Consider the following 270,625-nt stretch of genomic DNA (forward strand, 5'->3'; position numbering starts at 1 on the left):
ATGAACTGCTGTGTGTTCTATGATACTAATAATGCACTGTATCAACTCATTGAAATTGAATGACTCCAGGATGGGCAGAGTTCTGACCCTTTTACCTTAAGATTGGCCTCTTGGAATATTGCTGGCTGGGAAAGCACAGTTGCCAATATAGATTTTAGAAATTTTTAAAAGGATTTTCACATTGTTTTACTGCAAGAGACGTGGTCTATAATGCCCATTAATATGCCAGGTTTTATTTCCTCTTGCTTACCTGCTTTTAGGATAAGCTCCAAGGGAAGATGTCAAGCAGGGTTCACTATCATGATTGACGTTGGGCTAAAGGCTACCCTAATAGAGTTGCCTGCCTGCTACAACTTGGCCCAAGTCTTACTATTTAAAGTGAGCCAGTATAGCCTAATGTTAGTCAACACATACCTCCCTCCCTGTTCAGATAGTGCTAGGTTACAGTCCCAGTGGACCCTACTATCCAACTGTATTGGAAGACTAAAATCGCAATTCCCAGGAATAGACATAATCCTTGCTGGAGATTTTAATACTAGGGTGGGGAGTGATGAACAGGTGATACTGGAGGCTGCAGGCTTAGAGCTCGATTCTCTACCCTGGTATTTCTCTGCAGCTAGATGCTCCAAGGATAGGTTGATCAATCAGGTCAGCCTCAAATTAATTAATTTTTGCATTTGCTTTAATTGATTCCACTTAATGGTCTACATACATTTAATTACTCCGGTGAGTATACATTTGCTTCCCGGAGAGGCAGCAGTGTTTTGGACTATATTTTAGTGTCCCCTGGGTGTTTAGGATGTGTGAAAGATTTTCAAATTGAACACCATACTCTTAGTGATCATTTTCCATGATCTGTTATGGTCACTCCTGGTACTGATTGCTCATTAACTCCTTTGAGCAGCAGTGATCCCTCTCTCTTCCTACCAAAAATGATCTGGACAAACATCGTTGCCATGCAAGTCCACCACCTGTTATACTCTGAAGACATTCTTGATTTGAGATCTAAGGTCCTCCAAGCTAACAATCCAGATGAAACCTTTAAAGCATTTGAGGGCATCTCGCTAAGGATTAGGGAAGAAACTACTACCGGTATGTGTGCAGGAACTCTCCTAAAGAAAAGCAGGAATTACCCAGGCACTGAATACTATGGTGAATGGAGTTTATTAAAATGCTTACTACGTGGATTAATTTCCAAATATAGGGAATCCAATCAAGCTACTTTACCACAAGTATATTTCATTATACAAGAGCAGTTGCACCTCTTGATGAGAGATGATAGGATGAAAACCATTAACCTACACTCTTATCCAAGTAATTGCCCAAAATGATTCTAGGAAGTTTTGGATGATAATTTCCGGTGATTTTCATCCATCAAGTGATCATATAGCTTGTATCCCAAGTTGCAGTTGGCACCGATATTTCTCTGAGCTGTTTAATAATGATCTGGCAGGTGCAATGCCTCATGAGCATGTACATTTAGGAAATGATATAGAATGGTCACCAGTACTTGAGGTTTGGAAGCTTATTGACCAAAGTGGCATAAGTCACCTGGCCCAGATTCCCTTCCCCCTGAACTATTTAAAGTACTGTCTGATATCCAGTGGATGCAAGATAGTGAAATGAATTGCCCTGGATTAATTATGGATCAGAGTTGGAGGATTCTGCTCATTACTTTTTTGAACAGTACCGTATGGTCCCATTGTACAACTAGGGGTCCAGAAATATGATATATTGCAGATGTTGAGAGAAATTAGTTGACATAGGATTAGTTGTCATCGGATTAGTTGACATAGGATCAGCCTGTGACAGCAACCCCTCCCCCAAAAACAAGGTGGGAGGCAACCTCCCTAAAGGGAAGTTGCATGGAAACAAGGAAGTCACTGGTGGGCAAAATGGCGAATCAGCTTGACTAGGGACACTTTGCAGGAGGAGAACCCCTGTGCAAACCAAAAACTGCAGGAAAACCTGTGAAGCAAACAGCCACGAAGTAAATAGTGCATGCATAAAAGGTCACTAACTGAGCAATTGACAAGGACTAAGTGAAGATTCACCCATCAAAGAAGGGTGATTATTTTAGGGCTTTACAAATCTAGGAATAACTATTCAGGGATCTTTCATGTGCTGTAGCAATTGGACAAAACAAAACTAACAATAGCTGTCTTAAGAATCTTACAGCTTCATATATTTGCACTGCCCTTTTAGTGCGCCTGGTCAATGAGAGAGGGGGGTAAATCTTCATTGTACCATTTAATGGTTTTCTCCCATCTGTTGAGTGATGCTTCAATCACAGTGTTATTTATTGCTCACAATAAACAACCTTGTTGACTAGCAGCCCAGACAGAAGTGTGCACATCTCTGTTTAATATATTATGTTACCGTAGTTCTGGGTTTCTAGTTCTACGTTTTTAGAACCTATTGTTTTGCTTTAGAAAAACATCTATTACAAAATATATCTTTATTATTTCTGTGGCTATCTCACTTGCCATTCAAATCCTAAAAATGACTTTTCAATGCTTGGTTACTACTTAGTGCACTCAACCTTTTGGCTGTGACTTTATCACTATAAAATGTTTTTGTAATTTCCCGCTGCCTTCACCATTGATTTTTATCAAGTTGTACCTGTATTTTTCAGGACAGACTCTGAGACTTGGTACATTTGTTTTTCTCTGTATGCCACACAGTTTAAACATCAGGTTTTGACTAGATCAGGGATTTCTGTCTCTGGTCCTATCATAAGATTATAATCTTTTATCAGTGCTGGTAACACTTCCTGTGGTGTTCATGAGAAAACCAACTAAAAGTGAGTATAGTCAATAGGAAATTAAACTGAGGACTAGATTCAAATTTTTACATAGGCATTAAAGCACACCAGGTGACCTTGGGTGAGCCACAGCTTTTCAGTCTAACCTACCTTGCAGGTTTGTTAAGAAGTAAAATAGACATGCTATAACACTGAGCCCCTTGGAGAGAATCCTCACCAGGAATGGCTGGGAAGGTTCAGAAAGCTGCACATTCCTATCCATATGTGGGCAAACCTACTTCAATTCTTAAGTATCCATAAAATTAGGAGTAAAGCAGGCTCTGGAAACACTGGAGCAAACCATGACTAAACATGAAAGGCAGTGGAAGAAAGATGGGTGAAAGATGATAGTAGCTGGATGTGCCATCTTGAGAAGTGAGACAGAGCAAATAATCCATAAACAGCCTTAGTTTCATTTCTATTGCTGCTTGGAATGAGACAGATAGTTTCATGGACTGATGGATGCAAGCCTAAAATTAAGATGCCTTAGAAATTATATAACCATTTAAGTTGCCAACCTGAAATACAGGAGATTTGTCACTACCACCATGTATGTTTTTACTGCCATACATTCTGCCCATAAAAGTATATGTTGTGGTATTCTATGCACCCCACTCCACCCCAGCATTCTTTTTTCTTTTGTGCCTTCTGTTCAGCAAAATATCAGAATGCAGAGCACTGTACAAACATAAAGGTCGTGAGGTTGGGTCACTTCAGAATACATTACTTAATTCAATCATGTTCTCCATTTTAACAGAAAACAATTTTTAAAAAGTTTTTTTAATGTATTGGTCCAGTCTAATGCATTGATTTGCCCCAAGGAGAACTAGACAGAGAGTACAGAGAACCTTCCAGGCAACCCACAACAGCTGAGCCTGCTGCAAATTTCCCAACTCTAACCAATGACAGCTGACAATTGCATATCAAACCAAAGTATCCTCACTGATTGGGTATAGCCTCCCTGCCAGTCTGATGGCTTTTATCTCTGAATGAAAGAATGTGGGTGGTAGGCAGATACTGGGGATGGCAGGCACAACTGCCCATGGACTTTTAGAGAGCAAGCATGGTGTTGTGATTAAGGTGGAGTCTAATCTGAAGAACTGGGTTTGATTCCCTGTTCCTCTACATGAACAGCAAACTCTTATCTAGCGAACTGGATTTCTTTTCCCGTTTCTATGCATGAACCCTGCTGGGTGACCTTAGGCTAGTCAAAGTTCTATCCAAACCCACATACCTCACAAGGTGCCTCTTGGGGGAGAAAAAGGGTAAAGAGTTTGTAAGCCCCTTTGTAAGCCCCTCTCCCTACAGGAGAGAAAGGATTTGTAAATCCAAAGTCCTCTTCTCCTCCTTCTTTAAGACTGGACCAAGGAGTGAGAGACCTCAGAGAGCTGGGAGAAAGAGGGCTTCACAACTAGGCTAGGGGAGAGTAGAAAGGATGCTGAGCCAGCAGCCAAGGTGAGCATTCCTGCAAGAAAAGAAACAGATGGAACTGAGTTTTGTAACACTTGTCCTTTCACCCCTATTCTAAGACCTGGGGAGACCCAAAATGATAAGACATGACAGCATAAGGATGGAACCCACAGAAGAGCGGTCCCACATTGCCCTTGTCCAGCCAAAATGTGAGAGAAAGTAATGGAGGGAGATAAAGATAAGTTGAAGAGTTGGTTTTTTACTCCACTTTTATCTATCTTTAAGGAGACTCAAAGCAACTTACAATCATTTTCTCTTCCCCTCCTCACAACAGATATCTTGTGAGGTATGTGGGGCTGAGAGAGTTTTGAGAGAACTGTGATTGGCCCAAGTCGCACAGCAAGTTTCACGTGGGGAAACAAACCTGGTTCACTGGATTAGGGCTGAGGCATATTCTGATTATCTTGGACCAGTCAGTCTGCCTCCGCTGACTTCTTAGGGTTGTTGTAAGGATAAAATAGAGGCATAGCAGCATAATGCTCATGGAAATAAATATTGCATTTGCTGAGGATTTATACATGTTAGCTATGATCCAAATGGACTATGGAACTATATAAGTCTTCATTTTCCTTTCTCAGAAAAAACCAACATTTGTTCTATTGTATATCTTAACATTTTCCTTCTTGTAGAAAAGACAGTGAGAATATTGATCCATGGCTCTGTATTGCAATAAAAAAAATGCTGCTTGGTTGCAGAGCAAATTCTGCCCTGTACCACTTTTACAATACCAAAAGTATGCAAGCTGGCGACTGCCTCTAAAACAGCCTGCCCATGAACCAAATTTTTCAGTTAAGTACACAGATTCCTCTTGATCCTCTGCCACATCTTTTGTGAGGGTGTAGAAACCTCCTCAAAGTTTATGACACAAGTCACATACAATTCATGCTTACTGCTGACATTCTAATGGAAGGCAAAAAAAAAATTGTTTGAAGATCAGCTAGGCTTCTGATCCACGGCATCCTAGAAACTGTCAGTGCCTGATTTACAGCCTCCTATTTTGAACAGCAATGTTTCTTCCCTACCAGGAGCTCTCTCAAGGTCTGTCATTGTTTATGGTTCTTATTTAACATAGTTGAGGATTGAGCTACAGCCACCTCTAGGCAAGAGCTGCACTGAGCAGATAGCATAACACTGAGGTTGAACTTATCTGAAATAAAAATAAATCATCACAATTAGAGGAAAATGCACTGTGCCGGAATATCATACAATTCAATACTGGGGCTCCGTTAGGTATTGTAGATGGTTTGGACTGCGGAATGCTTAATTAGCTTGTTTTCTCTTCAAGCCAAGTTGTTTGGGGTTATATCCATCCTGACCAGAATGCAAAGATTTCCCTTTCATCCTTACCTCTACAGAGAATTCTTAGGCTTTCTAATTATATATATTGAATTGTTTCCCCTCATCTCTTTCTTCCTTTCAGAATACCTTGGTGAGATGTGAGTAACCACCTGGCTTGACAGAAAATTGTGTAAATCTCCGTTACAAGCCCATCTGGAGAATCTAAAGATATGCTAATTCCAGGTCCCTGACTCTGCTGGTTTGACAAGCAAGGCCATAAAATTCAGCACCATGTTCAAACTGCAAATATTTATGCCAGATATTTCAGTTACACAAACCATTTCCACATGCTGCTTTGAATTTGAAAACAAGTTTCTCTGAGTAGTACAGCAAACATGTTAGGTGGGAATAACTTGTTAGAGATTTTGGAGCTTAAAACAAAACTCATTCCATTTATTTTGAGTTGTGGGTTGTGTTGTGACCACCATCTGCAACTTTGACTTTCACCGCTCTATTTAGTAGTACATAAGTACTCAGAAATGGCATGGTTGTCATGCCCCCAGAGAAGCTCTTACTATTTTCTTTAAGCATCAGTTGTCCCTACAATTAGTATGGGTTTAGTTCCTCTTGTATAGTGTTCTAAGGAAGGGAACTTTATTTAAACCCAGTCCCTTTAAGAAGCCCCCTAGAGACAACAGCCTTGCAGTCTTCCTTTCATTACCCAGTAGTGCTCCTGTTCAGTTTAGTTTAGTCTAAGGTGCCAGTGGAGTTGAAAGGCTGCAATATCTCTTATGTCTAAGTTGTATAAGAAGTATAAAAGTCTAATGTGTATAAAGTATAGAGCATTAAGTTAAGGTGTTACAGAAAGTAGAGTCCATATAGAGGACACTGAAGAAACCAAGAGAAAGGACAGACAAAATGGACTTTCTTGGAAGAAATCAAGAAAGAATCAAAGTCTCAAACTTCAAATTGTTCCAGTCAAGCAAGTTCTTTATTTTAGTCAGACCCTGGGAGGTGTTAGGGTCTTAATTCTTCTGTGCAATAAAACCTCTCTTTTTTAAACTGTTATACCTTGCTTGTGAGTCTCCCACTCTTTTCTGGCTGAGTACAGGGCACCTATTTATTTATTTATTTATTTATTTATTTATTTATTTATTTATTTATTTATTTATAATTGGTTTTATATACCGCCCCTCCCCCAAAGGGCTCTGGGCGGTGAACAACACAATAAAACAATAGTTACAATAAAACCCCCATTAAAACAACAATCAATAATATTATATTGGCATCCAATCATAAAAACAGAACTTCATAGATCCACCCTGGAAAATAAAACAGAGAAGCGGAGAACCCAGAATGTAAAGAAAAGGAGGGGGAAAGGGGAGGGGGCATCAGCGGCCGGCCCCTCCAAACGCCCGGTGGAACAATTCAGTCTTACAGTCTTCACCTAATTCAGTCTTCACCTAAGATATTTTACTGGGGGAACAGAACAATGGTGTAGTGGTTAAGAGCAGAGAACATTAATTTGGAGAACTGGGCTCAATTCCCCACTCCCACATGAAGCCTCCTGGGTGACCTTGGGCCAGTCACAGTTCTCGGACCTCTTTCAGCCCAAGCAGAAGTAGGCAATGGCAAACCACTTCTGGATGTCTCTTGCCTTGAAAACCCTATGGAGCCACCATATTTTAACTGTGACTTGATAGCATGCGTACACACACACACACACACACAAACACACACACACACAAACACAAGTATACTATAGAACTTAATGTTATAAGATGACTTGAATGTCTACCCAGAATAGAATGGTTTGCTTCCTGAACAAGGAAATCCATTGGGACATGTTACACAAATTTCTCTACAATTGACTCCCTGGCCAGTGGTTCTCAGTCTTTCACATCTTATATCCCAATAGTCATTTTATTGAAGAACCTGTGTCCCACCATGATAGAAACCTGTGTCCCACCTTTCCTTCAGAACACTGATATTTATAGGCATTCTGTTATTGTATTTATCATTTATTGTAAATTTTAAGAACATTAAAAAATTGCAGTAGGAGTAAATTTTTATTGCTATGGCTCTAATGAATAATCCTTGAGGTACTGTGTTTCCCCGAAAATAAGACAGTGTCTTGTATTAGTTTTTGCTCCCAAAGATGCACTATGTCTTATTTTCAGGGGATGTCTTATTTTTCTGTGTTCTGTTCGTCGGGCATGCTTCCAAACAAAAACTTTACTACGTCTTATTTTTGGGGAATGCCTTATTTTTCGTGCTTCAACAAAACCTCTACTACGTCTTATTTTCAGGGGATGTCTTATATTTGGGGAAACAGGGTAGGAAGCGGAATATCAGTATACTTGGTGGGAAGGGGGAACAAGGGATTTAGGGAGAAACGTAAGTGTCCAGAGTTACAACTAGCAGCCCAAAAGTCATAGATGGATAATCTATGACAGGTAGGCTCATCAGGAAACAGAACATCTCACTTACGTGGGACTGAGGGAGAGGAAATCCACTGTATGAAAACCCTGCATCCCATCTAAACTACTTCTGTGTCCCAATGGTAATACATATACCTCTATGTGAGAACCACTGTTCTAGGCATAACTCATAATGCTGCCTTTGACTAATAAAAGCCTGGAAATGTTAGTGGTGTCTTCAGTAAATCAAATCCCCGATGTTCTGTTGTCACTGACAGCAGTTTCTACCCTCAGTCTATGCATGCTACGTTCATCATCAGTGGAGACCATATCTGTGGACTACATGCAGATGGAAACCTTGCAAAAACTCAGTCCTGATAAAGCAACACATATCCACTGGTTTCTACTTTGATTTTGGAAACCCACTGATTTCTGTGTTGTTTGCCTTGCTAGGCCAGGCTGGCCCTACTTCTGACATCAGTATAAAAATGGCACAATATGATAGGTAGGGTGGAACTCAACTGCCTTACTCAAAATGGCTTGTTTTATTCTGGATCATTCATCCATTGTTTATTGTACTGCTTTCATTATGTGAGCTGCCTTGAGCAGTCTTTAGAGAGGCAGCATCTAAATTCTTGAAATGAATAAATTGGTCATGCATGTCAAAAACTTGATAGTGCTATGCATGATTGACATTATGTCTATGAATATTCCTCTCTTACTTTCTCTACCATCCCTTTCTCTATCTCCTGTGTGCTGGAGGCCTTTTTTATTACTTTATTTTTGCTACAGGCAAAGGATAGAGAATCTCCTTCCATGAGTATGCAAAGAAGGTTTGAGTAGCAAAGTCATTCCCCTGATAGAGCTGTGGACAGAACAAACATTCTATAAGTACACACTTTGTATCACTGGGGCACCAAGTTGAAAGATGAGCTGCTGCTGAATATGTTTTTGGTTGAATAAATGATATTTAATGAAAATCCAAGAGAATATTCAGCGCTTCAGTGCAAGTGTAAATAAGAGTCGAGTACAATGTTGTCACACTCATGAGACTATTCTTCTGTCCATAAACATTCAATGTTTATGACAACAAATTCCTCCAGGACTGTCCTGTTTGGAATACAAGTCAACTTCATGGCAGCTGCAGCCATTTTTGTAGTCAGTCCTTTCATAGATTTTCATGGATATTAATGGTGTGATTAGAAGGCTGCTCACACAGCATTGGATAAAGGAAGAAGCATTTAGTACGGATCAAAAATACTTACCACCCCACTAAAGGATTAGAATTCAGGATCTATTTCCTAAGATGTCTTCATCAGTCTTGTTTTGTAATTTGATCCATGTTAAAATGTGTCTGCTTTTACTGGCAATTTAGTACTTATATTTCTTTGTATTCTGAAAAGTGGCTGTGAGAATCATCTCTTAGAGCAGATGGTGAGCGTCCAAGAATTCCACACTGCTGGGATTTCCTCCAGAAAGTTAGTACAATGTTTTTACTTGGCAAAATTATAGATTGGTGGCAAAGGACATGAAGATCCAGGCTGAATCCCAATCTCTCCTGTTAAGTAGCAGTGTTGAATAACATCCCCTGCCCCTGCCCCCAGTCTCCTTGTTTGAAAACATGAAGTGCCATTTATAGCCAGACTAAATACTGGTCTCGATGGACCAGTGATCTGCATCTTGTGAGGCAACTTCATATGCTTATAAACATATTTGAAGTATATGTTTAATGATAAAGTTGCAAAATCCTGCTATACAAAATCCAGCACCAGGAATATAAAGCATAACATTTCTAATTTTTCATGCATTTCTAATTTTTTTTAAAAAAAAAACAGGTTTGCCTACAAATACAATTATTTGGGGCTGTACAAAGGTTTTGTTTGGTTCCCTTCTTTATCTTTGGAGAGAAATACATGTGATGGGTCATGAAAACAATACAAAGAAAACAGAAGCAAATGCTGTCGGTAGTTAGTTATGCCATTCTTTATGTTTGTCTGGGTTGTCATGGAGTACAGTTGTTAAACTAATACATTTTTGGGTTGGTTTGTCTGTGACCCAATGAACTGACCAAAGTCCACTAGCCATTGTTACATGATTCCCGCCCCCGCCCCCACCCCACCTCAGAGATCCATGAGCTTCTTTAGCCTAGAAAGTCAGAGGAACACATAAAATCCATCAAGTTTCATATTAAGTCGGGATCACTTGATTAAAGCAGAAATTCGCCAGGCACCAAGCTGGGTGACAGCAGGGCTCCTGCAGTGGTTCTCAGATAAATCTAGATGCATATTTTTGTAGTTGTTTTCCTTCTAGAATCCTCTTCTAACACCAGAAGCATGAAATCCGTGGATCCCTACTCTTCAAGACAGTCAGAGTACGTTTTCTTTTACCAACTTGCCTCCCTTCATAATTTAACCATCTACATCCTCCTACCCTCTCCTGTTTGTTAGCTCTTCCATCTCCTCTTCTTGGCCAGGCTGCCCCAATGCCAGCTGGTGCTGTCCCCATTACATCTGCCACATGGTCAGAAATTTCTTCCTTCCGACCCATAATTCCTTCCCTATTTATCCCTTGGTACCTTCCGGTCCCTTTGGGGCAACCACTTACCTGTTGGAATAACTTAGTATCAGGCATTTGGACAGAAGTAATGCAACTATATTCTTTACTATGCAAACATGCATCGTTTTTTTAATTGATTATCATATGTAAATTGCTATGGTACTGTTGCACTGGAACAGTTTCGCACTTTTGTCTTGAGTCACCTATTTCTACTGTGTATCTTAGATAAGACAAGGAAGCATCTTCCTGGTTAGATACCTGTCTCCTCTCCATCTTTCCCTCATCAAAGGTTTATTGAGTCACACTGGGACTCATGTATATGACAGACTTTGTGACTGGAATGCATGCTCTAGTTCTTCATGTGTGCATGGCACTCTTCACATAGCAGGCCTGACATGGGGACAGATATGGGTAATACCAAGCATGGACACCTACCACAAACTTGGTAAACCTCCGATTTTAATTGTCTGTCTTGTAAAGCATCTTGCAGACTGGAGGGCTGCTTTCATCTTGGTATGTCAGGCAGCTTGGTATCGTGGCTAGACTGTCAGAACTCAGGTTCAAATCCCAACTTTGCTGTATAAGCTTACTGGATGACCTTGGGCTGGTCACTATCTCTCAACCAAGTCTTTCCTCACAAAATAGTGAGGACAAAATGGAGGGGATAGTGATGCTATAAACTACTTTCCATCCTCACTGGGAGATTGGACAGAGTGAGTTCCACAGGTCTGGTTTCATACATTCCAACTTCAATGGCACAAAATTTGCTGCGGCAAATTAGACAGGTGAAGGTACCACATTTGTTGGCTGTGAAATGTGACAAGTCAATCCCCAGATATGCTCAATTGCTCAGCAAACATCTCTACCTACCTACAAGACAATTTACAGATATGCAGTAGCTGTGTTGTTTGCTAGAAGTTTTGGCATGCCCTGTTGCCTCATTTGTGCATGCTCAGTACAATACTATTACATTACCTACACTCATTGATCTTTTGTCTGATTTTATGCTTGCATAATTATATTCTTGCATAATAAGCTTGCATAATTATATCAATTATATTCTTGCATTTAACAAACCAGAACAATAGGTCAGGTATCTTTAAACAATGGCCAGGGAGATGAGTCAAAATCCAAACAATACCATATCGTGAAACTACCACTCCCATGGTCCTTTGCAAACCCATGCACAAATGAAACCTCTGCCAAATCATTCATATTGGTGGTCATAAGCAAATAAAAATTGTTAACTGGGTACAGCAAATGGTATAGGGCAACATCACCAGGCTGTAAGAGACAACATGAGTGCATGGAAGTCCATTGAGCTTCTAGGTGTGCATGCTGTGTTTGGTAAGAAGCTACTCAGTGAACTCCACTCAGCTATTCAGTAAAAATTCAATATGATTACTGATTAAATCAATGGCAAACTGTAAATGGCAATCAGAATGTAAACTAGAGTATTCACAGCAGAACTGATCAAGTACAGAGTTCTTTATCTAAATGCACTTTTGCAATATTTGTGTTCCATAATAAATGAACATTTATTCAGAGTTCCAAATGACTGCATCATTAAAGCAAAAACTGAGTGTAGTATCTACAGGGGAAAGCATCATAATAGGCAGTTGGACGGGGTGAGACAGGGTGCGAAGAGATATAAAGTCACAGCATAGAAAACATGAATATATAAGCAAGCACTGGGACATTGCTGACCCATGGGGTGATGTCACATATTGACGTTTACTAGGCAGACTATATTTATGGGGTCATTTGCCATTGCCTTTCTCAGTTGTCTATACTTTACCCCCAGCAAGCTGTGTACTATTTTTACCGACCTCAGAGGGATGGAAGGCTGAGTCAACCTTGAGCCGGTTACCTGAAACCGACTTCTGTCAGGATCAAACTCAGGTCGCAAGCAGAGATTGGACTGCAGTGCTGCATCTTACCACTCTGTGCCAAACATGGATATAAAAGAATAATGAAAGAGCTTGGAAGACAAAAGAGACCAAAAAGCAAGAAACGCATGAGGAGATCTCTGAGTCATAAGAGACAAGATGCAGCAATGGATGCAGGAACAGCAGTGATTCATAGGCCATTACCAGGCCTGATTTAGGTATCTATTAAAGTAATTTAAAAGGGATTTTGTATGCATACTATTTATAATAGTGTCAGTTCCAGCATAATTCTTCCTCTGTTAATAAAATGTTACAGGAGATGAAATGCTTCTTAAAGGAAGTAGCTGCAAAGGAGGGAGGGGCTGGAAGGAAGTAGTGGGAAAACCACCACCTTTCAATGGTCCCTCTGTCATCTCTGGAGAAAAGCTTGCCAAAAACTTAATTGGATAGCACAGAAATGGGTTCACCATTGTCATCAGAGCAGTAGTAGCAGACTACAGAACACAGATGCTCAGCTTTCTTCAAATATATCAATTTGATCAAAGCAGTATGAATAAACAAAGAAAGAAAATACTATTATTGTGGACAATTGGGCAATGTTTTGGGAGAGAGTGGGAAAGTTGTGCTTAAGGCTGTCAGGGTTCTGGGATTTTTTGAGAGGGAAGAGTGGTTGAAAGGAATGCCCAGACGAATAAGTACTACAGCAGATTATTTGTTTTATTACTGTGGCATAGAAGGCATTTTTAGAAAGCAGAAAATTTGTACAAGTAATATCCCCAAAGTTTTTTCACCTTCTTATTAGTACCAACACTCACATTTCAAAGGTATAAGTCAGTGGTGGCGAATCTATGGCATGGGTGCCAGTGGTGGCACTCAGAGCCCTCCCTGTGGGCACGTGCAAACAGAGTCCCCCCCCCCCCGCACACACATCTAGGCTAGCCTGGGCCACTGGGCTCGATTATTAGCATTAAACCTAAGACCTAGTTTTGGGGAGGTGACCCTGATAAGCACTGGTTTTCATGCGAAGAACTAAAGTGCAATCCTTTACCTGGGAGTAAGCTCGGTTGCTGGCAATGGGGCTTGCTTCTGAGTAAACCCTCCTAGGGTCGTGATTCACCTGTTGGAAGAGTTGCATGGTTGCTTCAAAGCAGAGCCACCGACTACCACCGTGGTGGCGAACCTTTGGCACTCCAGATGTTATGGACTACAATTCCCATCAGCCCCTGACAGCATGGTCAATTGGCATGCTGGCAGGGGCTGATGGGAATTGTAGTCCATAACATCTGGAGTGCCAAAGGTTCACCACCACTGGACTACCATGAAGCTTACTTCTGAGTAACACATGCCTCAGAGCCAACCTTTTTTTTTCTAAACAAAAACCTTAGTATTCAGGTTAAATTGCTGTGTCAACACTTTGTGATAAACAAGTAGGTTTTGGGTGGCAATTTGGGCACTCAGTCTCGAAAAGGTTCGCCATCACTGGTATAAGTAAATATCTCCTTATTTGACCCATATCAAGCTTGGTATGGCTTCCTTCCTTCCTTCCTTCCTTCCTTCCTTCCTTCCTTCCTTCCTTCCTTCCTTCCTTCCTTCCTTCCTTCCTTCCTTCTTGAGGATCCTCTGAATCTAAGTCTAAATTACTATAGAAACAGAGCAATGCCACATTCCTATTCTATTCCTGTATCTAAATCACTCTTAACTGCACAAGCAGAAGTCTGCTCTTAAACAGTAGACATTCCTATTTCATCATGTCACAAGAGCCCCCTCTTTAGGATTTGGATTTTTAATTTGTATATTGCCCTCCCCCAAAGGGCTCAGAGTGGTGAACAACATCATAACATAGAACAATAAGAACAGGAACAATAAGTAACAATAAGAATAATACAGTAGAGCTAATCACAGAGTATAGCTAAATAACAAGAAGCATGCATGCATGTGTTTAATTATTGCATGACACAAAATCAGATCAGAAGCAATGAGCCTGCAGTGTTACTCACTGCTATCCATATGATCGATTGCATAGATTATTCAAGATCCCTCAAAAGTAGTTTAAATATAAGCTCTCTGTCTCTTAATATGGAAGATTTAGCACTGACCAGATGTTGATAATCCATCAGGTAAAAATGGTCATATATCCTCAGCTGTAAGGAATAAAATTAATATTTAGATTCTGACAGCCATAATTTTTGAATTACGCATTCATTGCCTGATGAAGAAGATTACACTGAACTAACTTTTCTGCATTTTTGGATTATTCAAAGAGATATGGACAAAGAGTTAAATTGACATGATGCTACTTCCTCTCAGAACAAAAATTATTAGGATTGATGAAGAGACTGAATGGGTTTTGGTCCTAGAATATTAGAGTTTTGGTCCTAGAATATTAGAGTTCAAACAAATAAATAGTTATAAACTTGCTGGCCAGAATTCTGGGTTGGTTCCAGCACCACATTCCCATAGGAACAATGTTTCCAGAAGTGTATCATGACTTAAATATTATCCCCCAAACTCCTTTCCCTTTCTCCCTTTCCCTTTCTCCTTTCCCTATTGGTTACCTTTCACTGAGAAGTAGGATTTCTGGAGCTATTTTGAGTACATGTAAGGCGTTCCACCTTCTCTTGCAGCTGAGACCACTCAGAAAGAAGCCGACCCCCTTTTTTATTTTGGACTTTGTTGTTTTAATAGGTACCCCCTTTTAGAGCCTAAGTGCTAGGGGATCTAAAACTTGGGGAATCTCAGAAAGGCATCTGGTTTCAGCCATGACATTAGAGAGTTCCAGGGATGAGACATGAGAGAGTTCCAGGGATGCTGGAATCAAAGGGGATTATGGGCAATCTCCCCCAGCTCCACGGCATATATTTTGCTAGAACAAAAGACTTTTCAATGATGAGGACATAACCCAATGTCCTTGCACACCCAACGGAGTCTGTCCAGACTGAGCTTGTTGACACAATCAAGAAATATCCTTTAATCATTAAGTTGCCCTCAAGAGTCATTGTTGCCTCTTGCAGATCTTGCCCATGTAGATCTTGCCCATGCCTCATCAAAACAATTTTTCTAATTCAACGGACAACTTTAAACCTGCTCATAAGATTCAAACTTCTTATCTTGACCCAATCCAAAATCAGGATGGTCAAACTGCCACAGGCACCCAGGACTTTCTGTCCATAAAAGAAATATCCTGAGCTCCAGAAAACTGTTCCTCAGATCTCTATCAGTCAGAACTTTGATTTCTTTCCCAGAACTCCTGCTTCATTCCACAGACTTTTTCTCCCTGCTTTGCACCCTCTTGCAACTGTGTACATGAGTGAGTACTTAGGAATGTGTGAGTGAGTACTTAGGAAATCAGTTCTCAGCTACTTAATGTAGCTGCTTTGTATTTTAATTTTATATGCAATAAAATGGGGATTGTAACCCTGGCCTTCATCCCCTGCCTTATAAAATATTGAAGTTCATATTATTTCTCATACATGTGTGCTGCAAAATGCCAGTTTCCATGTTTGTATGGGTGGATAGCAGAGTGTCCCAGCCAAGAGCAAGCCTAAGGCAAAACAGCCTGTTTGCAGAAATTTAATCTATGAGTTACTCCAGGCAATCTGGACATCTCATAACAAGGACATACATCTTTGATTATCTTACCCTACCAGAGTACTTCCATTTGGACATACAATGGAATCCGCAGACATCTCCTGGAACACCAAGCATCTCCGCCAAGCTGTTTGAAACTTCCTCCTTGATACATTGTGCTTTCTTGAAGTAGAAAACCTTTCTCCTCAAACAATTGCTTCCTGCATTTCAAACTTCTAGACATGATCGCCCTAACAACAAAACCCTTCCCTAAATGGTCCTAATCAGTCTTCTAGCTAAATTTTAATTTATCAAGGCTGAGACTTTAGGCCATCTCTGCATAAACTATTCATAACACTGATATAATTCAGGACTCAATTGGGTCCCATTGGTCCCGGGGATTTGTAGTTCATTAGAGGAGTTTTCATAGCTCAGCTCAAGCCCCTGCAAGTCCAGTATATATATACATGGGAAAACCTAGCAGTCAAATGAAACTCCATTTCAGTTCCCACCCAAAACCAATAGTTATCTCACCCCTTAAGGGTAAAAATACTGCTCACCAGAGCCTCAGTGCTCCATTACTAGCTTCTGAACTCCTCTTCTTTGGTCAAGTGTTGGTGCAAGCAGCGACACGATATCATCCTTTGCATTGGGTCTCTATGCTGGCATAGAAATCCTTGCCTTCTTCTAGATCCTCATCAGCTGATTTAGGTAACGTATAAGTCCCCTGCTTCCCCCAAAACTCCCATTTTATCATCCCACCTATCTTTTCCTCCCTATCTACAAACTTAAGAACTGTGTGTATGTGCCTTGACGTCTTACTGTGTGATTGCTTGCAACAAAATTTATATAAAAATATTTAAACTGCAATTTGGACTTTTGTGAATTCTCTGCAGATACGTTTCAAGCTGTTTCTGGTATACATGGTCTAAAAAGATCCCCTCCCAGCCTGCCTCTCACATTGCCAAGCAGAGTTATTTTCCCCATTGCCACTTTAAAGATATTCGTGAGCTGTTACACTCTTAGCAGCTGGTGGAGTTTCCCTAAAAATACGTTCACAACCTGTTAAAGCTGGGTAACAGGGTATATGTTAAAACCACTTTCTCTCTTTCCTCGTAATTTTATTTCGGAATATCATTACTGAAAGCTACCATAGTATACACAGGTTATAAGATTTTTCATTACCTCTTTCTGGAACCTCTTCTATTGCCCATTCCTCTCTTCAAAGTCCAGTTCAGGTAACATACAGTTGTGCTTTGCAGGCAGAGGTTCTTCCTGTTGCAGAAATGTCTCACGGGAGCCAAGCCATTATTTTTCACCCTCTATTCACAATATGTAGAACTGGAATATTATTTCCCAATAGACTAATAATTAAATTTATAAAGTATTTGCACAGTCAACATCCTAGGTCAGTGGCTGCTAGAGTAAAAGTCATTTCAATAACTGAGAATTTAATATTCCAAGAAGCCAAGAAGGGAGTTCTAGAGGAACAGAATTCCCGGGGCCTCATCTTTCTGGCTGACGGTAGAGTGGTAGAGTTAGAGAAGTTGTTGGAAACCGCCCTGAGCCTTTGGGGAGGGCGGTATACAAATGCAATAAATAAATAAATAAATAAATAAATAAATAAATAAATAAATAAATAAATAAATAAATAAATAAATAAATAAATAAATAAATAAAGTCATGTGGTAATATCTGGGTTGATGTGAGAGGAGTCCAGAGTACTAATTTCTTGGCATGAAATATCTTAGTTGGAATTTGCCTTAAGTCTTCTCGAGAATGTCAGGCATTGCTGTAAAATCAGTAATATAAATGCACTGTAGTGACCTGAAGTGGCTCTTGTCAGTCCTGTTAATAATTTATCTCCACACTTTGTCTTTTGCACATGCATGTAAGTTTCTTTTCCAAATCAGCAATTTTTCAGTAGTATTTTTCAGTAGTATTTTTTAACTTTTCTCCAAACACTAACCAGAAAAACACCCAAATGTTAATTTAATCTTAAACCTCTAGTCCAACTATTAGAGAACCATCAACCTTCTAGAGTTCTATTTTAACATTCCAAGTTCAGCAGACTTGGAATGACCCTAGTCTCATTCTTCAGCACAGCCCAAAACCAAACTGGGCACTCCCAGGTCTTAATCCAACAAGCCTTTTCCATAGCATTGCTCCTGCATGAGAACAGAACTCTGCTTTGTTTTAGGAAAATTGACTCTCCTATAGCCAAAGGACCAATTTTTCTTATTAGTAGAACCCCAAGTTCAATGACAAATCACACTTGGAAGGTCTCCTTGCACCTGTGACCATTGCTGGCCACTACTTCTTGTGGACATTTTCACTTCTGGAATCGTAATATCACCCTTCCCACAATGCCCTCTTCTATTCCCCCTGTTGATCACCTCTGTTACATTCAAGGCTCCTGGAAACTTTGTGTCTATATGCTTGCAGCTTGTGTGTGTATTTTATTTTTAATCCTTAATAAACTTGCAAACCTCCTTAATTCTGGTTCTGGTGGGTTTTCCGGGCTGTGTGGCCGTGGTCTAGTGGATTTTTTTCCCTAATGTTTTGCTTGCATCTGTGGCTGGCATCTTCAGAGGTGTATCATGGAGAAAAGTCTGTTTCTCCTTAATTCTGATTTTTGTGCAGATTTCTAAGACGATCTGAATTCTATAAACTGTGTACACCCCACTCAGCCTCTCGCATTGCACTGTTTCCTACTAATTTCCCAAACTAAAGAAGAATAGTTTCACCCTTCTCACCGATTCAGTTGCATCTAGTACTTTTAATATCTAATGTTTCTGAGCTTTCAACAACTGAATTATTTTGAGAAGTTCAGCCTCTTTACTTGGGTGTAGAAAAGTTTCAGAGGAATTTATTGTTCCACATTAAAGGCATGGATCTCTGCTTGAGCCAGAAGTTGGTACCTATCCACTTGAAATATTGGACTGGGACATCAAAGTCTGTTCAGAGAAAATAAAGAGCTATAATTTCCTTCAAAAATGCAGAACATGGAATTTGCCTCAGTTGCCGTTGTACATTATATAGTAGTCAGGGACAATATAGCACATATTTGTACAAATGCGGACCTCTCTGTCACATAATATGCTGTAAGTTCCTTGAACCAAGCTCCAGGGTTGTTGTTTTTTCTCTAAAGGCCTGGGTGACTGACTCAGATAAGGATTGTGGTAGAAAAGGAGAAGGCTTGTTTTCCCCCTCCATCCCATGCTATTTGCATGACCTGAAATGATAACAAGCGACTATTTGCTTTGTTGAGGAAAACATGTAGGCACCTGTATCTATCAAAACATTGGTGAGCGGCTGTCAGTGATTGGCTCCAGCTAGCTTTCTCATTCACTCTCAGCTTGCTTGTTTATTTATTTAAAACATTTTTATTCTGCCTTTCTGCCCAATTACAACCTTCAAGGCTTTTTTTTATCCAATTAATCTAATCCCCCTATATACTACAGCCCCTATCCTATATAGCTTTTCCCCACGTCCATCCCTTGGTCCCCAGCATAGCTTTCTATTCACCAGCAGAAAAGCTGGCTGAATAAAACTCACTGTGAATATTTTCTTTCCCAGCCTCACTGTCTGACACCTTTTTAACAGGTAATGCAAAATACTGAATTTGAAACCCTCTGCATGCCAGATATGAGTCCTATCACAAGGTCCCCCCTCCTCAGTTATAGTCCAGGGTGCTTAACTTCACTATACCACTTAAGGTAGAAATTGTCTTTGTCCTTGAATTAAATTTACATGCAAAAGTGAAATGATAATTTATTGAAGAGCCTAATGCAATTTTTGCAAAAGACCATTAATAAGAATATTTAAGAGCTTTGTCTATCTGGTTATTAACAATGCGGCATTTGTTTTCCATATGATTTGTTTTGTTTCCCATTATCTCTCCTGTGTTTCTTTCTGAACCTATATATCTTGATTGCAGCTTGGGTGACAAAGCCAATATTCTCTAGCTGTAAAAAAAATGGACAGGTTTGTAAAAGATCAGAACTCCTGTAGTTTTGAAAATTGAAGAGAGAGAAAAATCGGTGTGCACTGCCCTCTGCTGATTGTTTGAGTTAACATATTTTTTCTCCAGAAAATTATGTGGGGGAAAAATAACCTTAACCATCTACAGAAACAAGATTATGGTGTCAATGTTGAGAAATTGAGTTATGTGATACAGGAGGCTGAAAAAAGATGAAATTTTTCTCATTACTTGTAGTGTGTTCACACCTACACTTTCTAAGGTAGCAAAAGTAAGTATTTCACTGTTGTTTGAGCACTGTAGTTTCAATGTGGATTAAACTATTAAAGTTTGACTGGCTGGGAAGAAAACAATTGCTATTCTATATTTCCTATCTATCCATCAATCAGATTTTTATCCACCCTTTTCTCCATACAACTCATAAGCAGGTCCTTAGTGCTAGTTAGTTTATGCTGCTTATATAATAACATGGTTATCTTGTCATGAAAGGTATCTTCTTTCAGACTTTTTAAGAAATCAGGATCAGCCCAGAGGACCTCATGAACCCTGCCACCTTTTGGGGCCTTTTTCTTTACAGAAAGCAAAACTATTTATTTAACGTTTGAATTTTCTGGGTCAATTTATACCAGTTTAAGGCTGCCAAGGCCATTTTAAGAGAGAGAGAGAGAGAGAGAGAGAGAGAGAGAGAGAGAGAGAGAGAGAGAGAGAGAGAGAGAGAGAGAGAGAGAGAGTAATATGGCTGTCAAACCCTTTTGTTTATTACTGAAAACAACATAATGTGACTTTAAATGTGAGTGAAAATGACACTCAGGAGATGCTGAGACACTACTGTACTGATACTATGGTACGCATGGAAATTTGAAAGTCTAATTGTAATTGGTCTAGGTTCATTTGGCATACTTAATTTGCTACTCTGAAGCATCTGACAAGTGACCATCCAAAGGGGAGGTGAATCACCACTTGGATGCAGTGTTTCCTTGTATCTTTTACCCCTCCATTGCATAAGGGGCACCCCTGCTGGCAGACAGGACAAGGATCCCAGAGTCCAGCCACCCCTTACCCTGTGATGGTGAAATGATCACTGCTGTGGAGCTACGCTGGCATCAGATCAGATGCCAGTGCAGTGGGGGCAGGCTAGGGCATTCCCAGGGCTTTTGCACTGTGGGTGCCATGGCCGGAGCCCTTGACTTGCACTACCCAAAAGTATGGCATAAGTCCATTTAGCCCCGTAGAAGACTTTCAGGTGGCCAGGGAGATTTTTCTGTTTTGTTTTCTTCCTCCCCGTGTCACCTGAAAGCCCTCTGGAGGAGACGGGACAGCACAAGGGATGGAGCCATCCCTGGCCACATCAGGCTTTGGAAGGGGCTGCTGGCCACATCCGAATAATTTCTGAAGCATTTTCTTTCTCTCTTTTTTTTGTACTCAGAATAGCTATTCAAAATCATCACTGCCCTGCTCTCAAATGACACTGGAATGATCTGAGCTTGTTGAATCTCATTGTTCAGAGACTAGAATGTCATCAGGTTCACATGCATTTATTTTTAAATCTAACATCTTTATATCCAAAACTCCAAGTCTGACAGACTTGATCTACCTGTTTTCTTTTGTCCTTCTGGTATGCCACGTGACAGATGAAAGTAGGAGCATTTCTATCCATATCAAAATTCAAGGGTCGATTGTTTCCAAGAGTTTAGAGCAGGCAGAGCATATTCACTCCTAAGAGTTTTCCTGGAGATAACACATTCTGAGGCTTAAAAGAAGCTTGTGATGTCTGGCCATGGAAATCAGGCACACTGAGTAAGGCCAGAATGTTGATTTGGGCAATTCTGTTCCCTGTGCTGATGACCGTGTGAAGTCAATCTGCATGAATGAATGTGACTCTGACTGCTTGTGAGTTTAAACACGGGCCGTTTCCGCACGGGCAGAAAATGACGGCCTGGAGACGGTAAAAATGCCATCTCCAGGCCGCCATTCGCACGGGGGGCGCAGCTGCAGCGCAGCCGCGCCTCCCTCGTGCCGCCCAGCTGGCCCGCAGCCGGCGTATTCCCAGAATGCTGGGAAGCGTTCTTTTTGGGAATACGCCGCTGTGAAGCCGCTACCGAGCGAACGGCAGCGGCTTCACGCCACCTCCCGCACCCGGCACTTACCTTGTCCCTGGGCCTCCGGCGCGGTCAGCCCGAGGCCTGAGGATTACTCTGCCCCATGGCCTGTGCAGCTTTCGAGCAGGCGCTGCAGGGCCAGGGGGGAGTGTCCCCAAGCCACCGGCTGACGTGCCGGAAAACTCATATATAGGATTATCGCCAGTTTGTAATCAGCCGAGCGGCCGGCGCTCCGTGGCGCCGGCGTCCCGCCTCTTCCAGGGACCGTCCATGCGGACGGTCCCAGCGTCTTTGGGTCGGCGCGACCGTGTGGACGGTCCCAGCGTCTTTGGGTCCACCGTGCGGAAACGGCCACGATCAAGATGAATCTGCCTCAACATTTTGCACTGACAATTACCGCAGCAACACCAAGAAATATTTAATTGACTGATTGATTTGTAATATTTGTCAAAACTTATGGTGCAGGTTCCTCTAAACAATAAAACTAAGGAAAACCCTACAAGATAAGTAAATGCCTCTAACTGATTACAACTGAAGAGCTTCTCTATTTCTTTTCCGGCAGTTATCTTGAAAGTTTGCTACAGGCCAGCAAGTGATTCTACAAGGGATATTCTGAATGCTTCCAATCTCAGATGAGGTTAAGTACTGGAATATCACATGGTCAAGTTATGTTTACATGGCAGTTGTTCAGAAAGTTCTGAAATGTTACTGTAGTGCCATTACTTGTTTCCATATAGTCTCTGATGTTATCAACTTGTCCATGAATTGTTCTTCAGAGAAAATTCAAGGTCATACAAGTAGGTCTCAAAAATTACAACAATCTCATTAGTATTCCATTTGACATTTGAGATGTACCATTGTAGATGTTGTTTCAACAGCCATTCTTCCATATAGCAAGGCTGGAAACATCACTTTGCCAGTTGAATGAACTCCGGACTGAACAGATATATAGCCTGAGTATGATCAGGTTGCAAATATGTAGCCTGGAACTGATAAGAGGTACATGACTCTTGGCTCATGATCCTTAGTCATGGCTTGCAGCCTGTGGCCCTGAATGAGCAAGGTCAGTGGATATAGCTTAGGAGCTGGACTTGTTGAACTGTACATTTATTTTCCATGTTTGCCTAAATTATATTGTGTTTCTTTATAATCTTACCTGAGTCCTCAGTGGAAACAAAAATAGAATGGGGCGGTGGGGAGATAGGTAATTCTTAGATAGGTGTTAAAGGGATCCTGGTATACATTGGTGAATAATCCCGCTGTTGCCTGTCTTACTCTAAGCCACCTTCTATCCTTTAATTTCCCCTAAATTATAAGAAGGCAGACAGCTATTCAGGTAACATAGGTGGTAATTTGGTGGCATTAGAGAACTTGCTGAGATACTTACTCAAATTCCCCTTTGTTCATAGATTGTACAAGTTGCTGTCTGTTATTGTCAAAGATAGTGAGTACATCATAAAGCAGTGTATGAATGTATCTCTTTGTTTGGTCATTTTGCAACCTAGAAGCCAGGGGTTTCTCAATATTCTTTTAGGATCAACAGTTGAGTGTCATCGTTGCTTTCTGTACCCATGTTCTCATAAATTTCCTCAATAGTGGATCATAGACGTTACATTAAAGTTTAGCAGATAATCGGAACAAAACAGTGACTGCATTGGTTGCCCTACTACTTATTAGTTCCTTTAGTATTTGTCCTGGCAACTCCGTATCCATGAGAAAGGTACCAGTAATCATAAAAAGGACCCTTTCAAAAGTTTTTCCTTTCTTTTTTTTTTAACATATCAGTTACTTCATTTTAGGTGCTTTGTGTAGTTATTTTAAACCTTTCTTTGGTTTACTGCAGTAATTTTATAACTTGTATACATTTGTGTGGATATAATCTGTGGCTTTTTGGATGAGATCTCCTTTAACCTCACTTTCATCTCCAGGGCAAATATAAGTGAGTAATTCTATATCAGGGGTAGGGAACCTTTAACACTCAAAGAGCCATTTGGACCCATTTTCCACGGGAAAAGAAAACACTTGGAGCCGCAAATAATTTTTGACATTTAAAATAAAGATAACACTGTATATTTTGAGTTTCTTTTACCTTTTACTCCAATCGGTTCCGAGAAGCGCATGGATGCTACCGCTTCAGTTGTTGCAGCAGGGCGGGCAAGGATGGAGCCAGCGGCTTGGCCTTGCTGGCTGCTGGGAAAACGCCCGCCCCGCTCAAACAGGGTGGGCAAGAGGGGAAGCCCGCAGCGCAGCGCGGCCGTCCGTGGGCAATTGGTGTGCCCGCCCTGCTGCCTGCAGGGCAGGCAAGGATGAAGCCGGCAGCTTGGCTCGTGGAGCCGCAGTGCAAGGGCAGAAGAGCCGCATGCGGCTCTCGAGCCGCAGGTTCCCTACCCCTGTTCTATATATATGTAGATGGGGAATGAATTCCCTTTAGTTAAATGGAACTTACTTCCTTGTGTGTGTGTGTGTGTGTGTGTGTGTGCGTGCGTGCGTGCGTGCGTGCACGTGTGTGTGCGTGTGTGTGCGCGCGCGCACGCGCTGAAAGTCACCAAGAATGCTTGAGACTGATACCAGGGAAGGCAGCATGGTATAGCCTGATCTCATCAGTTCTCAGAAGCTGACCAGGGTTGGTGGAAGGAAGATTCTGCATGGGAAGACAAGGGCAAACCACCTCTTAAAATCCCTTGTTGGGTTTGCCGTAAGTCAACTGTGACTTGATAGCATTTTATACACTCATACCATTGACACCAGCACAATGCATGTCAAGACTGTTATACGCATCTGAGCCATCACTTTTATATTGATAAGATGAACAAAGCCCTTTATCAGACAGCAAGAATAGTCGAGGTGATTGAAGAAAATAAAATAGACTTCAGCTCCTGCAGAGGCTGCAAAATATCAGCTAATAATTTAACAAAGGTCTGTCATGGTGAAGTGATAAACCACCAGTATATCCTTTTTCTCTACCACTCTTGGCCCAGAGAAATTCGTTTATGCGAATTAATAAGAGAATGATTTAGAGCTCACATTCAGGATTATTTACATGTTGCTTTTAAACCATCAGTAAAAGGGTGGCTTCCCTCACATTTTATAGAATGTATAAGGTTAATTCATGTATAGTAGTCCTTTTGAGAAGGTTATCCAAAATTGCTTCCATCGGGAGATGCTCTGTGGAGCAGATGAAACATTATATAGTCGGACTTAACTGCACTGGGGCCATTTGCACAAATACAGTTTACCACCGATTTTCCCAGTGGTCAAATAATGTGACTAGAAACACTTTGTATGAAATCAATCTGCAATCCTCCTTCCTCTCCCCCATAGTTTTGGCATTTTTCCCCTTATCATTTCAGTTGTATTTGTTCTGCAAAAAAATAGTATTCTGCATGGGGGTTGGATATCACCAGTGAGGTGACAGGTGACAGCATAAGATAATCCCACCTTTTTTTCTTTTTGCACAGGTACTCTTGTACTACTGCACAGTTGTGTTAAACCTGCAACTCAAAATGTATGCCCACAACCAGAGCACCAGCTGCCAACATGTCTTCAATAACACCCCAAGCACTAAGGTCTTGATTCACATTGTTATTCCAAGTCTGCTTTACTTTGTGCTAACACATCAAAAGTGGGTAGTGCATGCTGATAACATTAGCAAACTGTTGCACTTTTAATAACACAATTTTCTACTTTTTCCCAAGTAATTTTTTTTTTGGGGGGGGGGGGGACCAGGAATCCAAGGTGGACTGCACACTGGGCAAAAATAACAGGCGTAGGGCACAGCACAAACTGGTTTTGGGGGGGGGACCACTCAGGTCACATCCCACAAATGAGTTTGCCCCCTTTTATTTCCCTCAATTTGGGATTCTCAAAAATTGCTAAACCAGTGATTCTTTATCCCAACCCCCCCCCCTCCCCCAAAGACTAAAATAGTAGCCTTTTCAGTTACATGGTCCTGGTTCATATGGAGTATGTTCGTAAGGACTGTCATGACGCAAAGGGACACAGCTGCAACAGCCTCTACTGGCAAGGAGGGGGGCCATGAACAGTACTGAGTTTAGTCAGCTTCCAAAGGACTTTGAGCTCAGGAACACCCCATGTTGTCAGGCAACATATGCCTGAGGTGATGTAAAGGGTGATGTAAGTTGGTGTTTCCTATAAGATTTTTCAGGTGGCTGGGGTTTTATCTCCCCCCCCCCCACCTTCCATTTGCCACCTGAAACCCCATTGGAGGTGATGTGGATGTACTGCTGCAGTGCCGTCCCTGGCTGACACTTCCCCACCCCCTTTGTATTAGGCTGTAAACTGACTGCTGGAGTAGGGAACTTTGGGAACCCAGGAACAATCCAGAATGCCCCTGGAATACTGGCACAGCCTCCTGTGATGCAGGAACAGCAGCATTTATGAACAATTCCTGATCCTTGCGCAGCAGCACTCCACCACCAGGGTAAGTCTCTCAGCACCAGCATTCATGCCACTTTGCACTGTGTGGTGACGGGCACCGGCACAACCTTTCTGCCACTTGCGATGCAGCTTTGCTCCTACCCCCCTTTGGACTGCACAGTGAATGAGAACACCACATCAGATAAATTCTAGAACTACATGTAGTCTCTCTTTTGGGGTGGCTTCTGTCAATTAATCTAAAGAAACATCCCTGCCTCTTCATTTCAGACAGATGTCGCATCGATGCATCTGGGCACAATAAAGAACACTATTTTTATTCTGACAGATTTCCACAGCCTCTTTTTATTTATTATAGACATTTAGGTCTGAAACTAATCTAACTTATGGCAGATGAAGCTCTTTCAATGCTGGATGCTTTGAGAGCAACTGTGCTTCTCATTTTGCCTTCAATTGGGAGCTGCCACTTTCATGTGGGAATTTATGTAGACTATGGTGTTATTAGTTGTTGCCTCGAAGCAAAGCTCAGTGAAGCACACTGGAAGATAAACCACATGGTTCATTAAGTGATGCTTTATTACTCAAAAGAGTTGTTAAAGCCTTTGTCTTTCCTTTCTGTTTCTTGTTTTATCCTAAACCAATTAAGTTTGCTGAAGAGTTCAAAGGTGTGATGAGCCAAGATATACAGAGATCTCTTGTACGTTTAGGACGTTTACAGCGCAATCCAGAAGGGAGGGCAGAACCCCCCTCGGTGTGTGGCACAGGCTTCCACCAGCCTAAATGCCCTCTCCACAACACTTATCCCACCTGCCACTGCGGAACCCCACAATGCCCAGCTGCAATGCCTGGCCTCGAGCTGGGACTATGCTGGCATTCCGGGGTCATTCCAAGTATGTTCTGGGGGGGGGGGGGCTGCTTAGTCAGCCTCCAGACCCCTCTACCAGCAGAGATGCGTCACAATTGTCACAGCATATCTCTATTCTCCCCTATAAGAGAATGTATTTGTGGGGAGTCTCCCTTCAGTGATTCATCTGCAGTGAAACCTTGAGCAGCATTTGACTTAGAAGGATGTACGTCTCCTAAGGATGTCCCCACTCAGTGTTTAGAATGTACCAGCTATTACTGTGATGTCTGTACTGATGCAACTTGTCATGATATATGACTTCAGCTAAAAAAATCCAAGCCTTGGCACAAGGGAACTTCTCCAAGAAAACCAAATGCCAAATTGTGGGGATATCATTTACCAGCATAACTTAGTTCAATACTACCCAGAAGGAAGCCTATGTTCAATGGGACTTATTTTGGATTACTTGGGATTACGTTATGCTTAACAGCAGCAAAATGTTCGCCAGCAAAATGCTCTCCTGCTGATTATTTTGACATGCTTCAGTCAACATTCTGAACACTTTCTATGCACCAGAGTGTTGTTGTCATTAATATTTTGAAGACTCTTCTCTAAAGCTATTATGTTTAAGTGCTATCTTCTTGTCTGTCTCAGACTCTTTAGTGTTGTGTTTGTGTGTGAGAGAGAGGGACTTATCCTGTTACTTTCTCCTGCTTGCTGAAAAAGTATTCTATGTAAAATGCAGATTACACAAGCCTACAGGAGCAAATACTAGCTTTGTCTACCACCACTTTGGTAAAGGAAAAAATACAAGCAAATGCAAAACCTTTAGATTTGGTCATTGTGACTTCAGGAAACTCTAAAATCCTGAAAGGACATCTAAATAGTGCTCAGTACAGTCCTCTCAGAATTGGTAGTGTAAGGGGTGGTGAAAATGTTGAGCATGACAAGGTATGAAACAGATAATTTCCTGTTTCATTAGAACAGGGTTCTTCAAACTATGGCCCTCCAGATGTTCATGGACTACAATTCCCATGAGCCCTACCACTTGGCCATGCTGGCAGGGGCTGATGGGAATTGTAGTCCATGAACATCTGGAGGGCTGTAGTTTGAAGACCCCTGCATTAGAAGAAAAACAGTCGTTTGGATTTATACCCTGCCTTTCTCTCCTTACAGTTCAAGGTGGCTTACAAACGGAGATCTTAAGTCTGTCTTTACACAGTGCAATCTTGCAAGTGATGTTTTTGGACAAACTATGTCGATTTTCCACTGTAAATTAGATGTAGATTAATGCAAGTTTGAAAAGTAACCAGATCGTTTCGTCGCTGTTTCTTCGACCTCACTTGAGCCACTTTCAATTGAAGGCATCTGGTCCTGTCTCTGATTCCAGAAAACAGACATTCCCCACTACCGCAGGATCGGATTGCCAGGGCTGTCCTGATTGGCTGTCGTGCTTTGTCAGGGCAGATACAAGACAACGAGAAAACGACACTCCTGGCTTCTGATTGGCTACCGTTTTCTCGTGTTCTCACTGGAAGGATTGTCACAGGGCTAGCTGGAAGGTTCGCCCCATCCATTACTGCAGAAATTTGCACCCACGGCTATCCAAGAAGCCCCCATTCTATCAAGTTAACGTTAGTAAAAAAGAGCAGGGGAATCCGAGTGTTCCCATTCTCTTGAGTTCTCGAGTTCTTGTTTTATCATTAGACCAGTAAATGTATGACTGAATCAGAGGAACAGGAGGAGCTGAGTGAGACAAAATCGAAACTTAAAGAAAAATCTGCGCGCACAAGATTGTACAGACATTGCCTGGCGCTGCTGCCGCTCCAATTGGCTGGGAGCAATTAAGGCCACTCAAGCTAAGGCGCGCTGGAATCTTTGAAAATGAACTCCAAGTTGGGCTCCGAAATTCCCCACCAATCCAGAATGTAAATGTGTCTTGGCAAAAAGTTGCACAAGCAACCAAGTATGGGAGGAATGTGGGGTAAGGGGTGGCAAGTAAGGGGTGGCGGGGGTCAGAAGCACCTGCCTGAGCTGCCTGCTACAGCACCCCACCCTCCCATCAGGCTGGCTTCTGCCCTCCCCAGGCCATGGGGAGGGCAGAAGCCAGTCTGCAAGGAGGCGGGGCAGAGCTCAGCAGTGCCCACCTGAGCAACCTGCCACAGTGCCTCGCCCTCCCTGCAGGCCAGCTTCTGCATTCCCCAGGGCAGAAGCCAGCCTGCAGGAAGGGTGGGTGGGATGCCATGGCACAGGCTGGCACAGGAGACCAGGAGCCAGCCTGCCACCATGGTGCCTGTCCTAGTCACCCCCCGAGCCCCAACATCTCCCAACCTCCCTGCTGGCTCCCGTAAGTGGGGCGTGGGGGAGCGTGGGGATGCGTTCATCCCCCTGGGGGCAATTTAGGCCCAGTACACCACTTGCAATTCTTCATAACATTGCTGATTCGTTGATACCAAAAATGGGAGGGAGAAACTCCAGAAATGATAATTTTTAAAAGGAGAGGGGCAAAGCTATGAGGTGAGGGGCCAAAAACATGGCAGAGCACACATCATAATTGAGGTTTAGCAACTGCACAGGGAGTGTGGAAAACAAAGCCAATGGGTTTGGTGGTAAAAATAAAATGGTTCAGTGTGATCACACTGTGAGGGAAGCTGGCTCAGAAATGTTGCAGTGAAAATAAGTGCTGTACAGTAAATGTCTTTTCAGACTAATGGAGAAATGTTTCCAAAACCAAAGGTGGGGATGGGGGAAACCATGCAGAACTCCATGGAAGAAACATCTTGTTTCCAGCCTGAAAATATCATAAATGGCATATGCAGAAAAGGCCACAGATAAACAAGAAAAGCAAGCAAGAAAGGCAGATTAAAGTATAATGAGATCACATAAGAATCAGGGAACGTAATGAAAAAAGCAATCTAACACACAAAACTGATATTAGAGGGCACTTGTACAATACTTGGTGGATGCAGTTATTTTCAAACTAGATTTTCTCACCCACAGCTAATCAAAGGAGAGCCCTCGGTGGTTTTATTGGTGCTAGCTCCAAGAGGGATGATGAAGAAGAAATGGGGTGTTGTGAGCTCATGGGTGGGGAGAGCCTTCGGATTTAGAAGAATGCAAGCAGGAGAGTAATAAAAATCAGATAATGGGTTTTTGAATGACTGCTGAATGACTCTTGGAAGGCACTTACCCCAATCAGTCCCTGTGTCAGTCCTAACTAATGACAGCGTTCGCTCCATATTTTTTAAAAACCCAAAATATGAGCCCTGGGTTAGGAAGGGGCCTTTTAGGCTGCTGTTTACGCAATTTCCAGCTTGACACAATGAATTTAAAATAAAGAAAAGATGTGAGAGAGAAAAGCACTTAGCCAGCAAGTAACTTTATTACTTTAACCAAGATGCAGACTAGAAAATTAGGAGTTCATATGAAAGAGGAAGATAGAAATCAATAAAATCTATTCACTTTGCACAATAGTAATGTGTGGCTTTATTACTTTATGCTAGATATCCAATCAAAGTTATTTTTAATCCCAACTGTGTTTCTCTCATCTGGCTCAACTAAAGCAAATGCAGTCAGAGAGCAAAGATATGTAAGGCGTTGCCTGCAATGGGACCTGAAGGTGCAGAGGGACAGATGGGAAGAGAACTTAGAGTAGGAGTGCCTAACCAGGGTGCATGGGGGAATGGCTGGAAGGCTAAATCAAGCCAGTTCTGAACTGCGAATGGAAAAAAACTAAGAGAAGATATGTAAAAACATGACTGCACACTGGATGACTGTTGGTTATGCTCTGATTAGTGCCTTTTTTAGGTTCCAGGTCCTCATTAGCACATGTTGGATTCCACACAGGCAGGGGCAGCGGTGGAACCCAGGGGCCATTTGCACGCTGAGGTGCAAGCAGCCCCAGAGTGGCCACTGCCCAGGGATGTGCCTCCATTTCCTTTCCCCACATTCACCTTCTCTCCTTGCTGAGCTTCCAACTGTCCATGCTGCCTTCCAACTCCCAGGGGTTGAAGGGCAGTGTGAACGTGTGCCTCCCCATGCTGCAGAGCTCAGCAAGGTAAATGTGGGAGAAAATGGAGGCGCCGAAAAGTGGTGCCTCCAAGCCAGTGCCTTTTGCACAGCGCTGGCAGGGGAACACTGTTTCCCAAATGCCTTGCTCATCAAGCAAAAGAGGGAAACAGCGTTTCTCCAGGGAAAGCACGGCACTGCCTCAATTCAGAGGCAGCAGCCATGTAAACAGCACCCCTGGAACAGTGTTTTTATCGTTCCAGGGGTGCTGTTTTTCGCCCATGCGGAATCCGCCTAGGATCACCAAGTAGCATGTTTAGGGAAATCAAGTCCATCAGGTTCTGACCAGTTGAATCCAGCCATGAAAGCCTTCAACAATACAGCTGACCAGTTTATTTTTCCTCTCTTTTTATATTATTATCCTTATATTCTTTTTCTGTGTCTTTTGTCTAAGTTTAATGAAATGGTTCAGAAATTCTGACAATCTCTTAATTATATTATCTTGTTCACACCCAGGAAGTTTCCCAAATGAATTTAGCAAACTTTCTCCCACTGAGTCAGATCCAGTTTTCCTCGCCCCCCCCCCCCATTAAGGGTTCCCCCTCTAAAGTAATCTCTTCCCCTTTCTGTGTGTTCTTTAATACTTGGGGGTGGTCACCATTTACCCTACTTGCTTTTGAATTCTGTTCCATAGATCCAAATTGGCTGCTCTGTGTTTCACCTTGTTCAAAAGAGGAGTGAAACAATACATCATCTTTTGATTTTCCACAAGTTTTGTATAGCCAACAGTTTCCTATATTTAGTCTTCATTGCATAATTAAGATAAACATTAAAGTGGTGAAAATAGCATTTCTGTGCTGTAATTTATGAAGGCAATTTAGGGGAGAAGAATGTAAGCACCCAGCTCTGTCCGTTAATTGGTTCATATATCCTTTCAGTATAATGCAGGTCAATATTTGGTAAGCAAATTTAATATATATGCCAAATGTGTCTTCACCTGCCATTTTCTACTCCAATTTATTAATCATCCTTGATATGAATGGACTGTAACTACAATTTTTAAAGAGCCTTTTAACACACAGTTAGTGTTACACAAAACCTCTGCATACATTAAGTCATTCTGTATTGAAACATTATATTTTCTTGGGCCATTCTGTGATGAAACATTTTCTTTTTACATTATACCTCTCTTATTGACTTTATATTCTATCATCTCTATCTAGAGAATTAGGAATATTCCCTGATATTTCTCCTTTATTTGAGCATAAAAAGAATTCCATGAGAAATTCTAAGGTATCCTGTATTTTCAAAAGAAAAGTGGCCATAACTGTCACCTATGGAACAGTGGACTTAAGGGCTTCCTGATTTGATTGTAATGTATTGTCCTGCAAGCACTAGTCATTCATTGTGGCATGAATTCAGAGATGAGATTTTTCAATTAAGGCATGTGACCATTATATACAGAGGTTGAGCTGCCCCATCATGCAATTACATTTTATTGCATTTATAATTCTGCAGTTTCATTCAAGAGGGAGTCTGCCTGTATTTTCACCTGCATGGGTTCTAACTTTTAGGGGACTTGGGGGACTGACACTTCTGAGGGAAGAGATTATGGGGAGGTAATAACCCTAAAGACTGCTTCAATTCTTCTGGTGCTGAGAACAGTATAGCAGCACTACATTGAGGGTCCACCAATTGTGGTGCAAGTTGATAGCTAAAATGTATTTTATTTATTTATTTATTTATTTATTTATTTATTTATTTATTTATTCAATTTATATACCGCCCGATCCCCGGGGGTATATAAAATGGGAGTGAACAAAGAAGCAACTTTTACTGTTGACATGCTTGTGCAGGATCTTCTTGTTAAATAATTGGCTGCCAACTAAGGAAGGAATGTACATGTACTAAGGGCAGATAAAAGTTTAGCTGCTCTGCCCCACTTAAGAGTTCAGTGTATAACAAGACAACCCTCATCTCCTCAGAGAGAGAGGGGGAGGTGCCTCTCACACACACAAGCACTGACCAATTGCATGTATTCTGAGGGACATTTTTCCCTCCAAAATCTCTAACTGACAGAACAGCTCTGACTGAGCAACTTATTGTCAGAACAAAATAATAATAATGTGGAGGGGATGTTTAAGTGTTCATATTCTCTTTCAGTTTTCCTACATATATTTTTCCTAAGAATTTTTCCTAATAAGAAACTGCTATTTCTCTTGTCTGTTAGGCATGGAAGTATCTCTGAAAGAAAACTAAAATAGCCTGTTGCCTTTCTGTCACAAATGAATGGAAAAAAATGGCACAAGAGGTTTGTAAAGTTAAAACCAGAAATTGGAAGATTTTATTCACAGGAACAAGTTTAAAAGAGATAAACTACACACACACACACACACACACAAAGAAATCTAGTTTTAGAGAGGCCAAGATTTTGTTTTGTAACTTTTTCAGTTGATACAAATTACATACAGGACACAATCTTTCTGTCTTCCTGATTCTATCACTTTGACACAAGACAAAATAAATCTGTTACCTCAATATAGTTGTTTGGCTATCTAGTTCTTTTTCTAACAAAAATTACTTTTTACCCTCACATAAGTACTACGCACACAGTTTTTTGGACACTAACACTAAGACAAACTGTCCCTTAGAACGTCTCTCTCACATGGTGCTTATCATAGAAGAATAGCCCCTGTTCTTGAGGAAGCTCTAATTCTCTCTATATAACTCTTTTCTCTCAGAAGCTTCACTGCTTCATATCTGAGTGGGATTCTCCTAAGAGAAAAACAAAATAATAATGTGTGATTAATCAATGCTACTGTGTTGTGCAACTCCAGGAAGTATGGTACAGATTCCTTTACTGAACTCTGCCCTTCCTGGCACTTAATTCAGAGAAGCACAGCCCACTCTGAACTAACCCTCTGGTTCCAGAGAACAGAGCTACCTCAAAGCTACTGTTCACTCTGGCTCTTATAATAAAACTCTTCCTTTTTTTCTTTCAGAACTCCCTGTCCTCAAGCTTCATAATGCTGTGCAGCTCTCACAGCCACTCCTGTGGAGTTCTAAATTAACCCATTGGGCTCTGAATATTCCATTGATTGTATAAGCCTAGGTGCTTGTATATGTTACACAGTGCATAATCTAAGTGTATATCAACCTTATCACGCATAGATATGTGCTACTTTCTAATTGGGCTCAAATCCAGACTAAAATTATTAAATCCAGAGAATAAACTCCTCATTAAAGTTCAGTGGCCTGAGAACAGGACCAGATGAGAAAATTCTATATGTCCTATATTAAAATGAAATGAGAAAATTCTACATGCCCTGTAGTAGACAATGGTGAATGGAGCCCATTTCACCAGATATTTATTTATGGCACCACACAGATACATGTTTATTTTTCATGGTTGTGTGTATAGTAAGCAAGGAGACAGAGCCCATGGTTTTGCTCCATGCTACTCACCAAAACTGCATACAAACCATATTTTATACTTGAATTCGGAAAGTGGAGGAAAGTGAGATATGTCATTACTAAGGGCTTGTTTTTTGTCTCTCTGTCATCTCTCTCTTTCCTAAATCTGAAGCCACTCAAAATGGGTATATGATATCTGTTCCATGTAGCAATATGAGGAACAAGCCAGTTAAAAGTCTATGTTGCTCCAGTGGAATGCCTTATTGGTTTGCCCTGCAGTTAAACTTCTATAACAAACATAATAGCCTGTTGAAATCCATTATAAAAAAACCCCATTGTCTACCATTTTATTGACTGACTGAAAACAATTCTCATTTTGTGAAACAGTAAAAATCAAATTTAGGACAAACTTTCCCAAGGTTAAAGTCTGTAACCTTGTAACACCTGCAATAAGAGCAGTAAAACATTCCTTTTTTCCCCCTCTCATATACCAAGATCCAAAAGAAATCAGAAAATTATATTCTAGAGTGTTCTGAGACATACTGACATACAGTCATGTAGTGACACAGCCATAGATTCAGAAAATGTTTCCAATTTGCTAGTTTTCCATGTGTGACACATCTCAGCCCACCAGGGAAAACGGCGTGCTTCTTTCATACCAGTAAACCGGCAAAGTCTTTGTGGTGGGAGAACTGACTGAGCCACAGTGAGGGAGGGCTGTTTTCATAAAAGCTTTAGAGAGCTATGAAAAGCACTCTTTCTTTTGTCCATTGGGGGTATGAAAGTATCAGTTATTTATTTGGGGACAAAGCATGTATGGCTACTAAATAATTAAAATAGTTTAGGGATGGTGATGCATTGTTGAATGATATACAGGGAACACATGAGTTTTTCTCACTGACTGTAATAGTGTGGCCCTGCAGAGGAGTATAACACCAAGACTCATGATGCTCCTGGTTAGACCTTTGGTCTTGCAACAGGCTAATGAATCAATCTGGCTGACTGATGCAAGTAGCTGATAATTCAAGAGCAGCCTCTTACTTTAAATGCCATCAGAGCTTGTCATGTTGAGGGACTGAGTTCAGGAAGGGGTGTAATTTGATCAGGTCAGGAAAGAAAGTTAATTGTAAGAAGTCTACCTGGGAAACCCAAGAGCAATGCCCCTCCAAAATCCTTTCAGGTCAGGCTGCAGGTAAGAGGAGAAAAGGAGGGGTTGAATCCACCCTGTCCCTTCCCCAGACTCCCTATCCTCCTCTAGTGCTGAAGGGCAGGTTGGACTATTTCTCCCTAGCTGCCTGACCTTTTAAAGGATTTCTTGTGGGTGAGGCAGCCCTAGGATACTTAAAAGTCCCATGAAAGGGAAATGTAGTCCTGTGAGTGGTTTTTTTAAAATTTACTTTCAAAAAGAATAGGGGAAAAAAACCAAGGGGGCACTTAAAACCCAGCAATTAAATAAATACAAATAAAAGAAAAAAGATATGCATGAAGTAGAGATAAAAATGTAACAACTGTAGTAGCATGTCTACACATAAGTTTCTGTAACACAAGTCTTTTCACCACAGTGAAGGCACAAAGGCTCAATTTTCATTGGTTAGCCTCCAGCAGATGGATGAATAGTTTAAAAGTACATAAGCATTCTCAAAAATCAATGAACATTCTAATACAAAATTGTTATGAGTAATAACTTCTTCCCAGAAAAAAAAACAAATGAATGGACATGTCTAAAACATATGTTTAAAGGATCCATCTGTGAGTTACAACACCAACAATTAGACACTTTACTCAGTTCTTTGCTTAAAAAAAAAGTGGTGTCCAATATATCCTAAGCATATTTTTTGCTGAGTAAGTTGCAACTTAAATTCTATGAAGAGAACAGTTATAAGGCATCAAATGCTTATAGTATACCGTGTTTCCCTGAAAATAAGACCTACCCTGAAAATAAGCCCTATCATGATTTTTCAGGATTTTTGGAGGAGGCTTAAAATATAAGCCCTACTCCAAAAATAAGCCCTACCTGTAATTACAGACAGGATGGTGTGATCCAGCAGGGTGCTCCCTGCCAATGATGATGCAGCTTGCATTACACATGACGGGGAAGCAATGGGGCTGCCAAGAGCCCGCCTTAATGAATTGTGAAGGTACCATATTTCCCCTAAAATAAGCCCTACCCCGAAAATAAGCCCTAATGCATATTTTGATGCAAAAATTAATATAACATGGTAGACAAATATTGTAAGGGGGTTTTTTTTGGTATCAATTAAGTTTTCAGGAGCAAAGGGGATTGTAACATTTTGTGCTGCAGGGCAATGTTTATATATCAACAGATGTTGCAATTGTAAATATTGCCATTCAACTGAAGTTGACAAGTCATATCTGGACCTCAGCTGAAAAAATGAAAAAAACACACACATCAGTTAGTCTATCAGCTAGTCCAGGGGTAGGGAACCTGCGGCTCTCCAGATGTTCAGGAACTACAATTCCCATCAGCCTCTGTCAGCATGGCCAATTGGCCATGCTGGTAGGGGTTGATGGGAATTGTAGTTCCTGAACATCTGGAGAGCCGCAGGTTCCCTACCCCTGAGCTAGTCCAATGTAAAATGCCCCTATTGACTGAAGCATTCCATAAAGATTTCTTCCCAGTTTTAAGATCTGGATTGTTCCATGATGTTAATTTTGCAAGTGATAATGGATCAGATTGATATGGTCATAAAATTATGCACCATTGCTTTCTAGCTGCAGAAATGCAGGAGGAATGAAATCTACTCTAGCATAAGTAGACCATAATCCGTTCCATTTAGACAGGAGTACCAGACATCTCCACAGGAGCCGAAGATGGATAGTCCAACTGCAAGGAGCGGTTCCCAATAACTAGTACAAGCTAAGTAGTGTACTGATGATATGAATTAAGATCAGGGAAACCAAATCCTCCTCCATTTAATGGAAGATGCATCATCTTTAAAGGAATTCAAGGTAGTAAAGAACTCCTGCCGCCCTTCTGAATCCCCCCCCCCCCCAAGCCACAGCAAAGCATGGCCGGGCCCGCTAGTAAATAATAAAAGATCATCTGCACAAAGAATAATTTCAAATTCTGAGGAGCTGTGCACAAAGCCATGAATATTACTATTTTGTCTAAAGGCACAAGTCAGAGTTTCCAGACATACTGGTAGATCAAAATTAAGCAGAGAAAGAGGGCAAGCCCCATCTGGTACCTCTCTCAAGAGGGAATGAGGAAAATATGCCACTTGTTAGGATTATGGATGAATAAAGAATTCTAATCCAAAATTCTCAGGTTTTGCAAGGATTTGGGGCTTTATCTCATTAGTCCATCTTCATAACTCATCTGCCCCAACACTTGTATTGACAGGTTGCTGCCATATATTCAGCTGACCCAGGAGTGTCATCAACTGACGGCTCTGTGATTGGTGTTAATATTTTGCAGTGTTGCTACGGATACCACAGTTGTTGCTATGCTCTTAGCTCCTTGAAGTTGGGTCTTTTTCAATACAATCCTCAGAACATTTTCCTGGAAGCAAGTTCCACTGAATAGACTTGAGCAGGATTCTGAGGAGACCTGGTTAGGATTGCTCTCTCTTGCCTTTCTTTTCTCTGCTGAGAGAGCATAGAACTAGCTATATCAGCACTACACTGGTGCTGATTATACAGAAGCATCTGAGGTTTAGGAAGGAACTGCTCATATGCCTTAGCAACTCTAACCTCAAAAGCGGGGCAAAGCACAATGGTGACACTGACTCAATTAATGCTACAGAATAAAAAAATTTAAACCGAAAAATAGGTTTAAATGACAGATGAGGTATTTTCCCTTCATTTTTCTTCCTTCTGCTTTGTATGAGCTTTTTTTCAAGTCTTAAGTAAGACACTGCCACCTAGAAAAGCCACATATTCTAGAAGTATCCTTATTAAAACTTTGCTACAAAAAAACTTTTCTGGTGCTTCAGCAAAAAGAAAAGACTAGTTGAGTGCAGGACAGTGAATGGCTCTAAAAATGAGTACTTTAATTAGGCAATGAGAATACCCCCTCCCTGCATTTTAACGATGAAAACTGGATTCAAGTTGATATTCGCTTCTCTTGAATCAGGTGGGTTTTCCCCCTTCCTTACTTTACCAGCATATACCTCCACCAATTACTGGCACCTTAGAAAGCTGGATTTTTTTTTCTGATTTGCTAGAGATACTAACTCACAAAAAATGCTCCATAGTACACCAGTACAGTTCCTTTTCTGCATCACTAATAATGTAGAAATCACCCAAATGAGTCCAAAGAACGGTGATAATATGATTGCATCTAGATAAATCTATGAATTCTGATTTAAGGAGCAACTAGCGATCACTTTTGTATGAAAAAGATACCAATAAAGGAGAGCATGATGGAAGAGCAGAAAGATGTTTGTCAAGTGTATTCTGTGAAGATTCATCGATCTTTTTCTCTTGTCATTAAAATAAAGTTTCCCTCCTGGCTGTGAACTGAGACTTCCTGATATATTAAAATGAGTTCACAAGAACAGTGGCATGGAAACAGCCAAATTTATTTAAATACCATTCCAAAGCCTACATGCAGTGGTACTCCACTTCATTAAAAAGGAATAATACAAAGTCATGCTGTTACAATATCCCAGTTCACTGTGTTTAAAATAGAGACCTTAAAGCTCTAGCACTGCCCACTAATGAGAATAGAAAGCAGAGAACTGTTGACATTTAGATCTCTACACAGATGAATAACAGGATGATTTGTAAAGGATTCTGCCTGGTTTCCAGTGACATGTGCTTCTTTCTTAGCACTTATGTGCCACTGTGTGTTTTTCATGGAAAGTGAACATTACTCCAACATTCAATGAATTCTCTGTTCAATTCAACATTATTTTAAAACACGCATGTAATTAGGAAAGAAAAAAATGAGAATGCAGACAGACACTCTAAAGCAGGGGTCTTCAAACTATGGCCCTCCAGATGTTCATAGACTACAATTCCCATGAGCCCTACCATTTGGCCATGCTGGTGTAACCCCCATGCCCAGAATGGGTTGGCCCAGAATGGGTTGGCCCAGAATGGGTTGACCCAGTAAGGGGTGGAGACTCGGAGCAGCAGAGAGGCTGAAAGAGCTCTTTTGCAGAAGAACAAGGCTACCAGACTCGGACCTTGATTTCTATAAGCCCTTAACACCTTGTTAAGGGTTTTCTTGTGTGGTTGTAATGGGTGAGAGTTCTCCTGGAAACCTTCATCATGTTGCAACCTGTTCATCAAGCCCTTGGAGTCTTCAGGAGCCAGCCAACTTGCAAAGAAGATTTGGACTTGGCAATATCAGTAGACTGTAAATAGAAGGACTTGAAATGCAACCTGAACAGGACCTTGAATTGTAACGTTAAATGTTGATGTTTTAAAAGTGTAAATTGTAAAGAAAAGTAAACCATTTTGTTTGTTTAAAGATGGTTGTTGCAACTCATTCCAAGTACTGCCCCACAGAACCCACACAAGCTGAGGTTACACTGGCAGAGGCTGATGGGAATTGTAGTCCATGAACATCTGGAGGGCCATAGTTTGAAGACCCCCTGCTCTAAAGGAAGTGCCAATGGTCTGAAAAGACATCCTCTGCCCTGGAAGTAAATGTATTTGACTGCATAGTCTGCCTGCTCAGCTCACTTCCACTGCTCAGCTCACTTCCACCTGTTCACAAATGTCCCGGCTTGAGCTGCCAGGCAGAGATTTCAGATTACAGCAGGGAGCTGAGTCCAGTCTGAGAGTCAGGTTTCAGCATCAGAAGTCTGGTCCAAGGGTCAGAACACACAGAATCCACAAATCAGAGGAAGCAGTCACAAGCTTTGTTGTGTCCAGGCTGGGATATTCCGTGAACCTACCTGGTATAGGCATTTCCAGATTAGGCTTCATCCTGTGAAGACTCTGCTTCCCCCTGCTGCAGAAAGTGCCTTCTCTGAGTTAGCAGGAGTGTGCTTCTTCATTTAACATTCAACAGCTCTCCCTGTCTCTGCCTTCCTGCCGACATTATATTTATTTTATTTTATTTATCTTATTATTTGACTTATATCCTGCCTACCCCCATAGGGCTCAGGGTGGCGGACAACATTGATATAAACAACCGGCATCAATAGTCATCATCAGGTCAATGAGCAACAATAATATAGCACTACAGAATAGCAAAAACTTCAATATTATCAGTATTATATAACTTAACTGCATAGAATAACAATATAAAATCAATAGATGAACATTACATATAAAAGAAAATCAGTAAACATAACGTAATAACATAGCATCATTAACAACATCATGAAACATAATTAATAAAACATCAAACCTCACCATAAAAATAACTTGAATACACAACATGGCGGCTTCCAGTATATTCCAACACTCAAACTACAGAACATAATGACCCAAGGCTAACCAACCAAGCAGTTCATAATAGTGTCAATACATTAACTAAGCCTAGTAACTAACCTACATAAGAAACAATCATATTACTAAGCCTAGTACTTAAGCTCCCCATTCCTAATATCTACCACTAACGCTATTAACTGCAAGCATTTAACCAATTCACTACCTAAGATATAACACCTAAACTGACTAGAACAATCAATATAAATAACACAGTATAAGATCACTAAACAGCTGTAAAAACCCTGTTAATCTTAGTGCCAGACCAGGACTGCTTCAAATGCCCACTCACCTACAAAGCTCACTGTGATCTTAGGGGCCCACTTTGCCTATCTCACAGGGTTGTTGTGATTATAAAGTGGAAGGACTGAGAACCATTTGTGCTTGGAGAAATGATGAGCATAAAAAAGGATATAAAATAGATGCAAGGATTATGGATTCTCAGAAAGTCACAGCATCAGGAAAAGCATGCCTCCCAACTTTTATTGAAAGGCGGGGCACTGATTTTCTGTTTGTATGTTGGAGAATAGTTTTTCCAATAGTTTTTCCCTATGGAAGTCAATTTAAAAACAAAACAAAAATAACCTTTTGAAAGTAAATCAGCAGAAAAGGTTCCTAATGCATTCTGTTGCCTTTCTCCGTTTACCACCCGTCATTTGTCAGTTTTATTGCAAGCTCTCCAGGCCTTAAATGAGATGTATTGAACCTAACAGCTGGAGTCAGGAAACATATGAAAACTGAGTGAGTCCTTCACTTTTAATAATAAATGCAGTGCCTTTTGCTAAGAATTAGAAGTGTTTGCTCAAAATAGAAATTGCTTCAAGTTTTAAATAGCCAACCAACAGAAGATAGTTCTATTGTCTGTGGATTCATACGGAACATGACTGAAGAGCTTCCTGCTCTTCCCAGACTGCTCTCTAATATCATAGTGTACCAGCTTAGGAGAAGATCAGAAATGAAGTAACTGAAACCAGGATCTAGAAATGTATTCATCCTATCCACTGTGGGGGTCTTTTTATTTTAAAAAAAATATGATGAGTATTGTCTTATGCATAAAAATTGTCCAAAATGGAGAACAAAGGTACAAATTACCTGGCAGTTTTGGGTGCAAACAATTACTAAACCAGTGCAATAGAAGATGGGTGATGTGATCTGGAGCCTCAGTTCCCACCCCAGATTATCTTCAGATAACCGGCTGTATTTCCTATCAACCTCCAGACTTATACGGGTGCAGTGCTGGCCCCTTTGCTCCTGACTTTAGAATCGCAAACCACCCTCTTGGCACTGTTTGTGTCACATGAAACTCCTGTCCTGGGAAAAGGTTCTTCTAAGGGTGCAGGGCCTCAGTACCAAAGAAGAAATACAGGAGAAGCATTGCACTTCATCTCAGCAACTTTTTGTTGTTGTTATTGTTGTTGTTGTTTTGACCTCAAATTCAGATGCTTGTAGCAACTACATACTTTCCCTTGCAGAAGTTTCTTGAAGAAGTATTTGGATTTACATCCCACTGTTCCGACAACAGCTTTTAAACTCTTTTCCTTCCTCTCCCCACAATAGACACCTTGTGAGGTTGGTGAGGTTGGGAGAGTTTGGAGACAATTGACTAGCCCAGGGGTAGGGAACCTGCGGCTCTCCAGATGTTCAGGAACTACAATTCCCATCAGCCCCTACCAGCATGGCCAATTGGCCATGCTGACAGAGGCTGATGGGAATTGTAGTTTCTGAACATCTGGAGAGCCGCAGGTTCCCTACCCCTGGACTAGCCTAAGATTCACCCAGTAGGGGGAATCAAACCTGGTTCTCCAGATTAGAGTCCATTACTCCTAACCACTATACCACACTGACCGGTAATAAAAGGAAGGGGAATTGCACCTGGGGCATGAACTGCGCATGCATGCCCTCCCCACCTCTGACACGCACCACCGAAACCCCCCTGACACACCCCCAGTCCCGTCTCAGCTCGTGATTGCAATGGCGGCTCCCGGGGCAAGCTGCCCTGGATGTCCCCATTGCAGCTACTCGCCTGATGCTGACTGTCTTCTTGCCTCGTGCTGTAGTCAAATTACATATACAGATGCCATATATGCAATCAAGCATTTGATTGCATATGAATAAAGCATTTGTTTTTGCTGTTCATCCCAGATGGAATGAAACGGTTCCTAATACTTGGTATTAATGAAGACATTAATTGTAGCACTGTTCACAAATCACAGAACACATGTATGATATTACACTTGACTTTTCATTATATGTGCACTGAATAATTATCGTGTTATATTCAGTACACATACAGCTGAACATGTGATTGAAACTATGCATTTATCCCAGTACTACCCTACAGTTTCATTTGTAAAATGAATACATGCGAGCTCTTTTTTGCAAGTAGATGTACATGCATTCACTGTAATGTGTGACTAGGGATTATATTACATAGATATTGGAAAGTTTCAACAGTGCATGTTCTAGGTTTGGATTCATGTGATATTTTAATTTCATATAAATCCTTTAATATAGAAATATCATGTTTTTAGATGAATCAAGTTAATTGTTCCTATTGGTTTACTGGAGAATGCATTTCCAACTGTGACAAACATGCACAACTGGGCTGGAATTCTCTCTCCCTCCCCCTCACATGCCACCCACTCCCTCCCCTCCTTCTCCTTCTTCTAGGGTGGGTGGGCCATGTCCAGATGCCAGGCCCCTTTGCATGCCACCCCTCTTTCCCTCCCCTCCCTCACACCCCTTTCCTTGCATGCCACCCCTCCCCCTCTCTTCTCTGTCCATCCTGCCTCCTGAAGAAAAGGTTCTTTCCTGAATAAGAGGTTTCCTGAATTATTTATCACTGGAAAATGTTCTTGCAGGACAAAGTGTTTAGATTCATTAGGAGAAAAACAGGAGCATACTGTGTTTGCAAGGCTTGATATTAATTGTACCATTGCCATAATTTCCATCTTTTGCCCTAAAACATCCTAAGACATGAGGCTCCTAAAGCAAGAGAAATGATTTGGAGGCCTGTACAGACAAATCAAACTCCCCAATCTCCAAAGAACAGAAGCAATCAGACTCTCCCCAGGTACTTGTCTGACCTGAACTGACTTTAGACACTTTTAGAGAGCTGGTGAAAAATCTGATCACTCATAAGGTAAATGGGTAGAAATGGACCATTAACAACAAGACCACTGAATCACCTTACGTAGGTTAAGGCACTTTTCACATAATATGTTAAATTTCAGAGATCCTATTTCTGAAAATGGTACAACTTTTTTATCTGAGTTATAATTCAAATAGACTCACAGGGAGAGATGAATTTGACAAGGGAGCTGTGCTGGTCTATTGCAGTGAAAAGAACAAATTAAGGTGGCACTTATATATTATATTTAGTTTAATCACTGTGTTAAAAGATTTTCCCGTTTCAAATGTTGTTTCTATGGCTTCTTTTTCAAGGGGGAGAACAACATGTGGGAAAAAGAGTCCTTCAAATCTTTATTCCTCTACTGCTGAATTTAGTATCTAATGCTAAGTCCACAATAAATTCATTGCTTTATATATTTTAATGAAGCTAAGATAGCATAAAGTATTAAAATTAACTGCTGTATAACAACGATGTTTGTATAACAAAACTTTGTATAACAAAACTTTTAAAAAATTATCAGTCAATAGATTTAATTATAGATCAAATTTTTATCAGAAACATTCTTTTAAAATAGAGCATTAATAGGTTCCTAATGCTTTTTACAAAATAGAAAAAAGTTGTAAACAACTGTATTGGCCCACACAAAATCTAAAACAAGAAACAATGTCTATGACATATCTTTTCTTAGCGTCGACCAAAGTGATACAAAATACTGTGCAAACTTCTGTGCTCATTTGAACTCTTCATTAGTCTAGATCAGTGGTGGCGAACCTATGGCACGGGTGCCAGAGGTGGCACTCAAAGCCCTCTCTGTGGGCACGCGTGCACAGAGTTCGTCATGTGGGGGGGAAATTGCCCCCCACACACACATCTAGGCTGGCCTGGGCCACTGGACTTGATGTGCGTGCGCCTCAGCAAGCAGGGAGGACTCGGCTGGCAGGCCTGGTGCCTGTGCTCCAGGTAGCTGCTGCCCGGGGGGGGGGGTGGGCAGAGGTGGCAGAGATGCTAGAGAGGCGCATGCAGGACTTGCTGGAGGCTATAGCAGGCTGGCCCCTGCTTGTGGGGGTTATTCAGGTTAAACTGCTGCGTTTGCACTTTGTGATAAATAAGTGGGTTTTCGGTTGCAATTTAGGCACTCAGTCTTGAAAAGGTTTGCCATCACTGACCTAGATGTTACAAAAACTGAAAAAGGAGCGAAAAAGCAAAATTTTCAGTTTAAGGTCTCAAGATTCTGTTTTGTCACCCCTTGATGTTAGATGCTGACAGGGTTACAGTTTAATTGGTGTAGGCAATTAGATTACATCACATGCATTCTGGGAAAAGGAAGCAAATATTAAAGCCCAAAAGTCTCCCATGCAAAAAATACAGTCCTCTTTGCTAGCTTAGAGCAGAGATTCTACTTGCTTTAAAAATTAATCCTTTTTCAAAGCAAGAGACAAAAGACACAATTCGCCACTAGAGGGTAGTGTTAGTAAACCAATAGACATCCAAACATGCTTCTGAACCTGAGCATTTTAGAACACGGAAACAAAGGAGTGGTTGCATATACAAAAATCAACACTGAAAACTTTGCACATTACTTTTCAGATATTCATACCAGGATCTTCCTTTCCAGTGAGGTGGGGGAGATCTTGTAAAAATAAGTCAATAATAGCTTCTCTTACGCTATGGGAAGTATTAAAAGCATTCATCACTGACTGTTTATCATCTGCCCACAATTCTATTTCCAAAGCAGTTGACTTGAAAACATCTAGCATTAGCGCTAAGAACTTCAGGAAAATAGAGGGAAGTGCTTGAAATGCAGACTAAGGCATGATACATGATAAATGACTTTAGTTCTCAGAGAACATTTCTTCCTAATTTGAGTTTCAGGAAACAGATCGGCACTAAAGGGAGGTCAATAAATAAGTAATCAGTGTAACTGAAGGGCACACACTTAATGGAGGTTTTATCATTCGGAATCAGCAGCCATTTTTAGGAGAGCAAACATATAAAAATTGGTGGCCGTGGTATAGCTGCAACAGGACATATCTCTTAAGAGCTGCCAATTATTTTCAACTTCCTATAAGCAAATTCTATGGTTCCGAAACTGTAAGGGCCCATTCACATCACCACACAAAACCAGATGTCATCTGCTGTTGGCCCACTTCCAAGTAAAGTGATATAGAGACAGGGGTTTCATACAGCTCATTTCCATCTGTCTATCAGCTCTCTAAAGCACTTTGAAACACTCTGATCATTTCAAACAGTGTCACTATGTTTCCCACCATTTTGCACAGCGTACCCTTTTTCACCCTTTTAAAAAACATTCTAAGATTTGCACTATAGCATGATAGCAACCCAATACACCCGAAAACTAGTGATATAGCACTGAATTGCTAAATCACCAGCACCGGGATGCATTGAACTGATGTGCCACCATAGTGTTACAGTGCAAATCTCAGAACATTAAAAAAGGGAGGTGCAAAAAGGAGCATGCTATAGAAAGTGGGGGGGGGGGAGGTCCTTTCAAAAGCACTCCAGACATTTTAAACAGTGACTCTAAAGAAATGGTAGGCTGGTGTGGGTGGAATCCTGTGTGTGAGAGAGGATCCAACCTAGAGGCTAGTCAATAAAAGTCTGTTTGGGCTTGCAAACATCGTAGAAAAGTCTAACTATGCTCTGAAGTCATAACCAGTTTAACTTTATTTGTCTCAGCCAGAGGTGCATCGGGGGAAATGGCGACCGGAGACAAATTGTCTCTAGGAGCCCCCCCTGCACCTGGGGATGGGATGGGGCCCTGCCCCTGCTCCCAGCTGCTGCTCCCCTCTCGGCTTCCAGCCGGCAGCCCCCCAACTGGCTGCTGGCAGTCAAGCCCACCCATGTCATGGGCAGGGTTGAAGGCGCCTGGCTGTCACCACCCCCGGCCCCTCTTGCTCCTGGCTCCCAGCTGGCAGTCCCTTCTGCCCTCCCTTTCATGGCCATGCCCCCAAGCCCCACCCCCCAGCCTCAGTACTTATAAAAGCAGCTGTTGGAGGCAGTTCCTTCTGCCTTCCCTGGAGTAAGGCCCCTTCGAGGACATGGGTGGGGTTGAGGGCACTTGAAGACAATGAGGCAACAGGATTTCCTGCTGCCTTGCAGTCTTCTTGGACACATGGGAGCCCGATTTTGTGCCCCTCACATGACCAGATTAGTGGCGCCTGGGTCACTGGCCTCAGCCAGGTTGTCTGGCTGGAGACCTATGCTGCTGGTTTGTTCCTTTAAAACCAACCTGTAAATAAATACATCTTGTTAGTTGTTTATCTATTAATCCAGCCTTAATGATCTCAATAATCCCCTTGTGTACCTCAAAATTTACCTCTCAGCAGCAAACCCAAAGTTTATACTGGGGACAGTTTATATCAGGGGTCTTCAAACTATGGCCCTCCAGGGGTTCATGGACTACAATTCCCATGAGCCTCTGCCAGCATGGCCAAGTGGCAGGGCTGATGGGAATTGTAGTTCATGAACATCTGGAGGGCCATAGTTTGAAGATCCCTGGTTTTTTATATATATATATATATATATATATATATATATATATATATATATATATATATATATATATATATATATATATATATATATATATATATATATATATATATATATATATATATATATATATATATTCACAGTTTGTTTTATATTCACAGTTTGCTTATATATATAAAGCAAACTGTGAATTTGTTCACAATGATCTAGCACAGGAACTGCTGGACCAACTCCTCTGAAAATTCCCAGCCACTGTAGTCAGCCAGGTGAGAGTGTTTTTAGATGTTCACATACCTGAACTTTCTCACCTGGCCCAAGTAAAACATCTTTTTCCTGGCTGTGAAGCTGGTTGTGTTTAACTGTCACCCTTAGAATGTTCGTGCAGCATGTCTGTGGACTGAAGGGTTGCTATGCCCTTAGGATGTTCGTGCAGGTGGCCAGATATGAGCAGTGAAAACAGTAAGTAGGTAATAACTCGAGTGGAAGTGAAACGCATACCTCATCCACTACTAACACACAACACACATACTCTCATACACATCCAGCTCATCCTCACACTCCTCACTCTGCCCTCCCTCACATCCAACCACCACTTGACTACTTCCTCACCCATATTCTACACCCATGTTGAACAAGATTGAGTGTAAAAGATAGCTGAAGGGAGGGAGAGGAAAGGGATGGAGGGGAAGGCATGCAAGGGAAGAGATGTGAGGGAGGTGAGAGAGTGAGGGGTGGCATGCAACAGAGGGGAGGGAGGGGGCCTGGCATCTGAATATGACCCACCCACCTTAGTAGAGGGAGAGGGAAGGGAGGGAGGGGTGGCATGCAAGGGAAGTGAAGTGAGGGAGAGGAGACAGTGAGGGGTGGCATGCAAGGGAGGGCCCAGCCAGCCTAGAATCCCTGAATACTGAGGTTACAGTTCAGAAAACCAGGTTGCCTCCGAGGCATTCGTTACTCAAGAGTAAGCTCGGTAAAGCAACCGTGACATACTTTATTTATTTATTTATTTATTTATTTATTTATTTATTTATTTATTTATTTATTGTTTACATTTTTATACCGCCCCATCCCCTAGGGGCTCTGGGCGGTGTACAACAACTTAAAACACAATAAATAAGTTATTAAAATCTTTAAAACAGCGGTAACATTATACTGATAATAATAATAATAGGAATAATAGGAATAATAGGAGGCGTCCGACCAACCCCATTTTTCATTAAATTTTCCCAGGGAAAAATTGGGGAGGAGGGAGGGTGGCGAGCCACAGTAGATGGTAGCCTAGATGGCGAACTGGCTGGGGCACCATTTCAGCGGCTGGTCCCTCCGAAGGCCCAGTGAACAACTCCGTTTACAGGCCCTCGCGGAACTCACTGATGTCCCGCGAGGCCCTAACCGCCGGAGGGAGGGTGTTCCACCAGGCCGGGCCAGGGCTGTAAAGCCCTGGCCCTGGCTGCGTGGAGGCCAGCCCGCATCATTGAGGGCCAGGGACCACTAACAGATTTGCCTCCGTTGAGCGAAGGGGTCGGGTGCAGGGACATCTGGGTGATGCGGTTCTGGCGAAGATACGAGGGGCCCCAGGCCGCGTAAGGCCTTAAAGGTCGAGTACCAGCACCTTTGAAAATGATCCGGAACTCCACGGGAGCCAGTGCAGCTGGCGTAATACAGGTTGAATATGATCATAGGTGGAACTGCCTGTAAGCAACCGCCAGCCAAGGTGGACCAGCTTCAGTCTCCGAGGATCAGGCGCAAAGGAAGACCCGCCAGAGAGCGAAGTTACAATAGTCTAATCTGGAGGTGACCGTTGCATGGATCACAGTGGCCAGGTCCGCTTGGGAGAGGAAGGGAGCCAGCCTCGGGCCTGGCAAAGATGGAAAAAAAGGCAGCCGGGTTGCATGGGCCACCTGGTCTCCATTGAGAGAGACAAATCCAGGTGGGACCCCAGGCTGCGCGACGGAGGGGTCGGCGCCAATGTGACCCTCCCCACACCGGGTGGCTGGAAAATCCGTCCTCCCCGCGGCCAAGCCAGAGGATCTCCGTCTTCGATGTATTCAGTTTTAACCTGCTCTGCCGCGAACCAACCAGCAACCGCCTCCAAACAGTGCTGGAGAGCGCTAGGGCGGTGGCTGCTCCCCTCCATCAACAGAATGAGCTGCGTGTCATCCAGCATACTGGTGACAAGTCAGCCAAAACTCCGTTACCAGTCGAGCAAGGGTGGCATATAGATATTAAATAGCGGGGATAATAAAGCCCCTGGGGTACACCGCCAGTCAAGCGGGCACTTCCGGGAGGCCTGATCTCGCACCTCACTTGCTGACTTCGACCCTCGAGAAACGAGGCAATCCATTGAAGGACAGTGCCTGCGCACCGGAGGCGCTGACCAGGCAGTGGGTCAAAAGTCATGTAGTGCGACCACATCTAAACGGCTGCGGTAAGATCTAGCAATACCAGCAGCGCCGATCCGCCGGTCGAGCTGAATCATCGGAGCATATCTGTGGCGGCGGCGAGAACAGTCTCCGTCCCATGCCCAGCACGGAAGCGGACTGGAAGGGAGTCGAAGGCGATGTGTCATCCAGGAAACCTTGAAGCTGCTTAACACCACTCTCTCAATTACCTTCCCAGGAGCGAAAAGATTCAAACGGGCGGTAATTGGCCAGATCCCTTGGATCTAACGGTGGTCTTTTAAGAGTGGGCGGACCACTGCCTTCAACCCATCCGGGAAGACTCCTTGCTCGAGGGAGCAATTGATGATACTCAACAGATGGCGTCGTAGCTCCACCCTGCAGGTTTTACAAGCCAGGATGGGCACGGATCCAGAGGACAGGTAGTAGGTCTAACAGCAGCTAAGGTCCTGTCGACAGCGGCTTCAGAGGAGCAAAGGAAAACTGGGCCAAGCAAGGGCCAAGACGGCAAGGGAGTCTCCAGTTCACTAATTGTATCCAACGTGGGGAAAGGTCCTGGCGGAGGCGACACGACCTTATCCGGCGAAAAAAGCTCATAAAAGCCTCACAGCTAATACTCAATTTGTGGATTTGAGGACCTCTCCGATAGGGAGGTCAGAGACCTAATTATACCTAAAATAATTGTGCCGGCGAGAGCTAGCGGATCACCGAGGAAGGAGAAGGCTCTCTTAGCCTCTTTACGTCGCCACCTCATAGGCTTTCATAAGCGCCCTATAAGATGTTAGCGTGACCTCGCCACGAGATTTCCTCCACACCGCTCCTAGACGCCTAAGCACCTGTTTCATATGGCGCAACTCCTCAGTATACCAGGGAGCGCCGAGAACAGCCGCAGAGGCGAGTGCCGGGGAGCAACAACATCGATGGCATCGGAGAGCCGGAGTTCCAGTCCTCCACCTGCTCATCGAAAGTGTGCCGGCGGGTTCAGGGTCCCGCCAGAGCATTCAGGAAACCAAGTGGGATCCATGAGTCTCCGCTGGCGGCATAAATCGCCCGTCGCCTAGACAGGGTGTTGCGGCAAGTCCACCCGGACTTTCAGGGCATAATGGTCGGACCATGGCACCCTGCTAACAGAGGATAATGCACTCAAATTTACCCTCGACCGAAGACCAAGTCCAGCGTATGCCTCGCCTCATGAGTGGGGCCAGAATTTATCAAGGAGAGGCCTAAGCGCCGCCATGGATGAAACTACAGTTCGCCGCCACTGTACATGGCGGTGTCGACATCAGGACGTTGAAGTCCCCAAGACAACAAGCCTGGGGAACCGCGTTTCCAGTCTGACACCACCTCCAGCAGCCGCGGCAGGCGTCCCCGTGCGCTTAGGGCGAATCGGGTACACCAGAAGAACGGCCAGCCTCTCACGTTAACCACTTTCGACCGGCGCATTCCATGCCGGGCGATCTCGGACGGGACTGCCCTAAAAGGATAGATTCACGGGCGAACAGAGCCACCCCACCCCCCCCCGCCCCGTGTTCGCGATTGATGGAGACATGCTTAAACCTGGTGGCTGACCGACCTGCGCTTTCACGGTCTCACCTTCAAGCACTCCAGGTTTCTGGTGACACACACCAGGTCCACCTGTTGGGCCCCAAGAAAATCCTGGAGCACCTTGGTCTTGTTGTTAATGGACCTGGCGTTGATCAACATCAAAGAGCGACTAAGCAGAGTATCCCTGATCCCAGCCACCTTCGTGCCGAGATAGGTCAGGAGGTCCGGTGAACGAGCATAACCATATCTCGTGCGTATCATATATCATATGGCCACCGCCTACCGCAATACCTTCCCCGTCCCATCAGCACTGGGATCCCTAGCCCCAAAGTTGGTGCCCCCATGACTCTGCCAACCACCTCTCACCTCAAGCCTGACTAAAATAAGCCCGATAGGTAGGAGGAGCCTAAACTAAACCTAGACACCAGTGGAGCTGGTGACTATCTATGACCCACCCACTAACACATACTAATACAGTTCAATACAATCTATAACAAATCAAAATACTACCCTACTACCAACTAATATTCATAGTACTCATCTAGATTGTAGACAGCAATTCACCACAGTCAGGGAGTTTGGGAGGAGCTAAAGAGTTAAAATCAGAGGCCAAAAGGAGGGCATAAGATGGCAAAAGGAGTTGCTGCCACCAATCTCCATGCCCTTTTCAAATAAGCAATAAGATTATATGGTCTGCTGTCGAGTGATGGTATAGTTCTTACTGCACAGATCGTAGGTATGGGGCTCACACCACCCAGGCCATTCGGTTATGTGCAGAGTGTCCAGGTTGGGGGGACAGCGGCACGGAGGGACAACTCGGGTAACAGCCAGGGGGCCGCTGCCACCAGACACCCTAGATGGCTCCCGAGTGGAAAGCTCCGTGGCCAAAGATTGTCTATCGTGATGTAATTCAATCAGCCCTCTCACGACTGATATGTCCTGCGTAGAACCGGCAACGATGTTGCTGGTCACCTGTTCCAGTTCTCCCGCAGCTCCCCGCCACTCAGCTGGCTTCTTAAGCCGATCTCGCTGGCTATAGCGTTGTGGGCATTTAACCTCCCAATTCACCTCCAAAGTTCTCTTCCGTTGCCTACAGGTGTACTTTGAATGGCTGAGTCGCGCCCCTCAGAGGCTTTAATCAGAAGCAACACCCATTGCTACCAACCAAACTTACTCCCAGGTAAAGGATTGTGACCAGTCAGCCTAGATGTGTGGGAGGGGTGCCTTTCCATTCCCCCCAAGGAATGCGGTCGCACACATCAATGACATCACACAGTAACAGGCTGCACGTTTCCATGAGCATGTACTGCTGGCCTCTGCAATTGATTTGCTGCTACTGTTCCTTTCCCATTTCACCACAATAACCCACAGCAACGCATGGCCGGGTACCGCTAGTTTTGTATATTATTTCATAACCTTCTGAAGTCTGTACTCTCTTTTCTTGAGAGCATTCCTTATGAATGCAATAAAAAGTGACTTTTACTCCTTAGGATGGCATGATGTAAACATATAAACAAATAAATAATAAAATAAATAACACTAGGCTCCTGAGATGGATTCCATTTCTTGCTACAGATGGAGCATACTTGGAATATTTCCTCATATAAATATTTGCTGCAAATAATGGAGTAGTACAGCACTTGGAAGAAAAGTTTCCAGTGCAGCCCACTCACTGCCGTACGCATTTTGTGCTTGTTCAAAATAAACCTAGATCCCAAAAATCTAAGGAGGCTGTGTGTGTCCCCTCAGGAAAAAAAAGACTTGTCACAACTGTCAAGATACAATTGTCAAGGAAGTCCAGATTTTTTCTACTGCACAGAAGTACAGAACAATTAAATTAAAATTTCATTTATCAATGCAGTAGCTCTTTGTGTACTCAAGGCATGCAATTTTCTGAACCACCATTCAGGAAATTTCCCAAGCCTTTCCATGAGAAATTAGTTAAATTGAATTATTGTAACCTTTGTGTAGTTTGCATAATATAAGGAAGCAGTGTACACCCATGACCTAATACAAGTGTGGAGGGATTCTGTTTCCAGTGCTTGAGATCTGTCTGCTCCTTTCATGGCTACGTGGACAGTTTTAGGAAGAGGGGAATAAGAAAACACCTGTTGTAGATGATGTAGCCTTTTACTATATTTGCTGATTATAATTAACCTGGGATCATAAGACAACTTATAAAACATCTCTGCCCAGTGGGTGCTAAGGGATTAAAATGTGGTATGCAGTGTATGCCTGAATGGCTCATCTGCAGAGCTGATGCTTCACTCAGGCCCCTTCCACACATGCAGAATAATGCACTTTCACAATTGTTTGCAATTGGATTTTGCTATTTTGCACAGTAAAATCCAGCTGCAAAGTACATTGAAGGTAGATTGAAAGTGCATTAAGGAGCAGCAGTGGCGTAGGAGGTTAAGAGCAGGTCCTAATCTGGAGGAACCGTGTTTGATTCCCTACTGTGCCGCCTGAGCTGTGGAGGCTTATCTGGGGAATTCAGATTAACCTGTACACTCCCACACACGCCAGCTGGGTGACCTTGGGCTAGTCACAGTTCTTCTGAGCTCTTTCAGCCCCACCTACCTCACAGGGTGTTTGTTGTGAGAAGGGAAGGGCAAGGAGATTGTAAGCCCCTTTGAGTCTCCTACAGGAGAGAAAGGGGGGATATAAATCCAAACTCTTCTTCTTTATTCTGCTTGTGTGGAAGGGGCCTTACTCTTATCCTAGGCCCGTAGTGGCGAACCTTTGGCACTCCAGATGTTATGAACTACAATTCCCATCAGCCCCTGCCAGAACTGCCAATTGGCCATGCTGGCAGGGGCTGATGGGCATTGTAGTCCATGACATCTGGAGTGCCAAAGGTTCGCCACCACTGTCCTAGGCCATCACTGACTGCCCCAACTAATGATAAGATGCTGGGGTGCATGAACTCCTAGTATTCTAGCAGTGCCATCTTAAGCAGTTACACCCCTCTAAGTTCATTGATGTCAATTGGTTTGGAAGGGTGCAACTCTGCTTAGGAGTGCAGTGTAAAATGTCTATGGGGAAGAAATAGCACTCTGCTCACTATGGCCATTTCCTCAAAAGATAAAACATTTTGAGGCAGAAAATAAAATGTTTCCTCCAAGGAGTTCTGCAATGTTTTTAGTCCAAATTTTTTATTTCCAATCTGAAAAAGTTTTGAATGCATCCTTGATTTTAGTTATTCTTTTGTTGAAACGTTTTCAAAACATTTTGGCTTGCTGTGTGTATTTCATTAAAACATTTCCCATGCCTCTCTGCAGTCCTCGGACTTCCTCGGCATCATTTTCTGACTTCACTTCATTGTCTCACCTGTTTATTTTTGTCAGATTTTTAAAATTTTTGGGTAGTGATATCTTCAAAGCTTCAAGTGCACTACCTATGAAGCGGCAAAGCACAAGGTTTTGAAGCATCAGATTGGTGGCGAAGGAAAAAAAAACCAGCAGAACAAGAACAAAGTAGTTGCCAGGAATCATTTTGAGGTGGTTAGTGCGAACAAATGGGAGGGTTTGAAAACATTTTGCAAACATTTTCATTGACTTGTGCAGGTAAAGTCACTATGTTTTTGTTGGGGGAGTAATTTTTCCTAGCAGGTGGCTGTTCACATGAGCTGTTGGGATTGAGTGATTTTTTCTATAGATACCTTTTTTTAAAAAAAACAACACGTTGAATTTTAGTGAATATCCTGTTTTTAGAAAAGCAAATGTAAAACATATAAACATCATACATTAGGTAGTATGGAAAGCCATCATAAAAGGAAAGGCCGTTTCCGCGACGTTAGATACCTTCCTCATCACGCCAAGAGTTCTGGCGGCGCAAGGAAGCTTTCCGCTCGCGATGCAAGCATGCTGACGCTGCTGGAGGCCGGCAGAGCGGCTCAAGACGGAGTCGCTTCTTCTCCCTTCACTCATCGGTGTCCTTGTCATTGCTCTGCTATGCCGAGCCCGCTTCACACTGCCCTCAGACCCCTGGAGGTCGGAGGACAGTGTGTATGGGCCGCGATGCCCAGCAGGCTTAATTTTACCGTGGCGCAGAAGGGAGGCAGCGTCTTCCGGGCGGCGCGGTTCGCGACCAAGACCGCCGGAAGGCAGCTTCCCCAACAACAACCCTTTAAAGGGTTGTTGTTTAGGGCGGCCTGAGGCCGCCCTGGGGGGAGGGAAGCGGAGTCAGGTCGCCGCTGCTGCATTGCAGCAGCGGCGCCTGTGCAAACGGCGGCTTGGGGGCGGCGTTTTTAGCGCCCCCAGGCCGTCGTTAATGGGCCGTGCGGAAACGGCCAAAGTGATTGTGGTGGGTTTTCTGGGCTGTGTGGCCTTGGTCTGGTAGATCTTGTTCCTAACGTTTCGCCTGCATCTGTGGCTGGCATCTTCAGAGATGTATCACAGAGAAAAGTCTGTTTCACACTGTGTCTATATTCTATATAGTTGAAGGATACATTATACAGCATTCTTGCTGAAGGTGAACATGTTTGATATAGATCTGATCAGTACTTGGATTGGACATATTCTGAGAATCATTTGTGTTTCTTGATGAAAGAAAAGCTATAACAATAATTTTTAAAAGTGAAACTCATTTGTGCACTTCCATACAATTCTTTTTGGGAAACTGCCTGTTGATATGTATACAGCTAACCAGCTTTGGAAAAGGAAATGTATTTTCCAGCATTCTGTGCCAACAAGCTTTCTACACTCCCTCCATTGATAAATACTCTGGAGAATTAATAATTTGTTACAGATAATGGTGTCCAAACTTGAGACCTTAAATTAGCTGTTGAAAAGAAGGTAGGGCTGAGAATGGAAACTTCAGTGACCTTTTGCCCAAAAATAATTGAATGAATCATAAGGCTTAAAGGCTCTGCCTTATCTTTGTTATTCCTTGAGTTACAGGCAACTGAAGTAGCTAAAAATTTGCTAGGTCCTCAAAAGGTGTCATCCACCAAAATGCTGTTCTTGCAAATTGCAATTTATTGCCAAGAGTATGTACCATATGTTCCCTTTAGTAACCAAAATAAAATGAAATACACTGTCAAAATGCCAGATCTACACAAGCAAGCATAAAGCTGCCGTATACCAATCCCCTTCAGGTATATTCATATTGGCAGCTTGGCAACCATGAAGAGATCCTCCTCATATGTTCAGTTGCCACGCCATGAATGGGAGACACTTGTAGTTTTAACAAGCATATTATCGAGGTCTGGCTGCTGACTGAGCAGGAGAGGCACAAGGCCTCCCCGTGACTTGTTTTTTATCTTTCAACATTTCCTTCTGCATCTTGAGTTGCTTTAAACACCCTTGTACATCCAACTGCTTACTTGTTGGGTGTTAGTTTTGCTACGTAAGCTAATCGTGGTGCTGTGATTCCTTTATTAATTCATGATCAGTGTCTGGGTTGGTCAGGAATTTGGTTTGTTCTCTGTACCTCTTTTGCTTCATCATCTATCGTATCTTCATCTAGATTCCCTACTTTTGCTGTACTTCTTCCACATTCTGTGGTATCTTCTTTTTTAAAAATCAGGATCACTGTTCATAACTCTTGGTATTAGCAGTCTTCTCTCTGGTTCTGTTATTAGTTCTTGTGTTTAATCAGGTTGCTTTGTTTCATCAAAACAGACCACATGTCTAACTGTGACTTGCTGTGTTTTGGTGTTCAGCACTCTGTATCCTTTGCATCCTGGTGCATGTCCAACAAAGATGGATGCTTCTATTCTGGGATATAGTTTTTATCTTCTTTCTTTTGGTATATAGGAGTATGCACTGCAGCCAAATACTCTGATGTGTTTCATATCTGGAACTCTGCCATGCCATGCCATGCCAGATATGGTGTATTGGTGCTGCCTTTCGCTGGCAATCAATTCTGAATATATGTTGCTATGACCATGACTTCTGCCCACAATCTGTTCAATAATTTCGCATCAGCTAACATACAATTGGCCATCTCTAGGAGATATCTTAGTTTTCTTTCTGCGATCCCATTCTGTTCTGGTGTGTGAGCAACACTCCTTCTGTGTAGAATTCCTTTGCTTTCAAGATATCCTTGTGCATTTTGTGAGATGTACTCACCGCCAATGTTGCTCTAGAAAGCTTTTGGTTTTTGTTGAAATGTATTAATTACCATAGCAACATATTTCTTCAGCATCTCTTTTCTTTCAGTTTGCACATCACACAGTACCTCGAAAAAGCATCAACAAATATTAAGGCTTATCTGTCGGCAGACGTAATTTAATGCAATGGTAGAACTCGTGGCAAGGAGAGAGTGGTGTAGTCTTCTTGCACACAACAGGAACCTTCTTCACTCATGGAAATAAACACTCTTCAAACATGTTCTTCTTTCCATAGGAGGGCCTTTACTTAATAAGTTGCAAGAATGTACAAGACTACCACTATAAACTAATCTAATTATACAGAACACTTCAAATCTATATACAGCACACAGCTTTCTAAGCACACAGCTTATTACAGAAGAACAATATACAGAATAGGAGGTTACATATAAAGGAGGTTCCCAACTCCAGCTTAGGCTCAGTCTCATACATTTGATACATTATCCTGCCTTAGCAACAAGCCCCCGATTGGTCCATAACTTTCCACCAATCCCTTCAAAGATCTACGCTTGTTACTTTTTACTGAAGCCTAACTGTCACTTGAACTTTACATAACCTTTAACTTTATGATGCTTCCTGCTGGACTGAAAAGCTGAACATATATTCATCCATTTTGTTTGTGTCATCTATTTTACTAATCCTGACATTATCTGTTTCCTCCCAACAATGGCACATTAAAAGGTCCACAAATATCACTATGTACAATGTCCAACACTCTAGTGTTCCTCTTTTCTGTTTAAAAAAAGGTTGAACACCTTTAATTGTAATACAGTCTGTGCATTTTGTTGTTTTATCCTGGTCACGTGGATTTATTTCAGTTCCTGTAGCTAGGTTCTTACTTGTAGTTCACATATTGCTCTTGTATCCCTATGACCATTATCCCTGGCTGGTCATTATCAACATTAAGAAAGATGCACCTAAGAACATGGAAAATTACATTTTACTTGTTTGTTTGTTTGGATTTCTATCCTGCCATACCCTGGTGAACTAACATAATGGTATAATGGTAAAATTCCAATCTAATAATTAACCATAAAACAGTTAAAACATTAATAAAACTCTAATGTGAATAGTAACAGGCTTTTGCATTCTGTTTACTGAAACAAGTATACAAGTATGTGTGTACTTTTATGCATATTTTATATATATATGTATATTTATGATAACAAATGTGTTGTTTCTCAAGGCACGTGCATCATCAATATTATTTTAGGGCTCTTAGATATTATAGAATAATAAATTAGAGATTAAATTACAGCACAGAATATATAGGCAAGGCACAGTAATTTTGCAGGTTTGCACAATTTTAAAATAAACAAATTAGATCAATGCAGGCTGCAATTTTTCTGACCTTGCTATTCACTGGCCCAAATGCAAAAATGCTGCATAATGCCATGGAAACAACAGAGGGTGTCCAATTGTCAGTAAAACAGGTCAAAGATCAGAAAAATCTTTGAGCTCTTAATGCTAGTTCATTACATCTCTAGCCTCTTTCTCTGACTTCTATAATAATGGTAATCAAATGTGTGGGAAGCTAAGTGTGCAAACTGGTGTACATGCATAAAAATGGAAATATTCAAGTGTGAGAGAGTAGAGTGTGTGTTTCAGTGGGTAATCCCCTTGGGGATGGGGCGGTATATAAGCTTAAAAAATAAATAAATAAATAAATAAATAAAAATAATCAGTACAGACAAGGCATTTCAAACTAAAATACAGATTTCCATTTATCCCCCTTACAGTATAAATCTAATCAAAATTATAGGCTTCTAGGCCATTGACCTTCTGATTTAGCTAGCCCCAGATCTCAGAAGCTAAGCAGGTCAGCCCTGGTTAGTATTTGGATGGAAGACCTCCAAGGCACACCAGAAGCATGATGCAGAGGCAGGCAATGGCAAACCACCTCTGAGTGTCTCATGTCTTGGAAGCCCTATAGAGTGGCAATAAGTCAGCTGTGACTTAACAGCTAAAAGAAAAGTCCATCAGTGAGCTTAGATGTTACCCAGGTTTATCTGATTCTTTTAATAGTTGGGGGGTAGAGCTGGAAACAGACCTGCAATGTTAGGTTACAGATCTGTTTCCAGTGAATTCATCTAACTAGGGGAATCGCTGCCTGTTTATACAGAGGTCCATTCACTAAGAAATCTACTCAGAACCAGGATTGAAAGAAAAAGGATTACAAAGATAATAAAAATTCCAGTACCCAGAATTTAAGAGCCTAGGAAACACAGAGACAAGAGATAATAGGAATAAAACGGGGAGTCGAGAAGGGCAATATTTACCATATCAGAAGTGGATAGGTTCATGGGAAGCATGAGAAATTGCCAGGGCTTCTCGCAGGAAGGAAATCCAAGTGCAATTTGCCATAGATTTGGGGGGTCTAGATATAGGGAAAATCAATCTTCTGGCAATGATAAGAGGGGCAGCCTTCCTGAAACAAAGGAAAATTCCATTCAGAGGTAAGAGCAATACTGTGGAAAGTTATTTTATAGGATTAAGATCTGGAAGTGTTCAAGACTCGATGAGTTTTGGACAGTGCTGATGAAACGGGCATTCCAAGTCTTGATGAGCTTGGACCATTAAACAAAGAAACTTTGGAAGGTTGATGAACTTCAATAGTTGTACAGGAGGTTTAAGATTAAAGTAACATTTGGGGAAAAGGGTGCAGGGCAGTTTAGCAAGTTCGTGGATAACATTGGAGTGTGGATATTTGCACATTTTTTGTGAAGTCAGAACCAAGTGCACGGTGTCAAGACTGGGCTGTTATGAACCAGATTTGAATGGCTGTGCCATCAGTAAGGGCATTGTCTGAAGCTAGGTATTCTTAATATGGGAGGGGAAAGATATTTTTTCCTGGGTCAGGGAAATTCTCTTGATATCAAAGCCCTTGAATTAAGATCAGCAGCTATCTTACCCTTGCTGTGCTCCATGAGTCTGGGCTGTGTATCATATCAAGATTATAACTGGTAGGGCAGCTGGTCCCAGCAGAAATGCCCCCAACTCCATCTGATTATGGCTTGTCTGGGTATCATAGAAACTCTGCTTAGATTGGTAGTGTAAATCTCTTCCTAAACAGTTCTCTCCTTTCTAGTCTCTTATTGGCTATGATTTCAAATTCTACTATATTCTTGTGCTCAAAATGCTCAATACAGTGGTGACTGCATAAGAAGGCATTGTGATAAACAATGGGTTGCATCCCAGCAGCTTTCCCTTGTGAAAGAAGGGAGGGATGTCCCTATTGGTCCCTGAAATGGCGATAGTGGGAATTATGGCTTTGCTATGAGAAGGAAATTCAAACAAAACTCCCCCTCTTCTCTCTCATACCAGTGAAAAAGTAAGACTCAAATCATTGGAGATTTTTAGAAAACGAATACATAAGAGCGAAGCCTGTGTTTTTATATCATCAGTGCATTGCACTGGCATTTTCGTACAGATATCATTATTCCAAGATCACCTTCTTCAATGACAGTAACTAATTCATAGCCCAACAGGGTGCAAGTTAAGTTGAAGTTATTTTTCCAATGTGCATTATTTTGCACTTAACATTACATTTCATTGGCTATTACACTGCTTGTTTTTTTTTAACTGCCCTCCTGAGGTCTCACTGCACTGGCAGCTTCACTATACAAAATGTCTATTCGACACTTTTCTTTTCCAACTGTGTATCATTAAGATGCCACAAGTGAGATGACTGAGGCCATAACAATTATGTTAAAGAACACACCAGAATAAAGAAGGATTGAACTGTATACCCTTGTTTTCAGCTCAGCAAAAAATGTACATAGAGATATTTTACAATTGTTTCAAAGCTGATGTATACCTGTGGTTCAAAAAAAAAAGGTGATATATACCCGTGGATCTACTGATGTCACTGCAATTCTTTAAACCTCCTTCATTTTCCTCTGGCCCAGTCAATCACCCTCCCACTCCCCAGATTCCAAATGTAGCAGATACATCAAAACAAACATACTTTCCACCTTCCATACATTAAACAGCTACACATCCTATACAGATTTTTATATGAGTCACTGTGATGGCTGGTTTGAAACTCTTGTGCTGATTCTATTTTGATATCACACAACTGAACAACTCCTATCATGCTACAGGAAAAAACGAGGTCCTTTGAGGCATTTCATTGTTATTCTCTCCCTGCTATGCAAACTAACTATTCATTCCTGTCCCTATTTCTTATCTTTCAGCTGGTACATAAACAATTAAAGGAATTGTGTTCACACCTTGAATTCAAATAACCCCAAGCTGGAAACTCATCCCAATGGCTTGATAGATATTTAGACACAGAGCAGACCATACTAAATATAGTATTCTTTTTTAAAAAAGAACCCATCAAGCCTAAGGCACTGTATGAGCCATAGTTAAGGACAAATGGTTGCCAGTTTGCTCTTACAGTTCAACCAGTCATTTAAATGAGCAGCAGGAAATGGTCTACATATGCCTCAGACTGGATTTAATGCAACCCTGCCTTTTACCTTTTCACTTCAGGTGGTTAAAAGGTTTCTTGGGAAGAGATTGTGACTCTTAGTAGCAAATCAGCAATAGGGAGTCAGCTTCAGAAGGAGGTGGGGTGAGTGCATGCACATCAGTGCCAGCAGAGCGAAGCCAACATGTTTCTTTTAGCAGCAAGGATAACAATGCAAAATAGCTAGTTGTTTGAGTTCTGCTTTAGTAATCAGCAAACTGAGGTCTGGATGCAAAGCCGCTGAACTCCCGATTCGTGTACATGGTATATGAAATACTTAAAATGAATGCTTTCACTGTCAGCATCAACCTGACAATAGGAAAAAAAACTGCTTTCTGTTGATAATACCTTCCACTTCAAGCTTCCAACGAAGATTTCATTCTCTTCCGTTTTCCTCTTCATATGCTGTTCCCTTTGCAAGACATCAGCTCTACAATTAAAAGGCTTTTAAAAGTTTCACTTGGGCTACAATTTTGCATTGTTGCACACTTTTAATTGCTAATGAAGTCAACAGAACAAGTACTTATAATTGGATGCAGTATTGCAGCCCAGGCTGGTTCTCTTCTATTATACTGATACTAATTAGAAGTACTTCAGCAACTCAGCCAGCATAAATAATATTAAGGTCACACTTGAGAGTCTATAGACCAACAATCTCTATTTTCGTTATATGATACTAGACTGAGAAATGCAAGTCACTGATTTTAAAAGTCTGTGGGTGATTTTAAGAATCTTGAATATAATTATGCTTCTCAACTTCCTTTTGCCTTTTCAAAAGAGACATAGTTGAGAATCAGACTAGATAGGATACTCTACCATGTGTATCTTTCCCTCAGTTACTTATTCTAAATTAAACATAACTGCTTGATGGCTGGAAAACTGAGTGGAAGTACTAGGAAGGTTCTTTTAACTCTCTTCTGCCAAAACCCTTTTTGCTCAAAATCTTCCCATTTCCCCCTCCTGTAGGAGAAAAAAAAATCAAGAAAGGAAACAGTTAACAGCTTACCTCCTCCTGCACATGTAGTTGCAGGTCAATGACGTTCCTTTTATTTCCATTTTGCAGGGTGGGAGGAGAGAATTCAAAATACACATTTTGTTGAACTATGGTTGATAATGTGGAGTTAATGGTTTAATCAGATTAATGGGATGCTACCTCCATGCAATGAAAAATAGGGGTAGGCAAAAAAAAATAGTATTTTCCAGGTTCAGGTTTATTCTACTTGGAATGTCGACACAACATACTGGATTTTTTGGGGGGTGGGGTAGGGGGTTAAACCTGAACCTGAAAATATGCCTGCATCCAGACTCCACATGGGTCTAGAGGCGGCTGGTGACATGGAGCTGAACCCAAGCCACCTGCTGCTTCCATAACCCACATAACTGCATTCAATTCATTTGTGGGCTCAATCTGCCTGGGTCCAGTTTTAAATTGCAGGCTTTGGAGGCAGAGAATTCAACTGTGAACTCTGACTCCAAAGTCCTCATGGACTTCAGAGGCAGTGCGTGCCAGTCAACACTGGATCCATCCAGGCTGCAGGTAATTGCCGGGGGGGGGGGGGGTAAAGAGAGAGAGGGAAGGTGGGGCTTTTTTTAAAAAAAAGACAGCAGGCTGAAAAATGTCAAAGAATGCATTTTTTTCCAGGATCCAATTTTTTAGCACCCTTCTATTGCCATTTTTTTTTCAGATGAACCCCTCCCCCTTAAAAAAACTTGGGTATTTTTCGGGGGGTTTCTCTGGTTTGGGTTTACTGAATGCCCACCCCTAATTAAAAGCTTCACATGCCTATTTCCATTTTTAAAGTGACAGGACATTTTTTTCTCCAGCTGTTGTCAACCATCTATGCACCCACATCCCCAACCTTCTGTCCCCAAATATATCATGCAACTTAGTATATGTACATTTGTTACCTTTACATCAACACATATTTCTCTGGGTTCCCAGTCTTTTGTTTTAAAAAAATTGTGGTACAATTAAACATTACTACTTTACAAGTTTGTCACATGTTTGTTGAAACAGAAAGAATATATGACCTTTTTTTGACAAAAATCTTCTGTCAGGTTTTTGTTATGTTGTAATATATTTACTACCATTTATACTCCACCTCTCTTCCCAGTGGGGACCCAAAGCTGCTTATATTGTTTGCTGAGTATCAGCAGTTGGTGGCAGGAATGACTGGGAGATTACTTACCATTAGCCAGCACTGGGCCAGAGTCCCTTGGCTCATATTTGTGGCTACACCTAGGCCTTGTAAATCTGTGTGCAGAGAGCAAACCAACCTCAGTGAGATGTTATTCAACTGTGGCTGCCTAGAAGAACCTCACCCTTTTCCTCCCTTGCCGTAAACGCTCTTGGCCAAGCCCAGGCCTTATAACTTTCATCATCCTTTTACTTTCTTCAATTTTTTAGATCTAGGAAAAAGGACAAAGGACATCTACCACCACTCCACACACAGAAATTAAAGTTTCTTTCTGGTACTGATGCCGCAAGATTCCTTGTGAGACACATACAAGCTGATCTTTATTCATCATGACATTTTCAATCCATTTTGTTAATCCATATTGGCTCAGGGATTTTTTCCACCTACGTTGTGCTTAATGTTAGGGAGGTAAATATGCACAGATTTATAGGCCAGGCCATTGAACAGCCATTTGTACTGAAATCACATCTCATCCCAGAGCTGCAGAGATTAGTTAATAATCAAATCCACAAGAGGACTACTGTGACAGAGTGAGTCCAAATGTCAGAGTGAGTCCAAATGTATACAATTACATCGATTGGTGTCTGTCTTCTGAGATGAGACTTCTTAATATCTAGTTTTGTTGGTGTACTAATAGTTTGGCATCTGTCGAATATAATTATGGCCAAAGGAAAGGGAAGCGTTAAGTACAAATGGTGCACCAGACCCAACAAATCCTATTAGGTGACCTTTCTTTGACCTCCATGAAACAAATTAAGATCTGCAAGATCATTGTTTTCATAGGCAACTTGGTACGATACAGCCAGTTGTACCTAATTGTACTGAAGCAGCCCTATTCCAAAAGGATTTCAAAATGAGCCTAAGGAGTCTCTTCATTATAGTGAAGTCTAAGCTCTGGCCTTCAATGTGCCAAATCTTTCAAAATTCAGGAAACAAAGGGGAAAAAAACCCAGCTGCTGTTTCCCAGTACAGCAACTGAACTCAGAGATCATAACAGCACAATATGGAAGTTCGACTAAGAAAATCTGGCATCAGAAAACTGACCCAGAGCCTGCGGCTTAGTAACAAGAAAGCCGGAAATATCATGCACAATGGGAGACTGCACAAGCAATTGGATACTTTGAGTAGTCCAGCACCAGAAGGTGTAATAGCAGAGAGATGAATAAACCATAAGTAGAATTCTGTTGCTGAAGAAAAACAAGGACAACACCACATTTGGGGAAAACACTTCCGTATATCTTTGCTGTGTGCATGGTAGAGCGGGAGACTGATTATTCCAACCGCCCCAGCGCTCCGAAGTGCCCACAATCCCCATTGAGGCTAATGTAAGAGCCAATGGGTCAATCAGTCAAACTATGCCAAAAAAAATTGCATAAAAGGAAGAAGAAGGTAAATCTTATTTGTTGGGAAATCCATTTTTGTTGGGAAATCCATGAATTCAGGATGACTGGGTTTTAGTACATATTTTCTTATCCAGCTGAGTGATTAGGCTATCAACTATCAAAACATGTTTTCTTCATTTTCTAATATGTATACAAAGGCACAGGATAAGGTATCAAAGAAGCCTAAAGCTTTATATTTTAATATTTTTCACCACGGAAACACATCTGACCGTGACATGTGTCTGAAGATGCCAGCCATAGATGAGGGCAAAACATTTGGAGCAAAACCACAGCCACACAGTCCGGAAAACCCGCAACAGCTAGTTGATTCCTGTCATAAAAACCTTTGATGATGCATTTTTCTCATTCATTTTTTCCCCAAATAACAGGTAGCTGAGTATGAGTACATCTGATATATCAGTAAATTGTTCAAGTGTTATGATCTTCAGCAATAAATGTACCAAAAGAAACAGTTATATCTTAACTGTTTAAAATACCAGGCATCAAAACCCAATATTCTCCATTATTACGGTACTTCTCATATTGGGGCAATCACACTGACATCTGCATTGGGTGAAAAGATGAATGGTGGCTTATTCCTTTGTTAACAAGCCAGTATTATAAACTACAGTTCAATCATAGGTTAGAATCCTGATTTGCTGACAAGAAAACAATCTACACTCAACTGGTTCACTTGATTTGGACAAAATAAAAGAACTGGATCTGAATCAAGAAGTCTTCTCATTTACAGCACAAAAGGAAAGGCAGTAGTCACAAACCAAGATTTGTCCAAAACATTTGAATAAAGCTAATCCTATAAACTTTGGAAAGCAATTAATAACTTTCAAATCAGATTCTTGGGTTGGTCAAATACAATTTGCTTAGCCTTTAGCCTCAAGTAAGGTTTGCTTTAAAACAATCATAGGGTGGGTAAGTTGCAGCTTGTTTGAATCCCGGAAGCTTATGGGCTGAATTTTGCATTTTATTTTTATATTTCTAGATCTATTGATTTGAAGAAAAACTGTGGAAATTGCAATTTACGGAGTGGAGGGAAGAAACCCTCTGCCAACACACAGGGTTAAAAGGCATTGCTTGCCCAACACCTCTTCATAACTTTTAAGATTTGAAGGAATGTGGTATGAATATGATCACACACAACACAATCAAACAGAATTGCATTGCATACTTCAGTGCTCGCTGCAACATTGCATTTGCCATCCAGCCAATTAACATTACAACCAAGGGGTTCTTCTGGTGTATGTGTGGGCACCTCAGATTAGCTTAAAACTGTTCAAGAGAAACCCACCAAACTGTACATTTGGTTTTAGCTTACTACTGCCAGATGTTCAGACATTCCTGCAACAGTTGCTTAGCTCTAGTGTTTTGTACTAGTTCTTGCCCATACCCATTCCTGCCTAAGCTAAATATGGATATGTGTAAAGTTCTAAATCCACTGAATGAGATATTTTTCCATTTACAAGAAATGCAGAAAAAATGCCCTGAACAAAGAAAATACAGAAATGACCAATGATATTTTTAAAATACTTTTTGGAGAATACAAATACCAACCTGTCCCTTGAATCTTATTGGATAGTTACCAATGTTTCTCAAAAATTCATACCACATATCCTTTTGTGAATGAAATTTTTATTTACATACTGTATCTAGAAGAAGATACATAAATCCTTATACAATTTTTTTTCAAAAAATGTGCAAGAAATTACCATAATCTTTTTTTAACAAACCAAAACACATTTAAAATCAATGGACTTTGGATAATTCATTTTGTTGTGTGCTTAGTACAAATAGCGCACACTCAGTTGGAAACATACAGAAAAGTGTAAACTACAGCAATCTGGATTTTAAGTATTAATTTCATGGCACTCCATCACCACTATAAAAATTCTTTAACCCAATATGTAACAATAGAAAATTCTATAAGAATCCCCCGCCCCCAAGTATTGGCATAGAGAGTTTGAACCATTTTCCAAATACAGCAAACTCTACAGTATTTTGTCATTTTAAGAATTATCCCACTTTAGTTAAACAATGTGTTTGTATTTTTTTAAGTATTTAAAAGACATAATAGTAGCAATTGCTGATGTAACCATATTTTAGCTTAGAATTTCAGTTATGTATCTGAAGACCCTTCCTTGCTGGAAATTCACAGTCAATATATTGCTGGTATTTTGGTTTCATTTATAGTTCCAGTATTTACACATTAAGAAATGCATTTATAAGAAAATCTGCATGTTTTGCGAAGTTCAGCAGTAAGAGTTCAAATGGTGAAAAGCACCTTGACATGAATACTAAAGATACCTGGGGCGGCTTTAAAAAAAAAAAAAAGAAACAAAACAACGACTGTGGGTTTGCTAGACTTGTTTTTTTGTGACAAGCAAATGCCAACAAGAAATAAGCAAGAATATTAGGCTCCTTCCACAAACGCAAAATAATGCAACTATTTGCAAGTGGATTTTGCTATTCCGCACAGCTTCAAAGAGCACTGAAAGCAGTTTAAAAGTGCATTATTCTGCATGTGCGGAATGAGCCTTAGAGATATTCTCGTTTCAGCACCTTTCCATGTTTTAGCAAATCTGGACAAGCTTACCCCATATCTAGTTTGGGGAGATGCTTCAAACTCCCTATGAATTGCCACATTTGCCAAAACTTTGTTTTCCATTTAACTATTGAAGGCCAGAAGCTGTGACTGGCAATTTAATCCTTGTCTTTCCTTCCTTCTCACCAACTGACAGTCACAATTCTGGCCGTTTCCGCACGGCCCTTTAATGGCGCCCTGGGGACGGGATAAACGCCATCCCCAGGGAGCCATTCGCACAGGTGGTGCTGCTGGCGTCGCTCCCCCTCCCTGACGCCGCCCTGAAAAACAACCCTTTAAAGGTTGTTTTTCCCCCGACAGCGTGTTCCCGGCGGCGCGGTGTGAACAGCACCGCCGGGAACACGCTGTTTCCCTTCCCCGTCCCACTCACCTTGTCCCCGTCGTCGGCCTGCTGGCCGTCGAAGCCCCGCCCACGCTGTCCTCCGACCCCCTCTCCGGAGGCCGCCCGCATGCTTGCATGCGAACGGCCTCCGCCTCCACGCTGGCAGAATTCTTGCCGGCGTGGAGGCGCCTTGACGGCCGTGCGGAAACAGCCTCTGTGAAAGACAGCCCTTATCTTGGTGCCCAGTGATGGAGCTACAGATGATGCCTCGTGGCTGCCACTTTTTACTTCCCAGTTCTAAGAGGTGTAAGTAGGATTTCCACACAGGAAAATTTTGTTTTTACACATCAAAAATTGGACTGAAAGCCTAGTTTATTTCTCAGAGATAGGGAATGGCATCAACAACTCATTTCAAGCTGCCAAACTATGATCCTTGGAAATGCAACAACCATTACGCTGCACCTTATATGACATTTTGTCCACAGTCTATAATTGTGAGAAAAATTTCTTGGATTCTCAAGTGGCTTTAGCAAACTTTGTATAAATATGGGACCTGGATGGACATTTATTCAATAAGTATGTCTGTATGTTTCTGTATATTTGCTGGAATAAAGTGCAGAAATGAAAAGAATGCATAGAAATGAAGCCGGGGTGAGGGGAGACTTGAAAAATAAGGAACAAGAAAAATAAGAAAGACTTGATGCTAAGGTTATACAAGAGATTTAAAGCCAGTGGTGGCAAATAAAGATGTTATCCACACCTTCAGACATTTGCCAGCATTGGTTTTCTGCAGGTGGAGGATGGAAAATGGAAAGTTGCTGGTTGCCAATACACTGTATATATCAGAATTGGTACTAGAATATATTGATAATACAGTAACTGTTAGGTCTAATTAAAAAGCAAATAATTTCTATTTCAGTGATCCAATTTGAAAATGTCTGGTTCACATACTAGTTTTCATATCCTGTTAAAAGTAGAAGAAAAAGCTCTGTAATAGTTATGAAAATTCTTTTGCCATAAAGGCGATAAGAAATCTCATTTTTATTATTAAGGTGAAATAGAAAATATTTAGATTATGGGTCAACCTATCCACTTAAAAGAAGGAGCAATATAGCAATACACGGTGAGCAGTAGCTCCTGCACAGCTGTAGTCTAATGTAAATATCCTAAGATAGGGGAAAGGAGACAATTCTTCTAGAAATTTAACCAAAACTTATCTTGGTAACTAGAAAGCTCAGCTACCACTGGCTTGGATTGTACAGTGAACACATAGTATGCAGATGTATCAATCCCCTGTTCCTACCTGCTGATGTCTATTTTCACACACTTTTTAAAAAATGGACACCCTCAAGTATAATGTTTACAGGCTTACTATTATTTGTTTGCTGAATATAACTCAAAGGCCTTAAAACAACCACCTTTTTTGTTCTGTTTTACTGTTCATTTTGTAAAAGGCTAATTTCATACCACTGTATTTCAATGAGATGTTCTACAGTAGCATTTCCTGTGATTTCGTTTACTGAATTTATTTGAAATATTTATATCCCACATTTCTCCAAAAACCAAATTTAAATGTTGTACAAAGTAATGTTGTACAAATGTGTTTATTAAATAAATTATGCTAGCACAGACATGGCAGTTAATTTGATAAAATTATAAGTATTTAACTAATCTTAAGGTTCTTTAAATTGTGCTCCTTCTGCTTGCTAAAAGTCTGTTCTGCTAGCACAAAACCTGAACATGTAATCAATGGGATTTGTTCACAGAGTGATAATACAACTTAAGTAAACCACCTCCATAAAGTTACAGGACATACTCTTCAGCTGAACTGATTAAGTTTATTCTTAATTTGATGAGGGTGTCTCTTTTTTTATACTGTTTTCTTGTAGTTAAGGGTGAATCTATGTTAAATGTTATTACAGTATGACTCCATTAACAGCTTATATAAAGAGGTCTTCTGGCAACAAGCAATTCAGGGAAGGAAATCCACTTTCCAGCACTTCACAATACTGCAGTATTGCCTGATTTCTTTTCTGTCTGCATTGCCATCACATATTCAGAAACTGTGATTGAGTATAATAGATATCAGTATGGCAACAAACTGAACAAAAGTATGGCAACAAAATGAACTTTTCACAACATTCAAGCAACAGAGTCAGGAAGGACTCTGTACAGTGTCCACTTGCTTTTTTAAAAAGTGATTAATTCTCATGTTACATGCAATGCATGTATAGTTGAACACACATTTATCCAGATACAAATCTGGTTTCAGCTGCATTGAGCATGTATTGGCTCTTTCTTACCAACAGATGTATGCATTTACATGCAGGATATACATGAGTTCACTGTAACATGTGAATTGGGCTAAGGTTTGCCAAAGGTTTAAAATCAGATGACTAAGCAAACTGGGCTGGGCTACATTTCCTTGGTTTTCCTGTCTCCTTTTAAACTAGCCACTTCTCTCAAGGATGTTCAGAGCAAATGCAACAGGAAGCATTTCTGCAGCATAGCTGCAATCATCTACCAACTGAGCAATGCTAGAAAGTTACCACCAGCAAAGGAGAAAACATCTGCTCTGGGTAGAGTTGGAGCATTTATACCCAAAGTGTTTTGTCAGCTCCAACGTAGGCAGCAGTAGCATGCTGCTACTTTCATTTGCCACTGTTGGTTTGTGGGGTAGTTAAGGGTGAATGCTTGGCACTGGCTGTTACAGCACTGGCTGAGACAAGGAGGCACTGGCTGTAAGGAAGTTACTCAGGAAACAAAAGAAAAATTTCTTGCTTTCCTGGGGCACATGACATGGTCACATGTTGGTCTCATCAGGCATATTTCTTCTGTCAAGTTGTGCAGTAGGAAGAGCAGATGTTCCTGCAGCATTTTGCTATCACTGAAAGGGAGGAAGGAAAATGTTGGGCTGAATAGTGCAAGGACTGGACAACCATTCCAAGAAAACTTATATTCAGCTGGTGTACTGGTATCTACTGGTGTTACTGATGTTAACAATTGCTCATAAGAGACAAGCAGAAATGCAGAATGCCAACCCATTGTCAACTATCTCAGCACACCGATACGACAGGAATACTGGATATCTATTTTTTTAACTTATGGAAAAAATGTAATATACAAGGAACCCCTAATCATTATTTAGAATTACTGAACACTGGAATAATTTTGACTTTATATCTTTGCCATAATACATGTTACTTCTATAAGGTTTTTCTCCCCAACCACACTGCCCTTTTCTGTTCTTGGGGGGAGAATTTTTTCAAGAAAATTACAGTACAAGGGTTTTATTCCAAAGTATGTCTCCTATTGTATAAAAATGATTTTCTTTTTCCTCTCAGACAGACTTAAAACACTGTACCATAGTATATATTATTGTGCCTTTTATGTATAAAATCTGTAGTCTTACTTTGGGAGGAGGGAAATCAAAAAGTAAATAGTTTGCATAAATATCAGAATAGCAGAGTCAACAAATGATGCACACATACACTTATATATCTTGCTCAGAAATTTAAGAATACATCTCCATCTTTTTTGTTTCAAAATTAATTTTAACTGGGTGAGACACTTCCGCCTGCATCTCCTGCAGCAACAGACATGCTCTGCCTCCAATATTCTTTTTAAACACTATGATCTAAAAATAATTTTTTTAAAAATAGAAGTTTAGCATATTGATTCAGGCAACCCAGGATGTAGTGCCATTGCAGCACTTTGCAGCAACACTGGACTTAATATTACAAACTCATTCAGAGACAAAAAGGCTAGGTAGAACAAGAAAGATAAAATTATCCAGACATGAAGACTTTTTTCAAATTTCATCAACCTTGAATGAACTGAATTTAAAGGAACAAAAAAAAACAACCCCATCCAAATGGGTTAGTTGGGGAAATGAAAAATATGGCAAATATTTACCATATATTTTAAACAGCAAAAATAAGGTAAGAAAGATGAAAATGGCACAACGTAAATTTTGGAACCTAAAAAATCAAACCCCCAACTTGAACAATTCCTTCAGAATGTTCAGAGTTCATCTTCCTTTTCAGAATATTTTGAATCACAAGAGCAATCCTGAAGTAGTTCACCCCCAATACAACTTTTAGCATGGAAACAACTCCCAAAAAACACAAATCATAATGGCCTCAATCTAGAAAAACTGTTGCACTCTAGTCCCATTGTAATAAATGGTGCTTAAATTAGTCATCACTAACTTAGTAATCACTAATGTCCTGTTAATTTCAAGGGACTTAAGCACAACTAACATACAATTAGGGCCAGTGTATGAAATGGCCCTTACAATAGCCCTTCTGATTTCTAATGGGAAAAATCAATTTGAAACATTTCCAGTATAAACCTCACTGAAATAAAAGATACACAATCACCCCTGTCTGTGGAAAGCCTAATGGTTCATACTGGAGAAGCTTCTAATGGATTTTCGTGTGCCAGGTATACATATACTTCAAATGGAACTAAATTTCCTTTTTTTTTCAAATGTGAGTAATATAGGAATGAAAATTGGTAACACGAGAAAACATTTCCTATGGTGATTTTGCTACAATGCAATCAACCCATCCCTAATTTTAAAGCATACAAAGTTTTTTAAAAGCATCATTAGGGATAATTCTTTGCAGCTCCATATATTAAAATGATTACTAAAAGATGCAAAGAAAAATATTTAAAAATGTAAAGTGAAGAATTTCTAAGTTCCACTGAGTTTAATGGGAGAAGCACTCCCAATTATATCAATTGAACATGAATGCTTACCTTGGCTAGATCATATGAAAATTCCGTAGTACTACACAGTAAAGGGCATAAGTTCCCATTGTTGAAAGTTGAAAAGCTTTCATTTTGTTTTCTGTGTTACCAAGCTTAATCCAAATTATAGTCTCTATAAGAAATCATTTTTACCAATTGTCTTAATTTACATTTAGCCTTTGTCTAGCATGCAAAATACTAACATGAAAATGTCAATTCTCTATTTTTCCAACACTGTTTTAAAAGGCCATTTTTAAAACTAGGAAAAAATAAAATAGTTAAAAATGAACAGAAAGCAAAATAATATCTACAGTCTTTGAAACTGTTTAGTAGAAAGGAGGCTTTAGAAAGATTACGTTGCATAACTGTCTTGTATCTCACATTTCCTTCAGCCCACAGTTAAATTCATGGGTTTTGATTAGGATACTGGGAAACCATTTTTAGCATTCATCTAAATTCCTAATACCAGCATGTTTTATCCACACACTTTTAATTTAAAAAAAAACAGGCCATTTGAAGTTGACAAAATATATTTCATCAAGTTTCAACTTTAACTTATGGTTGAAAACACATGAAATGTGCTTTGAATTCATAAAAATCACAGTGGATTAGCAGCAAAGGAGATGGGGAATTTAAGAAACTTTTTATAATTCACATTGTGATTATTTTGCAAACTGAGTGAAAATTATTTAACTCTTTAAAAAAAATCTTGAGATCGTCTTTTAAAAAACCCAGATCACCCATTTAAACAAATAAAAATGGATTACCCTTCTTTATGCGCAAAAAATGAAATTATGGCAGCAAATGATAGCAATTAAAGTTTGTAAACGATTTTTCAGTATCTCTCCTTTAATATTTTGTTCCCAAAGTGCAAGATGCAAGGTTCCCATAGCCTTCAGTAGTGCTTCTCTTGTAAATAATCCTTCATTTTGTTTGGCAACGGCAGTTTTTGAATCAGATCTATTCTGGTATACTGACGTATAACAAAGCGGCACAGATACTGGAGAGAGCGCACCTGCATAAACCGAGACACTGGATTGGTCAGTCTGACTGGGTATGTTGTAGATCCAGGCAATCGAGACCTTGAGTAGCAAAACGCTCCATTTTCAGAGTCCCTGATTGAATGTTCAATTAGATCAACTATAGAAGTATGTCCCTCCACATCCGGTTGTTCATAAAAGCTAAATCTACCATTTGAATGTTCAATTCTAGTATGAAGAGTTTTACCATGGGACCGAAAGCTCAGACTTAAAAGATAGCGATCATCAGAGCTGTCTCGTACAAGAAATGAACCATCGGGTACATTGGCCAGCTTGCCTTCTGCTTCCCATCGTGTAATAGGGCCCCAGTACCATCCTTGTTTTGCAAGTTTTTTCAGTTCTTCTGTGAGGCTAGTTACAACCATAGGGCCACTGTTTTGTACAGAATCATAAACTCTTGCAACTCCAGGTGCGGTGTTAGGGTCAAAATTCAAATGACAGCGCATACTTTCAGCCACATGGACATCTGTGCCACTTAGGCCATTATAGTTCCTTTGGATTTGAGTATTCTGTATTGGAGGTAGCAATGGAGAGAGTGGAGGAACATCACTGTGATTAGCTCTTGGACTTTGCAACACGACTCCTGTGGTACCAATCAACAAGCCACTCACTGCCTGGTCCACAAAGATATCTGGAGCAACTACTACATCTTGACCCACTGTCCCCTCTTCTTCATGAAATGCACTCCCACCCATTTGAGAGGAGACTGTTGAAACCTCCATGGGTGAAGAACTATCCAAACAGTAACTTCGTGATCCTTCCAAAGGATACATTCCCTCATCTAAAGGCACAGTATACTGAATGTAGTCCTGAGGCATAAGTCCAATAACTACAGGCACATGTTCATCAATATGAAGATGCAAGTCTCCATTCTGAGATTCTGTACTTTTTAATGCATTGTTTTGTTCCTGGAACACACTTTCTGACTGCAAGTCATGGAAATCTTTGCGAACACCATTCAGTGCAGGGCTTGGATTTGAGGAGTGAACCAAGGCCTTTACTTTCACCTCCATTTTTATGCACGTCTCTTCTGAATTTGTTGGACGGAGGGGCCATGGAGTTGGACTATAATGGTGATTACGGAGGGATGTGGATCGAAGAGGTCTTTGAGCCCTCACATCTTTGAAGTTTATTGGAGCAGATGAGGAAGAAAATGTGTCGTCATCAGCAGAGCTAACAGAAGGTGTGCTGCCTTTGCCCTTCTGTTTCTGTTTTGCCGAAAGTCTTCGTTTTAAAGTACCCATTAAACTTTCGCTCTTTGAGCGGTTTTTGCCACCTTTTTCATCTTCGCTGTTGATGTCACAGCTAGCCAAATCTTTACCATAGCAGCTACCAAACAAGGAGTCATCTTTTCCAAAATCACTTAGTGATGGCTGCGTAACCACAACGAAGTCACTATCATCCTTGCTTTTATTTAAATTAAAAGACTTACGAATGGTCTTCAGACTAATTTTCTTCATCATGAAGCAGAACAAGTCTAGCTGCTTGACACTTTTGGAGTTCTGTCCCTAAAACATATAGTACAGAAACTGCTTCATTGATGTGCCATGTCCAATCTCACTTTACTTCAAGACCCATCTCCTGTAAAAGAAAAAATAAATAACATATAAGGCATGTTCTATGAAAAGGAAGATACTTAAGAGATGTATAACTAACTGTCCCATCCAAAGGGTGGGGAATTAACCTGCACAGTTGCTGTGGCCCTCCCTGGTAGTGGAATCAGGTTCTGAACAATGAACACCCCATAGCTGGGGTGGCCCGGGAGCATAGAAGGAGGAGGTGGCTACACTAAAAGGCTTCCTCCTGGCCATTGCCCACATTGCCAGGGCTTCGGACTTAAGCCCCAGGGGAGACTTTCCAGCAGAATGGAGGCTTGTTTGTGTTTTTAGCCTCCCCACACCACTCAAAAGCCCCCTTGGAAGTGGCAGGCAGGTGCAGCCTTGGCACTGCATCCGGGCAACCCACTATTTGGATCAAGAACGAACTATAGTTCTCTTATTCATATGATATAGCAAATTATAGTTAGTCCTGAACAGGAAATAGAAGGCAAACTGGTCAAATGTAGGGAGACAGGAAAGAAACTGAAGTTGCAGCTCATTTTTTTACACTTGTGACCCTCATTAATTTGGACACACAAGTTAATAAAAACCCATTGTGTTCAGGAAAGAAAAAAAATGAGCTCATCATACTGACAAGCATTTAGTTGGTATATGGTGAAGGATTAACACTGTAAAAAGCAACCAACTACATACACTATCATACTATTATCAGTGTACTCTGGATTTCCAACAAGCAATAGTGCCTGTACCACAAATGTTAACAAAGTAAGTGAACTACACACAGCTAGCAGCAACACCTATGTAAGTTAGGAATATTTACAAGGTGAAATTTTTTTAAAAAAGTATTGAGAGCAAGATACAGAAATTCTTAGGTGTCAATTAATCTATTTACAAATATATGTACAAAAGCTCAAGCACACTTTGTTTTCATTTATGCTGCACTAACTCTGACTTGCTTATGTACCACTAATGTTGGCAGTTCATTAAGTAGTGGTATGAATATTCAACATATCTTTACCCAGCTCTTAGTATCTAGAGAAATCTCAAAATGAAACCTGTAAATGCAACAATTTTCATTTTTCTTAGCAAGGCCACCTATGTGACTACTGTATTACAAGTATATATTCCAACAATGCTGCAGTTCTAAAGTGTATAGCAACTGGAGAAGAATGTAAGCAAAACAAACAACCATTACATATGCTGTACTTCTCTCTATATGTAGATATCAGAGCTTGACAAATCCTAAACATTTCTAGTAAGTTTCCAGAAGTAACTGTGTTTAGAAACTTCTGGATGCCCATATTTTCATCAGTGATTTTATTGTCACATCTCTCAGCAATTTGCAATGGAAGCACAAAGGGTTGGTTCTAGCCAGCCCCTACTAAAACTGCACTCCTGAATGTAGAGAGTTGTCTTCTATGGAACGTTTTAGTTGAACTGAAACAACTGCATATTCACTTTCCCTGGGTCTGTAGTGGTGAACCTATGGCACTCCAGATGCTCATGGACTACAATTCCCATCAGTCCCTGCCAGTCCATGAACATCTGGTGTGCCATAGGTTCGCCACCACTGCCCTAGGTGAACTGATCTCAGCACAGCAGTCAGGGAAATGAAGTGCAATTCCAGGAGATCTCTTTGCCCCACCAGGAGGATGGCAACCCTACTTAAGTCATAATTTCAAACAGTTAACATTTTTGTCCCATCACTATAAAATGTAGACAACACTCTGGTAAATTTACCCTTCTGTAACGGCAGTCTTACCGGCCCCCGGGGGGGGGGGGGGATTTGTTTAAAAGTTGTTATACAGCGTAGTTATTTTAATTCCACTGCTATACAGCGTAAGGTATTTTAATTCAATAGTCGAAGCATTACAAGTAAAATGACTGCTATTATACGGTTGGTAAAGACTAGGAAAGCAGAAGCTATGATCAAACAGAATCTTTGACTGAGGACTAAAGTGGTAACTGTATTTTTGCCTCTCCCCAAACAATCATGCAGACTGTGGTCAGTTTATTTTTTTTATCAAGGTTTAAAAAAAAACTTTTTTAATCAAGGAAAGACTTATCTGCAATACAGTGGGACACACTCAGCAGGATTTAATATATGCAAATAGTGATTGAATAAGATGTCCCAAAATTTCTACTACTTGCACTGAATTTCTGAGATTTAAGATGTAGCCTTAAAACCTACTGCTGAATCCTGTGCCCAAATCCTCTCTGAGGAAAACCTAAACAGAGTTAAAAGGGTATATGTCCATTAAGGTCAATGGCTTAGAAGGCTGTAAGTCTGTTTAGGATTGGCTTCCAAAAGATTGCAGTGCAATTTATTTTGCAGAAAAAAACAATTTTTAAAAGTTACTACTAAACTGATTTCAAAACTCTTGACAGTGAAATTCTCAAACAACCTAATATGAAATATCTGAACACAGTTCACATTACTGCTCCAAATTTTCTCTCAGAACCTTACTGTTAGTATGGAACTACCTGCACAGCAACCCTGTATATTCTTCAGAGTTCCAGACTGTTTATTTGAACAGACAATATCATTAATTTAATCAATTAGAGCTCTGATTCAAAGCCACTGATTTCAATTAGAAGACTCTCACTTATTTTAATTGGCTTTGACTTTGGCTTTGCAACAGTCTGCTGCTGATTTAGTATTTAAGCTTGACAATTTAATGTGAAGGTCCTAATTACACCCTTTCTATCAGTGAACCAATAAAAATATGCCCAGAAAATAACTATGATTGTTCTGCTATTGGATTGACAAAGGTACAGGTAAAGCAATCCCAAACTGGTCAACTAGAGAAAGGGTTGATATGCATTTATTTATTTAAGCATTATTACTATTAATGTAGCCCTATCTAGGTATAATTCACTTTGCAAAGTGCAAGAACACTAGCTGCAATAAGGAGGATACAATATACTTTGTAACATAAAGGAAAGCAACAAAGAGGGTGGAATGAGCAGGAGTGTATGCATTAACGTATGCAAGCTGAACGTGCTTGGTAGACATATGTTAAATATGCTTGGTAAGAATAAAAGTTCTGAGTACTTCTCATTCATCTTTTCAAGCATTCAAGCAACTGACAGACATCACACACAATCAAAACTTCTGAAGCATTCAACTCCACTCACAGCACTCAGGATATATGTATATATTGAAATGGAAAATCTGCAGTACTCTGTCAGCACAAACAGTAACCATGAACCCTTTTTATAAAGCAAGAGTCATTTTGCAACCAGGCATAAAACTGACAGGATTTTTTAAAAAAGTCTTTCATGTATGAAATGTATGAAACATTTCTGAATTGTTAAATACTAGAACTTGTACACCAAATCCCTACTGAATATGAAACAATTTATTCCTATGCTGGAATGAAAGCTGCAGTTCCTAAGCATACAGACAATGTTATAACAACTTGAGTCAACAAATTACAAGCTAAAAAGCTGGTCAACTAAGAATCAGATGAAAATGTACTCAGTGGGATTTGCATGCAGAAAACTGTTAACGAAGTTACACTCTTCTAAGTCTGCTGAAGTCTGTTTTGGATTTCTCTTCTTTTGCCTTCACTTAATACAATTTATTTCTCTTGGATATTTTTCTTAATCTCTTCTCCCACATGCTGGACACCAAGAATGCTACCAGGTTGGATATAAGTTATTTTGTTACTGCTCTAGTACTGCGCTGGAAGATTACCTTCTCAGTGGGTCAGTCGAGAGGTTCTCAGGAGGCCCTGAGTGGTGGCAGCAGGTCACCAAGTACTTTCCAGATAATCCTTGGTCTAAGGGAGTTTCCCAGCAAGGAAAGACATTTTCCCCCTTCTTATCGTAACACACCCCAGGAGGGTGCCGATCTGCTTAAAATGGCACTGTGAATTCATTACTCTGGGATAAACAGCTGCACTAAATTGTAACTGTCATTCATCGAGTGTCTTCTGCTGAAGATTCTTGAACCCTGGTAAATGAGCCTTGACTTGAACTGGAGAATCCACTTCAGCTTTACTATATGCTAATCTAATGACAGAAACTAGAAATGGTTTGAGAAGAAACAGTGTTGCCCTTCTTAGGACCCTTAATGCAAACAAATAAATTAACATCTGGTTGAAATGAATTTGTACAACTTCAATAGCAAAGGCGTGCCCTTCGGACATGAAGTGTATGGAGTGATTGTTCACCTTGGGTCTGGGGATTCAGTAAAAAATACAGGAAGTGTAATGTCGGACATATGGAATTGGGACAGCACCTTAGGTCTAAATTCTAAACTAGGGCATAGGAATACTTTATCAAAATGGAACTTGGCAAATGGAGAGTCAATCCATAGAGCTGATAACTCTCCTAACCGTAGTGACCAGAAAGGAAACCTTATAAGAAAAATAGGGAAATCTGATCTGCATCTTTAAAGGTGGATCTCTTCCCCCATTATATTTAAGCAGAATATGAGAGCTAAATTAACAATCAGCTCTTCACAAAAATAGCAATAAGGAAAACATATATTAGAAGCTATGTTACCTGTTTGCCTAGCTTAAAATGAGGTTCTCTACAGCATGATACAAGTTATATAATCCAAATTACACATTAAAAATCAGGAAAATTATGGCTTATTTGTGTAAGGTAAAGCACACATAAAGATTACTGTGAAACGCTCTCACAATAATGAAACTTTCAGATATGTCCAAATCAACAGACTCTTTTTTTTATATCATGTAACAGGTAGCATGAACATGTGTATTCAATAACAATCCATCTTTCATTCTTGAAAACTTGATTAACAAAAAAAAATGTGATGTTCTATGGCATTTTCTGTGAATGAAGGCAGCATGACATAATCAGATCATCTGATCTTGGAAGTTAGGCAAGATTGGTACTTAAAAGGGAGAGTCCCAAATGAAGATTTCACAGAGGAAGGCAATGGCAAACCACCTCTGCTTCTTGAAAGCCTCTTGCTGGCATCCATTAAAGTCAGCTGCGACATGATGAAAATCACATAAACATGGCATTTTCTCTTTCTTTCTCTTACACAAACTTTACCACACATACACACTCGCACACAAACACACTGATGCTTTTTCACACAAAAAAGCAGCTTCAGAAGAAGACCATGTGAACTGCAAAAGCAACTGAGAGAGAAGGATTTTCTTCATACTTCCATCTCCCATAGATCAATATTACCTCTAGCCATATCTTGTCCAGCACTCAGCTCCCAAAGAATGTTTTTCTTCTTGGCCAGCAGCTTAAATCAGTCATTAATCAAGAAACTTATGTAAGCAGTGAAAGTAAAGTTGATTATGACAGTAAAGAAACGTGTTTTAGAATAGTCCCATCATCTTTTAAACTAAATGACCTTTGGCACACAGGCAAGCTTTAAGGAGCAAAAGTTGAACAGAGCAAATCCTAACAAATAGTGGCAAGTCAGGTTTTACCAGCTTTATAAAATAGAGAGTTGCTTACATGTGTAGAATGGTTCTAAAAAAGGGCATAGCTTTGTTTCAAAGACTATTCTTATAACATATAGTTAGCACCCCTTGGGATGAATAAGTATGATGAAAAGCAAATTTGTCCTAATGTACATTTAACTTGGTATTTTGAGAATACCTGAAAAAATTACAAGCTGTTTTCATTTTTTAAATTCTATTTTCAAACCTGTTTTTAAAAGCTTGAAAATGAAACTGCTCAGTATTCTGTAGAATGACAAACATGAAACAAATACATTTACAGCCCAATCCAAACCATGGAGGGCTTTCAAAAGGCATGGGGACGGGGAAAACAGCATAAACCCTCTCGGCCTCTGGAAACCCCTCCATTGAGGCCAATAGACTTATGCCATAGAGGTGCCAATTTGACCAGTAGCCAGGCTCCACCCCTGGGAGCACCCCAGCCCACCCACCCCCCAGCCTGCATCCCTTTCAGATGCCAGCGCAACTCCACCTCAGGTGGGACCTCCGGCTTCTGCAGCAACAGGACTGAGGGGTAACCAGCTCCACAGGTAGGTTCAGCCCTCCCTCTGGATTGGGCTGTAAATCTGGGTTTTTTTTTAAAAAAAATTATACACCACTTTTCTTTCCAACAGAAACCCAAAGTAGTTTAATGGTTGCGGATCAGGTTTTTTAAAGGCTGCCATGCATCAGAAAGAAAATTACAAGTTTCTTAAAGGATGTGAGGATGGCAATCATATATCAGAATGAAAGTAGGCGTGAGTGGGTACAACTGCATTTGACACTTAGTGACAAGGCTTGTTATTTGTGTTTTTAATTACACATTCCACACGGTGTTCTAAAAGCCAGTTTCAAATTACTACTGAGCCATTATCAGATTAGATTTCAGAATACTGGGTATCATGATTGTTTGCTAATTTTCAATGTATTAGTTGAAAAACTATTTTTAATTAAATTTTCTTAATTTGTAAGCATGCACTTCAAACTTTCATAAAAATGTACACATTTTTGCTTTTCCACTGCTTTATAAAAATATCACCAGATATTCATAAAAATTTACAAAATTTTGCTTTTTCATTACTTTATACAGATATTACCAGACATATGAATGACATGAACTTTTTTTCTAAAATGAATAATATTCTGGTGCCTAATCTTTCCATGGAAAAAATTTCATAGTTCTTAAAATGAAAAACAATAAATGGATGCAGCCATTGTCAATACAATATTTAGCAACTCTGGGAGTTTCAGAGTTGTCATTAATGTTCCTCAGTTTATAATCCTTAAGAATTATGTTAGAAAATACATTTGCTTGAAAGACTGCATAGATGTTTAATTAATCTGTACATGAAGGAAAGGAAGGATAAAACAACAAATTAAATGAAATTAAATAAAAATGGAGTTATGAATTCACCTGAATGATGACTACCATATCTGTTCCACTAAGAGAATGCCTACAAATAAGGATTTTAGCTTTGGTTTTGATTTAACCCACACAGTCAATCTAATATGGAACTTTGAAAAGTGATGCCATAGAAAGTAACAGTAAAACTGAGGTGTCCCAGTGACCTCTGTGGAAGAATTAAAATTCATCTGTAATGGGTAAGTCAACATATCAGGCAGGCACAGTTGTTTGGGCATACAAAATTACTGTGTCAGTAGTTCTTGATGTATTCCCTCCCCCCTAAATTTGAACAATGTAAGGTATGTACATGAAAATAATGTCTTAGATTTTTTACAAGTACTTTTTCAATAAGAAAAATTTCTACACAAAGCTTTGATTTTTGAAGGTATTTCAACTGCACTTGATTTATTTTTTCCTAATCAAATATTTCAGTTCAAATATTTGCTGGTATTGAGACTTAAAATTAACATGATGCCTTCCAAAATTCTTACTAAATATAAAAACAGACATGCTAAATCAATGATAGAGAACTGACATTTTCCCCCAATTCAGTTTCTTCCAGAAAATCTGCATCATTGAATGTTGCCTTTATTTGAAAGAAGGAATATTTTCAATATTATCTCATAAAATATACAAATAATGAGTATCTAGAACAGCATCTTTTTATTTTTGCAACTATGCCAACAAGCCATCTAAACAGGAAGTAGTCATATTAATACTATCCAGTTAAATTCTTGTGATATTCTTAACACATTTACAATCCATAATCTAGAAGCTACTTCTGAGTTGAACGGCAGGCTAGAGCACTTAGTCCATAGGTAGAACTGCCACAATCTGACACAGAAGGACCACTACTCCCTAAACTACAGGAACTGTTTTTGTTCCCTATCAGCAGAATGTACTAGATCACCTCTTTTCAGTTTCTGTACACCCCAAATCAGCAAGAATCACACTTGCTCACATCCCCTTGTGATATCTAGCCAGACATCATTAGAACATTATGGAGAAAGACAGCTTCTGCATAATGAGGTGCTCTCGTTTCTGAGAAAAGATAGTAAAGTGGAATCTTGGTAAAATGGCAGATTAAGCCAGCTCTGCCAAGGAAAGGCAATTGGCATGGGTACCCGCAAACAGCCTCCCAAACTGTGCTCCAGATTGTCTCAGATAAAGCATATCCAATAATCCTCAATTATTAATCATTTTTACTTTGTTAGGTTTTGAAATAGTAACAATGTATAACTTATTATGGAAAATACAGTGATTACAGAAATCTCTATCACATCCCATACTAAAAAAGCAACAACAGGGCAAAACACGGATACTTAGAACGCAGTTCTTGATCACAATTACTTGACCAATTCAGAAAATGAAACCAACTGCATAAAATACTGAAAACCTTTTATTTATGTCCTTTACCATTGAATAAATGTTTAGAAGCACATTTTCTAATCTATCTCACCTCACCTTTTGAGAGTACCAGAAAAATTCCAACCCAATGTTTCTCAGATACATAGTATCCGCAGATAATTGAACTGTTAGACTTCTATGTAGCCTTAGCCCTGCTGGATCTGGGCAGTGGTCTATAGTCCAGAATTCTATTTCACATAGGGACCAACCAGTCACTCCAGAAGGCCAACAACAGACCATAGAGATTGAGGTCTTCTCCACATGATGCCTCCTAGCACTGGCATTCAGAACTTTACTACCTCTGTACATGGAATTTACCATGGCTAGTGGCCTCTGATAGATCTATCCTCCATGAATCTAACCCCGTTTTTTAAAGACACCTATGCCTGTGGCAATCACTAAGTACACTGGCTACAAACTCCACATTTCAAGAAGTACTTTCTTTTATCCATCCTGAATCTACTGCCCATCAACTTCATTAGGTATCCTCCAGGAACTGAGAGCGGGAGGAAAAGTTCTCTCTGACAAAAGCAGCTCTGACACTTGAAAGATCATACCATGAAAATCTTGTTGGTCTCTAAGGTGCTTCTGAACTCAAATCTAGTTGTGATATTAAAGCCAACATAGCTACCGTATTTGTTCACTCTACCCCATACATACTTTTATAAACCTCTATGATATACCCCCTAGTTTGGTACCCCTCTGAATCATTTTAGTTGGCTTCTTCTGTACTTTTTCCAGTTCTGCAATGCACTTTTTTGGGGGAGGGGGGTACACTGACCAGAACTGTGAATAGTATTCTAAATGAAGCTGTACCACAGATCTATATAGAGGCATTATAATATTGGCTGTTTTATTTTTAGTCCCCTTCCTAAAAATCCCAAGCATAGTGTTTTCCTTTTTCACTGCTGCAGCACACTGGGTTGACATTTTCATTGATTGGGTATCCATTACCCAAGGTCACTTTCCCTCTCAGTATTAGCAAGTTTAGACCTCATTAACTATTAAATTCCCCAGTACACCTAGAACCACATCTTGTTACCTCAGTTTGACTTAGTTTTCCAGATTCTGGTCCTGAAAATGCATCTAAGCTAGATCCAATCAGAGTATGTACCACAGATCTTTTCTACCTACAAAAGGCTATAGTTTACTAACCAGTCAAAGCTGGTAAAAGGCACTCCTGGCCTCAGTTGTCTGTTGCTTATCCAAGAGCAGGTCTGGGTCCAAAAGAACAGCCAAATTACAGACCAGTTCTATTAGAAGTCGGAGCCCTCTTCCCATCAGGAGTATCACGAAGGCACATGAGTCAAAGATGGCATCAGGCAAGACACTGCTCCCCACAAAATGGATGCCTCTGTATCATTTAAACCATAATATGGAAGTTACTCTGATTTAATTAACACTGTCTAAAGAAGTGACACTGTGCATGTGGTGATGTATCACAGCTGTAGATTTCATTTCACTCTACAACCGTAGGCATCACGCATCTGATAGACTCGCTATAAAAAATTATTACTAGTCCATTAATACTTTCACAAATAGTGAAAAGCAACCTTGAACGCACACTACAGCTGTTTGTTCACTAAGGGGAGATTATTCCTGGGGAGGTTTTCCCTATAAAGTGAAATTCCAATAGAAATACATATGCAGCTATAAATATATGATCAATGCATCCTATTAAAGTAATACTTCGACCACTATTAAGCACTGCTTTTAAGAACAAAGAAGTAGTTCTGATTCACACTGTCAGTGATAAACTATAAAATAATCAAATGACAAATTAAGATTCAGATAGACATAAATTAAACTGCTTGCTATCAATGTATTTGTTAGCCTTCCTTTTCTCCTCCAGGATGGACAGCAATTATTTCTCCTCAGCGACTTGTTCAACAATAAGAGACGTCAAGAGAAGAGATGGCAATTGGAAGTTCAATTGTTGTACACCTGAGAAAGGGACTAGAGTTTTTGTTCATACAGGAGCAAGTCAATGTTGGAGCTAATGTTGCTGGCACTCTCACACTGGCTTAACTGAAAATTACAGCCATTGTTAAGCAACTGCTGACCAGATCCACTACTACTTTTAAAAGACCCACACCTGTCATCAGCCAATGTTCTTAACCATAAAGTACTTTAATTTGCATCTTTCTCCCAATGCTTGAAAGAAACAAGACATGAATAACATCATGGTCTTAACTGCTACAAGATCACAGGCATATACTTGGTGAATGACATATCAGCTGTACTTAAACATGGTTAATGAATATTCCATTTTAAAATCTAGACCAGACTTGATTCCATACTTCTGTTAGAAAAGAAGCACAAGTAAATTGTCACCTAAAGTCACTAACATGACATCAACTGTGTTTCCTGTTAAGGTGTCTTTACTGCTTGATGTTACCATAAATGTAATATATTACATACTTCAATTGAACTGCTTAGTGAACAACAAACAAAATATGCCTTATGTTTCCTCTATTTCCTGAAGTGACATGAGAAGCCATACAATTATGGTTAATCAGATATAGTTTCTGCAATCAAAAATAATGTCTTCCTTATAGACTGTATGTACGTGTATTATATACTCTAAAAAACGTGAAGAAGTTTTATATCCCACTTTGCTCTACAGTAGGGAGGCTCAAAGCAGCTTATACATGCTTTTCCCATTCCCCTACAACAGTGATGGCGAACCTATGGCACAGGTGCCAGAGGTGGCACTCAGAACCCTCTCTGTGGGCATGCACAAACAGAGTTCATCATGTGGGGGGGGGAAATCCCCCACACACACACACACACATCTAGGCTGGCCTGGGCCGCTGGGCTCGATTACTAGCATTAAACCTAAGACCTAGTTTTGGGGAAGCAGTATAGGTAACCCTGTTAAGCGCTGTTAAATCCCACTGATTTTCATTCAAAGAACTAAAGCGCGATCCTTTACCTGGGAGTAAGCTCAGTTGCTGGCAATGTGACTTGCTTATGAGTAAACTCTCCTAGGGTCGTGATTCACCTGTTCGAAGACTTGCATGGTTGCTTCAAAGCAAAGCCAACAACTACCACCAAGCTTACTCCCGAGTAACGCATGCCTCAGCACCAACCATTTTTTCTAACTAAAACCTCAGTATTCAGGTTAAATTCCCGCGTTGGCACTTTGTGATAAATAAGTGGGTTTTGGGTTGCAGTTTGGGCACTCGGTCTCAAAAAGGTTTGCCATCACTGCCCTATAACATGCACTTTGATAGGACCATGGAGCTGACAGAATTCTAAGAGAACTGTGACTGGCTGAAGGTCACCCAGCAGGCTTCATGTGTATGAAACAAACCCAGTTATCCAGATTAGAGTCTGCCGCTCATGCAGAAGAGAAGGGAATCAAACCTGGTTCTATAGATTAGATTATGGAATCAAACCTGGTTCTTCATTTTTAACGTCTACATCATGCTTTAGCCACAGTATACTAGACAGTGGATATAGCTAGGAATAACCCCCACTGAGCTCAGTATATAGTGCTTCAAGTGCAAATTTTAAATACTACAAGCTGAATTTTACAATCAATACTATTGAGGGTCACCATCAGGATAAATTACTGCAACTTGCTGTACGCAGGCCTACCTTTTAGAATCACCTGGAAATTAAGGTTGGTTCAGAATGCAGTGGCAAGGCTCCTCACTAGGACACCAGTGAGGGGAACAAATAGCACCAGTATTACACCAGCTGCACTGGTTATCAGTTGAGTTCTGGATCATGTTCAAAAGATATGGGGGGGGACGACAATTTGATTATGCTCTTTCTCCCACCCCACCCTGGGAGCCAGCTCTCACCTCCCCATTCTAAATCCTTTCGTATCTGGTATAAACAACACTGATGAGCTGAAAGATTCCCCCCTGCCCATCATCTTAAGAAGTCTGAGAGATTTGTTTACTTCATTCATAATCTTTTTCTCACAGACTTAAAAGCAGATGACAAATATTAAACCAAGAATTCAATAAAAACCATAAACAATAAAAAGCAGAAAATGTTAACAAGCATTACAATGAATAAAAACTTGTAAAAAATTTTTTTAATAAAAATACCCTTCTAAATAGTTCCAATTTGCACATTTTGAAAAAGGATTGTAGTGTGGAAGCCTTCTTGGCCTCTTCAGGAGGATGCCATGTACCAGTGGTGGCGAATCTATGGCACGGGTGCCAGAAGTGACACTCAGGTGTCCTCTCTGTGGGCACGCGCAAACAGAGTCGTCCCCACCCCCCCCACACACATCTAGGCTGGCCTGGGCCACTGAGCTCGATTATTAGCATTAAACGTAAGACCTAGTTTTGGGGAAGCAGTGTAGGTAACCCTGTTAAGCGCTGCTGATTTTCAGGCGAAGAACTAAAGTGCGATCCTTTACCTGGGAGTAAGCTCGGTTGCTGGCAATGGGGCTGGCTTCTGAGTAAAGCCTCCTAGTCATGATTCACCGGTTGGAAGAGTTGCACAGTTGCTTCAAAGCAAAGCCACCAACTACCACCAAGTTTACTCCCAAGTAACGCACGCCTCTGAGCCAACCATTTTTTCTAAACTAAAACCTCAGTATTCAGGTTAAATTGCCGTGTTGGCACTTTGCAATAAATAAGTGGGTCTTGGATTGCCATTTGGGCACTCGGTCTCGAAAAGGTTTGCCATCATTGCCATATACAGTCAGGGTTACAGTCTGGAAAGTTTGCATACAGGTAAGTGTGGGTGTGACCAATTTGCAGGATGGCACCTTCAAAAGGGCTCAGGTGCTTATTTTGTAAAGGAAATTGAGCAGAAGCACTGCATACACACTTTTAATGTGTTGAGATGGGAATCCTGTTAAACAGTTGACTATTCTATCTCTTCCTTTGCATCAGCATCATTAACATCTTAGGAAGGATGCTTAACATTCAGTTTCAGCTATGCTCTCCTCCTCTTATGTGCTGGAAGACATACCTTTCTTCTTAAGTTTAAAACAAATGAAAAAAGGCAAACAGGTAACAAATCTACAAGTGTATCTTCCTAAATCTCTGTTCCTATATACTTTACAGCTAGTACTGGGTCTGGGCTAATGCTGTTATAGATCTATGAATAAATATGATTTTCTAATATAAAACTCGAAATGACCTTAAGAGTGGTATATATGGGTATATATGGCTTCTCTGCTGAGGTGATAAAAATTCAGTATAAGCTGTGTTTTGTCAGGAGTTCAGCACCCAAACAATTACTGGTTAATCATATTCCCATCTAAATCTCCTTTGAAGGTTATAGTAATGCTGAACTTTAAACAAATGTCTCTACTGATAATTTCTGTCATAACACTGAAGAATGTGAGGTGGGATATGAATAAACTTATCCAGGATATCTGTTTAAATTGTCAAGCAATTATTGATTACTTATTTATTAATAGCTGATGTGTTGAAGGTTAAGAATATTATAGATCTTAAAAACTATAATGATTTTCTTTAAAATTTTTATCACAAAAGAAAAAATTTCCCCCTCAAGCCATGCTAATTTTGAAATGTTGTGTTAAATTAATTCAAATTCAGATGTTACACTCTGTATGAACAATTTTGCAGCTGTAATCCCCCAGTAGAACTGAGTATATAAAGTACTTATTCAAGTTTACTTTTACCTAGAATCAGCAACTAAATACTTCACTGGAAAGTATGTATCACTGATTCAGCTGAAGTTAGTTACAGACTCAGTTCAGACACTGTGCAAAACTGTGTGTTAATTAAACTAACTATACTTCACAAGATCAAATAAACATGGCTCCTTCCACTAGCTACAGTTAGGCTATGTCAAACCAAGATGTAAAATTTTAGTTTGGTTTATCAGCCGCAGTTAGTCTTAACCATGGTTTGACCAGAGAATGAACGGGAGCATCTGGCTTGTTCCCTCATTCTTCAAGTTGGGATGCAAACAGGATCTTTGTGGAAGAAGCAGAGACAAGAGTGATGGTGGTGCAACCAACATTTGTCAAGGTAAACTGTATCTGAATGATCACTGTGAGCCAAATTTTAGTTAACAAAGTAACAGTGGTCATAATAAACCACAATTTTGTGTTAAAGTGTGAACTGAGTCAATAACTGTGTTCATTCATCATGGAAAACTGTGGTTTACAAGTCAACTTCACATCCTGAGTTCAGATCCTGCTTTGACGGATCACAACTAACCATACTTAGTGAAGTGGCTGCATCCAGACAATTACACTAACCACAGTTTGTTTAATTAAATTATGGGTTTATAGGACGCCTGAACTGCGGGCTTTAGGGTCTCAATCTGAAGGAACCACAAAACTTGTTTGGGATACTGATTAACGATTTTGTAAAAAATAAAAGATACAAGAAACAATTTACAAAGTATATCACATTTTTAGATCATATTATACCATCTGGCTTGCCCACTTAAATCAGTGGCCTGTTCACAGCTTTGACATCCCCTCATTCTTTTCATGAGTGATGCATCATTGATGAAAATTAGATAGTATGAAAAAATTAGTTTAGCTAGGCTGGCAATGTGATGCTGCACACTGTATCTTCCACTGGTCTGACCACTGCTCAGGAAGTTTCATAAAACTCGAAAGTCTACATACTCCTACACAAGCTGAAGTCTGTTTAGTAAGGAAGATGTATCTGTTTTGCATTTCCTGCACTTTGGAACCAAGAGGACAACCACTGTCTAGTCAGCTAGTAAAAGTGAAGGATACTTTTCAAGATGAGAAAATGATATGCCTATGCTGCATTAATGTGCGCTACATGAGGCATTTAGTTGTGAAATAGAGGCCAGCCTCTAGACCAAAGCAATTGTCTTACTTTATTGTTTCTTACATGGTTAGGAAGAAAAGGGATCAGAATAGGGTGATAACTTATATACGCCAGAGTAATTCAGAGCCTATGTTCCTCATTTTCCCCCCTCCTCCTAGTATGTATACTCTTCCTCTTGCTGAAAAGAGTCTAAAAAAAACTATACAGAGAATTTGGAACTATAAATTCGATATTTAAACACACACACACACACAACTATAAAGAAACAACCAAAACAACAGCTTGGGTTCGATTATATGAAATAAGATGAGGGGGGTGAGGAAGAATCTGAAAGGGGGGGGGGGTGTTAGAAGGAAGGCGTAACCCTATTGCGAAGTTAATAACCCAGACACTTTCAGATGCCCTTAAACTGCAAAGAGAACCCAATCCACCTACAGTCGCTAGGGGTGACTGCACTCCCCACGACCCTGGAGCACACACTCTGCCCCCTTCCATTATGGCCCCAGGCTTAGGGTTGTGAAGCTGGGAGGGAGGGATGCGACCTCACTCTCTTCTTGGGGGCTTTAAAAGTGGGGAGACGAACCCCCTCTGGGCTATCTTTCCCCCCTCCTCTATTATAGCAGGCCGCACTCCCGTCTCTCGCTCTCCACAGGCCCCGGCCGGGAATGCAAGCAGCAGAGAGGAACAAAAGGCAGGAGAGTGCGGCTGAGCGGCGGCGGCGGACCCGGGGCCGCGGCAGGCCGAGCGGAAGACTTGCCCACTGGAGGCCGCCGCTGCCTCCCTCGCTCCAGGCCCGGCTGGCTCCCTACTCTCGACCAGAGCTTGGATTCCTCCACCGCCCACCGCCAGGGCTTTAAGACCGGTCCAATATCGGCCTAAAGTCGGACTTACCGCGCGCTGCTCCTACTGATGGCGGTGGCAGCAGTGGCCGTGCTGTGTGAGGACCAGGCCGGCCGGGCTCGAGCGCCGGCTCCGCCTCTGCCGGGCTGCCTTCTGGTCGGTCGTTCTCTGCCGCCGCCGCTTCCTCCTCCTCCTCCTCCTCCCTGCTCTTGGCGTTGCAGTTTCGCCCGCCTCCTCCTTCTTCTTCACCCCCCGCCCCGTCTTCGCAGGGGCGTGAGGGGGGAAGCGAGGCCGCTCCCGCCGGCCGCAGCCCACAGCCACAAGCGCCTGCAGCCCGGCTGAGAGTGCGGAGCCTCACGCGGCGCTTCCCCCTTGGGGCTCCTCGGCTTATTCACGTTCACTCACTGGCCTCCCGTCCTCACGCACCAGGAACACCCACCCCCACCCCCACCCCCCTTCACACACAAACACACACGCTGGCCCTCCGCAATTTCGGCCCCTCTTGATATTTGGTAAATAAATATTGTGCGCCACACTTGGCCTCCTTTTGTGCCTCTCCGGCCTTGTCCCTTGGGGGCTGTTACCAGCGTCACTTTCTGCAGCACATTTGAAGAGGAGTTTCACTTCCCCCTTTTTCTCACAGTTTGTACGTGTTGTTCTTCTCGCTGCCCAGCGCTGAAGTGGAGACACGCACAGAATGCCTTTCCCACGTGCGCGCACGGTGAATAGGCGTAGGGTGAACTGTGTGTGTTTGGGGGTGGCGAGGAGAGAGATGTTCTTCCCCAATTGAAAACCTGGAACTTTGCTCCAACCTGGGTGTGTGTGTGTGTGTATACACACACATACATACACACACATATATATTCAGAAAATCCCGACAATCCCATGTGTTTCAATGGCACCTTCTCACAGGTCCTTACTACAGTTTTAGTTGCATTGTTTCTTAACAAATGTGCCTAGGGTTGTGCTGTCAGTCAGGGATGTCAGAAAAGGATCTGGTGGGGAAAAGGGCAGGGAAGAAATGAGATCAGTGGAAAGGATCACAGAAAATCAGAGAGCAATGAAACTGTGCAAGCAACTTTGGAGGCTTCTAGCGGGGAAGATGGAAGAGGACAGTGTAAGTTGTAAGGAGCTCTGAGACATGTGGAGTTGGGATGCCTGAAGGGGATAATGGAAAGTGGCCAGTGGTGACATGGGAAAAGGGCCCCAGAATAGCATGGTTTGGAAGCAGGTAAAAGAAATTAGATGTGAAATTGGAGGAGCAGGAATAGAAATCTTGGGATAAAAAAACTGCCACGTTAGCACAGGTTGAAGTGTCTTTTGGAGTGTGTGATGATGAGTTAGAACTTTTAAATGGATGGGAAAAAGCACAATAGAGATATCTCTGTAATTATCAAGATACACTTGAGCAGTCACCGCAGAGGAGGAAATTCATGCTCGCCTACCAAAATATCACTTTTTTCTGAAAAGATTTCAGTATTCAAAAAGTAATGTGGACCTGAGAATTTTGGACGCTGGTATAGTCTCCACACAGCTAGAAACCAGGGCTTTCCCATAATTGTTAAGGTCCCAGGTGTTGAGGTGTGCAATGTTTGTTCCTTCAGCAGTGACGTCTGAGTCATTAGCTGAGGGCAGGGCAGATTCTTTCCTCCCAAGTTATCACGTCATTCATTTTTCTTCAGTTGCCACTAGGTGGTAATTATCAACCAAAACAGAGAGGCTGAGCACAATATTGGCAGGAGCAGTGACTAAAGTAAGCTGTGCTGAGGGACAAGAGCTGTGTTCATTTTGTTTTCAACATCACCTCCTCTTACCTAATGAAACACATGCAGCACAACATTGCTTTACGCTTCTGAGTTGTGACGCAATTACATGGTTCCTGACGAGCATGATAAATACTGGCCAAATCTCCCATGGAGGCACAGACCCTAAATTCTGACACAGTAGGTATCAAGGGCACTATTGCAAAAAGAGCATAAATGGGATTTAAATTGAAAGGGGATATTACCACAGAAGGCAATATTAGGGAAGCTGATCTAATAACTGCCAGACTTCATAAAAAAAGTTTAAGTAATAAAGAGCTTTGGATGTAGTGCTCTGTGATAAGCAATCCTTTCTGACATTACTACTTTTGTCATTATTAAGATTAATAGAATAGGATATATGGTGGTAATGTTGCTTTTCTTGATATTGCTTTTGTTTATTTGTTGGGGCTTGGCCATCTATGTGAGCCCCTTCTTCTACATGGGTTCACAGCTAGCTTCCTACCCTGACCTGCATAACCCCAGATTGATCTGATCTGATCAGATCTCAGAAGTGAAGCAAAGTCCGCCTTGGTTAGAATTTGGATGGATGACCTCCAACAACTACCAGGGTCATGATGCAGGCAATGGCGAGCCACCTCCAAATATTCTTGCCTTGAAAACCTTATGGGGTCCCCATAAGTCAGCTATGACTTGACTGCACATTCACACAAAGCTAGTTTTCTACTGGGAAAGGAGAATATTTGCAATTTCTGACCTTCTGACACTGTGACTGTTGATTGTTGTGTGTATGTCATATGAGGTTTCATTGCTACATAAGGAATAGCAGTCAGATGCAACACCCACCCCTGACCCAAACAAAAATGCTGTCAAAGACATGCATGACAAGATCAGGAAACAACAGGGGACTCTAGCAGTAAATTCTCCTCTGAATAAAAAATGGCTACATTCAGCTGTATGAATAGCACTCTATCTGTTGACTGGCATTTGAAGGAGAAGATGTGTTCCTGTACTTCCAAGGTATCCTTTCACTTTCTGTCAATGTTGCAGGGGTGTGGGGAAGGTTGCTGTGTGTACATCCAAGTGCCTGGTTCTTGTTTTGATGTCAGTGGCCATGACTCAGTGGTGAGTATTGATTTGGAAGCTACAGCCAGATGACAGAGATGCTAGTAGACCCATGGTCTCACTCCTATAAGAGCAAACACGTGAGTGGATTTGAAATGGTTGCTGTGAGAGTGGACAGATTATTGAGAGTTGTGTAAATGGTTCTTCCTTGTGGATGTTGGCTGACATTTCAATGTTAGCAGAAGGAAAATATATATACTGGTACTGCATACTTTTGTGGTGCTACTTGCTCTTAGTGACAATCACTGCCCAAAAGATCTCAGTGACTGCTTGGGGTATCACTATGAGAAGAGTGTGGTGCTGGTCTTGTTGCCTGTCTGGGGCCATGTGGGAGAAGGATAATTGCGAAAGGTTTGGAACACGACAGTGGGCACAGCCTATGCCCATGCGTAGCCTTTGTGGTTTTCAAGAACTTTGCTGCAGGTCCCCAAGTCCAAGGCTAGCTCCGAAGCACTGGTAGTGTGCTGCCTGGGTTCCCTGCCAGCAGCAGAGTGGGAAAAGGCAAAAGGTATGGATGGATTATGCTTTGGATGGCCTCTTGAATCCATGCTGTCACCTACTGGGTCCAGGCCAGCCTCTGCAGTACTGCTAGCGTTGTTAGAACTTGGCTTTCTCCTGTGGTACCTGTTGGGATGGAGAAGATTCGTGAGTCTGACCTGCTCTGGCATGAACTATGCTTTCAAGCAGTATTTATGGAGAATGTTAATATACATCTTTTGAAGTGATCAGCTTTGGGACACTGCTTGCTTCTCATGGGAACAATTCACAATCCAGCCAACATGGTCATGGTGCCATCAAATTCCCTTTGTTGCTATAGCCTTCATCCCACAAGACTTTTTATCATGCACATCCCATGATCTGTATCCAAGCCTTTTTGGGGACTCTTCCTCTCTTTTTCACCAGTTTAAAAGCTACATGGATTCACATCATAGTTTCAGCTGTTCGGAATCGTTGCCACACACTTCGCTGTCTCACCATCAGTGGTCATCAACCTTTATCTGTCTTGAAACAAAGAAATCTTTATCTTGTACTGTGTATCTTCTCAATTACCATGTGCATTAAGTATGTTTTAAAATGGCTGCTTCAAATTAGTAAAATATTGAAAGTCGGATTATTTAAGCTGCTTGCTTACCACATTCTGTAAACATTAACTGTGCAAAGTGATCTCTAGTCCACAAAAACTTATGCAAGAAAACAAAGGCTTGTTTGTGTTTGAAGTGCCACAAAATTGCCCTCCCATTATTTCAGTGAAAAAAACACTGTTTTGGGAAACAACACTGGTTTGAGTCACATGGGGAATGGGGAAACCCCAATCTCATCTTTTGGCAAGTAACAGATCACACCACCAGCAAAAAAGTAGTAGGAGGAAGAATGACTAGAATCCACATGTTGCACACTCACTACAGGACCATGCTTGTAACCTAACAGTCAGCAGAGCACAGAGAAAGACACATCTTGATTTGAGAGCTAGTATGTAGTGGTTAAGAGCAAGTGGACTCTGATACTCTTGTCTGGTGAACTGGATTTGTTTCCCTGCTCCTACACTTGAAGCATGATGTGTGGCCTTGGGTTTGTCACAATTCTTCAGAACTCTCTCAGCCCCACCTACTTCACAAAGTGCCTATTGTGGGGAGAGGAAGGGAAAAGGTATTTGTGGGCTGCCTTGAGACTCCTTGCAGGACAGAAAGGCGGGGGTATAAATCCATACTCCTCTTCTTCATCATCATCTTTTCCACAAGCCAATTTATTGTGATTATTTTGTTGAAAATAGGGGTAGTGGTAAAATTCTGCATATGGCTGAATATAGGAAAGGAATGACTAAGCAGGACAAATAGCTTCTAATACAGAACCATTTGATTGTTGAGTTGTTTACTTCAAGTCCTCTTCTGTTACAGACACTTGAACCAAAGTACTCCTTTGTCACTCCTTGAAACTCAGATCCCATAACCTTACAACTCAGATCCCATAACCTTAACACTCAGATCCCATAATCTTACAAGACCCATTGCTATATTAAAATAATACAAGACAAAGTCAAAGAAGTGTATGAATATGGAATGTGTACACATACTGTGATGAAAACACCAAGATTAGTGAATGTTTTGATGTCTTCTTCAACAAATACATTCCCTTTCATTTGGTGAGCTACAGGTTAACTTACTTCTTTGTACACATTTCACAATAACAAACTGTTATTGTTTACTATTCACACTTTTTTTCCTGCCATCAGCTGACTTCTGGCAACTCTGTAGGGTTTTCAAGGCAAGAGATGTGGTTTGCCATTGCCTGCCTCTGCACAACTGTGATATTCCTTGGTGCTCTCCCAACTTTATACTGACCAGGGCTGATTGTGTTAGCTTCTGTTATCCTTCAGACTAGCTCACGTGGGTCCACTGAGATTAATAGTGCTAAACCACTCCAAGTTTACTCCTTGACATATATGTAACAATAAGAGATGTTGGACTGTGTCTAATCAGGCAGTATGAACGATCCCTCGGAAACACTATGGTGGGGGTCTGCCAAAAGAAGGTAAAATCAACAGAAATTACTGCTCCCCTCTTAAGAATACTTAAGTGCCTATACGTCATAAGGTCCTATCCTGGATAGCCTAGGCTAGCCTGATCTTGTCAGATCTCAGAAGCTAAAGTAAGGAGAACCAACCCAATCAAGTATTTGGATGGGAGGCTTACAAGGAATACCAGTTTGTGATGCAGAGGCATGCAATGACAAACCACTTCCAAATATCCCTTGCCTTGAAAACCCCACCATAAGTCAGATGTGACTTGATGGTCAAAATGCTTTATAACCTACTTCCTTTATTAACCATATCTGCTGCAAAAGCATTGCATTTGGATGATAAATCCTAAAAGGTCTCACTGCTCTAGTTTTACACAATTGATTGGAGGAGTGGAGAGAAAATTACAACAGCTCATTAGTATGTGTCATTGCTTTCTCTCCCTCGATCCCTGCATTGCCGTTTCGAAAATACGTACAGAGAGATGTAATTCATTGCTGTTTTGCTCCTTCCCCTGCACTTCCCCTGCACTCAATAAGGATGATAGAGCAGATATGATAGAGCAGTGTAGTACTGTGGTTTAAGAGTGGTTTATTCTAATCTAGAAAAGCAGCTTTGATTTCCCACTCTTCAACATGAGTGCCAGACTCTAATCTGGAGGACCAGATTAGTTTCCCCACTCCTCCACATGAAGCCTGCTGCATGACTTTGGGTTAGTCACAGTTCTGTCAGACTTCTCTCAGCCTCATCTACCTCACAAGGTACCTGTTGTGGGTGGGGGGTGGGAAGGTGAATGTAAGTCACTGAGACTCCTTTCAGTAGAGAAAAGCAGGGTATAAAAACCAGCTGTTCTTCTTCTAAGATTATTGTGGTCCCCCACATATTTTATGTGTGGATATTGTCAGGGTAGCAGGACAGGATACTGTCTGCCTGTAGCCTGAATTCCAACTGAAGTTACTGAAAAGTGTGAATCCTACAAACTTTAATGAAAAGGCTTTAACACAGTGCTAGGTGAGTTACTGCACATCACGTGGAAATTTTCAGTGAGTGTAAGAATTTAACTATATCTTACATGTAACAGACCCAGATTAAACACAGCCTATATTTTTTCAGTCTACACCCACTCCTTCACAGGCACCTTCAGTTTTGAATAATTAATCCAAGAGTTGATGATGGTATTAACTTATATTTATTTTCTCTCCTTCCCCTCTTTCTCTTCCCTTTCTTCTTCCTTTTCTTTAATTCATTTCCCTCAGTTAAATGAGAGATTAATTTTATGATACCATTGTAATATATGCTTGCTAATTTTAATCTAGAATTTTTATTGTTGTAAGCTGCCCTGAGCCCATTAAGGGGAAGAGCAGCCTAGAAATCAAATTATAAATAAATAAAGTATTAACTTAAACGTAGGAAAACGGTCTCATAAAGAAGTATAAATCCACAAACAATTATTTGTGAATCTGCATTTATAGTATCTACATTTTTGTTCAGTAAACCCATTTCTCCTCTATGCAGATTCACAAATAATTGTTTGCTGATTTACACTGTCACAGAAATATATGCTATTGTCATTGTCAAAATCAGAAATGGAAAACTGCGGGGCTTCTCTTATCTGCAGTGTGGTGAGTTCAGGGGGGGGCGGGGATGTGTGTACCCAGAATCTGACCAAAAGTAATGTACACTCACTGTGGGGCAGATCACAAGTGCATAAATGGCCAATATGTCATTTAAACAAACAATACAGCATTGAAAATACTGCCAACACTAGTTTCTTTTAACAGAGTCATTCTGAAAGATCAATGGCTTTCAGTTGAGATCTCATGGTCTTCAGATAACTGAAGATTCTCATAGAATGAAATAATCTACTTTATCTTTTCATGTATTTTCCCGTTCTTGATTTGGTGCATATTTCAAATTGTAGACCTGTTTCTCATACATGTTGCAGAAGAAAAAGCAGGATTGAGACCCTGAGAATCATGTGTGACTAGAGATAACAGGAATAAGGTAATACATAGTAGTGCAAACAGTCTTATTCGGTTGTTAGAAAGTATTTTAAAGGTTTAAAGGGAAGTGGTAACTATTTCCTCAGAAGTCATATGATTAAATCAGTCTTTAATCTCTGCTTTTCAATATGGTTTGGTAGGGGCAAAGCAACCAGAGTGCAAAATTCATTCTCAATTATGCCATATGCCATTCCTTGCTTCCTGCCTGTGTATCCAGATGCTGTTTTTCCTGCAATATCTAGATTAGTGGCTTGCTGAGTTGCAGAGACATCAGTATGTAACTATGTATTGAGTTATTCTGAAAAAATATAAGAAGCAGGCTGCATACAATGTATAAATTGCAAAATGAAATTAATTCATTCATTGGAATGTTTACTCTTTACATGCAAGTGATTCTTACAGGCTGTCCAAAGATCTTTTTGTCATAACCTCATTCACAGTAGAACATTTACTGTTTTATTTCTTGCATGTGTATCTGTGAACTGATAGGCAAAATATTAGGAATTACTGCTTTATGAATTACCTTTAGTTTGCTTGTCTTTAGTTTGCTTGAATTTAGTTTGCTTGGGCAAAACCCAATATCATGTATTCATAATTTATGTTTGAGGAGCTTTCAATAATTGTTTCTTGATTTAAGGAGATTTACTAAATTGTGAGGATAATTTTTGCTTGTCCCTTGTGACTATATGATTAGGTCTAGTTCACACATGAGTCTTATATTTAAGATTTGTCATCCATGTTTATTCCACCCCAAAAAATCTTGTAAGCTTATTGTACTATACCCAATATGTTTATTTAATGAAAACATTATTGTATTTCATAAAGAACCTAGCTGTCGAAGCATTGCACTAAAATTTGATTTAAAAAATCTAGTGAGTCTGAAATTTATGAAGAACAGTCATTCCATAGTTTGTTTTACATAGTTCCATTGGAAATGTGAAATTACTTTTGAGGGGAAGCCATACAGGTTACATCTAAGTGAGCATCAATTTGCCAACTTCTGTCTAGTAGTATGAAAATTATTAGACAACCTCAGTTTGACATTACAATATTCTGGTGTTAAAGATAAACAGCATTGCACCTATAAAGACTGGTGTTGAAAAGAACCATATGCTTCTGATGGGATTTGTTTATGTTCAAGTCAGCACACAAAAATGATTTTCAAAGCTGAAAGGCATCTCTGGAAAACATTACATTAGATTGACGAGAGAAACAATGAGGAAGGCTATTGAAAGTAGTCCATAAAGGTGCAATGGGTAATAAATATGTCTGGAGGTTTTAGTTTATCTACAGTATCAGAAAAGTGGTGTACCACTACTTTCAGAAATTATCGTTGCTGTTTTCTGCATACAATTTGTATAATACGGTGGGCCACATTATGCATGAAATAAATTCAGAGCAAGACATTACAACTAAAGCCCTGTGCTCCTGCTTTTGGTGCATGCAGAAGGGCTTGGATTAATTTTTCAGAGCCCTTCTAAGCAGGGTTTTGCATTTTAGTCACATGTTTCAAGGTCAGGGAAAAATCAAATGCATATCAAATGCATAACATACCAGGCTTGGACTGGAGTAGTGATTTTCTGATTACTAATCTATTTGTCACTTTTCATATGCAAATAGGTAAATTTACCAACAATGAAAATGAAGCGACAAATATCACACATGTAGTAATAGGGTAGGAAATTTTAAATTGCAGTGTCAAATATGCAGTCCCGGGGGGGTTGAGGAGAGCTGAGGTGGTTTATTAGGCCCACGGGCCAGCTGAGGTGACCACCCTCTAGCTCCCAATCTGGCCTGGTGAGCTAGGCCAGTTCAGGAGCAAGAGGGGGGTTGCCTCAGCTGGCTCATGGGCCTGATAAGTCCTCTCAAGGCAACCACCCTACCCTGCTGCAGGTTCACCAGGTCAGGCGCCCTCCCTTAGTACCATTCTGGTGCCAGCTGAGGCAGCCACCATTCCACCCAAGACCCAGTCTGACCAAATCACATTTATGCCATATTGGCTTTCGTAACAAAACCCGGAACCAGACTACTTGTGGGAGCACCTTCTGCCATGTAGACTGGCCTGAGTGCTGATGTCATGGGGGAAGGGGTGGCTGGCTGTCTCTTCCCCTTCTGAAGTAAGGCAGGTGGGTGACTGGGAGTTGCATGGAGGGCTTTCTCTGCAATAGCCACCACTTTATGGAATGCCCTCCCACTAGAGGTTCAACAGGTGTGGACACTATACACTTTTCAGCGCCTGGCTAAGACTGTCTCTTTTGCCCAGAATCTGACTGATAAGTGTCACCTACCTCCAGACCACTGGGCTTTTTCAAAACTTTCCCTCCACCTGCCCCTGGGGGAGGGGTAGGTTTTGTTTTCGTTTGAGTATTGGTTAATTGTTTTTATTGGTTAATTGTTTTTAGGTATGTTTTAAGGATTTTTTAAAATCTGAATTCTAGGAATTTTTATTTGAGTATGATGCTGTTTTTATTGTACTGCAGGAAGCATTTATAGATTGTTATAACCTGCCCTGGAATATATTTGAAGGGTGAAATAGAAATCAACTGAGCCCTGCCCCCTTTATTATTTGCTGTTTCAAAGAACAGTCTTTGAAAAGACAAAATAAACAAAGTAAAACTGGGGAGTTGAGTTTAGGTACAAATGACCAGACAAACATTGATCTATCACTACAGTTTTAAGCAGACATAAACCCTTCTAAATTCATTGAAGTCAATATAAGTCTTCATGTGAAACAGGCAGCAAAACAGAATTCTTCTCTTTGCATGGAGGACAGTGGTGGAATAAAGCTGAAGAGGTGAACATATCATTGGGATCTATCAACTTGGGACACAGACCAATTGAATAACTTCTAAATTTCCCATGAGGTGTCTGCAGAGCCCATTTTACCAGAAGTTTATGCTCTAACAACATTTTGCTTGATTTTAAAGTGTTACAGGACTCAAGTATTTTTGTTGAAACAGAAAGGTATGCTCAAAGGGGATGAGTGGTGATGGACAGACTTCTTTCCCAGCAATAAATATATGTTTATTGTGATACTGTGAGATTGGTATTCCACCAACACACTGTCCTCGATTTGGCCTAAGCAAACTAAGGCCAAGGTCTAAGACCAACAAACAAAAGTTCCTTAACTGGGTATCTCGTATGGGTACCTTAGTGTCCTCCACCTGTGCTCTAGTTGTGCATTAGTAAATAAAGCCAGTCTTACAGACAGTGTCTGAAGTGAACTCCTCTCCAAAGGGAACCAGCACCTTGATCCAGTGTTCATCGTGGATCTTCTCCCCAGCAAATGTTAGATGATCAACAAGAAGCCCCTTTATCTCAACTATTTAGGTAGAAACTCCAGAAGTTCAGCAAGTAACAAGAAGCTTATGATGATCACCAAAAAAAAAAAGGATCTCTCAATTGGACATCTCCAAACTGTGTTGCTAGATGGAGATAATTTTATGCTGTCACCACAGTGTTCTCTTTCTTTGTACAATGAAGCTAGCCATTCAAAGCCTGTTTCCCATGTAGATGACCCATTGCCAGAGGCATTTAAACTACTACTGCTTGTATTTATCACAGTAGGCATCACAAAAATAATAGATTTTGGTTTTCTGATAAGATGCAAGTTAATCTATTTAGTTCTACCATCAAACTAATAACCTTTAAAATATTCGTTATGAGATGTACAAGTTTGTCTTCTATGACTAGAATGTGTTGTGTCACATGGCTATTTTTTTCTTCATTTCAGCCTCAAGGGCTGTAGAGAACTGGATATTTTGCTGTGCTACTGATAATTTGTTGCCTTAATGTAATTGAGTTTTGGGAAAAAATATTTCTCAAATAAACAAAGAAATAAAGTACCAAGTGTTCTTGTTGCCAGCAACATTTAACAGTAGTCTCAGTTTATGACTAGATCTTTTGTTTTTGATTCTGGGAATGGCATATGGGCAATTCCTTTTTCCCTTAGAGGTCAGATTTCATTATATGCGACTGCCACATTACAAATTAACAAACAATGCCACTTGTGAGCATTCACTACTCTTCATTGTTAGTCATGGAAAAGATCTGCAATGATGCTATTTCAGCTCGCTGGAATGATTGTTGTTTTAGAACGAATAATGCCATGAGAGTGCAAAGAATCACAGATATGTAGCATATGCAACATAAGATCCCATCATACATCAAAAGTGTATATAGAGTACCATAAGTGTTCTCTGTGTGTGTCACATTATTCACATTCTGAAGAATTCGTTCTTGTATTACTTGAAAGCTCAAAGTTCAGAGATGTGCATAAAATTACATGCAAGTTTTTTCTGCAACAGAAAATCCCTTGCAATATCTCCCAATATAGTCAATAAGAGTATGGCTCTGGTGGTGTAGTCACAAGAGGGGAAACTGTGTCAGTGATTTGGGCGGATCTATGTGTAGCACCTACTTTGTCTATTCCAAAGAAGAAGTTTTGAATTTATAAGTGCTATGCACTTCAATACCATTTGTACTTTAAATATTTATTATTAAGATTAATACAATTATGCCCTTTGGGCCCTACTTAGCTTAAACACATTTTAAGGGTTTTATTTAATACAAATCAAGCAACCCTTGTGAATGATATAGAATTTTATTGCCAAGCCCCTAGACCCTTGTGCCGCTCGTACCATCCCTCCCGATGTCTGAGGAACCCTTCCTCTAAGCTTCCAAGGCACCAATTCCCACGGCTAACAGGTGCTATGTTGGGCCTTAGCTGTGTGGGTGCAACCTCCCTGGCCAAGCAGGCCCTCACCCTCTTTATACCCTCCACCAATTTGGGCTCTGCCTTCAGGACTCTCCTCTGGCTCTTCCTGCAGAGCCTTTAAGAGCCTCCATTCTGACCCTTCCCCTCGCTTCCTGTCTCCACCTGCCTGTCGGGGCCTGCACAGTGTATCTGATCGTGTACCGGGCCTGCTCTCACTGGGCTGGGGCAGTGGGGGGTGAGCCATGCTGGATCTAGTCTTCCTTCCAAGGTTGTCCTGGATCTTTTTTTTCTGGGCCACCTCAAGCCACTGCCATTGGCTACTGCTGGTGCCTTCCAGCTGCAGTGATTCACTAGGACAGGTAAGGCTACTTCTCAGGTCCTCTCCCAGGCAGGGTAGGCTGAGTCCCAACCCAGGCAGGAGTCCAGAGGCATGGTCCCCAGAGACATTTTTTAAAATGACATGATACAGAGAGAAAGGGAAGGGAGTTAAGCTTATGTTAGCAATGTGCTAGAACATACACTGCTGACCACAAATGGTTAAAGCAGCAGACACTATCCTATTATCATCAGAAACTTTTTCTGTCTCCTAGTTGACATTATCTTTTATAGCAGGGCTTAGTTAATTCAGTGAGCAAGTATAACCTAAGGTTATAAAAGAACAATAAAAACTTGCACTTCTATAATTATTGGGGCTAGTTCTATGGTCCCATAGCTCGAGCATTTTCTTTTGAAATTGGCTTCGTATGTCATGGGTCTGGCTGAATCATTATCTGACTGGTTGCTGAAAAATGCAGCATTACTTTAAGGCCACAGGACAGTCAACACTACAAGATTGTAATGCTCTTAATAAAACAGCTATTCACATTATTGACAAATATCTACAAAAGTACCTTTCAGAAAGAGTGCTCCAGTTTCAGATGAACTTTTGTTGAAAAATGTTCTTTCACAGCTTAGTTCAGATATTTTGATATGTTTTATACACCAGGCAATAACTTTGAAATTAACAAATATTTAGCCCCTACTAACTATAAGCCATGCTAAGTGAAGGTGTCACAGGATTGCTCAGTGGCCGCAGAACTCAAATGAGGGTTTTTGAAAAGGTGACGTGTACTCCACCAGTATTCAACTATTGTACTAGTTTGCAAAGTGTATTCAATTTGCCCTTGTAGAGAAATGCCTTCAGTTTTGGGGCTATAAAATCCCTACCTTCATTTTTAAAGGTTTCTCTGTTGACACGGGGACACTAAAAATGACAGAAATTAATTGCTCTCAAGCATCCTTATCACACTGATGGGTCCTCCAAGCACCCAGTACATAGTTAAGTCTTCTGGATAACAGAGAGCAATAAAATGACCATCTCACACTCTGGCAGGAATGTGACAACTTGGAGAGGACAGAGAATTGGTATTGCCAAGAATACTATGCCTTCTTGGAAGGGATAGGGAATGAAGAAATGATCCAATAGGAGGAAGATAGAGAAGGGTAACCAATTCCCTGGAACAAGGGAAATGCTGTCCATTTGGTATGGATAACTATTCTACAGTGGCCATTTTGGCTATTGACATCTGGATGGCTGTCATTACCACATAGTGCTAACAAAGGGCTATCAGACTAGACAGCAACTTCAAAATAAGGGGAAGCTTTTAGAACCCTGTAAATTCTGGGATTAAAGAAATTGCCTTAGCATAATATCAAGGCATGTACAGACAGAACAAAGGACTGCATGTTTGCACTATTTCTTTGTATTCTTTGCTTCATCCATTGTTGCACAGAGTATGTGTGTGGACTTTTCTTTTTCAATAAGCTCTTTTCTATTTTAAATGCTGGTAGTTGTTCCCCGTACTATGGACTGTTTGAGCACTAAGATAGGTGCCAAGGGAAGGTTGATTGCTATATGGCTATCTCCCCAGGATTGCACAACTGTCCCTGTGGTAACCAGTAGTTGAGTAGCAGGTGATACAAGCACCAGTGGAGTTTTTGAACACCATTGCAGATTTCAGTGCCAGGAATGCTCACCCTTTTATCAGATAGTACTCAAATTGACCAGCTGATGGCAACAGAAATATTAAAAAGAAAGTGGAAATCCCACTGAGAATGGTTAAGTCATGTTGCCTTTGTTTTGCCAGGTGGAAATGCAATTGTGTTGCCAGGTGGAGATGCAAGATGACTGTTGATCACCTTGATCCTTTGAAGAGTCAAAATGAAATGAATCTTGGGCCATTAAATGGCAGACCTTTATAGTGAGTTGTTATGGCCCCAATTACCCCCATATTATTATTGCCATATTTTCTTCAAAAATCATATTGGCAGAAGCCAGTTGGCATACATTTCTCTGTGTAGGTAGCAGCATGTCCAAAGGTCACAGGTCTGCTTTGCAAAATCTAATCAAGAGGATGAGTTACTCCTGCATAACCTGGAGGTCTCATTTTGTTGGAGGGCATGCTTGATTACCACACCTTACTAAAATGCTGTAAGACAAAAGAATATGGAAAGCCACCTTAGTATCAGATACTGCATTACCCTATCTCTTCTGGAAACCAGGTCAACAACAGCATTTCCTCTACCCATTGTTATGACTTTCCTAAACCACTCACCTTATCCCGGTCAAATGTCTCAGCTAAATCTGAATAACCTGGGCAGTGTCTCTACAGAGTTACTCTGCAGAAAGCCATTCTGTGCTTCCTGATTTAATCTAAGAGCAATTGACCCCCATTGTCCCGGGTACTTAGAACAATAGAAGAGCTGCTAATTAGCTCAGCCCAGCAAGCCCAGCATGGGAAATTCCAGAGAATTTGGGAAAATGAAAACTTATACTTACTTGTTCCCACCCTACCTGGGCAAAAGGGTATAAAAGTACTGAGCACCACAACTCCAGTGCTCATTGCTAACTTGAACCTCCCTTGGTCTTGTTGGTGTGAGACACGAATTTGTCCTTCGCCTGGATTCAGATGCTGGTCATTTGAATTCTTGCCTTCTACAAGATCTTCTTCAGCTGAATTTAGATAACGTATAGTCCCTGCTTTCCCAACTCCCTGCGCTATCCTCCCACCTATCTTCTCCTCCCTGTTTATATCCTAGGAACTGTGTGTATGTGCCTTGACTGACTTCTTACTGTGTGATTGTTTGCAACCAAAATTTATATAAAACTATTTAAACTGCAATTTGGTCTTTTGTGAATTCTCTGCAGATACGTTTCAAGCCATTTCTGGTGTACATAGTCTTTAAAAGATCCCTACCCAGCCTGTCTCTCGCGTTGCTAAGCCAAGTTATTTTCCCCATTGCTACTTAAATAGTTGTGTGCTGTTACACTCTTAGCAGCTGGTGGAGATTCCTTAAAAATAAGTTCACAACCTGTGAAAGCTGGGTAACAGAGTGTTTTATACTCCATTCTTTCAGAACAGGCAGGGCAACACTATCTTTTGTGGCACATCTGCAGGCTCCCCTTTCTCACATGGCACATGGGCACTCTTCACCAACACTGCCACATGTGCGAGAAGACTATGGTTTACCCTATCTACTGCACCAATGAGCAGGAAACCAGCATAGGACAAAATATTATCAGCACATGATTTACTTTGTGTCCCAGTTCAGTGATTCTGCATTCCAATGACTTAAGACACTATGTTGGCTATAGAAATTCCTTTGAGATACTGAACTCATTAAATCGCAATGCTGGAACTTTTTAAATTGCAATTTTGACACTTTTTCTTTGTGCAACTATTTTTATTTCTTTCTACAAGTATTTTTGTTTTATTGTAATTAAAACAAAACAAAACTATTCTATATTATCCATGGCCCATTTAGTGTGCTATAAGTTTGCACTGTCAGAGTTGTGATTGTTTTTCCTGTTTTCTACACATTTTAACTCTTTTTAATTGTTTTAATAATGTGGGTGGGTGTGATTATAATGGTTTTAAATGGGATGTTTGTCATGTATGTTTTAAATTGTTAGCTTCCTTGGTGACCCTTGTGAAGGCAGAAAGGCTGGCTAAAATGTTGTAAATAAAATACCTTCTTTCCACCTGAATTGCAAACTGCTTTTGAAATTTCACTCAGTTTTTGCTACATCATTGGGGGCGGGGGGGGGGGGGCGGGGGCTGCTGTTCAGCCAGCACATGTACAGTCCCCTTCCATATGTGGTATGTTGGTTTAAAGTGCGATCACTTTGCAGCCAACTTATGACAATCCTAGTGAAGGGCTTTCAATGCAAGTGAGAAACAGAGTTGGTGTACCATTGCATCTCTCTGCATAGTCTTTCTTGGGGGTCTTTGTTGTCTAGAAAGGGCCAGACTTCCATACAATTCCAGGGTCCTTTCTTTGGGCTGGGTTGAGCCAGGACAGGGTGGTGAAAAGGAATGTGGGTTCTTTGGTTGAGTGTCCTGAAGCAAGAAGGGTGCATGCTCTGTGTGCTTTTTGGGAGATCCATCAAAGCTTGCTTCCTGGTGTGCATTCACATTACTTCACCCATGTCACGGGAGAAAAAAAGCATGATTCACTTCTCCTGAATTTGTTGAGCTTCCAGAGCTAAAGGAAATGGTCATGTATAAACCAGCCCTGTGAGAGTAAACCTGACACTGGGGAATAGGCTTCTGCCCAAGCTCTGACCAACATAGTTTGTGACCATGAAATCGCTGCTTTCTCCTTGCTTCTCTCTGACATATTTGGGAAATGATGATGCGCATGTATAAGGATGCTATGGCAGCACTTCTTCCTGGTTTATGGAAGACACTGGATGGCTACATCTTCCTGAAAGGTCATTTCTGGATTGCACCAATCTAGAATTGTATGATTATTGTACTGTGCTTTAATGTTATAATGATTTTAAATTGAATGCTTAATTTGTATTGTACTTTTAAACATTGTAAGCCATCCTAACTCTGACTTTGGTGGGAAGGAAAGAGTATAATCATTATCATTGACACTGCTTTGCTTCTGAGATCAAGCTATACATTGCTAGGGAACTTGGCTGCTATTTTTAGAAAGGCACATAGGACAGGGTATGTTCAAACAAGCATTGCACATATCTAATTAATCTAATTGAAGTAAATATGAAAAAAATGTGGTGGAGAAAAATATACCGGGGGAAAACCCATGAGGAAAGCTAGGAACAATGAACTATTTTACTAAGTTGCAATGTCTGTAGGTAAATGTATACCTAGCACAACGGGCAGTCCAATTTTTTTGGAGGGGGGGAACCTCCTTCGGGAGCTAGCACACCCCTGCCTGACCCAGAAGCTGCTGCTTGTCCCCAGGCCCACTGGTGCAAAAAACTTTGCCAGTCAGGGGCATTCCAGGGACAGGACAGGGGGCAGAGCCAACCTTAGTTGGCTTCCTCCCAGCCTTTGCTTGGCACTATGCTGATAGTGGGGGGTTGGGCTTATGCCACCCTTCTGAGTGATGTAAGCCTACAGAGCCCAATAGAGGGCTCTTTGGAAGCAGGGAGTCTTTTTTGTTTTCTGCCTCCCTGCACTATTGGAAAGTCCTCCTGGACATGGCAGGGCAGTGCCGTAGCAGTGCTGGATCTAGGATGGGGCTGTCAGGGGTTATTTCTGCTTTTACTGTGTCAGTGTTCATTCCTGATGATCTCAACAACGTTCTTAAACAGCAAAAGCTTAATTTTCATGTGAAATGACTTGTTTCAATTAGAATTATAATCTATATATATATATAAAGCAAACCATGAGTTTGTTCCTGATGGTCTAGCACAGGAACTGAATAGAATAGAATAGAATCTTTATTGGCCAAGTGTGATTGGACACACAAGGAATTTGTCTCCGGTGCATATGCTCTCAGTGTACATAAAAGAAAAATACATTTGTCAAGAATCATAAGGTACAGCACTTAATCATAAGGTACAGCACTTAATGATTGTCATATAGGTCTAGTAAGCAATCAGGAAACAATCAGTAGTAATGAAAACATAAAATGTAAAATCATAAAATAAAATAAAATAAAATGTCAGCACAGGCTATAGTCATACAGTCATAAGTGGGAGGAGATGGGTAATAGGAATGATGAAAAAAGTAGTGCAGTAATTATATAATAAGTATATAATAAATAGTTTAACATTATTATCCCGGGGAATTATTTGTTTAACAGAGTGATGGCATTAGAGGGGAAAAAACTGTTCTTATGTCTAGTTGTTCTTGGTGTGCAGTGCTGCTCTGTAGCTGACGTTTAGAGGGTAAGAGTTGAAAACAGTTTATGTCCAGGATCACGAGGGTCAGTAAAATATTTTCCACAGCCCTTTTTTTGACCGATTGCAGTATACAGGTCCCTCAATGGAGAGAGGCAGGTTAGCAGCAATTGTTTTTTCTGCAGTTCTGATTATTCTCTGAAGAGTCTGTTATTCGATCTTGTTGGGTTGCAGAACCAAACCACACAGTTATAGAGGTGCAGATGACTTAGAGCTCAATGATTCCTCTGTAGAACTGTATCCAACAGCAGCTCCACTTGGGCAGGTTTGAGAACTTCCTGAGGTTAGGCATGAAAAGAACGATTCTGTTGTTGTGCTTTTGATGACATTTTTTTGATATTGGGTGACCATTTTAGGTCATGAAGATATGATGGAGGCTAGAAATTCAAACGTCTCCACTGTTGATACTGTGGGGTCTAGTATCGTGAGAGGAGGGAGGATGGGAGGGTTTCTCCTGACAATCTACCACCATTTCTACGGTTTTAAGATGTGTTCAGTTCCGTTAGATTGTTCCAGTGGCACCACAGAGGCTAGTTGTTCAACCTCCCACGTCTGTTATCGCCCGGTTTTCATGCAGTTATGCTCTCGAATGGGAGACCATAATCACTGTTGTATCATCTGCAAAATTTCAATTATTTTAACAGATGGATGCGATTTGAGATGCAGTCCCATTGAGTCATACAGAGAGAAGAGAAGTGGTGAAAGTACACAGCCTTGGGGGGCCCTGATAGCTCATTTTACAGGTGTCTGATGTAATTTTTCCCACAAGAAAACTTCACCTGCTGTTTCCTATCTGTTAGGAAGCTTGTGATCCACTTACAAATATGCTCAGGTACTGCTAGCTGATTTAGTTTGCTTAGAAGAATGTCAGGGATCTGATAGTATTGAATGCTGAACTAAAGTCAACAAAGAGAGGACCCTTGCATAGGTCTTTGGCGATTCAAAGATATGCTGTAGGATATAGTGCAAAGCCATATTAACAGCATGCGTCTACAGTCGATCTGTTTGCTACGGTATGCAAATTGCAAGGGGTCCAACAGTGATGAATCATTTGATGGTTTTCAAATGGTACATCACTAGCCTTTCAAAAGTTTTTCCATAACTACAGATGTTAGAGCAACTGGTCTGTAGTCGATTTCAGTTCCTACATGATGGAAGGCTTCTTCGGCACTGGGACGATAGTGGAGTGTTTGAAGCAGGAAGGAACATAGCACATCTCTAGTTGATTTGTTGAAGATTTGGGTGTGAAAATGGGGGCCAATAGTGGACAGCACAGACTTTTAAGCAAAGAAGGTGTTATATCTTGTCTAAAGGGCCTGGTTGCTTTTCCAGGCTTCTGTCTGTGAAATAGATCTTTGCACTTTCCTTTTCTGAGATCCTGCCAGGGAGTTTGTAAACCCAATGATAATGGAAGGTTCAGTTGTAGGAAGTTTACGGCTATTGTTGGTGTGTCTGAGATAGAGGTTGTGGAGAAAGGTGACTGTAGATTGTTTCAAACCTACAGTTGCAGAACACATTCAGGTGGTCTGCCAATTGCTGATTTCCTTCAGCTTGGGAAGGTGGTTTGCTGTAACGGTGATATTTTTGAGAGTTTTCCACATGTTTTGCTGTTTTCATTTGGTGAAAAGCCTGATTTTTTTAGCTTTCAGAGTAGTTTTGCTTTTTTGCTGCTCTGATCTCCTTTCCTGTTAATATACATTTCTGGCCTGATTATACAAGCATTCTATTATCACCCTTTTCTGTGGAGGCCTCTTCTTTGGAGCGGCAGTAACTTTACTTAAGTTTAGCTGTATGAACCAAAGGTTTGTTGTTACTATATATACGCAAGTTCCTGGTTGGTATACAAAGATCTTCACAGAAGCTGACATATGATGTTACAGTATCTGTGAGTTCATCCAAATCTGCAGAGGTGTCTTTAAAAATATTCCAGTCTGTACAGTCAAGGCAAGCCTGCAGCTTTAACTTTGCCTCTTCAGTCCAAGTTCTCACTGATTTAGTTATTGGTTTTGTGGCTTTAAATCTTTGTTTGTAAGCAGGTACAAGGTGAATCATGCAATGATCAGAATTCCTCTGGGCCAATTCCTCTGAAAATTCCCAGCCACTGTTGTCAGCCAGATGAGAGTGATTTTAGATGTTCACATACCTGAAATTTCATACCTGGCCCAGGTAAAACACCTTTTCCTGGAGCTCCATGGTGAAGGACATGAAGCTGGCTATGTGTAACTGCCACCCTTAGAATGTTCGTGCCCTTAGAATGTTTGCTCAGATGGCCAGATATGAGCAGCGAAAACAGTACATAGGTAATAACTCGAGTGGAAGTGAAACACATACACACGTTGCCATATGAGATGTCAGGTGGGGTCCCCCTCCCGCACACGCAGGTACCTTTCACTCTCTGTCCCTCACTCACTACTACCACACAACACACATAACTCTCATACACATTCAGCTCATCCTCACACTCCTCACTCTGCCCTCCCTCACATCCAACCACCACTTAACTACTTCCTCACCCATATTTGACACCCATATTGAACATCCTTGAATGTAAAAGACAGCTGGAGGGAGGGAGAGGGGGGACAGAGGGGGAGGCATGCAAGGGAATAGAAGTGAGGGAGGGGAGAGAGTGAGGAGTGGCATGCAAGGGAGGGGAGTGAGGGTCCCCACATCTGGATATGACCCACCCACCCTAGCGGAGGGAGAGGGAAGGGAGGGAGGGAGGGGGGAGGGGTGGCATGCAAGGAAACAGAGGGAGGGAGAGGGAAGGGATGGAGAGGGAGGCATGCAAGGGAGGGGAGGGTGGGGCCCAAGAATCTGGATATGACCCACCCACCCTAGTGGAGAGAGAGGGGGGAGGGGTGGCATGCAAGGGAAGAGAAGTGAGGGAGCAGAGAGAGTGAGGGGTGGCATGCAAGGGACAGGAGGGAGGGGCCAGCCACCCCAGATTCCCTGAATACTGCGGTTACAGTTCAGAAAACCAGGCACGCATTACTCAGGAATAAGCTCAGTAAAGCAACCGTGACATACTTTGAATGGCTGCGTCGCGCCCCTCAGAGGGTTTACTCAGAAGCGACACCCATTGCCACCAAACAAATTTACTCCCCGGTAAAGGATCATGCACAGCCAGCCTAGATGTGTGGGAGGGGTGCCTTTCCATTCCCCCCCCCCCCAGGAATGCTGTCACACACATCAATGACATCGCACAGTATCAGGCTGCGCGTTTCCATGAGCACGTACTGCTGGCCTCTGCAATTGATTTGCTGCTACTGTTCCTTTCCCATTTCACCACAATAACCCACAGCAACTCATGGCTGGGTACCGCTAGTGCTGATATAAAAATCTACATTGTCAGAATGCTTATTCACATTACAAATGCCCTTCTGCTATTTCTCCCACATAAACAATGTGAGACTCATTGCTGAAAGATATGAATGGCAATGCGTGTGCAACTTCTTTCATAGTTTTCAGTAGTAAAGCTGTTGTTGCATGAGTCATCTTTATCCTCCCTTGTATTTGAAGTCTGAAGCTGAATGTAGTTGGCTTGGGGAAATGTGTTTCTGTCAAATGCAGCTAACAGAGTGCCTGAAATTTGTCATGCAGTTCTACCCATTCATCACTGTCTCTGCTAGAAGTTCCACATTCGAACTTCCAGAGATTAATATTTCAAAAAAGAGAATAATTATGTACTAATTCTCTCCATTTTCCACAATCAAAACAAAGACTGTTACTATTTAAGTCTCATGTGGGAAAATACTCTTGGTATATTTAACAGAATGCTGCAGTGCCTAGATCTTTTTCATGGTACAGACAGTGCCAAATTAAAAACAAGAGTAACAGCAACTGATTTTTAGAAGCTTGTTTATTGCTACAGCATATGGTGAAATCTGCAGAGAATATATTCACATTTGAAAAGAACAAGAATAAAGAATCTTTCAAATGCTCTAGCATTTTTTCAGAAGTCTGGTCATGTGACATACCAAACCAGAGTGTTCGTTCACATCTGCAATTCACTTCCAGTGGATCAGCAGCAGCTGCCTCTAGCTAGAGCCAGATGCTTCAATCTGCCATGTCCAGTAACATGAACCTCTGAGACCTAACTGAGCAACTTACCTGGGCAATTGTATAACTTTTTCTATCTTCTCCTGCAATTAGAGGATGACATAACAAGCAGATACCGACAAAAACTGAAATTCCGTTTAGCAATACAATGTAGACAGCCACCAAACTCTGGGACTATGTCTTTTAGGTTCAGAGGGGAGGGAAAACCAGTCATTTTTTCTCTGCCAACATTACTGTGCTGATTTATATAATCTATGGAAAGCTTTTTAAAATGCAGTAATCAGCAAATAAAAAACCCTCTTCTGTAAACCCAAGATTTTTAAAAAAAAATACAGAAATATAACCACCATCTCACCAGAATTCAGTGGAAAAGGCACAACCATTTATGAAATGGGTTAAATTCAGGTTCTCTAAAAACTGGGTTAAATTCAGGTTCTGTAAAAACTGTAGTTTTGCCATCCGTTATCTGACTGTTGTCATACAGCTGCTTTAGCCTTGTACTGCTGAGTACCAACTAAGCTGTTCAGTTCTTCATGTGATGAGATTCTCAGTGGGCAGAATTGTTCCTTAATCTACTGACATAATCCTTAAATTCTTGTCATTTGCTGCAAAGACGTCCACTCAGGTTTTGTAGTAACTGGTTTTCAAGGACAATGGAGGTACAATATTAATGGTACTTTATATATAGCATGACCCAATTCAGAGAGCAACACTGCTTGATCAGACATGCCATTGATCAATAATGATATGATCTTTCCTACTACATGCCCGCTAAGAGAAGCAGCGGCTAGTATTTAATAAAGGGCAGGTTTTAAGAATCTGAAGAAGTTCATTAGAGAAATAAGTTTAACTAAAACATCTTACATCATTGAAACAGAGGACAGCATACTTTTGTGACTACACAAATGTAGTTTGCTTACAAATGTGAATCAGCTTGCAGATATGGAAGTTCCAAACAGAACGGAATAACTGAATAACAGTTGTCTATGCATGGCAATCCTATGCATGTTTCCTCAGGAAATTTACACTACACTTTGTGATTAGGAATGCAACTTTAGATAAGAAATTAAGAACACTTATAAAGAATGGAAACAAGACTTTATTACTAAGGAAACCAACACAAAGCAGAGGAGAAAATTATGACATACAAAGAGGCAGGTATATTGCAGTTTTATAAAGACCCTAAAATAAAATATCAAGAGATTACTTAATTATACAAATAGAGGGTAAAGCTACTAGTATCAATTAATGCCACTATATGTAATGGATAAGATTTTTTTTAAAAAACCAATGGGCAAGATCCAGCCAAAGTTTATCTTAAATATTGTGAAACTCTCTTTCTGAAATTATTAAATACTAGCAGGAAGCCCATTGTGGGGGAGATGCAGTGGGCCTTAGCAAAGGTTGGGGGAGGAAGCATCTTCCCCCGCAGTGGGCTTTGCTGGGACAAAATCGGCCCACGCCCACTCCTGGTTAATTATGGTTAAACAAAGAATGAGAAACGATACAAAGCTTTTACCCACTGAGGCACTTTCCCCCCTTGAATGTTATTGACACCCTGGCAACTGCATGAAATTTTATCTACTACACTTAAGGATGCTGTTAGTTCAGAGACAGAGTAGGAAGAAGATAGAGAGTTTGGAAGAAATTATGTCTGATGAGAGACTATTCCAAATGGAAGCACATAAAGAAGATTGGCAAAAAAATGGAACAGTGTAGACAAAAATATTTTTCACAGAGAAAAAGCAAGATTTATGAAACAGAAAAATCTTCAATAATATCATTTTATGTGTGTTTCTCATTCTGTAGCGATACACATTTGTATGAATAATCAGGTCAGTTCTGACTTTTTAAAGTTTTAACAGGTAAAACCTATTTTTAATCAGTGTGACTATCATAAAAATCAGATATGAGTAATAAAAGATAACACTACAACACATAACAAACTACCAATACAACATCCATGCATTTTCTTTACCCACAGAGCATTTCCTCAGAAAAATAATTCTTAATGCCCCTGGAATCACATTACAAAAAACCTCCAGTCTACCAGGAATTATTTTTCTAGGGGTTCAAAATTGATTTTTTTGGAAAGGGAAACATAGTGGAAATTTGCCTAAATAATGTTGGAAATTTCAGGTAAGAATGATCAGTAATACATAATGTCCCAAACTGTTCTAAACAAGGTGATTTGTAGGGCAGTGCACAGAAATATTGTTTCATTAAATCTTTGCTTGGATTATTTAATACTATGGGCTGTATCCAATGACTCTACATTGCTGAATGGCACTTTTCACAAATATAACTTTGTGCTGGTGTAAGGAGTTCATTCTGGCAGCAAACATCTCCTTCCACCACAGAAAAGCTTGCCTCAGCAGAACAGAGTCACTGGATACAATCTACAATATCCGGTGTTCTGGGTTGCTATTTTCTTTGTATGACATTCCAATGGAAAGCATATTACTACAGCAATATGGGAATAAACTTATCACAGATCACAACCCTGACCCATTTGATTTGGATACATGAAAGATCTCGGTTTTGCAAGCCATTCTGTTTTAGAATCAACAGAGTTGGAAGGGGGCATCCAGTTTAACCCCCGGCTCAATGCAGGATAGCCTAAAGCATCCCTGACGGTGTTTGTCCAGCCACTGTTTGAGTCCTTGTACAGTAGACATTTGGAGGTCTTCCATCCTTCCCCCCTTTCCCACCACTTAGATCCTGAATCAGCTAGAAGAGAGCTCCTATTTTAAACAGAAACAGCAAATGCAATGAAACCTACATATGCACATATCTTTTTCTAGAAGTAATTTCAGTAATTTTCTAGGAGTAATTTCTACCTCCATTTCACAACTTCCTGGGGAGGCAGTAGCCTCGCTTAGAGAAAATTAAAATGTCCCACATTACAAAAAACAAACAAAACCAGTACATGACAGAGTACATGAGGGAGTGGACATTACTTCTCACCTTTTTTTCCACATGTGGGTATAATGGTTTGTGAATAATCACCCCCCCCCCCCAACTGCTTGTGGACTAGAACAGAGATTTGCTCTTCTCTCATCTTGATATTCGCATGTGTAATTCAGAGGAAGGAAGGGGAAGCTTAAAAGCTTCTTTTGTGCACAGTAAACAAACCACCTGTCCAAGGACAGGATGTACGATAATGGAATACAGCAAGACTGGCCTCTGGCTTTCTGCCTGTTTTGAGTGGGATGGCTGCCCTTAGTGCTTATGGACAATGCAGACAAAACCTTTCCCAGGCAGATGGCAACCTTATATGACAGATTTGAATCCAAGTTTCCAAATCACAATCCAACACTTTAACCACGACACTAAACTAGGGTTTTTTTTGCAGGGGTGTGTGTGTGTTCAATCTGGAGGGGAGGAGAGCACGAAAGATTCAGGATGTGGCGTCTGTGCTGGCATAGATGCCATTTCATGTGGTGGACATTGTATTCACACTGGTGCAGTGACACTTATGCTGGTAATGCGGAGCTACGCAGCCATGCAATGCCAAGGTGCCAACATTGCTGCTGCGATGGCACTTCTCTGGCATAGTAGCCCACACTGGTACCAATGGAACACTGCTGACTTTAGTTGGCTTCCTGAGGCCATTCAGACCATTGCTGGCATGAACTCACGTCTACAAAAAGTGTGGTGCGCCCCATTGGGCTGCAGTGGGGTCTTGCAGTGCAGTTAGCAGAACTTAGCTTTTTTTCTTGCTCCGGGTGTCTCCACAACCCTCCTTGGAGGCAGCAGGGCTGTGCTGTGACTGGCTGCTGCCCATCTATCCCTCTCTTCAGGGATGGACTGAAAGTTTCCTAAAGCCGAAGTGTCAAGTCTGAACATGGAAATGAATTGTCCTGCAGCTGCACCCACTTTTGCCTTTCCCCACTGTGCGCATCTTCCTACACTGCATCCCCACAGTTCTTTCTTGTCTGCATCTCCCCTTGGTGATACCACCATCTGCTATCCCTCTTTTCTCCATCACTTCAAAAATCACTGTACACAGCCTTCACTTCCAGTTGTTTTCTTTCAATAAACAAACACACAGAAATGCAAAACACACAGAACTTCCACTTTGGCAGAAATCTGCAAGGGTCCAGTGAAAATGGTCAGCATGGCTTTAACAAGTCCAGAAAAAAGGTGATGCCAGCTACAACTTGTTCCCCCGAATATAGCCAGAGCAGCAACAATGCAAGTGATGTGTATCTCATTTGAAAGAAGAGTCACTAGCAAGGCACTAAGGAAACCTACTCAGAAGTAAGTCCCATTTTATCCAATGGAGATAAAAGGGAATTACTCCTAGGAAAGAGATCTTAAGACTGGGACCAAAATAGTCATTGACTTTGGGAGACTTTATGTCACCAGCATTATGCAGCCGCAACATGTTTACATTCATTCCGTCTGAACACATCCAGCCCCCAAATCTGCGGGCTCAAACTGTCCTCAAATCCAACGCTGCCTTCTTATCGGAAGAGCCCGCACCAAGCGAGCCAGCCCGAAAGGAAACAAGTTTGGCTCGTTTCCCAAACTACAGAAACCCACCCCAGGTTCCACCCCAGATGTCGCGAGACTCCAGGCAAAAACGTTTCATTTCCGCTGCCCAGGATACCATGCGAGTGACTTAGAAAGGAGTTGAGAAAGAACTACAGTTCCCAGCGGCCTTGCGGGGTTGGCTCTCGCGGTATTTTCTCCCGCTCTACCATAGCGGGCTTGCAGCCCCGTAACGGCGCGTCCGTTGAACTGGGTTGAGATGCGCGGCGATGGCGAGCTCTGCAGAAGTGCGGACGTCTTTGTCGCCGCTGATCCGCAAACTGCGTAAGTGTCTGCTTCGCCGTCCGTCTCCTTCTTGAGTTGCGGAGTCCCTGGCAGGGTGGCTGTCGTCTAGGTTGGGTCAGACTCATCAGTGCCCTGGGACAAAAGCCGAGCATCTCCCGTTTCAAGTGTAGACGGGCTGCTGCGTGTAACTTTCAAAAATAAGTTTTTTCCGGAGCCGAGATGTTTTCTTTTACCTTTCTGCTCAGCTCCTTGAAGCACTAATTAAAGTGTCACCCGCTTAAGCAATTGTCTGATAATAAAATAACTTTTGGGTTTTAGTTTTAGGGTATTTCCCAAATCACTTCTTTAGATCCCATATTATTTCTGGCAAGTGTTTGGTGAGCTTGGCTCACTTTTTCTTAGTCTCAGTAAATTATGTTTACTGAGTAAACTGTGTTTACTTAGTCTCAGTAAATTGTGTCTAAAGCTGTTCCTGAATGAATGAGATTAATGTTCTTTCCCTCGAAGTGAATGTATGCTACTTTGGCAATGAATTGGTAAGCGCTGTGATCCTAGGCATGTTGACTTAGAACTCCAATTTAGTTAAATGGGGCTTGCTCCCTAGCAAGCGCAGTTAGGATTGTTTGATGTGCCTGTTGTTCCCAAACGATGAAAAGTCCAAAGATAGTGCTGCTCAGGGTTGGTTTGCAGAGCCCTGGAGGTTTTAATCTTAAAATAAAAATCCTCACCCTATTTGCAAATATTGAGGAACAGCATAAGTACTGCAAGGCAGTAGATTCATCACCCACATCAGATTCTCGAAGAAACTGAATCCTTTAAATGTAGTACATCTTTACCGACTTCTTTTTCTGTTCCAGAAGGCCAAACTGTGGTTTCTTTTCTCACTCTTGGGCTTTCCTCCTCCTTCAGGTCTGTTCACTCGGGTGGGTAAAACATACAAAGGAAAGAATCTCCTACTTTTTCTGATTGATCAGCCTGCAGATATGACAAGATGATGTATCAACAAATGTAATCAGAGCTTACAAACATCAAATCTTCCTAAAGTTATGAAAACATGTTCTTCCATGGGTTCACTATGTTTCTTGTTACTGCAGAATAAATTGAGTCTTGTGCGTTTCTATTGTGTCTGGGGAAAGAACTGGATGGCAGGAGCAACCCTGAGCACCCCTGACTACTCCAAGGCAGGATTTCTCTTTGCTGTCACACTAAAGCGATAATGCTTGAATATATTTGCCCTTGTGTTTGTAAATTTTCTTAGATGTTTGTTGATCTTCTTGAATGACTGAAAGATGGAAAGACAGAGTATCAGAGTATAACTTTTGAACACAAGATTCCATTCAGCTTCTTTATCATTTGATTAGGTTAGAACTAAGATACATGAAATATCTCCCTTTGCAGTCTAGTAGGGGAAAAAATCCTTGGTGCACATTGACTGGTTTCAGATCTCTGTTTTGTCACCATGTTCCTCCCTTTTTAGGTTAGACTCCCTTAAGTGGCCGCATTTCAGAACAATATAAGTTAATGCTTATTGATTAAAAAATAGAAGATTGGATGTGCGGAGAAGTGTGAAAACAGTACCCTTGTGATCAGACAGGTGGCATGTCTTACTGCAGTCCTGCCGAGGAAGTCACCGTAAATGGTCAATTTGGTCACTGAACCAAATAGTATTACTACCCCACATTTACACTTAAAAACATGGTAGATTAATTCTGTATGTCTCCAAGAATTTTCTTTCAGTGCTGAACTTCCTGCATGTATTAAGTTTTAGGGATCTGAGAGCCATCGCAGTGTAGTGGTTAGGGTGTTGGACTCAGACCTGGGAAACCCAGGTTCAAATCCCCACTTATCCCATGGAAGTTTGTTGACTAACATTGGACTGACTAACCACACACTCTCAACCCTAGCCTGGCTAGTATTTGGATGGGAGACCTCCAAAGAACACTAGACCTATGACACAGAGGCAGGTAATGGTAAGCCTCTTCCAAACATCCCTTGCCTTGAAAGCCTTACAGGGACACCATGAATCAGCTGTGACTTGATGGGGGGGGGGGGAGTTACTTCAAAGTGTCTTCCATTTTTATTTTGCTTCTTGAACAGGACATCAGCTGGCTGAGATTCGGGAACGAGCTTTGAAGAATATTTTATGTAAATTAGATCATAACTTGATTACATATGCTGACTTGGTTCAAGAAAAGCTGCTATTTCTGAGTCTTTTGGAATGGTTCAACTTTCCTGTAGTACCAATGAAGGAAGAAGTACTTAATTTAGTGAGCCTCTTAGTAAAGGTATGGATTTCTGTGGTGGTATTTGTTTTTGAGAGGTATTTATTATGTATAAAGATAGCAAACATTTTAACATCCCAGCCTACCTTAAAATTCAGTAAATGTAATTTGCAGCATGTCCCCATCAGCAGTTACTTAAATGTATAGTTTAGTGCAGTGTACAGAGAAGGTCAATATACTTTGGAACCCAGACAGTGAAATAATTGGAAGGTTATACTGGCTTCATCTGGGGGATGTGTCCCTGTGCATTTGCAAGATATTTAGTCTTCAATTATGTCAAGATCACTCCAACTTGGAATCTTTTGGTAGCAGACCACATTATTCCTAAGTATGAAAGCATAGAAGCTTGAACATTTGCTTTCCTTGTTCTAAAAGCTTCGATTTTTAATCTGTGCAGATCAACACTAATTTTAAGTCTATTTTGTTTTTGCAATTTAGCACTCATCTGCTGTGCAGCAGTTGGTTGGGATTGGGGCGGTGGAGTTCTTTTCCCAGCTTCGTCAAAATGTGGACCCAGAGCTGCAGGTTGTGGTTGATGGGATTCTGGATGGACTTTTTCAACTGACTTGTGATTACCAAGCATTGCCAGATCAAGATCACCCTTTGGTGTGCGTGACTACTCCTGGTAAGTTGTGCTTGTCTATATATAAGAGTATTGGTGGCACAGGCATTTCTTGGGAAACTGTCCAGTTTATTCAAGCCAGATATTGTACTTTTGTAAATTGTATGTTCATGTATGAGCATGTTCATGTAAAAAAATTATTTGCACCACACGTTAAATAGAAATTTTTGTGGCAAGACCCAGGTTTCCTTACACTGTACATTGTTTTATTCCTCTCAGTCTCTCAAAATATTGTTGATGTTGTTTAGACAATATACAGGTTAAAACAATATACAAAAAACAAACAACTCCTCTCCCTGCAAAAAACAACCAGCATTAATATATTAACTTCTCAATGTAAACACATGTATGAATCCTCAGATCCAGAACATGGAACCTGGAACAAACAAGACAAATATTTCGAGAAATCTGAAAAGTCCCTAATTTGCAGAAAAATCTGAAACCTTTAAAAAAACAAACAAACATGAGGCGGATTAACTCCTCCAAATGATAGAAGTACTGAAGCTTTAAGAAACAATATCCTCAGTGGTTGTTCCTAGGCAAGCAGCCATTAAGTGTTGGTTTCTATCAATGAAAGCCAGGGGTAGGGGGCAGAACTCTTTCCAGGGTTGTTTTGGGTTTTGAGGAAGGGTTCTTTTGGGTCAGGCCAACCTGCAAACACTAGGCAACTTTTTAGCTTCTAAGTTGCATGGCTTATCCAGGCCTGGCTGCTTTCTCCTTCAACAGCAACCACACCATGGAAGCTAGCATAATGCAATGGTTAGAGTTTCAGACTAAGATCTGGGAGACCCTGATTTGCCCCACCACTCTGCGGTGGAAGTGTACTTTGTAATGTTGGGCCGGATACACTTTCTCAGCCTACCCTTACTTTAGAGGGTTATTGTGAGAATGTAATGGAGGAAGAGAGAATGATGTAATCTGCTTTTGGTCTTTATTGTGGACAAAAACCAGGTGTAAATGAAGCAAATAACAATTACAGCTAAAGATGGCTGACCCAGGTACTCAGTGCTGCATGCCTGGGTTATTGTTTTCCTGGGTAGAGGCTACCAGGGGACAGCTAGAGACAGGGAAGCCAATAAATATGGTTGGCTGGTGGATGGGTAGGACAGAAGGAAGCAGTAAAAGGGGGTTCTACAGAAAGTATAAAGAACATAGTGGACAAGGGGGAAATGAGATACTCCATGCAAATTCTTGCAGTCCTCCCATTTGTATAATATATTTGAGAAAAAAAAATAAAAAAGAATACTCAAAAGCAGCTAACTGATTGTGTGGGTATAAATTAAAGCCTAAATGTGGCAGTGGAGGGAGAATGGAACTCACACATCTGAGGGTCCTCTATACTTACTAGTATAGCAGGAATCTCTCTGCTGATCATGTCGAAGCCAGCCACTTTGTACCAAAATGTGCTTACTTTGTCTTCCTTTTTCAAAAATTTAAGTGTTTTCCCAAGACTCTCAAGCCGGGTATTTTCCCAAAGGAATCAGTGATTTACAAGAAACACCACCAAAACAGTTTTCAGGTAGGTTATAGTAATAGCACTTCTGTAAGGATATGATTAACAGAATTTTTGTTGATATATTCAAATTACTGAGCAAGATTGAAAAGTGACACATTCATTACTGCTTGAAAAATCTGCCTAGAATAAAATGCAGATTTTCTGGCAATAATGAATTGAAATAATACATCTTTGGTGCTCTAGGTAGTAAGATACATCTCTTTGTATTGCAGTGAAATCTTTGATGTTTGTTGGCTGAGCTGGTTGGATGAGATGGATTGTTTATTAACATTTAAGATCAGAGGGATTGCTTAGGTGATGAAAAGGAAAGTTGTTGGTTGTAGGTTGTGGTTCAGATATACAAGATGCTTTGAAATGCATTGAGGCGTTTCTGACCGCCATTTATTTTCTTAGGGAAGAAAGCAGTAAAATGCAACAAGAGGTCAGGGAGAGCAGGAGACTGGTTTTCACAGGAAGATGGCAATTTGCTCATCTGCCAGAGAGGCAGGATGGATAGCTGTTATAAAACATGATGTGTGATACATGAACTCCAGAATGATTGGAGGGAGTGTGCGAAGTATATTGTCATATGAGACAAGTTCTTTTAAATCCAGATTGGGAGAGATTCCTGCCAATTAAGGCAGGGAGGTTTAAGTTCTTTGTTCAAATGGTTTGCTCAAATGTTGTGGCTAAACAGCTGGAGCTAGATTCCTCTGCAGAAAATAGTAGTGGGCCTGGGGTGCATTTGTTCTAAGACAGCAAGGCAAGGTTGTCAGATGTAACTGTTCTGCATTGTAACTTATCTTAGATTTATATTCTTTTCCTTAGATCTGTAAACTCCAAGCTTGATATTTATTTTTCATGTACTGTAGCTTAATCTGTAGTAATAAAGTCTTTTCCAGTTTAAGCAATCGGAGTTTTCAACTTCTGCCCAGGATGCCTTAGTTCATTTGCTCCTGCTCCTGCACATGCATCAAGATGGACTGAAGTAACTGCACAGCTCTCCTCTTTGTGTTTGCTCAGAGGCAGCCATGGTTCCCCAAGTCCCTGGCAATGCGAGAGGCTGAATTTTAACTTGGGGTGGTCACAGAACAGAGAAGAAACACGTTTTATAAGCATGTAGATTCAGGGTGGGTTTGTAACAGCCTGAGTAGAGGGTAGAGGGTCACAGGTGTAGGGGATAAGTACCGGTAACTCATAAAGTTAGCTGTTGGCTCAAAAAGACAGTGGGAGGAGATGAAGCAAAAGTAAGAGCAAGAGGCTTAGGGCTGAAGTGGCTGAGAGATGTGTGAACAGCAGACAACTGAGAAGGAATAACAGAAGGAAGGGTAGATGTTGGGAAGGAGCAAAGGGAATTGAGGTCAAAAGGCACTGGTAGGAAAAGGAAAAAACTGAACATTAAATAGATATAAGTTAACCTCCTTTTTCTTTGGCAGTGGACTTCCAGCACCAAGGACTTCTTTGAGTTTTAGGTTGGCAGTTTCACCTTTCAACACTGTCAGAACCCTTACCAGTCCAAGAAAACTCTTTATTTAGTCTTTGTCAGATTATCCCAGGGAAGCACTAGCTGTGAAAAGTTAAAAACAAACTTTATTTTGAAACTATTTACAGTAACATTTCTGATGCTGCTCACTTGATGTCTTAGGCTATCTACTTAAACATTACACTTCCAGCATCTTTGTTTTTCCCTGCTCAGAAAAACAAATTAATACGTAAGCCTACTTGGAAGTCAAGTGTTGTCATTATTAGGAATTTAAGAATGTTAACTAGTGAAAAAGTTCATTGTAGATTGAAATCTGATTACCCTCGCATCTGTTTGTTGCAGAAATTACATTTGTCAGAATCAGTGTAAATGTTTGTTTTCTCTGTTGTATGTATTAATGCACGTCAAAAATGTTTTTGTCTCTTTCTGCAGTGAAACATGGAGTGAAGTGTTTGAAATATTCTATGTTTCCTTGGATACTACTGACAACAACAGATAGGCATGTCCTGTCATCAAATGAAAGGTACACACAACACACTGTTTAGTCTTTCCTGAAATAGCTGATCTAAATTAGTTGTACACACTAAACCTTTATAAGTATTTAAAGTAGATTGCAACAATATTGACCATTGGCTTTTTGCTGTAGCATGAGCAGTTGCTGAATGAGCATCTCCTTTAAAATGTAAAGGTAGTCCCCTGTGCTGACCCACTGGGTGATGTCAGGTCACCGTGTTTACTAGGTAGGTTATGTTTGCCATATTCCCTTTAGGAGGCTTCATTTTGTTGGGGGACTTCCTAAAAGATTCACGCACTTTTCTATGCTACTTAAGAGATTCTCCAGCATCTAGGGATTTTTCCAGTTGAAGCCAGGCTTCCTGAGGTGTTCCAGTGGCAAAATTGAAAATATGAAATGTTTCCTTTCTCAACTGACAATAAGGCTGCTATATTGACATGACCATAGGGCTGCATACATTACTCCTTATATATGCAGCTGACCCACCTGCAATAGCTTCTGCTGTTTCCCATTTCCAGGTCACAGGTTCTCAGAACTCAGGTAGCTAATATCGGGGGAGGGGGATTCCTTTTGCTAACTAGCCCATGCTTCAGAATGTGTATCTATGTGCATAACTGATCCAGAGTCATTTATTTGTGAAAGTGTTCTGTTGAAATAAATGGAGACTGTGTTTAAGAAAACTTGTTTAAGACTAGGGTGTAAGGTAGGAGTAAGCTTATTGGGAAAATGCCATTGCTGATGTAAAACCACCCTAGGATTGAAGAATAAACATTTGAGTGGTTGTGTATATGATGGTGGTTAACTATAAATTAGAATAAGGTAGGTTTCAGGCAAGCAATATTTTCAAAGAATATGCTTCGGGTTTTTTAAAAATAGATTTATAGATTTTCATCCTCCAGCAGTAGCTGGTTGTTCCTGCCTAATTATTTCATAACTTCAAACTCCTTGTTGATAACCTCAATTTCAATACAACCTTTTTTTAGCCTGCTGAGATTTTCAACTTTGCTGGTTTTGTGGCATCCTAGAAAAAAATAAGGCCCGTTCCGCACACGCAAAATAATGTGTTTTCAAACCACTTTCACAACTGTTTGCAAGTGGATTTTGCTATTCCCCACATCTTCAAAGAGCACTGAAAGCAGTTTGAAAGTGCATTATTCTGCATGTGTGGAATGAGCCAATGTTTCATTTTTAAGTTGGCAGAAATGTGAGGTAGAAAATTTTCTAATAGTTCATTTCTCCATGGACATTTCCTTTTCAAAAGATTTATTGTTTGATAAATTAATAACACTAAAGGATTCTATTTCAAATACAATATTAGGAGAACATGGCAGGAATTGTAAGTCTAGATATTTTTGTTTCATAAAGTGTGTGTGTGGGGGGGGGGAGGGAAACGATTGTGTGGCTACAGTCTGTTGTCCCGTGATTGCAGGAGGAGCTAGGTACAAGATATCCTGTTATCATTCATTGTCTTGACTGGTGGTCTAGTAGCTGCTGGGAGCCAGCCCTTTACTAGAAAAATTCATTAGGTGTAGGAGGAGAAAGTATCATGCTAGAGACTGACAGTTGGTAGGAGCTCACATCCTCTTCATTCATGCACCATCAGACCTAGGTTTGCTATCCATTGATCCACTGTAAAATGTTCTGCCAATTTTGGCAGTATTTCTGATCTGTTTGGGCACTTTCGCATGTGCAGTATAATGCACTTTCAATCCACTTTCAGTGTACTTCGCAGCTGGATTTTACTGTGCGAAACGGCAAAATCCACTTGCAAACAATTGTGAAAGTGGATTGAAAGTTCATTGTTCTGCATGTGCGAATGTGCCCTTTGTCTCTTCCCCTCCACATTGAGTTAAGTCTGAACACTGCATATAAGTAAAACTAAAAGCTATGCCACTGATGAAAATGTGTGTTTTTAGTTCACTGAGAAGCAATAACCCCAGATTAATATGGAACACCTGTGAGCTTCTGCAAGATGTTATAATGCAAGACTTTCCTGCAGAGATCTTCCTTCAGCGTCCAAAGATTGTTCAGGTTAGAAATGCTTTCAGCTAAAATCTTTCACTACGTGATGCATTTAGATGGATTTCTTGTTAATGTTTTTGGTTTTGTCAATTTTACCCTGAGGAAATGTTTTTCTCTACTTAATATGATCTGAAAAAATGTTAGTGAAACAAAAGTCTTTGCCTGGGTCTTTACCTACAACTCAACAAAAGTCTTTGCCTACAACTCAACTGAAAATAATTATCCTGATTAACTAAGTGGATATATTCAATCTATTTGATCTTTTTTTTTAAAAAAAAACTCCTATGATTTTCTGATTACATTAGTAGGATACTAATACATCCTACTAAGGGGTTATATGCTGTCCTAAGAACTTCTTGTGAGGTAGGTTAGGATGAGTGACCTACAGCCCAATCAAGGAGATGCGGTGACATAACTCTGCTTCTGGCATGTGGGACGTTCCTGGACTGAAAGCCCTTTGGAAGTCACAATTACACTTGACTCCACCTCTGGAAATGCTGCTGGGCTGACCCTCCCCATGGGATCCTGGGCCACTGCAACCTGGACTTCTAAGTTTGGGCACTTGTGTGTACCAACGTCAGTGCAACTGTGTGCCAGTTCCACAATAGATTCATGGGTCCACCTGATTGGGCTGCCAGTGTGTCAAAGTAAGCTTTGATAGAATAACCATTTCATTCACATTGTGTGTTTAGGTGTCTTATGAAGAATAATGTTCTATAGTTTTGAAGGCTAAAAGAAGACTGTTCAGGAAACCTATGCAATTACAGTGGCATTCCTACATGCAGCATGGCAAAACTAGCAGGCATTTTGGAATAGTATCAGCTTCCTAGTTTTCTGTCATGAACATTCTTGTTTTCAGGGTAATTAATAAAGTCATGTGTTGTGAGAGATATGTTTGTGCATATATGGTTTAGCACCATGCAGCTTTTGAGTATCAGTTCAACTTCTTTCTGGGAAGCCATAGCCTTGGATGTGCCAGAGAGACAACAGGATGGCTGAATTAATATAACTTGCTGGAAAAGCAAGTTAATGCAATTGCAAAAATCTTCCAATTCAGCCTGGATTGAAAAATGGTTCAATGCGTGGGGGAAGCCAATTGGGGAGTAGGGAATTAGGGTTGTTAAGAGCGTAGATGGCATCATCTGTGCCCTTACTCACCTCTGTTTTTAACTGCATAACGGAGCCCTTCGGGGATCGGGCGGTATATAAATTTAAGAAATAAAAATTATAGCAATCTTCCATTGTTCTGTTTAGTTTAGTTTGTAGGATGGCCTAATTAAGGTAACATATACAGTAAATGATAACTCTGTTGAAACTATCAGAAATTGTGGTTTTGTATTATGACATAGACAACCATTTTGTTAAAGATGGATGAATTGCTTCTAAATATCATTTAATGTAGTTATTTTACTCATTGTATTAAAAACTTCAATAAATACAGTTTTTTTTTAAAAAAAGAAAGAAAAGAAAAATGGCTCCTTGCCTGGAGAAGGCTGATCTGGCCTCCTGGATACATGTAACAGTGATATTGAGACTAGATTACTGTAATGCACTTTACATTGATCTCCCATCAAAATCAGTTTGGAAACTTCAGTTGGTGCAAAATTCTGCAACTTGGCTGTTATCAAGAGCCAGATGGAGCATGCATATTACTCCCATTCTGCAGTTACTCAACTGGCTGCCCATTGGTTATTGAGCTTAAATTTATGTATTGACTGAACCCTTCATGTCCTTTCACCGTCATATCTGCAAGACTATCTCTTCCCTTATGCTCTGGTATGGCAGCCTTGCACATCTGAGCAGGGCCTTCTGTAGGTGCCAACTTGAAAATGGGTGAAATCAACAATGGCTGTACACATGCCTTCTCTGTTGTAGCTCCCATTTTGTGGAATGAGCTTCCAGAGGAGGTCAGGAAGGCTCCTACTTTCCTGGGTTTCCACAAACCATGCAAAATTGAATTATTCAGGAGAACTTTTATATGCAAACAATAAGTATCACAAAGTTATTTGAATAAATTATTTGGGACTATGGTCTGTACTACTGTGTATAATTTGCTATGGGTTGGATCCTGTTGTGTAATTTTGCATTATTTAATGTGTTATGTTAACAATTATACTTTGTTCTAATTTTAGACTTCTGGCTGGTTCTGCAACCCAAATCCTATTGCATTGTTTTATTGAGCATCCCATCCTGTTGATTGTACTGACTGACACTGTAATCTAGACAGACTATAAATAATGCAAATAAATAAAATAACTATTCAAATGAACATGCATGATAGTTATTCACTCGCATATCTCTCTAATTTAATATATCCTCCATGCATGATTTTATCAAGGTAGCATTTTGGCTACTTAGCATAATTAGGCATTTTTTATTTCCTTCAGAATCTTCTCTCTCTACTAACACTGGGTTTTGGAAGAGATGAACAGTATCGTTTGGCCTTACAGGCTGTCTCATGTCTACAGCAGTTGTGTGTCTTCTTAAGGAACAGACTTAACTTCCACAGAGATCCAGGTTTTGTCTCAAGTGAAACTGGTTTGTATAACTGTTAAAATCAAGATAACCTGACTCTTCCTTAGTAATCAACCTATTGTTTGTTTTTCCTTAATGAAGGAGCAGGTGTAGGCTCAAGACAAATGAGACGTGGGAAACCTTTAAGTTGACTTACATCTGCATGGGACCCTGATTTGGATAGGGGCTACATAGAGGTGGGAGTGGGGATTAACTATTTCAGTCCCACTGAACTTTGCAAGTCGGAACCCAACTAAAAGAATAAACAAACGGATGAGCTAAATATCTCATGTTCTGTCTTCTTTTTTTAAAAGACTAAAAACAGCACAGGGGGCTTGACTTCCTCTGGTGCAACCAAATGGGGATGGATGGGTTTGATTTTCAATAGAGTTTTGCCTGCGGGACCTTTCCTATTTGGAGGGAATGTAAAGGGAGAAACTGGAAGTGCTCAAGATTTTGCCACTGCATGCCTTTTGTACTACCATGATAGCACAGTGTCAGGGTACAATCATGATATTTTAAGTAGAGGGCGGTCATGGGGTTTATATTCAACTGGGCTGGCCAACCTTCATCCTCCCTCCCCTTTCTTTTCCTCCCTTTTCTGTTTAGTGTGTTTGGGGTTGTATGTTGTTATAGGGTTGTGGGGAGTGTGGTCTTGCTCCATTCTGAGTTGTTAAGCTCCTTAATTTTGTATAGTTTTATATTTATTGCATATATTGATGGATCATGTATGTGCAAATGTTATTGTATTGATAATGCTTTATAAACTGCTCTGAGCCCACCATGGCAGGGAAGAGTGAGATACTAAGTTGAATGTAAAGTAAAAGTAATTAAAGTTAAATGGTGGTGTTGGCTAGTCTGCTTTATATCACAGGCCAAAGTAGCCTAAGGTGTGTGCATATAGTATAACATCTCAAGGGCCAAAAGAGAAGGCCTGTCCATCTTGTGCTAGCAGGCAGTTGCATTGGTCATCATGGGATAATGTACATGGTGGTGGGGATGGGGGGAATAGAGCAGGGGCAATCCGTCCTGTTCACTTACAAAGTTATTCACACACATCACCTCCTACCCTGTCCTTTTAACTGGAGTTACCGGGGATTGAACCGGGGACTTTCTGCATTCCAAGCAAAGGCTTTACCACTGAGCCGCAGCCCTTGCCCAACTTATGAAGTTATTATACTATTGTACTGTGGGTGCTATTTTCCACCTGATTTTTAGATTCGGTCATACTTTCCAAATGATCACTCATCCTGACTATATAAGAAACTGACTGAAATAGGGATGAGCACAACATCTGGTGTTCAGTAAATTTCAGGTTTAGGTTTTCTTAACCTGGAAATTTTCAGTAAAGCCGAATAAAGCTGATACTCATCATCTTTATTTGGCTGATACTGAACATTTTTTGGGGGTTAAATCAAACCCTAAATTTTTCAGTTCTTCCCTTGCTGGCATTAGGGCTTGGAAACATCAGCTGGGGAGAGAACTCCATGTTGTGCTGAGCCTGCCCACCACAGCATGGGGTTCTCTCTCTCCCTCCCCCTCTGCTAGTTGTCTGCTTTTAAAATGGAGAAGAGAATGACATAAGCTGCTTTGGGTTCCCACTGGGTGGACCGGTGGGATGAATGATAAATATCTTTCTGGTGCGGTTTTATCTTTGATTTTATTGATGAGTAATGTCCTATGTAACAGGCATCTTTTTGCTAATGTAGCTGTTTAGGGGGTATTTTTTTACAGAAAAGAAGCAAAAAATAATTAAAATTAATGAAATACTAGTAGTTATTTGTATGTGACAGAAGTTTGATTGATAATATGTTGGTTATGCAAGGTACAGTTTCCCAGAATTCTTCGGTGTCATTCTCTCAAGGAGCCAAACAGTTCCCTCAATCTCAAAATCCATCTCCTGGAAGTAGCAGTCCTCGACCATCAGTGATAGGGCGTACAGGTCAGCGCCCCAGAGGTGATGGTCAAGACTGGGATGCAGTATCATCCAGGTGAGGCAACTGTTATTCAGTATTTCTCGTAGAGTGTGCAAGTTAATTTGATTTTGATAATCTTGTCAAAGGGGGGTATCTGTAAGCAGGGCAGAGACTGCATGCATCATGAGGCCACACTGTTCATTCTATGTATAGATTATGCTAATATACTAATTTTATAGCAAAAATGCTAACATCTTTGAAAATATCTTTGAAAAATCTTTGAAGATTTTTAAATCTTTTCAGTTAGTCTCTGGAACCAGCAGAGAAGAGGAGCAGTGGAGAACAGCAGTGAGCCAGAAAGGGCTGAGGAGCTCTGATTTTTCTTTACAGAGGGCTTTTCTTAAAGCCACATCTTTTAAACAGTGTATTTTAAACAGGGGGTTTCTCTTTTTTTCTCCTTGTGCTAGGGCTGCTGATTGGTGGAAGCTGCTGAAAGGGTGGGGCTTCTCACATTTGTAAATCTTTTCAGTTAGTGCTGAAGTCTCTGGAACCAGCGGCGCGCGCCTAACAGCGCGCGCAGGTGTTTTACTAAATAAGAACATATTTTAAGGGATAGTACAAGGTATAGAAACCTTAAGAGGGAGGCACTAATTAAAATCAGTATTTGATTATCTAAACAAAATTAGATATGAAGGCAGGAAGCCAGCAGGGGGAGGGGGCTTTCCAGTGTTTTGCACTGAGTGTCGCATGTATGACTATCTGCCACTAGGGCAGAAGTCATGGGTGTGCCCTCGCTGCAATGAGCTCCTGGCACTCAAGGAACGTGTGCGTTCTCTTGAAGCCAAGGTGGCAGACCTGGCGAAGCTGAGAGAGGCAGAGAGGGTGACAGACGAGGCTTTCAGGGACCTAGCAGCCGGGTCCCACTCCCAAGGTGACATCTCTTCAGATGTCATGGAGAATGAGAGTCTGGGTGACGGAGGGTGCCAGTCTGAGGTGGGGGAAGATGCTCCCTTAGATGGGACCCCTTCCTTAGCTGGTGGTCAGATATCCTCCACTGAGGGGGAGGTGGGGGGCTCCTTGTAGTGGGTGATTCGATCATTAGGAATATAGAGAGTTGGGTTTGTGACAGGCATGATGACCGCATGGTGACTTGCCTGCCTGGTGCGAAGGTTGCGGATGTCACGCTTCGTCTAGATAGGGTGTTAGACAGTGCTGGGGTGGAGTCAGCAGTTGTGGTCCACATTGGTACCAATGACATTGGGAAATGTAGCCGGGAGGTTCTGGAAGCTAAATTTAGGCTGCTAGGAAAAAGGTTAAAATCCAGGACCCCAGAGGTGGCATTCTCCGAAATGCTACCTGTTCCACGCGCAGGGCGAGCTAGGCAAGCGGAGATACAGGGTCTCAATGCGTGGATGAGAAGGTGGTGTAAGGCAGAGGGTTTCAGCTTTGTCAGGAACTGGGGAACCTTTTGGGATAAGGCAGGCCTGTACAAAAGGGACGGGCTTCATCTTAACCAAAGAGGAACCAGGCTGCTGGCGCTCAACATTAAAAAGGTGGCAGAACAGCTTTTAAACTGATCCGTGGGGGAAAGCCGACAGGAGCTGAGGTGACTTCGGTTCGGAATACAGAGTCCATGGGGATGCAGACAGAGAGGGAGGTTTTTCTAAATCAACCACATACAAGTGTGGAGCATAGCAAGATGATAAGTGATAGTGTCTACAAAAGGCTAGAGGGCAAAACACATAAATCCCAGGTTAGGGACAGAGTATACAAGTGTCTCTATGCTAATAGTAGAAGCATTCGACCTAAAATGGGGGAGCTGGAGTACAGAGTTTTGAAGGAGGACATTGATATAGTGGGCATCACAGAGACATGGTGGAATGAGGAGAACCAGTGGGATGCTGTTATCCCAGGTTACAGGCTCTACAGGAAGGATAGGACAGGGCGTATTGGGGGTGGGGTGGCCCTCTACATCAAAGAGAGCATAGTGTCACATAAAATAGACAATGCAGGGGGAGCTGATTCCTCTACAGAAGCACTGTGGATATCAATACCAGGGGTGAAGCATAGTTTAACATTAGGAATATATTATCGTCCCCCTGACCAAAGTGCACAAGAGGATTCTGAGATGGAAAAAGAAATTAGAGAGGCCAACAAAAGCAAAAAATGTCGTGGTAATGGGCGATTTTAACTATCCCCACATAAACTGGAAAAAATGCATGTTCAGGTCATAGTAAGGAGAGAACATTCCTGGATATGCTATATGACTGTGGCTTAGAGCAGATGGTTGTAGAACCAACCAGGGGAGATGTGATCCTAGATCTAATTCTATGTGGGACCCAGGACCTGGTGCGGGAAGTCAGTGTTGTTGAGCCGATAGGGAACAGCGACCAATGCTGTCAGATTCAGTATCTCTGCATGCGAACAAGTGACAACTACTAATGTAGTTACATTTGCCTTCAGAAAGGGAAATTTCTCAAAGATGAGGGGGATAGTGCGCTGGAAGCTGAAAGGGAAAATTAAGAGAGTCAAAAATGTCCACGGTGCTTGGAGGTTATTTAAAAACACAGTCTTAAAAGCTCAGCTGGAATGTGTTCACGCGAGAGGTTAGGAAAGAGCAGCGCCCAGTCCAAAAGAAAGCCACCATGGTTGCTAACAAGGGAGGTTGAGGAAATTATTAAGGAAAAAAAAAGATGTCTTTTAGAAAATGGAAGTCCGACTTAACTGGATGAAAGAATACTAGAGAGAACATAAAATGAGTGGCAAAAAGAGAAGCAAGTTAGCTGTAAAGGGGAGGCCAAAAAAAAAAGGGATTATGAGGAACGGCATATGGTTCGCGCAACATCAAGCCTAGCAACAAACGAGGTTCTTCTTCAAGTACATCAAAAGCAGCTAGAAGCCAGCTAGGGAAGCAGTAGGCCAGTTAGGATGATGAAGGAACAAAAGGTTGTGCTAAAAGATGACAGGGAGATTGCAGAGCTGAATGAATTCTTTGCATCTGTCTTCACCCAAGAGGAGGTGAGGAAAATTCACTGCACCTGAACCAAGCTAGTAGGAGGTGAATCCGAGGAACTAAGCGAAGATAGTGTGGTAGACAAGGAAGAAGTTCTGGCAGCCATTGATAAACTAAATGCTACCAAATCCCCTGGCCCAGATGGCATTCATCCAAGAGTTCTTAAAGAGCTCAAGCATGAAATTGCTGATGTTCTCACATTAATATGCAACTTATCCCTGACATCGAGGCTCTCCATCCCTGAAGACTGGAAGATGGCCAATGTCACACCAATCTTTAAGAAAGGGTCTGGGGGGGACCCAGGAAATTCACAAGGCCAGTCAGTTTGACATCTGTTCCTGGTAAATTAGTAGAATCTATCATTAAAGATAAAATTATTAAACAAGTAGAGAAAGCAAGACCTGCTGAGGAAGAGTCAGCTATGGCTTTTGTGCAGAGGCAAGTCCTGTCTTACAAACTTACACTAGAGAGTTCTTTGAGGGGTGTAAACAGGCATGGGGATAAGGGGGAGCCAGTGGACACTGTCTACTTGGATTTCCAAAAGGCTTTTGACAAAGGGGTCCTCGGCATCAGAGAGCTGCTGAGAAGACTTCAACAATGAAGGAATAAGAGGGGAAGTCCTCCTATGGATTAACAACTGGTTGAGGAACAGGAAACAAAGGGTGGGTATAAATGGGAAGTTCTCACAATGGAGAGATGTAGGGAGTGGTGTCCCCCAAGGATCCGTATTGGGAGCAGTGCTCTTTAACTTATTCATAAATGACCTGGAAGTAGGGGTGGGTAGTGTGGTTGCCAAGTTTGCAGATGATACCAAATTATGTAGGGTGGTGAGAACCACAAAGGATTGCGAAGAGCTCCAAGCGGACCTTGATAAATTAGGTGAGTGGGCTAAGAAATGGCAAATGCAGTTCAATGTAGCAAAATGTAAAGTGATTCCTCTACAGAAGCACTGTGGATATCAATACCAGGGGTGAAGCATAGTTTAACATTAGGAATATATTATCGTCCCCCTGACCAAAGTGCACAAGAGGATTCTGAGATGGAAAAAGAAATTAGAGAGGCCAACAAAAGCGGACCTGAATGAGCACAGGCAGCAAGAAGCTTCCAAGGTTACACAGAATTCTTCATTTGAACCTAACTTACATTTGAACTATGTAACTAACTCAGTTTTCTCGGCGATACGGCTGGCCTCCACATGGGCCAGAGCCTTTACAGCTCTGGCCCCGGCTACAGGTGGGCAGCTCTCCCCTCAGCTGTCCAGGCCCTGCGGGACCTCGGTGAGTTCACTTGGGGCCTGTAAGACGGAGCTGTTCAGACTGGGAGGAACCAGCCGTTGATGAATTTGCTGGCTCTGATGCAGGGGTCGGCTGTCATCTCCAGACTTCGCCCTCTCCTCCCCGCTTTTGGAAGGGGGAGGGAACTTTTAGGTCAGAACGTGGGATGCTGTTTCCCCCCCCCCCCTTTTTAGGGGAAAGGACGGAACTACAATAGCAGATCACTGAACGCCATCTATTTTATTGTAACTTATATTATTAGTAATATTTTTATGCTTTTCGCTGCTTTTAAATGTTTTAATTGCTTATATTGTTTCCTGTTATGTTGTACACCGCCCAGAGCCCCTTGGGATGGGGCGGTATATAAGCTCAATAAATAAATAAATAAATAAATAAATAAATAGGGGCAAAAAATTTAAACTTCACATACACACTACAGGGGTCAGCGCTATCAATCACAGACCAGGAAAGGGATTTGGGCATCTTAGTTGATAGTTCCATGGGAATGTCAACTCAATGCATGGCAGCTGTGAAAAAGGCAAACTCTATGCTGGGGATAATTAGGAAAGGAGTTGATAATAAAACTGCAAGGATTGTCATGCCCTTATATAAAGCAGTGGTGCGACCGCACTTGGAGTACTGTGTTCAGTTCTGGTCGCCACATCTCAAAAAGGATATCGAAGAGATAGAAAAAGTGCAGAGAAGGGCAACGGGGATGATTGAAGGATTGGAGCACCTTCCTTATGAGGAGAGGCTGCAGCGTTTGGGACTCTTTAGTTTGGAGAGGAGACGTCTGAGGGGGGATATGATTGAAGTCTATAAAATTATGCATGGGAGGTAGAAAATGTTGACAGAGAGAAATTTTTCTCTCTTTCTCCACAATACTAGAACCAGGGGAGGCATTCATTGAAAATGCTGGGGGGGGAAAAGAATTAGGACTAATAAAAGGAAACACTTTCTTCACGCATAGCGTGTTGATTGGTTGTTTGGAATATGTATATGCTGCCACAGGAGGTGGTGATGGCCACTAACCTGGATAGCTTTAAAAAGGGCTTGGACAGATTTATGGAGGAGAAGTCAATCTATGGCTACCAATCTTGATCCTCCTTGATCTCAGATTGCAAATGCCTTAGCAGACCAGGTGCTCAGGAGCAGCAGCAGCAGCAGAAGGCCATTGCTTTCACATCCTGCATGTGAGCTCCCAAAGGCACCTGGTGGGCCACTGCGAGTAGCAGAATGCTGGACTAGATGGACTCTGGTCTGATCCAGCCGGCTAATTCTTATGTTCTTAATATGCTTGAACCCTTATCCCATTCCATCAGTTCTTTGCAGGCATCAGGCTTATTCTGCTGCACAGATCTTTACATGCAAACAGAAGTGTGACAGTGTATTGTCGAAGGCTTTCACAGCCGGATTCAACTGGTTCTGGTGGGTTTTCTGGGCTGTGTGGCCACAGACCACAGCCACACAGCCCGGAAAACCCACCAGAACCAGAAGTGTGACACTTCTTTTTCCATGAGTTACAAGCAGAGAAATCTCATACTTATAATTTGCTCATACAGTGCCCTGTGTTCGGGTGCATAAATCTCTTGAGTTGTTGTTCCCCTCTGCTGTCTCAAGAAAAATCCACGTGTTGCTGAAAGGGAAATGTGAGTGGAATGGCCGTGTGGTCTGCAGTGTTGAGAGGGGGCTAGCAGAGGCTTTGCATAGGTGGCTGAAACAACAGATAACTGCACACTGCACACACTGTGTACATTAGATCTTGGTCAATGTCTAAAAAGTTAGTAAGCAGATGGAAGCACATTTTTCTGGTGCCTTCTGATCCCTTTTGCCCATGAGATGAAGCAGTACTGAATGTTATTGAATCAGGCTTGGCATAGTGTTCATCCTCCCATCTCCAGATCTTGGCAGCATTCTCTTTAGCTGAAGGCTATGTCATTGTTGCTATGCCTTTGCTTTATTTCCTCATGCTCATCAATGATGTTCCATATGGTCAGGAGTTTTTGGGACTAGGCTTTTTGTGCAGAAAGCCTTCATTGTATTGTGAGAAGATTATACTGTGGACCATTATCAGGGAAGGGGATTAAGGAAAGGGTACTATGATGGGCATCTGATGCCCATCCTGCTATCCCTTTTCCCAAGAATTTGTCAAGCCATTTTTTTCAAGCAACTGGGTCACTTCTGTCTGTAAGTTGGATGCATTTTGTATACTAATGCTGCTGTTATTTCCTTTTTGTAGTGGAAGCAGTGCTCGTGCAAATGCCAACTCTAGAGTGTATTCACCTTTAGATATGGGCTATATGGATCTGCCAGAACTGGGAAATGAAAACTCTTTGGAATTACAATTCCAGCAGCTTAGCCTTCCTCAGTTCTGTGTGGCTATTTTGGAATATGCTGTACCTCTTCTAAGAACAGGTAACTAATAGAGCAGAAGCATTTTTCTTGCTTATGGTAGTCTGGGGGTTCTGCATCATTAGAAGCATTTTTGTAATGAAACTGTTAGAATGCTTTGCAGAGATGTATGAAGCAGGGATAGGCAGTATGTGGCTACAGTGAATGTTAGGAAGCCAAGCGTTTTAGTCTTAGAAAAGCAAATGCAACTTATTGGTCTCATGGAAAAGACGGTCTGAAAACCCATTAACAAAAATCCTGAAGGATGGGCAATGAAGAACCAAGGAGAAAATGCCAGAATTTTATGCTATCTGGCTGTAACACCTGTACATGGTATTTTGGAAATAAGACGTTCAACTGACATCCATTTGTTTTATAGCTCCTAAGGGATTTAAATGCCTTTTTTTCATTTAGCTGTCAGGGCTAGTAAAAGATTTCCATTGGCAAGCCAGAATGGAGCAGGTAAGAGGTTTTCGGTGAGTGGAGCCGAAGAAGGATGTTTCTTAGAAATATCGAGTGATTTGTTGGCTGCAATATAGCGATATTAAATAGCTGCTCTGTTGCCAGGAATACAGTTGTCCCTTCCACATCACTGGGGTTAGGGATGCGGCACCCCTCACCCCGCAATCTAGAAACCTGCATAGAATTTTGTAGCCCTCCCTTCATGCAAGGGAAAAAGTCTGATTTTTTTTTCTTTTCTTTTAACTGGTAAAGAGAAATTGTGTGTACATTTATGGTATTAAAAGTTAAAATATGTTGATATTATACAATACTATACATATATTTTATGCATTTCTGAGTTTCTAAACCTTTTTGTGTTGTCTGCTGGCCTTTGCAAACCATCTGCGGCTTCCACAAAACTCCCCCCAAATTCCTATTTAATTTCTTATGCCGAACCATGATAAATCAGAATAGCGATAGTGAAATTTGTGATGTGGAAGGGATAATGATGCGACTGGCCTCCACTCGGGCCAGGACCTTTACAGCTCTGGCCCCTGCCTGGTGGAACACTCTACCACCAGCTGTCTGGGCCCTGCGGGACCTTGGAGAGTTCCGTAGGGCCTGCAAGACCGAATTGTTCCACAGGGCCTTCAGAGAGACCAGCCGCTGAGGGTGCCCTGCTTTTATCCTCCCCCCTGCTGTATAGGGTCCCTAACATCATCGGGACCCATCATTCTTCTTGGGAGGGTTGCATATGGGTTTGTGGGATACTGTTTTAGATTGTCGATTTTAAGCTTTTATATGTTTATGTTTATATATGCTTTTATATTGTTCACCGCCCTGAGCCCTTTGGGGATAGGGCGGTATATTAAATCAAATAATAAATAAATAAATAAATAAATAACTGTACTGTCAAAAGGAGTGGAGAGTTGAACTGGAGGAATCCTCTTGATACTTTATGTTGCTCTGATCTGTCGATTCTTGAGTTATCAAAGTATTCCCTTTGGCAAGAAAAATAATAGTTCCAAGTTTTTCTAGAGTAAGTGAGATTAGAAGCTGAGCAGTTAGCATAGAACTCAAGAAAAGGATTTCAGCATTCCAGTCATTCTCGTTTAACTCCTATCTTTTGAGCACTTAATAGTTTGGAAATTAACTTCACACGTGGATTTTTAGGTAGCAAGAAAATGATCATGCAAGTTCTTGAGTTGCTTGCTGAAGATCTGCTGCTTATTGTGGATGCCGTCTCAGAAGATGTTTGGGAAGAAAACAGTCTCTTTGGGCTGGAACTTGTGAGTGTTCTCAGTTAAAGATGTTTAAAAATCTGTTTTTGTAAAAAAAAATCTAGGTCATCTCTTGTGAAGACTTTGGAATGGGAAATCTTGTTAAAATGCATAAAATATTTGATTATTGGAACAGTAGTCCCAAGGACTGAAGTGGTACCATCTTGAACTTCCATCAAGGCGGTAGAAGCCCTGCTGATACTCTTCACAGAATTGATGGAACCTTTCCTCCAGGGAATGTGGGAGGGGAAGCCTCTATTATCATGTGCATAGTGCTGCTTGGGAGAGCAGCATTGGCGTAGTGGCTAAGAGCAGGTGCACTCTATTCTAGAGAACTGGGTTTCATTCCCCATTCCTACTTGAGCTGTGGAGGCTTATCTGGGGATCTAGATTAGCCTGTGCACTCCAACACACGCCAACAGGGTGACCTTCGGCGAGTCACAGCTCTTTGGAGCTCTCTTGAGCCCCACCCACCTCACAGGGTGTTTGTTTTGGGTGGGTGGGGGGGGGAAGGGAAAGGAGATTGTAAGCCCCTTTGAGTCTCCTTATAGGAGAGAAAGGGGGGGTATAAATCCAAACTCCTCCTCCTCGTCATCTATATGTTTCGTAAGAGTGGCTGGAGGCAGAGCCTTTGGTGCACATCATAGATGGATGCTAAGAAGCCATTCCTGGATCAAAGCATTTGTTTTCCTTTGTTGTATGTTCTTGTTATTTCAGAAGATTTGCAGTGTTTAAGACCATTAGCATTTATTTTTTAAAATTTCAAGATCTTGTGAAGAGGCAAAAATATTGTAGTACCAAAACGGGGCAAGATTTTGAAGTACTTGGATTGTACTGTTTGATTGAATAACACTCTCTGAGTTATATTGACCAAGATAAAATTGAGTTTCTTATGTACAGGAAAATGTCAACTAATGTTAAAAGACTTCTAATGTTAAAAGACTTCATTAGAGCAAACAACTTGAACTTTAGTTTTCCTGGTTTCTGTGAAAGCCTTCAATCATGTTGAATGGCACATGTTTCTTATGTTTTAAATGTTTTGAGCTGGGAGGAAAACTGAATTACATCACTTTATTGTTTTCATGTTGTCATCTACTTGGATTTTGATTGAACGGTTTCAATTCAGAAAGTTTTAAAATTAGATGAGATACAAAATAGAGGTATTGATTCTGTGTTCTGTTTGCTCTCTTTATTGAATCTCTTACAATAGCACTTCAGCAAACACAAGAAATAAATATGTAAGAAATAAATATCAGTTTAACCAGTCTTAATTAATGTACATGTAGACGATGTTCTAATCATATCATTAGAACTTCTTTGTGGTTGCTGCTCACCTTCCTCTGTTGACTTTGATCTGTCTTTGTGAGCTAGTAAAAACTAGCACCTGCAAGTACTGCCCTCTTGACCTGGCCTTCTTCAGTTAACCTTTTGAGCCTTTTCTTCAAATGGCTATGACAGAAACCCACAGACTAGGCTGTTCACGCTCTGTTTTACTAGAGGTTGTGTTAGTATTTTCAAGGATATGTCCGTTTTTTCAATTGATTTTGGCTGCAGTCGAAATGCTACAATGTGTGATGATAATATATTATTGAATGGTTAGGTAGTCCCCACAATCTCCTGGAATCCTCCTTTTGTGCCCCCCAGGGTGAGTGGCTCTGGGTCTTGGTTCACTTGGTTGGCCTCAGAAGTGAGAGAGGAAGACTCATGTGCTGCCTTTCCCTCCCAGCATGACTGATCCCCCAGCTCTGCAGAAAATGCCAGGCAAAGCCTCCTCATTGGCCTGCCTTTTAACCCCTCCATGCCATTTCTGGTTCTCCCATTCACCAATCAGAGCCTGCCCTTCTGTGGCTCTAGGGACTACCTGGACTATCTGTCTAACCAGTGCCATGCCTCCCTCAAGAGACTCCCAAGTTCCTGTCCCATTCTCTCCACCTGATGTCGAGGTCTGCAGTGGCCTCCAACCGTGTTTCCCCCAGTGAGTGTGCTGGCACATGTTCCCGAGGAAGGAATGTGGCTTTGAACCTTTGGGGAGGGGGTGCTGGGGAGCCCCAGGCCTATGCTAGGGTTTTACCCATGTTTAGGGGTTTGGGGATGCTGTGGAGTGGCCTTGGGCAGCTTGGGGCTTTCTCAGCCATCTCAAAGGCCACATGAGGGCAGCTGAGGGGTTCTGGGGATGTCCCAGATGGTGGGGGATCTGAACCATTAATAACCATTAATGGTCAACTGGGTTATATAGGGAGAGACAGTCCTTCAGATATCTGGGTCCTAGGCTATGAAAGGCTTTAAAGACGATAATTAGCACCTTCAGTGGAACTTGGAAACAAACTGGCAGTCAGTTCAGTTGAAAATATGCAAGATGTATTTCCATGTGATAGCACTTGAAAATAATCAGGCTAATATCTGAACCAGTGTACTTTTCAAGTTGTCAGCCCCATATAGTACATTATAGTTGTCCAACTGTTAGGCTATAATAGTGTTGCCTAATTAACAGTCTAAGAAATAACCTGCTAAAAAGTCTTTATAAAATTATATTTGAAGAGCAGGTAACCTGAAGGTTTGCTATATCTTTCTTGGAAAGAGTTTTCTTTTTAAATCTCAATCTTGTATAGTCAGATTTTTTTTCCATATAAATGTCAGACATTGAAGCTAAAATAGCTTTATTTTGGAATTTCTTGTGAATCTGTAGGAAATAACCTGGCTTAGGTATGTTTATTTTCTGTGGCAGTACTATAACTGGATGTGTTCTTAGCTTTCTTGTATTTTGCTAAAAAACACTAATTGTCAATTCCTTTCTATTGGCAGAAAGAAAAGCTGCTTAGAGTCCTAGATTCATTGGGTGAAACCATTTCTTACCACCAAAGTAATGTGGGCTCAGGGGCAGCAGATTCTCTTATATTACACCACAGAATGGTGTTCATTAGTGTTTCACTTTTCACAGTTCGACTGCTGCAAACTCTTCTCCCTGTAGAAAAGGTAAGAAGGGGCCATTTTTCCTGTGTTCAAGTCTACTGTGAAAACCAATAACAATAACAATAACAAGTGCACATTTAAGGTATGTGTAAGCAGGAATGAATTTGAATCTACCAAATAGGGATGCAGCCTTATAGATCTTTTGAATATGCAATATTAATTCTCAATATGTTTATATTTTTAATGGAGAAACCTATCATTTCTGTTTTGTCCCTTTTAACAACTTTGGACTAATGAGTGTGTGCAGTTTTGAGGACCGTGTGTGTATTTTGAACTATTGGAAAACTTCTGTAATGAGAAGTTCTTTTGTAGATACAGTTCACTACAATTAAAGAGTACTTTGAGTTCAAAAACATCTCAGGGGCAGAAGAAAGGATAATAAGGTGGGTGTCAGTTGCCCCTCTCATGTGCATTTAAAAAAAAAGTTCATGGAAAACATTTAGATCTATAGTTTTATTTATTTGCTCGTTTCATATTTCAGTGAATGGTTTGATTTATAGCATGAATATATATGGTTAGAAGTGTTCCCGCTTATTTGACTGATTGTCTGATAGTCCAGTTATGACTATCTAAAGAAATCTGTCATATTTTATTCTTTGAGTAGATTATGCATGATATTGGTGCAATTTTTGTAAACTAGACTAAATTGAGTAACATTACTGCAATTTTATAAAGGACCAATGAATGTAGGTTTGATAGGCTGCCATCTGGTGGTTAAAGAAAATAGTAATGTTACAGTTTGATTTATTCTTCAGGTACTCTAGTTCAGATTTAGAGTTGTTTCACAGTGTTTCCTCTGTGCTGAAATAAAGGGAATACATTATGTGAAAAAGGCTTTACTTCCAATACAAATGAAATACAAATACAATTCACTCCCTGCTGCACACAAAAAGACAACCAATAAATATTTATGAAATTTATAATAAAGTGTCACAGTACAATTAAACAACAATCACCTAGTGTATAAAGCATTCCAATTACAATAGAACTCAGAACACAGGAAGAAAAGCACATCTCAATTCAAGACAACTTCTCTTAATGTTCTTATCTCATTCTGAACAAGATGCTGAGAAACAAGTATAATTAGTCCAATAGTAAACAAGACTCTGGAAGCCAAGCAGAAGCACCTTTCACAATAAAAAGTCTGCTTTCAAGAATTTTTCTTCAAGGCACAAAGCCACCTTATCAACATAGCTTGAGTTGAATCACATTCCTATGCCTTCTTGAGTTTGAAGCTTGTGGCATTGCTGCTAGAAATATATAGGAATGTGACAAGTCACTTTGGTTATCATGATGGTTTACACTTACAGCTTCAAACTCAAGAAAGCATAGGAATGTGATTCAGCTCAAGCAACGTTGATAAGGAGACTGCGTCTTGAAGAAAAATCCTTGAAAGCAGACTTTTTATTGCGAAAACTGCTTGTACTTGGCTTTCAGAGTCTTGTTTACTATTGGACTAATAATACTTGACTCTCAGCGTCTTGTTCAGAATGAGATTAGAATATTACGAGTTCTCTTGAATTGAGATGTGCTTTTCTTCCTGTGTTCTGAGTTCTATTGTAATTGGAATGCTTTGTAACTAGGTGATTATTGTTTTTAATTGCGCTGTGACACTTTATTGTAAATTTCATAAATATTTATTGGCTGTCTTTTTGTGTGCAGCAGGGAGTGAATTGCATTTGTATTTCATTTGTACTTGCCACTCCCAGGTTTGGTGTTTTCTTTACTTCCTGTACAGCCATGCTGTTATCTGTACAAATAAAGCTTTTGATATAGTTTTATAATTAGTTAAACAATTATTGTCCTTTACCAATGTGGTTGGATGCTGTTTTCAGAGTAGCTGCATGAGCGCTTCGTTGTATTGATACATCTCATCCTTGCTAAACCAAAGTCTTGAGCAGTCACCGTGGTTAAATTAGCAGGCAGACACTTTAAGCCACTCCTGGATGAAAAATGATTTATATAGATCAAGTTCAGTTTGGACTTGGTCTGGTTTTGGGACTGAAACTGTTATGGCCAGCCTGATTTGGAAATCTTTCACTGGGAGATAGGGAGATTCTCCTCAACATATCACAAACTTTCAGTATGGTCATCTGGAAAGGCTATCATGATGAAAATGGAACCCACTGTACTCCAGTGGTTTCTGCCCTGCTGCTTGTAGATGCGATACTAGCATCTGCAGCTCCAAAGGTACTAGTACTTTCCAGCTTTGCCTTCCATGAGGATTCCTTTCAGTAAAGTAAGGATTTTGGCATGGTTATCTGTAGTAATAACAAAGTTCAATTAGTGTAATAAAGAGGGGGGTTAAGGTCTTAGATAATTTGGAACTAAGGTATCTTCATACTGCTTTGTCCTTTATGAATTATACCAAAGTTGAGTGCTTTTACCTTCAGGGCTAGAAAGAAGTTCACTGGAGGTGATTGTACTCTACCAGTGGAATTGTCTCCTCAGGCAGATTTGTCTGGTGCCATCTTTGTTTTATGTGCTGTGTGAAATCTGGTGGTTAATATTTGGTTTTGAGTAGTGATGGATTCTTGTTGCTGTGTTTACTAAATTCTCAAGGCTGCATGTTCTAATTTTATTGCTGTCAATTTATTTTGGTTGCTCTGAACTATTTTATCAGAAATAGAAGCTTATTTTATCATGTTGTATTACAAACAATCTCATGCTGTTGGATCATTTATTTCTTTTTAATGTTATACACATGTCTATCAGATCTGCAAATCAATGTTCATAGGGTTTGTTCTTTGAGGGAACTGTGTATGGATTAAATGGCAGGCGAATTATCAAAAGTTAAAAATCAACAGCTAGTATTTATATTGTGTTTTCATACCTTTCCCCCATTGTTTTCTATTTTTTTCCTTTAGGCTAACATTGTTTTACCAGAAAGTTTACTGGCTGCTTTATTTGTACTTTCTGTGGACATGCCTTTCTCTCTCGAATATCCAAGTATTCATGATTCAGTCACAGCCTATTTGGAGCAAATAAATTCGGAGAACTACAGTATTTATAAGCAAGCTTCAGAACTTGCCTATTCAATTGAATGCACCTGTAACTTTATGCTGGATGTTGACAAAGAGGTAGGAAACTTCTTCTAAGTCTGGTAACTCTGAAATGATTCAGCCCTGAATATTTGTAAGCATAATCTTCATGGTATTGCATACAGTTAGGGAAAAGGGGATCCTTAGGGTTATGCAGAGTGATCCTTAATCTCTCAGGACAAAGAAAAGTCCTGTCTTTCCAGGGAAAGACTAGAAACAGACAGCAACCTTAATGGTTGAGTCGTTGATCTAAAGGGTTGAGGCATCAGCTTAATGTTCCAAGTTCGGGAGTGCCTTCAAGGGGGAAGTTAGCTGATGAAATTACAGCTATAGAACAATAATGCAAATGAGGTGGTTGTTAAAAGTATTAGTCAGAGGAAGAAGCATTGAGCTAGGATAACACTGGTCAGGTTAGTACATTAGTACATCCATTGTCTCCACAGGGATGTATGGTCCAGGGCTGGAAATGGGAACGTTTTCCAGGGCAAGGCCATTGTGTTCACTTACTTGTGTAAAGAAGAGTGTGTGAGAGAGGCATTATGCAAAACTGATTTAGAGGGGGACAAGTTCAGACATAGTTCTAATTTCTTGTGGCTACACTGTTTTGGCACTGCATTGCTGGGCAAATTACTTCAGGGTTGGAGACTCCGGACAGTCCAAATCACTCAATTTTTACACACGAATCTGCACGCGGATTCGGACGGACATTCGGACGAAAGCAGAAATAATCTGAGCTGTCCTGGTTCCTAACAGATCCTAATCCATGGGATTCGGATTACCAGTCAATTCCGAATGGCGTTTTATTTTTGGTGTTTTTCACATTTCCGGCCTGCAGGGGAGACATTTTAAAACATATCAGCACTACTCTTTCCAGGGTATATCATCAGGAGACTGTCCTGGATGATAGCCCTCCAAGTTTGGTGCATTTTGTTTAGGGGGCCAAGGGGCCAAAGTTATGGACCCCCCAAAAGTGGGTGTCCCTATCCCCCATTCTTTCCAATCGGGAACTAAGGAGATGAGGGCTACCCTTTTGAGGTGGGTCTTCCATAATCTTTGGCCCCTGAACCGGGGAACTGCACCAGTCCAGAGGGTATCATCAGGACAGGTCTCCTTGATGATACACTGAAATATTATATTACCATTACATCTACAAATGCACTTACTCAGGCAGTTGAAATTTGCAGAATTTAATAGTTGTTCTGCAGTGACTTAGCTGCAATTGCTGTCAATAGGGAATCTTTAGGTGGGGGGCTGTGGAGTGCACATTTTTTCATGGTAAACTCCATTAAAATTTTCAGGGGTATCTTCAGGAGAGTCTCCTGGATGACAATCTCATCCAGGTTTGGGGAACTTCACTTCAGGGGAAGTGGGAGATGGGCCCTACCCCTTTGGGTCCCCATAGAATTAAAACGCCCTGAAGCAAAATTCCCTAAACCTGGATGGTGTCATCCAGAGACTCTCCTGAAGATAAATTCTGAAAGTTTTGTGACCATACCTTCAGAAATGTGCACCCTCACAGCCCCTCTACCAGAAATTCCCATTGACAGCAATACAGCTAAGTCACTGCAGAACAAAGAATCTTAGGCAAATTTCTGTTTTGCAGGACGATTTTGAGATGTATTAACTAAATTATGGGTATCATCAGGTGACTGTCCTGATGTTGCCCACCAAGTTTGGTGCAGTTTGGTTCAGGTATGGACCCCTCGTGGGTGCAACTATCCCCATTGTTTCCAATGGGGAGCTGATAGGGATGGGGCTACACCTTGAGAGTCCATAACTTTGGCTCCCTGAATTGAAACTGCACTAACTTTGGGGTATCATCAGGACAGTCTCCTGATGTTACCCTGAAAGTTTGGTGTCACTAGCTTTAAAATGCTGGTTTCGTGTGAAACAATCACCACTCACTCCAGCAGGCTTCATGTGCAGGAGCAGTGAAACATGAAAACCGGAATTTTTAAAGCTAGGGTGGCACTGTTCTCAGGGTGGCCGAGACTGTCCTGATGACACCCCTTGTGCTTGGTGTGTTTAATTAGGGGGCCAAAGTTATGGACCCTCAAAGGGGCCCTCTATCCCATTGTTCTCCAATGACAGCTAAGGAGAAGGTGGCTACCATTTTGAGGGTCCATAACTTTGGCCCCCCCCTAAACCAAACTGCAACTAAGCGTGGGGTGTCATCCAGGACAGGTCTCCTGATGATACCTCTCTGATATTTCTAGGAACTGCTGATATGTTCTAAAAATGTGCTCCCCTGTAGGTAACCCCCCCCAAAAATTTTGCCCAAAGGTTCCTTTTTCTGCTAGTGACTTCTGCATTTGCTGTCAATCAATGGAATTTCTGGTGGAGGGAGCTGGGTGCACATTTATCATGGTACATGTCATAATCAAAATGTTCAGGGTATCTTCTCAGGAGAGTCTTTGGATGACACCATCCAGGCTTGAGGAACTTTTAACTTATGTGGGGGGGCAGTGGGGAGATGGACCCTACCCATAAACATTGAACCCCTTTGAAGCTAACCTTGGTCACCAAACCCACGGATGGTGTCAAGAAGAGAGACTCTCCTGAAGACACCCTGAAAAGTTTTCAGTAGGGTTTGGCCCATGAGAAATGTGCACTCCATAGCCCCTCCCACAGAATTCTTCCTATTGGCTGCAATGTGGAGCCAAAATAGCCACTACAGAGCATAGAATCTGGGGAAATTTCTTTGGGTGACTGTGAGGGGTGCAGTTTTAGAGCTACTGTCACCAAAATTTTGGGGTATCATAATAAAGAGTATGCTGTCCCTATGATAGCTCCCCAAGTTTCTCAGTGAAGTTTGTCTAGGGGTCCAACGTTATGGACTCCTTCAAAAAAGTGTAGCCCCCCCATCTCCTGTTAGCTCTCATTGGAAACAATGGGGGATGGGGGGGGCACCCCTTTGAGGGTTGGACAATAACTTTGGTTCCCCTAGAACCAAACTGCACTAAACTTGGGGAGAGAATCATCAGGACAGTCTCCAGAAAGATATCCCTTGAGAAATTTTGGTGCCGCTTATCGCTTTAAAATTAAGGCCCCTGCGGAGGCCAAAAACGTGTAAAAAACACCCAAAATCTCAAAAGTAATAAATAATAAACGGGATTCAATTTTTTCGATTTACCCAAATTTTCGGGTATATCCGAATTGGCTATTTTTCGGATTCGGGCATACAAATAATTTTATGCCCCAAAATACCCAAATCCGAATTTTACCGAATTTTTTTAGTATTGACCAACCCTACCAAGTACCCCAAGGTTTGACTGAGATGAGTAGAGACACCATTGTCCTCCAAAAACAGTTCCCTTAGGCCACAGTAGGTCAGCCTGGCAACACTTCCACCTTGTCTGAAAGACAGAAGTTGTAATTCAACATGGTAAAAGGAAGAAAACTTTTGTGGGACAGTAATGTACATTAAACACCTGAGTACATTTTTGTCAAGTGGTTTTAAGGTGACAACTTGTCAAGAAAGAAGCCATCTTAGAGGAGAATTCCAGTAAACTTTCATCTTATTGCATTCTGACTGCTCCATAGGTAATAGTCAACCTCTCCTCAGTCAAACAGGTACTTATCAAGACCTGTTAATTAACTCACACAGTTCAGCTGTGAATCTGGTATGAGAGGGGGTGCTTGCTTCTGTCCAGAAAGTTCTGGGGTGATTGGTTGAGGAAGGTCAGGAGGTTATGGCCGACAATTTCTATATAGTTTAGCCTATGATGAAGAGGACCTTACCTGGATAACCTCACTTGATCTCATCAGGCTTCATTTTGTGTGAATTACTGGGAAATGACTTGAACCAACCCATGCTAAAGTTGGTTATGTTATCACTCCAAGGCTGGGTCAGCCTTGACACACCTATGTTTTATTACACATATTCTGTAAATGTATTTTTACAAAATGTATGCAGAGGAAACAAATACTATCAGCAGCATTAGTCACTGAAAATTCTTCAGTCATAGTTGCTATTTGTGTTTGAGGAGGTGAAAGACTTCTGACCATTCTGAATCTTTTCTATTTCATAGAATGTATGTATTTTGGAGTAGAAGGAAGAGTTATGAATAGTTTTTTGAGGGGAAATATTTTGACTCAGTGAATATGTGGGTTTTGCCAGCTGTAATTAAAAGCATCTTGAGGTCCTTTACATTTCAAACATGGTCACTGGTAGAAAAATTATTAGTGTTACTAGTTACTGTAGTGACTCATTGCAAAGTAGTGCTGACATACATATGGCCTGCCTACTGTTGTATGGCATCAGCCAGTTTGACTGGAGGGATAGGGAGGACTTGATCAAGGTATTTGGGAGAGCTATTCATTACTCCACAATACTGCATCAATAGACCCAGGGTTATTGGTCTCCAGATGAACCTAGAGTTCTTCTGGAATAACATATTCTCTCCAGACTATAGAGATCAGTTCCCCTGGAAAAATGGCAGCTTTGGATGGACACTATCGCATCACATCATTGTTGACCTCACTCCATTCTCTAAATCCTACCCTCCCTAGACTCAAATGTCTCAAATTTTCCAGTCAGGAGTTTGCAACGGTTCTCTTATTTGACCTCTCCTTCCCCATTCCCACCCTCCCTTTCCCCCACTTCCCCTTCCCTTCCAACCCTTCAGCCTTCCTTTTTCCTTTCCATGCCTGTTTTCCCCCTAAACTTATGGCCATCCATCAACAGCTTGCGACTCTGCATGCTGGGCATGCATGGCTTCTCTGATACTGGAAACAATAGCATCATCTGAGAACCATGATGGGAGGAAAGACTCACAGTTTATTTCACCCAGAATGTAATTCTAGGGCAAGAAAACAACTCTGTGGATAAATCAGGACTTTCAGAAGGGCGTCTCACCTCAGAAGGGTGGGTCAGGGAGTGAGAAGGAACTCCATTTATTCCAGTGACCACAACCTCTCCTCCTATTAAGGCACACTGAATTACATCAACCTCGGCTGTGAGAAAGAAAACATTGGCAGTAGTATAACTGTCGAAGTCATGAAGATGGCTAATTTCCAGTGAGTATCAACAAGATGAACACGATAAGAAGGACATCTTGTTAACACTCTGTGTTCTAGCCAGCAAAAAATTTAAATTCTGCTAAAAGATAAGTGCAATTTTCTCTTTGTTCCTGTTATGGAAGTACAGGATTTAAACGGGATCACCATTTTGGAATCACTAAAATTTTGAAATAGAGATTTTTTTTGACAAACAAAAAAGCTGCTTTAAAGTGTGGAAGGAGAAAGTCTAAAAGCGAGCAATCTATAAAGCCACTGAAGAAATAAAATTTAACCTATGAACGAAGTTTAAAGTGGTAATTTGCAATGGTGTAATCTTTGGAGGAAGGAAGAGAGAACTTTTGTTGAGAGACAGATGGAGATACAAAGGACATGGAGGAATCTAGTGGTAAAACTGCATTATGGCCCAAAAGAGTCGGAGCTATGTCAAAGTCAAAAGTCCAGATTCATTGGAGAAAACTGAATTAATGTTAATATCCATACAGAAAAAAGTAATGGTTATGAAACAGAAGATCAAGCACATTGATGGAGTTATGGCAGATATTAAAAAATTAAGAAATGGAATTAAAGGGCTTAATGTAAACTTTGAAAGGTGTCAGAGAACTCAAGAAAATCTCTTGAGGTTAAAATTGAGTTCACCAGAAGGAGATATATTACCAAGCAGACAGAATACTTTGGTTGGAGATGAAACAGAGAGAATGTGCATTGTGGATCCGTGCTGTGCTGGAGAGAGATGAGAAAAATCTCAAAAAGGATTTTATTTCAGAGCTGGCGAAATTAATGTCTATATCTTATTGGAGAAACTGAGGCTATGGTGGAGAAAATCTATTGCATAAAGTATGTAGCAGCTAAAAACAAGAAGCTATCCAAGACTGTGTGTTCTACATGACACAGAGATCTTTCAAAGAGGAGGTTCTTGGCAATCATTACAAGAAAAAGATGCAATTTTTGGGTTAAGAACTAATAAAGGAAGTCTAAAAGGAAATTTTTACTGAATCAAAAGGACTATGAGTTCGTTACAGATGCTCTGAAGAAGAATGTATCCTTCCGTTGGTTCCCAATAGAAGAACTTAGTTTTACCTTCAATGGAACTTATCAGAAGATCACTGATGTCCAGGACGAAAGGAAGTTCTTCAGTAAGAACAAAAAAGATCTCTGGAGAACTTAAAAACCTTTCCTATTTTCTTTTTCTCACTAGCCTTCTTTCTGATTAGAGGGTATTAATTACCAAAAGTTTAATTCAAGGAAAGTTAGATAAATATGATAAGCTAAGTGAAGGGACCTATAATAATTATGAATATTTGAACAATGTGAAAATGGTTTGATATATTATAAAGGCACATAACTGTTAGAGGGAAATAAAATATATGTATAAATGGTTAAAATATAATTAAATAAGAAAAACTGATATAAAAGTAAGAGGCTTGTTTTACATTAGAATGAAATATTCAAGGTGAAGACAAGATGGGGGCTTGAGTAGATTTTATGTTTATATAGCGTTTTTCTATGGTTTCTTTTATCTTTTTTTACTTTCTTTTTTATGTTCTTAGATGGATTATTAACTGTGTTTCGGGGATGAAGGGTGGCACTGTGTATTTTTCTTATTTTTTTCCCTTTGTTTTCTTCAATATGTAGGGTGGCAGGTCCACCATCTTTGTAGTAAGGTAGATTAAAAAATGATTCATAAAAGAAGCGAGCTATGATCAGGGTACCATTATTTTTGTTACTATTTAAGGGTTTATTTATTAATGGGCTATTTATGATTTTCATTGTAATCTTGATGTTAGCTACCCTCAGCCTGACTTTAGTCAAGAGGGGCCGAGTAGAAATATAGTAATAAAAACTAAAACTCTACCCATCCCATACTGTACAGCCTAGTAAAATTACTTTGTTGTGTGAGTAGGATTGTGTGTGTGCTGATCAGTTCTTGTACTTTTTGATACGATGACCCACAAGTCCAAATTTACTCAGTATAGTGACCCACTTAAAGTAAAATTAAAGTAAAAGTCATTTACAAATTAATTAAAGCTGCAGAAGCTTTTGATTCAGATTTGCAGCCTGTGCCACCAGCAGCAGTGGCGTAGGAGGTTAAGAGCTTGTGTATCTAATCTGGAGGAACCGGGTTTGATTCCCAGCTCTGCCGCCTAAGCTGTGGAGGCTTATCTGGGGAATTCAGATTAGCCTGTGCACTCCCACACACACCAGCTGGGTGATCTTGGGCTAGTCACAGCTTCTCGGAGCTCTCTCAGCCCCACCTACCTCACAGGGTGTTTGTTGTGAGGGGGGAAGGGCAAGGAGATTGTAAGCCCCTTTGAGTCTCCTGCAGGAGAGAAAGGGGGGATATAAATCCAAACTCTTCTTCTTCTTCTTCTTCTTTTTGGATCAGCACCCATATATTGGGAAACAGTGATCTGGGGCAAGTTCAGTGGGACTTTTGGCAAGGCTGGTGGATGTGTGAGGGTAATATTCCTTATAACAGAAGATGTTTTGTGTTGAACATTTGTGTGGCTGTGACAGTATTCTTGGATTATGATAGGTTGCCTGCATCACATTGGTCTGGTCTGATGGTGTTTCTCTGTATTGGCTGTTTTAGGGAGAAATGAATGTTTTTGATTTACTGGAGCTGGCAGAACAAGCCCTTAAAAGTCTCCCTTATCACCAGTACTTTCCCCTACTCCAAAAATTTATCAAAATTTGCTCCAACCTGTAAGTATGATACTCTTCCTAACGTGAGAAAATATTTTCTTTAGGTGAGAACCTCATGTCAGATGGAAAATGGGAGTCCAGTTGGTGCTTGTAGTCAGACGTATAAAATTTGTACACATGTACAAATGCTTCATTAGGAACAAACAATTCTGATTGTTTTGTGTAGCACCATCTGTTGAACATGGTTTTACATAGTTGCATAAAGAAAATTCAGGCCCCTGCCTCTAGGAACTGGAAAACTAGAACTGGACTGAAGAGGAGACAACAGATTGAAGAATAGCCATAGTGGCCAGAATACTTCAGTCCAATCCTAACTGTTTGTAAGAAACAGGTGTCATAGATCCCAATGGTTCATACTACTTGGTAAGTGGACTTGGAACTGAAGTCATAAATAGCAATACAAGTTACGACTAATAAAACAAAAGAGCAGATAACTAAATAAATTATGAAAGCGCTTGCACCCCCAGTGAAATCTGTGTTTAAAGTATTGTATTATTTCTGGTTGCAGATGGAAGTCCACTCAAGCTAGCCAATTCCTACATTCCGAGAGCCGGAAGTTGCTCCTCCATCTGTTGTGCCATCCACTGCTGAATATAAGAAGCCAAGCCTATAGCTGCTGTCTCAAGCTGGTTAAGGTTAATATTTAAAGAGGCTTGTTCAGAATCAGTATTCCTCATTAACTGTGCATTCATTTGCTTTTGCATTTAATATTGTTACAAGAGAACAATCTTTGAGAAAAGCTGCCTCAGTAACATTGGGCTACTGGGACATTCCAGGATTTGCTACTTAAAATTGAGCTTGTTCAGTTGTAAATTTTTGTCCCTTGATTTGTAACTGCCAGTCAAAAGAGGGTGTGTTTAATGGACTGCATTCTTTCTTGTGTTGTTCAGCTTGATTTGCAGTTCGCTCTCAGTCAATATAAAGGGTTTTTCACTTGGGGTAGAAAAATAGGTCTGGCATAGAGAGACAGTGTGATGGAGTTTTTGATTGGGATTAGGATTTGCATTCTTGATTGGGTGTCGGAACTTACTTGATGATCTTGGGCCTGTCTACTTTTTTTCATCCTTGCATAGCTTGTTTAGTGGAAGACCCTTTCCACCCCATGAGCTTCTTGAAAGAAATTGTAAGATGTTCATAAAGTGTCATAGCAGGTACACTCAATCCATGGATCATTAAGGCAGTACTAGTTACAAAATTGACTTGATAGCATGAATATCTTTTCCCCCTCAGGACTGCTTAGGCATTCATAATATTGCTAAGCCTCCATCGTCAGTCTGCCATGCAATACATTTCTTGCTTCATCCTAGAGTTCTGTATGAAATCTGTAGTTTTGGCCTCCAAGACTCCCAGCATGAGGTATGTTTTTTTGTTCATTACAACTGAGTTGACCTGTATGTTAAAAGGAATTATTTTCTTTAAAGGAAAAATTGTTACAGGCAGTATAGGGAGAAGGCTATTAAGAAAGAGCTGGAATAACATTCTGATGGAACTACTGTTTCACCACAGGAGAGCTGTGACACTCTTCTGCCCCCAGTACCATTCAGGAGACTAAGGCCCTTTCAAACTGCTCTTATAGTGCATCTGAATGGTCAGTTGCTAACAGATGTCCTTTCAGATACACCTGTTTTGGCTTTTTTTTTTAACCTTTTCAGACAAAGCTGTTTGTGTCCCATTTGCATCCCGGGGCTAAGTTGTTTTTATACTGAAAACTGCTTTCTCCCATGTTCAGTTTTTTCCTTACGCTTCTGAATCATGGCAGTGTGCTTTTTTAAATGTCAGGAGTGTTTCCAAAGGGCTGCTTTCTCCCCTGCTTTTTTTGTGGCATGTTCTTCTTCAGATTTTTTTTTAATGTTCTAAGCTTAACGCTATGGCACTATATGCATTCGAATGGTGGTGATATAGCAATTTAGTGCACTTGGATGCATTGCTATGGTGCTATAATGCTAACATTCAAAAAAGCTGGAAACAATGTTTTGTGAAAAAAGGAAGGGGGGAAAGTTCGGCTTTGTTTGAAATGGCTGGAGTGCTTCAGAGCACTTTAGAGACAGCTCATTAATGGATTGAAAAGAGATTTATGAAATGCATGTCTGTGTATCAATTTATTCGGGATGAGACCAACACGGATTAGAAAGGTAATCTGAAAGAGACCTAAGATGGAGGAAGGGGCCTGACAATTCCACCCTTTGCTTTTCTTTAGCAGTGCAGCAGCAGTGGTGTAGTGATTAAGAGCAGGTGTACTCTAATCTGGAGGAGCCAGGTTTGATTCCCCGCTCTGCTGGCTGAGCTGTGGAGGCTTATCTGGGGAATTCATAACGCATAACAGCTGAGTGACCTTGGGGTAGTCACAGTTCTTCCGAGCTCTCTCAGCTCCACCTACCTCACAGGTGCTTGTTGTGAGGGGGGAACAAAAGGAGTTTGAGTCTCCTATAGGAGAGAAAGGGGAGATATAAATCCAACTCTTCTTCTTTACTCCCAGCAGTTGAGGGGTTTCAGGGAGAGCAGTAAAGACAAAAAGAATCCATGAAACACTAATTCAGGCCAATATATGTGTGCCTTTTACTCTGTTAGAGACTGAAAGCAGTTTGTCTTTAAACATTGTTGCTTGTTGTTTGTGACAAGCAAAAAAGCCAGGTTAATTCATCTAGAGACTTGTGCAGTACTAGAGGTGGTATAGGGACAAGGGCAAATTGGGGGTAATGATGGAAAGAAACTAGAAACTTTCTGTTTACCACTGAACTGCTTTCCCTGAAACGTCTGCTAGCCTCAAACTTTCTGTCTAAACTGTAGTTTAGGAAAGAGTTGCTGACTGCCATTTAAGTACTCTTTGTTCCTTGGCCTTCAGCAGAAGTTTCTAAAACCTTTTGAAACTTATTTTCAGTCTCAAAGCTGAGATTTCTTATGGGGAGCAACTCTGTTCTCAGCAAGAAGCTTGGAACATGAAAACACAGAAGTATTGCAGCTCGGCTGAAATATATTCCTATAATGCTCCTATTGCTCTGTGGGGAACAAGCAAAGACAGCCTTCTACCTCTGCTGTTTTTCCCTCACCTTGCTTGCTGTGAATGTATTATCTGAAGCTTTTTAGTCGGGGTGCAGGGTGGCTATTTAACTCACTTGCATTTTATTCCTAGAAACACTAGCAGAAATTACTCATAAACTCGTTTCAGAGAACTAGACTAGTTCCGCTGAAATGGTCCCTCTTTAATTGATGCCTGGAGACGAAAAATGATTTGGAAACGTTTGAAAACCTCATTCTCCATCTAAATATAAAATAGAGTTCCTAAAGCTGTTCAGTGGGGGTGAGGGGAGGCTATGTTTGTCCGTCCTTGTCACTCATGTACCATATGCAATGCTTATATTCTTGTTGAAGATTATTTGTTGCAAACAGGCAGGAGGCTCATTAAAATATTTCGCCACAGCCATTGTTTTCTTTCAAACTACAAGAACAATTGTGTGTGCAGTCCTGAGGCACAGCCCAATTTCTGTTTCTGACATCAACAAATTGGTTGGGCTGCTCTTTATTGCTCTCTCTTAACTCCTCTCGTTAAAGCAGGTATCCTCGGCTGCCACGTTGATGCTGATGTATCTTCTTCAGGGCCGATTGATGATGGCACCAATGACCTGGAACAAGTTTATTGAGGCCCTCTATCCTGTTGTTCCAATTCTTCAGGTAATCTCAGGTTTTTGAAGCACAGTTTATCTTGAAATACGCTTAATTGCTTTGCCAAGAGGAACAGCCCTGCCATCCCACAATGGGAGGAAATATATGGTTATGGTAACCAAGCAAATAAGGGGGAGAAGAGTAATCAGTGTAATTTGCAGGTGTTATGGGGGAACACTGGAGAGCTACATAGCATTCGGTTTCTTAGACTGGGACATGCCACAGGTGAATTTTTTTCTAAACTATTTGTTCTTCCTAATTATTCTTAATTCTTGCTGATGACATCTGATGTGAGGAGTCATGATTTTCTTGTTTTTCTTGAAGTTTTGTGAGTCATTACTTGAACTTATTGCTTAAATATTATCCACATAAGTTTCCTTACTACTTTACAGCTATGATAATGTTAGAGAGAGTTTATAATAGTTCTAAACCAAAACAAGTTTTGCAGTATTCTGTCAGTCTGTGATGTAGATCCTTCCCCACTTATGGATGGGTTTTGCATTCTCTTGCTGACATGTAAAAATGCAAGTGGATAAGTTATGGTCGGGTTGGGAATGTGTTCCCGTTTAGAGTTGCTCACTTTACTTGATGCAGTCAGCTTAGCTGGGTCAGAAAGTTGGTAAGGCTGTGTATTCCAGATATACATCTCATTGGAACTAAAGCTGTGCAGATTTATAACAACCACATCCAAATATGGATGTTTTCTTGTTGTATCATGTTGTCTTAAATGGGCTATATCTCCCAATTCTTCCCCAGTGTGTCTTGCACAAGTAGAATTTTGTTGGTGCAAAGCTTTTGATTCATTTTCACTGACAGTCCATGAAGTGTTAGCTCAGTCTGATCAATCAGGAAATGTTAGATCAAACATTGAATAGGCAGGAAAGCAGTTATTTTAAAGGATTAAATGGTCATGTGTATTTGGAATGACTATCTGTAGTGAAAAAAGATCACCACAAAAATTCAATGTGGCACTAGTTCCGTGGTGGCGAACCTTTGGCACTCCAATTGGCCATGCTGGCAGGGGCTGATGGGAATTGTAGTCCATAACATCTGGAGTGCCAAAGGCTCGCCACCACTGCAGTAGTTGATAGTGGTGCCAGTGTATATGTTTCGGCAGACCATAGATTAGATTTGGCCTGTGATTTTTCCAGTTGATAATTACTGTGATAGAATTTGATTTGTTCAGGAAATATTAACACATAGCATGCAACTCCATGAAGTAATTTTTTGTACATTTATTAGGGGTATGCAGACACAGAAGAACCTCTGGGTAATTGCATCCTTGCATTGAGTGAAACAAATGATGAAAATGAAGGGATTCTCCCAAGAACTACTCGGCTTAGGGCTTCCCTGCGTCTTCTGTTCTCAAAAAAACCACTGTGAGTAAACATGAGAACTCACTGTAAAGGATAGGTTGGTAACTTAGAAATGTCTTGGCCAGTATTTTGAAGAGAGTTCTAAATGCAAAGTATTTTTTCTTCTCATAAAGGTGCTAACATTTACAAAATCAAATAGTGCTGCTAAGATGCTGAACATATGAAATTGGATACAGGTAGCTACAGCTGACATACCTGTGACTTGAGAATTGGTTTTCAAACTTTTGGGGTGGGACTCAGAATTGGACTTTGGCAGTCTCCCAGGTGGGTTGCAAGGCCATTAAAAATGGAAATAAACAGGGTGGAGGAAATAAACAGAGTGGAAACAAAATTTCTGGAAAATGTGGCCTCAAATTTGGGGTTATTTCTGCATAAATTTTGAAATAGTCTATTTCTTAGACTGAAAGGGGCAAAGTAGTGTGAAGCTAGATTGCAGGTGGATCCTAAAAGGTGCAGTAAGCTTACAAATGGTTCCCATTTCAATGAGTCTGTAGTTGATGAAGTCCTGATTGATAGAGTAACAAGGATTGACATCTGGGAAACAGGAATAAGAGAGCAGTGAAAGAGGTTAACTGCACACAAGAGACTGAAGATACAAATAAGGAACTTAAGTGATGCAGTTGGAGCAATTAGAACAACTTATGCTGCATCAGCAATCAAACTACTTGGTGTAATTTATTGACATTCTGTGGTATCTGTAAGTATGAACTAAGTGATTTTTCAGAATAGATGAAATTTCTTCAAAGAATTGTACTTTAGATAGCTATTGTATGACACTGATGGTGGGTACTTTTGGACAAGTCATCTTCCTTTTGACCCAGATGTCAATCCTTCATCAGGAAGGATTTATCATAGTCTTGCGTAAGATGCTAGAAGATAAAGCAGACATGGTTTTTGAAGCAGACAGAATGCTAAAACAATTTATTTTATGCAGAAGAGGTAGGTTATGTAAAGGGCATTCTGTTTTGTGTGTGTGAAAACTTCATTAAAGTACAGTCACTGTTTCTATGGTAAAGCTGACACCTTGCTTTCTCAGGGTTCGTTCCATGGCACTAAAACACCTCATGTTCCATCTTACTGTTGAAGAAGGTGCTAACCAGAAGCGCCCATTGTTGAATGGTGGTGTCCTCTCCAGTGTTCCTAATCTCTTTATTGTTGAAAAACCTATTCAGCTGAAGTTGGATGAAGCTAAAGAGTCAGTGTTCAAGGTAAACAAAAGCAATTGTATCATGTAAATAGGAATAGAATTCATGGTTCTACTCCAGCTTTAACTAAACATAACAATTGAAAATGTTATGCACACATTTTCAGTTGGAACACGTTAAGAATTTTTAAAGAATAAATTTCCCAGTGTATGTTGACTAATTAAATATACTTAAAATATACTCTGATATGATCCTGTAGAAAGACCACAGGTTTTGTTTCAGATACTGTATTTAAGTTAGTTATGGGTTTCCATAGATAGCCTTGGCAAAGTTGATTTTTAATGCTGAATGACTGAATCTAGCTGAATAGGAAACTAATTATGACAGATTTCCTTTTGTTTTATTTATTTTTTCCCAAACCAACCATCATTATCACCCCTGAGGCTTTTGAGTCGCTTGTTTTTTCTGCTCTACACTTAAGATTGTTGGGGGATCCCCCCCAAACCCGCTCTTTTTTAATCTAAGTTAGAATATGGCTCAATAGAGGCTTAATGAAATGAAAACTCTAAACTGACTGTTGTGTGCATGGTCTGTTTTAGCGCCTAATACCCTGTTTCCCTGAAAATAAGACATCCCCTGAAAATAAGACGTAGTAGAGGTTTTGCTGAAGTGCTAAATATAAAGCATCCCCCGAAAGTAAGACGTAGCAAAGTTTTTGTTTGGAAGCATGCCTGTCGACCAGAGCAGGCAGCTGTGGAGCAGAAAAATAAGACATCCCCTGAAAATAAGACATAGCGCATCTTTGGGAGCAAAAATTAATATAAGACACTGTCTTATTTTCAGGAAAATAGGGTATTTCGCCCTCGTCTGTGGCTGCCGTCTTCAGAGGCATGTCACGATAAGATGTGTTTCTTTTCCTGACTCAATGTGGAGTGATTCATGTGGCGGCTATCTGGTTTGTCCTCCTCTCAGATGGGAGGGAATGTGGTGCATTTGCAACTGTCCAGGTGGAGTTCATTTGCAGTTGCATTTGTATGTGTTCTGGTGCGTGAGGCATATTTGCAAGTGTCCCAAGTGGAGTTCATTTGCAGTTGCATTCATATTCATCCTGGTGGTTTGAATGTGTATGATTCATCTCAGAAACTAAAGTGAGGTGAGATGGTAGTGGGCAGAAGAGGAGTTTAGAGTATATAATGAATTGTTCAGTGGTGTTTAAAAAGTCCTGGTTTTTAGTATTAGTTTTGGAGTTTTTCAGTACCAGTAGCCAGATATTGTTGATTTTCAAACTGTTCCTTTTTATTGAAACTGTCTCTTTAAAAGTCAGTTTTCTAGCAGACTCTCTCAACTGCCTACTCTAGAATTAGGGTTTTTTTTTTAAATCTTTCCAAAGCTCCTGTCATTCAGAGTTCCATGACTGGGATAACTCATCATTATGTAGCTCTCTATCACACCAGTGAACCAGTTTTAGAAGAACTCAACAGTACTAAAGCTTAGGAAGACTATTGTAGATAAAATATGAATAGATCTTTAACAATAGTGATGGTTCCTGTAACATAGCGGCATCTACTATGTAGATCGGGAAATACTGGATGGACTTTCCATATTTATTTTCCTCAGATTTCTTTTATAAAAGTAATTGATCTTTCCTCATGTGATATTTACATTAACCTGTTTAGCTTATTGAATCTTTCCATATTTTTTTTCCTCAGATTTCTTTTATAAAATTAATTGATCTTTCCTCATGTGATATTTACATTAACCTGTTTAGCATATTAAATCTGTTTGTATATTTACGTAGTGCTATAGGGTTGTTTTACTCTTACATTACTAGATCTACATACGTAGAAAGTTTTTATTCCTTTATTTCACCTTGGCATTATACGGTGCTTTTTAACTATGAAAGAACTTCAGAAGCAGTTTGCACATTACTGGTGTTAAGGAGAGAAGGGAAGTTTGCTTTAAGAGCTCCGTGAAGACATCAGTCTCTTTATCATTCTTCAACATGCCTAATCAGCTTTATTTTATATACTAAAAACAAGACATGTTTTATGTTGATTATTTTTGGCAGGTTAGAGTAGATGGCTAATTTTAAATAAAAAGTCATTTTTTCCTATTTGATAAATAATGGTGTTTTATTTTTAGGCTGAGACTGTTGAAAAACTGTATGATATCTTTATCTCGGGTACTATTGATCTAGCTTTGCGGAAATCTGCTGCTGAACAGTTAGCTGTAATTATGCAAGGTAAGGTAATTTGAACATAGCAATAGGTCAGTGAAATGGTTGCTATTCAGTAATACTCTCAGAAATAATGTCCAATTAAAGTGGTGGTCTGTGTTGCATATTTGGAAATGATCTGAAGCATTTTCAAATTTTTCCATGGACGACACACTTAGATGAAGTTTTCATGGGTGTTTAACAAACTGTTTCAATGATACAGAGAGTACACTGCAGATAGATCCTGTGCATATTTTCTCAGAAGTAAGTCCCACTGAGGTCTGTTCGACTTACTCCAATTAGAATTGCACCGGATTTCAACTTCATTAATTGAATCATCTAGTCTTTATGTTTGTCTGACATGACGTACCCTGCAGTAGGAATGTAACATGCTTCTACCTCTACCTATTCTATTTTTCTGCTACTTGTTACTTTGGAAATAATCATTGTTTCGATTCCATTTTACACAGCATAAGTATAGGCCACCAGCAGTGTAACAAATTTAAACATGTGAGCATGCTTGCCTTTCATTGATAAGAAGATTAAATACAAAAAGCTTTACAATTAGATTATAGTTTTGCAGAGATATAAGTTACAACTCAAAAATTTTGTAGACCATTTGTAGCTTTTGAAATTTGATTGGCATATTTCTACATATTCCTTGTTTTGGGCTGTTAATTAGTAACAAAGTGGTAAAATTTAGTAAAAAATTATCATACTATATATTTTTATTCTCTCTTTTCTCCAGATAACTTTTAAGGTGTTATGCATCATTTCCCTCATCCACTCTATTCTTATAGGAGCCCTGTGAGTCAGATAAGGCAGAGGAAGTGTGATTGGCCCTAGGTCATGACAGACATTGGTTTCCTGGGTGTTAATCACCACCAACTACTACATGACACTGACTCCTGACTAGTATTATTGGAACAATATGGGATGATTGGCGGAGGTACTTCCCCAAGTTTTGGTATCCTCAACCTCTCGTGAGGTGGGAGATGGTCTAATAACATCTGGGAAATCTCCTGCCTCAATATATAGCAATGAAGTGAGCTGAATATGATGATAACATATGCTTTTAATTCCTGGAAGGAGAATATGTAATTTTCACAAAATCTAGCTTCTATCTAATTTGGCTACAGGGAGAAAACTGCCAGAGCGTTTACTGACCTTCATACTTTGTTGTACATGAGATTTGAGAGTGTTATGTAAGTTGGCTTGTCAGCATGAATATACATGATGAATTTCTGATTTTTGCTGATTTATCTTCTTTTTCAGATTCTAAAATGCATGAGATCATTAAAAAGATGGGTGTGATAGACAAAATACTTGCTTATTGTACTGAATGCATTCACCGTGACGGCCAGGTAAGGAAGATGATTTTTTTGCAGTACAATAAAATCATGATGAAACTAATTAAATTTTAAATGATGAATAGTGTAGCTATCAGCTTGGCGGACACTGAGCTTTTCTAAGCCGTTCATGATTTTGGTGTGTGTATAATTTTTTATTAACCCTGACTTTTGGGTTGCTTCTGGCATTATTAGATAGGATACTTCTATTCGGGGGAGGGGAGGGAAATTTAAAAACAGACTGTTGAACGCCATTTATTTTATTGAGATTTATTATATATTTGTTAGAAATAGTTTTTATGGTTATCGCTGCTTTAAATGTTTTATTTTACATTGTTCCCTTTATGTTGTACACCACCCAGAGCCCTTCGGGGATGGGGCGGTATAAAAGTTCAAGAAAATAAAAAAATAAAATATTCTTGATTGAGTTGATGCTGCCAAAGAATGTGGATTTAAGGTACCATATTGCATGTGCAAACAAGGGTGATAAAAAAAACTTTTGTCTTTTGGCAGATCATGGACTCTATGGTATTGCCGTGTCTTACACTTTTAAGGAAACTTGTATATGCAGATCCAGCTAAACGGCTGTCATTGGCCTTCCAACCTTATGTCTTGCTCATGTTATTTCGAGGTATTTTATTGTCACAGTGTAATGCAACTTTCTGTGTGCATGTGTGTGTTTGAAATTATAAAAATGGAGGGATAATGCTTGCAAGTAAGACTGCATAGTTATTTTCTTTTGTTGGTGTACTTCAACTTCTGATACAGACAGGCTGTAGAGTATACTACAAAAACTCTCCATAGCATAATATTTATTGATTTTCACATTAACATGGTACCAGCAACCGTTATTCTCTAATATTCTGTCCTTCTATAAAGAAGGAATTAATTAAGGGGCGAGGGGCGGGTTAAATTAAGCGATTTTTGTTAAAAAAATTAATCTACAGCTAACATCAGCTTTCAAGGAAAAATATATTTTTGCATCTTCTGATGGTGTGAACTATTTTTTTCTTTAATTTCTAAATGTGCTGACTCCAAAATACAGCCAAATAATTTTCCTGTTTTGTAGAATCGGTTTTGCTATTAAAGTTTTGCTATCTACTTTCTTTTGAGGGAAACAAGAAGGCTGGAATATGTTCAAGAACTAGGAATGTCAGACTCCACTGTATCCCCCACTTCTATCCACTGCCCCCTGGCTCCATTCAGCCAGCCAATGGAGAAATTGACTGGCAGTAAACTTAAGCCAAGGCCTCTACTGTCCGCAATACAGTGACATCATCACATCATTGATGACCACAGGGATGCTCTGATATTTGGGAAAAAACTCTATGGTGTAAACTTGCTTTTACCATAGAATTTTGTCCTAGTACTAGAGTGTCCTCACAGTTACTTGCAGCATGATGACATCACTTCCAGTACACACTGGAAATTATGTTGCCACATTGCAGACAACAAAGGCCTCAGCCTAAGTTTACTGCCAGTAAATTCCCACTCCCACTCCATCCCCAGTTGCTAAGAGGTACCTGGTAGCCTTTCCGAGAAACAAATTATGGACAGTAAAACTGCCGAGACAATAAAGCAAATGCAGTAAAGTTCTTCCTTCCAAAATGGGGTGAATTCAGGGCAGATCCAGAACTTATGAAATAATCAATATCTCCTTGCATCTCCAGCATCTCATTTGAGTGGTCTTGCTTTAAACTGTCGAGTGCCAGTGTGTTATAAGTGTGAATCTTGCTTAGATTTGGTTAAATTAAATCAGAAGTAATCTGTCCATTGAAAAATGCCCTAAATTTAAACATCACATAAAGGTTTTTTTTAACCAGATTCTTGAAAAATGCTAACATTATCAACGGTAGGTTACACAGCATACAAGATATACTTTCTCAGATTTATAGCCGATCTTGAAGATTTGGGCCCTGACATGGATGACCTAAACTAGCCAGTTAGACCAGGCTCTAATTTGGGTTTTGTAAGGAGGATAGGCTTCGCTATGTTCCTCAATGTCAGTTTCCCAACCTGGAATGACCCCAAGGGATCACTGATTGCCCCACTGTGCTGTTTCAGGTTGGGAAAACAGTGGGAAGTAGGAGAGTTAAAACCTTCTTGCAAGCCCCAATCCAATTGCAAGCCCCAATCTTGCAAGCCCCAATCCAAATGAGGCCCTAGCAACCTGGGGTCCAAGTTCAAAGTCACGAACTTGCAAGCACTCATGGATCTGAGGAGGCTACGACTTCAAAGAAGTGTGCAGTAATCTTAGACAATGGAGAAATGTTTTAAAGGGGTTTTTTTTGAAGTGTTAAGACTGCAATTGGCTGCAGCAATAGGTTCTAATTCAGCCTGATAGGACATTACATTTTAAAAGCATGCTTGGATTTCTTCTGCAGTTAGTGGTCTAAGTGAGCAAGCTCGTGAATATTACTCAGGGTTTATACCTTCATTTTGTTTTATACTTAGTTGCTTTAATATTCCAAGAACACGGAGCTGTGGTGAATGAAGTAGCGGTGTTGCTTTGCCTTCTACTGTTTGATGAAGCATCAAGGAAAGAGATTTGGTAGGCCATGCTGATAGGTTTTGTTCATTCTCCTGCCAGTCAAGTGTGCAGTGTGTTCCTGATATCTGCCAAGATGAATTTACATTTACTGGTGTCCCTGATATCTGCCAAGATGAATTTTCATTTATAAGTAATGCTTCCATCTGAATTTGATTTCCCCTCCCTACACAAGGCTTTGCTATATTTATAAGTCTATATAATATGGAACTCCAACACTGACCTTGTTTTCACAGTCCACTTTGGCATAGTAAATGGAAACTTTATTTTTGTTGAACTTATGAAGGAGATGCTGATATTGTCAGACCTATGATTAAGCTAATTAATGTTCAAGAGCATTTTTGGATCAAAGTCTAATCCATGGGCTGCAAAGTGTTTTCCACATACTGGTTGAAAGCTTCCAATCATTTCTTCTATAGAAGAGCCAACATAAGTTGCAGAACTGAAGTATAATCTCCCTATGTCTTGCTATGATTCATATTTTAATGACATGTCTTTAATAGTAGCTTGGTACAAATTTCAGTTTGAGCCACATGCCACATACGTAACATTGGGAAAGGTAATATGATATCTCTTATTGGTGGTAGTAATATTGCAGATGCCTCTGGTAGATATATTGAACTGGTAGATACATTGAAAGTGGGTATTAATGTTTTGAAACATAAATCTCAAACTCTCAATATTATGTTTTTTCCTATGTTATTTTTGATAAGGGGAATTTTAATCTTGTTCCGTTTTGCATTTGTGATATTAATTGCTTTGGACCTTGAAGGACTGAGGTATTTAAGTAAAATATAAATTGTTCCACTCTTGGAGCAAGGAGGGGTGGGGGGAAGGATTTTTCCTTGAAAGCCTTGCTTGTTATAAATACTGGTAAGGTGGCTCAGCATTCTTATTGCAGGAAATTTGTGAAGTCATGACTTTAAGTGTCAGGATTAAATTCACGTCAACTTGCTCAACAGGTACTTTTCTTAATATGAGTATTTTCTTTATAGGAGCGATGCACTTTCCTGTGATTCTTCTAATAAACTCCCTTTTAGTTTGCCTGTTGCAGTTGTGAGACGGTAGGTCTCTCTCTTTTTGTCTCTGTAACAATGAAATGTCAGAGGGTAGTATTCCTTAGCCTTTTTATGAAGGATGAAATAAGTTATTCTTATTTGCTTAGAATAGAATTCACACCACAGCTGTGACCCTGCCAAAACATATGTGCACTTTGACTTCAGAATGTAAAAAGGCAGTGTTTAATGATGGTTGACAGACCTTGAGATCAGGAAGCCATGGGGCTTAATCTTTGTGGGTCATGCAGACATTCAGTTCTGGGGACTCTTGCACTTGTGGTTTTCAAGCATTTATTTATTTATCCAGTGAGGGAGAGGGAAGATGTTGATGCTCATAATGAACTCGTTCAAAATGTTAATTTGCTTAGTTTATAATAATTGGTTGTTTCCATGAGAATGAAAAGTAAAATGGGATTATGCACATAGACCAGGGGTCTGCAACCTGTGGCTCTCCAGATGTTAATGAACTACAAATCCCATCAGCCCCTGCCAGTATGGCCGATGAACATCTGGAGAGCTTCAGGTTGCAGACCCCTGAAGACTTACTAGGTAACATTTAGTCTGCTTTGTGGGTGCATGTGTAGAGCTAAATGTCTGTTTGCTTTCGGTTAATCTGTATCTTCTATACCCCAAATGCTACCATTGTTCATATTCTGGGGTAATCAAACATCCTGGGAACAATATGCATACAGTGTATGTTCCATCATGGGCTTGCATGGCTTTTGTGTGGCAGAACTCACTGCACAGGATGTGACAAAGTGAGCTGTGACTCAGGAAGGCTTGTGTTGGAATGTATATTGTTGGTCTTCGGGATGCCACTGGGCTCCTGTCTAGTTCCTATTTGTGATGACTTTTATTCTTCTAAGAAAATAGAAATGATTTTTTTAAATTGAAATTTTAAATTTCAGTATTTATTTGTAAAATTCACCGTTCTCTTTACTACATATCTGAATCTTTTCTCCTAACACCTCTTTCCTAATATTTGTTTCTCCCATAAAGGTATCATCTACCTGTCAGAATAACTGCTCATCATGCAGTGAGTCCTAACTCTGTGGTGTTACCATTTTCTTGTGAACTCTGGTCTCTGAAACCTGTGTCAGACATGCTTAAAATGTCTTGGAATCTGTCTTGGTTTCATGGTATTGATAACCTGCTACAACTACCAAATTATGACACAGGAAGCCAGGAGTAAGCTATAATTATCTTTACTATATTAAAACCCCTCCTTAAATTTAGAATGATTTTGCATTAGAAATGAAGAAGTTGAAGCATAATTTCTATTCCGGATTTAAAAGATAATTTATTTATTTTATTTATTTATTTTATTCCTTAGATTTTTATAGCCCCATCGAAGAATCTGGAGTGATTCAAGCGTACAACATATTATATTGTTGGTCTTCGGGATGCCACTGGGCTCCTGTCTAGTTCCTATTTGTGATTACTTTTATTCTTCTAAGAAAAAAACCCCTCCTTAAATTTAGAATGATTTTGCATTAGAAATGAAGAAGTTGAAGCATAATTTCTATTCCGGATTTAAAAGATAATTTATTTATTTTATTTATTTATTTATTTCCTTAGATTTTTATATCGCCCCATCCCGAAGAATCTAGGCATGGGATGGCTATTGCAACATATATTTTTTTTTAGCATATATGCTCGGGCTCTGGAAGTGATTGGTACAACATATTATATATATGATAGTGACAACATGCTAAAGCTTGTGATAAAAAACATAGAAATTAATTCTAATAAGTATACAGTAGATCTCAGTAAAATGGAAGTGTGAGTGGCGTCCATCATTCCAATTTTAAAATTCCCTCTTCACCATAAAAGGGAATGTATCCAAAGTCTCCTCGGATGACAAACTTTGGCCCAGATGTCGAGGGCAGAGGGAGGGCAACAATCAATGACTGGTTCCCACTCTCAGCTGCTGTCAAGGTTTTCCTAGTATATGATGCCATAATTTGTGACTTCAGACCTGTTTTCTCTCTTGTAATGAAAATCATCTTTTAAAAAAATCCCAGGTGGGTTCTGATTCTGGCCCATATTAGAAGGTTTTAAATTCTTAAAAATCTAAGCACTGTTATGATGAGCTGCCTGAAGTAGAGACATAAATTGAGCTTCCCCACTTGCAACAAGTCTTTGAATCCAAATATTTACATTTGACTAGTTGTGCCACATTGTTGATTAAGGAGTCTAGCATCAGAACAAGTCTCCACCATTAGTAGCATGAAAACTTTGGATCTAATTTATAATCTGGATGCCATGTTTATAATCTGGATGCCATGTTTACAGATGTTTCTGATCTATACAAAATAATGGTTATATTCAGATGTTATGATAAATCTTGGCTCACAGAGGTATCTGCAATAAATTATGTTCTGGGTGCCAGATGGGAACAAATCCCAATTTGTGCATAAAGCCAAGATTTTTTGCTTCCTGTTCTCCCAGGAGACTGTCTTCCTACAGTGGTTTTTTCTGGGTGAGGCAGCCTCAACAGTGAGGAGTCTGGCCGCTGCATTCTGGACCAGTGTCAGTTTCTGTCTCAAGGGAAGACCTGCATAGAACATGTTGCAGTAGTCTATCATGGAGGTGTCTGTCTCATGGATCACTGTGGCTAAGTCTGGGCAAGATAAGTAGGGGGCCAACAGCTGGTAGATGGTAAAAGGTGATTCTCGCTGTGTTAGTGACTTGGGTCTCCATGGAGATGGAAAACTCTAAAGTCACACCCAGGCTTTTAGCCAATGCAGCTAGATGTAATGCTGAATCACTAGATCTCAGCGGTTGGAAACCCTCCACAGGATCTCCCCAACTCAGCCAGAGAACCTCCATCTTGGATATTGTAGAGCACAGTAAATTATTTATTAACGCTTGGGACAAGTGTTGTGTCTTCCTTTAGCGTAATTTGCATTTCTCCTTTCCACTTCACACTTGGTTTATTTATTTTAAGGGAGGCTCATTTCCTACTGTGAGAACCTTGGTAACAGACCAGTCGATGTTTTTGAAGGCAGAATTCTCTGTGGTTCTAAACCTCAGAGGAGAGTTCACAATTCTGGCAATTTCTTCCAAGTCTGGCCCAGATTCTGTTAAGTTCAGCCTTGATTCTAAAAAGGCTTAATCAGGAGCATCCTCTGGCCACCAGCTCTTTTTTTCTAATTTAAACGTGTGAGCGTGCTTGCCTTTGAACAGTGGGAGAGCTAGATAGCAGCAAGAGCATCAGTGTCCACTGATGCTGGGAAGCATGACATTTTTCATAATCTATGAATGTTGTTTTGCATGACGATCTCCAACCCTCTTCTGTGGAAAAGTTCTCCATTGCCTCTCTCCCCCACCCCCACCCCCGATAGCTGGCAGGTAGGAAAGTGATGAGTAAACTTTCCCAGGTTCAGTTCTGAATTCAAGAGAAGCTTAAGTAATTGGGTTATTCAGACCTGGCTCAAAATGAAGTCAAGAATTAGACCCATGCCAGGCTGAGCAACACAATAGAAATTGCACTAAAGAACACTCACAGCAATTGCTGTCTACTTGCTGATAGTAGACAGCAGTTACTTTCTGAAAGTAGACAGCAATCACTGCGAGCCTTCTTCAGTGTAAGAATAACAGTAGCCAGATGTTTAGAAGTCTGCTTCCCAAAATTTTAAAAGGAGTTGAGATTCATGTGGTAAAGCAGTAATAAAAACATTGGTTTAGTCTCTTAAAAAACATTAATCTCTTTTTAAAAAATCACCATATATTCTTGCCCTTTCTTTTTCATTACAGAGTTTCAGACACGTTAAAGCTATCTTCAGCGGATATTATGACACTGAAGATAACACGTGCCAGCAGTGGATTGCAAGACTGTCTTAATTCAATCATTCAAGCCGTATCCCACAGGGAAGTTAGGACTGCTGTCACGAGGATGAATTTTTATGTTCTAAATGACAGGCTGGCATTCATGTGCAGCAGTGGTCCCTGTGGGGCCACTTTGAAGTCCGCAGCCTGGCAAACAGCATTAAGCAGGTCAGTGTGCAAGTGCAAAGTATGTAACTGGCTACAAAGCTGCTTGTCACAGTAGGTTTGGCTACGAGACTTTCAAAGATGTGTAGTCTCTTTGGAGTCTTTCCAGGCACTTGCCACTGGAATAAACATCTTTAAAGTAGCAAATATCTGTTCCACGCCAAGGGGGAAGAGAGATAGAGAATGCTTTCAAGTGCATAACCTAGATGACAGAGTGCTTGTCTTCTCTTTCTTCATCTTCTCCCCAAATCTACCAAATATGACATTATCTAACAAAATTTTCTCACGTATCTCCTTTCAGTTTGATTGACTTCTCTTCCTCCCCCCACCCCTTAATTGAAACCCTAACCATCATTGCTTACGTTTCTGTCACTGCAATCCTGTGCAGGGTTACTCCAGTGAAATCAATGGGCATAGACTGGTGTAACTCTGTGTAGACTTGCACAAAGACTGTGCTGTTTTGTGCTGAGAAGCAGGGAGTCACTTCTCTGCTTTGCTCACCATCTCCTCTGAATTAGGGAGTCTTTCTTCACCAGTCTGTGTTACTCCCCTAGGGAGTTTTCAGGCTAGTCAGACTATAGCAATGCCATGTTGTTCTGTGAATACACGGGAAGTACTTCACTTTGCAACCAAGAAAAATATGTTAATTCTCCTCACTGCAAATTTGCAATTGTCTTCCTTCTGCTGCTCAAATATGGTACACTAATTTCTGGGAACGTCACATCCTTGACTCACTCTGTTTTAAACTTGAATCAGGCATCCTGTGATTCTTTTAAGTAAAATGCTAACCCATCTCTAAGGCATTAGCCTTTTCCAAAAAATAAATCATTACTATTTATTGCTCTTGATGTTTCAAGTCTGCGAAGTAGAATTAAAATATGCAGTTGTGTTCCACACCGAGAAAGCACTAGTGAATGTATTTAATATGAACTTTATACCATAGGTTCCTACAGGTGCTTCCAGCTTCTTCAGAAGATGAAAAACTTCTGGCTGATGTCCTTTGTTTTCTAAACAAGTTACTAAAGGAACAAGAAAGTGCTTTGGAGGCAGAACACCTGAAGTGGATTCTGAATGTAGTGCTGAAGCATGTAAGATCCTGGTTGGCAACTCATGTTTGATTTAGACCTGCTGGCTGACTTCTAACCAAACTGAAACATGATCAAGGGTGCTATAACTCCTAAGTGTGACAAGCTTTATGTAAGACCCTAAAGCACTTCATCTCCTCATTGTCTTATATCTTGGCATATGCACAAGAATGTGCTTTCTTGCAGGGAATCAAAACATTGGTCCATCTAACTAGATCTACCTGCTTTGATGGGCAGTGACTATCCAAGACAAAGGTCTTTCCAAGTCCTGGTATTTGAAATCATTTTAGTGAAGCATTCCAGAGACTGAGCTTGGGATGTTTGACTGAAGGGCTTTGTTAGCTAGTGTTTGAGGAGGATAAATAAGCCTTTCACTTGTCTCCCAACTTGGCAAAACAATGTATCAGTGGGGAGAAACAGTAGTACATTCTTGGAGCTGGGTTGGCCCAGAGAACCCTAGAGAATGGCATTCTCTGATATTGTTCTAGATTTTAAGCCATAGAATTTTAATTCCAACTATGTGACCATTAATGTGGCTGTGAAACTAGTATCATTTTATCAGGCATACGAGTTCTACAGAATTACTGCAGGTGTTGGGGAGGGGAGTGGTTTTGGGAACAGTGAAGGATGCAAAGCATGGGACTACAACAAGAAGGAAGAAAGTCTCCTTTGTCACTTCACCCCAACAAGTTCCTCAAATGGAGCAAATGCACAGGTGAAGTTGCAGTGGGGAGATTTCCCCCTTCTTTTTATTGACCCTGCGGTGACCATCCCCTGCAGTGTCCACTCTTTTTCCTTCATGAATAAATATATAATCAGTGACAACCAATATTTGTTCCCTTAATTCTTCCCCATATGGTAGCTGCCCCCAGGAATATAAATTGCAACCCCCCGCGCCCCTTTACCTCCTTTTGGTAGTGTGTGCAAGCTTATAAGGCAACGTGGATGGTCTACATCATAGGTGTCAAACTTGCATCCCTCCAGATGTTATGGACTACAGTTCCTATCATCCCCTGCCAGCATGATGCTGGCAGGGGATGATGGGAACTGTAGTCCATAACATCTGGAGGGATGCGAGTTTGACACCTGTGGTCTACATGGTTCTAAGAAAAGTAGGACATGTGGTGGCACTGGAAAGGGCAAGGTGATAAAGTTCCTCTCTGTAAATCTACTGCGTTGGTGAAACAGCTGGTTGTTATTGGTTTTCTAGATGGTGTAGCTGTGGTCTGGTAGTTTTTGTATATACTTCACAAGGGAGAAAAAAAATCCTTGGCAAAACTGTTTTCAACAATTTGCAAAGTTCAAATGACATTTCTGTTTGCAAAAAAGTATTCTGTTGCAAAGGAGCTGTTTCAGATGATAAAGCACTTGACAAACCTGTACCATATCAAACAGTTTTCATGAGCTGGTCATTTGAACTTTGTTGAAAATAGATTATTCAGTAAGTATTGGATGATTTTGTAGTTCATTTTGGTATGGACAACTCAAAAAAGAACTTATTTGATAATTTGCCATGGTTCAATTTATGGACTGCCATTCCAGTCATGGTAAGCCCGCTATTAAAATTGTATTGCTTCTTTTGTGATGATGTATCACTGGTGTTTCTTTGGGGGGGGGGGGGTGTTGTTGTTTTTGTACAGAATCCAGAGTCTTTACTCGATCTGGTAGTACAGCCAGAACCCCAGACACAAGATGAAATGGATGATACAAAGACTGCTATCAGACGACAAATGCAGAAAGAACTGATTACTTTCTTTAATACACTGCTGCTCCGCTTCATGTCAGCTACTGACAGGTACAGCATAGAAATGACATCATATAAGTTAGCTTACAGCAATATGGCAATTTGATTGTTTAAATGTTGTTGCTAAATGAATTAGACATTTGATTTAAAAAATATACTCTACTGCTTGGCATATGATTTGTAGCACACTCTTGGTTTTTCCGCTATCTTGTAAACCTTTGTTTTTTTATTTTAATTCTAGTAACTTGAAAGTCACTAGCCTGTGTTGTGAAAAATAATTTTAGCCAAGTGAGCATCATTGGCCAAGGTTCAAAATTCAGAAGGGGACTGCATGAGATGCCAAGTTTTGAAGGAGCATTTTCTTTTTGATGTGTAACAAACTCATCAAAGGGATTTTATCCATTAAAAAAAAAACTCAGGAAAAGCAGAATATGGCTTTCATACTAAAGACCTTGAGGGATCCTTCCCACATTGACTCATCCATTATTACCAAGAAATCTCTGCACATCTGATACAGGATTTCTGTATTTGGGACTCAATTCTCATGAGGCTCTATTAGATATCACTCTTGCCCTGTAATGTATATACCTTGGACCAAACTGCACATCCCTGCAGTTTTATGTTTTTGGTAAAATTTGTAGCAATGGGTACTTGTCAGCTATCAATGATTTTCCCCCCATGAAGTATTGCTTTTAGGACCTCTAGTTTCCTACTCTGTGGATGACGCAGTGTCAAGAACTATTGAAAAATTAATATAAGCTTCTATTAAATCAGCATGTTGGAGTCCACTGTATAACTTAAAAAGCTGAGGCTGTACACTGGCTTGGTTGGATTGAAGATTGAACATTAGGGTCTATGCTTGCCAGTGTTTGAAGGCAGGTATATCCTACCAGTGAGTATAGAATCATGGAATCATAGAATTGGAAGAGACCACAAGGGCCATCAAGTCCAACCCCCTGCAGTACAGGAACACACAGTCAAAGCACTCCTGATAGATGGCCATCCAGCCTCTGTTTAAAAACATACAAAGGAGGAGACACTACCACACTCTGAGGTAGTGCATTCCACTTTCGAACAGCCCTTACTGTCAGGATGTTTTTCCTGGTGTTTAGATGGAATTTCTTTTCCTTCACCTTGAACCCATTACTCTTGGTCCTTGAACCCATTACTCTTGCTCCCTCACCAACATGACATCCCTTCAAATATCTAAACATGACTATCATGTCACGTCTTAACCTTCTCTTCACCAAACTAAACACCTAGTTCCCTAAGTCTCTCCTCGTAGGGCATGGATTCCAGACCTTTTACCATTTTGGTTGCCCTCCTGTGGACCTGTTCCAGCTTGTCAATGTCCTTCTTGAATTGTGGTGCCCAGAACTGTACACAATATTCCAGGTGAGGTCTAACCAATGCAAAATAGAGAGATACAATTACATATCCCTTGATCTAGACTAGACCTAAGTTTCTCCTTTCAGATAAATTAGGAACTGCTCTCCCATCAGCCTCTACCAGCATGCCACTGGGCTGCTGACAGAGTAGCTGATGGGAATTGTAGTTCTGGAACATCTGGAGAGCCGCAGGTTCCTACCCTTGATCTAGACCAGGGGTAGGGAACCTGCGGCTCTCCAGATGTTCAGGAACTACAATTCCCATCAGCCCCTACCAGCATGGCCAATTGGCCATGCTGACAGAAAAACTGATGGGAGTGGATTCCTGGTATCAGGCTGATTCTGATCTAGGCTACTATACTCCTATTGATACAGCCCAGAATCGCATTTCTTTCTTGGATGCTGCATCACACTGCTGACTCATGTTCAGTTTGTGGTCTACTAAGACCCCCAGATCCCTTTCGCATGTAGTGTTTTCAAGCTGGGTGCCACCCATCTTATAACTGTGCATTTCATTTTTTCTGCCTAAGTGTAGTATCTTACATTTATCTCTGTTGAAATTAATTTTGTTTGTTTTGGCCCAGCTCTCTAATCTGTCCAGGTCATTTTGAATTCTGACTCTGTCCTCTTGGGTATTAGCTACCCCTCCTATGTTGGTGTCATCTACCCATCCCATTTTGGGTACATCTGGTGATGTTCTTTTTAACAGTGTTGCCTGAGTATCTTTCATTTCTTCAGTGCCCATCCTTTTTCTAAAACTCAGCCCACCTTCTATGGAGCCCATAAGTCAAGTACTGATGAAACTAATCTGCATCTAATTTCTCTCCTTTTTCCCAGCTTTTAAGATGCTGTCTTAAGTACACCATTTACTACTATTTACTACTATGCTACTTTAGATGTAATGATACTGCAGAGAATAGCAATCTGACTTGGTCCCCTTTTTTCCTTTTCTTTTTTCCCCTTAAATTGTCATTTAGTATGATGTCTGTATCTGAATATGAACTAATATTTTCTGCAAAATTGTATAACTATCACAGTAATATAATCCATAATACAGTTATCCTTCCACTTTCCTTTTTGTACATCAGGTTTGAATAGCAACTATGGCTCATTCCGCACATGCAGAATAATGCACTTTCAAACTGCTTTCAGTGCTCTTTGAACCTATGCGGAATAGCAAAATCCACTTGCAAACAGTTGTGAAAGTGGTTTGAAAATGCATTATTTTGCGTGTGCAGAAGGGGCCTATGATATTTTCAGAACAAATTAGCTATCTCTCCGATGCCAATCTCGTTGTTTGCTGTAGGAAAGATCTAGAACCTGCTGGCTATTTCCGAACAGAACTGGCTTTGAAACTTATGCAGTATTTACGGGTGACGGACGCCCCTCACTTCTATGGATTGCCCTCTTTGGAAAGGACACTAAGAGGAATGGTTCATGTCACTTCTGTTCCAGGCTGGAGTTCCTACTCGGTTACCATGGAATCATTTACAATTTGTAAGAAATACTTAGCAGGGCTTCTTGAGGTAAGTATACTGTGAATCTTGGTTTTAAAGGATCAGGAAAGCAAAATACTTTTCATTGCTTTGGTGGTTTTACTCAATAAAACATGGTTAATGCTACAGTGCAATGATTTTTGAAGTAAAAACTTTCATCATTAAACTATATTTTGTGATTAATGTTACTTCTTATGTGTGCGTCTCTGATGTGGGGGGAAAACAAATTTTGTACTGTAGTTTGAACATCATTTCCCCATTGAAAGCTAACCAATAGGCAGATTCTTATATTTCAAGAAGAGTTTCATGTTTTCTGGTAACACTGCTGAATCTTACAGCTCAAATGTCAAGGCAGTTCAGCTTCACAAGCACTGTAGATGGATTTCAGTTTTCATTCCCATATTTCCTTGTAGCTTGGAGAAATGCAACAGAGCTTTCCAGTACTGGAAAGACTAGTAGGAAAGAGGGTCTAGGTTGTAAAAGTATTAAGACTATGTGGAGAAGAGGCAGGAATGCTAAGTTGACAGAAAATCAGGATAGAGAATCTGCATGGATGATGGAAGCAGGTGACTGGAAGAAAATATAAGTAATTGCTGCTATCAAGAGGAACTGGAGGGGGAAAGCCCAGGGAAGTGGGGAACTGGTGCACTTATCATCTGACGAGATGTTGCCAGTCCAAGTCCGTTTGTAGATGGAAGCTGGAAAGAAGAAGGATCAGAAGAGAATCAGAAGGGAATGATAGACAGTGGATGGATGACATTTAAGCCAAGTGGGTTGAGAGGAAGCTGCACACAAGTGTAGACACAAAAGGGAGGGAATTTCTCCTTATTAGCCAAAAAACAAGTAGGTACTGTTTCAATACTGTATTAATTTTCTCTGCTATTACCTTCACAGACGAGTATTTACTGATAGATTATGCAGGGAATGCTTGCATCAGGACTTTTCTCTATTCAATGGGCTTGCAGAGGGCTCTCCTCACATTTCTTGGTTTACATGCGAGGAGGCAACCCAGTACCTGCCCCGCAGTTGCTTGCTGAAGTCTCATCTAGCCTCTCCTTTTGCTTCTTCTCTTAACTCCACCCACCAACAGCCTTAAAGGCACTGATTTTGCTGATCTTTCCCTTCCTCTGCATGCGCACACTCACACACACACACACACAATCTTCTATTCACCCTTTCTCTCACTGCTGCTGCAAGAGAGATGCTTGTTTTTAAAAAAGAAGCTTGTCTGAAAGAAAGTTTTTAAAATGCCCTCTTGATCATCTGGGAAGGCAGAAGCAGAACAGGGGAGGTGGGGTAGAGCCAGAAACAGACCCTGCTTGTGCTGTTCCTTTGCAAAAGCCAACTCTCTGTTATTAGTATATTGATTTATCAATATGAGCATTTAGAGAAACAGGAAGGAGTTGGCAACAGGGAGGAGGGCAAGGGGGAAGTGTGCAAAGCAACACGAGGGAGTAGGGAGGGGTGAAATTAAGCAGGCTGGCGGAGGGAAGAGGTCTGAGGCAAGCCTGCCTGCTCTGACTGCGGAGAAAAATGAAATTCATGCTAGAATGGGTCTTGTTTGCTGTGGGGAGAATAGAAGGTGAAAGTGGGGCTTTAGGAAATACTTCTGTACAAGAAATCTTGCAGTGATGCACATTTGCACACATCATGTAACAGATGCCTTGTGTGAATTGCAAACCTTTCTGCTGAAAAAGAAGCTCTTGGGTTTGTTCATTCAATTTAAAACATGAGCCTGCCTTTTCTCCCAGTCAACTGGGACCCACAGCAGCAAGAGGTTAAAAACATTACAAATTTTAATTATTAAAAATTGCCAGCATAAACCTCTGCTTAAGCAACTCAGAAGAGTGATAATGTATGACAGTGGAAACTGGGTACATTCAGCACCATCCAGAGAAAAATCTACTGTATTACCCAATTAGATAATTCTTAGTTTTGTATACAGCTCTTTCAGGCATAAAAATAATGAAGCACTATGCAAGGTAGGTCATGATATTGTCATGAGTTTATAAAGAATGTGCTGTGTATGTTTAGTAGAGGAATGTTGTACCTGGTGGTTCCACATCTGTTCTGCTATTGACCATGTACTTTCTCACAAGAAACTGAAGACTGTTTAGACAAAATTGCATCGCATACATTCATATTTGCCACTGTGTAATGTATGCATTCAACACTGTTTAAATGTCCTTTATCTGTGGTTGGTCTTTTCAGTACAAACATTGTATACAGCATTCCGCGTAGTCATCTCTACAATATTTAAAGACAGAACATCAAAGAAAGCTCCATCTGCTTATGTGGTTTCTGTCTGCAGCTATATTTCTCTCTTTTGGGTTGCAATTAAATGATGAGTATGAACTAAGGTGGAAAAAAAACCCACCGGGGAAACTACCTGTCCAGAAGTTGGGGAGATGCCACAATGACACTCTTTAGGCATAAAACAAAAATATAGTTTCTTGTAACTATGTTGCATTGTGAAACCAGGATTTGGTTTGTAAACAAACTCAGAAATCTTGGCCATGCTTCACCAAATGCTGCTTTCATTTCCTTTGGACGTGTCAGGTTTATCTCTAGTGTGAGGCATGCGTGAGAGGAATACTGGAGAACAAGGCATGATTAAGTTAGGATGTCTGCATGTTTACTTCAGGACTAACTGTAGTTAATAAGCCTCAAAACCTGTTTTAATTAGCCCCAGCTAGTGGAGTAGTTCACGTTCAGGCCATTGCTGTATCCCTAGTTTAATTGTGCCATCGTTTTGCATCATGAGCCACAGTGTAAATATGAGCCATGTGAGGCAAGAGCAAGATTTAGGTCTGACTTATGTATCCACTTTTGAAAACCATTGGAAAAAGAACACAGTGAAATGAAGAACTTTATATTCCTTGAGGGAGTCAACAGGTCCTCTGATGTGCATATAAAATCCTTTCAATCTGTTAGTAGCAAAGTTGTCGTGAAGTTGATTGTGTGTTCTTTTTTTTCCTATCAGGTCATCTCCTCTTTTTATGTTGAATGGAAAGGAAATGCGATGTCTTTCATGGGAAAAGGTGTCACTAAATGCGCTATTCTTTGTCTGCTTCACCTGTCCCACGAAATGATAGCTCAGGCCCCAAATGCGGTAAGAGCCTTAAGTGCAGCCATTATTATTGGATTGGCTTAACCTGTGAGGCGTGCAGTTGCTGACAATTTTTATAGGTTTCTCTGGAAAACCCTGCTTCAATCAAGCCCAGGTCAACAGAGAAGAGCAGACACTTTATTGAATAAGATTGACATTGGGTTGAGGATCCAGTTCCTTACAAATAGAAATGGTTTTCTTTGCAGGACTGGGTATCTCTCTGGTTCTTGCCCTGTGATAGCAGTGAAGAACAAGTTCCTTCTCCTCAAGGCCTGGCTTGGTTGATTCCATTATGGGTGGACAGAGACCCAGAGGTCAGTAAAATCCCCTCTCTCAAATTGTTTCTCTTACTTACATGTTATATCTGATGCTGTGTATTCAAACTTGCAAAGTTTTAAAGGTGAGATTCTCATGATAACTGTATATTGATTTTTTTGTTCTTTCATACTTGTAAGATACAGTACATTTTAGTTAATAAAATAGTTAATAAGGTTTGTAAATTAAATTATCTTGCTTAGACATGTATTTTTGAAAACCCAGTACAAAAATAGGGAATGGCATTTATCACCTGCCAGGATGGGGAACATGGATGTCACATGATCTGTTCATCAAACACTTTGCCTACTGTCATTTTCTGTCATCCTAGCTTTGCTTCAGTTTAAACTGAGATTTGTCAGTTTTTATTTGCGTAAAACTTCTGAATAAAAAGGTGACCTTTTGATTGTTAGACTTGGACAGAGCATGAGCAGGGTAAGATGCAGCAGAAATAAGGTTTTACAAAAGTGGCCACTGGTGTGAATCATATATTTTTTTTCTGCAGACTTCTATCGCTAGATGTCAATCATGCGTACTTGTATAGGTTTTTCTACTGGTTTTTGGAGGCATAATTTTGGAATTGCTCAGAAATAAAAACAGGCTGATCCCTGATCTCTCTTCCTGCAGTCTGCCTGCAGCACTTGAGAGAAGCATACCTCTGGCAGTGACCCACTAATGGCTGAGACCAAGAACAGACACAAATTGTGGAACCTTTCTACTTCTGGACAATTGTTTCTAGAAGTAGTAGGAAAGCTTCTTTACTGACATATTCAAGCTTAAAAGTAGTTTAAATGCTAGGCCAGTATACAATCTAGTTCTTTGGGAGCAGTAGTGGTGAAGAGCAGGTGCATTCTAATCTGGAGGAACCGGGTTTGATTCTCCGCTCTGCTGCTTGAGCTGTGGAGGCTTATTTGGGGAATTCAGGTTAACCTTTGGACTCCCACACACGCCAGCTTGGTGACCTTGGGCTAGTCACAGTTCTTCGGAGCTCTCTCAGTCCCACTCACCTCACAGGGTGTTTGTTATGAGGGGGGAAGGGAAAGGAGATTGTAAGCCCTTTTGAGTGTCCTACAGGAGAGAAAGGGGGATATAAATCCTTCTTCTCTTTCTCCTTCATGCACATTAGTATCCAAAGAGGCTGTTAGTGGGCTTTGTTCATCTTCTGGTATTATTTCCCTAACTGCAGTTTACTTGTAGGGAGAAATCTTTATTTAGCTGGGTCATGTATTTAGCTGACTCATGGTTTTTGTCACCCTAAGTAATATACAATGTTGGTGACCTTTGCCTTTATTAAGCAGCACAATATGGGTTCATGGAAAATAACTTTTGGTTTTAGGAATATAATTAATTTCATTTTTAATGTATGCAATGGTATTAATTCACTTCAAGGGATCATAGATCCATGACATTTTAATAAATGTTGAAATTCTTTTCTTTCCTTAAAAAACAAAGAGGTGTTTTGTTGCACCTCAAAGATTAACAGACATTGTAGCATAAAGAATTTTTTTTAGAATTTAACAATAAATGTAATATTAACTAGGACTTAAACTGATAACTGTTATACTGTGTGTATCATACACATTTCAGTTTGTCATAGAAATTTTACAAATAGCACTACTTCCATTTCTACCTCTATCTGTTTGTGAGTTACATCTACCAACTGCAGATTCACTTTTACCTCTGATGAAATGGGCTATCTCTGAATGCTTCTGCTACTGTAATCTTAAAATGGCACAATATTATTTTGAGTTTTGCTTAAACTCACTCACAATTGAATACCTGCAGTCTGCTGCTTCTGTCTCTGGTTTCCTCTGGGCAGAGGCTGGGGAAGGGTTTTTTAATTTAGAGAGAATCCAGACCTCAGTTCCCGGTGAAGAGTAGCTTCACTCCTGTTTTTCTCTGACTACCCCAGTTATTTATTTATTTATGAGGCTTATATACTGCCCTTCCCTATCAGGTTCAGGGCTGTTTCCAACTTCTGATGAAACAGCACAATACAGTATAAATAGATTAACCCTAAAGTGACATAAAATTAAAATTTTAGACTAAAATGACATTATAGCTCCATAGGCACTTTACCACGTCTGTTCATAAGTTCCTCTCCTTATTAAAATATATAATATTTAAATTGAGTGAGATTCTAGCTGTGAGGATTACCAGAGACAAAAAGGGAAAGGTACAAAGGAGAAGTTTGGGAAAGGGGGTCTGATACCAATATCACCATGGCTACCTCAACCATATGCCTGGTTGAACAGCTCTGTCTCACAGACCCTGCGCAATTGCATTAGAACCCACAGGGCTCTGGTCCCCCTAGACAGAGTGTTCTACCAGGTGGAAGCCATACCAAAAAAGCCCTGGCCCTGGTCGAGGCCAGCTAGATCTGTCTTGGACCAAGGATCACCAACAGATTTTTGTTCACAGAATGTAGCGACCTTCAAGGAACAGACAGGAAGAGGCGGGTCCCAGCCCATTTAAGACTTCAAAGGTTAACACCAAAACCTTGAATCTGATCCTGTACTCTACTTGGAGCCAATGCAGCTGGCAGAGCACTGGTTGGATATGTGCTCACAGGTCAGACCCAAGTGTAGCCCTGAGTACAGTGAATTGCAGTAATCCAATTGAGATGATTGTTTGAGAGATAATTGTTGCATGAATCATTGTGGCTAGATTTGCCTGGGACAGGTAACGGGCCAACTGCTCTGTTTGGTGTAGATGATAAAAAGCCGTGTAACGTGTCACCTGAGTCTCCATTGATAGGGAGGCATCAAGGTACACACCCAGTCTTTTCATGGTTTACACAGTATTCAGCTTTGCACCATCCAAAGGCGGCAGCTGGCACCCCCTTTCCACCCCTCCCCAACTCAGCAACAGGACCTCTGTTTTCACTGGATTTAATTTCAATCGACTCTCAACCACTCACTGGAAAAAACAATAATGCTAGGAAAAGTTGATGGCAGCATTTCTGTCTTTGCCTCTGTAACCTATATGGACAACCATATAGTGGAGTTTTTCCACTATAATCTTGAAGCGTTAAAGTGGTCTGTGTGTGTGTGTGTGTGTGCATGCACACAAACTGCTTGGAAACTTTAGTTGTTTCTTCACTTCAGCTTTAGGCATAATCTTAGAGGAGTATACTGAAGCTGCCCAGATAGACAGGTGCTAGAGGGAGGAGAAGGCAGGAGCAGCAATCAGAAGGATTGCTCTGCCTACTTAGAGTAGCATTCCTGCTGCCATGGTACAAGCAGCGATTTATTTAATGGACTGACCCTGTATTTAGCTTCCAGCCTAGCGGCAAGTGAAGCATAGCTGAGCAGCTGGCGCTGAAAGGATCAAGGAAGATGAGTGAAAGGCAATGATAACAAGACTCATGATAGTAAGGTGAGCATAGAACAAGATATAGTCTAAAAACTGAGCTAAAGCTACAAGGGATAGCTCCATTCTGTGTTCTGCCAAGTGTTCCTTCTACTGGAGTACAAGTGTGTGGTGAATATCCTGCCTTGCCTCATCTTAAAACTTTCTTTGGGCGTGGGATTGAAATTAGCTTGCAGTTTTTAATTTTCAGTGAGAAGGAGGCACTAAAACTCCACAACTAGGATGTGCTCGTGCTTGTTCTGGATTTAGGCTCATTTTAATGATGCCAAGGGGAACTGGATGAATAAGTGTCTTGATAAATAGGAGCCGGATGTCCACCAGCTGTGGTTCGACATCTGTGGATGTTCATGAGTGATGTGCACATTTTGCTAATTGCCTGCACCTGATGGTTGAATTACAAATTTGCTAGAGCATTCTGGTTTTGGTAAGTTTTCATCGAGCTCTTGGTGCTGAACAAATTGCTCACCTTTGGAGAATCACGACAGTGGGTAACAGAGGCTAAAAGCTGTGCATCTTGGATCTTGAAAACAGCTGTCCTCTGGGACAAGATCAGCAGGGGGTGGGGGGGAAAGACAGCAGCAGGAAGAAACAACTTTATCCCTGCAGAGGCAATATTCTCTCTCTCTCTCTCTCTCTCTCTCTCTCTCTCTCTCTCTCTCTCTCCCTCCCTCCCTCTCTCTCTCTCTCTCTGTGTGTGTGTGTGAGGAGGAGAGGTAAAGGGGTTGTTGTTCTGACATTATCTTGCCTACTCATAAGCTGAGATGACAGTTGGAGGAACAGATGCTGTAACAGCCTCTTCCCTCACAACAAAGATCGATATGAGAAACATGACCTTCAGAACATGAGCCTTGTTCACCTTTTATTGCTGTGTTTATACGTGATGTTCTAAGAAACAGAATCCTGCATGTTTTGTTATGGTGCAAGCCAACCCTTCATAGTAGATGTCAGGATCATTGTTCACTAAATCACTCCTTGTTTATTCTTTCAAAAGATGGAACCATTCCCCATGTGTGGGAACACAAAGTATTTCCAAAAAGGAACTCATGCTTGGCCTTTATTTTTTTGCATCCACAGTATGTTCTATTTTCAGTTTTTTTTAATTTATTGACTTGGTAAACTAGCTGAGAAGCTACTTGGAAAGGTCTATTTCTAGTGTTAGACATACACTAGGATTTTCAGAATTGGGGGCTTGGAGAGTAGCTTTGTGGAATGTTGTATTTTAATAAGAGTAAATGTATTTGTTAATTTGCACTAGGTAAAGTTCACATCACTTGCAATAGGATCAGCACTTACATCCCTTGAAGCTGGTTGTCTTGCTCTGACTGAAAGCTGCCACAATATTTCAGGAGGCTTATGGGGAACTGTGATAAACATCCTACTGGACCAGTCTGAGTGTAGCATGGTCCGAAGAGAGGTATGGAAATTGCTCTGAGTGCTGTATGAATGTTGCTTTTGACTCTGTTCTCAGCAAGGCCATCAGGAAATTAGAGTTAGATGTTTCCCTTATTGCAAGAGTTTTCTAAACAAGCTCTATAGTGTGGCTTTTTAAATATAATGTTGATATTAAAGTATCTTCAAGATAGGAGACTTAACATATTTATAAATTAAATAGTATCTATGAAGTGTTCTCTTTTCTCCTTCCCATTTCAATTTATGTTTTTTTAAAAAATTACACAGTATGGGCATGAGGTAGAAGAAATATACTGAAGTAGTAAATAGCAGAAAACAGCATGTATATTTTTCCATCTTCCACTTTGAATACTTTTACAGAAAGGTGGCTAGTAATATTTTAATAAGTCTAGGTGAAACTTGTGTTAACGTAATACATTAAAAGCTTTGCTATCAGGTATTTAATTACGTAGAATACTAAGTTAAGCTCCTTCTGTTGATGACTCCTAGTCGAGAATCCTCCAGCATTCAAACCCCACTCTTCAGAACAATATTTATTCTATCCCTTAGCAGTCTCACTTAATGTTAATAAAAATGAACAAAACTGCATACATAAATAATAATCATTATTATGTATGTGTATTAATATTTATACAAAAGGTTGGTAACAAAATGTGTAGGTAATGATAAAAATGTGTATGCAATATTTGTTAATATTGTGGCTCTCAAACATCTGAAGTTCATTCTATGCCACTCTTACAATAAGCAAGTTTGGCCACACCAGGTTGAACAAGGATCTTTGAAACTCCCAAGTTTGAATCCTTGCTCTGTTATGAAGCTCCCTGGGTGACCTGGAGTCAGTCACGCACATTCTAAGTCTACGTTTGTTTTTTGTGTGGTGATGAAATGGAGATGAGGAGAACAATGCTTTGGATCTCCATTGGAAGAAAAGCAGAGTATAAGTGAAATAAGTAAATAAACAGAATAAACTCAGTGGAATTATTTAGAGAGACAGAGCCTAGGAACATATGGTTCATGATCATTGAGACAAATGTGCATAGGCAGTGCCAATGTGGTTGATTTCAGGTAAAGAGCACAGTCTGTGGGTTTCATCCTATTCCACGTTTTCTAAGTTTCCTCCCTATAAATTAGACTGCAGCTGAGAGATATGACTTATGGGTGCTGCTCCCCTGTTTCGACGCAAAACAGCCCTTCACATGGAAATCAGTCATAGTCTGTTGTCATTTTCATGCGTAGGGAGCTTTAGTGACAGAAGGAGTAAAAAAAAAAGTACCCTATCTGCAGTATCGATACAGTCTGGAGGACAGAAGATCCTTGTATGCCTCCTTGACCTCCCTGGAAAAAGGAAAGAATAAAAATGGGGGCTAGATCTTTACTAAATTCCATTCAATTTTTCTTTCAGCTTGTTGATAATCCTAATTGTAATCCTGCCACAAAATGCTCTCAGTTTTGTCAGTTTGGAGCCATATGCAGTTAAAAAATATGTTTATTTTTGTTGTAATCTGTTTGTGGGTAGATTGTAGCTGATGAATAAGCTTCCTATTCTATTCCCTCCAGAAACTATCTTGGAAGTCCTTCTCTCTGGCTGGATCGTAGCCATTGCCATTTTTGTAAAAGTGGGTTGAAGGAATTTAATGTCTGTATCATTTTCTGACCCTTCGAGTGTCCATCAAAACTTAGAAAACATGGAATAGTATCATGATACTTGAAGCATTGGAAAAACATTGATACAGATTGTTCCTTCAACCCAACATTTAAAAAAATGAAATGACCATAATACACCCAGTACTAAGGATACCTTTGAACTCAAGGAGTGAGTTACTAGTTTGAAGGGTTCTGATAGGTATTTTCGAATAATTGTGTCAAAACATTGTTATTTACAAACTAATGTCTACAGAAAGCAGTGATGTAGCTATAGATTTTTTATGCGGTGGGTAGGGGGCATGGCCACTCCCCCCACCCCTAGGGGCATGGCCACACCTCCCCAAGCTGTGCCCCCCCCACCTCAGTGCGCTGGGGACGGCGGTCTCCCCTGCCCCCCCCCCCCCACTGACTGGGAGCCCAGCCGACAGCCAGCAGTCTTTTCTTCCTCCACTCTGGGGAGAAGATACTGCAGTCCCAGGCCTCGGAGAGTTGATTTTATAAGCACTGAGGCCAGGGGCAGGGCTTAGGCATGGGCATGCCCCCAGGGGTTTGGACATGTAATGGGAGGTTGAACCCGTAACCCCCCCTTACCTATGTCCTTGACAGAAAAACCTACCACTTAACAACATTGTCCAAAAAACTCTAGAAATTACATCTGAGTGTTCCAGGAGAGCATGGCAGAAAAGCCTGCTATCTTTTGTCATATTTAAGGCAAAGATTAGGAGGAATGTATTTCTTGGTAACACATACACTTTTGTGTGTGATTCTAAATAACCATATTGGAAAGAAATATTCAGGGGAACTTGTGTTCGATATTTTGCACGTACTCAAAGGGACTCTGTTTCTGTGCTTTCTAAATACAAAAGGTGAGGCATGATTTTTAAAAAGTAGTGCATAGCAAGACAGCTATTAGGAGAGCTGGCTGAAGTATCAGTAACTAAAGAAATTACTGCTAAAAAGAAAGCTCAGTGCAGGCAGCTGTCTGTTATCACTGCAATTGATTTTAGCTGCTGTTCTTTTGTATAGAGTGGAAATTTCTTCTAAAAATAAAATGGTCATTTTTTAAAAAAAAACCTTTCTGTTTATAGTACTATAATGATCTTTGCATTAAGGAAAAAAGAACCCTGTGAATACTCGAAGTGCAGCTATTATTTGGGTTTGAAAGCTGCAGGATGATTGTGGCTTTATTAGGCCATTAACACTTTACTATATATCTGAAGCTTGCTGTGTGTCTTTGATTAGTTGCAGCCAGATGGCGCTGTTGTTTGCTTTGTTTTTTGTAGGCTGCATTTATTCTGCAGAATCTGTTGGTGATCCCACTACCCACTGAAGATGTTAAAGACTCCATTTGGCAGGTAACAACCTGTGCATTCGTAGGCTGTTTCATTTGTCAACTTAAAGTGACATACCAGTTGGAATAGCATCACAACGATATACAAAATAAAGCCAATAAAGACATCAAGCACAATTGGAGAGCAAGATCCAGTTACCCAACTATTATCTAACCACCTTTGCAGGATGCCGTTATTCCCAGTCTGATTACACTGAGTTTTTTCCAAAGGGAGAATGGGCCCAGTTATTTTAACTGTTAAAAATAGGTTACAAATCTGGATATTTTCAATGAAAGTCAGGGCAGGAAAAGAAGTTTGTGATGTGCTGCAGCTAAACATATTGAACCAAACCAGACATTGAGGAAAGTGGCATTGCAACACAGTAATGTAGAAGCACTGGTGCTGTTGATTGTTACCTAATGAGGGTGGATGGGGAGTCTCAAGAGGGAGCAGAGGTCGAAAGGGAAAACATGTGTTGTGTTATCCTGAAGAGAAGAGTCAGTTGTGCTGAGGGCCAGGGCAGGAGGGGGAAAAACCAGGGAGTTCCTGAAGTGAAGGAAAAATCCAAAAGCTATGAAGCTGGAGATCCAAACAAGGGATAAAAAACCAGGAGACAAAGGAAGACACTCACTAGTTCAGCAAAGTGGGCAAATGTCCAGGAAACATGAAAACTGTGAAGTTGGGGAAGGAGGCTCAGACACAGAACCAACTATGATGTTGGAGGGGCTTGATGCCCTATTCCTTGTTTTGGAAAGATCAGGTGCGCCTCTAGGTGGACAATGGGATGATTTAAGTGGACTGAGTGAGTTATTGGGGTGGTAAGTTAGCTTGAGCGGGTCCAACAAAAGGTGAGGGGCAACTTGATCACAATTCCCTTGATTTCACTTTGAATAACTGGGGTAGTCTATACAATTTGTCCATCAAATTGGAGTCAGTTACTCCTGGGTGTAAGAGAACTTTTGGAGGCTGAGAATAAAAAGACCTTTAATCAATGTACTCTTTGGACCACTCTGGTAGGTTCTCCTGTGTTGAAGGGAGACCTCCAAGTGTCCAAGCTGGAAAGGAGCCAGGAGACAGCCTGAGGGAAGAGCCCTGCCCTGGATAGCCACGCGCCACCGCCCTGAAGCCCGAGCCTCCAGTGAGGGGCCCAGCAAACACCCCCCAATTCCTGGCACTTACTGGGAGCGGGCAGCAAGCCCAGGAGGGCAGGGAGGGGCAGCAGGGCCCAGGCCTCCCAGTCGGGGAGAGCCGCCAACATGGGAAGGGCACGGGCGGAGCTTTGTGACTCCAGTCCTGGGAAAAAGCCCAGCCGGCCCAGGGAATCCCCATGATGACATCCTGACCAACTTGGAGTTTGGGAGGGCTCATGATCCCAGGCCCCAGCACGGCAGCTGATACCAGCCCCATATATCAATGGGGGGGGCCAGGGAGAGCCCGGGCGACAACCCACAGCAGCTGGGTCGGATGGGGCAGGGGGAAGAAGGGAAGGGATATAAGGGGGAGGAGAGTGGACCGGAGTGGGGGTGAAAGTAAGAGAGAGGAAGGAGGAAGGGAGGCGAGAAGGTGGAAAGCAGAGTACGGAGGAGGAGGGAGGAAGGGAGAAGGTGGAGGAGGGAAGAGTGTTGGAGGTGGCGACAGGTGGGCGGGGAATGTATGCTGCACAGCTGCATGGGACCAAGGGGGCCCACACGGAAGAGAGGACCATTTCAGGGCCAGCTGTCCACTGGAAGAGGGGACGACGGGCTAGGGACAGATAGCGCCCCTGCCATCCTGTGGCTCCAATGCTTAGCCAAATTAAGTCAGCCCCAGGACACCGGGGCTGAGGCCGGGATGAAGAACACCCAGGAAGGGATAGGAGGGACAGATCCGGGGGCCCCATTGGTTCCCAGTGAGGCAGAGCACCAACACCAAGGAAGACTGCAGAGGAAGGCAATGGCAACCCACCTTTGCTTCTCACTTACCTTGAAAGCCCCTTGCTAGGGTTTGTCATAAGTCAGTTGTGACTTGATGACACTTTACCCACACTCACACAGAGAAGAAATAAATGCTTAACACTGGCCTATATAAACTATATAGATTACCAAGAGTTGCTCGATTTCTTGTATTTTGAGTTCTTTATTGACTTCATTTTAATCCTGCTTTTCCCCTGTTTTGGGACTCAAGGGAATATATATGAGTTCCCAGGAGATCTCCAATTCAGGCACCAGTCAGCCCATACCCATTTACCTTGAGTAAGAGTGCTATATCGTGTGCTTTTTGTCGTTTAAACTTTGCTCCTCTACGTTCTGTTTGCTTCACGGGACAAAATGAGATGCACAGTGCCCTGCAAGTCTCTGACCTCAGAAATATTATTTAGAAGCACTTTCAAGAAAGCTCTTTTAAAAAAAGGAAAGCTGAAAGCTTGGGAACGTGAACCTGAAAGTGAATCGGCTATACCACGGTGTGTGGCATTCCTGCTTTTTGACAGATTCACAGTATCCTTTGCTCATAGAAACTCCAAGCATGGTGAATTCTAAATAGAGAATAAGAGCTGTAAAAGAAAGGTTTTTAATAAGTTTTTGCTCCCTCCCCCAGGGACCTTGTGTGCATGATGAAGAATCTGGCTTATCTCTGACTGGAAAGCCTGCCCTGCAGGCCCTGCTATATCATTGCCATTTTTACGAACATTTGAATGAGATGGTGAGACAGTGCTACCTAGGTCGATATACATTTGATCTGAACTGTTCCTTGGGAGACAGCCTGGCAGCAGACAAGAATAGCATCAGTGGTAAGTAGCATTTTTTCAACAGCGGGTTTCATTAGTTGTTCCCAGTGCCTGCTGTTTAGCTCCTACTTATGGTTTCTGCTTTCCGCTTGCTATTAAACATGAAGGTGCTTTTTTAAAAAAAAAAAAAAAAAAAGAGCAATCCTATGAATAAAAACTGTGCTGTATTTGGTTTAGTTTCCAAAATTCAGATATCTTTATTGGCATACAAAAATAAATCAAAAATTGTTGAACAGTGAAATCAATAAATTATAAAAGAGGGGTTAATAGTTGTGCATCTCAGCCATTTTGGCAAGCCTTGGTTTTTAGTACTAGTGAAAGAGATTTAGCAAAATACTTGGTCGTTATCTGATAAGAGTAAGGAAAGTTGCTTCAGTATCAGCAGATGGCATCCCATGAAGAACCTTCATAGCGGCAGCCACCTCCCCCTGCAGGCTTCAGCTGAGGTGCAACAAGCAGGGGGTGGGGGGGTGGGTATAAGTTTCCGAGAAACAATTATGAAGTTTCAGCATAGGTAGAGGGGGAAGCACAACACTCTTTAAAAAAATGTACACCTAGAAATGTACATTATGAAAGTGGGGTTAGTGTTCATGCCTTTCAGAGCTGTACTCAGAATTAGCATTGTCTGTAGCTTCCTACTTGTGGCAAACCTGTGAGGTGACCTTGACTGCCTTATGACGTTGCTCTTTATACCAAGCTTTACTTGCAGCTTCAACAAGCAAAAAATATCTTCACCTGAAGTCTGTGGAGAAGCCATACATTCAGTGGATGTTCTAAACTGGTATTTGGGAGCAGTTACAGCCTGGAGCTGCAGCTGAATCTAGACAGGATGAAAGCCCTTGGGAATAGAAATGTAACTGATCTTTGGGTGGGTGACTTAGCTTCATTGGACAAGATTTCCCCAGGGTTGAAAACCTGGGTCTGCAGTTTGGGGGGCTGGGGTGATTCCAGCTAGAAAGCCAGTTGGCAATCAATAACATTCTTAAGCATCTCCAACTGTTTTGCCAGCTGTTTTGCTGTTTTCCAAGGAAAGAGGAATTCAGTTAATCACGCCATAGTATCATTCATGTTTGACTACAGTAACACACTGTACGTGGATCTGCCTTGGAAGAGTATTTGGAAATTGTAACAGGTTCAGAATACTGCAGTCCATACATTGTAAGGAACAGGTTGCTAAATTTTAATTACACTGACCACAGTTCAGTTTCCAAGCCTAATTCAAAGGGCTGGTCATAATCTTCAAAACCTTCAAGAGTAGGGGGCCATAGTAAGGATAGTCTTACTTATAGACCTGGCAGGGCGCTTGAAGAGTAGTTATCTGTTCTTCCGTACCACCAGAAGTGTGTGGGGTGGCCACAAAATATGGGGTCTTGTTGGTACCCTCCTCAGTTTTCTATATTGCTCTTCAGTGGAAAGTTCAAGTTGCACAATCAGTTCTCTTCTTTTGTTGAATATTGTAAGGCCTCTTGGCAGCAAAAAAACTAATCTAGAATGGCATTTCTGGCTTGTATTGTGGCTAAAAATCTTATATGCTGGAGTTTGCGGATTTTAGATTTTGATGCTTACTTAATTGACTTGTTAGACATATTACTGCTATTTTAACCTTGTTGTAACCCATCTTGAGGATTCAACAGATGGAAAGGTGAGTGAAAATATTTTTTAAAAATATTTGTAATACTGCAAAGTCTGGTCATAAAGAGCAGTGCTGGGGATGACAGCAATGCCTTATGGCCTATAGGGTGAAATATCTGTTAGAATTTTGTTACATGTAGGGCAGGAGAGCTTTCAAGATTTTGAACTAGCAGGGAGAATATGGGAGAAGAGACCAAACCAGAACACACACTCTCTTGCATGATTTGCATTCTAAGAAAGAATGGTCCCCAATATGATACCCTTCAGTCATCAATGGTTTGTGCATTTTTTATTTATAACTGAAGTAACTTAACAAGCATCTAGTCCTTATGGCTGTAGTAACTAAACAAGCCTCACAAAAAATGGGATGTGAACAAGAAAATGCAATAATGGCCTTAGCGCCCAGTCCCCATTGGAATGGGCTGTGGGAGCAGTGTGGGGTCGCATTTGCCTACTCCATCAACATAGGGAGCACCTATGCCAGCAGGGAGAGCAAACATGCATTTGGATGCCACAGAGCTGTGCAGCATCTAAACCCACAAGGGCCCACAGCTGTGTTGGCATCTGGGAGCATGGCAGTGCATCCGGGGGGCGGGGGATGGGGGACAGGCCAGGGGTGGAATTGACTTTGGCCAGCTTCTGCTGGGTTTTTAGTTTGGGATTGCCCCAGCACAGCCCTCTGACTTTGCCACAGAAACAAGTGGTGTAAGTCATTTGTCCCAATAGAGGCAGTGATGTTTTTTCCCCTCCCCAATGCTTGCTACACTGTCCAGAGCTCTACGCTGTCCCACCCTTCCCTGGGCCATCCCCAGGACAGTGGAGCCACCCCCCATCTGGATTGGAATATTAGGCTACTACTGAAAACAAACAAAATATAGAGGAAAGGGACTTTAATTTCCATTCTCAAATCAATTACATTTCTCAATTATGTAAGTGAGCATTCAAAAGTTCACTTGTTATACTAAAAATATTGGTCAATGGAAGTTTTCAGAATCTTTTGATGGGTACAGTTTTTCAAAAGGATTTCTTCTTTTTCACCCAGACTGTAATTTTTTAAAATAAAACGTTGATCATAATTAAAATACAAAATAAAACCTTCACATCTATCATCACTGCAAAAATGCTGCTTAAAATTGATTCAGTTTTATTTTCTGTATGAAATGTCTGTTATAATAATTGAAAACTCAGTGACTTGCCTGAGGGAAAGGAGCAACACATGCCTTCAGGGATGTCTTGCCAGTTTTTTGTTCACCTGTCTACAGCCCTTTCCTCTGGGGCCAGATTCCAGTTGGCTGCTTTGTGTGGAGGCTGAGTACCCTTCCTTTCGTAACTAGAAGTTCTGTTCCCTCATGCAGCAGGATCTGAGGATTCAACAAGTATTTGTTTTTAGATGTTCAGTAGGGAAAAGCAAGAGGCATTCACCATTTGGTGAATTAAAGTTCATATCTAGTCCAGAATCTGTCAACAGATGCAGGAGCTTGAGGAAATCTCTTCTTCTGCAAGGCCTGTTTATAGTTCTCATAATCAAATTCTATGTTTAAGTGAGTGTGGAACTGTTCAGAATGTCTCTGAATAATCCAAAATGGATTGCCCTGAATGTAGTGGTTGAGAGTCAGACTAGAAGCTGGGATTCCCAGGTTTGAATCCCTACTCATGCTGCTGAAGTTCTCTGGGTAACCCTGGGCCAATCATACCCTTTTGACCTAACCCACCTCACAGGGTTGTTATGAGGATAAAATGGAGGAGAGAAGATGAATGTAAGTTGCTTTCTCTCCATTAGGAATAGAAATGAATTAAACAAATAAATAAATACATTATCTTTCCATGTAGTCTCAATTTGCTTCATTGTGGAACAAACTGTGGCATGTATCGCCTTCATTTTCATAACCTTTACATAATTGTACACTATTTATCTGTTTTGCCATTTTTTCCCCACTTTTGCCTCCTACTTTCAGCCTTGATGATGGGGTGGGCTGTAGGACCATATGTTAATAATGTCCATTATATGACCAATAATTTCTTGATTCAAAATGGGGGTAGTGGTAAGAGATAAGTAGCCTGGATTGTTGAATATACTTAACTTTTTCTCTTTTTTCCTCCAGACTTTGATGACTCTATTAGTTTTTGGAGACCCCTATCTCGTCAAAGCCAATCTCCAAGTTCTCAATCAACATCTGAGACTATGGTGAGTTCAGAGGTGGTCGTGATGGAAAGTCATAGCCAACTGATGATGACCCTGTAGGGTTTTCAAGGCAAGCGACATTCAGAGGTGGTTTGCCATTGCCTGCCTCTGCATCACAACCCTGGACTTCCATAGTGGTGTCCCATCCAAATCTAAACAGGGCCATCCCTGCTTAGTTTCTGAGATCTGACCAGTAGTCAGGGATAGTACACATTTTTTAAAGTTTTTAGTACATGTTTTTTAAGGTCTTAACAAAGTCCAGCCTTATATAAAAGCTCTGTTACCAGTCCATGGCCAACCAAGAAAACCTTCAACAGCCAGTTCTGGTTGTTTCTTGGCGCTGCCCATTGTCTCCATCCATGCAGAACCTTTAAGGCTTTGTATGGGATATGTATGTACCGGGGCACCCTCTCATCCATCTGTTTTCCCTTCCCCCAAAAAACTGGTCAAGAATTGATTATGAAGATGCAGTTGAAGGGGTTTAATCAATTATGCACTCCTTATGTACATAAACAAGTGGTTTCTGCTCAAGCACAAGGCCCTTTGATAGCAGCCAATGGAAATGGCTGATAAAGACACAATATGTCAATATAGGAATCTGAATTGCTTTTCTTGGTTCTTGTTCCTAGATCATTTCACCAGCACCATCTCGAGAGAATGCTGTGGAATTACAAGCCACCACCTCTCCCCGTCCCAGTGTTATCCATGAAGTGCCTGTTAATCGGCTCATGGCTCAAGGCAAGATGATCTTGAGAGCATTTATAAGCTTATTCATTTGAAAGAAATTGTTAGTTATGCCTACATATTTCAGGGTTTCTACAACAAGGCTTGCCTGGTACCCTCCTTCATTCTTAAACGCAATCCCACGCTGTCACCAGTATGCTCTGTCTTATCTTATCTTAGTGAACTGGTAAGAGGACAGACACTCTCGTTTAACTAAAAGCAATTAAGTGGTTTAATGAAAAAACAAAACATTACAAAACTATAAGGAAGGAAAAAGGAATTACAGGCACAGTGGAGAATTGAGCTGAATATATTGCAAATAAAACTGCTCAAAACCCAATAATAACAAAATAGGAACAAAGCAAGTGGTTATATGGTAATGCAATTGAGCTTAAATCTATGACAGTGTTTTTCGTTTCCTTGAACACTTTTGTGTCTTTTTAAATGTGTAAGCTAGCTTCCTGGAAATATGCTAGGCAATTAAAACACTTACCAGAGACTTGAAACTCAGGGTAACCCCTGGATGGTTTTTACCCTGAATACCAACCTTTCTCAACTCACTGACCTTTCATTCATTTATCTTAACTGGAGATTAAAAAGGTGCATGAGCATAACTTTTGCTTTTTTAACATCTAATTTCTTTGCCAAGGGAGTTCTCCTCCCATCTTACACTGCACTCACAACATAACATTATTCTATGTCTTTTTCATATTGATGATCCACCTGGTTGGATGGCCTGCACTGGGAGATAGAGGGGGAGTATGACCCTGTTCATTTTCCTGGAACCCTCAGCAGCTTTTAATATCATCCATCATGGTATCCTTCTTGACCACTTTTCAAGATTAGTACTGGGGAGCAACACTGGTTGCCTAGAAAGTAGATTTCAGAGGGTAGTGCTGGAAAACCTCTGCTCAGCCTCTTGGCCTGTAGTCTGTAGGGTCCCAAAAGGTTCCAACTTGTCCCACATGCTTTTAAACTTCTACATGAAGCCACTAGGAGAGGTTATCCAGAGAGTATTCACCAATGGATCCCAGTTAGGCTATGGAGAAAGTTTTGGAACAGTTGAGAGTTAATAAGCTGAAACTTAAGCCTGACAAAATGGAGGTACTACTGGTGGGCAGAAGGCCTGACCCAAGAACTTAAGTGTCTTCTGTTCTGGGTGGGGTTTTAAGGCCCTTTAAGGAGCAGGTTTGCAGCTTTGTATTGTTGAATCCAGGCCTCCCATTGGATAAGCAGGCAGTGGTTGTGCCCAGGTGTTTGTTTCATCGGCTTTGGCTGGGAAGCCACCTGCAGCCTTTCATGGGTAATTTTTTTTTGCTGCTGTTGTACAAGCCCTAGCAACATTTAGATGAAACTACAGTAATTTATTCTGTGTGAGGCTGACCTTCAAGATTGTCTGGAAACTACAGTTGGTACCGAATGCTGCAGCAAGAGTGCACTGGGGTGTTGGGACAATACTTCTGTTTGGTTTGGTGTTCCGACCCCACTTTCTGTATATTTGTATATGTTTCATTCATTGTTTTTAATTGTACCATTCATATACTTATATCAATATATTTTGTAAAGCTTGTTTGAATGTTTTGTTTTCCACTTCCAGGATCCTAAGTTGGGTGTAAAGTTGGTGGTATTAAGTACTTTAAATAACGTAGCTTGACTTGGCTTCTTAGGGCTGCCTATGTCAGCTTGGTAACTAGGCTTCATCATACTTCTTTGCCATACTCAACAAACCACAGTTGATTCTAGCATCTTCCATACAAGAGTCTTTAGGGTACATTTCTTTTTAATCATATAGCTACATACATCTGAAACATTTGGGGGTGGGGTGAAATTACTTAGAACACATTTGCAAGTCCAGGAACATTTATTTTTTTGCAAAACAGCAATCCCTTGGGACAAAAAATATTTTACACCTTTGGATGTCACTGGAGGTTCACTTTCGGCAACAGCACTTTTTTGCAGAGTGAAACCCATACTACTCAATGGCTTATTCTTGAGTTTATTGGTTACTTTTCCTAGAATCTTTATATGGACCTTAAAGTGGCAGTTTTTGAAATTTTTTAAAAATACATTGTTACCAAACAGTGTCCATGATGGATAAATTAAACCAGTTCATACTAGGAGTTCCTTTAAGCTTCAAAATTATTTTTCATTGTGGAGTCCAATACATCTGGAGTCTCTTACAGCAGCTTTTCAGCTTGAAGTATTTGAATTGAACCGAGTCCTATTCTAAAATGGGAAATTGAACCAAGTTCCATTCTAATTGAATTGAACCAAGTTCTATTCTGATTGAATTGAACCAAGTCCTTCTATTCTAAAATGGGAAAAATACATTCTGGACTACCTCTGAAAGTGTTCCATGCACCTTTCTATGTTACAGTTTCAGAAACTGTACCCTAAGCTTTCATTTTTACCCTATTATTGGCGTTCCTGCTCCCAAAATGATTTGTCTGGAATACCACTCCCTAACTCTAATCTGGATGTCTAGATTTTGGCAAATTCTTCTGACATCTGTCCCAAAAGAAAATAATCCCAGTCTGGCAAGAGCGCAGCTGACATTTTTTGTTCAGTAGCTTTTATGAAGTTTCATATAACAAGTGAAACTGACTCATTTTTCCTTTACTATTGCCTAGGTTGACAATTCATTCCATTACTTTATGTAATTTGTACTTTATATCATACTTTAAAAATGCTTGTTCTTTGAACTTTGTGTTCTAGGGCAGAGTGACACCACGGCGACGACATCCTCAAGTCCACATGATTCCCCACGGACCACCATTAGACCTAATCAGTGTGCTGTGGTCACACCCCCTCTTCTTTCAGCTGTTTGTGGCTTACTGAATAACCTGCTGATTGTCACTCCAAAAGACACTGGGATTGCTCTTCAGCAGGCTCATACACTAACTGCTCTCAGTAGGTAAGAGATCAATAACTACTGAGGTTATAAGCAGACAACAGACCGAAAAGGACAAATACTGCCCAAAGCTTTGTTACAGATATTGATCGGCTGTTGAGTGTTATGAGAATTCAAAATGTTACATCTTTTAAATCAGGCTAGCAGACCCACTGTGTGTTTTTGCAAGAAAGTAGAACAGGTTTGGAACTTCTAAACAGTAAAAATTGCTTTGTTTGATTTTGTTTAGGGTTTCTCACAAGTGACAAGTAACCAGTTACTTAGATGGGCCTATCAAGTAGAGATGTAAACTAAGAGGACATTATACAGATTAGAAAGATTCATGGAAGATAGGTCTTTCAGTGTATCAGCCATGGTAACTAAAAGAACCTCCTTGCTCAGAGGCAATCAACCTCTGACGCACAGTGCTAAGAGGCAACATCAAGGGAAGACCTCGGCTTCTATACTCTGTTGTTGGACCTCCAGAGGAACTGGCTGGCCACTGTATGAGCCAGGATGCTGGATTAGATGGACCACTGGTCTGTTCTATGTCCTTATGTGTCTGTTTTTTTTAAATCCAGTGCTTGTGCATGGAAAGGACAGACATTTGTGGAACAGTCCCACGACACATAAATGCTTAGGATAGGTCAGGCTGATGGCAACACAGAAACATCTCCCTTAAAATGTGGTGGGTGGGTGGGTGGGTGTGTAGTGAAAAAAGCTTTTTTAATACACCATGTTTTCGAAATAAAAAAGGGAGAGTAGGGAAATGTCATACCAGATTAGAAGACTCTGCACATTAATACAGTAGCCATGCATGCTAGTAGAACTGCTGTGGCATAGTGGGCAGAATGTGATCTTGGAACTTCCCCTGTCCAACCGAGTATTGAACCACAAGTGGGTGCAGTGTTTAGCCAGCATGGTGTAGGTTTAAGAGCCATGGACTCTAATCAGATGAACCAAGTTTGTTTCCCCACTCCTACACATGACACCTGCTGGGTGATTTTGGGCTAGTCACAGTTCTCTTATAACTCTCTCAGCCCCACCTACCTCACAAGGTGCCTGTTGTGCGGAGGAGAACAGAAGGAGTTTGTAAGTCACTTTGAGAAAAGTGATTGAAAGCTCCCAGGGACTCCTTACAGTTGAGAAAAGTGGAGTATAAATCCAAACTCTTTCTTATCTTGGTCTTCCTTCTGTATCTATTATAACAGCTTTTGGTTTTATTACCAACCAAGAGCACAAGATGCCACCACTCTAAGCCACATTTTGTACTTGCCTTTAACTGAATAATATTCAAACATCTGGAGAGAGTAGAAAGAGGTATGGAACGATTTCTGCCTGCACTGTTTTCCTGGTCAGAATTCCCTTCCTATTAACAATTATTTTGGATGTTTCACCCTTGTTGAAATGGTGAAGGAGCGATGTGCCCCATCTGCATGTGTATGAGTTAAGGGACTATATTTGTGGTGCCATCCCCCCTTTTTGGGTCAGGGAAATAAATTGTACATGAAAGCATTCTGCCACACAGTTAGACATTTACAGTGACACAGAGGACCAATCTCATGCATCATATTTATTCAGTGGTGAAAGAGAGAAGATTGCACCTGTCCTTCAGCAATTCATGACTTAAGACAAAGTTTTTGGATTGAAATGCTGAGTTTTTGGAATAACTATATGTTCTGTATGTAGGTCTTCTGTCTTAACATTCAGCTAGCCTAGGATTCCATTATGATGTTTGCATGCAAGCAAATGCCTGCTGATCTAACTGAGTTTTTTTTGCGGGGGTGGGTTGTATTAGTCTCATAAGTTCAAGCATGATAGAGAGATGTATTTTGGAAATGAAATCGCCTCTCCCTCGGTCATCTCATACGGAATATACCAAAGTTCAGGTTAGTGATTCGAGTATACTTGTTTTTGTGATGCTACCTTTTTAATGCAGGGTTATCATTTAGTGAAGTGTTATTTTATGAATGGCAATTTTAAATAAGGTTCTTATTGCCAGTTGTAACATAAACACAATTTTTAAGAAGACAGAAAAAGCTGTATCTTAAAAAACAAGAACTTGCAATTTAATAATAAAGAGCTATGGCTGCAATCCTAAACATAACTACTAGGAAGTAAGTCCAATTCCCCCGACCTTTCTTCCTACTTGCCACTGTCTACTACCACTCTCCCAGGTCAGCAGTAGAATTTTTTTTGAACCCCCTGTCAATCAGGATTCTTAGACCAATATAAGCCATCTATAGTTAGTTGTCCATCACATTTTGCTTTTAAAATTACAATATTACAATTAATTTATTGTGGTCTACTGGCCCAATTACATATAAAAACAACATTAAACAAACAATACTGAAAAAATAAAAACATACGGAACAATGTCAAATTTTATACTTTTTATTCAGCATCATTTATTCAAGCTGGACGTAAGATATTTCATCCTTAATGCTCTGAAAGAAACTTAGCTACAGCCAAGGTAGTACTGTTGCTCTTATCCTCTGAGAAGATCTTAACTAGTATTGAGGGTGGCTGGCTTTCCCATTTTACCATCAATAATTTGGAGGATAATTTTACTCTCCAGATTTCAGAGCCTTAGGCGGCTAGTATATAATTTAGTTGTGCAGTACAACTGAATTTAAAGCAGTGGTATTAGAAGTACTTTGATCTGATGTTCCAATGTAAATTGTTTTGTGAATGAAGTGAAAGAGAATTCGAGCTGGGTTAATAATGTATCCTATCAATTTCTATCTGCTATGTTAAGAAGGATAGACACTTTTTTTTTTAAAAAAAGTTTTTACTGTGACATATTAGAATATATTATGTGTCAATTAAAATTTGCATAAATGCAAATCTACTGAGAAATTCAGATCCATACACTTAGTAAGTCTATAGGTATCATCATAAAATATACTGAAGAAGGGACTCACAAAAGCTCTTGCCCTGCTAGAAATTTTGTTAGTCTTTAAGAAACTTTTATGACTCTTGCTCTTTTCTAGTAAAACATACAGAGACTCTACAAAACTAAAACCATTAAAAAGGACACGAAAATTGTTTTAGGAAGTTGTGTGCTAGGCTAATGAAGAGTCTCCCTACTGTCACAGCAGATCTGAAGGTACTTAACAACATGATAATGTCGGGTTCACTCTGTGTTCCCTGATAGGTTGGAATCAAGCAAAGGAAAAAGCTCTTATACGTTAAGGATGCTAATGGGCATGCCAAAAAAAAAAAAATCATAGACCCCTTCAAAGTCTGAAATCAAACTTAATGAAAATTCAGCACTTTTCTATGGCATTCTGTGGAACAGAGTTCCTAATACTTATATAAAAGATTGCAGCCTGAAAATGTCCAACAGTGATTTGTTGCTGTAGATTTCAAATTTTCACCAGTGAAAATGTTTGCATATGTTGATTATAGGTTAATGTTTTAAAAAATGCCTCTTAAGTTTGACATCCCTGCTAGCTGAATTTCTGAAAAGGGTGACTAAAGTAGTTTTATTACAGAAAGGTGCTGCAAATGTCTCCACCAACTTATTTTGTCCTTTCAACAGGTTTTATTTCTACTGCAGTTTGTCTCATCATTGTCCCAACTGTTGCAGTCATGCTTGTTGACAGACACTCGCCTTGTGATGCAGGATGACTTACTGGCATCTCTCTTAACAAATACCTTCATGGTCCTCTCCATTCGCTCAAAGGATGGCTTAGGTAACTTTGTTATGGTGAAGGAGGAAGACAGATTGCTTCAAGCCTTGGGGCATGAAATCCGTCAGTTGAATCATTCCACAGTTTTTCTTCTGCCCATCCAGATCATTTAGATCTACAGTCTTGTTTGCAGATCTTCACTTATTCTGTCAGTGTTGATTAAGCTCCCCCAAAGCCTCCAAGTCCTAGCAATGTGATATTTGATGGCGTCTACAAAATTGAGACCCTAGTGCTATAAGTAGGAGCTCTCTTGATGCCTCTGCCCATTTAAAGCTATTTAATGAAATCAGACAGAGGATACTGTGCATGGACTGGTGTTTCTACAGGCCTTGGGACCCAGATATTTGTGTGATTTCCAGCTTTTCAAAATGTAAAATAAAGAGCTTGTCCAGTTGCTTCCGCATGTTACTGGTGACTCCCCCTACTGCTTTTATTTATTTATTTTATTTTTACCCTGTCCATTCTCAATAGGGCTCAGGGCAGCGTACAACATTATAAAATAACGTATAATTTAAAACAGCAATACATTAATTAATCTAAAATACAACAAAATTACAACCAAACAAATGAAATGAGAGATGGCGACCAAAATCATCACCCCACCGGAGGCCAGTAATGATAAATATCAACCTGGCTGGCATCCTAAAAATGCCTGGCAGAATAGGCATTATTCAAATGCCGTAGGGCCCTGATCTCCAGGTTATTCCACCAGGTTGGGGCAAGGGCAGAGAAGGTCCTGGCCCTTGTGGAGGCCAGCCAAACATCCTTCGTGCCAGGGATCACCAGGAGGTTCTCCTCTGATAAATGGAGAGACCTGACTGGGCAATATGGGGAAAGGCGGTCCCTAAGGTATGTGGATCCAAGACTGCTCATAGCCTTAAAGGTCATAATCAATACCTTGGAGATGACCCCAATGAGGATGGTAAAGGACAGGTGTAACATGGTCCCTGCTAGAAGCTCCTACCAGGAGCCTAGTGGCTGCATATTGGACAAGCTTCAATTTCCGGATCAAATTCAAGGGCAGGCCAACGTAGAGTTACAGTAGTCCAGTATGGAGGTGACCGTTGCATGGATTACTGTGGCCAGGTCTAATTAGGAGAGATATGAGGCCTGGCGAAGGTGATCAAAAGCAGTCCGGGCTGTTGTAGTGACCTGGGCCTCCAAGGAAAGCCTGGAGTCCAGGATCACTCCCAGACTGCTAACTGATGAGGCCAAGCACAGTGCCGCATCAGCCAACACAGGCAGGTCAAAGTCGGCTGGCATCTCCCTGTGACCTCCATCTTTGCTGGATTCAGTTTCTCAACCAACCAGCAACGGCCTCAAAACACTGCTGGAGAGCCTCAGGGGCCGAGTGCATATTGATGACACTGCAGCCCAAACTTCGGACCAATTCGGCAGGGGGTGCATATAGATGTTAAAAAAACATTGGGGAGAGGATTGCCCCCTGTGGCATCCCACAGTTCTTGGGATGCCACCTAGAACTCTCCTCCCCCAACATCACCTGCAATCCCCTGTCCCAGAGAAACCGGGGAAGTTTTGGTAAGTAACCTGAAGAGAATATGGAAAGAAACTTCACTCAAGGACCAGTGGGGGGTGGGGTGCGGTTACAATTTGTTCTGCTCTTGATAAGAATCCTCTGGGCCAGGGGTCTTCAAACTATGGCCCTCCAGATGTTCATGGACTACAATTCCCATCAGCCCCTGCCAGCATGGCCAAGTGGTAGGGCTGATGGGAATTGTAGTCTATGAACATCTGGAGGGCCATAGTTTGAAGACCCCTGCTCTGGGCTATGAGAAGTTAACACTGTTTACTGTAAAGTATTTCTGGGGGAGTTTCTTTGGGAAGGGTGGCCATGTCCAGCCTTGCCTTAAACTTATTAAGTTGCCATATTACTGATCTAGCAACATTAATATTACCTACTCTCAAATTAGAGTGGCTCTAATGTCTCAGAGGTCTTTCCTATCACTTACTAGCTTATGCTTTTAACTGGAGTAACTAGGAATTAAATCTGGAAACTTCTGCCTGCAAAGAAGATGTTAAACTACTGAGCCTTTCCCTTACTGGGCTCCTGCTGTTCTTCCAATTTGCCTGTTCCTGTCATTTCTCCAATGTGTTTTTTAAATCGTGCATTTTTGGTGTAGTGCCAACACATTTAATTTCTTTGCACTTTGACTTTTCTTTCTCCTGATAACATTCCTGCTTGTTTGTTTTACGACTATCACTTCTGCAAAAAAAGATTGGGGTAAAAGGGAGTTAATGTACGTTCTTCCATTCTGATATTTACTTGAATTTGAAATGCTCATTTATAATATTAGTCGTTTGTCTTTGTCTTAAAGCAGGCTTATAAGTTATGAAACTAGAAACGCTTTGCTGTATGGACACATTCTTATTCAGTTGCAAGTAATTTGATTTCACTTAATTGTAAGTTATGAAGATGACTTCCGAATTGAGATCTATGCACTTCCTTGTTTGTGTGCTTCATTGGCAGAACCTGAATTATCTGCTGCAGTTCACCAAGCCTGGGAAGACTTATTCAGCCTCCTGGCTACGTTGTTAAGAAAATGTGGATCTACTTCTCTCCCATCAGTGACTGCAGCACTTGCAAAGCATTGGACAGCTATAATTGGTAACACCTCCCCCCTTTCCATGCCTTAGTAGCTACAAGGTCTAGAAGAGCAAGGACGATTTCTAATCACTTAATATTAAATGCTCAAAGGGATGTAGCATCTACACAATTGACAAAGTGATGCCTGACAGATTTGTACCTTTCTTTTGTTTGCTTTGACATCTTTTGTCATGGTTCAGCAGTGTTTTTTCATATTTGTTACAAAAAAGATTTTGTGTTTGAAGGTATTTTAACAAGACCATTACTGTCAGCATTTTTAGTGGACTGTTACTGTCTGCGGTTTTCCTTTTCACTGGATGACCATGTACAAATGAAGATAGGGCTCCTGTACCCTTTTAGTTGTCACATAGATTACTGGAATTTATATGGGAAAAAAGCCGGCCCTGTTGACAATTCTATACAACTACTGCTTCTAATCAAAGGTGCAGGAGTCCCATCATTGTTTGCACCTGCTCAGCCTGTGAGGCAGCACATTTGACAATGTGAAGGTGAGCCATATACAAGGTTCCTGTGCTTACTAGGCCATATTTTGTGACATCAGGTGCGTGACCCACATTTAAGAACACGAGAAAAACAAGTTTTCTGTTAAAAAGTTTTCTGTTTTTCGGGCCATTACCACCTATGGGCTCCACTCTTTTTCTCCCCTTCTGGGAGTATTTAATAGGAATTGTTGCGGGCATGGTTGTTATTTTTGTTGCATTTTAACTTAACTTATTTAAAACCTATATGTAATTATAATTTTTGTTCACTGCCCAGAGCCCTTCGGGGGTTGGGCGGTATATAAGATTAAAAAATAAATAAAATAAAATAAATAAGTCAGAAGACTGAAAGACGGCTTCAGATTTCTTACAAAAAATTGCGAAACTATGAATTTAAATTTGTTTTTAGTCACCTTGTCATAGGCACTGTTGGTGAATTTTGCTTACTTGGAGACGAAGGGGAAAGATCTATTAGACAGTATTATGTGATTGATTGCTCCAGAGACTTTGTATGATAAGAATTTCTTAAGCCCATTGTGTGTGCGACTTAACTGAAAACTGCTCAAGGGCTAAAAAGATGTTTGCAAGTCATTGTCCAAAGTATGTTAATCAACTGTTAAATAACTAATCTTTTAGTATAGTGACTGGCAGTTACCCTCCACACGTCCTGCACGATGTGTGTAACATCACGCTGTTGTGTTTAATAGTGTTACTTCTTTTTTCTGTTATATCTGAATCTATTCTAGGGTAATCGGCCTTCATATTCCTATGATTTCCTCCAAAACGATGCAGCTTTTGGCAAATGCTGAATTTGTTCAAGACACAAGCCATAATCAACAGCTTCTGCTGTAGTCCTCTAATTGACTGGAAAACTAACAAATGCTAGTCAGGTGTCCAAAATACAAATTAAATCTGGCTGAAGAGAACATTTCAAAAACCTATTTCAACTCAATATATTATAGTCCATAATTTTATATGCAGCCATAATATTCTTGCATATATAGCCACACATTTTTCTGTGCAAGTACTAAAGAATAAAATCATTGTTTTTGATCCTTTTAGATACAGTATGTGAATGCGTGCATCTTTCTGTCAGTCACCCTGGCTTGCATGTGGTTTGTTTGCAATTCTTGGCCATTCTCTTTTCTGAGGAAGGGAAAAGAGTGCTTCACAACAAAGAGAGTGCTTGCTACCATCCAAACATGGTTTTCCTTCTAGATGAAGATGAAGAGAGTCAAGCATCTGTAGCCCAACTTTGTGAATCAATAATTCAGGTAGAAACTTCTTAGACTTTTGATTGTAGTTTATCTTTCCTTTGTTTGACTAATTATGCTAAATTTTACTTCAAGCTTAGCAGAACTTACCTATTTTTTTTTATTTTAATAAAGACATAACCATTTGATAAATGACAAAGGTGGCCACCTTTTCAGTGATTGGGTTTGCCGAACTGAGCCAAATGAGAAAGAATTGCAGCCCAGTCCCAGGCATGTGTACTCTGAAGCAGTCTGTTGTTTTCAGTGGAGCTTCTTCCTTTCTAAGTGTGCATAAGATAGCAACCTAATTCAAAAGACAAATGTGATAATGATGATTCTCTTTGTTCCATCTCTTTCTATAGAAGGATGCTCTCATATGAAGACAAACAGTGTTACGGGGGAGAAAAAATAGTCCTAGGGAAGGAGAGAAAAACTTAGTGACAGTGGTATTGGGGAAGGGCTGTTCAGAAGGATAGAATACTGCAGACAGGAACTGTGTCGTGTCCTCCACAATGAACATGTTGCCTTTCTTCCAGAGATAAATACAAGGTCTTTCTTAATTTTCTAGCTAAGTTCAGAAATGCAAAACTCCCATGTTTATACACTGCCTAGAATACTCTTGAACCCTGAAATGTACAAGGAGGAAGGGGTCTACATAGGATACCTTTTTCCATCAGTGAGACTTTAGTTATCCAAGCTGGTTAGCTCATGCCATCAGTAGTTCAGGCAGGGCCATGCAAATTTGTACTTACCATCAGGAGCCAGAGCATCATTGACAAGATAATCCTCACTCGCAAAGACCTCATCTATGTGACTACAGAATAAGGGGTCACCTGCTAGACTTTTTGCAGATATAGAGGCAAACCCATCTCAGATTCTTGGGTCTTCATGGCCTACAAGATAACAGAGACTCAACTTGTGGGTTCAAAAAAGAAAAGTCCATATGATTCTTCAAGCTAGGGATTTTCTTATGTCTCTGGATCTCATGTGAGCATATTTACATATCCCTATAGATTGGGATTTGCACTGCTTTCTCCATTTCTGCCTAGACCATGGACATTTTCAATACAAAACCCTCCCTTTCAGCCTGTCATCAACATGGAGGGTGTTTACCAAGGCCCATGTGACTCTCATGGTGGTGCATCTAAGAATAAGTGGGATACATGTGTACCCCTATCTGGACAACAAGCATCATCAAGCAGAGCATCATCAAGGCAGGATCTATCCAAAGACACACTGACAACCATCCGGGTTCTCGAGAGCCAGGGAGAAGAGCCAGTTGACACCAGTCAGGGACATCATCGACCTGAGGGCCAGGTTGGACTTGACTTCGGGGAGAGCATACTTACCTGTGGAGAAGCAGCAAAGAATCAAAGATTCAAATTACTCTTTGCCTAAAGTACCAGGAGGAGCTGTTGGTGATTCTGGGCCCCAAGATCTCTTCAGTAAACCTGGTTCCATGGGTAAAATTCCACTTCAGAAGAAGAAAAAGAGCTTGGATTTATACCCTACCTTTCTCTCCTTTAAGGTGGCTTACAAACTCCTTTCCCCTTGTCACCCCACAACATACATCTGGTGTGGTAGGTGGGGCTGAGAGTTCCAAAGAATTGTGACTAGCCCAAGGTCACCCAGCAGGAATGTAGGAGTGCGGAAACACATCTGATTCACCAGATAAGCCTCTGCCACTCAGGTGGAGGAGTGGGGAATCAAACCCAGTTCTCCAGATTAGAATCCAGTTGCTCTTAACCACTACACCACACTGGCTCTTCAGATCCCTTCAATGGTTGCTACTCCTGTTTCAGAGATACGTCTGCAGCAGAAAGCACAGGTGGATTGTGTAAACCTCTGGGTGAAAAGAGAGTTGAGATTTTGGACTTACCTGGGTCTCCTAAAGGTGGGAAAGCTGTTCCTGCAGATACAACAAATCATTGTAATGACAAGCTCAAGCAACTGGAGATTATTGCTGGACATGGTAGCTTTAAGGCCAGTGGTCAGATAATGAAGCTGCCCACAGCATCAGCCTTCTTGAGATAAGGGTGATTCACCTAGCTCTGCTTGCCTTTCAAGATCTCATTTGAGGCCATCGTGTTTTGATGCACACTGACAACATCACAGCTAAGGTGGACATAAACTACCAGGGGGGCATGCACGTGATCTCTGTTAGCAGGGAAATGTGCCTCATAATACTCTGGACGGAGAGGAGCAGATCTGCATTGCAGGCTAGTAATTTCCATAGAGTAGAGAATATCCAAGTGGACTGGCTGAATCAATTGACTCCAGAACCAGAAGAATGGTGGTCTTCCATGACCTGGTCAAATAAATCAGGAAACTAGTCACCGACCTGGTTGCGACATGCAAGAACAGACAGGTAACCAGGTTCTTCTCAGTTCCATTGATCAGCAGGGTCCTAAGAAAAATTAGGGACAAGAGGGCATTAGTAATCCTAATTGCTTCACACTGGCCAAGGAGGACCTTATTCTCCGATCTGGTGACTCTGTCATGGGCTCCTCTGTAGAGGCTACGAGAATTCAAGGATCTTCTTTACCAGAACCCAGTCTTCCATCCAGACCCAGCTTGGCTCCAGTTAACAGACTGGACATTGAAAGGGAAGATCTACAGAACTTAGGGTTCTTTGGGGAAGTTGTGAGAATCTACGGGGAGACTCTACAACTGCGCATGAAGGTGGCATTCAGGAGATGGGTCACAAAAACCCTGTAGATCACTTATCTCCCACCCCAAGAAATATGGTCTTATTATTTTTTGTGGGATGTAAGCAGGGACTCCTAGTCCTTTGTGGTGGTACTGGAGTAGAGGCCTTTGTGGTGGTAGTGGAGGCAGAGGCCTTGGCACACTATCCAGTCATCACGGGATTAGATGATTCCTCAAAGGCATGGTTCAACTATCCCTTCCAGTTTCCATCATGTCCCAGCTTAGAGCCTGGACAAGGTCCAGAGAGCTCTAATGCAACCTGCTTTCAAGCCTCTACAGTTGGCAGAGCTCAGACATCTCTCCTGGAAGGTGTCCTTCCTTGTGGCAATAACATCAGCTACCAGGGTCTCAGAATTAGGATTTTTCTCATTACAGAAGAGCAATGGTGCTTCAGACAGATCCATCCCTTGTTCCAAAGATCTAATCCATTCTCCACCTAAGCCAGCAGGTGGTGTTGCCCTCTTTCTGCCCTAATCCACTCCCAGGGAAAAGGAGTGCCACACACTGGATGTGCACAGAGTATATACAAAATATGTACAAGAAGAAAACAAAGCCTTTCCAGATGCTCTGTCTGTACTGTATGGTCTGAACAAATTGGGGGGAAAGTTGTCCAAGACTTCAGTCACATGCTAGGTGAAATGATGCATCTGACTTGCATACGAAGTTCAAGGTCTGAGTGTACCAGAAAGAATCTCTGTTGCACCAGAGCAACGGCATTTTCACCATAGCCCCACTGGAGGAGATTTGCAAGGCGGCTACATGGCCCTCATTTTCCACCTTCATATGATACTGCAGACTGGATCAGCAGAAGTCTGCAGAAGCAGGGTTTGTCAGATGGGTGCTCCATCAGGTGGTGTTGTGACACCAAAAGGTAGAACCATATGTCAGTGTTTTCTTGCATTGGTCTGTTTCTCCCATCTGATTATGAGCTTAGTTATATAACCGATGTCTTCTCTTCAGTCATACACATCCAATCTTTGTGTGGCTCACCCCCGCCCCCCACATACACACACCCATGCAAAACCAGAACTGGAAGAGTAGATAATTTGCAAAGGAATGGTTCTCAGGAAAGTGGACACATAGCATTGTGGTTAGGGCTTTTAAGTAATTGAAGAAGCCAGACACCTATTGACTACACAAATTTGCATAGCTCTAACTGAACTACTGGGGGCATGACCTAACCAGTTTGGGTGATTTACCCCACTGAAGTGAGGACATCTCCATGGTAAGTTCAAAGTCTAATTCTCTGCTATAGTCCTTTCTTATGCATTTGGCCACTGTCAAGATGTATGAATTCTGAGACCAATGACATTTAATGACTCAATCAACTTTTCAAAATAACTTGTGCTGTTTTAAAAGCAGGTTAGGGGGAAGAGAGAAAGACTTAAGTGTTTCTCTGGTTTTCAAAGAGGGTTGACCCCCCTCCCACTTTTAAATTGAAAGCTTCTCCTGTAATCTCTCCTCTTTTTTCCTTACTACTTGTCTTCCTTAAAATAAAATAGCCTTGGACTAGCAATAAATACCGAAACACTTCACGCCTTGGTGTTCTAATCTCTTTTTACCAGGATCAATTGCCCACAGTCCTGTGGGTTTTCTGTCTGTGTCCAGATATATTGTGCTTCTGCTAATCTCTTTTGAGTCTTGTTTTCTTGCCTTGAGTTCTTCTGTAGATGACCGGTGAAAGTATTACTTTCATTGCACCGCTATGAGGTTGAAAAATATACCAGGCCCAAATACCGTCAAAAGATATGTGAGATTCATTTCAGATGGTACATCGATCAGTTAGCTAGTTCCTCAAGCCTATTCCTCTTCAGATTTCTGTCCCTTAATATGAGGCAGTAGCATGATTCTTCATTTCAGTTTAAGTTCAACATACACCTACTTAATAATTACATTAATTATACTAGGTAAAAGAAGGTTGTGTTATCAAATTGACCCATGGTGGATGGGAGGGCTGTGTCTCTATCCATCTTGTCAACGCTTGAGGTACCTAGCAGCGCGTTGCCAGTATGGGGAGCTCATTCTCTGCATTGGCTATTGTACACATAAGAACAGTAGAATCTTGTCTGGACTTGCCCTCACCCATATCTGCCTTGCAAGATACCTGCCTCACACTCTTCCTAAAGAGAAAAGAGAAAAACCATGCCTTTGCTTTGGAAAGTATTCCCATCTCCAACCCTGGGTAACCCACTCTACAAAGACAAAGGACTTGCTAATATAGTTCACACGCCAAATCCAAATCCAAATCCAAAAACCTTTATTAGGCATAAAACCAGTGCCAAGAATTTCAAATACAATAAAAAGATCATTATTGCTCAACTTGCAGTACACCGAAGGGAGTAAAACATATAACAGCTCTTGTGATATTTCCTACACTAGAGTCAGCCTAGAAGCTTAAAATACTTTTGTTTTATCAGAGAGGAGCATAAATCCTGTTGCAACACAGTTCTCAAATTGGTCTCTGATGTTGTTGCACTTTGAACAATGGAGCAGAATATGAGAAAGTGTTACAGCTTGTATCAGGACAGAATTGACATGCGATTTTCATCTTGTGGAATACCAGAGACCGAATCTTGAAGATGTGCTGGACGGAAAAGAGTTAAGACCTTGCTCTGGTCAGCGAACCCATCTGCTATCAGGAATTACCAAGTTGGTTGCAGTGATATATAGCAGGGCTTAGCTCTTCTCTTTGGAGGGATAACTCCAAAGTCTACTGGAGAGCAAGAGCTTCTGTGCTTCTTGCCCAGGAGAGTTGGTACTCTTGATCAAATAATCTGGTGGGACCCTAAGCCGATGGTAAATCTCCGGAGCGGTGAGCATTTGTAGGGCCTCCCAAGAGAAGCCTCCACCAAGGAAAAGATCTTTTTTTCAATATGTAGCCACCATTTCGAAAGCTGGTTTCCTCTCATTTCTAACTGGGACAAACTGTTAGGGTCAGTGCAAAAACAAAGACGCAGCCAAAACTTAAAAGTTGCTAAACTCCATGCCCTTGTTTCTAATAAATGTTGCCCTGATTCCAAAACAAAGAACACCATAGGGGAATACAAATGTTAAAAGATCTTATAAAGGAAATTGGATTGGATGCTTTCCAATTTCTGGTGCCATGCTTGGATCCAGACATGGGGATACCATACAAAAGGTGCTGGGCCACCCATGCGTTAAACACCTTCAACGCTTCGCTGGTATGAATCTACCACCATTGATGTTAAAAAACTTCAGTACTGCAGCGGATAAATTTTTGCAGGCTTTAAGGGTGTTATCTCTGTGTGTGGTCCAGGTTGACTTATGATGGAATATTATCCCAAGGTATTTGAATAATTTAACTTGCTCGATGTCAGCACCTTGGAGAGAGACCATCTTGGAAGGTCTCCAAAAAAAAACATTGGAAAAGACCACAATTTTAGACTTGATTGCTAATGACCAACCTGTTGTTTGAACAGTATTCACCTACACTTAGTCAGCAATGTTTCTGAGAGCAGATCTTGTTCTTGATGATGAAACTGCATCAGCGGCACAAAGGAGAATAGACAGAGGCACACCGTTCAGATAGGGGCAATGAAAGTTGAAACCATTCAAATGTGGGGGCAAGACTACGTGTAAAAAAAGATTAAATAGCATGGGTGCTAATATTAATAACTTTCCTTGTTTTACCCCTGGAGAAACCTCATTGGTATCGGTGTTAAGGAACCTGATGGTGTACACCTTATCTGGTATGTGGTGGGATTCCTGTAAAGAGATCTAATTAATAGGAGAAGCCTAGGATCAATAGCGAAGCTTCTGCAGTTTAAGCCATATAGCAGCGATCTGTCAATAGAGTCAAAAGCCCCTTTAAAGTCAATAATAATAAAGGCTGCAAAAAGATTGGATTTTCCTCTACACAGAGTGTATTTGGATACAAGTGCTTCCAACGCCATACAGTGGTCCAGGGTGGTCTTTTCCTTTCTCAGAAAAGCCAATCTGCTCCCATTCCGGATTGGTCTATTAGTTGAAATCCAATCTCAAAAGATGGTTAAGTAAATATTTGGCATACACCTCTTACCTGAAACAGACAGCAGGCTGATTGGTCTGTAGTTTGAGGGGAGATTTACGACCACCCCTTTTAAACAATGGAATGATGGTCATGCGTTAGTCCACATTCAGGGCACTGAGCCAGAGTCATTCACAGTAGTGAATAAGGCAGCTAAATAGAGGGGACCACCCAATCGGGAAAAGATTTGTAGAATTTCTGCCGGGACCCCATCTGGACCCGGAGCTTTATTAGTTTTAAGATTACCAATTAGTGTTGTGGATTTCCTCCTCTGTTAACCGGAGGCCACCTAGAAATATCATTAGACAAAGGGGAACAACTCCTAAGAGTATCAGAGTTCTACTATTGAAAAGATTACAAAAATAGCTATGCCATATTGTGGGGTCAATAGTAGAGATGATAGTAGTAGTAGAGGAACCCATTCCCCTAGGGCAACAAGGCGCCAAAAGCCTCTAGTATCACTTTGAGCTTAGGCTGCCTGTATGAGATGCCTCCATTTCTCATTGGTTTTACTTTATATAGCCCTTCGCTAAGGACACACGATAAATGCTCCTTCAGCAGAAAATACTCAGCAGGAAGATTATTTAAACCTTGCTGTTAGTCCTGCAGAATATTATTCGTGATTTACTTTTTTATAAGCCTACCCTCTTCAGAAAAATATGTGACAGTAGATGCCCTTCGTGAAAGGACCCATGGAACCGGCGCCATAGAGCATCAATCCACTTTCCTGGTCGTGAACTTCAAACCTTACAATACATCTCAGTGCAGGTGAAGGAGATGATAATAGAGCATGCCCAAAGGACAGAAGCAAAGGACTGTGTACAGTGAATCTGCTTTAAATTTAGTTTCCTTATTCCAGTTAATTTTGTGCGGAGGGGATACTGGACTAATGTCATTCCTATTTGTTGATGCACAGGAAAATAGTTGCAATACAAGTGGCATATGATCGCTCCAAACTTGGGGGGAAATCATGGCACGGTGGATAACATTAAAACAAGATTGTGAGACTAAAAGGTAATCGATAACACTGTTACCATGCGGAGAGTGATAAGTAAAATCAGCCATATCAGTAAGCTGAACCAGCCCATTTAAAATAATTAAATCATAATGAAGACAGAATTTTATCATATTGGCGCCAGCATGGTTGCAGATGGTATCTGTTGAGAGTCTAGGGGCAGAAAAATGCCATGGTAGAGCCTCAGCTTCTAGGCCAGTCTGAGAAATAAGTTTTGACTCATCTTTACCAATTCTGGCATTAAAATCCCCCGCCAACAACAACCTGTCAGGATTGTAATTTTGAAGAATATCATTAACATAATTATATAAACCCGACCAGAGTTGGTCGTTCTCTGAGACCTCAAGACTAGGGGGAAAATATAGATTTATAATTAAAAAGGTACAATGCTCCCCACTTAACAACAACGATTGAGCCCACTTCTCAAAAGGTTGAAGTTCCTTAATAGTAAAAGGAAAATTTACAGAAGTGAGGATAGCAAGGCCAGATTTAAAACGCCCTTTTGCATGACTTTTAAAAGCTGAAAGATGATAGGTGTTAAACCCTGATAAATGTGGGGGGGGGGGGAAGGGACCAAGTTTCTTGGAGCATAATGATATTGAACCTGGTTAGGAGATTGGAAAATTCAACATCCTGGATCTTATTATGCCAACCAGCAATATTCCAAGTTATGATCTTTAAGCAATGATCAAATAGTCAATCTAATTCAATAAGTTTGTTTAAAGAGCCATTTATGTCCTCGTAAACACATCCATTAGTCCCACTATTAGTTGCTTGAAGATGTGATCTATTCTGGAAGGAGGTTGAAACATGCGTAAACCCATGGCTCTCACCAGCTGTTGGAGAACAGTTGGAAGAATTAGAGTTAATTCCAATATTAACGGACATAAGTTCCTGTGCCCAAGAGAGGCCTTCTGTCTGAGTGGGGATATAAACATCTCTGAAAGCACGAGGATCCAGTTCGAGTTCTTCATTACTGATCACAGGATAGGTCTCTAATTCAGATGGAGATGAGGATGAGTGGTCTCTGGGTATACACTCCAAAGAGGGCAAAAGTGAGCAAGTTTCTGAAATTTTAGTTTGTGGCGCCGCAGCAGGCAGACAGGGGTCAGGAATGCCAGCAGGCCTTGTAGTCAGATTATTGTCCACTTGTAGACAGAAAAACAAGGGATCCTCAATTGGGTTCTGATTGCAGCCCACCTGTAGGAGCGCAGATGAAGCAGATAGAGCATCAACAGCAGAGGATTGACATCCATAAGGCACCAACTGGTTGGCTTTCAGACCCCCATCTGTATCTTTAACAGTAATAGTTCACACGCATCCAGGCCTTTACTGGACTCCGTGAACCATTTTAGAATGTCAACAGCATCCTCAGAATTAGGTGGAAAAGAAAGATAGAGCTGAGTATCATCTACATTTTTGTGACATCACATCCCAAAGCTCTCAATTACCCCTTCTAGTGGTTTTAAGCAGATATTAAATTACATGGAGGATAATATCTAATCATGTGGAACTGCATAGGCCAATGGTGGTGAACTATGGCACGCCAGATGTTCATGGACTACAATTCCCATCAGCCCCTGCCAGCACGGCCAATTGACAATGCTAGCAGGGGCTGGTGGGAATTGTAGTCCATGAACATCTGGAGTTCCATAGGTTTGCCACCACGGGCATAAGCCAATGGCCATGGGATAAGTAGAAATCCTCTATCACCACTGTCTGGGACTGTCTTCTTGGTTAAGTCTCAAACCATCTTTAGTCCCAGATCAGAGCAACAGCTCAGCTGAATACCATGGTCACTGGGTGATGAAGGCTGCTGAGAGAGCCAGCACATCTAGCTTGGTCAGACTTCTTCATCTTGTTCTCAGTAGAGGTTGTCTCCCAAGGTGACCAAAGTAGTTTCTTTTCCTAATCCTTGGGCCCAGAAAATTCAGTCTCCTCCAAGAGCTCCCAGAGCTAAAAAGCATCCATGCACTCTTAGCACCTTACCATAAATGGAAGCCACTGAGAGGACCAGAACAATCAGAGTACCACTCCATCTTCTAATGAAGATCATCCACCAGGGCAACCAAGGATGTGTTTCTGCTTAATTTCTATAAATTGGGGGTGGGGGAGAGTTCAGGAAAACAGCTTAAAGCATCACCTGGAAGCAGAATCATGCTGCCCACACTTTCTTTTTCTTCGCTTCCCTTTAAGTTGTCTTTTTCCCAGAGGGGTGCTGAACTTGGAAAAATATCTTGTTCAATGAAAAACAGTTTTGGGGATGTTAGCAATGCCTGCTTGCCATGATGCACCTTAAAAGGTACCCATGTACCTTTCACATTTTATAGGCATTTAGCTTCTAATATATGGGACATCTCTCTATGATATCAGTTTGTTCCTAAATCTTATGGCTTAATAGGGATAAAAACCAGATTCAAACTGTGTATGTGAAAATTGCACTCATTTAATTCTGAGATTTCTCCAATTTATGTTTTGATTGTTCAGTGTGGTGTGACCAATGTTATATTTATTTGTAGAACTATGAAGAAAAATCTTCAAAAGATATATTGAAACACATTGCTGCAAGTGTTTTACTTCCCCTTTTGGCCATCAGTAAAAGCGCACAGAAGTGTGCTTTGGAAGGTGAGTTATTATATTGTACTTTCAATGAGTTTCTTTACGCCTGTTATGGGGAAAATAGCTTAGTTTTCCAACACTAGGACCAAGCAAGACTTGTTCTATGGCGTCTGTGATTTGGATCTCCTAACTTGTTTTTTAAAAGCATCAATAGAGCTACCTGTTTTGCAATGGAGGAAGCAGCCCTCTGCCGTTTCCTCTGCAGATTTACCGCCCCATCTAGATTGGGCTGTTATGATACTCAAACTACAATACTGGTAGAGAATCTTGCAAATCAAATGTTACGTTCAAACATTAACACATGAGCCACTGTTAGCATATCTCATAGAAATTTGCTTGACATTTTAAATTTTATTTTTAAAAACATTTCTTGTGTTACTAATTTTAAGATTTAAGTGAAATGTCTAGTTCTGTTCGTAGCCTAAGTAACAATGTGAGCTTTCAAGGAAAATTTGGAACTCCTCACTGACTGCTTGGGAAACTATTGCCAGAAAAGTGGGATATAAATAGAGCAAATAATGGGTTAACACTGTTTGTTTTCACTAACAATGAAAATTGTGTTTGAATTTAATAATGTAGTATCTTTAATTAATTTATTTATTTCTTGCATTTGTATTCCACCATAGCTCCAAAGACTCAAGGCGGCTCACAGTAAAACATGCATAATAAAATTGAGTGGGTTTGATTAGAAACTTGTGATCTGATTTTATTATTTGGCTATTTCAAATCTTGCTTTATTTAAATAATAGTGTGTTAGTTGTATGAACTCTATAAAGGTGACTCATGGAGTAGAAATAGATTTACCTGATGCAGTCAATTGTGCATTGTGCTAGTATTTTTAATGGAATAGGTTTTTCATTACAGCCAACCTCATTGAGAGCTGCTTGGAACAGATGAAGCATATTCATGCACAACTGAACCTCGATTCCTTGAGGCCTGGAAAAGTGTTCCAGAAAAAAAAGGTGAAGATTAAGGCTACATTTAAAAATACAGGCTCTATTGAACAGTTTTATCTTAGTTAATCTTTGAATTTTCCAATCTTAGGAATTAGCATTGTGGGGGAGGGTTAGGGGTGGGTGCATTTAATACCTCTTGGAAATTATCCAGTGTAATTTTTATAGTGATTCTCCATTATATTTCTGTTCAGTTGAGATTCTCTTGTTCTTTTCCTTCTGCCTGGGGAAACTGATTGAACTGAGTTGTGATAACTGGTACCCCCCTCCCCCACTGTTGCCATCAAGTTGCAACCATCTTATGATGACCCCATAGAGCCGTGGTGGCGAACCTTTGGCACTCCAGATGTTATGGACTACAATTGGTCATGCTGGCAGGGGCTGATGGGAATTGTAGTCCATAACATCTGGAATGCCAAAGGTTCGCCACCACTGCCATAGAGCTCTCCAGATAAGAAATATTTAGAGGTTGTTTGCCACTGCCTATATCTGTGTAACAACCCTCGGCTTCTTTGGTGGTCTCCCAGCCAAGTACTAATCAGGGATGACCCTTTTTAGCTTCTGAGATCTAACAAGATCAAGCTAGGCTGGACAAATGGATAAATAGATATCTTTTGATAAATGCTGATGAAAGGAATCTTCTGCTCTGAAAATCTTGGCCATTTACAGACGAGGCTTCTCATCGCACCAAACTTATTTTTCCCCTGGGACAGATTTTCATTTATGTAACAGCATTAGGACATTATCTGGGTTAGATGTTCATTTACATAACTGTCCCAATACTACTGTGCCCCAGATGAACAAAAGGTCAGAGTTTTCCTGATGCAGGCAAACCATGATCTTTTTCTCAGCTTCGCTAGGAATGCAATCTAGAAAGAATGCACTATGCCTGCCTTCAGGTATTTTCTCCCCTCCCTCCACCTTCTCTCTCCCATGAAAGGGAATGTTCCTATATTTCGTCCACCCACTTTCCACCCATTTCATTCCTTCCCCTTAAATTTTTGTACTTTGGTAGTGAAATCATTTGGCACACCTCCATTCCCTCCCCTTCCCGGGTTGTTTTCCCCCTAGTCTCTTTAGTTGCATTTGTTTCACACATTATTGATGAAAAAACTCTCCCTGTCAGCCATTTTCTCCTTTCCTCCACCCCCCCCCCCATTTTTGAAAGGATTTCTTGCTTTGCATTAGTGAACAAACATTAGGACCAAAAAAACCCAACAACAAATAAACAAGCCAAGCTGGTTTGTGTGTTCTTTGTCAATTTCGCCTAGTATTTGTGAGTGAAACTCTAAGGCAATCTTCTGCTCTAAGGCAAAGCCTGGGATTGTTTTTTTTGTTTTTTTTGGGGGGGGGTTGCCCTAATGTTAGTTCGCTAATGCAAAGGGGGGGATTGTTTCAAAACTTGGGGGGGGGTAGTGGCTGATGGGGAGCAGCCACAGTAGATTTGGGGGGAAAGGCAGGTGAAAGGGAAGTGCAAAATTCAAAGCAAGGGAAGGGCAGAAGAAAGATTTTGGGGAAAAGGCAGGCAAAAGGGAAGGGCAAAATTCAAAGAAAGGGAAGGAAATACTGCATATATGCAATGCACGACTTTTTTATACATTCAAGCTAGGTACTTTTCCCGGCAACAGTCTCCCATTGGACTAGAGCAGGGGTAGGGAACCTGCGGCTCTCCAGATGTTCAGGAACTACAATTCCCATCAGCCCCTACCAGCATGGCCAATCACATTAAAGGTCAACTATAGCTGGTTGCCCCCAGACTTCCTGCTCCTGGCCCCTGTTGCTGGGCAAACATTTTGCTGCCTAGAATATGACCTTGTGAATCTTTGTTTTATATATCTTTGTTTTATATATCATAACATGATCCTCCTTGATCTGAGATTGCAAATGCCTTAACAGATCAGGTGCTCCAGAGCAGCAGCAGCAAAAGACCATTGCTTTCACCTCCTGCATGTGAGCTCCCAAAGGCATCTGGTGGGCCACAGCGAGCAGCAGAGTGCTGGACTAGATGGACTCTGGTTTGATCCAGCAGGCTCTTTCTTATGTTCTTAAGAATGAAATAGACAATGCTAGTAAAGTGAACAATTATATTTGTATTATCTTTTGGTTGGTTAGACATTGCTTCTGTATAAAAAAGATGGTATTAATGGAACTAAAAAAAGATGGAACTATAAAAAAGAAAAGATGGGAATAATAATGTCATAAGTTGGTTTAAAAGAAAAAAGGGAGTTAGTTGGAAATAATATGCATGAGTTGAATGTATAATGGGAACCAGTTAGATTTTTTTTCTCTTTTACTTTGTTATTCTGATCTTTTCTTTACTAAATGTCACTGTATGGGATGTTGGTTATTTTCCAGGGAACAGAGGTTGATGCTTTGTATTTCATATCTGTTTTTTTCTGTTTTCTTTTCATGTGAGGTGGTGGATCCATCATCTTTGTAGTTGAAGTAATTAAAAATAATAATTTAAAGAAAAGATAATGTGCATACAAATAACATATATGCCCCTCTAGTTTCAATTATTCTTTGTATATCTGAAAGACAAGATGGTCAAGTTATTCCTTGTACATCTGAGAGGATTTTATATTATAGGCTGATGGAGGTTTACATTAATAGACTGTACTCATACTGCTAGATGGATATGAGCTCCCTGTTGTGGAGCCAGTAGAACCAATCTGTTCTTTAGGTCATGCTCTGTACAGGCAATCCACAATTACATCTGTTCTTTGTCAATGTATTACTTTTGTGTTGTGCAATTGAGACAGTACTAAACTCGTGTCACTTGCTCAACCATTTTCTTTCCTAAAAACTCAATTTGTGAGTTTTCATGGGTGCTTAGGATATATTTTTGCCTCCTTGGCAAGTCTCATTGTGAAGCATTCATACTAGGTGTTCACTTTGATGACAGGTGCTGTTTTTCTCTGAGCCTTTAGGTTCTTTCATGTGTGTTGGATATTGAACTAAAGGGGGATATGAGTATTTTAAACACAGGGTCTTACCCTCATATTTGCTAAGTCTAACACTTAGACGTGGATGACTTTTGCTGCAATATGTTTTCCTACCCATTGTTTCTTCCCCACAATTGCAGAGCCAGACCATTTCAAAAGCATTTTTTTCCCAGCTGAGCTCAACTACTGAGGGGGAGGGGACAGTAAGGAAGCTTGCATTTGCCAGCCTAAACCCTTATGATGTAAAAAAAATGCTTAAGCATTTTGCCTAAAAGCTCATATATGCACCATTCTTTGTGTTTCTGTTTGCATGCTCAATACTCAAGACACATCATATTCGGTTCATTGCATACTGCTGCGTATAGAATAATGAAACCCAGTTGCATGAATGTGCAGATGCTTTCAGGGAAGCATTTCAGATTGTAGAACTCTTTTTAAAGGCACAATTCAGCACTTAAATATAGTTATATTCCTTTTATGTTTATGTATGTGTTAAAAATAAGGATTAACTTTTTTGTTATTATTTTTAAAACTCTGGCAAAGATTATGTTTGTTTTCCTTACCTGATTTGATTCCTGTGCCCCTGCATGTCTCATGGCTCTTTGGAGACCAAAGCCTTTTATTGCCAGCTGGTGCATTTGCTGTGATTGAAAACCTAGCATCCCTTATGGATCCTATATTGTATCTCTGCTCCTTTGTGTGTGACAGAACTGAAATACTTCTCTGTGTTGGATGGACTTATTGAAATTCGATAATCTTTTCCACAGACAGTTAGAATGTCAGCATCTTGAAAGGCAAGGTGGTCAAGCACAATTGGGGTGCCTCTGTGGTAAAATAAGTCTAGGAGCAAGAATTGCTGTATATGTCATATAAACTAGATTCTGCTTGGATATTGACACTAAATCACGTTTTGTTCCGCTAGGATGATCACCTCGGCAAAGAATTAAAGCTTGTCATGCAGCTCCTAAGAAACTGTTTCTTTCAAAATGAAGGCTGCAAAGTAAGAAACTGGGGAGAGTCATGCAACATTTGGTAGGAATCGGGGAGACAATTTTCAAAGAGCCATATTAGTAGTTACTTTGAAATAATTCATGTGGAGTTGATCCAGTTTGTTCATTCTAGGGCTCTTCACTCAGTTCAAATCAACCATCTGAATAGGCTGTGTTTGGCAACGGGATGTGAATGTCAGTTTGAGTCTTTATTTTGGTTTGTTGACTAATCTAGATTTACTTCATTTCCTGCCTGCCTCTGAAGCTTAGGATACATTTTGTAAATCCTATACAGAGTTTAAGCTGTGCTATTTAAGACTGAGAAATATTGTCATCTCCCCCTCCCCCAGTTACCATATGTGTTCTACTTGTGGTCTTAGCTATCCGTTTTTAAATTTTTACTTATAACATTACTCATGACACTTGAATTTTTCAGTCTTATTATGTCTTGTCTCTGTCTGGCAGGCAGCATCCAATGGAACTCACCTTATCTCTGTTTTGCACTCTCTGTGGCCATGGTTTTTAATGGACGATTCACTGATGCAAACAACTCTGCATTTACTTTGTGTCTACACTGCAAACCATCCTTCAGGTAACAGAGAGGCTTCTGATATTACTTCCTATGGTCCAGTCAGTGGAAATATGATGAGAAAAGAAAAATTGTATGAGCAAAAATATCTACATTTGTTTTATATTCTCTGTCCCTGCTGCTGCTGCTGAAATCTCTTTTGTTTGAATCGATAACAGATAGAGTAACACATATAAACACTCCGTATGATAATATCTATCACAATTTCACTGATAGTAGTGCCTCAGGTTCTGCCTATGGTCAGTTTTTCCCAACCCTTCAAGACATAATTTCCAAATAGTAATGTCAATATAATGTAGATATTTTGCATGTACAGTCATCTGGTATAAACCAGTCAACATGTTTGTATCAGTAATAAGATTTCTTAGGAATGCACACTTGGCTGTACCTGAACGGAGAGCCAAATATCTGATGTTAACTCTGTCTGCTAGCAACTGTCAACATTGAGCCTTGAATAACTGAATACCACTCAAAGCATTCTGCATTTTTCCAGCAAAGAAGGTGAAAGGAAACTTTCAAACATCTGAGAATATAGACAAAGGAAGTGATCTCCCCCTGTGCAACTCTGTTTGTTCTCATGTGGCTAGCATGTGAAGTCATTCAGTGCACAAATTCACTGACTTTTTTCCATTCCGCAGGCAAAGAACTGTTAACCTATAATTAGTATCTAAGAAGTTGATGGTTTTATTTCTATTTATAACATTTGCAAAGGTTTATCTAGAATGAAAACTTTGTGGGAAGAGTGAAGGATGTCGAGCCTCAACATCACTAGTTATCAAAGCATCTACATGAGTTTTTATTTTAAAAATAGCATAGTAGGAAGATGTGTGGGCTTTTTCTCATGTGAATAGATTCTGAGTTGCCTTGCAACTTACAACAGTTGAAGTTATAAAACATATATAGTATATATGGACTTGGATCCAATAGCATGCATGGGCAAGTGGAATCGGATTGGTACTTGTCTTCTGTCTTTCCTGGCAAATGGCTCTCTTTATACAGAGGAGACTTTCAAAAGTAGCATGATGCCTGGTGTGGGAGAGGGCGAGGTGTCCGCTTTCTATTTAAAGAACAAAAAAATCCATTGCCAATGCCTACAGTGGCTGTTTGGACCTACCCATGCCTGTGAATCTGATTTGCTAACCGTTTACATTTGTGTCAAATGAAACTAACTTCCTCGGAGAACCTAGATCAGGGGTCTGCAACCTGCGGCTCTCCAGATGTTCATGGACTACAATTCCCATCAGCCCCTGCCACCTTGGCCAATTGTAGTCCATGAACATCTGGAGAGCCGCAGGTTGCAGATCCCTGTCCTAGATACATGCATGGGCTTTTCCCTGAAAAAATGGCTCACTGGGGGAGGGGGGAGTGGAATCCTTTCATGCCACAAGAAGCAAGCAAACATCTAAGCTAGGATGAAAGGAACCATGGATGAACAGACAAATGACCAATAGCAAGTTTGAGCCTCCTTATTCTTATATGCTGCAGTTAAACAATTTAACCACTAACAGTGTGTGACAGCTTTAGGAAATCAGACTTTGCTGGCTTTTTCAGATAGCAGGCTATACAAAACAAGATCTCCTACTCTTTATCACTGACTGATCTTAATGCTTTATGGCTTATGTCAAGTGTTTTTGCAAAACTTAAAAGAAAAATCGGGCTTACCTGGCAACATGCCAGTCAACCAAAAAGGGGGGAAAGGTGACAACTTTATTATTTTGTAAAACTTCTATACATTTCAATGTACAAACTTCAACAGAGGGATCAGTTATTTTGTGCTGACATGGAAGCTTTTTTGTGCAGATTTTTTGCGCAGGCTCTTGGTAGATTTTTTGCGTAGGGTCTCAGAGCCCTGTCTAGATGATTGAGTTCATCAGGGAGAAGGTGAGGTTCACAAATTTGTTTTGCACGATCTGTCAGAGTTTTGATTATGCCCCTTTTCTGTTGTGGATGGTGATTGGAGTTTTTATGTAGATACCGGGCTGTGTGTGTTGGTTTTCTGTATACTGTGTGGCTCAATCTGCAGGCTAATGGCTACTCCACAACAGAAATCAGAAGAGCTTTAAGACCAAGAGAAACCCAGAGGACTGAGGAGAAACAGCCCACCACAGGAAAAATATTTCTACCATACATCAAGGGAATCACAGATCAAATAGGGAAACTGATGACAAAGCATTACCTACAAGCCATCTTCAAACCCACCAGGAAAATACAGCAGATGCTACGCTCAGCGAAGGACAAGAGAGACCCCCCTCACTTCTGCAGGAGTCTATCACATACCCTGCAGCTGTGGAAAGGTCCACATAGGAACCACAAAACACAGCATTCAGACTTGTATTAAGGAGCACGAAAGACACTGTTAGCTTAACCATCCTGACAATCTGCAGTTGCAGAACATGTGTTAAACAAAACTGGACATAACATTTTATTTGAGAACACGGAAATTCTGGACAATTCAGAAGGTTACTATGTCAGATTGCACAGGGAGGTCATTGAAATTCACAAACACCAAGACAACTACAATAAGAAAGAAGAGACTCTGAAAATTAGCAAAGCTTGGCTCCCAGTACTTAAAAAATGGACTGAAAACCCCACCCGCAATACAATACATTCAACCACACCTTTGCATAGCAAGTTCCACCCAAACACTTAATGATTGGTTCCCCACCCTGGGGCATAGACAATATACCACACTAAACTTCCCCTTCTCACTAGACAAAGTGAGAAACAGACTTTTCTCTGTGATACACCTCTGAAGATGCCAGCCACAGATCCAGGCAAAACGTTAGGAACAAGATCCACCAGACCACGGCCACACAGCCCAGAAAACCCATCAGAACTAGCTTTGTTTTGTTTTTAAGTTACAGTAAGAGAACTGACAAAATTTGAAAGATGTTTCTTTCAAACTTTGTCTGTTTTTACAATAACTTAAAAACAAAACAAAGCTACTCCTTTGAACAATTCTTGTATGCAAGAAATGTTGTGTTGATATTAAGGTGATTTGATGACATTTTCTGTCTTTATCTTTCAAATTGATGTTTTGCTATTTTTTTATTTTATGGCATGTGTTAATTCTTCACTGTAGCTTTAAAAAAGTAAATAAAACCAAAAATTACTTCCAATTTCATACACAGAAATGATACCCATAAGAACCTCTTTAGATACAATCATTCTTATATATACACCCACAAACATATATCTCAATCATTTCTGGTAAGTAGAACCTGATATTGTGCTTTTTGCTATTTAAAGCTTTAAATAGATAGGATTTATTTTTTAAATTTATAATAATTTTAATAAAGAGCTGATAAAACTATTTCCTGCCATTTTTAAAGTACCTTTGAAATGTCCTGCTCAAGTGCACACAGCTTCTTGAAGACCTATGTTGTAAATAAGAACTAAAATCAATAATTTTCATATAAAATGTTTTTTTCCTAGATGAAAAAAAAATGTCTGATGTATTTAAATGCAATTATATGTTTCATTCTTTAAGGCTGTAGTCTCCTGTGCATAGCAAGTAGTGGATTATCTCCTCATCAGACAATCCAGAGAATTGCAGCTGGAAATTCATTAATGCACAGCATTGTGAAGTTAGCATCCCAAACACCAGCTGAGGACAGCATAATTCAACAGATGACCTTTAATCTTCTGGCTAATCTTGTTATAGCTCATGACTGCAAGGGCATACTTCAGAAGGTAGGCACATCGATCTTTCTGAACTTCAGAACAAAATTCATGCCTTGAGTTTTGCTCAAAACAAATAAAGTCATCCAAGACAATCGAATTCCTTAATTCAGGCTAGGTTTATGACAGTATTAAGTTCTAGAATCAGAATGTGAAATGATGCAGGGAGTCTTTAAAAGATGAAAAAACTGAAGTGGGATAGTTTTGTTTCCTGTCTCATCCCTACTTAGCCACTGTGATCCAGGGAGCAGTCACCTCCAGACTAGACTACTGTAACTTGCTTTATGGGCTACCCTTGAGACTACTCCAGAAACTTCAGCTGGTCCAGAATGCGACTGCAAAGATCCTCACAGGGACACTGTGGAGGGCACATATCCGACCAGTGCTCCATCCACTGTACTGGTTCCAGATAGAATATTAGATCAGATTCAAGGTTTTGTTATTAATTTTCAAAGGCTTACACAGTCTGACATCTTTGTATCTGCAGGGGCACCTCTCCCAATAAAACCCCCAAAACTTCACTCAGCAAGTAACAGTTTACTGGTAATCCCTGGCCCCCAAAATAGTCAGCTGTCCTCAACCAGAGCCAAAGCCTTTTCAGCTCTGGCCTAGGTCTGGTGGAAGTCTCTCTCAAACGAGACCTGGGCCCTGTGGGACCTAACTTCAATTCTACAAGGATTTTTTTAATATACAGTAGGTTTGGGGAATCAGAAAGTGAAAACAATTAAGAACTGGGTTTTAATTGTATCGCTTGATTTTATTTCTAATAATGGTGTGACTCTGGAGGGTTATTGTCCATTGAAAAGGAAATTGCATGGTAAGTGGGCATCCCACCACACTTCAGACCACTGGATGCAGTAGTAATGAAAATACATGATTGGTATGTGATTTTGCATTTTACTTCTGTACGATCAGAGGATATATTCTGCAAATTCTTATACTATATTCCTCACAGGTTTAGTAGAGTCAGTTCCTCTTCCTGTACTCCCTAGCCCATTAATCTATATAAATAAAAAGCAAAGGGTCTGTTTGTTTCTTATTGTTGCTCTCTGAAACTACTGGACCAAATGCTGTGAAATTTTCAGACAACGTTGCTCTCTCATCCGAGCGTGTTTTCACCACTTCACATATCTCACCTATGCCAGGTAAACCATCCTTTCCCCAAAAAACAGCTCCATCACTGTCCTTTCCCCCCAAAAAAGCGCCAACTGGTGGACACTGGGCCTGTTCTGAGGTATGCGTTCTGAGGTAATATTTCATTCAGGGAGAGGGCCAGGAGTCAAATGAGGGAGCAGAGGGACCACAGAAGCTGAGGTGACCCAGGCGCGCAGCGTTTCTCTAGAGGTACTGGCCAGACAGAAATGAAATACAAAACCACTCTCAACCTATTATCTAGAAAACAATCACACTCTGCCCTCACCTCCAGTCCCTCTCCCTGAATGAAATATTACCTCAGAACGCATAATCCACTCCACTCTGGTGTTTTACCAAGCCTTAGGAATACAAACCTCTTACAGTACTACGGACTGGCATTCTTCAGACCATGCTCATCATGACCACTGATGCCATTGTATAAGTAATACAATCATTGCACTGCTAATTATATATTCTAATCCAGGATAACTGACTACATTGCAAATAAAAAAAAAACTTCCACGAGAGATTTTAATTGCTTTGAGCGCAGCTTCATCGACAGAATCATAAAAACAGTTCACATATACATAGCCACTGTACATATATGCGGGTGCCCCCCCCCCAAAAAAAACTATCTGAATACATTCATTCTTCAGCCTGTGCTTACAGTGATTACAGAGAAGAATGCTGCAACAGGTTTTCCCCCTGTATGTATCAGAGAGTACATTGGTTTTTCTGCAGCATGGTATTTAGTAAAAACCTAGCCACAGCAGTCCACACACACTGTATTCTACTGTATTTGTGCTTAACTTTTCCGGTAGGGAAATGTTCCCAGTTTCAAATTGGAAGGAGGCCCTGTGAGTTAGGCCACAGGAGCATTCTGCCCACCACGCGCTGCATGGCCTGCTCTCCATGCCATTTACCTCACACATTACTGAGAACTGCGGAGCTTGGGGACGGAGACACAGAGGTCAGGAAGGCAGACTCTGTTTCTTTTCTCCAGCCACACATCTCAGTGCAGCCACAGTCACCCACCACTTCTTCACACGATCACATGGCTTGATGTGTGTGACAATTTCACAAGACACATGTGCACATTAGGTTTTAGGTAATATTTAGGTAATATTTAGGTTTTAGGTAATATTAGGCAAAGCAATTCTACACCGTTTGCACATCATCACCCCATACAGTCCAACACAGTGAACACTCTCACAATTGCCCTCTCACCCTCAGTCCACCAAGCACTTGGACAGATGCTAACTCACAACAGAATACCTGTCTACAGGGACTCCTACTCCCTTTGGAAATTTGGCCAGCCAGATCTGCAAGGCTCCCTTCACAAGAAGCATCCATGGAGAAGGGAGCTGGGCAGGTAGTTCTAATCTGAAATCTCTGAAGTAACGTTGGGTTTGCCCTGACTTTTGAGGAGTGGTTAGATAACGGCTGCTGCCACCAGGCTCTGCCATTGCATACTCCAAGGTAAATTAGGTCTGAACTGTCAGTGCCAGCCTGTGTTGGACCATCCCTGAATTCTACTAAACAAACTACAAACCATAATACAACATTGTGAATCCAATCCAATCCAATCTGAAAAGGGAAAGAGGGGTTCTATTTGGCCAGCCCAAAAGGCTATGCTGGGGATCATTGGACCTGCATGGACATCTGTGTGGGTTGCGGACTGTGATGAGGAAGAAATTTGCCACAGCAACGTGTGGCCGGGTTCCGCTAGTAATTGAATAGAAATTGGGTTTTGCTTAAGCAATAGTATTCAGTGGTAATGTATACAGAGGAAAAATATATAAAGTAGTCCTTTTTCATGAGGATAGGAATCAGCTTCTGATGGTGCGGTATTAAAAGCTTTAAAGGGATTTTAAAGCACTTTTTATAGGGATTCCTGTTCTTTATAAGTCATAGGATAGTTCTGTAAAATACAGTTGTGATGAAAACAGGCATTATAACTAGAAACAAAACTGTTTATACCAGTCATTTTGTTTTAAAATCAATTGTGCCATCTGTGTCACCTTGTCAATCTTCCCTCCCTTCACTCTTTGTTTTGCTATCATCTCATTAGTATCTTATGGAAAAAAATGGCACTGTAGAAGTGCCTGTAAGATTGTGGCAGTTGATTGTAAATGGGTTTTAGTAGGTATAGATCTCTTAGAAGAGCAGAGATACAGGCATAAGTTTTGATACTTGAGACAGGCAGGCTTTTCTTATTTAATTCTTTGCCTGTTCATTCAGTACTGCAATCATGTTCTTGGTTTTCCAAGCTACTGCTTCTATTTCTGTGCCATCTCACCAGTTCTCGCTATTCTGTGCTTGAAAGTAAACTAATTTGTATAAGTTGTGCATGCAGCTCAAATACATTTTGACATTAGACCCACCTTTGCTGTACATTGTCATGTGATGACATTTCTTTTGCAGAAAGGAGGGTTTCCATTCCCCAATAGTCAACCCCACCCTAGTCAATATTGTTACTTTGTAAATGAAATGTGAGGGATGTGCTTTTCTCCACAAATGATTGGTTTGTTTTGATGCAATAATTCTTCTTTGAATAGTGCAGTTACTTCCTGCGTATGCCTGATGAGCACTGTCAGAAAGTTTCTCAAAGCCATTCATCATTAAACAGTTTTCTGTCTTCTCTGAGCTCATGATCGCTCCCTCTCCTCCCAAGGCAAAGGGTGGGACAAGGCAGTCTAGTCCTCTTAGCCACCAAGTAGAAATAGGGGCTTGGTAACTTTGTGTTGGCATTGTACATCTTTATGTGAAGATAACTACTTGCCTCAACTGCTGCTGAGCATTTTAAATCCTGAAAATTGTACATTCTTAATCCTGTCTTAGCTTTGCTAATCCAGGATAGTAACTCTATCATCTGGCCAAATGCTAAGAAGAATTTTGTGAGTCATTAAGGCCCATAAATAGATCCTTCATAATCAAAACAGTTGCCTTAAATCTAAAACACATGTTTATCTAAAATACATGTTCTGAATCTAAATTGGCTGATAATTTATATCCAGTACTCAGATGAATGAAAGCAGATTTTCTGGATTTCTAAGGGACACTTTTCCATTTGAAAGAGTTACCTGTAAATAATGTATATGTGTGTAATGTGCCATTAAGCCATAGCTGACTTATGGCAATCCAATAGGACTTTGGAGGAAACTAACAAAGGTAGTTTGCCATTGCCTTACAGTGCCCCTGGTATTCCTTGATGGTCTCCCATCCAAGTACTAGTTAGGGCCAACCCTGCTTAGCTTCTGAGATCTGATGAGATAAGGCTAGTTTGGGCTATCCAGGTTAGAGCTGTAAATAGCCTATTCTATATTTAAATCCCATGTCTGACAGTGTCAGAAAAATCCAGTCTCAGATCACAACTGTTGTGCAACTTTGTTCTATATCTGAATGCACATCAAGGAACTATGGCAACAACCAAAGCTGTATAATGTCATTATTATTACCACCCAAAATATCACAGTATGTGTAGGTTTCCAGGTTGCCCAAAAGTCTTCATCAGGTTCACTACAAAAACAGTGGTAGTAGAGGGGACAAAAATGATGCTTCAGGGCTCAATGGACTATCCTTCTCTGTAACTTCTAGAATCTTAAGAGTACAGAATTTATCAGACTTAATGCAATTATTTGGGTACAAAACAATATCAAAAAATGGCTATACTCCCTTGGAATATGAAAAAATGGCCTAACTCCCTGTCATAGAATTGCTTACTTCATATTCTCAAAGAGACTGACAGTTTTTTTCTTGTCTGTTTCAGTAGCCTTTAGTATACCCTGAAACCTGGTGTGACTTTTCATGAGATTGCTTCAGTTGTGGTTCTTGAGGGTCTGGCTTATTAACATGGTATATTTCTCCCTTCTTTTGTTCCAGAATAACTTTCTGCAGAACTTTTTGTCATTACCATTGCCAAAAGGAGGAAATAAATGCCTTGGTATTCTAGCTGTTGCTTGGCTGAAACTCCTGTTTAACTTATCATTTGGAGAAGATGGGCAGCAAATGATTGTGAAGATGAATGCAAACTTAGATCAACTTGTAGAGATGACCAAGTACAAACACAAGAGTAGTCCGTATATGGTTCTCCTTATTTTGCATAACATTTGCTTCAGTTCAGCTAACAAAGCCAAGATAATAGCTAATGGTAGGTATCAATTGCTTTGTCTAATTGGTTATCATGATCCAACACTGCTACTGAAATTGAAATGAGGGTCACTCACTGCAACACCTCCCACTCCCCGAAGAGAGACAGAGGCCCAACGGGGGTGAGCATGTTGCTGAGGGGTGGATGTTTGATAGCTGCCTTTAGCCTAGACACTCCCCACTCACGCACACACTCAAGCCCTTTTGTCAAAAATCCTGTCAGGAAAACTAATAATAAGCTGCCACCAGCTTATTGAGGTAAAAATTGAATTTAGAGAGGTTTTTGAAAGATAAAATGAAACTAGATATTTACTTAGATGTTACAGAGCAAATGCAGTCTCCCTTAAATGGCAATTTCAGTTACAAGATATAGCTTCACTTAAATATGGCTGTTTCAGTTTCTAGATAACTTCACACATGCACAGGTGTCTCTGTTTAGAGTAAACCTTTCATACACTGTCCTGAACACTCTTCCTTAACTCCAAAGGGAACTCGCACTGGCTTGGGACAGATTAAGCTCTGGGATTTCACTAAACCCACACTTAACTCTGCCAGTTAAGCTAATCACACCCTCCTGAACTCTCTGGTTCAGTATCTAGGTGTCGTCTCCTCATGAGACAATAGCCAAGCCCTCTGTGTGGTCTTAGGAGTATCCCGGTAAAAAAGAGTGAGCACACCCTCTCTCTGGCTCCTGGCTCCTGCATCTCAGCCAGTCAATCAGGTGGTGCTCTGGTTAACACTTGGTGCTCCTCCCTGTTAGCAGCATACTGTGAATTGACAACTGCCTTGTACCTATAGTTGGTAACACATCTGAGACCAGACCACACAAAACTGTAGGAAACACTTTTTTCTCTTGTATTTCCAGCCATGCCAAGTTAATGGGCTAAAGAAAGTGTGGTTGTTGGTTGGCTAAGGCTTGAGTTTGTGATCACTGAGACTTTTTCTTCTGTCTTGCCTTAAGAAGGTATGCACTGCTAAGGAAGGTGAGATGGTAGTAGTTTCAAGTGCCTGTAATAACAGTCATGCCATTGGCTAGAGGGTTGCCATTTCAGTTATTCTGAAAGGACAGCCATTCAGTTTACTCCAGAAACCAAATTCCTGAATTCACTTTGACTTTATATAAGAGCTACCTAGGCTGCTTTCACATTGCCTGGCTTCTGGAGCAAAATGAGATATATTCAATGTAACCCACATCCATAATAATCTACACATGCAATAAGCTACATAGATTAGTTGTTCTCAGTCCAGAAGTCAGGGATCTTCAGATTGGTCCCATGAGTTGATATCTCAATTTTTATATAGCTGCCGAGTTTCCTCTGCTGTGCCAGACACAGATACTGTCTTTTTGCATGCTGAGAAGAGCAGTAGGGTGATACGGCAATGTTATACAATAGAGGAGGAGATTCTTCCATGTTGAGAACCTTGGCTTGTTCCTCACTGGAGCATACCTCTAGGTCAGTGGTGGCAAATCTATGGCACTCCAGGTGTTCATGGACTACAATTCCCATCACCCCCTGGCAGGATGGCCAATGAACATCTGCAGTGCCATAGGTTCGCCACCCCTGTTCTAGGTGCTTGGCTTGTGTTTCCAGTCTCCAGTTATTTTGGTCTGCTGCCAATGATCCTAGTTTTTAAATTGCAATCATAATTCTGATTGTTCTTCTTCCTGTCATATGACTAATTTGATGTGACTTCCTGTTACTTGGTCCCATGCTCAATGGGTTCTTGGTCTGGAAAGGTTGAAGACCACAGAGACTAAGGAATTGTTAGGTCTATTCTTGTGTGATCTCTCAAAGTGGGAGCAACCTGTCATGCCTCTGGACTGTTCAATAATGAGACTTTGTATTCAGTTGATTTCTTTATTATGGAACAGCATCAGGAAAAAGCATTTAGACTTCTGTTACCAGAACCAAAGTTTAAGTGCCAAAACACCTTCCATTATACCCCTCGTCATGCTCCACCATGTCACATGACACCACCCCTTGACACCAGTCCCAGGTCCAGAGACAACGGTGCCTTCACTTAGGTCAAAACAACCCACACTCCCCAGTGCTGTGGAGGGCAACAGCTAGCAGGTGTCTAACAAGCAGATAAGGCTTTGCCTAGGAAACGAATCTAACGTAAAAGCACACATGAGGGAGGAAAAAGGATTCCACATCCCACCCAGGAGACATGGCTGGATCGAACCAGAACTAGGCAGATCATGACACAAGCTAGCCTGCTTCTCAAGTACACTGTGAAAGAAAGTTGTCACGGACCATTGACAAATTTGCATTCCTTCCCAGTGCTACCCATTTTTAGTGTGCTTTTTGCAAATATGTTTTAAAAGGCTGTATTTTGAAGTTTGAAGATGTTGTTGCCTTATTGGAAAACCCATTGCAGTGGGGCTTCTTCCTAGCTTTTCCTAAAAGTCAGGCCACAATTTTGTCCCATTTCTTCAAGTACTTGCACACTTTATGAACTTATAGTATAATCAAATAGATTCATGGGGGTGGAAGGCTGAAGAGACCACAGAAAGAACTATAGTGATTTGCTGATGAACTTCTAACAGTTTCAGTTTTCAGTTACTGCAGTTTTCTAGACACCAGTATGAAATATAGTTGACTTGGAGCACAATCAGTCTTCCATGTTGAACAAAAAGGAGTCTAAGCACAGTGACATTCCAGAGGAATCTTTTGGAAACAGCCAGAAAAGAAAAATGAAAAATATGGGCTTTTAATTCTGTACCTTGTATGCATATGGACATATATATTACATTTATTTTTAAATTTTATTTTGTTGGATTTATATTCCGCCCTATTCCCGAAGGGCTCTGGGCCCTTTAAAATAATTTAAAACAATCCATAAACATTAAGCAATAAACATATACATCCAGACTAATTAATCGTTTAAAAAACGCTGAGATGGTAATTAAAAGAAAAGTCAGCATTCCCACCTTCCCCCCTCCCCCTGGAGACCAAAGATATTATAGTAATCAATCTGGCTGGCTGGCTGGCTGGAATGGCCTGGTGGAACAGCCATGTCTTGCAGGCCCTTCGAAACTGACACAACTCCCACAGGGCCCTGACGTCACCAGGCAGCCTCTAAAAGCCCTGACTCTCATCAAAGCCAGTCGGATATCCCTTGGTCCGGATATCACCAGGAGGTTCCCCTCTGGTAAACAGAGGGGCCTTGTAGGGCAATTATGGGGTGATGTGGTCCCAAAGATATGCAGGTCCACTACCACTTAAGGCCTTAAAGGTCAATACTAATACTTTGAAAATGACCCAGAACTCGATCAGCAGTGTGGTTCTCTAAGAACTGGTGTTAAATGATCCTACAGTAAGCAGCCTTGTGGACAAGCTTTAATTTCTGGATCAGAGACAAGGTAGCCCTGTGTAGAGTGAATTACAGTAGTCTATTCTTGAAGTAACCATTGCATGGATTACAGTGGCAAGGTCTGGTTTAGAGAGATATGGGGCCAACTCCCACATCTGTCTAGATGGAAAAAAGCAGTCTGGGCTGTCCTTGTGATCTGGTCCCCAGCGACAAACTGGAGTCCAGAATTATGCCCAGATTCTTGACTGATGCAGCTAAATGTACAGCTGCACCATCCAGGGTTGGCAGCCGGAAATCCATAGGTCTCTCCCTCCGGCCAAGCCAGAGTGTCTTCACTGGATTTAACTTCAGTCTGCTTGTTTTCAACCAACCTGCCACGACTTCAAAACAATGCTGGAGAACCTCAGGGGCAGAGGCCGGTCGGCGCTCCATCGTAAGAATGAGCTGGCTGTCATCGGCATATTAATGACACCCAAGCCCAAAGCTCCACACCAGCTGAGCAAGGGGTCGCATGTAGATGTCAAACAATGTCAGGGAAAGGATGGCCTCCTGCGGCACCCCACATTCAATGCGGTAATTTAGTGCGGCAATATTCTAGCCATCTTTGTTTTGCAAGTTTTGTGTCTCATTACTAGCATACAGCTATCAGTGATGTATATCTTACCTATAAATTAAGATGCCTATAATTTCTGGGCATTATAGTTTAATTCAGATTTAATTTTGCAAGTACTGTTTTCTGATGGAACAACCACTGGGTAGGGGTTGATTATATTATTATAAGTTTTTGTATTATTATTTTGATTCATATTTGCGTAATTATTTGATTCATATTTGTGTAATTATTTGTGTAATTATTATGATTATATAAGTTTTCTGTATATGGTGGTCTTTGTTAGGTACATGTGTGGTCTTTTGTTGTTACCCCTTAGATAAAGTCATTGCAGTGCTGTCTGCTTGTCTGGACAGTGATAGCCCCATGGCTCAAAGAATAGGCGCGTCGGCACTTTGGGCTTTGCTTCACAATTGTCAGAAGGTTAGTGTGTCACAAAAATACATTTTAAAGATCAGTTCTGCCATTTTTATACGGAAGTTCTACAAATGTGTTCCTTTATTGCACATCCATCACACCCCTCCAATAGCACATTCAAAGGCTAATACCACTGGCTAACACAAAGGTTAACACTGAACTAAAAGCTTCTGTTTGTTCCATGCGCCCTTTCCACCGTTCCTTCTATCTCATTACATTGTCTTCTTGTCTGCCTTTCCTTTGGCCACTATGGCTCTCAGTTCTCCTTCAGTCTTCTTTACAGAGATACATTGGGACTGCACCTGCACAAACCAGCAACAAACCAAGCTTCCTAACTAGAGGGCACTTTTGCCATTACATATGACTTGTGACCCCTTTCCCTCCAACAGTCACATGTCAATGGCAGAGCAGTTCCCTTTTCACCATGACAAGGATCAGTCATGAGTGAGCTTTGTTGCATATTTTGAAGAGTTTCAGTGAGTTTTTCCTTAATAGAGATGTGAGAGATTTAGGTTGTACGTTAGCTGGAAGAAGTCAAAATTAGACCCTTCTCCTACGGTACAGTTCATATGAGGTATTGATGTTATTTTGACATTGGTCAGATATTCTTTCATGTTGCAGAGGATGCTTTATTTTCCACCCTTTCACTTTAGCTTCTGCCACCATCCCACATTTCAAGAAGAATCTGCCCACCTGCCAGTTTTTGCAGTTCACTCAGCACGTTGTAGGCTGATACTCTGAGCGCCTGCCATGTCACAAGTTCCGCCAGCACGTTTTCTCCCTGTGACAGCGAGTATGACAGCCATGTCACTCATCTACAGCAAAAAAAAAAAAATTCCACCCTCTGCAACATGAAAGAATATCTGACCAATGTCAAAATGACCTCAACACCTCTTTTGAGATAGTTAGTCTCATATGAGGGGAGTGCACATTAGGTTGAAACCTACCTCTTGTCCAAGGGCACACTCTCCTTGGGGTTGCAGGCACATTCAACACAAGCCCAGAGTGGCAGTAGCATTTCTTCAAGATGTGTTGATCCAAGAGGTGTGCAGAGCTGCGATGTGGGCATCTGCAGAGACCACTGTGAGACATGTGCTGGATATGCATGCCAGAAAGGAGACAACCATTGGAAAAGCTGTGTTACATTCTTTGTTTAAATAAAGTTGTTGAGAACTCTTCCCACCACTGTGTTGTGTGAAGCTTTCAAGAATCCCAATGTGTGGATTATGCAGAAGACTGAAGAAGGCAGGGTTGCACTTACCTGTAACATCTGTTCTCTGAGGTCTTCTCTACAGACACACATTCCTTTCTTTGATGTGAGTTCTCATTGGGAGACTTGTGGTTGCTCAGAAGATTCTGAGGGAGAGGGCACCCTGCTGTTGGGTATGTGACCGTTGAAAGGAAAGGGCTCACAAAAAGCATTTAACTGCAAGAGCACCCTCTAGTTAGGAAGCTTGAGACTCATCCATTGCTGGCCTGCACAGGTGCAGTCCCATTGTGTGTCTGCACAGAAGACCTTGAAGAGTAGAAGTTATAGGTAAGCACAACCCTATCCTATCGCTTAGTTTCCCTACTTTCTGAAGTCTGGAGCTAATTAGTTTCCAGTCTTTAATCCTGCCCACATATCGCTTCCTTCCATACGGCCTGTGTGATAATGTTCTTAGCCAAACTGACAGCTACAGCTTTTCCCCAGAAGCTGGGCTGTGAACATTTTGTTGCTGGCAGCTTGGTCTCCTGAGTGATTAGAGTGTTTGTGGATATTCTCTAGCATTGGTTAAATAATAGAAGCTTTCCCTGCTACGAGTGCAAGATGGAAAAGGTCCATATCATAGGAAACATCAATTATGTATCATGTATGACATTAGCTATTGTTTCAAGCCAGTGTCAACTCAGATGTATGAACAAGGATGAATCATTACACTACCGTTGCTATCCTACATTCCTCTAAAACCTTCTGACCTATCAGCTATCACAGAGACCTTCGAAAACTGATCCATGGTTCTATTTCGTCTTCACACTAGAATGTGATGGAATTATAACAACTTTTTTTCCCCCTTCGATATTTCCTCATGGCCAGATGTCTGGTCTGAGTCTTGTAGCAGATAATGAGACTCTTAATATTATTAATGAAAATAAAAAGATTATGGTACATTTGTGAAAAGGAAAGACAAAACATGCACATTCTTTTACTGCGTGCTTCTGTTTGAGCATTTGGGTGACTAATAACGCATCAAGTGAATCCTAGTGGATGGCAGCATAATAAATTATCCTATACTGTTTTGCACTGCTTTTAAAGTAAGTTGTTTATTACCATGTAACCGGCAGGGTATACTTTTTCTAGTGCTGTGTATTCAGGGAAGAAGTATGCAACAGTCTCTCTCATAAGGCATCTTAATATTCAAAAGAGTGCTTTCTGTTACTGAGTTCTGGGAAATTGTGCCGCTTTATTGCTTTCTTTCATTGATCTCCCCCTCCCCTCCAGTATCTGTACTACTCACAGTGGTATGGTCACATGTTGCATTCTTAAGGTTCTAAATTCATAGTTTTGTGGCTTGCTGCCAATATGTAACTACAGGAAGGAATGGTTTTAAGAGTATCAGCACATGGGAATTAATACAGCCATTGTGTTATTCTTTATTTGCGCTGCAGGCAAAAGTGACTTTGAAGAATCCATCAATAAAGAGAAGAATAGATGAAACTTATGCTTCAGTAAAGAAAAGTACGTTTTTGTGGAAAAGTTTAGTTTCTACCTCTAAGGACTAGAACCTAAAAGTCTAATTATTCTTTGAAGATATCTTTGCTAATATTTTAGTTAACAAACCTAAAACTTCATAAACACTGGGCTGCACTTTTGAAATACACATGTACTTTTAAAAAAAGAAATATTTTTAGGAGAAAACTTATTTTTGTTAATGTTGAGTGCTGATTAGAAGTGTTTATGCTGTTTGGTTTCCCCTGTTTGGTTAAAAAAGGAATATTATAAGGAGAAACCTTAACTTTTTTAATGTTGAGTGCTGATTAGAAGTGTTTATGCGGTTTGGTTTCCTCCTGGCCCACGTTGCTTACTTCCAAATGATTGTAGCTGCATGGATTAAATGGAGCTACAAGAGAGAAAGGCACTGTGCTCTAGAGACATGAAAATGAAGAGGTGAGGAGCACAGATTGAAAGCCAGCAGCCCCGTCTCTTTCACCCATTGGAACCTGCCTGCCTGCCTACCACCATCTTGGCAATGGGAAAAGAAGCAGTTTAAGCTACTTTGAGCTGTAAGTGATGCTGTTTATTTTCTGAAGAAGACAAGATGCGAAAAAGAGAGTCTTGCCTGATAAGATATACTTCACCCAGCAATAATTTGCTTTGTACAAACAGATAAGTATAACTGCGTAGAGCAGTGAGGGCAGCTAGTTGGGAATAATGACATTCCAAATGTAAAATAAGGGCCATTTCAGATCCGACTGTACTAGCTCTACCAGACCAAATGCAGATAATTGAATTGATGCTAATATCTGTGTAGAATGAAATATCAGAAATGAACAATGAGATTCATAAATTTGACAGAATCATGGAAGATATAGCAGAATTGAAGAAATAACTTAAGGGCCTGGCTAAGGATTTTCAAAAAGTCTCAGTTGACTCTAAAGCCGTAGGAACTAAATTGGATGTTAACCAGAAGGAAATACGACACCAGGTTGAAAAATTAATTGGTCTGGAGTTAAGACAGAAGGAATTTGTGTTGAAAATCCATGCTGTGCCAAAATTAGATGGAGAAGATCTTCGTAAGAACTTTGCACCAGGGCTAGCAAAATATATGTCTATTCCAGATCCAGAAACACAAGCAAAGGTGGATAAAATATATCTTGTGAAATCACTTGTGACACAAAAGAAAAAGGTACCCCAAAACTGCATGACATATTTGACATTAAGATCAGTGAAAGAAGATATACTTCACATGTATTTAAAAAAGAGAATGCAGTATCTGCAGAAGGACTTGATAAACATGAAGGGGCTGCCATGGGAGATATTGATGAAGAGGAAAGGATACAGGTTTCTTACAGAGGCACTGAAGAAGAAAAAATATTCCCTTTAGACAGTGGCTACCAGAAGGACTGTTTTTTACCTTCAATGGAACTCAACAGAAGACCTCTAATATACAAAAAGCAAGGAAATTCATCAGCAAAAATAAAAAAGACGCTTAAAGCATAGTATATCAAGATTAAAAAGTTAGAGGTTTAGAAAGTACAATGGAAATAGAAAGCTGGTATAAGAGATTTTGACTATTTGATATAGAATGTATTGTATATGATGAAAGTGAGGTGGGAGTCTTGTAGTTTTATTTATTCCTTTATCTGTGTTTTTCTTGTTCTTTTATTGTTGTCACAACTTATAAATGGAGTAAATATCTGGGGGACTAAGGGTGACATTCTATTCCATTTTTTCTTTTTATAGTTTAATTCTTTTTAGGGTGACTGGTTCACCATCTTGTAGTTTGGTAGTGATATAAAAAAACAAAAATATTATTAAAAAATCCTGATGCTGCTCTGCAATGTATCAGAGGTTAGAAAAAGTGCCATTGCCTTATTGGGAAGTTATGGCAGTGTTTGAAGAGGAAGTAGTGTCTTCTGTTTATCATCTTTTCCCTTTGTTAAGAGCTAATGTATTTCCTTCTGTTTTAGCTGTTTTGCAGAATCAAGAAACCCAGCAGGATGTCTATCACTTAAAATGCCTGGAGACCCTAGTTCAATTTCTTAGTAGTTGACAAAAGAAGTATGATGTTGCAAGAGTACTGGTTGTACTGCAGAATGCCAGGCCCATTAAAACAGAATTATGTTTTTAAATCCTTTTTGTACAGGATATTTACCACTGAGGGGATACTAGAGTTGTGAATTCTCTAGAAAAGTACCTACGGTGTTCCACTGGAAATAAAGTGCCCATATCATGATGCTGTACAAAGTAAATATGATATTTTTAATACATAGTGTAAATTGTTTTATGTTTTTAAATGATTGTAATTGTATCAATAAACATATTGCACAATGGTGGCAGTCATCACTTGTAAATTAAAAAGAGGGTTTTTTCACCTCAGGTTCCTTTTTGAATGCTGCCTTACAAACCCTTAATCCACAGATGGAGATGACGGTTAAAAGTTTGGTTTCATTCTTCTCAACCTCATCATTGTATCTTTTCCCAAGGACGTAGGTAAGGGGGGGTTTCTTGGGTTCAGACTCCCCCATTGCATGTCCGAAGCTCCGCCCCCCGTTTGTGGGTTTTTGTATTTTTAAAGTGTTTTTGGTTTTTGGCCTGCAGGGGGCGCAGTTTTTAGACTAGCGGCACTAGAATTTCAGGCTATCGTCAGGTGACACTCCTGATGATACCAGCCAAGTTTGGTGAAGTTTGGTTCAGGGGGTCCAAAGTTATGGACCCCCAAAAGGGGTGCCCCATTCCCCCATTGTTTCCAATGGGAGCTAATAGTAGATGGGTCTACCCATTTGAGGGTCCATATCTTTGGACCCCTGAATCAAACTTCACTAAACTCAGGTGGTTATCATCAGGATATAGATCTGCTGCTGATACCACCCTGGTTTGGTGAAGGTTGGTCCAGGAGGTACAAAGTTATGGACTCCCAGAGCAGGTGCCTCCCATCCCCCCATTGTTTTTCCACCAATGGAAGCTAATAGGAGATGGGGCTACACCTTTGAGAGTCCATAATTTTGGACCTCTGAATCAAACTTCACCAAACCTGGATGGTATCATCAGGAGAGTCTCCCAAAGATACCCTGAAAGTTTGGTGCTGCTAGCTTAACAATTGCACCCCTGACAGCAGGCACCCCCCAAATTTTCCCAGATTCTCTTTTTTAAATCCACCCCCTTTGGCATGGATTTAAAGGGAGAATCTGAGGTCCCCAGTTTAAACATTGGAAGTGATGTTGTTTCAGGGTGGGGGATAATCCACCCCAAAACAGCATCACTTTCAATATTGTTTTATCTGGGGACCTCAAATTCTCCCTTTAAGGTGGATTTAAAAGAAGAATCTGGGCTCCCTAATTTAAACACCATTGAAAGTGATGCTGTTTGTGGGTGGATTCCAGCATCACAGCAGTCGCCCATGGGGGGGGGGGGTGCGCAAACCTCACATTTTGCACTGAGCTCCATTTTCCCAAGCTACCCTTCTGCCTGGAGGGGAGAGAGAAGGGACTGCCGGCTGCCAGCTGGGAGCCCAGCCGGTGGAGGAGGTGGGGTGGGCGGGTCATGGGAGTCTGCCATCCCTTGCCTCAGAGAGCTGCTTTTATAAGCACTTAGTCTGGGGGTGGGGCTTGGGGAGGTTTGGCCACCCCCCCAGAGGCAGGTGGGGGCGTGGCCTCGCCCTAGAACCCCCCATAAAAAATCTATACCTACATCTTTTCCAAATGAATACTGGATACTGGAAACTGCTGATGTATCAGAACATGGTTAAGAGGGCCTTGAGGGAACTATGTCCTAACCTGTAAAGTCCAAGGGAATCCTTAAATATAAATAGACTAGCATATGTATATTGTAACACACTCTTGTTTTCCTTTTTTATCATGTTGCTTTTATGTGGACAACCTGGAATGTCTTCTCCATTACCCTTGGTCTGCCCCTTTATAAGTAGTTCCTAAAAGCAACATAACTGAAGATTCTTACCCTTTGGGAGATGAGCAGGAAAGAGGAAAGACTTTACATAACAATCTATATGATTTCTTTAAGAAAAAAAAATCTTTAGTGTCCTTTCCTCTTTTTTCTCTGGTCATATTTTAAAACGTTCATGTTCATAGCAACAAAATTCCAAAATACTTTGCCAGCCTTTGGTCCTCCAATAAGCACTACTGTCTGTTTCCCCTTATCATTCTTAAGCAATGTGCATCAAGTGCATAACATACACTATTTTTCATAGTTGCTGTATTTGTAAACAATATGCTAATGAAATAATACCTACAAATGAAGAACTGTGGATTGATTCTTCTATGATCAACAGAATTACACTGCAACTTCAGTTTCCAAAATAAATTTAGTTTTTGTTGTTCAGGAGTTGTAAGATACTTACAAAAATAGGATGCAGTACTATCAGTAATACTGATTGGGGGAACATCTGAGATTACTATAGAAGTAATAGTTGTGGAAAAGAAAATAATAATTGCATGGCTTTTAAGATGGTGCCCAAATTTGTTGCCCAAATACTTAGAAACAGATTAATTTCTTTTTACTGAATTAATTGGTTAACAGGGCAGGAGTGTCTCTACAAAATTAATCTATGACACCTAAATTAACTTTTTATGGCTCTTTGGGATTTTCTAACCATCATAACTTTTCAAAAAATATTTGTTGGAATGGTTGAATAGGTGTATCAACAGATTCCCAATAAAACATTCATTCCATGAATATTAGTTGAGTTTCAGTTTAGTAGATTAGCATTGTGTTTCAGATAGGTAGATTAGTGTTGTGTTTCAGATTTGGTTTTCACTGTAGGTGCTTTGTATTTTAAATACTGTGACCTTACCAAAACAATTAATGTAACCCTCTAATAACAGAATTGTGTGACTTATGGTCAACCTCTCAATATCACACTTGCTCAGCTATAACTGCTACTCAAAAATATGTGAAGGTTGCAGTCTCAATGTTTGGCTGCCTTATTTGTGTAGAGTACAGAAAGCTGACTTGAATGATGATCACTATATGGACAACTAGCATGAAATATTATTTTATGTTATTGGAGTTTCAATATAGCTGTTGGTACAGTGATATTCTCATTCTGCTAAGCAAATGAAGGAAAAGAGGAAAGAACATGAGTGGCAGATAACACTGGGCCCTGCTTTGTGCAAGGAAGATAGTGGGAGTTCAAAAGAGATAAACAAGTTCTTTGTCAGCTGTAGGCCAACCTATAATTCTCAGCAGGATGATTTTGTACAGTGGGTTGAAAAATCCAACTGAACTCATGGGATAAAGTTCAGACAACTGTTACAGTATTTTCTGTTCTTATTGTTAAGGCTTCCATTTTAGAAAAGAAAATTGCAAGTTCAGTTACTGTTGTGGAAGCAAGACTGCATTCTACATGTCATGCAGGAAATGCCCATTCATTGTAAAAAATAAGTAAGGTCTGTGGTGCTGCGGGAAAGCACAGTCCAGAAGGTAAATGACAATTTCAACTGCAGTGGGTTTTCTCTTCCAGAAGAATAGCATTTAAAGCTAGAAGACAAGTTTACAAAAGTAGTTGATACACAGTCAATAATATAAAAAATGCTATTAAATATAGTGAAATACAATATTTTAATTACCTAGGTGTAGTCGGTGAGAACAGTAAATTCCAATCTGGAGTGCTGGGTTTGATTCCCTACTCCTCCCCATGAAGGCAGTCTCAGCTCTCTCAGAACTCTTTGAGTCCTTACAGAGTCAGGCAAAGGCAAACCACCTCCAAATGTTCTCTTGCCTTGAAAGCCCTATGGGGTCACCAAACATCAGTTGTGACTTAACACTTCCCACTACCACATGAACTGTCAACGTCCTACACAAACACAAAATTATGGAAATCTTCGATATGAAAGTATAACATACATTTTTGGTGCACACCCCTTTACTCTTACTTCAACTCAGCATCAAAATCTCCATTGTTTATAATAAATTGATAGATACTATAAAATCATCATTACACCTTGTTAACTGTTAGAATAATTGTGAAAAAGCAGGGAAATAGCTGGTAGATTTAAATAAAAAGAACTTCAAAAATGACATGCAACTAGCATTGGTGCTAGGACTAAAAATCCTAGATAAAATGAATAAGTGCAGTTATTTAACTTTGTAGGAATTTGCTTGATGTCCTTTGTTAACACAAAGTATCTTTTATCAAACTGCAATGAAGACTTTTGAAGTAAATCTTGAGCTGCAAGTAAGCTCTCTGTCTTCAGTGTATTTGCATCCTCCACTAAGGACCATTGCTAGCTTTAATCAGAACGACAGAAAAAAGCAAGGATAGACACCTGATTTAAGAACTATAAAATATTAAATGACTGTAGGTGAGGGGGTGAAATGTGCAATATAGAATGCTTTATAAATTAACAGCCAAGTCCTGCTACTTCTGTCTCTGGCTGCTGAGTTTACTCATCTCTTTAAATCAAAATGATGACATAACTCTCATTGTGATACATTGCAAGGTTTAATTTGAGTTTACAAGGTGCTATGGAGCTCTTGTATAATAGAACTAATGTAATAGTAAAAAGTATTATTGTTTCATGTAGCAAATGTCTGCTGCCATGTTTAGAAAATGTTGCCTTGCGTTCCCAGAGGCAAAGGGAACCATGTGACACATAATATAGATGTAACTTGAAATGAAATATAAGATGAATCACCGTCCTAGTCATCCTAATATATCATTGTTCACCATTAATAATGATTTACAACTTTATATTGTTCTTCATTAATCCCATTTTACAGGTAATGGAGACTGAGGCAGAGATCCAAGACCACCCAGAGTATATTATCAGTTGAGGATTTGAATTCAGTTTCCTATTTATACTGAAATCATTTGCTTTCTAGAAAACTAGCATAATCCATTATTAAAATAGGTAATAATGCTACTGATACAGCTGTAGTGACAATTTGAAGTATAAGATTGCCTAACCAGAAAAAATAAGTAATATCTCCAATTTCCCCCAGAATATCTGAACCCCCCCCATGTACCTCCAATCTAGCTTCAGCTCAGTTGCTGTAGCATCAAAACTAGTGCAAAGCATCCAATGAAAAGCTCCAGTTTATAATACAAAGTACTTATCTACAATGTTACACGCCACAGGTGGGAAGGGAAGAAGAGTTTGGATTTATACCTCACCTTTCCTATAAGAAGTCTCCAAATGGCTTACAAACTCCGTCCCTTCCTTTCCGCACAACAGACACCTTGGGAGGTAGGTGAGACTGAGAGGGTTCCAAAGGAATTGTGACTAACCCAAGGTCATCCAGCAGGCTTCATGTGTAGATATGGGGAAACAAATCCAGTTCACTAGCTAAGAGTCTGCCACTCGTGGAGGAGTGGGGAATCAAACCCAGTTCTCCAGATTAAGAGTCTACTGCTCTTAACCATTACACCATGCTGATTAATAGCCAGTATCATTAACAGTGAACAAATTCCTAATTAAGGAAGGATATATGCCATCATATATTTAATGAAACCTGAGCTTCATTTGTGTGGAATGTCATGACAAGATGAATGAGTTGTTTCCTGACTAATCACTTTAGTTACATCAGCAGCAAATGGGGTGAATTTCATACTTTATACTACAAGTATGTTCTGTGGATTTTAAAAAATTTAAAAGAATCCAGCTGAATTGTAAAGTTTACAGTGCATTTGTTTGTGAGCCATAAAATATTTTTCTCAGCTCCTTAGTAGTGTGTCTTTTTTTTTTGGAGGCTAATGAGTATAAAGATTTTTGTCGTTCAAGTCTGGTGACAGGCTTCCTTGCTGTCTTCAGCCAATAGTTTTAGACTTCATTGATTCAACTAAATTGATGAGGGAAAATTGAATTAGGTACCTTTTACTGGGATGGGCAAGTCATCCTATGCAGTAAAACACTGAAATAGTAGACAACAAGAAGAAAAAGTTTCTTCAGCAGAGGTCTATGTACAGCAGTTACCATTTGTGGTCCCAGGGGCAAGGGAAGAAGTGAGGGCAAGGAAGAACAACCCCAGACACCTGACTGGGGACAAAGTATGTCACGGCTTTTGTGAAATACATCTGCAAGAAATGTTGGCACAGCATGGGGACAAACGTTGTATTGGGCGACCCACCTGCTGCCTGATATTACCCCATCTGCAAGATAGCAAGCCCCAGAATCCCACATGGGCACAAGCCACTGCATGGCTTCCTTGCCACCTGGTAATGACTGCCAACTAACAGCCCCCAAGCTGGATATGCAGCTGTATGGCTCTTCTCTCAAGACCCCTTAAAAGAATTCCCAAAATGGGGACGGCAGGCACTCAAGCATAGTCTGCCCCCAAAAGGCTGTGCCCAAACCACTTGCCCAAGTTATGAATGCCGGGAATCATACACAGTAAATTAAAATGCAACCCACACAAAAACATAAACCCAAGGGAAGATGGGTAGGAGAGCAAAGTCCCAACTGCAGCCACCACCACCACCACCACCCCCCCACACACACACACAGCATACCAACCAAATAGGGAAGGAACATACATGAGGGAAGCCTCTGAGCTCCAGGCCCACCTGGAGCTCTACCCCTCCCTGACTAGACAACAGAAGAACTGATTGGCCAAATCAGGCTGCAGGAGGCCTCCCACCAGACTCTTTGGTGCCAGCTCAGAGCCAATGAGACAGCCTTCTTTGTCTTGCTGCTGGCCCACAACCATAAAAGCAGCCCTACATAAGTTCAGAGCATTGCATATTATCTTTTTAAAAATTCACATAATTTCATTTTTAAATTCTATTTCTGTTCAGTCTTGAAATTTCTGTGGTATGTGTAAGACTGTGCCTGACACTGTATGTGTGTGTGTATATATGACAGTCATAACTCATCATAAAATAAAGTGAGGCTTTCGAAAATTGGCCACCAGTTTCAAGATGTTTATGGGAGTTGCAGTGCCAAAAATGAAGGGAATCAGAACATACTTCTGCTATTTGCAGTAAAAGCAGTACTTTATTCACTAGGAGCCAGGAAACTGGAGATGGCAAAGACAGAGAGGTAGTGTATAATCCCCTCCTTTGCAAAACAAACCTTCAGACAAGCTTGTCGATTAATAAGTGTCATTGAGAGTAATGATCTTTGGAATGCCACTACAGAGGAAACAGCAGTTGTGCAATCACATAAAACATTACAAAAACTCTGCTACCATTTCAGATCCCTAACAACTAGCAGTATCACTCAGAAGATATTTTGAATCAAACCAAAATACAAGATCTGGATGTTAAACTGACATATAATGATGTTATTTTAATAGAATGGCTGAAGATTGTGTTGTAACCATAGGGGTTGTTCATTTGAAAACAGTTGGTCTTAATTCACAAAGGGATGATAGTCGAGCATTTGCAAACAAATTTGTAACAGAAATTATATACGATCTTGAGCAGCTTAGAGTTTTCATATAAGAAAATGAGCCAAGGTGAATATTGCACTAAGAGAACATTTTCAAAATCACTGATGCTGTTCTCAATAGAAAAGGCAGCATAGGCACTCCAGGCAGAACAGGAAGGGGTATTTCTTATCAAAGTACTTTTAGCTAAAGTTCACCACTGCAGGGTGATTGCTCTTGCTGTTTCATCGGGTATTGCTGCAACTGTTCTTTGAGGAGCCAGAACTGCTCATTCAATATTCAAACTGTTAAATATGTTTGGCCATCATGCAGTTTTGCCAGTAGAACAGAACAGTTGCTTATTACAGAAATGGACCAGCACTATAAGACACACATTAGCCCCCCTCCCCCCCAAAATACGGAAAACCATTACAGAAAATAAAAGCAACTATTATACTAAATCAGTACAATATTAATAGTGTAACAGCATAAGCTAACATTTATGAGAGTGTGGATTCATAGTGTGGATGAGTGCATCATGTTTCACAAGGCTGCGATACAAGCTTTATCTCATACCTCAGGATTTGTGAAGAAACGACTTAACTATGGGAGGAGTCACCATTGGGTTAGCTTGGAACTTCCAACAAGCACGTCAGCTTATTCCAAGAGGAACTAGCGCGGGTGAATTGTAGGCCTGCATGAAATCATGATACATTGGGAATAGAGGCCCAAAATGCTGCTTTAGGTAAATGTATATGCTTGCTGGTTTTACTACAGATTGTGAATTTGCAGAGAGTCTCTTGAAATTAGGTGATGATACTATAAAACCTCATGGGTTTTATACTATACTATACTTTACTATAGTATACTATAGTATACTATACAGGTGATGATACTATAAAACTTCATATATCCATGGAAAACATCAGGCATATTAAAGGTAACCTTGAAGATCTTCAGAATTCAGTGTTACCACAAGTATAACACTACTGAATCCAAAGTAACGACATTAAAGGGCCATTTTTGTTTCTCTATGTTTGATGAGCATGTAAACATGATTAATAGACAACTCCTTGAAAAAATACCGGGAATTGCAAAGTAAGGCAAGCCAGGGGACACAAGGATGGATGCTGACCAAACTGAAAGTGATCCGACTGCATTTGGTTTTGGAAGCATTAGAAATACTACAACATATATTGGCGCTCAAAATGGGTACAGCCATTATATCAGAGGTGGGATCCAGCAGGTTCTCACAGGTTCCTGAAAGTAGGTTACTAATTATTTGTGTGTGCCAAGAGGGGGTTACTAATTGGTGATTTTGCCACATGATTTTTGCCTTGGTTACGCCCCTCCTCTCAGCAGTAGCACGCAGAACTTGAAGCAGTCTAGCAGGAGGTGCACCGGTGTGCATGGCAGCCTACGACTGCGTGCATTTGTTTCCTGCCCAGGGACCGGCGCAGCGGCTGCATCCTTGCCACAACCCTGCCCAGGAATGCCCCGCCCCTGGAATGCCCGGTCACGCCACGCCGTGCCCCACCCAGCCCCATTGGCGCTCCACCACAGTTTGAATCCCACCACCATGGGAACCTGTTACTAAAATGTTTGGATCCCACCACTGCATTATATGTTTGCAAAATCTGAATTCATCAACATTATCCAATGGAACTAAATTAGCAGTAAAGCAGCTGTTTCAATGTTATCAAAGCATTCCCCCTTCTTGAGCTGATGACCCTTTGAAAAACCAGAGAGAAAGAGAGAGAGAGAGAGAGAGAGAGAGAGAGAGAGAGAGAGAGAGAGAGAGAGAGAGAGAATTGTTACCATGGCCTTAATCCCCTGCCTTAAGAAATATTGGATTTCATATTTCTCATATTGTGTGCTGGAAAAAAAACCAGTTTCATGTTTGAATGGGTGGATAGCAGAGTGTCCAAACTGAGAGCAAGCCTAAGGCAAAACAGTCTGTTTGATTAGATTTGTGAGTTACTCCAGTGATACAACTTGGACGCCTCACAACAAGGACATGTATCTTTGATTATCTTACCCTACCAGAGTATTCCATTGGCATGATAGAATCTGCGCATCTCCTGAACACCACACCTCGCTAAGCTGTGTTGGAAGCTCCCTGATACTGTGCTTTTGAGAAAACATGTTTACAAACAATTGCTTCCCAACCTCTAGATATGATCTCCCTAACAGCAAGATCCCATCCTGAATCAATCAAGCCTCAGCCAAATATGAATACTTAAAGCAGAGACTTAAGGAAGTATCTCTGCATAAACCATTCATGGTATCACTGATATAATCTAGGACCAATTGACCCCATTGTCCTGGGACTTAGTAACAATAGATGAGCTATTGATTAGCTCAGACCTGCAATCCCAGCATGGAAACCCAGAAAATCCAGGAAAGAAACTTACTTTAAAATACAGGAATAGAAACTTACTAGCTCCCGCCCCATACTGCTCATAGGGGTATAAAAATACAGTGCACCCAAAGTTCCACATTCTTAATGCTGGTTCTTTACTCTAGCCAGCTCCTGCTGCTGGTTCAAGTTCTCAATGCTAAGAACATAAGAACTAGCCTGCTGGATCAGACCACAGTCCATCTAGTCCAGCACTCTGCTACTCGCAGTGGCCCACCAGGTGCCTTTGGGAGCTCACATGCAGGAGGTGAAAGCAATGGCCTTCTGCTACTGCTGCTCCCGAGCACCTGGTTTGCTAAGGCATTTGCAATCTGAGATCAAGGAGGATCTGGCTCTCAATGCTGGCTCAAGCCCTCCAGGCTGGCTTCAGCTGCTGCTGGCTCCAGCTGCTGCTGGCCCCCACTCTCCATGCTGGCATAGGAATCCCTGCCTTGTTCCAGAACTTCTCTGCAGATTTAGGTAACGCATAAGTCCCCTGATTCCCCAACTCCTATTCTATCATCCAAAACCTATCTTTTCCTCCCTATTTATATACTTAGGAACTGTGTGTATGTGCCTTAATGTCTCACTGTGTGATTGTTTGCAACCAAAATGTATATAAAAATATTTAAACTGCAATTTGGTCTTTTGTGAATTCTCTGCAGATATGTTTCAGTATAGATAGTCTTAAAAGATCCCTACTCACCCTCCCTCTCGCATTGCCAAGCCAAGTTATTTTCCCCACTGCTACTTTAAGATATTTGTGTGCTGTTACACTCTTAGCAGCTGGTGGAGATTCCTTAGAAATAAGTTCACAACCTGTGAAAGCTGGGTAACAGAACAGTTAAATCTTTATAATAACAGTAAAGTTAGTATAGGAGAAAAATATGGCCATATTCCATTTCCAGGACTGAACTATATATATCAAATATTTACTATCTATCAGAGGAGAAAAATATAGCCATTCTCCACTTTCAGGGTTAGTTCATGGAGTGCACAGGATATAGCCCCTATCAAATAAGATTGCCAAAGCAGTGAGCTGCAAGTTTGGTGAGCAAAACAAACAGGTTCAGGCTTCTAGTTTTCAATAAGCTGCTATCACAGCTTAATCTGACTGTGAGATAAAAGGGGGATTCCATGCTGTTGAAATGTCCATGAAAAATGTCCATGAAAAATATTGAAATAGCATAAAATTGTAATAAATCGTGTCATTTTCTATCCAGAGGACCATAGAATTCTTTCTCTGTTTCTTGTTGATTCATTTCTCCAGTATAAAAATACCATCAGAAAATGCTATGTGGTCAGGAAGTGGTAAGAACCCTGCATGAAACTCCATCACATCTCTTTTCAGCATTGTTGGAGATGCATTGTTTCGCTCTCATTCTTATTTCAATTCTACAAACATGTAAAGGTAAGAAATTTAGATCTAATTTCATATAGCCTGTTGTAATTATCTAGTTAGTAAGTTCAGTTGAAATTAATAGGACTTAATTAAAAGAAAATTCAGTTAGTATCAAGATGCAAGTATTTCTGCAAAAAAAATTTGTCTAACATTTTTACAAACATGCCTTTTCAATAGTGCTTTTGGGTACAGTTTTATTGGGTTGCACATGAAGATTTTAATCTTAGAAGCATTTGGTTGATTACTGGATACTGCAGGTGTTGGTTTTAATGTATCACTGTTGTTTCAACATTTCAGGTTGCTAATACCATTCTGAGTTATTTTGTTTGTTTGTTTTGATAGGCTGTTTCTCTGTTGCAGAGGAAAGAGAAATTGTGGATTCAACTGTGAAACTTACCAATAATATGACTCTCAAATGTGTCTATCCAAAGATGGCAAAAATAACTCAGATGTCATGGATTAAGAGCAAAGGCAAAGAGACAATTGCAGTCTTCAAACTGCCTCATAGCCTGCATATCACTAGCATATATGAAGGCAGAGTAAATGTTATTAATCATACTATGAATGATAAGTCCCTGGTTTTCAACAATACCACTAAGGCAGATATTGGCTTATACATTTGCTCTTTTCAGAGCTTCCCCCATGGAATATGGGAAAAGAAAGTACAAGTTGTCCAAGCAGGTAAGATAAATGGTTTCCTTACTGTTCTGGAAGACATGGATAAGTGCAAAATATCTATATGGGTATTTGGCTTTGCATTAGCAGCTGCCAACAGTGGCCCAAGAATTTTGGATCTTTGTGCTCCTGATTGTAGATTTGATGGATGTGATAATGGGGAGAAGACAGTTGACTGGTACACATGTGTTGCATACAGGAGTTCCCAGGCTAAATCTGGCATTTTTGTTAAATGGTTTTCATAGAGCAGGCTTTACAAAATACCCTTCTAAGCCTAAGACCCAAGGCTTCTGTTGGAGTAGATTAAAGTAAAGGTAAAATTTCCCCTTCAGTCGTGTTCGACCCTGGGGTTCCACTGCAAGCAGTGATTTCATAGGCAAGCCGTTTTTGGATTATAATGAGCTAAATGGATCATGGATCTGACTAGGTGTAGCCCTGTTGCCCTGTCTCTGCCATCACCACCAAAACTTTTTTGTTGGGAATGTCAGTATTATTTTATTTGAACTTTAACGTTAATACAACAGGCTAGGATAATATAGCTTCTTAATCTTTTGCAAATATGTTACCAACAACACAAATCCTTTTTTTTTTCGGTCTAACTATGTATTTATTATTTATAACTATATACTATTATTTATAACTATTATTTATAACTATAACTATGTATTTATTATTTATGTATATACTCATGTATAAGTTGAGTTTTTCCAGCACATTTTTCTGCTGAAAAGCCCCCCTCAACTTATACACAAGTGAGGTGTATTTTAAAAGATATTTTGGGGTTTTTATTTTGTCGACCTCCAGAGGGCGCAGTTTTTAGGCTAGTGCAGGGGTAGGGAACCTGCAGCTCTCCAGATGTTCAGGAACTACAATTCCCATCAGCCTCTGCCAGCATGACCAATTGGCCATGCTGGTAGGGGCTGATGGGAATTGTAGTTCCTGAACATCTGGAGAGCCGCAGGTTCCCTACCCGTGGGCTAGTGACACCAAAATTTCAGGGTATCATCAGAATAATTTCAGGGTATCATCAGGATATCAGCCAAGTTTGCTAAATTTGGTTAAGGGGGTCCAAAGTTATGGATCCCCAAAGGGGGTGCCCCGATCCCCCATTGTTTCCAATGGAAGCTATTAGTAGATGGGGCTACATTTTGAGGGTCCATAACTTTGGACCCCTTGAACCAAACTTAAGCAAACCTGGGTGGTATCTTCAGGATAATCTCTTGCTGATACCAGCCAGGTTTGGTGGTGTTTGGTTCAGGGAGCCCAAAGTTATGGATCCCCAAAGTGTGTGCTCCCATTCCCCATTGTTTCCAATGAAAGCTATTAGTAGATGGGGCTACATTTTGAGGGTCCATAACTTTGGACCCCTTGAACCAAACTTAAGCAAACCTGGGTGGTATCATCAGGAGGGTCTCTTAAAGATACTCTGAAATGTTGGTACTGCTAACATAAACATTCCTCCCCTGACAAGTTGTGTGAATTTCCCTTCTAAAATGACACCTGCCATGTGCAATTTTAAAAATATGTACACTAAAAATAATGAACTATTCTTTTAAAAAGCAGGGTATTTTTGAGTCACAGTGAACAGGCATGTTCATTCCAGTTTTTATTGAAAGATCCATTGTTTAAAACCCTTCCTTGCAAAAAAGCTAAGGTTTTTGTACTTTTTAAGTTATTGTTGATACCATATTGTTCTTCTTGACCCTCTTTTCCACTTACAGAGCTAGTTTACTGTTTCTTTGAAATAAATATTCAAAAACATTTAACCTACTTATGCCTCAATTAATGTAATTTTATTGGTATCTATTTTTATTTTTGAAATTTACCAGTAGCTGCTGCATTTTGCACCCTCGATTTATACATGAGTCAATAAGTTTTCCCAGTTTTTGTGGTAAAATCAGGTGCCTCGACTTATATGCGGGTCGACTTATACACGAGTATGTACAGTATTTCATGTATATTCGTGTATTTTATTTATATACAATGGGGGATGGGGGCATCCCCTTTGGGAGTCTATAACTTTGGACCCTCTGAACCAAACCACACCAAACCTGGATGGTATCATCAGGAGAGTCTCCCAACAAAGCCCTGGAATTGTGATGCTACTAGCCTAAACACTGCACCCCCTGCAGGCCAAAAACAAAAAAACACTAAAAATACCAAAAAAACACAAACGGGGGGGGGGGGAGCTTCAGACATGTAATGGAGGGGGTAAACCCGAGAAACCCCCCCTTACCTATGTCCTTACAGGACAAGATTTTTTGCCCCAATGTGCTTCCAACCCTGGCTTGTTCTGGGGAGGAAGCGTGTTGGGACAAGATTTCTTGCCCTGATGCACTCCAGCTATCAGTGTGCAGCAGCTGCCTTGTGGGTAATTGGCCAATGGCTGTTGTTTTACACAGAAGGATGGGGTGAGATTTTATTGCATGCATTTGCATACTAGGTTCAGTTGCATCATGGTAATACTTTAAGTTAGAGTTGGATAACATTTTTCCAGCTTTGCATTTTGTCATTAAATCTATGTGTACCCCTTTATCTCTTGAATTAAGTCATAAAATGGTCCAAATTATCCCAATATGACAATACAATAGTCTACATTGGTTCTTGGTGGCATTTGGCTGCTATTTTTGGCTGCTGCTTACAAACACAGCCATAGGGTTGGATTCAACAGTATATCTTTGCTAATGGCAGGGAGATGATTTTTGCTGATTTCATTTTCTTTTATCTCTTTCTTCATGGTGTTATTGCTGGTCCCCTTGAAATTGCAATTTCAAACTACAAGATGGGGGTGGGGGTGGAAAGTCTTCTGCTGATAAAAATACCATCTGTTGGTGGCAATTATTATTAGAGTCAACTCATAAAATCCAAATTAATTAATATCCTACATCCTGGGTAATGAAAATTCTGTACTTCAGTTTAAAGTGAAAAAGTAACATCAGTTATCTTTGCACTTTCCAGAGTTGTCTGACGAATACAAATATTTGTTAATGATTCGAAGGTGCATATGACAGAGATATTTCATATGACTGAATCTGTGATAGTTTTCTAATTTCTCACCCTACCTCACGTGAAAGGAAGAAAAAAATGCAAGGGAATGTTTCTCTTGGTGAATGGCTGTTACAGGTGAATTACATTAGCAATACAATTATTCCACCTGCTGAAGGGCAGGAGGAGGGTATTGCATAAATGCCTCAGAGAACGTTTCATACTTGAGCGAAATATGGCGATGCGTGGAAGCGGTAAAGAACGCATGCATGGCGAGAGCGTTAAACGCCTGGCGCAGCGGCGTACGAATCTTTTATTCAGGCGCCCGTCGCGGAAACAGCTAAACCGGCGAAGCGCCGTATTCAGCTGCTTTAAACCACTCTTTTTCCCCCTGTGGCGCATCGGCGCGCTTTTCGTCGCGGAACAGCCGCCAAAGAACGTCTTCAAAATGGCGACTGCCAGGCGGCCAAGCTGGAGTCACACTTTCCCCACACACACGTTAGTCCCTGCAATTCGCGTTCCTGCATGGCCAAGCACCTTTCCCAGACCCATGCACTGGGACTGACGGTAGCTGGGAGAGGCGCGGCAGAATGGGGGACCCGAGGGCAGGACATCAGGGCGATCCACGTTGTCCATCGCACTGCTGCGTGGGCATGGCGTCGGGCCTGCGGCTTCAGCAAAGTCGCGCCAAACAGCAACATCAGCGAAGAGCGCGCGCTTCCGCGGCGCTTCGAGTCGCGAACGTCCGCATTTTCTCGCGGAGGACTCGCGGTATACGCCCTTATCCGCCTGTCTGTGTGAGCGGCTTTTTTTTTAGGTATCGTCACCGCCAATTTAGCGGCGTCATCAGCGGTCGCTGCTTTTGGCCGTGCGGAAACGGCCTCAGAGAAGCACAAAGCTTGAAACCGAAGCTTTTACGGGATGGTGAAATAATAAGACCCCAATAGCATATCTGAAATGAGTAGTCTATTTTGCTGCTATCTTATTATTTTATTGATCAGCTGTCATTGTATTTATACAGTGATCAAGGTTCATATAAAATTTTTTGCTAGGAATACACCGAAAAACCTGCCTGAAAAATGTTGTTGTTGTTGTTGTTGTTGTTGTTGTTGTTGTTGTTGTTGTTGTTGTTGTTGTTGTTGTTGTTATTATTATTATTATAAACCACCCTCCCCCGAAGGGCTCAGGGCGGCGTTTTATTTGTGTTATATGAAAAGTGCCACTGGTATACAAATATCTATGACCATACAGAAAATTTCAGCAGAAAACACTCAAGGTATCCTTGCTGTAAGATGCTCACTTTGCAGTTGCAGCTTATATTCAATGTATCAGCCAAGGGAGCGGGGGTATGTGTGACACACTGGGTGTGCACCCCTGTGGGGGCATGGCAGGGGTGCAGGGTGCACGCATGCCCCAGGTGCAGTTCCCCCTTGCTCCGCCCCTGATTGAAGAACAAGTTGGATGAAAATTCTTGCACCTTAATTTACTGATGAAATTCAAATGGTATTTTTCTACATGAATGTATCATAGATGTAAGAGTCAACTTAGAATAGTCAATTAGTAGTTCTTTCTTGGGCTGTTCTAAGAAAGTGAACCAGATGGAAATTAAACATATATGAGATGAAAGGGGTACTTCTTAGGGTGCATCATGCTCGCCTAATGCCCTTCTCATTCCTGTATTGCTAAAACTGGCAGCATAAAAACGTGTATGTCTAAAGACAGGAACCATGTGAAGGAGAGCCTGTAATAATCTCTACCTTGCAGCTGCTGTACTGCCCTCCCCCAGTTGTCCTTATCTGAAGGAGGAAGAGACCAGAAGCCACTGATGGATAAGATGTTCGCCATTGTGGATGGCTATTTATGGGTACCAATTTCTGCAAAATGTGCAGTCATTCTTATAAGACAATTCAGGACGGGTGGCAGCCATTCCCAGTGATCTCAGTTCTGAAGGGAAAAGCCATTGTTGAAAAATTGTAAATTTTCTGGCTTTGGGAGAGCTGCATGGATTTGCAAGATATTACAATCCACTAGCTAGTTTAGGAGGTCATTAATTCATAGGGTCAGTGTAAGTTGGATCCAAGTTGACAGCATGTAACACAGACACATGTCATTTATGCAATCCACCTGACAAAATTAAGGATTGAAAATTCTATATGTTGCTGTCTGGTGGAAAAAACATTATTAACGTCAGAATTATTGATGTGTGCATGTTTCATGGTTGTGATGTTATTGCTGCTGGCACCCTTACATGGAAGCTGATGAAATGCACCCCAGAGAGGAACTGGCAGTGGCAGTTCCTCAACATGGGCGTTTTTGATCTGCACAGATGGCAAAAATGCAGGGAACCAGAAAAGCAGGATGCAAATTCCAAAAACCTCTGGACAATGGATGCCAGAGATGAAGGAAAAAGACCTTTTATTTTACATCTCAAGGATCACAAGTGCCGAGTGATAAATGGTGTGATGAGATCTGTGCCTTTCAGGCTGAGTTTATGTGCAGAGTTAAGAGAATCAGGATAAATGGGCCTGCAAGAGTTCTTTTTTGGAAAAACTGTGCAGCCAGGAGTGAGTGCCTCCTTGCATGTAAACAGATAAATGCAAGGAGACCCCACTACAAGCCCACTGTGCAGTGAATAGCCCTGAAGTAAGCATTCCATGCACAATGGGCCAGGCACTGACTATGATGGCAGAAGGGTGGAACTAGAATCTGTCTATCACATAAGTATTTAGTAATGACAAAGCATTCATCAGATCATTTAAATCACACATCATTATAATAAAAAAACTATCTAGGAAATTACACAAGAAAACATCTATCTTCACATCACTTTATGAAAGTACCACCAGGAGTAGAGATTTGTAGACAATGGTTGGTTATGGTGTGAGTGAGTTTCTAACTGCTCATAACTAATGAAGGTTGTTTGATAAATATCATATTAACAGGGGTATATCTCGGTGAAATGCTTAATGTGTTAAGAATATAAATATATAAATTAATACAAGCACTAAAAAAAATTATTTCCCCTATTCTTTAACAGGGAACTTTACACCTCCATTCTCAGCAGCTTCCCATGTCATTATTGAACCAGGGAAAAATGTCACCTTTAGATGTGGGGCTGACCTTGCCATAACAATGAACCGTGTGACATGGGAAAGGGTTCATGATGGCACTGTGGATACCGTAGTTCAATGTACTCAACTCCGTCAATCAATCCATGGTTCAGATTATGAAGAACGGGTGGAGATAAACTGTGCTACTCAGGCAAACACAATTGTGCTTTGGAATGTTACAGAATCTGATTCTGGGATGTTTCGCTGTTGTTACACTGGAGCTTCAGGTGAATCTGGAGCTCACTGGACAAAGTTGACAGTCACTTTCAATGGTAAGTGAGGGGAAGCTTTTTTTAAAATGCTGCTATTATTTATTGGCATGTAATTATTTCAAATACATCTAAAAATCTCCACTAGGGAGCATGGAGACTGAATAATTGTTTTGAAAAGCTTCTGAAAAGCAAAACCAAATGAAAAATTTCAAGTACCCCTGTTGGGATGATGAAAAAAATTACAGAAAAAAACCACAATCACTGAGGTTGTACTCTACACTGATAGGACTGTCTGTACCAGATTTTATTTATTTATTTATTTAGGGGGGAAAGTATGCCACTTCTACAGCTTACAATATAAAAAATAAAAACAATAAAATATATTAATTAAAACCCAGCATTAAAAAAACCCAAGACAGCATAAAAACATAGTATGCAAAAACAGACCACTGACACCTCCAAACAAGTTTTCAAACTATATAACATTAAAAGCTCAACCCCTTAATTAAAAACTTAGGTGAACAGAAATGTTTTGGTCTGCCACTGGGAAGGAAGCAAAATAGGTGCCAGGCAAACCTCAAGGGGCCCGAAGGGGGAGGAAAAAAATTTTCTGCAAGCAATTTCCTGCTTGGGGAGATGTCACTTCTTTCTTGGTGAGGATAGTTTTAACACAAAACCTCAGTGATGAGAGGTTATGAGTAGGGTTGGAGATTCGGACAGTCCGAATCTGGATTTTTACCGAATCTGCACTGATTCGGACGGATTCGGATGAGAAGGGTCCGAATCTGAGCTGTCCGAATCTTAACAGATCCGAATCCATGGGATTCGGATTACCAGCCGAATTGCGTTTTTATTTTTTGGTGTTTTTTCACGTTTCGGCCTGCAGGGGGCGCATTTTTAAACATATCGGCACCAAGATTTCAGGGTATCATCAGGAGACTGTCCTGATGATACCCTCCAAGTTTGGTGCAGTTTGGTTTAGGGGGGCCAAAGTTATGGACCCCCCAAAGTGGTGTCACTATCCCCCATTCTTTCCAATGGGAACTAAGGAGATGAGGCTACCCTTTTGAGGGTCCATAACTTTGGCCCCCCTGAACCAAACTGCACCAAACTTGGAGGGCATCATCAGGAAAGTCTCCTGATGATACACGGAAATATTGGTACCAATACATCTACAAATGCACCCCCCTGCAGGCACCCCCAGAAATTTGCACAAGATTCTTTGTTCTGCAGTGACTTAGCTGCATTGCTGTCAATAGGGAATTTCTGATAGAGGGCTGTGGAGTGCACATTTTTCATGGTAAACCCACAAAACTTTCAGGGTATCTTCAGGAGAGTCTCACCATTGACACCATCTAGGTTTGGGGAACTTTACTTCAGGGGGCAGTGGTCGATGGGCCCTACCCTTTTTTTGGGTCCCATAGGAATTAAACGCCCTGAAGCAAAATTCCCCAAACCTGGATGGTCTCCTGAAGATACCCTGAAAGTTTTGTGACTGTACCTTCAGAAATGTGCCCCTCACAGCCCTCTACCAGAAATTCCCCATTGACTACAATGCAGCTAAGTCACTGCAGAACAAAGAATCTTGGGCAAATTTCTGGGAGAATGCCTGCAGGAATACATTTTTGAGATGTATCGGCACCAAATTATCAGGGTATCATCAGGTGACTGTCCTGATGTTGCCCACCAAGTTTGGTGCAGTTTGGTTCAGGTATGGACCCTCAAAAGGGGTGCAACTATCCCCATTGTTTCCAATGGGAGCTGATAGGGGATGGGGGCTACACATTTGAGAGTCCATAACTTTGGCTCCTCTGAACCAAACTGCACCAAACTTGGTGGGCAACATCAGGACAGTCACCTGATGATACCCTGAATTGGTGTCACTAGCTTTAAAAATGCTGGTTCGTGTTTCACGCTCACTCACTCCAGCAGGCTTCATGTGCAGGGCGGTGAAACATGAAACCAGAATTTTTAAAGCTAGTGGCTTTTTTTGAATTTCAGGGTATCATCAGGAGACTGTCCTGATGACACCCCCCAGGTTTGGTGCAGTTTGGTTCAGGGGGGCCAAAGTTATGGACCCTCAAAGAGGGTCCCTATCCCCCATTGTTTTCAATGGGAGCTAAGGAGATGGTGGCTACCATTTTGAGGGTCCATAACTTTGCCCCCCCTAAACCAAACTGTACCAAGCTTGGGGGGTGTCAACAGGACAGTCTCCTGATGATACCCTGATAATTTGGTGCCGATACATCTCAAAATGCATTCCCTGCAGGCACCCCCAGAAATTTGCCCAAGATTCTGTCCTCTGCAGTGACTTCTGCATTGCTGTCAATGGGGAATTTCTGGTGGAGGGCTGTGGGGTGCACATTTATCAAGGTACAGTCACAAAACATTCAGGGTATTTTCAGGACAGTCTCTGAATGACACCATCCAGGTTTGAGGAACTTTGCTTATGGGGGCAGTGGGAGATGGACCCTACCCATAACATTGAACCCCTTGAAGCAACGGTCACCAAACCTGGATGGTGTCATGAAGAGACTCTCCTGAAGACACCCTGAAAGTTTTGTGGGTTTACCATGAGAAATGGTAAACTCCACAGCCCTCCCACAGAAATTTTCCATTGGCTGCAATGGAGCCAGCCAGCCACTACAGAGCACAGAATCTGGGGAAATTTCTTTGGGTGACTGTGAGGGGTGCAGTTTTAGAGCTACTGTCACCAAAATTTCAGGGTATCATACAAATACTGTCCCTATGATACTCCCTAAGTTTGGTGAAGTTTGGTTCAGGGGGTCCAAAGTTATGGACCTTCAAAAGTGTAGCCCCCATCTCCTGTTAGCTTCCATTGGAAACAATGGGGGATGGGGCACCCCTTTTGAGGGTCAATAACTTTGCCCCCTCTGAACCAAACTGCACCAAACATGGGGAGAATCATCAGGACAGTCTCTAGATGATATCTTGAAATGTTGGTGCCGCTAGCTTTAAAATTGCGTCCCCTGCAGGCCAAAATGTGTAAAAACACTAAACATTCAAAAAATAATAAAACGGACCTGAATTTTTCGGATTTACCCGAATTTTCGGGCATATCCGAATCGGCTATGATTCGGATTCGGGCATACAAATCATTTTATGCCCCAAAATACCCAAATCCGAATTTTACCGAATTTTTTTAGTATTGACCAACCCTAGTTATGAGGTTCCAGCCCTCTTGTCAAGATCAAATTGTCAAGGAAAGGGATGTTCTTTTGATTGCATGATTACTGATCTCCTGTGATATCCAGGTTCTCTAACAAGGAAAAAATGTATTAAAGAGAGTGGCTTCTATCTACTGCTGTCTAGAGAAGCTTCTGTTATTTCTACTACTATACAAGTCAAGCAGCTGAATTTCCTGCCTGTTTGCTCAATGACAATTAACCCCCTCCCCACACACTCTTGAAAACATAGGCATGCTACTGTGTCCAACTGTATCTTCCTATCTTACAAGAGATTTTTGCCTCTTCATTACTTCTGCATTATCAGTGGTGGAGAAAGAGAGAAGCAACCAGGGGGAGACTTTCTCCCTGAACTTTGCTGTTGCTCCTCAAGAACACAAACAGGTGTCAGAAACTAATCTCTGTGTAGCAAGCCTTCCCAGTTACCATCACAAAAGCCCTATATACACATAAATCAGTATTGGAATTGTTTGTTTAAAGCCACCATGTAATAATTAAGTTGGAACCTGGCTGAATTGCACAAAAATATCATGTACAGCAGCTTTGGTATTCAGCCGTGGGCTGTCAGATGCTTCTGGAAATCACACAACAATAAAGGCAATTGTTCCCTTTCATTGTTTCCTCTCCATTTTACTGGCATTCAGACATCTCTTGTTTCTGTATACAGTTTTATTTAGCTATCTGACAGTTTTGTGGTGGAAAATGTCATCAAGTTGCAGCTGGCTTATTGACACCCCACAGAATTTTTAATGCAAGAAGTGTTCAGAAGCAGTTTGCCATTATCTGCCTTTGCAGCAGAAGAACCCTTGACTTCCAAGTAGAAACTAATCAGGATTGCCCGTGCTTAGCTTCTCAGATCTGATGAGATCAAGCCAGAGGCATATCTCCAAGAGGGCGGGGCGCACGTGACGCACTGGGTGCCCACCCCTGTGGGGGTGTGGCGAGGGCATTTTGGGAGCATTCCAGGGGCGTTTTGGGGTGGGATGGCAGCGGAGGATGCACCAGTGCACCAGGCACTTTCCCCCCTTGCTATGCCTTTGGATTGAGCTTCTCCACAATACAGGAAATAGGCTTCATTTACTACATGGTGCCTTACCATAAGGTTCACTCTGAAATCCTGATTGTCTGGGATCATGTGTAAAGAACATGTTTCCAGCAAACACAAAATGAGTAAATCAGGCCTCTCTGGCACCTTCATTTGACCATGGAGGTATGGAATTTACTTAAATTGTTGAAATTCAAAGTCACTAGAGTTCAGTGAGGAGTTCCCTGGACCTCTCTGACCGAAACAACTATTGCCAACTTCCCTTTTTGCATCAGTTGCAACTGCAAATCTTCAGATAATCTTGGAGGAGGCAGATTATATCAATTTCAATCTGGCTTCAGGCCTGGATTTGGGGTGGAAATAGTCTTAGTGACCCTGAGTGAAGACCTTTGCTAGGAGAGTGTCAGGGGAATGGATCCCTGTTGATTCTCCTTGATGTTTTGATGGCTTTGATAACAACAACTATGGTATCTTTCTGGAAATTCTGTTAGTTGGCAATTTACATTTGGCTTCCAAGGCCTCCTGTTTCCTAATGTTGTTGATGCCAGTGTCTACCATGACAGCGGACCACAGCTCAGAGTTGTTAAATAAAATCTCCACATTTCAAAACACAAACTCTTAGCAAATATTGTTAAGTGTGAACATCTTCATCCTCATTCTTGTTTAGTTTCATGCTATTTTATGTGTTTTCGAGAGCTGCAAGGAAGTCTGTATTTCTGCTGTAACCTTGGATACTTATAGTCAAATGACAGGCACTGGAGAGAAGAATTGTCTGACGGTTTGAAAGCTCTATCACATGACATATTTTAAAGTTGATTTTTAATTTTATTTGAGGAACATAAATAGTTAGGAAGAAGGGATAAAGTGTTTTAAATAAAATAATAACAGTATATTTTCAAGAAACAACATGCACATCACTTATATGTCCTATCAAGAAGAATATTGTTAAGACTGTTAAACATGTTTTAAAGAAATGGTAGACTGTATGAAAACTCTATCACATTACCCATTTTCGAGGGAACTCACATGAAAAGGGCACATTATGGGTTTTGGCCTAACACTCTGTTCCCCAGCCTTAGAACACGTATTTCTGTAGTTTCTGTCACAGAGCTGTTCTTGTGCAGTGTGTATACTTATACATGGTGCAAACCTCTGAGTCAAAGTACATAACAAGCTACATTTAACTTCTAAACAGAGCTGTTCAAACCATTCATTAGGTTTTACTGCCTTGTAACTGTCTGACCTGTCAATGTTTCTTCTGCAGACCCACAGTCAGAGCAGTGAAGGTTGTCCATTCACCCATGACATTTCTGGAAGCTTGTGAGGAAGTGTGTGTGTGTGTGTGTGTGTGTCTTTGGCCAGAGCTTTGAAAATGAAGCTAGGCTTCAAAACATGTCTTCCATTCACCTATTCTTCTTGATAGACAATATAAGTGATGTGCATATTGTTTCTTGGAAATTTGTTGTTATTATTTCATTTAAAACATTTTATCCTTCCTAACTAATTACGTCCTTCAAAGTAAATTAAAAATCAATTAAAAAAATGTATCCCCCCCTTCCAATTGCTGCCAGGAATGCTTTCATTGGTGTCAAGAGTGCTTGGGGAGCAGCAGTGGCGTAGTGAGGCACTCTGATCTGGAGGAACCGGGTTTGATTCCCCACTCTGCCGCCTGAGCTGTGGAGGCTTATCTGGGGAATTCAGATTAGCCTGGGCTAGACAGCTTTTTGTAGCTCTCTCAGCCCCACCCACCTCACAGGGTGTTTGTTGTGAAGGGAGAAGGGCAAGGAGATTGTAAGCCCCTCTGAGTCTCCTACAGGAGAGAAAGGGGGGATATAAATCCAAACTCTTCTTCTTCTCTTCTTCTTTCAACTGTATTTGTCTCATAAATTGTGCTGTCTCTTGGACTCAGCCACTTCACTTTCAAGGCTGGACTATTATAATAGGTTCTACAAGGGACAGCCATTGAAGGCAACTTGAAAACTTGGCCTCCAGATTTTCAGTATTCTTTTCAGAAGATTGCATTCTTAGATTTCTCATTTGCTTTTGAAAATCTACTTAATGCTCAAGCAGAGGACTAATTTTTTTGAAAAATAATTCAAAACACACTTAACTTATGCTGGCAAGAGGAAGGTTACAGTTTTTCCAATGCCCTTTGGAATAGCAAAATATTGTGAATAGCAAAGTATTGCGAATAATTGTGTCTGTCTGGTTTTCTTAACACTTACATTGTCATGAATTCAGCCTACAAACAAAAGTCTCCTCCAAATGAGTTCAGTACAAAAACAAATTTATATTGAGCCTCAGGCAAGTTCTTGTTCAATCCCCTGCAGTTACAGAAACCACAATGCCCTTATGTAGATGTCTTTATCCTAGAAGTGATGCTTCCTATATGAATATATCATGGTTACAAATATGGCACTGTTTTCTAATACTGGCCTATAATCTAAATGGATTTTCTAAAATTGTTGCAAAATAGTATACTTGATGAAGAGATTTCCTTCATCCTGTCAGGTACTCCAGGATAAAGCTTTTCTAGGCAGACAATTGGGACCAGTATACAATTTATGCCTTTCACTCTCCCAGTACTCTTTGGGTCTTAGATGGTTAGGCCAGCATGATACTATGGATTATACCAACGCAGCTAGATTTAGTGGACCTGTCAAAATTCTTATGCAGTTTGTGGGTGTTTGAGATATGCCCTGGCATGAGAGGACTACTTTTTTAAACATGAGACTCTTCTGATCAGTTAAAGATAGTTATAGATGAGAAAAACATTAATTCCTCATTGTCTTTTCATTATTTCAGCCACCCACCTAATCATTTGAGCCAAAAGTGTTTGCTTTGAACTACTTTAAAGATGTTAAATCATTAGAAATATGCATCTCTTGGTCTACCTAGCTTCACCATACTTAGTGGAACATTTTCTGTGAATCAAAGGGTACATATTCTTAACTGAATTCTTTTTCTTTTCTGAGAGGCATTAACCCCATTTTCTGTCCTTCTTCCCTCAGTTCCTTTGGTTTACAAGCAGAATATCATTGCCATAGCTGGAGGTTCTGCAGTTGGAACTGCCATCTTGCTACTAATGCTCATCTTGTCCATTGTTGCAACTGTTGTTCATCGTAGGAAGTAAGACAGGGGTGTTGAAATTTGTTATGAGGGCCAGATATGACATACATGTGATTTGATTGGGCTGGGTCCTTTGTGTGGGGGGATGCCTGCCTCAGCTGCTGAGTCCCCATCAGGCTCGCCAGATTGGCACAAGGGGATGGTGCCTGCTTCAGCTAGCAAGCCCACAGCAGGCTTACTAGCCCAGATCAGCACAGGGGAAAGGGTGAGACTGCAGCTGGTGAGACTGCAGTAGGCTTGCTAGCTCAGGAAAGTTTGGGGGGGCAGGGGTTACTACCTCAGATTGGCCCTGAGGGAAAGGGGGTGGCTTGCCAGGCCAGATTAGGAGCAACGGGGGGGGGGTGCCTGAGCTGGTTCACAGGCCTGATAAGCCCTCTCAAGGGGCAAGATTTGGTCCCCAGTCCCCATGTTTGACAATCCTAAAATAAGCAGTCTATTAGATCTGTGGACACATAAGCAGATTTATCTGATATTGGTTTAATGACTATACTGCTATACTACTTCCTATGTTATTCTTCATATATCTAGATAATTAACACTGATATCTGTACCAGCAGTGACTTAGAGGGGAACATGTGTAAGCCCATTCACGCTGCCTTCTCATCTACTGACAGAGAAAGGATTTTATGGAAAGATAGGAAAGATGGTATGCCCAGGAAAAGCATAGTTACTTTTTCTCCATTTCTCAACTTGAGAGAGTTAATCCTGTGAGCAGCTGCTATCAGAGATACATAATATAGATGAAAGCTTCACTTTGTTCTAGATCTGAAAAATCTGTTACACACACTTTTGGATTTTTCTGAGAGCTGCTCCCTTTGTTAATATAATATCAAAAATGCCTATGATGTAATTATTTGTGTGTGTGTGTCACCAGGAAGAAGAGGAAAAGGATCATGATGCCACCAAAAGCCCTTCTTATCACTGAACGCCAGGTAAGTCTGTCTAGACTCTCTGGTATGCAAGTTATCTGTGTACATGCCTCAGGGATGGCTTTGGCTGAGTGAATTGTTTTGTCCTTGTTATGATGTGCTTACATTATCTTCTTTTTATGATTTGCTACACATCACTATTATTCTGAGGACCTGAGGATTTGGTCTTCTTTGTTCAGCCTTGTCATTTCCCATCAGAAGCAAGAGAGGATCAGTTAGATACCATAGAAATCTCTTTTCCATCCATGAGGCACTATTAGGTAGTGACGATTCATGAACTGATAGAGTGCTGTTTCATTCTAATGACTAGAAGGGCAGGGAAGAGAGCATGTGAAGGGTCTTTGGGCTATGAATAAATAAAAACTGATTCTTTGGAATAGTTGTTGTAGCTGATGCACAGATTTAGAAACACCCCCCCTTCCTTTTTTGGAATGTCTTCAAAAGCTCAATACAATGCATCCATTGTGCCTGCAAAGACCTTTCATGAATAAATGTATAAACCTATAACTCTAAGTTCAGTGAGAATGAGAACAAAGCTCAAATTGCTTTCCTACTTTTATGTTTTGTTTTTATTTTTAAAAAAACCATCTCCAACTTTTGCTGATCTGGCATGGAGTGAACATAATGTTTACATGCTGTTTACATGCTGCTGGGTTCCAGTTGTTGTGTCTGTGATGACATGGAGAAAATTTTGTGCTTAGAAGTAGGAATGGTAAAATGAACAAAAGTCTGCCAAATAGAGTTGAATGGATCAGCTAGTCATTTTGCTGTGTGCAATATGCTAATTTCAAACAAATATTTGAGATTGCTTCTCAGGCATCCCCAGAAAAAAAGGCACCTTGTTTGCTTCTGTTTTCTGGCTACATTTAAACAGGAGGTGGGTTGGTGAATGAAACATTTTATGTCAGGGTAGGGGGTTGAGTAGGTTCCTTCAGTCTTCTTTTCCCTTCTCCAATCCACAAACTACAAAGGTTTTTCCCAAATATTCAGGAAAAAACATGCATAGAAACTACATCTTGTACTTTAAAACACAACAGTGAAATAATCCTAATTTTGCCCAGTTGTAGGAATCTCTGCTATGAGAATAGATGCCCTTTTGCTGAGCCACTGGCCATTTATAGCAATGTCCAGTTACTGTTTTTCTTTTTCCCAGCCCTTCCACGGCCAATGGAATGCAAGTGGAGGAGAAAACATGACTGCATCTTCCACAAAGCAAGAAGCAATCTATGTCAACTGCTCACCTAGGCAAAAAATGCGAGTGTATCAAACAAGGACGTAGGTAAGGGGGGTGTTTCTCGGGTTCAACCCCCGCATTCATGTCCGAAGCTCCGCCCAACCATTTGTGGGTTTTTAAAACATTTTAGTGCTTTTTTGGTTTTTGGCCTGCAGGGGGCGCATTGTTTAGGCTAGCACAGGGGTAGGGAACCTGCGGCTCTCCAGATGTTCAGGAACTACAATTCCCATCAGCCCCTACCAGCATGGCCAATTGGCCATGCTGACAGGGGCTGATGGGAATTGTAGTTCCTGAACATCTGGAGAGCCGCAGGTTCCCTACCCCTGGGCTAGCAGCACCAAACTTTCAGGGATTGTTTGGGGGACTCTCCTGATAATACTACCTGGGTTTGGTGAGGTTTGGTTCAGGGGGTCCAAAGTTATGGACTCCCAAAGGGGGTGACCATAAGACAGAAGAGTTATAAAATTAGAAACTTCAGATCTGGAAGAAGGGTTACACAATTACCTACAAAATAAAAAGGTCAGTCAAAAAATGCAGTGCAAACTAGTAGTCATGTAATTAGGGATGGATCACTCATAATTTGGGAATCTATCCAGAAAAGAATTAGTCTCTCAACATCCTCATTAATGTCTCCTACAGAGGCATACTATGATAAGATTGTGAGAAAAAACTATTTTATGACATATGAAGTTATAAACTCTCAAGGAGAAATTAAGTTTTGGCAAAACATGAAGAATGAAAGGCAAAAAAAAGTCACGAAAGTGCTATATTTTCTTTATTAAAGCACATACATACATACATACAGTTATTACATATATATATATATATATATATATATATATATATATATATATATATATATATATATATATATATATATATATATATATACTATATATATATGATAGTATATATATATATATATATATATATATATATATATATATATATTAATGCAAACCAATAAGCATTATATATATATATATATATATATATATATATATATATATATATATATATATATATATATATATATATATATATATATATATATATATATATATATATATATATATATATATATATATATATATATATATATATATATATATATATGTAATGCTTATTGGTTTGAGCATATATATATATATATATATATATATATATATATATATATATATATATATATATATATAATGGCGATTAAAAAAACAGAACATAAGTTGTGTTAAAAGCACATTAGTTTGTCATTCTCCCATTAAAATAACATCATCATTATATCATATATTAATTAATCTATTCGTTCAGTATCAAAAAACCACAACAAATATTAATGACAGATGAAAAAGAAAGTAAAAAATAATAAAAAAGAGTGAGAAACAAAAATAAAAGTAGAAATAGAAATAATTATTATTATAATAATAAACAAAAGAAACGACTTCCAATTAGGGCTGTTTTGTCAAACTGTTATCTAAATATATCACTGTTATAAAACCCATTATCCATTTTTCAACAAAAGAGATAGTTTAACATATTTTGGGGCATATGATCATAGTTAGTTTGCAAATACTTATTAAGTGTTTCCATATATTTACAGCAGTGTCTTCTTTTTTTCAGTAGATTTGAAAGTTTGTCTAGAGAAGCGAAGTCAATGAGCAGATGTATCAGTCTTTTATCAGTGGTGCAGTTTTTTCTTTCCAGTTTCTTGCAATCAGAAGTCTGGCTGCCGTAACCATATATAAAAGTAAATTTTTGTATGATTTGTTCACAGGAAAATCCACCATATTTAACAAAAATAATTCTGGCTGAAGTTTCTAATTAATTTTTAGAATTTCCTTAACATTTCTATAAATTTTTAACCTGAATTTTCCCTGAAAAATCCTGAATTATATCACATTTCCACCACATATGATATGTTGTACCTTTTTTTCTGGCACCTCCAGCACTGAGGTGATAAACCTTTGTACATCAGGGCTAACTTGCTTGGGCATAAATGTCATCTGTGCATCATTTTGTAAAAGTTCTCCTTTAGTCTGGTACAGCTGGTGAACTTTAAATCTTTCTAATGATTCTAATTGTATTGTTTTATTCAGATCTTGGGCCCATCCAGTCATGCATACTTTAAATTTTTCTGCCTCTAAATCTCCTTGTAGTAAATGTTTATATAACTTATTGCTCCTTTCCCCCCTCCTTTTAGTATTTTCCATATTTCTAAATGTTTTATTTCAAATCCTTTTAAAAAATCTATTTTAAATGTATCTGAAATCTGTATGTGAACCATTGACATTGACCCTTATTGATTATAATTTTCATCCTATCTTTTAATTTACATTCTAATCCTGATTTTACCAGAATATTTTCATATCTCACTATATTCTCTCCATACTTTGTTTTTAACATAGTTGCCTCATTAGGAGATATCCAAGATGGAGTGCTTAATATAATTTCTATTTTAAAGGTATCCC

The 270,625-nt window shown here is 40.7% G+C and overlaps 3 protein-coding genes across 11 annotated transcripts in view; 2 read left to right on the forward strand and 1 right to left on the reverse strand.

Annotated features, from left to right (window-relative positions):
* Nucleotides 1–68,925: 68,925 nt before the first annotated feature.
* SOCS6 (suppressor of cytokine signaling 6) lies at nucleotides 68,926–92,352 on the reverse strand. The gene is made up of 2 exons (XM_048508000.1): nucleotides 92,079–92,352; nucleotides 68,926–76,207 (listed from the first exon to the last, which is right to left on the reverse strand). Exon 2 carries the CDS (start codon nucleotides 76,087–76,089, stop codon nucleotides 74,482–74,484), a length of 1,608 nt encoding a protein of 535 aa, XP_048363957.1. The 5' UTR covers nucleotides 76,090–76,207; nucleotides 92,079–92,352; the 3' UTR covers nucleotides 68,926–74,481.
* A 26,761-nt stretch (nucleotides 92,353–119,113) lies between these two features.
* RTTN (rotatin) lies at nucleotides 119,114–240,844 on the forward strand. 9 transcript variants are annotated; one of them, XM_048507845.1, is made up of 49 exons: nucleotides 119,114–119,226; nucleotides 121,285–121,472; nucleotides 121,908–122,094; nucleotides 123,530–123,610; nucleotides 125,502–125,592; nucleotides 127,500–127,614; nucleotides 129,993–130,143; nucleotides 131,945–132,110; nucleotides 138,562–138,737; nucleotides 140,328–140,443; nucleotides 143,237–143,407; nucleotides 146,272–146,484; nucleotides 154,058–154,170; nucleotides 154,679–154,805; nucleotides 155,401–155,526; nucleotides 157,720–157,839; nucleotides 159,073–159,209; nucleotides 160,243–160,414; nucleotides 162,494–162,593; nucleotides 163,842–163,930; nucleotides 164,429–164,546; nucleotides 166,370–166,466; nucleotides 167,459–167,527; nucleotides 168,521–168,709; nucleotides 171,281–171,520; nucleotides 172,461–172,605; nucleotides 174,243–174,397; nucleotides 177,041–177,260; nucleotides 180,214–180,342; nucleotides 180,546–180,653; nucleotides 185,282–185,440; nucleotides 188,364–188,435; nucleotides 190,986–191,178; nucleotides 194,910–194,992; nucleotides 195,619–195,727; nucleotides 198,428–198,626; nucleotides 200,401–200,491; nucleotides 202,147–202,300; nucleotides 204,786–204,923; nucleotides 206,465–206,676; nucleotides 216,926–217,031; nucleotides 217,890–217,987; nucleotides 221,846–221,923; nucleotides 222,378–222,504; nucleotides 225,992–226,194; nucleotides 231,199–231,466; nucleotides 235,713–235,816; nucleotides 238,460–238,529; nucleotides 240,482–240,844. In XM_048507845.1, exons 1-49 carry the CDS (start codon nucleotides 119,172–119,174, stop codon nucleotides 240,562–240,564), a joined length of 6,711 nt encoding a protein of 2,236 aa, XP_048363802.1. In that variant the 5' UTR covers nucleotides 119,114–119,171; the 3' UTR covers nucleotides 240,565–240,844. The 9 variants fall into 9 exon arrangements, with proteins under 9 accessions (XP_048363802.1, XP_048363809.1, XP_048363803.1 ...); XM_048507852.1 differs by having other exon boundaries at nucleotides 206,621–206,676; XM_048507846.1 differs by having other exon boundaries at nucleotides 157,723–157,839.
* A 10,684-nt stretch (nucleotides 240,845–251,528) lies between these two features.
* The window catches only part of CD226 (CD226 molecule), a 20,824-nt gene continuing 1,727 nt past the window's right edge, over nucleotides 251,529–270,625 (forward strand). Inside the window, 7 exon segments of the mRNA XM_048507230.1 lie at nucleotides 251,529–251,552; nucleotides 251,554–251,644; nucleotides 251,978–252,316; nucleotides 258,333–258,677; nucleotides 265,880–265,997; nucleotides 266,872–266,929; nucleotides 268,080–268,205. Coding sequence (XP_048363187.1) covers nucleotides 251,529–251,552; nucleotides 251,554–251,644; nucleotides 251,978–252,316; nucleotides 258,333–258,677; nucleotides 265,880–265,997; nucleotides 266,872–266,929; nucleotides 268,080–268,205 — 1,101 coding nt within the window.

This window comes from Sphaerodactylus townsendi, linkage group LG09 (genome assembly GCF_021028975.2).
Source record: "Sphaerodactylus townsendi isolate TG3544 linkage group LG09, MPM_Stown_v2.3, whole genome shotgun sequence".
In the NCBI taxonomy this organism is placed as follows: Eukaryota; Metazoa; Chordata; class Lepidosauria; order Squamata; family Sphaerodactylidae; genus Sphaerodactylus; species Sphaerodactylus townsendi.

Bases quoted from the DNA above. Each gene is read 5' to 3' on its own strand.
- RTTN (XM_048507845.1), top strand. From the start codon at position 119,172: ATGGCGAGCTCTGCAGAAGTGCGGACGTCTTTGTCGCCGCTGATCCGC. The intron at 159,210-160,242 runs GTGAGTAAACAT...TTGCTTTCTCAG, and splicing joins CTGTTCTCAAAAAAACCACT to GGTTCGTTCCATGGCACTAA. The intron at 167,528-168,520 runs GTAGGTCTCTCT...TCTCCCATAAAG, and splicing joins CCTGTTGCAGTTGTGAGACG to GTATCATCTACCTGTCAGAA.
- SOCS6 (XM_048508000.1), bottom strand. From the start codon at position 76,089: ATGATGAAGAAAATTAGTCTGAAGACCATTCGTAAGTCTTTTAATTTA.